General features: G+C 42.1%; 1 protein-coding gene across 1 annotated transcript; it reads right to left on the reverse strand.

The window, feature by feature from the left end:
- Positions 1-31,261: 31,261 nt before the first annotated feature.
- On the reverse strand, positions 31,262-234,082 carry OTOGL (otogelin like). Its single transcript, XM_073620249.1, has 44 exons — positions 233,897-234,082; positions 217,016-217,139; positions 213,873-214,050; positions 210,543-210,667; positions 207,194-207,403; positions 196,106-196,271; positions 193,777-193,851; positions 193,490-193,542; positions 189,629-189,791; positions 189,419-189,526; positions 177,790-177,928; positions 154,877-155,011; positions 154,634-154,780; positions 147,957-148,076; positions 146,157-146,273; positions 137,442-137,598; positions 136,038-136,064; positions 129,901-130,068; positions 120,387-120,665; positions 119,223-119,340; positions 118,182-118,261; positions 111,388-113,753; positions 107,966-108,143; positions 105,173-105,315; positions 102,739-102,762; positions 102,454-102,546; positions 91,267-91,456; positions 90,360-90,574; positions 89,520-89,661; positions 78,002-78,187; positions 75,947-76,159; positions 73,058-73,159; positions 66,064-66,171; positions 62,753-62,854; positions 62,542-62,646; positions 59,914-59,954; positions 55,576-55,639; positions 50,087-50,265; positions 47,005-47,109; positions 44,582-44,701; positions 43,466-43,511; positions 40,280-40,351; positions 33,398-33,477; positions 31,262-32,875 (listed from the first exon to the last, which is right to left on the reverse strand). Exons 1-44 carry the CDS (start codon positions 234,080-234,082, stop codon positions 32,675-32,677), a joined length of 7,950 nt encoding a protein of 2,649 aa, XP_073476350.1. The 3' UTR covers positions 31,262-32,674.
- Positions 234,083-288,358: the final 54,276 nt, after the last annotated feature.

The raw sequence follows: 288,358 nt of genomic DNA on the forward strand, positions 1-288,358 counted from the left end.
AGGTGCTTTCCAGATCCAGCATCACAGAAGAGCAGCCTGTGGAAGACGGCTCTTCTGTGATGCTGAATCTGGAAGGCACCTACCCTCACTAGCACTATGTAAGTGCACCTTATACTGTCAACAATTTGTATTTTATGTAAATAAAATAATGCTGCACTAGGATTTGCCTGGCGCTTCTCTTCCTATTTTGCCTTCCTTTTCCCATAGTGATCGGGTCACCCAGCCCCCGCCTGAAGCAGCTTCGCTCCCTTTGCAGCATTTGTTTCAGAGACTCAGAGTTGGCAGGGGCGCACCCCCTAGAACTCTATGTTCAACTCGTTTATTTCAGGACTTTCATCGATCGTTTTTTTTGTTTTTTATTTATTTTTTGTTCAATTTTTCCCTCTACAATATATTTTTATTGTTGCTATTGATGAACCAGCATACTTATGCATGTCCTCCCACTATTTTTCATAATCAGGCGTTTCAGCGCTGAGCGTTACACCAGTCCTTTATATGTGTGTGGTTTTTTTTTTTGTATTAACAACAGCCTGACACACTAATGATCATTTCCCAGCATGTTGCATGTTTTCAGCAACCAGGCACTATCAAGCTTCTAGCATCAATAATCACATATAATTTCACCATTTTGTTACTGCATTTAACTATGTAGCTTACACAATATGGAGCCATTTGTTCAATGAATTAATGATTCATTTTGGTAGCATGACTGAGCTACTAAAAATGATTTACATAACATAGACCTTAAATGGTGTTAGCTTGTACAAAACTAGACTGTCACAAACTGCAAAATCTGCAATATCAGATCATATTTATCTTCACACAGAGACAGAGCATCTTTCATTGTGTAGAATAAGGGGCACAATGCAGCAAATAATACACCCGTACCTCTGCCATTCACTCACCTGCTTATTGATAGAATGATACATTATAAAATAGCTATCAGGATTGAAACTTTCAGGAAAAGCAGACCACTCTGCGAAAAGTGCAACAGATCCAATATTTCTTTCACTGCATTCCATATTACATACAATCTAGAATAAAAAATGCAAGCTTAGGCTCAGAAATGACATATAAGGCTCTATAAAGTGTTTGTTAAGACCCCTTTCACACTGAGGCGCTTTCGAGCCAAAAAAAAAAAAAGCTCACAAAAACTTATTTTCTTTAAAATCAATGATCGCTTTCACACTGGGGCAGTGGCAAGTTGGTGAAAAAACGCCCCTCTCCACTGAAATGAATAGAAAGCGCTTCAAAAGTGCCTGAAAAGCTCTTCAAAAGTGCTCAGTGTTTTACTGGCAGTTTACAGGCGCCTCAGTGTGAAAGAGGCCTTAAGGCAAGCAGTCCACCTGTGCCTGCTCTTTCCTTGCTTCCAGTGGCTGATTGTCACTGTTAAAAAGTGGTAAACTGCATCAAGCTGACATTTCTAAACTGCATAGGAACTAAAGGAAACAGTGTGTTGCACACGATCCTAACACAACAATTATATTGCACGTTCTATCTTCTATTGTATTGTACGATTGTATCTTCTTAAAGCTGGCCATACACATTACAATCTGATTACACAGCCCTTGTACAATCTCCTTAAGGCACGTTTCCCACTGCTGCGACGGCAAAGTCGTACAACTTTGTCCTGCGACTTCCTTCCGACTTGGATGCTATTTTGGAGACTGTACAAGGGCTGAAATTGCACCCAAGTTGGACCTAAGTAGTGCAGGAACCTTTTTTAAAGTCGGAGTGACTTGCATAGCACTTAACTGTATATCAGTTAAGACGGCTCTCAAAGGTAAACATTGAATTTGACATGTCATGCGACTAGAGGGTCTTATAAGTCGGATCCCATGTCACAGCAGTGTTAACCGAGCCTAATGCCGCGTACACACAATCGAATTTTCCAACAACAAAACCGTGGATTTTTGTTTGAAGGATGTTGGCTCAAACTTGTCTTGCATACACACGGTCACACAAATCTTGTTGGAAATTCCGAACGTCAAGAACGCGGTGACGTACAACACGTACGACGAGCCGAGAAAAAGGAAGTTCAATAGCCAGTGCGGCTCCTTCTGCTTGATTCAGAGCATGCATGAACTTTTGTGCGACAGACTTGTGTACACACGATCGGACTTTCCGACAACAAGTTTTGTAGGTGGAAAATTTGAGAACCTGCTATCAAACATTTGTTGGCAGAAATTCCGACAGCAAATGTTCAATGGAGCATACACACGGTCGGACTTTCCGACTACAAGCTCACATCGAACATTTCCCGGTGGAAAATCCGACCGTGTGCACGCGGCATTAGAGTTACCAAATACAAAGTATGGACCTTTCCTAAGCTATTCATAGTATATTCATCCAGGTCTTTCCACTATACAAATGTTGGTATGCCTAAAGTGAACATGCGCAGTAACTATGCACGCTAAAGTATTTATATTCTAAACAAGTACTAAAAGAGCACTTAAAACAAGCCCTTATTACAGTGAAACTTTACTTTCTCGATCAACATTAACTATTTTGATCCTTGTGCTGTTAGCATTGGCAAGAAGATAGGAAGGTATAATATATTTACTTGTTCTTAACTTTTTTTCTTTTTTACATTTCTTTGGTTGTTTTATGGCATCTAACCTAAGCCAAAAATAATGTCATACAACCCAGGAGTCTTCAGGAAGGGAGGAGAGGTTTTCTCCGCTAAGCACACCCTCCTGCCTGCATGCATCTACCTTTACTCAAGATGGTTGCAGCTAGGGGGTGTTTTTCATAGTGATTTCTAAACAAAATAGGGCATGGAGACATGGATGATGGGTGGGTTTGCTTTGAATGTTAAAAATGAATGAAATAGTATTTTCGGTTTGTGATGCTCAGATTAAGTTAGATTCCAATCTAACCTCTGTAGGTTTAGACATTGTACAGAAATACTTTTCAGGCCTCATGCACACTGGACATTAAAATAATGTTATAAAAACGCCAGTAGCTTTGCAGTAAGTTTTTGAAAGTTTTTGCAATAGCGTTTTTTATCATTTTTCCACGGTAGCGTTTTAATTGTTTTTTGAAAAAAAAAAGTTTTTTTTCTTTCCAAAGGATCAAAAACGTTGAAAAACGCAGGTGAGCCACGTTTTTGAGCATTTATCGGCATTTATCAGCGTTTTTTTTTTTTTTAACGCGAAAACAGCTAAAAAAAGTCCTCTCAGAACCCACTAAATTTGTTTTTTTTTTTTAAAGCCAAAAAACGCCCCAGTCAAAAACTGCTGATAACAGCCTATGTGTGCATGGACACATAGGATAATATGATGGGGAGTTTATTAACTGTAGAAAAAAATGTCTGAAGCCAAAAACAGCTGCTGCAAAAACGTCCAAAAACGTCCAGTGTGCTTGAGGCCTCAAAGTTATCAACAAAGGCAATGAAACTTCAGCTCTTTTCATTTTACTTTCTATAGCAGGGATATGTAATTAGCAGACCTTCAGCTGTTGCAGAACTACAAGTCCCATGAGGAATAGCAAGACTCTGACAGCCACAAGCATGACACCCAGAGGCAGAGGCATGATGGGACTTGTAGTTTTGCAACAGCTGGAGGTCCGCTAATTGCATATCCCTGTTCTATTGCATCAAAATCTTGGCAACCTGCCAACCCTCCAGTGTAAACACAGTAAACATTTGTAAGCTTTTACAAAATTACAAAATGACTATGAGAGAAAGAGATGACTCATTTCGCATTTAGAGAAATCAGAGATGACTGGTTTTAAGGCGAAGTCCACATTTTGCAAAATTAATTAAATTAAAAGAAAAAATAATAAATGCACATACAGTATGTTTGCAGACAAAAAAAAACGCATTTATAATTTTTTTGCAAATGAGCCTGCAAAGCATTGCAAGTGCGATCAGTGGGCGTAGCTCCTGTCAACTCTTTCTCCAGCCCATGTCTGTTCACAGCAAAGACTCTCAGTTAGAGAGCTGGTGGAAGCATCAATTGACTATAAGAGCAGTGATCATCGCACTCGTGTTCCATTTAGGACTACAAGTCTGCCTACCGTGGTGGAAAATGGGACTTTTATTTAAACCAGAGTACATGTCGCCAGCATGCCAAGGATCATAGAAATAATGTTCCAGGGTTTATTCAGTAATCACATCGCAGTGGTAAAGTGCAAAGTTTCAGGGCCATGCAGGACCACTTTGTCAGGGATGTAATAACATACATTGTAGTTTATTCATATACAGATTTTTGTGAACAGCACAATTCATCTAATTTTTCAATTGTTTGGAATGTAAATGTTTCTTGTTTAGTAGCTTAATTTTCAGTCACTTTTCGATCTTCAGTCATTTTTTCAACTTTCCATCTATTAAATCTTCTACTCTTGTTGTTTTAACTTTGGATAGTAAAACATTTTTCTGACAGTAAATACCTTACACAGCCCACTTCCTGTTTCTTGTCTAGTAAAAAGCCTAGGCTTATGACATTATGCACAGCTCTCTCTCTCACTTTTGTGAGAGGTTGCCAGGAAGGGGGGGTGATGAGTCATAAGAGGGCCAATCGGAGCTGCAGAGCTGGAGGTGTGCCTCTGTGTGTCTGTGTAAATTCAGGAAGTGAACAGGCAGCAGCGTCAGCTGGCCACAGTTAAAATGGATGCAGTCCTGATGAAGCAGGGTTTTCCCTGTGAAATGCGTTGACGTCATCCCCCTGAGCGTTTGACACTCCGTGCACCCCTGCATCACCATCCAGGATCCACGGCATGGACGATCCTCAGCACGAGAGTACAGGACACAGGATCTCAGGATATTACATCCATGCCGGTTTTCTTTGGTATAGATCTGTGTTTTTCTCTATGTGCTGCTAGCCACTGAGCCCTATCCTGAAGCAGGGTGAGTAAATGGGTGTCTAGTATTAATTCAATTAGGTTAGTTTCCAAGCCCCTTCTTTCTTTTTAAAATGGATGCAGCCAGACTCAGTGGAGGGAGATTTCTGCAGCATATTTGGCAAGTACAGAATCACAGTATACATAAAATAATATGCAAAGTGGTTGGAGGGAAGCTTCAGAATGGCAAAGATGTTTTTATTACAAATTATGTGAGCAGACTGCAGTTCCTCTTTAAGGTATGCTCTTATTCAGTGAAGAATGCTACCCATTCACAGAAGCCTTTGTGTTTAGTGAATTGGTTCATACAAAGCACTCTGTGATTGGGCAGGAGGAGGGGAGGGTCAGGCACAGCAGCTGAGTTGAGACTGAAAGGTCCAGCATCTGAATTCTGAAATATATGAGAAGATATCCCTGAGAAATATAAAACTGTCAGAATTTCTTTTTATCAGGAGCACCACCTACTTGTTTAAAAACCCAGGTCTACCCATCTTTAAAGGTGGATCCTTTTAACTATGTTTTGGAATTCACATTGCTTTTGTATATTTCCTTTAACTGTGGTTTCAGCGTATGTTACACCTAGGAACTGCAAGGAACAAGTGCTGTTCTTCGTTCTGTGTCCATAATTTGATGTGTTATTATTTTTTCTCTGTTTTTCTTTTGTGACCTGTATGCTTTGCTGAAGAATGCAATAAAACTTATAAATTAAAAAAAAAACTATAATAATTAAAAGAGATAAGTCAAGAAGGTGGCATGCACCCCAATGGACTTTGCTCATAGTATGCCTGCACATTTTAGAAAAAGGAAAATAAATCTTTACATAATCTGTAGTATGCATATTCTGTGCTACACAGTTTGGTTGTTCACTTCAGTGTTAATTATGTACATTTTCCCAATGAATGCAGGCTATCTTTATTATAAAAACCACCTAAAGCAATGAATTGGATATGCCACTGCCATTATACATGAGTCAAGCTGTGATAAAGGGATTCTTCGAGAGGTGGAAGATATCTGACTTAAATGGACCTATTGCCTTGTATTTTGCTGCATGTTCAAATACAGCACAATGCACAGACAACAGAAAATGCATCGGTTTCATCAGAACCTGTTCATAACAATGTATTGCTTTGCAGTGCATTTGGGAAAAGTCATGAATGGATCATCGACCATAATTTTGCCTTTGAAGTTCATAAAATAGAAATGCAAAGCACAGGGCTTCACCTCCATAGAAAATAAGAATAAATCTGAATCTGAATTAGGAAAACATGGGTTCTAAAGCCCCCCCCCCCAAATGTCTGGATATAGGCTTCAATCAACATGTACTTTATCAAAAAATAGTTGGTCTTCAATATCTTATTTCCATACCTGAAAAATACTTTTTAAAAGCAGAAGATGAAGAGGTAAGCTGTCCATCGAGTTATGGCTGAATTGTTTCATTTGTCAGATGTTTCCTAGCATGACAACAACATTTTAACAGCATTCTAAACAAGTGATATAATTATATAGAGAAACAACATTGTTAAAAAAATTGAAAATTAAGCCTTTTTGCTGTAGTTCCCTCTAATGCCGCGTACACACGGTCGGACTTTCCGACAGAAAAAGTCCGATGGGAGCTTTCGGTCAGACATTCCAACCGTGTGTATGCCCCATCAGACTTTTTCTGTCAGCATTTCCGATGGACACAGATATAGAACATGTTCTAAATCTTTCCCTCAGAAATGCAGACGGAGTTTAGCCCGTTTGCAAGTCCGCTCGTGTGTACGCGGCATTAGCAGTACAGGAAATATTGCGGTATTAATGCACACATCAGTATCAAATCTATGTTCTGTCAATTATTTTTTATTTTCTAATTAATGGTCAGTGCAACAGAGATTTTATGGTCAGAAATTACTACTTCTTACCTGATCAGGATGCTTTGTTGTGAAGGACCTGTGTTAATGCATGCACTAAAGTATTAAAGTGTATCTAAAGACATTTTTTTCAGTTTAGAATAGAGTGGGAGAGGTTAATTACTGTCCAGTTTTTATTGTTGCCTGTGCCTCTACTGGGGAAATATACCCCTTTTTTCCTGAGAAATATTGAGGGTAAATTCAAAATTTAGAGTTATCAACAAAACAAGAATGGAGAGGAAATCGTCCAGTGCGACAGTTAAGCCAGTTTTCTTCTGGTTGTGTCTATGTTACATAAAGTAAAGGTAACTGTGTGTACACCACTTTCGACATCTGATTCAGACTTTCCAAACAAAAATTTCCGAAGGGACAAATTCCCCAAAAATTTTTGTACGTGAACACAACTAACAATTTTCGTTTAATGTGTACTGTTTTCGTATGAGAAAAATTGGATACGTAAGACTGCACAACATTAAGTCCAACAATCCGTTCGAGGATTTTCGTACAATTAGTACTATCCTCAGTTTCGACTTGCTGTGAAACATCAAGGAAAAACGGACGATCGCTCACCCGGTTTCCCTATGGTGTGTACTCGGCTTTAGAGTCAGTTGGTGATCTTGTTTATTGTGTTGGTAAGGAGTAGGGATGAGCTTCGCGTTCAAATCGAACCCATGTTCGACTCGAACATCGTCTGTTCGATCATTCCCCGAATTGTGAACAATATGGGCCGTTCGCGCCAAATTCGTGTGGCGCGTCACGGCCCATAATTCACTGCGGCATCGCAGTGCATTGCTGGCTGATGATTGGCCAAGCATGCACTATGACCCGCATGCTTGGCCAATCACAGCGCCGTCAGTAGAGAGAGCTGTAATTGGCCAAAGCCAGGGTGGCTTTGGCCAATTATGGCTCAGGGGGTTTAGAACACGCCCCACACTATATAAGGCCGCCTGCACGGCGGCCCTGTGTATTGTGTTCCGGCGTGCTTAGAGAGAGAGAGAGACAGTGTCATTTCATTTGAGTTAGCTAGATTAGGCAGGACAGTCAGTGAGTTAGCTGCACTTACAGTGTATTGTGTATATATATGCATCCCAGGTGTTGTATATATATATATATATATATATATATATATATACACTGTATTCAGTTTAGCTAGATCCGTTCCTGTTATCTTCCTACTGACAGGCAGGCTTGTCTTGTTACAGTATTTACAGCTACCTGAAGAAAATTGCTGGTGTTCTTTTGATCCTATTAGTACCACAGTCAGGCAGCTAGACTATTTACAGTTAGTGTAGTGTGTCCTCCTCACAGTGTTCAGTTAAAGCTACAAGTTACTTTAGTGTGACCTCTGCACAGTGTTCAGCTAAAACTACAAGTTAGTATAGTGCGTCCTCCTCACAGTGTTTAGCTAAAGCTACAAGTTAGTTAAGTGTGACCTCTGCACAGTGTTCAGCTAAAGCTACAAGTTAGGGTAGTGCGTCCTCCTCACAGTGTTCAGCTAAAGCTACAAGTTAGTGTAGTGTGACCTCTACACAGTGTTCAGCTAAAGCTACAAGTTAGTGTAGTGCATCCTCTGAACAGTGTTCAGCTAAAACTACAAGTTAGTGTAGTACGACCTCTGCACAGTGTTCAGCTAAAGCTACAAGTTAGTGTACTGCGTCCTCCTCACAGCGTTCAGCTAAAACTACAAGTTAGTATAGTGCAACCACTGCACAGTGTTCAGCTAAAGCTACAAGTTAGTGTAGTGCGTCCTCCTCACAGTGTTCAGCTGAAGCCACAAGTTAGTTTAGTGTGACCTCTGCACAGTGTTCAACTAAAGCTACAAGTTAGGGTAGTGCGTCCTCCTCACAGTGTTCATCTAAAGCTACAAGTTAGTGTAGTGCGTTCTCCTCAGTGTTCAGCTAAAACTACAAGTTAGTGTAGTGCGACCTCTGCACAGTGTTTAGCTAAAGCTACAAGTTAGTGTAGTGTGTCCTCTGAACAGTGTTCAGCTAAAGCTACAAGTTAGTGTAGTGCGTCCTCCTCACAGTGTTCAGCTAAAACTACAAGTTAGTTTTTTGTGAGCTCTGCAAAGTGTTCAGCTAAAGCTACCTGTAGAAGGTTGGTGGTGTTTTCCTGATCCTATCACTACCGCAGGCAGCTAAAAAAGCTACAAGTTAGTTATTTGCGAGCTCTGCACAGTGTTCACCTAAAGCTACCTGTAGAAGGTTGGCGGTGTTTTCCTGATCCTATCACTACCACAGGCAGCTAAATAAGCTACAAGTTAGTTTTTTGCGAGCTCTGCACAGTGTTCAGCTAAAACTACAAGTTAGTGTAGTGTGAGCTCTGCACAGTGTTCACCTAAAGCTACATGTAGAAGGTTGGTGGTGTTTTCCTGATCCTATCACTACCACAGGCAGCTAAATAAGCTTCAAGTTAGTTTTTTGCGAGCTCTGCACAGTGTTCACCTAAAGCTACCTGTAGAAGGTTGGTGGTGTTTTCCTGATCCTATCACTACCGCAGGCAGCTAAATAAGCTGCAAGTTAGTTTTTTTAGAGCTCTGCACAGTGTTCACCTAAAGCTACCTGTAGAAGGTTGGTGGTGTTTTCCTGATCCTATCACTACCGCAGGCAGCTAAATAAGCTACAAGTTATTTTTTTGCGAGCTCTGCACAGTGTTCAGCTAAAACTACAAGTTAGTGTAGTGCGAGCTCTGCACAGTGTTCAGCTAAAGCTACCTGTAGAAGGTTGGTGGTGTTTTCCTGATTCTATCACTACCGCAGGCAGCTAAATAAGCTACAAGTTAGTTTTTTGCAAGCTCTGCACAGTCTTCACTCAAAGCTACCTGTAGAAGGTTGGTGGTGTTCTCATACTACAGGCAGGCAGTTGATTTTGATATATATATATATATATATATATATATATATATATATATATATATATCCCAGCTTAGTGCAGCTACAGGCCATTAGTATGTCTGGAAGGCTAACAAGGAGAGGAAGACAGTCACAAGCCAATAAAAGAGGGCAAGCAGGCTCTGTGTCTAGAGGCAACAGTGCTGGTTGTGGAGACAGTGCATCCCCATCAGCACATGGCCGTGGGACATGCTTGGCCTTTTTTTCGGCAGCTGGCCGCGTTGAGCCACAACATGCGGAAGACTTGGTCGAGTGGATGACCAAGCCCTCCTCATCCTCCTCATTCTCTCTCACCCATGCTCAGGGTACTTTGTCTGGCAAAGCAGCTGCCAACACAGCCTCTTCCCTCGGCTCAATGGCATCAGTGACTCCTTCCCTAGCCCCACCATGTCCTCCTGACATGGTGGGGCTGTTTTACCACAATGTTGGGTACATGCTCCAGGAGGATGCCCAGCGTTTAGAAGGCTCTGATGATGATACTGAGCTAGATGAAGGTAGTAACGTCAGCACGGACAGAGGGGGTGCCCAAGAAGGACAGCAATCTGGCAGTCATGCTCCCCCTGCTGCAGCATACTGCCAGATTTGCTCCAGTGATGAGGAGGGAGGGGATGATGAGGTCACTGACTCAACGTGGGTGCCTGATAGGAGAGAGGAGGAGGAGGCACATCACCAACGAGGCAGGATGCCCTCCAGGGGCCAGCCTAAGGGCAGCACACTGACTGCATCACACCCCAAAGCTCCGCATGTGCAGGGCGCTGCTGTCTCTGCGCATTATTTCAAAAGTTCTTTGGTGTGGGCCTTTTTTGAGACGAGTGCATCAGATCGCACCGCTGCTATTTGCAACATATGTCTCAAGCCTATCTCGCATGGCCAAAACATCTCCCGCTTGGGCATCACATGCTTGACCAGACATATGTTGACCTGCCATGCAGTTCGTTGGCAAGCGTATCTAAAAGACCCACACCAAAGAACAAAGAGGACCTCTCCTTGCTCCTCATCAGCTGAGATCTCCAACCCCACTATACCTTCAGTCCTCTCTGAGACCTGCACTGAGAGGAATGAAGGTGTAGAATTAGGTGTGTCACAGCCAAGTACTTGTGGGCAATCTGCTTTCGGTACACCGACGTCAGATTGTGCCAGGCAAATTTCCCTGCCCCAGCTGCTGCACCGCCGAAAGAAGTTCGCTCCCAGCCATCCTCATGCCCAGCGGTTGAATGCTAGCTTGGCAAAATTGCTAGCACTTCAACTGCTGCCTTTTCAGTTGGTAGACTCTGCCCCCTTCCGTGAGTTTGTGGAATGTGCGGTTCCTCAGTGGCAGGTACCCAAACGCCACTTTTTCTCACGGAAGGCGATTCCGGCTCTCTACCGGCATGTGGAAGGCAATGTCTTGGCCTCGCTAGACAGGGCGGTCAGCGGTAAGGTGCATATTACCGCTGACTCATGGTCCAGCAGGCATGGACAGGGACGTTACCTAAGTTTCACCGTGCATTGGGTGACTCTGCTGGCAGCTGGGAAGGATGCAGGACAAGGTGCAGTAGTGTTGGAGGTTGTTCCGCCACCACGCCTCCAAAATGCCACTACTAATGATTGTGACACACCTCTCTCCTCCACCCCCTCCTCTTCTTCTTCCTCCATGGCCTCTTCCTGTGCTTTGTTCTCGAACCAGCAGTGCTCCGTAGCCGTTCAAGGGGCTACGCAAGTATGCAGGCCAAAAGATGCCATGCGGTGCTTGAGCTGGTGTGCTTGGGGGACAGGAGCCACACTGGGGCAGAGGTTCTGCCAGCTCTGCAGGGGCAGATTCAGAGGTGGTTGACGCCACGCCAACTTAAGGCAGGAATGGTGGTTTGTGACAATGGCACCAACCTCCTTTCTGCCCTCCGACAGGGACAAATGACCCATGTGCCCTGTTTGGCTCACGTCCTTAACTTAGTGGTGCAGCGATTCTTGGGCAGGTACCCGGGCTTACAGGATGTCCTGAGGCAGGCCAGGAATGTCTGTGTTAATTTCCGCCGGTCATATAATGCCAGTGCTCGGCTGGCAGACCTCCAAAAGGAGTTTAACCTGCTCAAGAACCGCCTAATCTGTGACATGCCCACCAGGTGGAACTCAACGTTGGCCATGCTGCAGCGGCTGCACATGCAGCAGAGGGCCATCAATGAGTACCTGTGCAACTATGGCACCAGGACAGAGTCAGGGGAGCTTGTTTTTTTTTCGCCATGCCAGTGGGCCATGATCAGGGATGCATGCAATGTCCTGTCACCATTTGAGGAGGCCACGAGGATGGTGAGCAGTGACAGTGCATGCATCAGTGACACTGTCCCCCTTGTCCACCTGTTGGAGCACATGCTGCGTGGAATAATGGACAGGGCACTTGAGGCAGAACAGAGGCAGGAAGAGGAGGACTTCCTTAGCTCTCAAGGCCCCCTTTATTCAGACAGTGTTCCTGCGTGCCCCCCGGTCACATAGGAAGAGGACGAGGAGGAGGAGGAGGATTGTGTCAGTATGGAGGTGGAGCCTGGCACTCAGCATCAGCAGCAGTCTTAAAGGGATCAGTCCCAAGAAACACATGGACTTGTACGTGGCTGGGAGGAGGTGGCTGCGGACCATGTCATCCTTAGTGACCCAGAGGACTCCGGACCGAATGCCTCAGCAAACCTACGCTGCATGGCCTCCCTGATCCTGCAAAGCCTGCGGAAGGATCCTCGTATTTGTGGTATCAAGGAAAAGGACCAATACTGGCTGGCATCCCTCCTTGATCCACGTTACAAGGGTAAGGTTGCGGACCTTATCTTGTCGTCGCAGAGGGAGCAGAGGATAAAACATCTTCGGGAGGCCTTGCAGAAAGGTCTGTGCAATGCGTTCCCAGAGACTGGGAGGTTACAAACTCCTGTTTCTGGACAACGTGTTGCTGAGGATTCGGTCAGTCAAAGAAGGAGCGGTGGAGAAGGTGGTCGTCTGACTGATGCGTTCAGACCATTTTTTAGTCCGCAGCCCCAAGGTATGATTGGTTCCAGCAACCATCGCCAGCGTCTGTTTTACATGGTGCAGGAATACCTAGGGGCAAGATCTGACTTGGACACCTTTCCCACCGAAAATCCTCTGGGTTACTGGACCTTGAGGATGGATCACTGGCTAGAGCTTGCACAGTATGCAATTGAGCTACTGGTTCTGTCCTGCATCCAGCGTTCTTTCAGAACGCACATTCAGTGCTGCTGGAGGCTTTGTAACCAATCACAGGGTGCGTCTGTCCACCGACTCGGTCGATCGACTGACCTTCATAAAAATGAATCAGTCTTGGATTCAACAGCACCTGTTGCTGATGTAACCGAATAATTTTTTTTTAAATCTCAGATCCCTTCAAAGACTGCCTATGCTGATGCTGAGTGACTATCCTGAGTAATTATCCTCTTCCTCCTCAATGATCACGCTGATAGCTTGTAAGAACATTTTTGGTTCTGGGCGCCGCCACCATTCCCTAAGGCCCAATTTTTCAGCCCCTGTTTAACAGGGGCGTGTAATTACAATTTTTGAGGCAATACTTTGCAGCAGGGCTCGTTCCTGCGTTCCAACTAGAGTATCTGTGAGGGGTTGCAGTGTTGTGGCACCAGCACCAGTGCCTAAGGCCCAATTTTTCCGGCACTGTTTAACAGAGGCGTGTAATTACAATTTTTGATGCAATACTTTGCAGCAGGGCTCATTCCTGCCTTCCAACTAGAGTATCTGTGAGTGGTTGCAGTGTTGTGGCACCAGCACCAGTGCCTAAGGCCCAATTTTTCAGCCCCTGTTTAACAGGGGCGTGTAATTACAATTTTTGAGGCAATACTTTTTAGCAGGGCTCGTTCCTGCGTTCCAACAAGAGTACCTGTGAGGGGTTGCAGTGTTGTGGCACCAGCACCAGTGCCTAAGGCCCAATTTTTCTGCCCCTGTTCAACAGGGGCGTGTAATTACAATTTTTGATGCAATACATTGCAGCAGGGCTCCTTTCTGCGTTCCAACTAGAGTACATGGGAGGGGTTGCAGTGTTGTGGCACCAGCACCAGTGCCTAAGGCCCAATTTTTCAGCCCCTGTTTAACAGGGGCGTGTAATTACAATTTTTGAGGCAATACATTGCAGCAGGGCTCGTTCCTGCACTCCAACTAGAGTATCTGTGAGGGGTTGCAGTGTTGTGGCACCAGCACCAGTGCCTAAGGCCCAATTTTTCAGCCCCTGTTTAACAGGGGCGTGTAATTACAATTTTTGAGGCAATACTTTGCAGCAGGGCTCGTTCCTGCACTCCAACTAGAGTATCTGTGAGGGGTTGCAGTGTTCTGGCACCAGCACCAGTGTCTAAGGCCCAATTTTTCAGCCTCTGTTCAACAGGGGCATGTAATTACAATTCTTGATCTAATATTTCACAGCAGGGCCCTGTTTGGACTTACAGTGTTGTGGCCACAACAACACCTAAGGCCCAAATTTCTGCTGAGTATATAGGGCAGGCCCCTACTTTCAAACATCCAACTTACAAACGACTCCTACTTGCAAACGGAAGGAGACAACAGGAAGTGAGATTAAATCTACCCCTAGGAAGGGAAATTCTCTACTGTAAGAGTTAATATGGGAAAAACATTTCTCCTTTCCACTGATGCTTTATCGCCAATCCTTGTTTCACAAAAAAACCCAAATTTTCAAAAAACATTTGTCATTGGGACTAAAAGTGAGGTGAAATCTTCTGAAGAGGAGCACAGACAGCAAAACAAATGTCACAGGGGTGATAACCCTTCCCTATGTTTTCCAAAAAGCTTAAAATAGATTTTTTGGCTGGAGCTAAACACGTTAAAAATTTACCAGTTCAAAATTACAAACAGATTCTACTTAACAACAAACCTACAGTCCCTGTCTTGTTTGCACCGCCTGTATACTGCTGTTCAGAGTACAGAGCCTGTATACTGCTGTTTCCTTTTCTAATTTGGGTGCGGCTTTCCCCTTAATATCCATACAAGACCCAAAGGGCCTGGTAATGGACTGGGGGGTACCCATGCCGTTTGTCTCACTGATTTTCATCCATATTGCCAGGACCCGACATTACATTAAAGCCGCAAGCAGTTTTAAATGACTTTTTTTCCTTTAAAAATGACATTTTGTGCAAGGACTGTTCAAAACACGGGAAATACACGCCACTTTACAGGCATACTATAGACACCCCCCAGGTACGATATTTAAAGGAGTATTTCACTTTTTTTTTTTTTTTTACTTTAAGCATCATTAAAATCACTGCTCCCGAAACATGGCCGTTTTTAAAAGTTTTTTTTGCATTGATACATGTCCCCTGGGGCAGGACCCGGGTCCCCAAACCCTTTTTAGGACAATACCAAGCAAATTAGCTTTTAAAATGAGCACTTTTGATTTTGAATGTTCGAGTTCCATAGACGTCAATGGGGTTCTAACGTTCGTGCAAATTTTCGGTCCGTTCGCAGGTTCTGGTGCGAACCAAACCAGGGGGTGTTCGGCTCATCCCTAGTAAGGAGCGAGCAACCCTCAACCTGTATACAGTATGTTGGCGGCATGGCGCAAATATAGAAGGGACAGTTAGTTAACAGCAAAGAGGGGAAGCACTGAAAAAAGATATCATTGTCATAGAGCATACCTGGTGTTGAACTGCTTCTCTAGTAATATAATTAATGAATACCTGTGTACATCTCAAGCCTCCCATACTACAAATTGATGTCACTACACCTTAACCCTTAGGGACACCAATAATGTTGACTATATTTTATATGCCATTTATTATGACAAACAATTTATTAACCACTTAAGCCCTGGACCATTTGGCTGGTCAAAGACCAGAGCACATTTTGTGATTCGGCACTGCGTCACTTTAACTGACAATTGCGCGGTCGTGCGATGTGGCTCCCAAACAAAATTGACGTCCTTTTTTTCCCACAAATAAAGCTTTCTTTTGGTGGTATTTGATCACCTCTGCGGTTTTCTATTTTTTGCGCTATAAACAAAAATAGAGGGACAATTTTGAAAAAAACACATTATTTTTTACTTTTTGCTATAATAAATATCCCCCCAAAAAATATATAAAAAAACTATTTTTTTTCTCAGTTTAGCTTGATACGTATTCTTCTACAAATTTTTGTTAAAAAAAATCGCAATAAGCGTTTATTGATTGGTTTGCGCAAAAGTTATAGCGTCTACAAAATAGGTGTTAGTTTTATGGCAGTTTTATTAATATTTTTTTTTACTAGTAATGGCGGCGATCTGCAATTTTTATCATGACTGTGACATTATGGCGGACACATCGGACAATTTTGACACATTTTTGTGACCATTGTCATTTTTACAGTGATATAAAATTGTACTGATTACTGTAAAAATGACACTGGCAGTCAAAGGGTTAACTACTAGGGGGCTAGGGAGGGGTTAAGTGTGTCCTAGGGAATGATTCTAACTGTGGGGGGAGGGGCTTTGTGTGACACATCACTGATCATAGCTCCCGATTACAGGGAGCTATGATCAGTGACAGTTTCACTAGGCAAAACGGGGGGATGCTTGTTTCCATTAGCATCTCCCCATTCTCCAGCTCCGTGAGACAATCGCGGGAACCCCCGCAGACATCGAGTCCGCGGAACCCACGATCCTACTCACGGAGCTAGCAGCAGGGTCACACGACCACCACCGGCGCACACGCGACCACATGGCGCTAAATTCTGCCGATGTAAATGTACATGCGGCGGTCGACAAGTGGTTAAACTTCCATCATTTATTTTTTATGTGTTATTTATATGGAATTATAGGCACCTATATGACAATGGGTAGTTCAAAAACCTCATAATAGAGTAATACCTCATCTAATTGTGTGGTGGTTGAGGTTCATCATGTTCACAAAGTTGATGTATAATTATTTTAATGTTGGGATACTCCAGACAGGCCAGCTTGAGATTCAGGTATGCATGAACCCTTCTAAGACCAGAGGTATCCCAGGCCAATTTTGACAGTGACGGTACTGTATGTGTCGGTTAACGTAGGAATAACTATGTGACTAATACCAGGCCATAAATGAGTCGAAAAAAAGTTCTGTCAATCTAAGAATGAAAATAGCTAATACGATTGTACCATCAATTGTTTCAAGTTTCTAAAACAAAAACAGGCATTTTGGATCAGGCACTTTCGATTGTGGCAAGAAAATCACAGCTGGCACATTAATGATGCGAAAAATGAACAATATGGCGATTGACACAAATTTTGTTTATTTTTTTGACTCGTCTATGGCCTGTTTACATTTTTTTTAGATTTTCATAATCTTAATTTTTTTTTAACTTTTTTTCAATGTTTTTATTCATGTTTTATTATTTTGATTAGTGCAAGTGATTCTGTCAGTTACACTACTAACGGATGGCAGCATAGATAAACATTGCAGCTTTGTTGAGCTGCTTAAAGGAAATCTTCTTGAAGAAAAAATAATTTTGCTTTCACTTAGAGGATATGAGTTTGTTTTGAAGGGGTGCATTCTGGGTTGTTTATTTCATTCAGGGTTCTATGTATTTGTGTTGTTTTTTGTTGTTTTTTTTTTTCCTCTTTTTTTTGTGTATTTGCCCATTATTTGTATACTGTTGCTTTAAATTGCTTGTAATGCTTGTAATCCAAGGCACTCGTATCTCAAAGCAAATTTCCCCATAAGAAATAATGGAAACTCAGATGATTTGTTCCACAACCATTTATTCATAGGTCCTTCAGTTTATAGTCCATATACAAAGATTATAGCAATGTGATAGGTTGTGTAACCATAAAATGTCCATTCACAAATGAAAGCCTCCACAAGGGGATTAGAAAATTCAGCAGGAGCCACAGAGTATAAAAGAGAAGAGAGGCGCTTCTAAGTGTAGCAATATGGTTACATTTAATGAAGGTACAACATTTAGCAACTCACATGGTTGATGATTAAAACACGCATATCTATGCAGACATCCGGGGTAAAGCTGTCCACATAGACCGTCCTCCGCATCGCCGGCTCTCACCGATGTTAGTCTGCAATCATGACCGGGAAGACTACTCTGCAGTAGAACGATCTGAAAGTGAGGCTTGGGGCACTCATGGAGCGCAGCGTGAAAGGGATGACGCCGATGGCAGTGCGGAGGACGGTCTATGTGGACAGCTTTACCCCAGATGTCTGCACAATTAGATGTGCCTCTTTTAATCATCAACCATGTGAGTTGCTAAATGTTGTACCTTCATTAAATGTTATCATATTGCTACACTTAGAAGCACCTCTATTCTCTTTTACACATGAAGCTACTTGTATATCAAGACATTGCTCGTTTATCAAGCCAAAATGTATTTAAAAAATGTGCTTGTCTTGCAAAACGCTCTCAAACCAAGTTACTCTCAAACCAAGGTTTTACTGTAATTAGGTTAATAAAGTGATTTTTGGTACAAGAACAGGTCCAGGATAAGTAAAAGAATTTTCCATAACCTGTAAACCTGCAGGAGATATTTAAAGCCCATTGCATTCTTAACCACTTCCCGCCTGGCCTATAGCAAAATGACAGCTGGGCGGTGGTTCCGTTATCCTGACTGGACATCATAAGATGTCTTTAAGGATAACAGCCGGCGTGTGCTCATGGCAAACGGTGGTGCAGCGTGTCAGTCTGACACACTGCAACACCGATCTCGGTAAAGAGTCTCTGACGGAGATTCTTTACCATGTGATCAGCTGTGTCCAATCACAGCTAATCACGGTGTAAACAGGAAGAGCCGTGTATCGGTTTTTCCTCCCTCGCGTCTGACAGACGTGAGTAGAGGAGAGCCGATCGGCTGCTCTCCTGACAGGATGCGTTTGCACTGATTGATTATCAGCACAGCCCCTCGGAGGATGCCCACCCAGGACCACCAGGGATGCCACCAAGACCACCAGAGATGACCACCACTGATGACAACCAGGTATGCCACCCATGGCCACCAGGGATGCCAATCTGTGCCCAAAATTGATGCCAATCTGTGCCCAAAAATGATGCCAATCAGTGCCCATCAGTAATGCCTGCCAGTTCCTCCTTTCCAGTGATGTCCATCAGTGCCACCCATCAGTGTCCATCAGTGTCCATCAGTGCCACCTATCAGTGCCCATCAGTGCCGCCTATCAGTGCCCATCAATGCCACCCATAAGTACCTATCAGTGCAGCCTTTCAGTGCCGCCTATGAGTGCCCATCAGTGTCGCCTATCAAAGCCCATAAGTGTCGCATGTCAGTGCCACCTACCAGTGCCCATCAGTGCCGCCTATCAGTGCTCATCAGTGCTGCATATTAGTGCCCATCATCAGTGCCCATCAGTGCAACCTCATCAGTGCCCATCAGTGAAGGAGAAAACTGACTTATTTACCAAATTTTATAACAGAAACTAAGAAAAACTTTTTTTTAAAAAAAATTTTTGGTCTTTTTTTATTTGTTTAGCAAAAAAAAAAACCCCAGTTTTTAAATTGTCATTTAACCACTTGCCGACCGCCTCACGACGATATATGTCGGCAAAATGGCACGGGCAGGCAGAATCAAGTACCTGTACGTGACCTGCCTCCCTCGGGCGGGGGGTCCGATCGGACCCCCCCCCCCCGTGTCCGAGGCAGTCGGCATTTGTCCCCCGACGATCGGAGGTAAGGGGGAGGCCATCCATTCGTGCCCCCCCTTCCCGATCGCTCCCAGCCAATGGTATCATTCCTCTGCTGCTGTATGGTAAACAGCAGCAGAGGAAATGATGTCATTTCTCCTCGGCTGGGTATTTTCCGTTCCGGCGCCGAGGAGAGAAGACATCGATGTGAGTGCACAAACACACACACACACAGTAGAACATGCCAGGCACACAATACACCCCCATCACCCCCCCGATCGCCCCCGATCACCCCCAGATCACCCCCTAATCACCCCTCCCCCCCGTCACACTGACACCAAGCAGTTTTTTTTTTTTCTGATTACTGCATTGGTGTCAGTTTGTGACAGTTAGTGTGGTAGGACAATTAGTGTTAGCCCCCTTTAGGTTTAGGATACCCCCCTAACCTCCCTAATAAAGTTTTAACCCCTTGATCACCCCCCGTCGCCAGTGTCACTAAGCGATCATTTTTCTGATCTCTGTATTAGTGTCACTGGTGACGCTAGTTAGGGAGGTAAGTATATAGGTTCACCGTCAGCGTTTTATAGTGTCAGGGACCCCCATATACTACCTAATAAATGTTTTAACCCCTTGATTGCCCCCTAGTAAACCCTTTCACCATTGATCATTGTATAACTGTTACGGGTGATGCTGGTTAGTTAGTTTATTTTTTATAGTGTCAGGGCACCCGCCATTTATTACCAAATAAAGGTTTAGCCCCCTGATCGCCCGGCGGTGATATGCGTCACCCCAGGCAGCGTCAGGTTAGCGCCAGTACCGCTAACACCCACGCACGCAGCATACGCCTCCCTTAGTGGTATAGTATCTGAACGCATCAATATCTGATCTGATCAGATCTATACTAGCGTCCCCAGCAGTTTAGGGTTCCCATAAACGCAGTGTTAGCGGGATCAGCCCAGATACCTGCTAGCACCTGCGTTTTGCCCCTCCGCCCAGGCCCAGTCCAGCCCACCCAAGTGCAGTATCGATCTATCACTGTCACTTACAAAACACTAAACGCATAACTGCAGTGTTTGCAGAGTCAGGCCTGATCCCTGCGATCGCTAACAGTTTTTTTGGTAGCGTTTTGGTGAACTGGCAAGCACCAGCGGCCTAGTACACCCCGGTCATAGTCAAACCAGCACTGCAGTAACACTTGGTGACGTGGCGAGTCCCATAAGTGCAGTTCAAGCTGGTGAGGTGGCAAGCACAAGTAGTGTCCCGCTGCCACCAAGAAGACGACAAACAGGCCCGTCGTGCCCATAGTGCCCTTCCTGCTGCATTCGCCAATCCTAATTGGGAACCCACCGCTTCTGCAGCACCCATACTTCCCCCATTCACATCCCCAACCAAATGCAGTCGGCTGCATAAGAGGCATTTTCTTTATGTCCTCCCGAGTACCCCTACCCAATGAACCCCCCCAAAAAATATGTCGTGTCTACAGCAAGCGCGGATATAGGCGTGACACCCGCTATTATTGTCCCTCCTGTCCTGACAATCCTGGTCTTTGCATTGGTGAATGTTTTGAACGCTACCATACACTAGTTGAGTATTAGCGTAGCGTACAGCATTGCACAGACTAGGCACACTTTCACAGGGTCTCCCAAGACGCCATCGCATTTTGAGAGACCCGAACCTGGAACCGGTTACAGTTATAAAAGTTAGTTACAAAAAAAGTGTAAAAAAAAAAAAAACACAAAAAAATATATAAAAAAAAAATAGTTGTCGTTTTATTGTTCTCTCTCTCTCTATTCTCTCTCTATTGTTCTGCTCTTTTTTACTGTATTCTATTCTGCAATGTTTTATTGTTATTATGTTTTATCATGTTTGCTTTTCAGGTATGCAATTTTTTATACTTTACCATTTACTGTGTTTTATTGTTAACCATTTTTTTGTCTTCAGGTATGCCATTCACGAATTTGAGTGGTTATACCAGAATGATGCCTGCAGGTTTAGGTATCATCTTGGTATCATTCTTTTCAGCCAGCGGTCGGCTTTCATGTAAAAGCAATCCTAGCGGCTAATTAGCCTCTAGACTGCTTTTACAAGCAGTGGGAGGGAATACCCCCCCACCATCTTCCGTGTTTTTCTCAGGCTCTCCTGTCTCAACAGGAAACCTGAGAATGCAGTCGGTGATTCAGCCAGCTGACCATAGAGCTGATCAGAGACCAGAGTGGCTCCAAACATCTCTATGGCCTAAGAAACCGGAAGCTATGAGCATTTTATGACTTAGATTTCGCCATATGTAAACAGCGCCACTGGGAAATTGGGAAAGCATTTTATCAGGCCGATCTTGGTGTGGTCAGATGCTTTGAGGGCAGAGGAGAGATCTAGGATCTAATAGACCCCAATTTTTTCAAAAAAGAGTACCTGTCACTACCTATTGCTATCATAGGGGATATATACATTCCCTGAGATAACAATAAAAATGATTAAAAAAAATGAAAGGAACAGTTTAAAAATAAGATAAAAAAGCAAAAAAATAATAAAGAAAAAAAAAATCACCCCTGTCCCCCCCTGCTCTCGCGCTAAGGCGAACGCAAGCGTCGGTCTGGCGTCAAATGTAAACAGCAATTGCACCATGCATGTGAGGTATCACCACGAAGATCAGATCGAGGGCAGTGATTTTAGCAATAGACCTCCTCTGTAAATCTAAAGTGGTAACCTGTAAAGGCTTTTAAAGGCTTTTAAAAATGTATTTAGTTTGTTGCCACTGTACGTTTGTGTGCAATTTTAAAGCATGTCATGGTTGGTATCCATGTACTCGGCCTAAGATCATCTTTTTTATTTCATCAAACATTTGGGCAATATAGTGTGTTTTAGTGCATTAAAATTTTAAAAAGTGTGTTTTTTCCCCAAAAAATGCGTTTGAAAAATTGCTGCGCAAATACTGTGTGAAAAAAAAAAATGAAACACCCACCATTTTAATCTGTAGGGCATTTGCTTTAAAAAATATATATAATGTTTGGGGCTTCAAAGTAATTTTCTTGCAAAAAAAAAAAATGACCCCATTTTGGAAAGTAGACACCCCAAGCTATTTGCTGAGAGGCATGTCGAGTCCATGGAATATTTTATATTGTGACACAAGTTGCGGGAAGGAGACAAATTTTTTTTTTTGCACAAAATGATATTTTTTTCAAACATGCCATGGGAATATGTGAAATTACACCCCAAAATACATTCGGTTGCTTCTCCTGAGTATGGGGATACCACATGTGTGAGACTTTTTGGGAGCCTAGCCGCGTACGGGACCCCGAAAACCAAGCACCGCCTTCAGGCTTTCTAAGGGTGTAAATTTTTGATTTCACTCTTCACTGCCTATCACAACCCCCCCCCCCCCAAATGACCCTATTTTGGAAAGTAGACACCCCAAGCTATTTGCTGAGAGCTATAGTGAGTTTTTTGCAGACCTCACTTTTTGTCACAAAGTTTTGAAAATTGAAAAAAGAAAAAAAAAAATTCTTTCTTGTCTTTCTTCATTTTCAAAAACAAATGAGAGCTGCAAAATACTCACCATGCCTCTCAGCAAATAGCTTGGGGTGTCTACTTTCCCAAATAAGGTCATTTGGGGGGGGGGGGTTGAGCCTGGGCATTCCATGGCCTCCAAAACTGTGATAGGCAGTGAAGAGTGAAATAAAAAATTTACACCCTTAGAAATCCTAAAGGCGGTGATTGGTTTTCGGGGCCCCGTACGCGGCTAGGCTCCCAAAAAGTCCCACACATGTGGTATCCCCATACTCAGGAGAAGCAGCTAAATGTATTTTGGGGTGCAATTCCACATAGCCCATGGCCTATGTGAGCAATATATCATTTAGTGACAACTTTGTGCAAAAAAAAAAAAATGTGTCACTTTCCCGCAACTTGTGTCAAAATATAAAATATTCCATGGACTCAACATGCCTCTCAGCAAATAGCTTGGGGTGTCTACTTTCCAAAATGGGGTCATTTGTGGGGGGGTTGTGCCATCTGGGCATTTTATGGCCTTCAAAACTGTGATAGGTAGTGAGGAGTGAAATCAAAAAATCCTGAAGGCGGCGATTGGTTTTCGGGGCCCCGTACGCGGCTAGGCTCCCAAAAAGTCCCACACATGTGGTATCCCCGTACTCAGGAGAAGCAGCTGAATGTATTTTGGGGTGCAAATCCACATATGCCAATGGCCTGTGTGAGCAATATATCATTTAGTGACAACTTTTTGTAATTTTTTTTTTTTTTGTCATTATTCAATCACTTGGGACAAAAAAAATTAATATTCAATGGGCTCAACATGCCTCTCAGCAATTTCCTTGGGGTGTCTATTTTCCAAAATGGGGTCATTTGGGGGGGGGTTTGTACTGCCCTGCCATTTTAGCACCTCAAGAAATGACATAGGCAGTCATAAACTAAAATCAAAAAATAGCTGCGCTGAAAAACTTGTATATTGAAAAAATATAAAACAATTAAAACACCTCTCAGTGTGAGGGTTATGCACCCGTGATGTAGTGACAAAAAATGAGAAAAACTTATTTAAACCACCTCTAACAAAATAAATATAACATGGAATAATGAGTGAATTCAGTCCATTCCAAAAAGTATAAAGGGGAGGGAAAAAGTTCACTGGCAGAATACTCCTTCACAGATGGGTGAGACAAGCATCCATGCGATGTGAATGATACAACTATGACACCCAGAAGAACGTGGTGACAGAAGGGTTCCTCCACCAATATAAATGCTGCCCCTTACCAGCTCCTTTGATCTCTTGTTACGGAGATCATACAGGCGTGTGGCTATCTATAATAGCCTAGTGTGTACTAGGCTTTAATTTTTTATGATTTATTTTAAGTACTTGCTATATAAATACGAGTGGATATTTATTTATGTAATGGATTTGCTAACTATTGTTATTTATGTTATTACATTTTCTTGTTATTTTCTTGTTATGAAAACAGATTAATATTGCTATCTGTGTTAGTTCTTTCCTTGCTGTGTTGAAAACACAAAGAGAGAAATTAAAGGCTGGGGTTCCTCTTTAATAGCTGTTGTAAAGTAAATATATTTATTGAATTGTTCACATTTTGCAAATACAAAGCAAAATTACCCTAAAATGTGTTATTCCACCCTATATCCAACTAAGCTTAAAATAGCTCCCACCCCCTTCTAACTCCTATACTAACTACCCTGTAGAAGGAAGATACTTATACTTACCTATTCTTAGGGCACTTTGGTCTAGTTATGTGATCTCCCCAGTGGACTGCTTTCAGGGGAGAGGAGAGATCGCTGACAATGGCTGAAATGCCTGGGCAGTAATGTCACCCATAGGCTTATTATGGAGCATCCATTGTCGGCTGTCCCATCTCTCCTCTGAAGCCATCACTGGAAGCCAATCACATAACTGGACCAGAGCGTCCTGAGGTTAGGTAAGTATAAGCAGTTTTAATGGGAGCGATTTTAAGCTTAGTTGGATATAGATTCTAGATAAAAATTAAAAAAAAAAGGAACTAATAACACTTTTCGAGACACAGTAAGGTTTTTATATCTTTAGAAAAAATGAATGTCAAACATTGTGCACATTTATTTATTAAAGTGCCTGTGCAGCCACATACCAGTCAATCACATTTAAACATTGTGCAGGTTTAAATCTGATTGGACTCAGAAAATAAGAACATTTGGGATGGATAAAAGCAATTGCTGAGTTATCTAGCATTTATTTTAAAGGAGGTCTGGAACCTAAAAATAGAAGAATAAAGGTATGAAAACTTGAGTAATCACTGAAGTAACCAGCATCATCACAAAAGTTACAGGTTGGGATGGACTGCTCCTTCAAGCATGCATAACACTTACTAAAAGGTGAAAGCATCATCAAGGATGTACTTCGTTTAGCTGAATACATGTGAAAACGAATCTATGTTGTGTAAAAATAGTATTTATTTGTTAAAAAATACATATTGAACCATTCATTAAATTCATTAAATGCCATTTCCTTCCTGTCTGAAATTAGTTCTGTTTTTGCTGTAAAAAGCAAGGTGGACATCAATAAATCACAGACAGCAATACAAGTAGCGTGTATCAGTGCAAGTAACTCACCTTCTCTATGTCCACTCTAGAGCATCCAGTATTCTCTGGGCTGCAGTTTCAAATTGAAGCCAAAGCTGATAAAAAAGTGTCTGCTTTATTCAACATAGGCACGTCAGTTCCATCTCGGTACTTGCTTTCACTTACTCAAAGTTAGTTGTGTTTACCTTAGCCTAACTCAATGTTGTTTTTCCCCTCACTTTTGCATTATAATTTCCTGTCCACAGTATGCTTTCTCTTCTCTCTCCAATTGGTTCTAACCATTCTTGTCCTTTCCTTTTGTTAAATGAGGGAATGTCTCCATGGTGACAATCAGGCCGCAGCCTTACTTAAACGCCTGTCAAGCTGCAAGTGGGAGTCACAGTATACAAGTAGTTTGAAAGGCAAAACCAAAAAGCAATTAAGCTTAACAAAATATTTTTCCAGATGACATTTACTCTCTTTAAAACATCAGCTGTAATGTAGCACATCAGATATGTATATATTATGCTTGACTTGATAAAGTTTGGAAATATAGAAAAATTCATACAAATTTTTGTTGTATTATTATTGAAATAATAAAGCAATAAAATAAGGAATAATATACCCCATGAATATCTTGTCTTGTCCATGTAAAAGAAAGAGGTCAGTGGCCTATACGGATGACAGAACAGTTGGGTAACTATATGCTGTAGTAATCTTAGTTTTTACAAAAAGTTCTCTTTTTTAAAAAATATATCCCTTATATTCTAATGCAGTTAACCGAACTGACTTGTAGGTAAATCCCACCAATCCCCTGCCCCATACTGATTATTCTGCTCCCTGAATTTCATGTATACTAAATAAAAATTCTGATATGCGTATCTGGTAAAAAGAGAACTCCTCCTAAACATCAGTTTTTTTATCCATTGTGTCATTTGTTTTATCATAACTACTGGATGTAGACAGCAGAAAATCCAATGCTCCAATCATTGTTTTTACTATCCAAGATTGTGTGACAGATTCTTTTAGAAAAAAAACATGTTTTTAAAAATCACTATTCCATTCAAGACAACTTTGGATGATCTGGCAGTGTCTCAATTTTTTTTTTTAAAGGGATAAAACCGTTATATAAGTAAGTATGTTCAGCCAGATCTGCCTTTGTAATAAATGATCTACACAAGACGTCATTAAATGGAGGACCGTGGTCCAAACACGGACCGAGTGACGCTCCTGTCCAGACCGTTAGCTCGCCAGTCTAATGTGCCAGATTCCCCCCCACTCAGCAGTCATTGGTTGCTGGGACTGCGGGAGTCCCAGCAACCAATAACATTGCATGTGCACCTCGCCCCCTGCCTCACTATCTCTTAAGGCTTCTGGTTCTCACTCCCTGTCTGCCCACAAGGTATGGTGTGATGTCATGTGTGCGCTCTGCCCCCTTTAGCAAGGTTCTCAGCACAGCTCCCGCCCCCTGAAGCTCACTACCTCTGCCGCCTCCTGTCCTCAAGGTAGGGTGTTTGTGTGTGTACTTCACAGAGATTTACAGGGGCATGCTGATGGGCACATTTTATGTTAAGGGGCACTTTGATGGGGACATTTTATGTTGTACCCATCTGAGTCCCCCTTAACATTAAAGGTGCCCATCAGAGTGCCTCTTAGCATAAAATTTGCCCTTAAGCATATCCCTTACATAAAATGTGTCCATCAGCATATTTTATGTTAAGGGGCACTCTGATGAGCACAACAAAATGTGCCTGCCCCTTAACATAAACTGTGCCCATCAGTTTGCCCCTTAACATAAAATGTGCCAATCAGACTGCCACTTAACATAAAGTATTCCCATGAGAGTGCCCCTTAACATAAAATGCTGATGGACACTTTTAAATTTACAGTTGATTTCCTTCTGCTGGGGATTGTTTTCAGCTGTTGGGATTATCATAGAGGGTTTGGCTTTAGTGCACTGGTATTTAGTACTAATACTGTATAGCTGCCTGCAACCTGCCCTTCCATATCGGAGCTACTCAACTCTTTTCTCTGCTTGTGGAGTGAACTTCACATACATTTTTTTTTTTAACGTCTAGCTGAAGCCAGAATCTTCAACATAAAAATGATATCCTGCATATTATAAACATACCATTAGCCTTTAATAGTATAGTAATACATAGAACGAGTTAGGATTGGGCATTTGTAAGAATCTGAATCTCCACTCTTGATGTGTTGACTTGTTGAAGCTATACCTCTCAGTGTAAAACTGTCAGATAACAAAACCGTTATTAAGTAAACTATAAAAAACAAATACTTTCTATGCTGTAAAGCTACGCTAATATAACTATTTAGTAGTTGAAATTCAGATTATTGCAAATGTCCATTGGCAACTAGTACTCCTTAAGGTGAATAATTGCCTGCCTACTTTTTAAATATTTCATATTTTGGACCTGTGGCAGGAAAAAAAGCAACATCTAACTTCTGTAGGTAATAGGCAGCATAGCATCCATTATACAAATTACAGTTCCAACAAACCCTTTCCCACATCCAGTCCTTTGAATAGAGGAAATTGCTCTCAAATGCTTAGAAGAGATTGACACTGCTGTAGCCCACAGTCAAAAAGTAAACAACTGATATTATGTACATTTATCAGCAATTTTTTCTGTCTTGAGTTCCCTTTTGTATTTACCATATGTCAGCTTATGGATATTAGAAAACAAGGGACCAATAAATTATTTCTATGTATTTTCAAAGCTGAAGTGTGTGCAGAAACTTTAATATTGTGTGCTACACTGGTGGCTGTTGTTTTTTTCAAAAAGTTACAGTCAGACACCGCTTGTCCATTAATTGGACAAAAGGCATATGAACATCTAGATCTCCCCTTGTCCAATCACATAATGCCTTATATCCTTTAAAAGAAATAGAAGACATTTTTGAAAAGAGGGCTGTACAACGAGTGACACACTGTGGTTGCTGTGCTTCAGCCCTAATGGTCAGCTTTACTGCCCAAACTTAAAGTGGATGTAAACCCATTCTGTAGGCGTGTACCTACAGGTAAGCCTATATTAAGGCTTACCTGTAGGTACTATGAGTATCTCCTAAACCTTCACGGTATTGGAGATATTCACACTTTATGCAGCCGGTGACGTCACCAGCACATGAGCTCTGAAGGGACGGTATACCGTGCCCTCCCATCAGAGATCCGTGCCATGGTATGTGACTCCCCTGCACATGTGCGGGGGTGACATCACCATGGTGTGGCCAATCAGACGGACAGAGGATGCAAACCCAGAAGGAAGACCGGGCTAAGATGAAAGCGTCTGTCGGAGCTCACAGCGCAGGGGTGCAGGTCTTTGTTCTAATGTAAGTATTTCATAATGTGATAGTATGTGATGCATACTAGCACATTATGCCTTTACTTTGCAGGGTTTTTTTTTTTTAAAAAAAGAAAAATTGTCACTGCTTCTGCTTTAAGTATTGACAATACCATCATAGGCATGCAACATTTTTCAAGAAAGAAGCAGTAGCCACCAGCAGGACACAAAATCATAGCTAATACCCCAATACACTTTTTGCCCATACTTCAGCATTAAGGCAATGTTGGAAAATCTCATTGGCCAAAGCTGACTTTGTGAGATATTTTGGCTGATTTACTAGCGGATATGAGGAAGTTTACACAATAAAATGTGTGATGATTCACTTCAATTAACCAATCGTGTGGGGAAAAAAAAAACATGTCTAATTATTTTATCTGCACATGGTTAGAAAATCAAAGTGACTAATCACACAATTTATCACGTAAACATTCTCAAATCTTTTAGCACATCAGCTTCATCATGTTGACCATAAGTGATAAGTTGGCAGCATGTGTTTATATTACATGGTGATAGCACAGTAACCAATAGTACCAATCAGATTTCACATTTCACTTATATAGTAACTGTAAACTATTACTCTGTTTAACCAATGATCATTGCTCTTTTATCTGCCTTTTTATAAAGGCCTAATAATAACTGGCCCTTTAGGTCTGGTACAAATTTTAAGGAGCATTCCATGCAAAAATAAAAAATGATGTGAGGTTCCTCCTAAATTCTATTCCAGAACTTTTGGGTTTAGTATGGATTTAAGAGGGAACCCCCTACAAAAAAATAAATTAAAAAATTGAGGTCCAAAAAAAACACACAAGATCTGTATCTGAGCATGCAAGGAGTGAAAGGAGGGATGAGCATGCACCTCCCTCCTGAGCCATATCAGGCCACTTGCCCTCAACAACAGCCTCTTTCCTATTAACCCTGGCCCAGTGGTTGAGGAGGCTGTGGACGAGGGGCTTACCAGAATCTTTAACAATAAGAGGGTGCCCAGATACAGTCCCCCTCCCCATGTAAATGAACTTGAGATACAGTACATAGTACCACTACTCATTCGCAAAACAAATGAAAACAGTAAAAAAAAAAAAAAAAAAAAACACATGTCCATATATGGTCAATAACATCACTTGGGAGACCCCACCACTTGTATATAACAGCTGTCATCCACAAGACCTGTCGATTGATGGGAGGCAAGCAAACTAGACTAGATGTGTTTCCCCCATACTGATTAACATGGGGGCACTGATATCTGTGTTTTCCCTTATTGTTAAAGGGGGATTCCAGATAGCGAATAACCCCCTGACCAAAGACCTTCACAACCACCAGGCCAGGGTTGTGGGGAAGAGGTATTTGTCTTCATAAACATGGGGACAAGGTGCTTTGCAGGGGGGGCCTGGCAGGTACCCCTCAATGTTAAGGGTCTGGCGTGGATTTCCTGGGAAGCTCATGAATTTTTTTGTGGGGGTAATCCCCCTTAAATTACTTACTATATTCAAAAGGGTCTGGCATGCGTTTTAGGGGGCATTATATGCATTTTTTTCATACTTATTGTAGGATGTGCCACAGCAAAAGTGATATTTAGAAAAAAAAATAAGATAAAGTTTACATTGCTGGCTAAGGAAATTTCATTGCTGGCTTCTAAAAAAAAACAAAAAAAAAACAGACTATTTAACCACTTCAGTACAGGGCACTTTCGCACCTTCCTGTCCAGACCAATTTTCAGCTTTCAGTGCTGTCACTTTTTAAATGACAATTGTGCAGTCGTGCTACACTGTACCCAAACTAAATTTTTATCATTTTGTTCCCACAAACAGAGCTTTCTTTTGGTGGTATTTGATCACCTCTACGGTTTTTATTTTTTGCTAAACGAATAAAAACAATTTTTTCTTTGTTTTTGTCATAAAATTTTGTAAATAAGTATGTTTTCTCCTTCACTGATGGGCACTGATAAACTACACTGATGGGAAATGATATGGTGTCACCGGTGAGGTAGCACCAATGAGATGGCACTGATGAGGTGGCACTGATGAGCACTGACGATGGGCACTGATAGGTGGCACTGATGGGCACTGATAGGTGGCACTGATATGTGGCACTGATGGGCATTGATAGATGACACTGATGGGCACTCATAGGTGGCACTGGTGGGCACTAATGGGCACTTATAGGCAACACTGATGGGCACTGAAAGGCTGCACTAATGGGTACTTATGAGTGGCACCGATAGACGGCACTGATGGGCACTGATAGGTGTCACTGATGGGCACTGAAAGGCGGCACTGAGGGGCATTGATGGGCACTGATGGCTGGCACTGATATATTTCACTGATAGGCATCACTAGTGGCACTGGCACTGGCAGGCATTTTTCATTGGCACTGATTGGCAGCTGCCTAGGCACTGATTAGCAGCTGCCTGGGCACTGATTGGCATTTCCCTGGTGGTCTAGGGTGGCAAACCTGGTGGTCCAGTGTGGTGGCCATCCCTGGTGGTCCTGGCGGCATCCTGGTGGTCCTGGGCGGGCATCCGAGGGGGGGCTGCGCTGATAAACAATCAGCACAGACCCCCCCCCATCAGGAGAGCAGTCGATTGGCTCTCATCTACTCGTGTCTGTCAGATGCGAGTGAGGAAAAGCAGATCAACAGCTCTTCCTGTTTACAACGTGATCAGCCGTGATTGGACACGGCTGATCACGTGGTAAAGAGTCTCTCTCAGAGACTCTTTACTTAGATCAGAGTTGCGGTGTGGGCGCGCAGCAGCTTGATATCCTGACAATGTCATATGACGTCCGGTCAGGATATCGCAACCACGTCATTTTGCTATATGGTGGGCGGCAAGTGGTTAAAGGTCCCCAAAAATACATAGCAGATCTGTGGAGGGGTCTGTGTGCTGTTTTTTTTTTGTTTTGTTTTGTTAAGAAGCCAGTAATAAAATGTAATTTGCTGACAATTTAAAACACCTTTTTCTTTGTACATTTTACTGATGCAGTACTTTCTTTACATCACAGAGAAGAGTGCCTTCACACTCAGGATTAAGACACCCCCAGGCATGTTATTTAAAGGACATTGGACATTTTTAATATTTCACTCTAAGCATTTAATAAAACTCTGCTCCTGGCTGAATACATTTTTTTTTAATCAAAACATCCAAATAGTATTTTTTATTTTTTTTTGCATTGGTACATGTTCTCTGGGGCAGTATTCACCCCACACTGTTTTTAACACCCCCTTGAGTATTAGCCCAAAAATAGGCATTTTTTATTTCACAAGTTTGGCTCCTATTGATTTAAATGGGGTTCGGGTTCAATGTCCAACTTCTTTGAAGTTCACTGAATACTGCTCAAACCAAACCCAGGGCAGTTTGGCTCATCCCTATCCATGACCACTTTAACTGCAAGTGACTTATTTTGTTCATAAATATCACATAAATATCACATGAACACAGTTGCAAAAACGTGTGAATGTAATACAATATACATCAGATACTATAACATCTTGGATTTTAGTTTTACATTTATTACAATATATCAAATTTTTGGTGTAACAGTATATACATTTTTAATATATATTTTTTTAAGGCTTATTGCTTTCTCATTAGTCATAGACACACAAGTGTATTTATGGATGTTGAGAAATAAAATAACTAAATGACACATTAAGATTCATTTTTGATACAACATAGAAATCATGGCACATTTGGGATCAAAAGTAAAAAGACATTGTACAAGTTCAATATTATGCACCACAAGTCAAGTATAAATCTGAATAATGTCACACTTGAAAAGATTTATTATACCGACTGATCCACCTTTGCAAGAAAAATGTTAATTTTTCCCTAAAATGTATTTTGGAAATGGAAGCATTCAATTAAAAAATTTATATAACCATATGCAGTCTATAAGTGAATATGTGTAGCTTAAATATATGCATTCCACAATTTGCCGAAGAGTTGTGAAGTTCTTTAGAACCGAAACAGTGTAGGATAATGTGACATTGAGTAAATATATATTGTGTCTTCAGTGCATAGAGTGCTTTGGGGCAAAGTTGTAAAGTGGACTTGCCACGCTGTATCCATGTTTAATTCCACTGACAAGAACAGTCCAGTGGCTCCTGTATGACGTACATCACTTCAGTCCCATTTCCTGAGCAGTAGAGTGGCACTGTCAGATTCTGTACACCATTTTCCCGACAGCACTTACAGAATCGTATATGGCTATCAATGTTTACATTAAAGATTGTAGCTGATGGACACTTTCCATCACAGGAAGCCACGGTGATCTGAATATAAAAAATATGGATAGAATTGAAATGTGCCACATATAGAAAAACTGTCAAAATATATCACAATAGTTCTACATTTATATATACAGCCCCTGCATCCATCTTATGCAAATACTGAACATAACCTATGGTTAATAACTGCACTATGCTAAGCATGTCCCCTTGCTCCCCATGGGACAATACTTTGGTTTGGTACTGATCACTCATGCACTGAAAACATTGCATTGCTGGAGATCAGGGGAGTAAGCACATGCTTCCCAGAGTCGACGGAAAAGGTATTTCTAACCAGGCAGTGGAGACAGAAACAAAGGCACTAAAGGGTGCCTGGTACACAGCCGGATCTGGGGAGGGGTTTGTGCTATCACTACACACTATAGAAATGTTTTTTTACACTAAACATCTTTACAAAATAGGGATGCAGTGGCCTAAAACATGTGTTTCAACATTGAAAAATATTTTGCTTTCTCAACATAACATTTTTAGTCATAGCAGACAGCAGTTTTGTAATAGTCTACTTACAGGGTTTTGACTAATGCAGTCACTTTTCCTTATGGTGGTTCTTATGGCCACTTTTTGGCAGATTTTTTCCTCCTTTGTGCCTGAAAAGCATAGGACGCATTACACTTTGCGGTATATACATAAGATACTGTTTGCTAATATTGCAATAGTCATAAAAGGTTATAATTTCTTTTGTTACAGTAAAGAAATAAACATGTTTGCTAAAAACACACAAAACTCTACTCTTTTATGCCATCTTCCCCTCTGTTTACTTGTTCTTTTCTTTCTCTCTTATATATAAATTGCAATTTCACATGGTGGTTAAAATATTCCAGCATCATATTTATGTGCATGGCTACTACTGCGTCATGTCTTCTATAATACACACATCAAGCCATGCCTTGTATGCACCCTTAAAGCTTGTCACTGTGAACTATGCCCTATTTTGCAAAACTCTAAATGTTAAAAAAAACTGCACTGAAGATGTATTAAAGCACACCTCAGGATAGTTGGTCAGGTAGCCATGAGCCAAGCTTAAGCAGAATTTCAGGCATAACCATGCATACTTGGGTCATCTAATCAGTATGTTTATGCCTATAAATACGGAGGATGAAGCACAACCAAAGACCTCCAGTACCAGGTTTTATCAAGGGCATAATAGTGATTGGGTATGTTCTTAGTCCTTTCCATTCAATCTTTCTGCCAAAGACCAGGTGGACACTGGTGTCTGTTGACTACTTATATAAGTACGTATATTTTGAATAGATCCGGCTAATATCAACCAAGCCAAGCAACACGTGTGGCTGGCCTAAAGTGCACCTGTGCCTAGACTATGGACAGTAAACATTTAAATAATCTTAACAAGCAGTAAAAGAGCTTTAAACCAACCATCCCAGACCTCTCTTGTGGCTTGTATTGTGAAATAATATATTCTAAAGGATTCTCAATGATCACTCCAAACACTCTAATGCTGGGTTTTAAAAAAAAAATTACAACCTGTTCAGAATACTAAATACTTTAGTAGGTTCACAATAAGGTTACTGAAATGTAGTTTGACAAATTGCCACTGTCATTACATTTTCTGTAAAACTGCAAAATGTTCAGTGAAAAAACGATGAGCAATTAAAAAAAAACTAACTTGATTTTAGACAGACATGTAGGAGCTGTAATTGCAGACTTGATTTTTGACCCTGACTTCCCTAGAGTCACTAACCTGAACAAGCAAATAAGGAAAGTTTGTACAGTTTAAATTCCCATTCTGCATGCTTTCAGCAACTTACTAGCAGGGACATAATAAAGATGGTAGACAAGGAAGCTGAATTTTTAAATAGCAGTCATCTAATTTCCCCTAAATTCCATTTAAAGCAGACCAATATCACAGCTTTATAAAATATATTTTGAAAAAATGAATGTATAGCCTATGTATAGTAACTGTAATCTTTTACCATATACTTTCAGTGGAATTTTTGATAATTTACAGTTAGTTATCAGTATATTCTTAAAAAACAAAGTAGACTATTCTATAAAATCCTTACCATACTATCCTTATCTATGCTCTATAAAACTGTCTCTGGCTATACGAGTTCATATTCTATAAACCCATACCTGACTGTCCTAGTTCATGTTTTAAAAACCTGAACGTGGCTATCCTAATTTATATTCATGAACCTGCACGTGACTATCCCAGTTCATGTTCTATAAACCTAAACCTGTCAATCCTAGTTTATGTTCATAAACTTGCACTTGACTATCCTAGATGCTGTTCTTTAAACCTCTACCTGGATATCCTAGCTCATATGCTAGAAACCTGTTCTGGATACACTAGTTCATGTTTTACAAATAGATCAAACTATTTAGGCACATGGAGTATGTGTGGGAACAGCTCAAAGGGGCATACAGCAGGTTGAGCTGTAAATGTTCTTAAAGTCCATGATGAAAAGGAAGTATATACACAAAGGGCATATGGTGTGGGGCACTGGAGGCTGCTGTCCTCAAAGTTGAGCCAGCTCTGTATGAATACAAGAAAGAAGAAGGGGGGAATTGCCACCTAAGTGCAGCATTAAACCATAGGATTCATTATCAAAGGTTAAAAACACTCACAAGAATAAAATAGTAAACACACTTATCGTATAGTGTAGTATCCGCCACTTGTCTCTGTCCTGCAGGAGTCGCCTGGGGTCCAGACCGCTAGAGATCGTGGAAGGAGGGATGGATACCTGATCATCTCTAGCCACCTCTTCCTCTCCTGGTGATGTCACATCCGCTGGTGCATTCCACGCTGGTCGGCGTGGACTTCCTTGCTTCCAACAGGGCATCCATCCCTCCTCCCATGATCTCAAGTGGTCCGAACCCCAGGTGGCTCCCACAGGACATAGACAGTAGCGGATACCACACTATGCGATAAGCATCTTTACTATTTTATTCTTGTGAGTGTTTTTTACCTTTGACAATAAATCCGATGTCTTTCATGAAATCTTTCATGTTTTACAAATATGTTTCTGGCTTAAATACTTTATATAAATCAGTGCCCAGTTATCCTAGCTCATGCACCCAACTAGATCAGGTTCCTTAACCTGTACTGACTATCCTAGCTCATGTTGTATAAAAGAATTACCTGATTATCCAATATTTTGTTCTTTAAACCTGTATAAGTCTAACCTAAATCATGTTGGGTAAACCTTTAGGGCACTTTCACACTGAGGCACGGTTTTAGTTTTAGCGGCGATTTACCGTCGTTTTTTAGGCTCTTTTCTGCCGACAGCGGGTCGCTTTTACCTCCGCTAGTGGCCGAATAAGGGTTAAAAGCACCCCCAAGTGCCGCTGCCGTGGCGCTTTGCAGTCGCTTCGTAGTGACAGGAGAGGTGCTTTAGCGGCGCTTTGCAGTCACTATTTTTAGCGATATAGCGACTGTAAAGCGCCTCAGTGGGAAAGTAGCCTTACTTAACTGTCCTAGTTCTAAATCTGCTTCCTAGCTCATTTTCATCAAATCTGTACTCGACTATTTTAGATCATGCTTATCAATACTGTAGCTGACTATCCTCATTCATGTTCTGTAACCCAGTACTTGATTATCCTAGTTTATGTTTATTAAATATGTACCTGGCTATGCTAACATATGTATAATAAAATCAAACCAAAAATGTAATATAATGCAGCTTACCAATACACCTTAATGTGGTGGCTGCATTAGCATTTCTAGGCTTTTTTTTAACCTGGTGACCAGAAAAAGTGTCAGTGTCACAGTGTTGAGACAAGCCATTTAACATTGACAGGGGTCCCTAAAGTTTTTATTAATTTATGTAAAACTTTTATCCCAAAAGGAAAACAATGTTTGATGTAACTGCTTAAAAAGTGTTAGCTGGAGCTTAAATTGTTAATCACGTCCATCTAAATCTGCTGGTACATCTCATGCCGTGTACACAAGGTCGTACTTTTCAGCTACAAAAGTCCGACAGCCTGTCCGACAGACTTTCGACAGACTTTCGACGGACTTTTGGTAGACTTTCAATGGACTTCCTAACGACCGGACTTGCCTACACACGACCACACCAAAGTCCGATGGATTCGTACGTGATGACGTACACCGGACTAAAATAAGGAAGTTGATAGCGAGTAGCCAATAGCTGCCCTAGCGTCAGTTTTTGTCTGTCGGACTAGCATACAGACGAGCAGATTTCTGGGTCCGGCGGAGTTATGACGTAAAGATTTGAAGCATGTTCCAAATCTAAAGTCCATCAGATTTGCAACTGGAAAAGTCTGCTGAAGGTCTGGTGAAGCCCACACATGATCGGATTGTTCGCCGGATTTGGTCCGTCGGCGTCCGTCAGACCAGTCCGGTCAAAAAGTCCAAATACGCCCCATAACACTACTTCTCCATAAACTGACACCTTTAAACCTGTAACAGACTATCCTAAAGCATGTGCACTGAACCTATACCTGACTATCCTGGATCATGTTCAATAAACCTGTACCTTACTATCTTAGATTATGATCTCTAAACCTCTACCTGACTACTCATTGCAGCACTTAAAAAGCAGTCCATTTAAACAAGAATTGCACCAACTATCATTTGAAAATGTCATTTGAAGGATAGGTTCAGCAATAATTGATAAAATGACATATTTAAACAAACGCATACATGGAGTATTTACTTTTCTGGGAATAGATACAAAACTCACAAATGCTTTTAAAGATCAGCTATTTTCCAGTTTAATTGTATATGTTTGTACCTTGTCCCTAAATTATATATATTGATTAGGCTTTGTTTGCCTGTACAAAGTAATGCTTGTTCAATGCCTCCTTCATGAATTCCATGAATGAAGTTGATGACTCACTGTTTTTTTTTACCACTTCTAATTAGTACAGTGGGTGGAAAGTTCATATCGTTCAGGTCGTTCACAGGGCAGGTTTGCAGGCCAATACATACCAAAATACCATGTGTAGTGATGCACAGAGCAAGGTTAATTAATTTAATGGGGTTTTTTTTGTGTTTGCTTTTTTTTTTTTATTATTATACACATTCCTTAAGTTATTAGGGAGATTAAAATATAAAAGTAAAAAAGAGATATAATCTAATAAAAGGAAAATCATTGTGTTACATTTATATCTCAACAGAGGAAAAGAAATGATTAATTAAGTAGGTCATCACAAATATTAGAGTTGCTCTGAACTTTTGAGATTTTTTTTACAATTACAGTACATTCAAATAATTTATGAGTAATATAGATGGACACTGTAGAGATATGAGAAGTGAGGAAAAAAAACGCTTTTTCTTACTACATTGGTGCAGATCATAGTTACACCTATAAACTGATTTGAATATTGTAGAATGTTAACTCACTATTACAGAAAAATGCAAAGGTGAGCTAACACCGTAAACCCTGTCCACTCCCCTCCTGTTCCCCGATGTACTTACCTCCAGGGTTGCTGAGCTGTCAGTGCCCACACAACCAGTCCAGCGGTCCAGGGATTTGAAATCCCCGTTATTTTCCCTCTTCTCTGTACAGCATTCCTGGGATGGATCAGAGCAATGCTCTGAAATGGTGGTGACCAATCAGCATCACTCTAATCCATCCCAGAAGCTCTGCACAGAGAAGAGGAAGAAAAGCGAGGATTTCAAATCTCTGAGCAGCTGAACTGGCTGCTTGGGCACAACATCTCAGAATCCCCAAAGGTAAGTAAGGATCACAGGCTAACTAGCAACAAACAACACATTCTGATTTATAATCTTTATGTAATGCTTTAGAACACACAGGTCTTCTTCTGAAGACAGGCACATATTTAATTCACATACATTCAAGACATGTTTGGAACAAACAGCTTGTTTATGAATCTATTAAGAGTCTCAAACATTAAAAGCATTCAACACTGGGTAATTAATTCCAAGTGTCTGTTGAAATGCCTGCAAGAATTAAATAGGGAAAAAAAATAATGAATTTAAAAGATACAAAGACATCTTCAGATATGTTGAAGATCATTTACTAAAGGAGAAGAGACGTTTTGCTTAGCAAAGTGAAGATTTACTTAACGTTACTCTGCTGTCACAGTAAAACAATGAAAACACAAGCACCCTACAAAGAAGAGTAGGTATGACATAACAGGGAAAAATGGGTGAATGACTGCAAACTCCGGAAGCAAGCACCAGGAGATATAAAAATGTTAACTTGTTTCACACCAATAACAGCGCTTAATCATGACACGGTGTTATGATTAAGCGTTGTTATCTGCATGAAAATTGTTAACATTTTTATCTCCTGGTGCTCGCTGTGCTGTATATGCTTTAATATGTTGATCACTACAATAAAGATTTTGGCATCCTTCTGGAGTGTGCAGCCATTCACCCATTCTTCCCTGTTGATATCAGAGGCGAGCCAGGCGGGCACCTCAGCTTTGGAAGCTACACTAGACTTTCAGCACTCACACCTTGAGCGGTGGTTCCTCATCATTGGACCAATGACATAACTGCCTATGGTAGGAACCACAGCACTTATCAAGGGACCAAGAATCTGACGTGATGGATATTTATGGCGTTCCTAGCTCTTCAAGAGACTGAAGATTGCACTCACTGCCCACCAGAATGCTAAGTGATAATTGTTTTGTTTTACAGGGTACTTGTGTTATACTTTATTTCTGTACCATACATTTACTTAGTAAATAAAGAGTTATGTTCACTTTGAAACCCCAATCATGTGCAGGGTAAAGGAAAAAAAAACAGGATTTTGCCTTACAAATAATAATTGGCTGATTGACAAAAGCACAACTTCACTGTATTCACTAAGCTAAAGTAACATTCTCTATTCTTTTAATAAATCAACCTTGTTGCGTACTGGCTGCTGGACAAGGCCAAGGTTATAAAGGTCTAGAGACTCTACTAATTAAAAGCAATGACATCCTGACTCTTTAGGTTTTTAGTTGCACATTAATCCCGTCCTGGCTGTAACAACCATTTATCAGCAGCAGTAAAATTACTGGCAGTCAAAACCCAATTTTATTTTACTGAAAGATAACATAATATTCATGTGAAAAGAAACAATATGGTATTTTGTACATCTTGACTTTACAGTTACTAGCAACATGGAACTTTTGGGAATGTTTGGAGAATTATACTACTAGCTTGGTATGCGGGTAAATTCTCTTTGACTTCTGTAATATGATCATCAAATAACATGCATTAATAAGTAAAAAAACATGATCGTTTTGATTTGGTGGTGAGTCAATGTTTGCAGCAAACATCCATAAAATAGTATTTTGGGTTTGTGATTGTGGTTACCAACCCTTTAAATTTATATAAAATTTGACAGTACTTCTTTAGGCAAAAAGCACAAAGCTTAAGGCACGTACCACTATAAAATCAGTCATTACAGTTAGTAACGTACAGTAAAATGCATGAAATAATAATAGTACCTGGTTCACAATTTATTTTAGCAGTAGGAACTACGGGGGTAATGGTAAAGGGTAATACACCCATTCCAGAACCTGGCAGAATTGTTAGGGATATAAGATTTTTGTACAAATTAAACATTTTGACACAAATAACATGTTCATTAATTCTTACACTGCCAAGTGTTTATTTATGATTATTTATATCTTCGTATTGTCAAGTAAAGTTCATAATACAGTTTTTTTTTAGGTCAAAGAATCACACCAGAAGTTCCTGACTTACTTCCGAAGCCAAGCTAATAAATAAAACTTAAAAAAAAATTTTTTTTGCAAAGTGCTTATGGCAAGGTAAGAATTAAATACATGAACTCACTCTGCATGCATTTAATGAAAGCTTTATTGTTTCTTGCCCAATACAACCCTTACAGCTGCTGCAAACCCACATTCTTACGTGTGATGGCCTACCCACCGAGCACATGCTTTTAGTTATTATTTGAATAAGCTGTTAAAGTAGCATGTTACAAAGACATATTTAGGTATGAAAGTAGCTTTTCTTCTGAAGTATAACCTTGCCTTTCTAAAATTGAAAATGCCAGCATTTTATTTATTGACAGTGCATTTATCGCTTGGAACTACTGCAATTACTAGGGATTTAAGCAATAATCTAATCTACTAATTAAATGTACTGATGCCAAAATATAGGAAAAAAGGGGTGGTATTTACTAAAGGAGTACAAGTTGCAATTAGGAAACAGAACCTGTGTTAAAGTGTATCTAAATCCAAGAACAGGAATGAAATGTAGACTTAATAGTTCTTAGATATGGTAGCTATAGTTGTATTCTTTTTCCAGGCTTTATCTGCTATTTTTACCTGGTGATCCTGCTAGTGATGCACTAGGGCAACAACATTGACACACTGTATTGCATCCATGGTGGAGCACAGTTGTCACATTAAGCTGCTCACTCCCGATTTGAACTATAGAACACCTAATTCTCTCATCACCTCCATAACATAAAAGGGAGATGTACTGTATTTCACAGTGGTGAACAGGACAGGGCTGATAACACTGCTTTAGATAAGACTGCAGAGTATGCATGAACATGTGAGCTCACTGTATTTCTGGCAGGATCAACAGTGGGTTTCATTTTTCCTTTTTTTTTTTTTTTTTTTTACTGAGAGATAGAACAAAATGCTTTCAAAGATATATATGACAGACCAAAAGTGAGCATACAGTATAACAGATGTTCATTGATAGGGTTTACATACACTTTAACTTTGAACGTTCAATCATTTGAGGGCAAATTAACATTTAAACAGGGATTTTCTTCTTACATCTTATTGTATGAACTTGAATACAGCTTTACTGAACTAAGTAAAAATGTAGTACTACTTTAGTAAATGAACCCAACTAAATGAAGACAAATGTGATACTGTATATGATTTACAGTGTTTTTAAATGTGAACAATAATGGTCTACATCATATAAAACAGCATTTATTTATTCACTTAACAACATCGCCAGTATGGTGGACTTCCATAAAAGTGAAGTAGGTCCATAATGAAGTTAAAGCTAAAAAAACAATCACCACAAAAAAGAAGAAAATAAATTTAAAATAGAATCTTGTTAGTAAGATAATAGGTTATATAAAAATGTCCATCTTTAAAAAAAATGAGATGAGCATTTTATTTGAATAGATCATTACAGTTAAAATGTCTGATTAAATTATTTGCTATATCTATTTTCGGCACTGTTTCAGGATTTCTTGTATTCTCAATGTCAAGGAGATTTTTTTAGCACTCACCAGTTTAACATCACTGAATCCTTGCTTCACTCTTATAGAATTAACCCTACATATACCAATTATAGTCAGACTGCACATGTCAAGGGGGTTGATTTACTAAAGGCAAACAGGATGTTTGCTTTGCAAGGAAATTTTCCCTTACCTTAGTGAATGAGGTGAAACTCTTCTGACTTCCATCATCCAATCATGTGCAAACAAAATTGCTGTTTTTTCATTCCCTGCATGTGATTGGATATTCTTTGCAAAGTGAATTTCCATCACATTCACTAAACTAAGGAAAATTCCCCTGCAAAGCAAACAGCCTGTTTGCCTTTAGTAAATCAACCTCATGGTGTTTGCTAAGGGCTTACCTGCACCACTGATTTGTTGACTTTTATAGTATACTATTAATAACATACAGTCCGTAATATGTGGCTCTAACTGCATAGATGGCTCACACTTAAGTGTGTGGTACTCTTTATTTGCAGGTTCACATTTGACCCTGTTGTATGCTACAAGTTGATACCCATTGACTTGAATGGGAAATTATATTTGTCATAAGCAGAATTTGAGATCAGGAAATAGGATGTCAGGTATTTTACACCCTATTATATGTTTGTTAACTTCCAAGGGATAGATATTGCCTGTCATATGCTAATCCTAGTGTATCTTAGACCTTGGTTTTACAATATTTTACATTTCAGATTAATCAAATCATTTTTTGAGAATCTAAATTAATAATATGTTATATTACTTATGTGATATTTTTCAGGGAGGACTTTAAGGGTTTATTTACACAAAAGCTAGGTGCACTGTACTTCCTTCCAGCTCTTGTGTTTCAAATCTCTTGCTCCAGGAATGGTGGTAATGCAAGGAGTTTCTTTGTAGAGTTCCATTACTAAGGATGGGTGCTACAGCCAGGAAAGGTGTACAATACTTCATGCATTGAATGTGTGCAGGAAATAAAACCACTCATGCCTACTGAGGGGTTAAAATGTTTAGTTGTTAGTGTTTGAGGAGCTCTTCGTGGGTATTTGAAATGTGCAACCCTTTTTATGTCTATGTGTACTGGCTATTCTTATTTGAATGTCCTATAGAAAATACGCTGAGGCTTCTATATTATTGGAGTACAGAAAGATTTCAAACATGTTTTACACATTTAATGTGTATTTGATACTCTTTTATTATATTTGTTTTTGACACATTAAAGTTATACTCCAGAATGATGAGGAAGTTAAATCATTCACCAAGTAGTCAGCCATGAAAAAAAGCAGGGCCTGTGAGTTTTTAGTGGTTAAAGAAGGACAACTTGATTGGGGCGGCCAGTGCATGCTTTTCCCTTCCTTATGACCCAGCAGGTGAGTTAAATGAACCAGAGCTCTCCAAAACAAAGCAGAAACTAGCATAGAATGCAGCTTATTGCACTTACATATCTTGCAGCAGCCATCGTTATATGTCTGAACAGATCCGCCATTCTAAAACAAAATGAAAATACAAATCAAAAAATAATGTGCTCAACATTTTTTCCACAAAGGTTAAGCTGGATACACACAATACGATTTTCTTTAGATTTTTTTCTTTACTACCAAATTCATATAATATGAGGTCAAACCTAAACACTATAAATTTTAATGCAATCAGGCAGGCCCTCACACTACATAGTTGAAGGTAAATCTAAAGGAAATCTAACAACAAAAGTTGTATAGTGTGTATCCAGCTTTATTCTATATTGATAATAATCTGGATTAAAACCTACTTTACCAGCAAATAGACAAATATATCTAGACATCGCTATAGCTTATTTTGCTTAATGAATGGCACTATCAAGCGTTTGATATACTTTGTATTAATTACAACTTTCTGAATTCCAACTGAAGCGGTGCAAAAACATAACAGAATACATATTGGCCTAAATTTATGAAGAAATTTGATTTTTTTAAATTTTTTTATTGAGTATGTTTTAGAACAGAAAGTAAAAAATATTGTTTTTTTTTAAAAAAATTGTCAATTTGTGGGAAAAAAAGGACATACATTTTATTTGGGTACAGCATTGCATGACTGCCAGTTAAAATAATGTAGTGCCTTTTCGCAAAAAGTGGACTGGTCATGAAGTGGGGTAAATCTTCCGGAGGCTAAGCAGTTAAGCATGATGCTAAAGCTGCGCTATTAGGGCAAGTCAGCTCTGCCAGCCTTTGACCACATATGGTATTTCTAAACACAAATTCAGGACTACTGTAGGAACACAGCAGGGTCAATTTGTAAAGACTACTTAGAGCATAGAGTTGCCTGTGCATAACTGTGTAATGGATATAAAAACAGATTCAGCACTTTTGGGAATCATCAAATGCAGAACAGGCTTTTCAGCGATATTTTACAAATATGTTTATTACAATCAAAATATTACACTAGAGTGAAACAGTGCACCCCTTTAAAAAAAAAGTTTAAAAAGCATAAAATATACATACATTGTAGTTACTACATAGCTACACTATCTGTTTAATTGTGTTAGTAAATCATGAAAGCATTTATCTCTGACAACACAAACCTTTAGACATTCACTGTCATTAAAAGGAGGGCAGACAACGCTAGAACTCAGTATCATGGCACCTACTGTAGTCTTTGTGCACTCGTACTTGGTGCAGTTAGAAATCCACGAGTTGCCCACCTGAAAAGAAAATCACTCTTTGTAAAAGACATTAAGTTGCTTCTGAAAGAAAGTTAAAATATCAGAAGGTTTAGAAAAAAACTATGTAGAGGATGTGATGAAAGTACAGATTAATGTCCAGGGGTCATTTTGCCATGCCAAAATAATCATCAAAATATATAACAAAATAATAACGGGAGTTTAGTCATGTTCATTAGACATATAAAACTTTTTTACTTTTTTTCAAATGTATAGTTAATGGTTTAGACAATATTGTATTTAATGTACTATCACAAATAAAATGCCCCCTCCACTACAACCACCGTAGCCCAAATTGCCTTCACTATCACGTGTAGGGGTGACCAAATAAAATGGTTCACTCTCATAAAATAATAATTGATTAAATATAATAAGGGCTAGCCAGGTCTAACATTTAAAGCCCAATCCCAGTTTCAGTTTAAATCAACTAAACACATTCCAGGTGTGCAAAGTCTTAAGCTGGCTACACATTATACAATTTTCTTGTACAACATTCCTTTAGATTTATCAAAACCCAGTGGCGGCTGGTGGAATTTTTTTTGGGGGGTGGCAAACAGTGCAAACAGTTCTCCTTCCCCTGCTCCATGGCTTCTGTCTCCTCCCTTCTCCTTGGCGGCCACTGAGGACGCTTCTCCTCTCGGCCAATCGGGAAACGAGTCTCAGACCCGCGATTTCTGATTGGTGGAGAGGCGATTCAGTGTGAGAATAGGGAATATTCATTCCCTATTCTCACACACCTGGGTGGGCTCGGAGTGCATCCTCAGCTCCCCGAGCCCATCCTATTTTTAAGCCTATTAAAGCCTCTGGCTCTAATCGGTGCTTCAAAAAGCCACCCACCCTGCATTAGAATCGATGCGCCCTGCGTCCTGAAAGGGGCCGGAGGCATAGATGGGGGGTGGCAGCGATGGATAGGGGAGTCGCCTCCCGTGCGTCCATAATGGATGGGCCGCCCCTGTCAAAACCATATAATATGGGGTCAAAACGAAACATTTCCAAATTGTATGCAATCAAGCAGGCCACTGCACTACATAGTTGAAGGCAAATCTAAAGGAAATTTAACAATACAAATTGAATAATGTGTACCCAGCTTTAGAGTTTATTTTCTCAACAAATTTGTCATATCCAGAGTAGAAAAGTCTGTCCCCTGCCAGCTTGCTCTTTTTGGGGAAGCAGTGACCTCATTGCAGAAGTCTGACACGTTTCCTGCTGAATCAGAGCCAGCACTCTCTAATTAGTGGAGAGCATAGGCTTTGCTAATGAAAGAACTACTATGGAAGTCTGACTCAAAAGGGTGTCTTGAACCTCTGCAATGAGAACACTGCTTTTCCACAGACAACAAAGTCTCACTCTGAAGCTTCTGCCAGGGAACCCACTTTTGTATTAAGGCCATGGCTGCTTTAGAAGGAAAACAAACTGACATTGAACCTCTTTTGTTTTGATGCACTTGAAATGTATGTATCTGACAAAAAAAGTTCTGACAAAACAAGAAAGTGTGTTTTAGGCTGAGTTCACACCATTGCGAATTGGATATTCCCTGTTCCCTGCGAATTTGCACAGGAGCCCTGTGCGTCTTTTGATCCGTTTCAGGTCTGAATTCAACCCAAAATTCGGGCTGAAATCAGACCTGAAACGGTGAACCAGGACGCACCGGACCCCTGCTGGGAGCCGCATGCGGCGATGATGTGAACTCAGCCTGAAAGTGCGTTTTAAAAAACTTTACTTGTGGTGTGGCAAACAAGTAAGAATGCATGCCCACGTGAGAAATTAGGTTCAATGCTTGCTGCTTGCAATTTAAAATGTGCCTCTTAATTTTGTCCCCAGATCAAGGAATCCCTAGCTAACATATAGAAATATCACATATCTCAATAAAATAGCCCACAGCCAATGGTTTATGGCCTACAAATTATTCTTAGTTTTCATAAATGCATGTACTCAAGCTTATTCATGTAAGTACTATAACTATGTTTAGCATATCTATTAGCAAATTCATAACAGATATTTACAGTATTTACTTTTGATGGTTCACCCATCCCTTGTTATATATGAATATAACACAGACTGGCCTGAATTTGGACTTCTACTACAATGGAAAAACCAAACGAAGAAGTCTTGCCATGCTGCTATATTTAACAATAACATTTGTATAAATCTGCTACCTTACATACATGCCCTTTAGCTGATTTAGATATACATTGTCTATATTAAGTTCAAGCTAATTTAAAACTGACACCGCATTCACATATTAAGAAAAAGCTGAAAATATTGGTATTTAACAATAGGCTCACCTCAAATATAGTCATTGTTCCATTATCACTGTAGAATGTGCATGAAACATTCTTGCATGATCCACAGCACATCTGATTGTTTGAAGATGGAATATAAGCCTGGTTCTATGTAAGAAATCATATTTAGCAAATTGAATTGTTACAGATCTTTCTCTCACCCCATATGTTGCCTAACATTTATTTTTACCTACAATTCTGTGCATTTGTGTAACGTAGACTGCAAAACATCTGAATCCAGACCAGATGCTCTTTCCCAGGTTAACATACATGGACTTACAAGAAGTTGTTACTTACACTACTTGAATTAAAAAAACAATAATGATTTTTCGGTATGTCTGCATTAACTGATGTTTTATATATTTGTTTGGGGTTCAGCGTAAAGCATTACTGTTATAGTTTTGTCCATGCCAGTGGGCATACATTAAGGCCCCTTTCACATGGGCATTTCGATGATTATCCATTTACATCTGCAAACATCCACAGTCGTTTTTTTAAATAGATCAAAGCCCTATTTTTGTTCCGTTAAAAAAATGTAACGGAGGATAAAAATATGTAAACCGACAACAAGTCAGATTTTGCATCTTTTGTATTGGTTGTTAGCAGTCGGCACTCGCCGGCGTCCTAACAACCAGTGACTCATCTCTGTCCGCCGGTATCCTAACAACCAGTGATCATCAGGATACCCACTGACAACATAAAGTAAAGGAAAGAAAAAAGCAGACTGAATGCAAGTGGGGGGGTGTTGTGTACTGCAGACAAGGAGTGAGGCAGGAGAGGAGAAGAGCAGTGTATACAGTGAGGGGACAGGCTCCCTTACTTGCCAGTAGTTATGGCCATTTCCAGCTTTAAATGTAATTGCTGTCTCTTTTTTTTTTTCCTTTATAGCACCAGAGAAGGAGCTGTCATTCGGCCCCGTCACTGAAGTAAACAAAGGGTTGAGGTCTTAGGTGATGTCACTGGGTGACTCCGCCCCTTTGTTTACTTTAGCAGCGGGTGAATGACAGCTCCTTCTCTAGCGCTATACAGGAAAGAAAAAAAAGAGTCGGCAATTACATTAAAAGCCAACAATGACAGTCAGCGCCGGCAAGGGAGGGAGCCTGTCTGTACACACTGCCCCCTCACTGTATACACTGCTCTTCTCCTCTCCTGCCTCTCTCCTTGCACACACTGCCGCTCGCCCCCTTCCCCCCCCCCAAACCACAAAGAGGACCTGTCCCTATATGCTATCACAGGGGTCTATTGGCCCCCATGTAGCAATAAAATCATAAGTTAGAAAAGACACACACTTAAAAAAATGAGCCTTCCCACCCCCACATATGCAGGCATACATACAAAATGCATACGTTGGGGCGCCTACGTAAAAAAACAGCAATTGGGCTACACATGTTACATATCACCACGCACGCCAGGGTGAACAATTTTAGCACCAGAGCTCATGGGTAATGTTAAACTGATAGGGGCTTTCAAAGCGTAACCTATGGAACATATAGGGTTTTTCCACTGTTTCATGGGTGCACGCAATTATAATGCTTGACACGTTGTGTATTTGCTCGGTGCAACTTCATGTCTCATATTTTACCAAACAAATTGGTAAATTATTGTGTTTGTCTTCCCTAAAATGAACTCTTCTATAAGGCAATCAGATGGAAATGGACCGCCTGTCCGTTTCCATTCGATGCCATCCGATCCGCCAGATGGACCAGATGGCGGCGGGTGTCAACGGACATGTGTCTGCTGACATCCGCCACTCCATAAAAGAGACTGAAGGGTCCGATCAGGTCCGCCCGAAAAACTGACAGGTGGACTTGATTAAATCGTCCGTGTGGGCCTTAAACTGTAATTCATGACTATTAGGATTCATATGGGTCACAAATAAGCCACCTAAAATCTACCAGATATTCTACTGCTGGCCTGGAATATAAGCTGAAATATATCCTGGACATATGGAAATTACATTTGGGGGGTTTAGCCCTTCCTATAACCAATTTATACAACCACTGACCTCTTTGACAAAACAGTAGAGTTATCAGTATGTGATAATGACTATTATTATACTCAGACATGCATTTATGGTCTTCAGTGTCTCTATGGCCATATAAACTAAGCTCTACAGTTTCAAACGTTTCTGTCCATTCTGATCATGGCTTGGTCCTGGTGGTTACAACTGATTAATAATACCTGTAGATAGGCCTTCACGTTTTTTTAGTATACAGAAAATTACATAATCACAATGTAATTTGATGTTTATGGGACCCCCATTGCTCTAACAGTTACAGCATCTAAATGTGGGAGCATTCAAATAAGTAGAGCCAGAGCGGTCTGAATCTTGAAAACAAATACTGCTCCCATGTACAAAAAAGAACCTTTCTTTGTGTATCTAAAGTATCAGCAGGATGATGTAGTGGCTAGGACAGGTCCAGACTTGATGGTCCCAAACTAGGCTTGGTATAGGCAACAGAGTATTCTAGATGACTAGTATGGGTGATCAGCTACTTGGAACATTCACAGTCCTCCCAGCTTTAGAAACAATGGCTCTGCCAGTTGGTGTAGAATACTTTTGTCTTAAACCAAAGTTCTTTGAGTCCAGGTTCACACTGAGCTGCGGGAATGAAGCTGTGCGAGTTCAGCTGAACGATTTCACTCCCGCATGTCAGTCCCGATTTCGGCCACGATTTCAGGTTTCTGCACAGATGTCAATGTAAATTGCAGCCCGAAATCACAAAAAGTAGTACATAAACTACTTTTTGAAATGCAGCAAATGCAAATGAAATGACGCAAATGCAAATGAAATGACGCAAATGCAGCGTCACTCTGATTAGGATGGTGCCATTGTCTGCAATTGCCGCTGATTTGACATGTGACTTGGCAATTAGTAGCTCTGCCTAAGTATAGATCCTGCATTTTGACAAAGTCCACATATTGCCCTGTTCTGGCTGTGTGCCAGTGCTGCCAAAGAAATACAGCCCAGAGCTGCTTTTAAGTAGCTGACAGCATTGTATATTAAACCATGTGATAGGGTAGCAAGTCGTGGGGGCAAAGAAAATTAGCTCAGTCTAAAAATGTATTGTATATGAATACTTACAGCAGCGCATTGTGTTGAACAGTTCACCATTAATATTTCCATGGAATAAAATCCAGTAGTGTGATTTTTTTCATGTAAGCATTCCACAGTGAAGCACATTTCCCCACTCAAATAATGAATCAGTGACTGTCCAGGACGCAACACTGTAACTCCCTGGAATACACACACTTCTTCTTTCTCTAAAAATATAATAACAAAATGTCAAACATGAATTACACTGACTGCAATATTTGACATAGCAGATCTTGTACATATATTGTTTTTGACTTTGACATTTTTATTAGAACTAATGTCATTTTAGGCATAACGATTATTTTCCCCAACAATTTTCAGCATAGCATGCACCCCGTCAAGTAGAAGTGACATCACGTCCATTTGTTGGGAGTGCATGCTTACACCTAGTTGGACTAAAGTGAATCGGCACATCTTGTCTTACTTATACATGGTTGTTTTTCTGATGCTGTCTGGCATAATTGAAAGTGAGTGCATCAAACTTTATTTTAATCTTCTAATAAGCAGATACACTATGGATACTCTCTTTTTCCAATGACACACTATCTTGCCAAAGGTATTAGGATGCCTCAATTTACACACACATGAAATTTAATGGCATCCCAGTCTTAGTCCGTAGGGTTGAATATTTAGTTTGCCCACCCTTTGCAGCTATAACAGCTTTAATTCTTCTGGGAAGGCTGTCCACAAGGTTTAGGAGTGTGTCTATGGGAATACTTGACCGTTCTTCCAGAAGCACATTTGTGAGGTCAAGCACTGATGTTGCACGAGAAGACCTGGCTCGGATGAGGTCAGGACTCTCTGCAGGCCAGTTAGGTTCCTCCACCCCAAATTCACTCATCTATGTCTTTATGGACCTTGCTTTGTCTACTGGTCCAAACCATTTGATGGAGGGGGGATTATGGTGTGGGTTTGCTTTTCAGGGGTTGGGCTTGGTCCCTTAGTTCCAGTGAAATCACCTCTTAAGGCGTCAGCATACCAAGACATTTTGGACAATTTCATGGTCCCAACTTTGTGAGAACAGTTTGGGGATGGCCCCTTCCTGTTCCAATATGACTGCCATCAGTGCACAAAGCAATGTCCATAAAGACATGAATAAGTGATAGAACACCTTTGGGATGAATTAAAGCGGAGGGTGTGAGCCAGGTCTTCTTGTCCAACTCTGTGCCTAAACTCACAAATGCGCTTTGGAAGAATGAGCAAGTTTGAGGTGAACCTTCCAGAGAGGATTATATAATTGTTTGACCTTTTAAAACAAAGCACATTTCAGTACACTGTTGGATGTGGACTGGGATACAGAAAACGATATATCTTTGATTTTGCACAGTGTTTTTTTACAGTATGTTAAGGTATATACTGTATGTGTACATAATTGCAAGGATTTATGTTATGATTTAGATCTATGTATTGATTGGCACAGGCACTGATAGCTGAAAAGTGTCAAAGATATCTGGAGACCATTTTATGTTGATTTCCACATGATATATATTGCCAAATACTTTTTTTAAGTTTTGGATAGAGTTTGGAAGGATTAGAACCTTTGTGGGGCCTTTCTGATATCCAGGGCTCTGTGAGAGAGAATTACAATCACAACAGAATTACTAGACGGGATGTGAGAGAAACTCTGCAACAGGGACACAGACATATAAAAATCTTATAGGGCGTACACACGGTCGGACTTTGTTCGGACATTCCGACAACAAAATCCCTTGTCTTGCATACACACGGTCACACAAAGTTGTCGGAAAATCTGATCGTTCTGAACGCGGTGACGTAAAACACGTACGTCGGGACTATAAACGGGGCAGTGGCCAATAGCTTTCGTCTCTTAATTTATTCTGAGCATGCGTGGCACTTTGTCCGTCGGATTTGTGTACACACGATCGGAATTTCAGACAACGAATTTTGTTGTCGGAAAATTTTATCTCCTGCTCTCCAACTTTGTGTGTCGGAAAATCCGATGGAAAATGTCCGATGGAGCCTACACACGGTCGGAATTTCCGACAACACGCTCCGATCGGACATTTTCCATCGGAAAATCCGACCGTGTGTACGGGGCATTACAGGGGTTTTAGCCTTCCTGTACTCTACTAAAGAAAAGCATTTTTATTCCTATATGATTTTTATTTATAAGATTGCATTTTGTACACTGGCGATGGTTCATGTGGGGATTACAGCAATGGATTTCCACGATTGTCATTCAACATCATCCCTGGCATTTGCTGCCCCAAGGCACATATTTTGGACTTTTAAGTTTTCACAGGTTTTTGCCTTTGAAAACTTTGCTTATTGTGCTGCTTAATAATAGGGTTGTGTGTGATTCCGCGCAAAGAAATGTACAAGGCAGATAAAGACTTTAAGAAAGAACTGCTGCCCCTACAAAAATACTGCCACCTGAATGGAGCACAGATAAATTGATTGGGAAGGGTATAGGTGTGGCGCTGTTCCACTTGGAGAAATATTAAAGTGCTTGAAGTGAATAAAGTGCTAAAAAGTTCCCAATGAAACAATATATAAATGTGTATGACAACTTTTGCCTATAATTAAAGTGATTTGTGCTAGTGTTAACACCCTCTGCAGAGTGCAACACTCAAAAAAGGGTTTGAATGCCTTCAGGGTAATGGTGATATGTGCTGATGGCGTGTATAATAAATACAACCTCTAATGCCGTGTACACACAAGTAGACTTTCGACTGAGGACTTTTTGACGGACTTTCGACGGAGTTCCGACGCAACGGACTTGCCTACACACGATCACACCAAAGTCCGACTGATTCGGACGTGATAATGTACGACCGGACTAGAATAAGGACGTTCATAGCCAGTAGCCAATAGCTGCCCTTGCGGCGTTGTTTGTCCGTCGGACTAGCATACTGACAAACGGATTTTTCGACTGGACTCGAGTCCGTCGGAAAGATTTGAAACATGTTCTATTTCTATAGTCCTTCTGATTTTTTCGACAGCAAAGGTCCGATGAAGCCCACACATGATTGAATTGACGGAGGATTCGTTCCGTCGGACCTTTGCTGTCAAAAAGTCCAGTCGTGTGTACACGGCATAAGTGCTCTTACTCCTGCTATTCGTTCCGCAAGTGTTGAATGTGAGAGGGTTTGACCCCCTGCTAGTTTATGTAAAAATTTTAGTTGTATAAGCTATTATTATCAACATACCATTTTAAGGAACAATAAACAATTTAAAGAAAAAATATATAATCCACAAAAAAAATAAAAAGTATAAACAATATTTTTCGCATTAAGTGCGGTAATAAACAAAAACAAAGAAAGTGACTTGTGCTTGTTAAAAAGTGTCCAGTGCTTTGCAGAAATGCTTTTTCTTATCTTCTTAAGTGAGTGATAATGGTGTTGTGATCTTATCCGTGCTCCTATTATGAATGCACTCACCAAATAGCCTTACCCCTAAGGGTACTGCGCAGCCACAGTATATGCCACTGTGTAGCACTCTTGAGATGCTTAATCTGTATTTTGCTATTAGCGTTCCACCCATTTACCATATAGAGAAGAGAAGAATGCCCATAGCATAATTCCGTTTTATAAACTATTTATTTGTATTAAAATAGGAGACATACTCACATTTGGTTAAAAAGTTACAAGCATGTAATGAAAACACAAGCACCGTGAAACAATCCTATCTATGGCCCTGACCGGAAGTGAGGCAAAGTTGTTCTGTAACTCCGCCCAACGCGTTTTGGCATTCGAGATGTCATCTTATTGTGCTGCTTGGCACTATTACTTTTTTTATTTTGAGTGTGAGTTCTTTTTTGGAGGGGGTATGTTTAATTCAGGTTATTTCATTGGTGTCCACGTTTAATTCTTTTCACACCAGATTCACACTAGTAATACTTGTTCAGGTGTTCTTTCAAACTTTTAGCTCATTCAGCAGGAGTCAAACTTCACATATAGTAGCGGGTTTTTCTCCCACTACTGTACTGTATATGACAGCTTCCTTCCTCTGCTGTCAGTGGTTGTTAAGGAAGTGGCAGATGCCCAGCCCCATACATTTACTGGTTGGGAATCCCCAGCCAATTGAAGAGAGTGGCCAGGGATAGTTTAAACAAAAATGCAGAAGGTTCCCCCCATAATTCATATCTGGCCCTTCAGGGCTTGTATGGATTTTAAGAGGGAACCCCATGCATAAATCAAGAAAAATGTGTGGGGTCTCCCTTCAAAAATTCACCCCACTATGTAAACCTCAATCACATGGGGGGCAGTATCTGGGGGCCCTCTTGTTTTTAAAGGTGGAATTCCAGATTCCAATAAACCCTATCCTACAGACACCCCGACTACAGGCCAGGGTTTTTGGGAAGTGGTTCTTGTCCTGCTAACAAGGGGACAATGTGATATGCCAGGGGGCCCCTTCATGTTGAGGGCATGTGGTCTGGTATGGTTCAGAAGGAGGGCAGCATGCTCGTTGTCCCCTTTCCTGGCCAGCCAGGCTATATGCTGAGATAAGGATCAGGTGTGGATTTTTTAGGGGACCTAAAATGCTTTTATTCTTGACTTTTGTATGGGGTTCTCCCACAACATCCATACCAGAAGCCCAAAATGTCTGGTATAGAATTTGGAGGGGGCTCACACCATTTTTTTAAAAAAATGTTCATAACAGACCGTAGGGCCTGGTATGGATTATGGTGGGAACCCCACTCTGTTTTTTCTGTGTGTGTGTGTAGGGGGGGGGGTCCTCCTTTGACATCTATACCAAACCCACATCTAGGATAAGGGTCTTGTACAGATGAAGGGAATGCTGGCCGCTTTGTTTACAAACAGATGTAAGCGCCCAAAGCTGTCATTTGCCTGCAATTTAAAATAATTTTTTTCTTTGCTGTAGTAGGTTGAATACATCATACAGATGAGCCACTTCAAAGGAAGGTTAGGAGTATTCCCCAGGCATGTTATTTAAAGGAATGTTGCCCTTGCTGCTCCCTGCCAAATTCATTTTTAAAAAATGTTATTACATCGGTACTTTTCCCCCAGGACAGTTCACAGTCACCCATGTCATTTGATAAATGAACGTTGCTTCTTATCCTGGATGATGGCCATTATTGGTTTTTAACACTCGGCTCCCACTGACTTCAAAAGGGTTTGGATCTAGCATCAGAACTAAAAGTCTTTACCCTTATTAGTCCTTCTAAGCATGCTGGCCATAGTTCAAAAGCCATGCAGTGCATTATGGTTTTAAAAAAATTCCCCCATGGGTGAATCTGCACAATAATGCACCAGGACTGCAAACCCCAGGAACCCACAGAATTCACAATGAACCCATGGGAACAATGAACCCAAACCTTATCCTTAGTTCTGAGTAATCAGGGTACCAAAAACAGGTAACTTATTAGGCTGGTCTGGATCTTCACATCTGGGCTGCAGAGCTCAATATAACTTTAGATACCGGCTGCTCAATGACCTACCACCTTTTTGTATTTCTCTTACACAAAGCAAAGCAAGTAAAAATAAATCAAATACCACAAATATAGTGAGTACATCCACAAGCACTATGCCAGTCTGCATCAATCTTCCGATATTCTCCCTGTTTGAAGCAAAAAGTATTTTCTTAGTTGCATTTAATGTTAACATATAAAAATGTTATTTCTATGAACAAATTCATTATTTTCTCTAGAATAATATGTGTATTAAGAAAGATGTACAATATCATTGAAATATAAGCACACACAGGTAGTTATTGAGTTTTAAATGTATCCTTTAGGCCTCATGCACACAGGGCGTCTGTTTAGCCCCTCTGAACAACAGAACTCCTGGTAGGAGCAAAGCTGCTTAAAAAACATGCCCAAGCAGTGTATTGCACACGCGTTTAGATGAATTTAAGCGCATTTAGGTGCATGGCGCTTTTGAGCGGTGACAGATTTCCATGGCCATATTCATTTATTCTGGCCACTGGAATGCATTCATGCTCTAATGCGCCTAAACACATCTAGCGTTTAGGCGCATTGCACTTATTTTTTTGCTCCTCATTTTCTCTCCTGAATGTGATTTTGGACACATAGGTTAACATAGAGGTGCCTATACAGGATGGAAGAAAAAAAACAGCAAACACTTGAAATATATATATATATATATATATATACATATATATACTGTATATATATATATATATATATATATATATATATATATATATATATATATATATATGTGTTAGGTAAATGCATGAATACATATAAATGTATTCAATATACTGATAATGTTCCATATAAAATGTTCACCTGTTAGGTAATTATTTAAACCTAAGGTGTGTTCTTATAGTCAGATGCTAACGTGTTTTGCTACAGGAAATTTAAACTTGTGTTTTAGACTTATGTTTTTATTTTTAAGCTGAAATTAAGGCAAACCGCTAAATATGCAGGAGAAATATACACATATGTGAACTGTATTCACTCCAGCTAGTGGCCAAATGTGGTATTTTCTGTTTGAAATCAAAGATTTACATTTAAACAACCAATTTACATTCTATTTTTGCCCCACTCACACAGAACGAATGTACATGCATTTTCACAGGATGAGTGAACTTCAGACAAATATAAAAGACACAAATTAAAGCAGCTCTGTAATTATTAATACATGAATAAATATATTTTTAAGCAAGCAATGTAAGTATATGAATTTGACCTACTACAAGACTCTTATGCCGCGTACACACGGTCGGACTTTTCGGCTACAAAAGTCCGACAGCCCATCCGACAGACTTTTGACAGACTTTTGGCGGACTTGCGGCGGACTTTATAACGAACGGACTTAACTACATACGATCACACAAAAGTCAGACGGATTCGTACGTGATGACATTTGACCGGACTAAAATGAGGAAGTTGATAGCCAGTAGCCAATAGCTGCCCTAGCGTGGGTTTTTGTCCGTCGGACTAGCATACAGATGAGCGGATTTCTGGGTCTGGCGGAGTTACGACGTAAAGATTTGAAGCATGTTCCAAATCTAAAGTCTGTCAGATTTGCGACTGGAAAAGTCCGCTGAAGGTCCGGTGAAGCCCACACACAGTCAGATTGTCCACCGGATTTGGTCCGTCGGCGTCCGTCGGACCAGTCCGGTCGAAAAGTCCGACCGTGTGTACGCGCCATTACAACCCACTTTTCAGCAAAGTTCAGGCTGGGGGAAAGAGAAGTAGCACAAGGAGCCAGTGATTTGTACCACACTGTGCTAACAAGGAGCATGCTGATAGAAGGAGAGCAGAGTGACAGAGAGGTGACCTTATCAGTCTTCTCATTTAACTGTCCAGTTGTAAGCAGAGAAAGAAACAGGGCCCAAAAGAGGTACTTACCTGCAACAGATAGAAATCAGATCTTTTACCCTGCCAAACAGGGATGTGTGGTATGGAGGAGCTATGTATATCTCAGGACTGCATGGGCATACATACATACAGTGGTGTATTTAGGTTTTGTGCTGCCCTAGGCCTGACTAAGCTCGCGCACCCCCTAATTTAACTATGACCCACCCATTCCTGTCAAGGCCACACCCCTTCCTTTTTAAGATCCGCCCTGTCATCTTCATGGGAGGACAGAGGGACGCCACGGGAAGAGGACAAAGGGACGCCGCGGGAGGAGGACAGTGAGCGATACAGCATCTTTTCATTTGGGGGTAAGGGGATATGTGCTGGGTGCTTTGGGAGGCTCTTGCACTGAAGTCGTATCCCTCCTCTGTGGCTCCTCCTCCTCCTGGCAGTGTACTGAGTGTGTGGCTGACAGTGGGGAGAGAGGTGTCGGCTGCTACGGAAAGCCCATCGCCGCTTGTGGGACTCCGGGCGGCAGATGTCCTGGGTGCCCACGCTGGCGCATCCCTGTCTGGCCAGTTACAGAAACTCAGTGCCGTAACTTGTTGTGGGCTCTGGGACAGTGGCGTCACTAGGGTTGGCCTAGAGGATATCAGGTTAGGTACTTCCTAATGGCTCAGTTCCTGGGAACAGTAATGGATAATGGCCAACAGGCTCTCTTACCAGACCCGGTGAAACTGGAACAGTGATCCCTCCGGCTGGATGTTCACTCACTCTGGGTTGCCCAGGCCAACTCTAGTCAGTAGTGTAGCACCTCTACCCTGGCAGTGGCTTCATCTTTCTCCCCCTCTGGTGGTGGTGCGGGTACAGCGTGGCTCTCTGGTGGTGCGGGTACAGTGTGGCTCTCTGGTGGTGCGGGTACAGCGTGGCTCTCTGGTGGTGCGGGTACAGCGTGGCTCTCTGGTGGTGCGGGTACAGCGTGGCTCTCTGGTGGTGCGGGTACAGCGTGGCTCTCTGGTGGTGCGGGTACAGCATGGCTCTCTGGTGGTGCGGGTACAGCATGGCTCTCTGGTGGTGCGGGTACAGCGTGGTTCTGGTGGTGCGGGTACAGCGTGGTTTTGGTGTTGCGGGAACAACGTGGCTCTCTGGTGGTGCGGGAACAGCGTGGCTCTCTCTCTGGTGGTGCGTGGCTCCCTCTCTGGTGGTGCGGGTACAGCGTGGCTCTCTGGTGGTGCGGGTACAGCGTGGCTCTGGTGGTGCGGGTACAGCGTGGCTCTGGTGGTGCGGGTACAGCGTGGCTTTCTGGTGGTGCGGGTACAGCGTGGCTTTGGTGGTGCGGGTACAGCGTGGCTCTGGTGGTGCGGGTACAGCGTGGCGCTCTGGTGGTGCGGGTACAGCGTGGCTTTGGTGGTGCGGGTACAGCGTGGCTCTGGTGGTGCGGGTACAGCGTGGCGCTCTGGTGGTGCGGGTACAGCGTGGCTTTCTGGTGGTGCGGGTACAGCGTGGCTTTCTGGTGGTGCGGGTACAGTGTGGCTCTGGTGGTGCGGGTACAGCGTGGCTCTGGTGGTACGGGTACAGTGTGGCTCTCTGGTGGTGCGGGTATAGCATGGCTCTCTGGTGGTGCGGGTATAGCGTGGCTCCCTATCTGGCTTCCCCCAGCACAGTACTCTCTTTTTCTCCTCCTGTAACCCCCCCAGCAGAGTGCATGCATGCTGGGGGCTGTAGCATGATGTCTGTGGACACACAGGGCTGCCATTCTTCAGGGATTACTCTTCCCATGATGCCCCCAGAGTCTTCTGATTGGCCCTCTGCTGTGGCCAATTATGGGGTGAGAAACAGCGGGGAGGAAGCTGGGCAGCGGCATGGCAAAACCAATTAGAGCCGCTCTCTCTCTCTTCTCTCTTCAGCTGACAGAAAGAGGAGGGGGGGCGAGCGGGGGAGATACACAGACAACCCGCATCTCTCCTCTCCCTGTCACAGCTGCTCCATTTACCAGAGAACTCCCCCGCTCGCCCCCCTCCCCTTTCTGTCAGCTGAACGGAGAAGAGAGAAGAAAGAGAGAGAGCGGCTCTAATTGATTTTGCCGTGCCGCCGCCCAGCTTCCTCCCTGCTGTTTCTCTCCCCATGATTGGCCAGAGCAGAGAGAGAGAATCACAGCTTTATGGGGGCGGCTTGACAGCTCCTGATTTAACTGCTTCCTGGCCTCATCTGCAGCCGCGAGGCCACTGCACTCCCAAGCTGTACTCTCTTGATGTGCCCTGCTGTGCGGGATGGAGCGGGTGCCGTTTTTGTGTGTGTGTGGGGGGGGGGGGGGGCGGCCTTTTTGCCGCCCCCCACAAAGTGCCGCCCTAGGCCTGGGCCTTGTTGGCCTAGGCCAAAACACAGCACTGCATACATATACATTTTTTGGCAAGTAAAAAAGCTCCCTTATAGAGTATAAATTTCATCTGTGTATTTAGCTGTTTTCCTGGACTTCAGCTTTAAAATAATCACCCAAGTTACATAGAGGTGCAATTGTATAGACTAAAATTCACAAACTACACTATAAATGTTATATTCTTACCAGAGAACATTCAACATTGGTCACATTTGTGCAGTCACATTCTGTAAAAAAATGTAAGTCAATTGTTAAATTTGAGTAAATATTGCATGCATCCCATGCAAACGGGTTAGCTTACTAAAGGCAAATAAGTTGTTCACTTTGCAAGGAAATGGTCCCTTAGCATACTGAATGAGGTGAACCTCTGCTGACTTTTATCATCCAATCATGCAAGCAAAATGTCCATGTAAAGTGAACAGCCTATTTGCTTTTAGTAAATCAACCCAAGAATTGCAACACAGCATAAATGTTTTAGATGTTTTTTTTTTCAGGTGTTCTATACATGTTTAGGACAAAATGATTCTGCATTCAATGTAAAATACTACACAACTAGTGCAATAAAAATAGCAATATAAATAAATATTTGACTAGATACTCTAGACCACAGGTGTCAAACACAAGGCCCGCGGGCCGAATCCGGCCCTCCAGGCCATTTCATGTGGCCCTCGAACCTCTCCTGCAGCTGCAGGAGAGCTCCAGCCCTCCTCTGGTCCTCCTCCAGACCCTTACTTTCTGCTTTCAAGCAATGCATCCAGCTTCTTCCCAGCAGCAACATAAGGAAAGGGGGGAGCACTGTGATGTAAGGGAGAGTGGGGGACTCAGCTTCTGATGGTGGGGTGGCTCTTGCTTTTCTAATGTAAGGGGAGGGGATGCACTGGACATCTAATCCTACAGATACAACCTTTTGAGGGCAATCATAATGCTGATGCGGCCCACAATGAAATTGAGTTTGACACCCCTGCTCTAGACATATAAACTAACTGCACTTTTTTATAGCCCAAACACATTTAGATTTTACATACAAGGTGTACATGTGATTATAAATGGAAAACAAGACTACAGAAATCAGCTAAGAACAGTTGACATGGAACTGAACACATAAGGAAGGCAGTTTTCAACCCTTAAGATGAGCCAATTATATTCAGCAGTCCAACATACCACACCAGGCCTTTGGGCTGCCTAAAGGGTCTACATCAGGGGTAGGCAACCTCATCCCTTCAACTGTGGTGAAAAAAAAAGTCCCATGAGACATTGCAAGACCCTGACAATCACAGGCATGACTCCTAGAGGCAGAGGCATGATGGGATTTGTAGTTTCACCACATCTGGAGTGCAGAGGTTGCCTACCCCTGGTCTAAACCATACAGCCAAATAAAAGGCTGACAACACTGCCGTTAATTGACAGGCAGTGGTTTATTATTGTCATCCCAAAACAGAGAGTGATGTTACTTGTTACTTGCTGGGTATAAAACTGTGCAACAGATTCACAAAAAAAAAATACAAAAATGATTACGAAAACTGCATACAGTAAGGGGTAATGCCAAAAATACAGAAACATAGATTTAGGGGTTGATTTAATAAAGGCAAATAGACTGTTCACTTTGCAAGTGCAGTTGCACTCTGCAAGGACATTTGCTCCAGAGTTTAGTAAATGTGGAACTTTGCTTTGCAAGGATATTCAGTCACATGCAAGGAAAATAAAAAACTGCATTTTTTGCTTGCACATGATTGGATGATATAAGTCAGCAGAGCTTCCCTTCATTTACTAAACTCTGGAGCAGAGTGCAACACACATATTGGGGTTGATTTACTAAAGGCAACTAGACTGTGCACTTTGCAAAGTGCAGTTGCACTCTGCAAGTGCAATTGCTCCAGAGCTTAGTAAATGAGGTAAGGCTTCACTTTGCAAAGAATGCCCAATCACATACAAGGAAAAGAAAAAAAAAACAGCATTTTTGCTTGCACATGATTGGATGATGGAAGTCAGCAGAGCTTTTGCTCATTTACTAAGCGCTGAAGCACCTTCTCTTGCAGAGTGCAACTGCACTTTGCAAAGTGCACAGTCAATTTGCCTTTAGTAAATCAACCCCATTGTCTTTAGTAGAGAAACCCCATTGAATATATATACACTTTATTGGGTACATTTATAAAGAAGTGGATTTGTCTTTTACCAAACATTCACTGGGGGTGAATCAACCATTGTCATTTAAAACACATGCACAGGGAAGATTCAACTGCACTGAATGTATGGTGAATGTGAGAGTCACTGCTGTATAAATATCCTGCTATGCATTTTTCATTGTGTTTGTGTTCTCACCAGTTGATCCTGATTCCTCCTACGATCAGCTTACACCCAAATGAGCCTGAACTTGTATATGTTTGAAGTATGGCAATTGTTAGCTCCTGTAGGGGCCAAGGGCTGCTATGAATGGTTTTGCCTACAATGTGAAGTGCTTTGGGATATCTCAAGGCTATACAAATATATACTAACATGTACAAATGTAAATTGTGTTATTTAGCCCAGGTGTACACTGACATCTGCGGGTTTCTGCACAGATGTCAATGTAAATCGCAACCTGAAATCGCAAAAAGTAGTACAGAAACTACTTTTTGAAACCAGTGCAGCGACACAGATGCAGCGTTGCACCGATTAGGACGGTGTCATTGACGGGAATTGCAGCCGATTTGGCAAAACACTCCAGTGTGAACCAGGGCTACCATGTTTATTTATTTATATTCAACTTAATATCCTGTATGCAAACCAATATTTCACTGTATGTATTAGACAAAAAGCAAATCGTTTCATACTGACCACAATACCAGCCTGGACAACAAGATCCATCTATCCTCTTTTTAGCCAGCCGTGTCTCAGGCATACAGGAAGGCTGTGATGTAGGACAAAGGTTCTCTTCACACACTACGTAGAACAAAAAATAAAATATGATGAACAGTAGCTGCATTGAAAAGAAATGTATCTTCTGTTCATAAAACAGAAACCAAATACATTTTCAATTTAATCTTACCACAGGTATAATGAGGGCAGCACTGGTTTGTGGTGTTCAAATCAACAGTAAGGATCTCTCCTTCTCTGCAAACGGGAACAGGTTCTGTACAGGATTCACAAACTACATGTGTACAATAAATGATTATTATATTTTTGGAAATTATTTTAATTCAGCAAATACTAATTTTTATGAAAATACTCAGAAGGGACAGGCTTAAAATGTTGGATAATACCCATCTCTGCCTCTTCTGTTTGTGGTGTACTGACAGACCTGGATCTGTCAACTGACAGATCCATTTCCATGATACCTCCCAGTCTCCTTTTTACAAAATAGTTCTAGGCATGCAGATCCTCACAGGCAACCCACATTATAAGGGTTGAACTACTTTTCTCCACAACTTCTCTTTCTGTTTAAAACATTTCACATTCAAGCAAGTCTTATACAATGGTTTACTGGTTATGCTCAAATAATTCTGTAGCTTGGCCCATGTTAGGTCTGGACTCATATATGGTGGTTTGCTTTGTAAGATTAGCAGTGATCAATGAGCATTTCTGCTTCCCAGTCATGGCTGTGCTAAAGCTTCAAATCCTACAAACTCTAAAAAGCATAGTTCCTATACATAGCAAATCTTAAAGTAAGTGGCAGGAGCGGGCCTTGTGATATGTGGAATTCAGTGGCAGAGGATTTCATGAAGGACCCTCAGAGTAACACCAATGTTTGGGGCCCCCTATTCAGCTGCTGACCAAGTGAAAACACTTATTTACTGTAGATTATAGAGTATAATCTGAGTGGCTCTATACTATCATGTACCTCATCCTGCTTAGCGAAATTGTAAATATAGAGGAATGGGATTATAACGGTGCTACTAACACTTATTTCATAACAAGTTGAGTAAAAATATAATTTATTAATACAAAGGGATAAAGAAAAGGATAAACGGGATATTGAAACAGTTAAAATCAATGGTAGAGCATATACAAAATACATGTATTGGGTTGCTGGTGACCCACAGGGGAAAAGAGAGGATGGTCACAGACGGAAGTTGAATCCCAACATGTTTCGCCAATGATGGCTTCCTCAGGGGATAGTGTGCACTGGCGAAACATGTTGGGATTCAACTTCCATACTTCCAATGGGGCCATCCTCTCTTTTCCCCCGTGGGTCACCAGCAACCCAATATATGTATTCTGTATATGCTCTACCATTGATTTTAACTATTTCAATATCCCCTGTTTATCCTTTTCTTTATCCCTTTGTATTAATAAAGAAATTATATTTTTAATCAACTTGTTATGAACTAATTGTTAGTAGCACCGCTATAATCCCATTCCTCTATATTTGCAACTTGTTTACTGTGTATAGATTGACAGCTAGAAAGAAGCAAGCCGTGTTCATGTCTAGAAGACAGTTGGAGGGGCCTCAACATCCATCTGACCCACATCTAGTCTAAAAGAGCCCCTGAGTCCCAGGGGGCCTTTGTGCAATGTCTGAAAAAAGCGTATGTCTGCTCCTGCTAGTGTGCTCATAATGTATTAGTATATGAAACTTTCTGTATTTGTAGTAAATGTAATAAAGCACATGCTTCTTATAGACTGAAAATTTTAAATTCTAAAAGCATGTAACTCCAGAGCAATATCTATAGATTCTACTGTTATAAAATGATTGGTTAGATGGTTGAACTAGCCTAAATTTTGTTAAGCATCTGTGCGGCGATTAGACTATTTCATTTTAAAGGACAATCAGGTTAACTGATTTTTATTAAGGCCATCTAAACCAGATTAAAATCTAAAACAGGTTAACACAAATGCTGTCAATTCTTCTGTAAATCTTCAGTTAATCTGAACAAGCCATACAACTGATCTATGCATAAAGCGCAGAGGTCCCCAAACTTATTTGGCCTATTACCCCCTTTTTAGTAAAAAAAAAAATTATTCAGTAACCCCCTCTCCCCCACACGGAAATCAACCTACTTTAAGTGAACAAACAGAAAGATGTAGTGACAAACTTGTGGTCTTTTATGTATCTATATTTCAACGCTTGTTTATGTGGGGGGGAAAGATGAACGGAGATATATTTACCCAATCCTCCACCCCTCTCTGCACAAGACTGGTCCCTGCAGCTCCTGCACCCCTGAATTTTATCGGTCTTAAATCTTGATGACCTCAAGCCCAGAGCAGAAAGCCCTGCTCTGGACATGAGGATGCCTGGAAGAGTCCACCCCTGGATCACGGGGCAGCGCCATCTGCCAGGGGAGTGAAGATTGGGGTAAGTATAAGAGTTTCTCCTCTCCTCTGGACAAAATAAGCACTTAACCCATGCAGTGCGGGTGCAGCCCCATTGGAAAGGATCCTTTTTTTTCTGCCAAGAATTAGGCTTTAAGACCTTTCGGCAGACTTGACCACTGAACGATTTTAACTTGCATTTTGTGTGTTTATTTGGAAAATAAAGTAACCAATACAACTTTAACTCTATGTTACACAACTGTTAAAAAATGTTCAAACTGTTTTTCTACATTTTCTTCTCTTTTCTTCTTTCCTTATGCTTCTACTGGCCCCTTATTTTTATGTAACGCCCCCAATTGCACCCGAGGCTACTATCAACCCCCTGGATCATTCCAGTGCCCCCCAGGGGGCAGTATCACCCACTTTGGGAAGCACTGTTATAGAGAAACTACCTATTGAAAATAAATATGCACAAACCACCACAGCGCACTACAAGTCTCAGCTTTCAAAGTCCAATGATAGTGATGTCCATGATAACCAATACGGCCATTCTTTAGAATATAAGCTCTACGAGCAGGGCCCTCCTGTACCTTTTGTATTGAAATGTACTGTAAATGTGTTGTCCCCCCTCTACATTGTAAAGCACTGCGTAAACTGTTGGCACTATATAAATCGCGTATAATAATAATAATACTTTTATTCTAATGTGGATCCGCGCTCCTGTGTTTCTACCTATTGAAAATAACAGACAGGTTATCCAGAACATTATGGTGTTAACTACTAAGTAACATTAAACTGAATATTTAGTGATACATCTAGCTGTGGAGTAGTATTCAAACCATTCTATACAATGCAAGAGGAAATGTTTAAAATATTTATATACATGGACAGCTGAGGTCAGACAATCCAAGAGCTGTAAAAAGTCTGAGCAGATACCTGGTTGCCAACCCCAACCAAAATAACATAGCAGATTCGCTACCTGGTTTCAATTGTCTTGGAAAGTATTCAAAGTGAAATGCAGATAGATAGATAGATAGATAGATAGATAGATAGATAGATAGATAGATAGATAGATAGATAGATAGATTCAATGCTTACAATGCTTACCACAGATATAGTTGAAGCAGCATGGATCATTGTCTCTAACTAGGACTGCAATCTGGTCCCCTTTGCACTCTGGATGTGAAGCTATTGGGCAGGCAGATGGGTCACACACTGTTAGGAAAAATTGGATTTATTTTCTAATGATGCAGAAGTAAAATAAAACAGTATTCATCAACTGTTTCTTTACCAACAAAGCTATGTGTTAGTATTGGTTACCTTTTTTTGCCCTTCTGCTATTTGTGCTATTTGCTATTTGTCTTACCATAATGTTGAACTAAAGGAAATCTATTTTCTTGTCATTTTTCATTGCTGTACCATGCCTTTATAGCATAATAAAAAAAATCAATTTTTTAATCTGATGTGCTTTTTCAGTTAGAGCTTTCCTTCACAAATGGGCATTGAAGTGATACACTGTAATTATTTTAATTTTAAAAAATAAATCTAAGTACCTTTTTCCCCAATCGATATACAGCTGTCACATGTTTAAGATAAAGAAAAATAGCCTTTGGGATACAGAGTAAAAATAAATAATAATATCAATAAACTGTTTTAAATTGTCATACACATATACTATATATATATATATATATATATATATATATATATATATATATTCAAATCTTTATTATGTTTTGCCAATAACATGGTGTGGGCAGATTTCTGCCAGTCACACCCTTCCAGCCTGTGTCTTAAAACAACAGGGAGGTGATTACTCCATTAATCTACATGTAATATCCAACCCACATTGTGTTTAACTGGTTAGTGTGGATGGAGGAGGAGGAAGGAAGTGGGCTGTCATTTACCACTGTGTATACGCCCACATGTGTGACTCTAAAGTCACATTGGCTGTAATAGGGAGGAAATGCTCAGCACAGAACTCACAGAACTTACTGAAAATTGAACATGTGCAGAGCTGCCAACACTGCTCTGCAATATCCCTAGCTAAATTGGGGACTTGGACAGAAAGGGGAGATAGAGAGCAGCAGGATCAACCAGTTTTTTTGCAGAATACAGAAAACAAATCTCATAGTGACTGAGTGAGTGTGAGCAGCTTGTAATACACCATTTATTGATAGTTTTTTCATTATGTGGGTTTAGTGACACTTTAAGGATTAAATTCAAAAAGTGCATTGGATAACTCAACAAATGGATTATCTTGTGTTATCAATACAAATGCTGTGTCCACTAATTCTTGCAGAAATTTACCAAAATCACACAATATTTTCACACTTCTTATCATGACATTGCATGTAAAAGTCCGTTAACAAAGATCATCGTACAGATTATCACTGTTTAAAATATCACCAGCTCCAATCTGGCAAAAATTATTAGATGCCATGGAGTGTCTATTGAGGAGAGCAGCAGAAAGAGAAAAGGTTTAAGCCAGGGGCGGACTGACCATCGGGCAGTTCGGACACTGACCGAGGGCCCGTGGCCAGTAGGGGGCACCATGACAGCTTCCACTTCGGGACCCGATCTACCCGTCAGCTAGCTGTGATTGACGGGCAGATCGGGTCCCTGCTCACTGCTAAGAGAAGTGTAAACAAACCTCTCGTGATGCGCTTCTCCCCGCCGGCCCCTCCTTCCCTCCCGTCCACCCCAGGTGCTTGTATCTGTCATCATCTCGGACGGACAGAAGAGAGGAGGGGCCGGCGAGGAGGAGCGAATCCTGAGAGGTAGGAAAGAAAGTGCAGCAGCTTGTACCACGTGCTGCTATTAGAAAGTTGCTGCAAAGCTTCCCACCCACAGTGTCCCCCTGTGCCCCCCACCTCCCCGCAGTGTCCCCCTGTGCCCTCCACCTCCCCACAGGTACTCCCTGTGCCTCCCACCTCCCCACAGTGTCCCCCTGTGCCCCCTACCTCCCCACAGTGTCCCCCTGTGCCCCCCACCTCCCCACAGTGTCCCCCTGTAACACCCACCCACAGTGTCCCCCTGTGCCACCTCCCCACAGTGTCCCCCTGTGCCCCCCACACCCCCACAGTATCCCCCTGTGCCCCCCACCCTCCCACAGTGTCCCTCTGTGCCCTCCACCTCCCCACAGTGTCCCCCCTGTGCCCTCCACCTCCCCACAGTGACCCCCTGTGCCTCCCACCTCCCCACAGTGTCCCCCTGTGCCCCCCACCTCCCCACAGTGTTCCCCTGTAACACCCACCCACAGTGTCCCCCTGTGCCACCTCCCCACAGTGTCCCCCTGTGCCCTCCACGCCCCCACAGTGTCCCCCTATGCCCCCCACCCTCCCACAGTGTCCCCCTGTGCCCTCCACCTCCCCACAGTGTCCCCCTGTGCCCTCCACCTCCCCACAGTGTCCACCTGTGCCCTCCACCCCCCTACAGTGTCCCCCTATGCCCCCCACCTCCCCACAGTGTCCCCCTGTGCCCTCCACCTCCCCACAGTGTCCCCCTGTGCCCTCCACCCCCCCCCCACAGTGTCCCCCTGTGCCCCCCACCTCCCCACAGTGTCCCCCTGCGCGCTCCACCCCCCACAGTGTCCCTCTGTGCCCCCCACCTCCCCACAGTGTCCCCCTGTGCCCTCCACCCCCCTACAGTGTCCCCCTGTGCCCTCCACTCCGCCACAGTGTCCCCCTGTGCCCCCCACCTACCCACAGTGTTCCCTTGTTCACCCCACCTCCCCACAGTGTCCCCCTGTGCCCCCCTACCTCCCCACAGTGTCCCCCTGTGCCCTCCACCCCCCCCACAGTGTCCCCCTGTGCCCTCTACCTCCCCACAGTGACCCCCTGTAACACCCACCCACAGAGTCCCCCTATGCCACCTCCCCACAGTGTCCCCCTGTGCCCTCCACCCCCCCACAGTGTCCCCCTGTGCCCCCCACCTCCCCACAGTGTCCCCCTGTGCCCTCCACCCCCACACAGTGTCCCCCTGTGCCCTCCACCTCCCCACAGTGTCCCCTTGCACCCTCCACCCCCCCACAATGTCGCCCTGTGCCACCTCCCCACAGTGTGCCCTCCACCCCCCACAGTGTCCCCCTGTGCCCTCCACCTCCCCACAGTGTGCCCTTCACCCCCCCACAGTGACCCCCTGTAACACCCACCCACAGTGTCCCCCTGTGCCACCTCCCCACAGTGACCCCCTGTGCCCTCCACCCCCTCCAAAGTGACCCCCTGTGCCACCCAACCACAGTGTCCCCCTGTGCCCTCCACCCCCCCCCCCCACAGTGTCCCCCTGTGGCCTTCAGCCACCCCTCCACCGTGCCCCCCTGTGCCCTTCACCCCCCAGAGTGTCCCCCTGTGCCTTCCATACCCCCCATGGTGTCTCCCTGTGCCACCCACCCACAGTGTCCCCCTGTGCCCTCCACCCAACTACAGTGTCCCCCTGTGCCACACACCCACCGTGTCCCCTTGTGCCCTCCACCCCCCCATGGTGTCTCCCTGTGCCCTTCAACCCCCCCCCCCACGGTGTCTCCCTGTGCCCTCCAACCCCCCCACGGTGTCCCCCTGTGTCTTCTCCCCCAACAGTGTCCCCCTGTGTACTCCACCCCCCACTGTGTCGCCTTCCCCCCTGATGGCTACCCTGAGAGACACTATGTTAAGTCTGGAGGATCCCAGTGCTCTACTGTGTGCCCTGTGTTTTGGTTTGTGCCTTGCTATTTTCCCTACTGCGTGCCCCATGGCCTGTGACGTGCCCTACTGTGTACCCCCTTATGTGCCCTACTCTGTGCCCCTTGCCCTGTGATGTGCCTTGTGATGTGCCCTGCTGTGTACCGCCTGTTGTGCTCTACTGTGTGCCCTGTAATGTGCTCTACTGTGTGCCTCATGCCCTGGGATGTGTGCCTCATGCCCTGTGATGTGCCCTGATGTGTACCGCCTAATGTGTCCTGTTCCCAAGGATGTGTCCTAGGATGTGCCCTACTGTGTGCCCTGTGCTCTGCTGTGTGCCCTACTATGTGCCACATGCCCTGTGATGTCGGCACGCCCTGCTGTGTATCTCCTGATGTGCTCTGTGATTTGCCCCGCTGTGTACCCACTGATGTGCCCCTGTGATGCACCATGCTGTGCTCAATAATGTGCCTTGCTGTGTACAGCATAATAAACCCTGCTGTGTGCCCCTTGATGTGCCCTACTGTGTGCCCTGTGATGTGCCCCATGCCCTGTGATGTGCTCAGTGCCCTGCTGGGTGCCCCATTATGTGTCCTGTGTGCCTTGTGATGTGCCCTACTGTGTGCCCCATGCCCTGTGCCCCATGATGTGCCCCGTGCTCTGCTGTGTGCCATGTGATGTGCCTTACTGTGTGCCCCATGATTTATGTAAGTGGGGCTTTGTGTAGGTGTGGCTTGCATGTGGGCGGAGACACAGGGGGCCCCATGATCTTCTATTGACCGGGGGCCCCATGAGTTGTCAGTCCGCCCCTGGTTTAAGCCCAGGTTCACACTGAGCTGCCGGAATGAAGCCGTGCGAGTTCAACTGAACTTGCACGATTTCACCCCCGCATGTCAGTCCTGATTTCGGCCACGATTTCAGAGACATCTGTGCAGGTTTCTGAACAGATGTCAATGTAAATCGCAGCCCGAAATCGCAAAAAGTAGTACAGAAATTACCTTTTGAAATCAGTGCAGCGCAGCAGATGCAGCGTCGCACCAATTAGGACGGTGCCAATGACGGCAATTACCGCCGATTTCACATGTCAAATCGCATGTCAAAACGCTCCAGTGTGAACCAGGGCTTAATGACTAAATATCAATTTTCAAAGAATAAATGTATACCATGAGAAAATGATCATGGAATGACAATAAAAAAATCATGTAGTTAAATTAACATATAGTGGGGTTGATTTACTGAAACTGGAGAGTGCAAAATCTGATGAAGCTCTGCATAGAAACCAATCAGCTTCCAGTTGTTTTTTTGTCAAAGCTTAATTATCCACTTCCTGTCCGCCATATAAGAAAATGATGGTGGGTGGGATGCGCTCTCATTCTGGGACGATGTCATATGACAGCACCCCAAAACGGGCACTCTCATGCGCCCGGGGGGCATGCAGCGCGGCGATCGCAGTCAGGTCGTGTTTCTAGGACATGGTGTGACCCCGAACTTGGTAAAGAGCCATGACACGGATCTTTGCCCATGTGATCGGCTGTGTCCAATCACAGCTGGTCATATGTAAACAAGGAAGAGCCATTTATCAGCTCTCCTTGCCTCACACTGACAGAGTGTGTGGCAAGGAGAGCCGATCAGCGGCATCTCCTCACAGGGAAGACATGTACAGGTAATCAGGGCACTGATCATCAGTGCTCTGATTACAGTACAGCCCCAGCAGTGCCCATCAGTGCCACCAATCAGTGCCCATCAGTGACATCAATTAGTGCCTATCAGTGACACCAATCAGTGCCCATCAGTGCCACCAATCACTGCCCATCAGTGCCACCAATCAGTGCCCATCAGTGACATCAATTAGTGCCTATCAGTGACACCAATCAGTGCCACCAATTAGTGCCCATCAGTGCTGCCAGTCAGTGCTGCCTTTCAGTCCCCATTAGTGCTGCCCATTAATGCTCATCAGTGCTGCCCATCGGTGCCAATCAGTGCCCATCAGTGCCGTCAATCGATGCTGCCTATCAGTGCCCACCAGTGCCGCCTACCAGTGCCCATTAGTGTCACCTATCAGTGCCCACCAGGGCCACCTATCAGTGCCCATCAGTGACACCTATCAGTGCTCATCAGTACCGCATATTAGTGCAACCTATCAGTGCCCATCAGTGCAGCATATTAGTGCCTCCTCGTCGGTGCCACCTAATCAGTGCCCTTTAGTGCCGCCTCATCAGTACCCAAAAGTGCAGCCTCATCAGCGCACATCAGTGAAGGAGAAAAATTACTTTTTTTTTCAAAATTTTCAGACTTTTTTCTTTTTTTTAGCAAAAAATAAAAAACCCTAGTAGTGATTAAATACCACCAAAAGATAACTCTTTTTGTGTGAAAAAAATTATAATGATACAGTGCTACATGACCGTGCAATTGTCATTCAAAGTGTGACAGCACTGAAAGCTGAAAATTGGCCTGGGCAGGAAGGGGGTAGAAGTGCTCAGTTGGTTAAATAAGCTGAAGTTAGAAGCTGAAGTTACCATGCACAACTGCAACAGATTTTACACTTTCCAGTTTGAGTAAGCCCTGGTTCACACCGGTGAAGCTTTGAAAGCATGCTACATCAGTGCGATTTACACTGCCAATTTCATTGCGGCTTGTGACTCCATTTAACAGAAGTCTATGCAAGTCTCCATGACATCAGCAAAAAGTAGTGCAGGAACCTTTTTCACAAACGCTGCAATATGAGTCGCAGAAATATGAACGGTTCCATTGCCGGCAATGGGGTGCGACTTGTCATGCGATTTGGAACTGTCAAATTGCATGGTAGGTCACACTGGTGCGAACTGGGGCTTAATCAAGTATGTCTTAGGCTGGCTATAGGTTATGCAGTTGATGGGGAATCCCTCCCACTGCACTATTGTATTTTGACAGTGGGAGGTGTCCCTGCCATCAGAATACAATAACCACTGCCAATGGCTATAGTAGTAGTAGTAGTGATTGTATGAAAAAAAAAATCAGACAAGCTGGTTGTGCTAAAGTCAATCGAAAGAATGACTACAGTACAACCAGCCTGCCCATAGATGGATCGAAATTTGTCTGGTTTCTGCTGAACCGGACAAATTTCAGTCCATCTATGGCCAGCTTTATTGAACTGATCCAGCCGATCTATTGCAACATATCCATATGTACAGTATTAATCAGATATGAATACAGAAGTCAGCAAATTCAGCACTACACAAACTGCTGGGATCAGAATTTGGTTTTGTAGGAATAGCTGCTCTGCCCAATAGCAGCAACAAGTATATGATGAGTGATGTGTTTGAAAGAGTCAGTGTTGAGTAAAGAGTTCCAGCCTGTACCCAAGAGCAAAAGTATAACTGAATAAAGCAATTACAGTAGGTTTGTGTTACAATTGACTTTTTGATTTCCTGTGGGATAAAATGTAACAGAAAATAAATACTTACCACAGTGAAATTTAGGGCAGCAGGTACCTGGTATATAATCTGCACCCAGTCTTTCCCCAATCTTACAGGTTACAGGTCTTTCACACAAGGTTATGTTACATTCTATAAACATATAATACATAAATTACAATAAATCCAAACTAAATAGTATGCTAGTACATTAACTATACAACATTCAATATATTATTTTGAAATTAAAGGAACAAAACAATAATGTGTGTAACATTATTAGAATTTCATTTGAATCTTTTTAGTTTAAGAACATCCATTCCAATTTCTAATTTTCAGTGGGGTCATTTCGATATTCATTTTTGACCAAAGTGATGAGTAAATTCGAAGGAGAAGGATTGCAATTTTTTCTTGAACAATCAAATTTCTAATAGCACTGGAGGCTGGTGGAGCCAGCATCTGACATTTACATGCTGCAGCTACCTTAGTGCAGAGACTGCCGCCATCTTTTTTTAAATGTAATTGCTTGTTTTTATTTGTGATTATAGTAAAGTTTCAATTTTACACTATGGGTGGTTTTGTCTTCCTCTGATTTACACCCACATAAAGGAGCTGGCACGATCGGCTGCCACATCGTGGGCATGGACATCCGCAGGTAGGGGCAGAGGGGGTCAAGTGCCCCCCTCTGGAATCAGGAATCGGATCTTAAATTCAGCACAGTTGCTTCGCTTTTGGGGTAAGGGCAGCCCGCACCAGGATGCCACCTGCCGGTGGGGTGACACCATCAAGGTGCTGTCAAGCCCCCCCCATCAGTGTAGTGTGACTGCGGGTTCTTTTCCCTGCTCATTTCAGCAGAGAACTCAGCGCGCTGTGGCAGAAGAGAGGCGAGCTGCGGGCTATCAGAGGTTTCCCCCGTTCGCCCCCCCTTTCTCCTGTCAGGGAGAAGAGAGGGCAGCTCTCACTAGGTTCCCCACCCAGCCAATCAAAGGAGACTAGGAGAGGAGAGTATCATGGGACATGTAGTCCCAAAGATTTGCGGCCCTATTTTCCACAGGGAGGAGGCTACAGCTTGATCAAGAGAGAGATTGAGAGACTGCAGCCTGGAAAAAAAGCTGAGGGAGAGAGTGCTACAGTACAAAGAATGAGGCGTGTGCTGGGGGGAAGCCAGAGAGAGAGCCACGCTGCCCAGCGCCACCAGAGAGCCACGCTGCCCAGCGCCACCAGAGAGAGAGCTACACTGCCCAGCGCCACCAGAGAGAGAGCCACGTCGCCCAGCACCATCAGAGAGAGAGACACGCTGCCCAGCGCCACCAGAGCGTGAGCCACACTGCCCAGCGCCACCAGAGAGACATGCTGTCCAGTGCCACCAGAGAGACATGCTGTCCAGCTCCACCAGAGAGAGCCACGCTGCGCAGCACCACCAGAGAGAACCACGCTGCCCAGCGCCACCAGAGAGAGAGACACGCTGCCCAGCGCCACCAGAGAGTGAGCCACACTGCCTAGTGCCACCAGAGAGACATGCTGTCCAGTGCCACCAGAGAGACATGCTGTCCAGCTCCACCAGAGAGAGCCACGCTGCCCAGCACCACCAGAGAGAACCAAGCTGCCCAGCGCCACCAGAGAGAGACAGACTGAGCCACTGCCAGGGTACAGACATGCTACGCTACTGACCAGAGTCACCCCTGGGGAACCCAGAGTGAGCGATCGTCCAGCCGGAGGGATCACTGCTGTAGTTTTGCTGGGTCTGGTAAGAGGGCCTGTTGGCCATTATCCATTACTTATCCTAGGGACTGTACTACGTCTGCAGTCTCTAACCATGATAATGTGATAATGACATTGTCGAAAAGGGGCAGTGCATGGGTGACCCTAAAATGATGCCCCCCGAAAAAAGTTCTGCGGATGCCCATGATCGTGGGAATATTATTAAGCACAGTGAACCCACTTATTTATTTAAGGGGTCACTTTCTAGTGAGTGCTTGAAAAGTTGGGTGGAGGTCACCTTGAAGGTGTCATTTGGATTTCCTAAAGAGCACTGCAATAATATTGTTTTAAAGTTACGGGTGAAGTTGGACTTAACACATTACTCATTTTTGTGGACTTGCAATTGACACTTTTATTGGCATATGGTCACTTTTATTCATCTTAGTTTGTCACCCATGATAAGAATATTGCTATAACTAAGGATTTTTGCACAGCAGCAGGGTATTTTATATAACTGTTTGATTTTTCATACGGATGTTCGTGCAAATATTGGCATAACAGTTTGTTCGAATATCTACTAGTGTATGGCTAGCTTAAATATATAAGAATGTGAAAGTCCCATTAAAAACGATCTTAAAGGGTATTTAACCCCCCTAGAAAACATTATATTGCAGCTTGCAAGTCTATAGATGTAGTATTAATTTAAGTTATATTTCTTTTACTTGCACCTGGTGATCCATACATTTCCTGTAGTAGGGTGACATTCACATTACTGTATCAAGACAACAGAAACGTTAGTATTCCTCAGAGATTAAGAAAGATGTAACTGATAAAAATGCAGCACAGGCATACAGCACAGAAAGTTAGCAGCTGATGAGATTTCTTAAGCCGCCTATATTGTACATGGATCGAAGTTCAGCAGTGACCGCCCAAATTTTGATCCATGTATGGGCACCCTGGTTGTACACAAGTCGATCTATTGATCACTATTGATACAACCAGCCTGTTGGGTTTTTCTTGAACGATTAGTGCCACCGGCTATAGCCGGCAACATTAATTATTGTATTCTGCTGGCAGGGAAGGCTCCCCACTGGCAGAACACAATAGCACTGTGAGAGGGAATCACCCATCAACACTGACTCAAGCAAATTTCTTTCCTTCCACCGATCAACCATACAGCATATAAAAATCACATGTATTATTTCAACCTGGTAATGTGTTGTTCATGGACTTACATACCGCAGATTTTCTTTGGGCAGCATGATCCTTCTTCAATAATGCTGATAAGAGTCTCTCCCTCCTGCCCACAGGTTGGAACTGGTTCCTCCCTGCATTCAGGTTCTAAAGATACGACAGTGCCATTCTCCAGGCATTTTGACAGACAGCACTTACTGACAGATGAATGCCATACTTCTCCTGGTGAACGTGGGTGTCCTTCATTATCAGTGCATGCTGAGATAGGAAACACAGCTTACAATTAACTTTGAAGCATGTTTTAATATCTGCTCATTGTACTTTATTCATTTGACCAAACATGCTAGTAACTGGCACAGCATTGGACCCCCCTCAACATATCTCTTTAAATATCAAAATTGCATTAGTTCAAATATAAATGTTAAATAAACACCTGAAAGCGATCAGCCTGTGTCTACACAATCTATAACTATGCACACATAGCAAAGACGAAAGTTTGAAAATAAAGGTCGTACTTCAGTTATCCAGATTCAAGTGATTTTAAAGTAACATGTTTTTAATCAAATCTCGAATACCTACCATTTATTCAACACAGATATTAAGGGGATACATTTTAAATGTCATTTTAAACATATTAATATTTACTGTGGCTTTATAATCTTCCAATTAATTAGTAGGTCTGCAACTCTACCTCCGGCATTCTAGCCTAATATTTTTCTGTATGCGGTTGGGTGGGTTGTCACAAGGCTTCATACCCAAAAGAGTTTTATAAAATAATAAAATGACGCACATGATTTTACTGAGTTATACTCATGTTTTTATTTAATTATTTTTCATAAAAAGTGTTTAAGTGGGGTCTGTGTTAAAAGTTACACTCCAGTTTTGAAATACAAACATGAAATAAAGCCTACCCATTTTGTTTTGGGTTTTAATCCAAAATCTAGGAGCTCTTTTGCTTAGAATGTGTTCCCAACACACCCACTGAAGGCTCCTTGTTGACTTTCATATACAGAAATCTTAAAGTATCAAAGTATTAGTATCAAGAGTCTCAGACAACCACTATTCAGATTATAACGAAAGTTTCATTCTGATTGGTGATGCCTACAACAGGGAATATGTTACACACAGGACAGGCTTCAGGAAACAAACCATTTAAAACCATATGTGGAGAGCTGTGTACATTTTGGCTTTAGTGGATTACACAGAACTACAGTCTTACAGCCTCATGGATGAGAATAATATTCCGTGTTCATTCTAGTACATGGGTGTCCAAACCTGTGGCCCTCCAGCTGTTGCAGAACTACAGAACCATGAGGCAATGCAAGGAAAGTCCCATGAGGCATTGCAAGGCTGACAGTTGCCAGCATGACTCCCAAAGGCAGTGGCATGATGGAACTTGGCTCCCAAATTCAGAGGCATAATGGGACTTGTAGTTTCACAACAGCTAGAGGTCCGCAGGTTGGACACCCATGTTCTAGTAATTCTCACAGGTGGCTGCCCCTAGCTGCCGCTATGCTGCTATGTGAATATAGTGTAAAGGAAACAGAGATAACTCTCTGACTTTATCACAGTTGTTTGTTGAATAGCATTGGTCGTTCACTGCTTAGGTTCATTTGTTGGCTGGGATTGCTGTTTAATGTTCCCTCAGTTAGGCCTCATTTTCATTTGTGTTTGGGGGGGGGGGCAAAAAAAAAATGGCGGTTGAGCCAGGTTTATAATGCCCCTCAACCACCTCTCTAATCTGCAAAGGCAGCTATACAGGGGTATTCACATGCCATGGCAAAAATTATGCCCCTGCTGTGTTCAGCTGGCAGCACCACTCACCGAACACAACCCATTCAGCTAAATGAGCCATGCCGCATCTGCATGCATTGCATGAGGTTGTAGTGTAATGGTGCAGGTGTTTAGGGTTAAAACAGGAAACAAGCAGGCAAAACAATGCCTACTCACAACCTGTCAAATGCCATCTGAAAATTGTTTAAGTGGGAATTGCTCTTCAATGGGCTAATTCTAGTGTACATGAGCCCCTACGGAATACATCAGCTAAAGGATTTCAGATTTGGGGAGCAGGTGCTAAAGGTGTTAAAAGAAATACAATACCACATTTTTTTTCTGGGATGCACAGCTCAGAATCTGTTCTGTGGAGAAGGGTTCCCTTTTTGCAAACACAATCTTCCCTTAAGTAGGAACATGGTGACTCTTCATAGTACCACTTGTTTAGACAGGTTTTGGCAGCGCAGGGCTGTACACAAGGCTGGTACTCCTTTCCCTCTGGACAGGTCAATGCTACAAAAAAATGTAAGACAGTTATAATTTATTTTTGTCTAGGATAGTTTGATGGTATAGGCACCTTATAGCAAAACTATAGCAGGTGTGTTAAATTTGGTGTTGCTCTCACTCTCTCATACTGGTCACTGAAAGTTCAACATGGCACCTCATGGCAAAGAACTCTCTAAGGATCTGAAAAAAAGAATTGTTTCTCTACATTAAGATGGCCTAGGCTATAAGAAAGTTGCCAAAAACTGCAGCACAGTGGCCAAGACTATACAGTGGTTTAACAGGACAGGTTCCACTCAGAAACCATGTCCTGTGGTCTGATGAGACCAAGATAAACTTATTTGGGTCAGATGGTGTCAAGCATGTGTGGCGGCAACCAGGTGAGGAGTACAAAGACAAGTGTGTCTTGCCTACAGTCAAGCATGGTGGTGGGAGTGTCATTATCTGGGGCTGCTTGAGTGCTGCCGGCACTGGGGAGCTAGAGTTCATTGAGGGAACCATGATTGACAACATGTAGTGTGACATACTGAAGCAGAGCATGATCCCCTCCATTCGGAGACTGGGCTACAGGGCAGTATTCCAACAGGATAACGACCCCAAACACACCTCTGGAGAAGAACTGGCAGATATGCCAATATCCAATATGGCCGCGCTAGTCCACGCATGCGCATTAGCAACCGGCCCACAACGGCGAAAGCACGTTCGCGCTGGTGAACGTGCGTACGCAAAACGTGCTAATTGCCAGTGTTTGCTGGCCTATATAAGGACTCCAGTTGCTCTCATAAATCACTGGATTATCGTCTGTATCCTGTGTTCCTTGCTCCTGTTTGATTACCTGTTACCGACCCGGGTTACCCTGACCTGCTCACAACTGCACTTTCTGCCTCTGCTTCTGACTGCCTTCCTGTGTTTCACACCCGGCCTGGCTTCTGACGTAGTCTCTGCTTTTCCATATGTCAAGATCTGCCAGTACCCCCAGAGAACCATTGGCTGTGACCATCTTCTCTGCTCCTCGGTGTCAGCTTCTGGAACCATCAGACAGCTTCACTGACAGGCAACGCAAGCATCTCTGGGCATAGTACCCTCTGTCTCCAACTCCAGGAATACTCTGCACTCAGCTGCAAGGGAAGCCCTCTCCTCACCTCAGCTTCCAGCCTGGTACGTGACAGAAGCTGAGGGTAAAGGTGATGGACTGGCCAAGCATGTCTGCAGACCTAAACACTATTGGGCATCTGTGGGGCTTCCTCAAACGGAAGGTGGAGGAGCGCAAGGTCTTTAACATCCACCTGTGATGTCATCATGGAGGAGTGGAAGATGACTCCAGTGGCAACCTGTGAAGCTCTGGTGAACTCCATGCCCAAGAGGGTTAAGGCAGTGCTGGAAAATAATGGTGGCCACACAAAATATTGACACTTTGGGCCCAATTTGGACATTTTACACTTAGGTGTGTACTCACTTTTGTTGTCAGCGGTTTAGACATTAATGGCTGTGTGTTGAGTTATTTTAAGGGGACAGCAAATTTACACTGTTACAGAAGCTATACACTCACTCCTTTACATTGTAGCAAAGTGTAATTTCTTCAGTGTTGCCACATGAAAAGATATAATAAAATATTTACAAAAATGTGAGGGGTATACTCACCTTTGTGAGATACTGTATATATATATATATATATATATATATATATATATATATATATATATATATATATATATATATCTAATAATACCATGTATAACAGCACTGAGACCCAGAGAGGAAAAACCCACACAAGTATCCAATGGAGCTCTAAACAGTGCACGTACTAACAGAGTACATGTTGATTAGAGAACAGAGTGCAGAGTTACTGCTTCATTATTAAGTCCTAGACTTGGATTATGTTCTTGACAAGGTTTTTCTGCTACTGACTGGCTGGCAAGGATAGCTAAATCAACCTGGCTACACAGAGTTGTAAAGCCTTTGGCAGGTAAAACAACAGTCATATATGCATTTTTTAACTCTGTATATACAGTAGATGCTTGCCTGGAGCATTGATTGCAGACTTTGCTAGAACTAAATTATACACAAAATATTACGTAGAGTGCCTAACAAATGCTCAGGCTCTTACACATTCCTAAAGTACAGTGTGGCATCACTAGACCCTGACAGATCTCATGCCTGGTGTCCCAGTTCTAGCAGGACAGCTAAAAGAACAAGTCACTCTGACTGTAATGCCCCGTACACACGGTCGGATTTTCCAATGGAAAATGTCCGATCGGAGCGTGTTGTCGGAAATTCCGACCGTGTGTGGGCTCCATCGGACATTTTCCATCGGATTTTCCGACACACAAAGTTTGAGAGCAGGATATAAAATTTTTCGACAACAAAATCCGATCGCGTCAATTCCGACCATGTGTGTGGCCTGTTCCGATGCACAAAGTGCCACGCATGCTCAAAAGAAATTCCGACACGGAACAGCTCAGTCTGGTAAAATTAGCGTTCGCAATGGATACAGCACTTTCGTCACGCTGCAATGTTAAAAATGGTTTAATACAGCGCACTCTCTTCTTCTTTATAATGTGGCAAGAATTAAGTAGTTTTGCTGCTCATATTCACACACACTTCTCACAAACTTTTTTTTTTTTTCCTTGGGATTCCCTGAATATATTGTTATTTGTCACATCGTACAAAAATTTTTTTTTTTTTTTTTGTTTTGATTTAAAGCCATTTTTCTTTTCGATCTTATGTTTGTATTTTTTCAAAGGCTGATCTTTGTTTAATGTTATTTTTAGTTTTACTCCAGACTATTTTTGTTTGTGTGTGTTTTGTGTGTAAAGTTACCACAACACCATTATTATCTTTTATTATTTAATCTCAAGGAGATTGTTTGTTGTTGTCACATCTGACAAAAAAGATATATGTTTTTTTTTTTTTTTTGGTTTGTATTGTTTTCAAGCCTGATCATGCTTTTAATTTTTAATTTTTTGATTTTACATCCAGAATATTTTTGTGTGTGTTTTGTGTGTTACCACAACACCATTATTATCTTTTATAATTTAATTTTCAAGGAGATTGTTTGTTGTTGGTGTCCCTTGTTAATTTCACATTGTATTTTTGAAATGTACCTGAATCCTCACAAACAAACTGTCCTTTTTGAAGTAAAACACACATAGGCAAGTATAATTCAAACCAAAAATCCTTTATTAAGGGCTCAGAACCAAACAAAGAGGGAGGCAATGCTGGATAAACAGGAGAAATTAGCGAAGCCTGGGACCCCCAGGGCAGACATCAATTCTTGAAACATCAAAATTGGTGGCCTGAGGAGTCCATATGTAAGGGAGGGCAGTCTGGTCCAGAAGTCCCAGAGATCCAGAAAGCAGCAGATGTCATCTGTGTCCCCAGGTTGTGGTACCACAAGAGGCTGCATCTTTTGGCCGACCAGACTGAACCCAGGGTCCTCACTTTCTGGTCTTCCTTCCACGCTTCATTCCAGGCTGTGGCTCTGCTGTTGGAGATGTGGCAGGAGGAGGAATAGGACCTGGAGGAGGAGGAGGACTAGGAGGACCTGCAGGAGAAGGAGGAGGACCATGTGTGAGTTCACAAAGGTGTGTATCAGATGTAATTTGGGCCCTCATCCCCTTATTAAGAGCCTCCAATATTAATGACTCACACATGAGTTGTTGTCCCTCCTCCATCCTCTGCATTTTATAGGCAATGATGGCAGCGAAGTCATCCTCCACAGTGTGTGGTGCTCCCAGGGCCTCTGTAGCCCTCCAAAAGAGGCCTATGGCAGCCTCCTCTAGGGTACTCCTCCTCCTGCCACTTTCTCTTTCCAGGTGTTGGGGAGGGCCTGCAGATCAGGCAGCCTGCTCGGCCCGGCCACCTCCTGGCTGAGACTTCCCTGCGTATGAAAAAGGGACATGGTTTTAGTTTTTGCATCATCAATCACAATCAGAAATTAGTACTCCAAACTAACATCTAGTTAACATCATTGATTGGACAACCAGCAATATTTAGAGGAATGCTATACCTGGCTCAAGCTGGGCTCCTCCACATGTTGCTGCCTGGAAGGCCCAGGATGGGCGTCAGAAGCCTCAGCTGAAGGGGAAGGAAGCGTGGAAGGAAGACTGGAGAGTGATGACCTGGGTTCAGTCTGACCTTCCAGAAAATGCAGCCTGTCATAGTACCACATCCTGGGGACATAGATGTCATCTGCTGCTCCGGATCTCTGTGAATCCTGGACTTTCTGGCGCTCCCTTACATATGTGCTCCTCAGGCCACCAATTAGGATCTTCAAATATGTGATGTCTGCCGTGGGGATCACCTGCTTCACAATTTCCAACAATTGATCCAGCGCTGCCTTCCTCTTTGTGTGGTTCCTGTAATGTGGGTGGTTGATCTCCCACAGACAAGGCAGCTCCCTGAACATGTCAATGAATATTGCCATGAAGTCATTATCTTGTAATATATCCATTTTCACTGCAAGACACAACACAAGACAAACCCTAATGTCAGGCCAAACTCTACTAATCTTGTTACAATATAGGCCTCAATGTAGAAGCAGTATAGGCACAAGTATGTCTCTTACCTTCGTTCTTACGATCGGCGCCTCCAATGCTCCTTCCTCCGCTCACAGATCGTACGTAATACGCACGTGTGGTACACATTATACACACTGCGCATGCGTGTAACTCTGCCCGCCCCTGACGTTGTTTCTAGTCTATTCCCCGCCCCTTTTCGTTCGGCGCAGTGGGTGAAGAGCACATGGCGGAGTCAGAGCAGGTGCGTGCTAATTACAGGAACGAGGAGGGGGAGAAAAGCCCGGATCCGGACACGTCCCGATCCAGAAGGAGAAGATTTAAGGCCACAAATATGTCCTTTGGGGAGATGTTGGAGATGGTCAACATCCTGAAGAAGGCCGACTATGATGGAAAGTATGGACCTTACCCCAACCCCAATATCAGAAAGGCCAAGATCATTGCGAAAGTGGTCAAAAGTCTGCACAGGAATTTCGGGGTACGACGATCGAAAGATCAGCTCAGGAAGCGGTGGTCGGACCTGAAATTAAGAGAGCCCGAGCAGTACAGAAAGATCCGGAGAGTGCTGCAAAAAAGTAAGTAGTTGTGCTGTGTTCCTATTCTTTTGTCTTTATTACGTTCGTGCTGCTCCATATGCTTTTCTTAAGTGTTGTACAGTTTAAAATGTCAATTTTAATGTTCATGGGCCCATTATTCGTTCAAACATTTTTTTTTCGGCCTCTAAAACACCATTGTTTAGGCCATATGCATTTTCCTACATTTTTTAGGGCCTACTTGGATGCAAAATATTTGGTTGTGTAGATGGCTTTGTTACTAGAATGAAATGCAAACTAGATTCTGTGTAAGGAGAGGACACTCAGCAGCTGTTTTCACATCTGGACACTGGAGCACTAGTGTGGGACACAAGAACACCCTTTTTATTAGGGGGGGCACACAGTGCTCCAGTGTATACTATAGGGGGGGCTCCATCTGTGAAGCTTGTACAAAACAGGTAAAGTATTGCAGGTTGACAAAGGACACTAAAAAAGCTACATCTTGGAACTCTGCTAAAATTGACAATTGTACCCCACTTCCAAGCAATGTTTTCTATTTATAGTTCTGCCATCAAATATCTGTGTGCTAATTATACCATTTTTGTTTTACATAGGGGAGAAAAGACTCGGAGGACACCCCTCATCCGAGGAGACCAGAGACCCCCCACCTCTGGAAGAAGGTGAAATACCCCCAACACAAGCTGAGCAGGAGGAGGAAGAAGATGTGGTGGAAATTGGCACCACAACAGGTGAGTGTCTGCGACCACAGACTCAGGTAAGAGATGGATGCTGGCAGTTTTTTGATACCTGTTTTTGTTTGGTTTCCCTCTTTTTAGGTGATCGTGATGTTATGGATCGAGATCCTTTCACATCAGAAAGTGCCCAGATCCTGATCAGGGAGATCATGGGGTGTAATTTAGAATTGGAAAACCTCAAGAAAAAAATCAATGATGTGATTCAAAAAAATAATAACATCATTGATGTTTTGGGGCGAATTTAAAACCCCACAAAATCACTATCTTTTTTTGTGTGCTGCAATCTTTTAAATTTTTGAGCGATGTTTCGAAAAGCCAAATTTGGAGGATGCACACAGTGTGCCAACATGTGCTATCTGCCATCACGGGAGATCAATGGACGCGTTTTGGGGGTGCAACCCCTTCTTAAATAATAAAGTAGCTGTGATGAAGGGGATTCTCCCCCAAAACACGTCCCTTGATCCCCCGTGATGGCAGCTAGCACATGTTGACATTCGTAAATTGGTGTGCATCTTCCAAATTTGGCTTTTCAAGGGGTGACTTCACCCCATCTGAACGCAATATCAAACACAGTTCCTAAATACTCATGTCTGATATTGCCTTCAAGTTTTACCATATGTGAACTTTGTAAGTTCAAGTTTTTTGTGTTTCTTGTTGGTTTTACACAGGCCTGTTTTATCGTAAATGGACATTTCTATTTTTGATAATGCCACCCCAAAAATTGTTATACAACAAACATGTTGGTTTGTTTTAAAAACCGTTTCTAAATGCACATGTGATTGTGCAGGTATTAAAAAGTTTGTTAATCAAGAATGTGTGCATTATTGTCTCAACGCTACAACACTTTGGTGGTGATGTAATTGCTGTTTTCTGAGAAAATGGTGGTTATTTCCTAAGGGCAAATCCTCTTTGCACTACAAGTGCAGTTTCAAGTGCACTTGTAGTATAAAAAGTGTATATGCCTTTAGTAAATAACAGCCAACAGTGCTTTGTATAAGGTTACACAATCACGCCATTTTCAGGACTCCACACATTGCTGTCAGCTAAAACAAACACAAGCAGTAAATGTCACCAAAGATTATTTATTTTTTTTTATTTGATAAATGTTTCACAAATTGTCTGGCATATTGATGGCCCCCCTACCCGCAAAGAACTCAAGGTAGCTTAACCGGACATCACGGGCACTCAGGGAGGGCAAGCCAGGACGGCCACTTTCAAGCGCCGTCAGGGTTGTATCATGTAGATTTCCGGCCTCAGGCCCAACTGAGCCAGCATAGTTGGCAGAATTTTGGCGTAAAAAGGTAAGGAGAACACAGCACGCCAGGATTAGATGATTAAATTTATACTCCGCCATATGGATGGTTGTCAGAAATAGGCGGAACCGGCTGGCCATGATTCCAAATGTGTTCTCCACCACTCTTCTGGCTCTGGCCAGCCGGTAATTAAAAACCCTCTGTTCCGAGGTGAGGGTCCTCATCGGGAATGGCTGCATAAGATGGTCCCCCAGCGCAAATGCTTCATCCACAACGAAGACAAACGGGAGTCCTTCCACATTGTCCTCTGGAGGTGGCAAGTACAAGCTGCCATTCCGGAGACGCCTGTAGAACTCCATCTGGGTGATGACTCCACCATCGGACATCCGGCCATTCTTCCCCACGTCCACATACAAGAAGTCGTAATTAGCCGACACCACCGCCAACATCTCAATACTATTGAACCCCTTATAGTTGAAATAGTACGACCCCGAGTTGGGTGGTGGAACGATGTGGACGTGTTTCCCATCAATTGCCCCTCCGCAGTTAGGAAAGTCCCACCGCTGGGCAAAGTGGGAGGCCACAGTCTGCCATTCCTGTGGCGTGGAAGGAAACTGTTGAGGAAAACAAAAATAATTTACTATTTTTGCACATAAACATGGCAAGCAGATTAGGCACAAACATTCTTGGCCAACCTCCAGATAGCATTTATTAAGGGAAAATTAACACCAACGTATAAGGTACACCTATCATATCCTCCCCCTCTCATGGGCCATTTCTAACATTATAGGGGGGGTGGAATCTTGGACAGGTAACCCTCTTCACTTCATTGAGAGATGAATGCCTAAATACAGGATATTACTTGGAACAGACCCTCCTTAGTTACACTATTGGCAGCCCACTGGACAGGTAAGAAGTGTCATAATACAAAGATATAAATACACACTGTACACATTTGAGGACATTTGGACATTATGATATTACCTATCAAGATAATAATAGAATACAAAAACTTTAAACACTACCATTGGAAAGTATACAGGCAGGCCCTTGCACTACATGCTTTGGGGAATTCATCCATACGTCTGACCAGAAAAGAGATGGGTGTAGTGTGTATGGGTTTGGCAAAGTCAGCAGATAGATGATTGAGGATAGATAGAGAATTGGGATCAGCTGACTTAGAAGTTGGGGGGAGGGAGGGTTACTAAAAATGATTTGGGGACACCACAAAAAAAAAGCCTCTGGCACTCTGCCTAAATTTAAAGCAAAAATCACATTTCTAAATATTTTAGGGGGTGTTTGGGGTAAAGCACTACTATGGAGCTGATAAAATACATTGTTAAGTGACTACATGAGGTGACTATAGGGGCAGGAGAGCATGTTGGGGAGGTAAGTGAAGGCCGATATGTATGAAGGAGTAAAAAAATAATTACCTAAAAATCCAGCATGAATGAGGACAAAGGGGACATTCACAGCATATTCCAATCATGGTAATTAGGGAATGAGGAAAGATATACAATATCTTAGCAAACATTAAATACAATCAAATGTGATATTAAAGGATAAAAATCTTACCTTCATATACTCCTTCTGCAGGACCTGGATGATGGCAGAACAGGTCTCTGGGATAATGATCCCGAGAGCCTGGGGGGAGATGCCTGTCGAGAACTTGAGGTCCTGCAGGCTTCTCCCTGTCGCCAAGTACCGCAGGGTAGCGACGAGCCTCTGCTCCGGAGTGATGGCTTGCCTCATGCAGGTATCCTGCCTGCTGATATAGGGGGTCAGCAAAGCCAACAAACGGTGAAATACGGGGTCTGTCATCCGGAGAAAGTTCCTGAAATCATCAGGATTATTCTCACGGATCTCACGGAGCAAAGGCATATGAGAGAACTGGTCAAGCTGAAGCAACCAATTCTTGGTCCATGAACTCCTCCCCACCCTGTTCATGGACTGGACTTGTGTCAAGGTCAGGACCCCAACACCAAGCCCCCGCACAGCACGAACTCTACGAGGAGTACGTATACGAAAAATGGCTAGAAAATGGTCGGCTGCTCAGAACGAAGTAACAGAACGCACTGAAGAACAGCAAGGCCTGTGAAGAGCGACCTAAAAAACAGTAACGAACGAACAAGAACACAATGACTACTTAAAGTCACACGGAACTTGCTTGCACGCACTGAAGAGCAGATACAAACCCACAAGCACAAACTGAACCGCAGAAAACGATCTGAAAGCCACGAGTCTGAAAAAGCGCGAATCGTCTCTCACCAAACTTTTACTAACACGATATTAGCAAAAGGAGCCCAAAGGGTGCTGCGCTTGGTTCTGAACTGGCCTTTTCTAGTCTCGTCGTACATGCTTGACGTCACCGCGTTGTTGGCGATCGGAAATTCCAACAACTTTGTGCGACCGTGTGTACGCAAAACAAGTTTGAGCCAACATCCGCCGGAAAAAATCCTAGGATTTTGTTGTCGGAATGTCCGAACAAAGTCCGACCGTGTGTACGGGGCATAAGACTGTTTAGCTCCATTGTAAACAGTGTGACAGAAGCAATGTCTGTTACTGTGATAATGTGATAAGAGACAGGTTGAGAGGTAGTTGTGACAGCGAAAGGACCCCTGAGCTTCCAGAGCGGGTAACTCAGAACAAGATTCCAATTAAGAACAGGTGGGTTTACTGCACAAAGGAGAGAAGTTGCAGTCAGTCGGAGATCTGGTCAGGATCTAGTGCTGCTCTATAAACAATTAAATGGACAGCCTTATAATGGGTATCTAAGTCAGGACAGTGTAGTCAGCCCCTACTGCTGATGTAGCGTCATAGGATGTTTCAGAGGAATATGTGATTGGGGCACACAGAGTGTATGTCCAAGTTGGCTAGCCTAAAAAGCTAGGCCCAATTCTAGTTCAAGTAGACCCTGAGGGGAGTGACTAACTGTAATCAGAACCAAGAGGCTTAATAGGATCTTTTTGCTGTGTGAAGCTGGAACTAACCCTGCAAAGAAAAACACTGTGTATTTTTCTGTACAGTGTACAGTATAAGCATGGGCAGGAAGTCCACGCACTTTGGCATGTGGACTGGCTTAATAGAAGTTCTCTATTTGAAGCAAAATTTGCAACAGGCAATGCTTGGTGGAGGAATATCCAGTCCAATGCTGCCTGTGTAGTTGTGGCCCAACATCACTCAGAGACGAAGGAGGAAGTGCACAGAACTCTTGTAGTTTCTGTAAGGCAAGGAAATATGAAAGCTCCCACTGATGACCAGTGAAAAGGGGGGACTCTAAATACAAGTGACAGGGAGCCAAATGCCAATGACCACCAATTTAAAGAGGGCAAAGACCAGTGGCCACCAATTTAAGGGGGTAAATAACAATGACCACCAATATAAGGGAAATAAATGCCACTGACCACCAATGTAATGGGGGTACACTGGCATACACACCAGTGACCAACAACATTTGAGAGGGTACTCACCACAAACTACCAACATAAGGTGGGAAGGGTTACTACTGCCTGCTGCACAATGCAAGTTGTGCAGAACAACTGCATAGTCCTGCACCCTAACTACTGCACTGTATACAGTATATATCATTACATATTGCTGAAGGCTGCACTACATACACTATGTTTACATTACATAGTTCTGACTGTTGCAGTCCATATGCTGATATAGCCCTCTCCCCTGCACTCTGTACACTATGTTGTGTGCTACATAGTCCTGACTGCTGCACTGTATATGCAGTGTTGCACATTACATAATCCTGACCCCTGCATCTGATAGTTTGACTGTAGAAGATACGTTGTGAGTTACATAGTCTTGAGCGCTGCACTGTATTTATTGGCTATGTTATACATTACATCAACTTACAAATCCATCCACAACTCTGCTCACAGCTACATTATTAACCTAGTCTCAAATACCAACCTATTCTATGGAACTTTCTACCTCAATCTAGCCGATCATCTCCTACTCTGTTTGCTTTTGCCCTCTGATTCCTTCTGTGTTGAATTGTATTGTAACTGTACTGTCTTCCCTCATGTTGTAAAGCGCTGCAAAAACTGTTGCCGCTATATAAATCCTGTATAATAATAATAATACATAATCCTGGCCACTGCACTCTATGCACTACAGTTTTAGGCTCAGGTTCTTTTTAACCATTCTGCTAATTTTGCATTCTATGTTTGCTGCATCAGGGTGCCTCAGGCCTTTCCCAATGCTTGCAACCACCCTGCTACAGTACATATACAGTATATATTTGAGGATAATGATAAAGCAGTGTGACTTACAGCAATAATCTTTGGTTCTCCATCGAATGCAGATATTGTGTTTGCTGCACAATGCTACATAGGCAGAAAGAGCATCACATTCATAGTTTAAGAAATATGTGTTGTTGATCCACATCTTCTCACAGAAGTCTTGAGGAGAAACCTACAAATAACACTTACTTTAGGTAAACCAACCATCAACTTTAAACAAACGTCTAGCTTTACCTAGAAAAGGCATAGATAAGAATGTGGAATGGTAGAGTCTGAAGCGCAATAAATGTACACTCAACCAGAGCCTCCAAAATATTAACTAAATGGGGAAAGGCTGGCCAAAGTAATTTTATCTTAATTTACCTCAACTTGAAGTGTTTCAATCTTATGAAAAATGGAACATGTCTCTGATCATTGAGTACTATGTTATTTTCAATGAATAAATATTTTTTACATCTATAACACTAACAAGATCAGATATCACATCCACATGGAGTATGCATAATCTAGGGACAGAGAAGCTGAAAGACACAATCTGCACACTTTCAGTCATAGGCGCATGGACCCAGGTTGGGAAAAATATAAGTACCGTACATAGAATATTAGTGCACAAAAAAAATAACAAACTGTGAAGGGACAACAATGAGGACCCAACTGTATTGGAAGGGCAGGCAGGGTGGCATGTCTGCCACTCCTAGAAATTCTGCCACCTTGGCCACTGCCTATTTGGCTATACAGAACTCTAGCCCTGAGAAAAACAAAAATCCAATCTTCTGCAATATACAGTCTCATCTTTCTTATGCCATGAGTGTTTTTACAGAGTAGGCAAGTGGTAAACATGTCAATATTATGTAATATAATTGTGCATACCTTCCGGTGGCATGGGGAAAATACTTTTTTGTTTAGTAACTCCATGCAGTAAGTGCAGTTATCTTCGGTGCAGTTCCTTACTGGACGTCTTGTAGTAACATCAATTGATTTCTCAATCTCCCAGCTTTTAATAAATGCTTCAATGTCCTCTTTATTTGTTACTATGGTCCTGTTTTGCATTTTTAAATCGTCACTTGGATCACCATTGCATATTCCTTATAACAGAGAAAAGGTAAATTATCTTAAGGGAGTATTTATCTCACTTTTGTGAAGCATCATTGGATACTACAAATTAATCTGTAACATTTCCTCCTGTATTGGTAATTTATAGCACCATATATTGTATCCATATTGTATGAATGAACTAAAATGTACTTTAGGAGAGGAGCAATCCCTATAATATGGATACTGGCTTTGCCATTTGTTAATGTTAATAGTAGAAGACAAAATAGCAAACACCAAGAGCTTTTAAATTTTTTTAACTTTTTGAAGAACAATGTGGTGTCGCAATGATCAGATGTAGAAATTACCATTGTTAAATCAATTACAGTTATGAATTTATGGGAATACCTGAAATATTAAGCTTTTTTACTCCATTGAAAAAGATTTCTCTCCACTTCCAGTTCTGAAGACAAAAGTAGTAAGTGGAAGTCCCTCCAACGTGGGGGGAAGCCCTGCTTAAACAACTGTCACTGGGACAGATTTTCTTTTGGAAGATTTCCACTAACCTACTAAGACAGCATTCCTAATAAAGATTTTAAGTTTTTTGGATGTATAACCACACAACATATTGCTCCAGCAGAGATTTTGAGACATATTTCATAGTTTCAGAAATATTCTGAAGAATGAAGAAAGCTGCAGTCATTTCACATGACACGAATCACTGGTTCTTTCATGTCCTACTTACCACAAAGCCCTTCTGTTTTGGTGGTCTGATTGGAATGCAAGCCATACTGTATGTCTATAATACCAGTAACATGAGTCCACTTAATGCTGATGCCTGCTGGGGTGTTAATGACATACATTGCGCCTGTGTCCTGGATACATAGTCCTTGCTTTGAGTAAGGTAAAGGCTGAGGTATTGAATTCACTTCTACCTGAAACAACAGGAAGAGAATCATGAAAATGTTACTAATGAACAACCAGATACTCAGTGATTGTCAAACTGATAGGCTATTTGGGCTATCATGTGACATTTGAACCCATTTTCCTCTTTCATCCATTGAGGGACACGGCTGGATGGTAATTAAGCACCATAGAGTTATACTGCTACTTACAAGTTAAATGAACACTAGGCACATAGAAAGCTGAAGGCCAATCCCCCAGAGTTTATAACCCCCTCCCCCCAGTATATCTAGGGATTCCTGTGGAGTCATCAGGATCAGAGCTAATGTTTATAAAGGAAAAAAGACCAGAGGGTGCACCAGCCTTGCGCATTACCTTCGCAACACTTTAATGTATTCAAGTTAAGAATGCATACTCACAAACGTGTAATAAAATCAAGCAATTTGCGTAAAGTCCATCATTTGCATCATCTAGCATGATCTGCTAGCCAGTAACAATGGTTGGATGTAGAGTCAAAAAAACTGACACGTTTCGAGGGGTATCTCCTCTTCTTCAGAGCTGTTTATTTACATCAGCACCTGCTTGAATAAGCCACATTAGGCAGTGAGGATGCCCTCCGAAAGTCGCAATGTGCACTGGTGTTGCGTCTGTACACCCCCAGAGCTAATGTTTACAGTACTCTAGGTGACATGTCACCCATCATCCAAGGCACCCCTCCTGTGGCAATGGATCCACCATGAAAACTTTAGATTATCTCCAGAGGTGATGTAATGGACGTTTTAGGAATGCTTTGGGACTTGCTTTCTGCACCTATGCCTACGATTCCCACAGTGCTGCCCTCTTTTAAAAAAAAGTGTTGACCCCTGACCCTGCTTCACTGCCTTTCATCTGCTATACCTTCTCTTTTATTTTTTTATTTTTTTACAGCTGCTAGGCAACAAGAACAGTATTAATCTTTTTTCTCTGATTGTGAGGAAGGCAGGATTGTGCCTTCTATGTTTCTCATGGATCCCAGTGGGATCCACCTATGCCAGTGACCATTTCTCAACCCCCCTTTTCATCCTCTGGAACTCATACCACTTCCTGTCTTACAGTGGAGGTGTTTTCTTCAGTTATGCAATGTTTTATGACTTAGTAGATCTAACTTGTGGCCCCCCTGAGCATGAAGGTTTTAAAATGCCACCACCTTCTCCAATAGAGTCTGATGCAGAGATACCTATAATCCCTAATTCTGTTGGGGACCCTTCGGAAGCAGAGTCTGATGCAGAAACCTCTAATATCCCTGATTCTATTGGGGACCATCTGGGGCAATCATTATTGGATGCTGAGTCTCTCCCTTCTTTAGAGGAGGGGAAATTGATTTTCAGTCAGCAGTTGTTTCAGAACAGGAGGAACTATGGCTAGTTCAGCCTGTGTGTTCCCCTTAGAGGTTTTTCCTTCCCTTAACTGGATGGCTGGGCTTGATTCACCTTATCAAGTGGTTTCCTCATCATCCCCTATTCAATGATTTTGTGTACAAATATTGAAACCACCCAGACAATTATTGTCTTGCCCCTAAGAGGTACTCTATCCCTTTGCAGAGGATTTTTTAAAAAATGCTCTTCTTCTCCAATAGTTGACCAACTTGTTTGGCCAACCTTATAATTAAAGTACTCAGTGTTTTTATAATTTTTTTATGTTTCTTATGATATTTTTTTTACAGATATGTGGAAGACGATGTAAATAAGCATCTAAGCAAAGCTGTCTTCTTCCTTCAGAGAATGCCTGAAGGGGCTATATTTCTAAACCACTGGATTCAATACTTCATACTTGTTCCTAGGTCAATGGTGCAAAGTATATTAGAAAGAAGATCAGCAAAACAGCCAGGCACCCAGCAAATTTAGAAGCATAAGTCAGCAATGGCAGCATTAGTATAATTGTGCTTTCTTTTGGTGGTATTTGATCACCTCTGAGGTTTTTATTTTTTGCGCTATAAACAAAAAAAGAGCAACAATTTTAAAAAAAATTATATTTTTTACTTTTTGCTATAATAAATATCCCCAAAAATGTTTTTAAAAAACAAATTTCCTCATCAGTTTAGGCCAATATATATTCTTCTACATATTTTTAGTAAAAAAAAAAAAAAATCACAATAAGTGTATATTTATTTGTTTACGCAAAAGTTATAGCGTCTACAAACTATGGGAAAGATTTATGGCATTTTTATAGCATTTTTGTTATTTATTTATTTTTTACTAGTAATGGCAGTGATCTCCAATTTTTAGCAGTACTGCGACATTGCGGCGGGCAGATCGACACTTTTGACACATTTTTGAGACCATTGACACTTATACAGCTATCAATGCTATAAAAATACACTGATTACTGTGTAAATGTCACTGGTAGGGAAGGGGTTAACACTAGGAAGCGATCAAGAGGTTAAATGTGTTCCCTAGTTAGTGTTTCTAACTGTATGGGGATAGGACTGACTGGGGGAGGAGACATATCGCTGTTCCTACTTACTAGGAACAAACAATATGTCTCCTCTCCCCTGACAGAACAGTGATTTGTGTGTTTACACACATAAATCCCCGTGCTGGCGCCCGTGCCTGTGACCGCAGGTGGCCGGCACCAACCGTGGCCATGCGCATCGGGTCCCCCGCTGTGCCACGAGCGCGCACGCACCTCCAGCGGCTCTTAAAGGGAACAACGTACCCATACGTTGTTTTGTGCAGTCGTGCCATTTTTCTGACGTATATCGGCGTGAGCCGGTCGGCGAGTGGTTAAAGATGAGTTTGACCCCCTATCTCATTTAGCCCCCTCAGTGTCTCTTTAAATGTCTTAAAACCTGATTAACAGCCTCACTAACAAACTTGGAAGGTAGAAGGAGGTTCACACTAGATAACTACATAACACTTAAGGGTCTATTTAAAATATTGCTGTACTAATGTCACAGAATTGACGCAGCCTACACGAATAATGCATGTAATGTATCTAATGTGTTTATTTCCTATAATTGTCAACTCTATCTACCCTTTAGGGCCATTAGATGGAGCTGAAAATTAACAGAAATAAACATTATGGACATATTACAGGGATTATTCATGACAGTTGAGCATTCATACAGCAAATAAAAATAATAATAATAATTATTATTATTATTATTATACAGGATTTATATAGCGACAACAGTTTTACAATATAAAGGGGAGCAGTACAATTAAAATACAGTTTAATACAGAAAGAATAGGAGGGCCCTGCTCATGGAGCTTACAATCTAAAGGGAGGGGGAGATGCTACAAAAGGTAATCGCTGCAGGGGATGATCTGATGGAGGTGACTCAAGTACGGCTTTTTAGGTTGAGGCGGGGTAGGCTTTCCAGAATAAGTGAGTTTTCAAGGATCACCTGAAGGCGGACAGGGTAGAAGCTGACTGGACATTCTGGGGAAGAGAGCAGGGCGTTCCAGAGTTTGGGAGAGGTTCTGGAAAAGTCTGGAGGAGATAACAAGGGAGCTAAAGAGCAAGACGTCTTGTGAGGAGCGATATCTGCAATTGAGGTTGGTGATATAGCTGGGGACAATGTTGTGGATGACTTTGTACATTGTGTTTAGTATTTTGACATTTTTACATTGGGCTAGTGGAAGCTAGTGAAGAGATTGGCAGAGAGACGCAGCAGTAACAAGTAGATTAGTAGGGTGTATAAGCCTGGTAGCAGAATTCATAATAGACTGAAGGGGAAATAGCCTGTGTAAAAATAGGCCAGTGAGAAGGGAGTTGCAAGGCGGGATATAACCGAGGAGTGAATAAGTTGTTTTGTGGTGTCACTAGTCAGGAAGGGATGAACTCTCTAATGTTGCGATGGTAGAGGCGTCAAGCTTTAGCAAGTGACTGGATGTGGGGGCCGAAGCAGAGGTCTGGCATGTGTGGAGGGACCAATGGTTGTGCTGTTGATCTCAATGATAAAGGTCAGGAGAAATATTACAAGCTCAGTTTTAGAAAGATTGAGGTTGAGAAAGTGGCGTGATATCCATTCTATGTTGCTCAGTAAATTTGTGATACGTGAGGAGATCAGTGCACTAAAATAGGTAAGAGGAGAACCAGAAAGAACAGAGTCATGGAGGCCAAGGGAGTGGAGTTTATTAAGGGGGAGTGAGTGGTCAAATGTGTCAGTGCTCAAGGCAGCAGAAAGGTCTAAAAGTATGAGTATAAAGTAATGGCCATTGGTTTTACAGTTAGTAGGTCATTAGTGAATTTTAGTAGGGCAGTTTCAGTAGAATGTTGTGGGCAGAAGCCAGACTGTAGGGTATCAAGGAGGTTGCTGTCAGTGAGGTAACAACTCATACAGTTGCAGACAAGGTGTTCGAGAAGGATAGAGACAAACAGGAGCAAGAAGATGGGTCTTAAGTTATTCATCCAGGTGGGGTCCAGTGAGGGTTTTTTTAAGTATGGGGTAACCAGTGCATGTTTGAGCGTGGAGGCAAAGATGCTGGAGGAGAGGGAGAGGTTAAAGATGTGGGTTAGAGAGTTTAGGATAGAGCAGGAAGGGGGTCGTAATAATTGTGAGGGGACAAGATTTATGGGACAGGTGGTGCGATGGGCCTCAGAAAGGAATTTGGCAACTTCCTCAGTGGTAACAGGGTTGAAGGAGGAATATATTGATTATGGTGTTGGACCTGGTGTGTTGGTTGGAGGAGAAGGCTAGAACCTGGATATCTCATCACAAATTGTGTCACATTAATTTTTAAAATGACTGGCGACCTCCTAGGCAGTAAATTGGTGGGTAAAGGCAGTGGGCACTTTTAATCACATGCTAAAATAAACTGCCCAGGTTTATTTTAAAGGAGTTGTAAAGGTAAAAGGTTTTACATGCTATGCATTAAGATAAAAAAAACCTTCTGTGCGTAGCAGTCCCCCCAGCACCCCCCTAAACACCTACCCCAGCCCCTTCTCTCTCCAGCGATGTCCACAATCCCCCAAGCCATCAAGAACACTCCTCCAGATTGGCTGAGACAGAGCAGCGGCGCCATTGACTCCCGCTGCTGTCAAAGTCAGTCAGCCAATCAGGGGAGAGAGTGGGCAGGGCCATGTCAGGGCTCCGTGTCTGAATGGATACACGGAGCTCTGACTCGGCTTGGGTGCCCCCTGTAGCAAGCTGTTGGCTGAGGGGCACTCGAAGGAGGGAGGGGCTAGGAGCAGAAAAGAGGGACCCGAAAAGAGGAGGATCCAGGCTGCTCTGTGCAAAACCAACTGCACAGAGGAGGCAAGTATAACACAAGTTTGTTATTAAAAAAAAAAAAAAAAAACGAGCCTTTACAATCACTTTAAATATGTTTTTTTTTTTCATAGCAAAGCTTCACAAAATCTCTTTGTTTTAGTTTAGACAATCTTACAACAAACAAGAGCTAAGCTTTCAAATACAGTATCTCATGAAAGTGAGTAAAACCCTCACATTTTTGTAAATATTTTATTATATCTTTTCATGTGACAACACTGAAGAAATGACACTTTGCTACAATGTAAAGTAGTGAGTGTACAGCTTGTATAACAGTGTAAATGTGCTGTCCCCTCAAAATAACTCAACACACAGTCATTAATGTCTAAACCGCTGGCAACAAAAGTGAGTACACCCCTAAGTGAAAATGTTCAAATTGGGCCCAATTAGCCATTTTCCTTTCCCGGTGTCATGTGACTCGTTAGTGTTACAAGGTCTCAGGTGTGAATGGGGAGCAGGTGTTTTAAATTTGGTGTTATCACTCTCACACTATACTGGTCACTGGAAGTTCAACATGGCGGTTTAACAGGACAGGGTCCACTCAGAACAGGCCTTTCCATGGTCAGCCAAAGAAGTTGAGTGCATGTGCTCAGCGTCATATCCAGAGGTTGTCTTTGGGAAATAGACGCATAAGTGCTGCCAGAATTGCTGCAGAGGTTGAAGGGGTGGGGGGTAAGCCTGTCAATTCTCAGACCATACACCGCACACTGCATCAAATTAGTCTGCATGGCTGTTGTCCCAGAGGGAAGCCTCTTCTAAAGATGATGCACAAGAAAACCCACAAATAGTTTGCTGAAGACAAGCAGACTAAGCACATGGATTACTGGAATCATGTCCTGTGGTCTGATGAGACCAAGATAAACTTATTTGGTTCAGATGGTGTCAAGCGTGTGTGGCGGCAACCAAGTGAGAAGTACAAAGACAAGTGTTTCTTGCCTACAGTCAAGCATGGTGGTGGTGAGAAGAGAAACACATGCACCTCTAGGTTAGAACTGTAAAAATTTTAATAAGATACAGGTGCATTATCCACTAACATGGAGGTTAAGGAAGTAAGGCACGAGTCCATCCACACTGGCGTGGCGTTCACTGCAGAGCGGCGTTCTGAACAGCTGAATTTTTTTAAATCCTAGCCAGCGGGATCACGGTGATGAAACCGAGGCTTGGATCAGGCCGATGGCGTGATGACGTCACTGATGGGTTGCAATGGCGTTTTGGAGCATGCGCACTGGCAGATGGGACTCAGGGCACGCTCCTTTGTGCAATTAGTTGCTAGAGGTTACATGTTTACCGCTCACTGATTAGTCGCTAGAGGTTACTGTGCATCATTACCACTTACTTATTGGTTGCTAGAGGTCACAGCACATCAATACAGCTCACTGATTGGTTGCTGAAGGTCACAGCACATCATCTCCTCACTGCCTGCACACCATGGACTGGATAGGTGAGGGGACCCATCAATAGACAGAAAATTCCTAGAACTTGCTATTAGCAATGAGTAGAGCAGAGCACACACAGCTATTAAGGCTAACTGAATGCAGCTAGGAACAGAGCCCAATAGGAGCAGTATCCCTGAGGACAGGCTTCCAGAAATAAATGACTAGTTATGCCACCTGCAGTAGAGCAGTGTGGAGGGGTGAGCTACGTACAGAGCGCAGGGTTAAGGGGTGCGCTATGGACAGAGTGCAGGATTTAGGGGTAAGCTGTGTACAGAATGCAGGATTTAGGGGTGAGCTGTGTAGGGAGAGCAGGATTGGGCACAGACATAGACTGGGCGGAGGGAACCACGCATTTATTTAAGGCTCGCCGTGTCTTGCAGGACAATTTTATGGGTCAGATGGTAGATGCACCAACTAGAAATAAAGCGTTACTGGATCTACTGATTACCAACAATACAGACTTGATCACGGATGTGGAAATCCGGAGAAATTTAGGTAACAGCGATCACAGGTCAGTTGGCTTCAGTATAAATCACACAAATAGGAAACATAAGGGGAATACAAAGACACTGAATTTCAAAAGAGCCAACTTCCCTAAACTACGAACCTTGCTAGAAGGCATAAATACGAATAAAATCTTAGGAGCAAAGAACACGGAGGAGAGATGGGTTTGCTTTAGGAGCATATTAAATAAGGGCATTGGCCAATGCATTCCATTGGGTAATAAATTTAAAAGAGCGAACAAAAGTCCTGGATGGCTTAACTCCAATGTAAAAATGCATATAAAAGCAAAGGAGAAGGCCTTCAAAAAATACAGGGTTAAGGAATCATCATCAGCATTCAGACTTTATAAAGAATGCAACAAGAAATGTAAGGGTGCAAATAAGGACGGCTAAGATAGAACATGAAAGACACATAGTGGAGGAGAGCAAAAAAAATCATAAGAAATTCTTAAAGTATGTAAACAGTAAAAAAGGGAGGACAGACCATATTGGCCCCATAAAGAATGAGGAAGAACATCTGGTTACAAAGGATGGGGAGATGGCAAAGGTATTGAATTTATTCGTCTCCTCAGTCTTCACGAGGGAATCGGGGGGTTCAGTGACCAAAACTGCAGTGTTTATCCTCATGACACATAGTTACATAGTTACATAGTTGTTAAGGTTGAATAAAGACCAGTCCATCCAGTTCAACCTGAGAGAGTGTGAGTGTGATATTACTGTTTTCCATATCCCTGTACATTGTGTTTGCTAAAAAACACATACAGATGTTTTTTGAACTTATCTACACTTTCCACTGACAGTACCAATTGTGGAAGGGAGTTCCACATCCTTTCAGCCCTAACAGTAAAGAACCCCTTACGCAGTTTAAGATTGAACCATTTCTCATCCAACTTCATTGTGCGACCACATCTTTTCTTTAGAGATCTAAGATTAAAAAGTGTCCTCATAATGCTAGAGTCGCCATTCAAAAATATCATTAAAAAATGTGTATATCGCTCTCATATCCCCTCTTCTGCAACTTTTCATCAGGAAGAATAAGTTTAATGTTGGCAGTTGTTCCTCATATCTGAAGTTCTCCAACCCCTTTATTAGCTTTATTGTCCTTCTCTGGACTCTATCCAGTTCAGAACACATCCTTCCTGAGGATTGGTGACCAGAACTGGACAGCATGCTCAAGGACATCACAGGAAGCACCCTCGTGGTATTAGACTTGGGAAATTTAACATTAATAAATCACCTGGACCAGATGGCTTGCACCCGAGGGTACTTAGGGAACTCAGTCAAGTAATTGCCAGACCATTTTTCCTAATTTTCACTGACAGTCTACTGGAATGGTACCAGCTGATTGGAGAAAAGCCAGTGTAGCACCAATATTTTAAAAGGGCCCAAAATACATCCCTGGGAATTACAGACCAGTTAGCCTAACATCAATAGTATGTAAACTCCTGGAGGGGATGATAAGGGACTATATACAAGATCTTAGTAATGAGAATGGAATCATTAGCAGTAATCAGCATTGATTCATGAAGAATTGTTCTTGCCAAATCAATCTATTAACCTTCTATGAGGAGGTGAGTTGCCATCTAAATAAAGCTAAGCCCGTAGACATGGTGTATCTGGATTTTGCAAAAGCATTTGGCACGGTTCCCCATAAACATTTACTGTACAAAATAAGGTCCGTTGGCATGGACCATAGGGGGAGTACATGGATTGGAAACTGGCTACAAGGGCAAATTCAGAGGGTGGTGATAAATGGGGAGTACTCAGAATGGTCAGGGGTGGGTAGTGGAGTCCCCCAGCGTTCTGTGCTGGGACCAATCCTGTTTAATTTGTTTATTAACGACCTGGAGGATGGGGTAAACAGTTCAATCTCTGTATTTGCGAACGATACTAAGCTAAGCAGGGCAATAACTTCTCCACAGGATGTGGAAACCTTGCAAAAAGATCTGAACAAATTAACGGGGTGGGCAACTACATGGCAAATGAGGTTCAATGTAGAAAAATGTAAAATAATGCATTTGGGTGAAAAAAATATGAATGCAATCTATACACTGGGGGGAAAACCTCTGGGGGAATCTAGGATGGAAAAGGACCTGGGGGTCCTAGTAGATGATAGGCTCAGCAATGGCTTGCAATGCCAAGCTGCTGCTAACAAAGCAAACAGAATATTGGCGTGCATTAAAAAGGGGATTAATTCCAGAGATAAAACGATAATTCTCCCGCTCTACAAGACTCTGGTCCGGCCGCACCTAGAGTATGCTGTCCAGTTCTGTGCACCAGTCCTCAGGAAGGATGTACTGGAAATGGAGTGAGTACAAAGAAGGGCAACAAAGCTAATAAAGGGTCTGGAGGATATTAGTTATGAGGAAAGGTTGCGAGCACTGAACTTATTCTCTCTGGAGAAGAGACACTTGAGAGGGGATATGATTTCAATATACAAATACCATACTGGAGACCCCACAATAGGGATAAAACTTTTTCGCAGAAGGGAGTTTAACAAGACTCGTGGCCACTCATTAAAATTAGAAAAAAAGAGGTTTAACCTTAAACTATGTAGAGGGGTCTTTACTGTAAGAGCGGCAAGGATGTGGAATTCCCTTCCACAGGCTGTGGTCTCAGCGAGGGGCATTGATAGTTTCAAGAAACTATTAGATAAGCACCTGAACGACCACAACATACAGGGATATGCAATGTAATACTGACATATAATCACAGACATAGGTTGGACTTGATGGACTTGTGTCTTTTTTCAACCTCACCTACTATGTAACTATGTAACTATGATTGAGGTGTGAGCTATATGCAGGGTGCAGAATTTAGGGGTGAGCCATGTACGGAGTGCAGGATTGAGGGGTGAGCTGTGTACAGAGTGCAGTATTTAGGGGTGAGCTGTGTACAGAGTGCAGGATTTAGGGGTGAGCTGTGTACGGAGTGGAGCATTGAGGAGTGAGCTGTGTGCGGAGTGCAGGATTGAGGGGTGAGCTGTGTACAGAGTGCAAGATTGAGGGGTGAGCTGTGTACGGTGTGCAGGATTGAGGGGTGAGTTGTGTACAGAGTGCAGGATTGAGGGGTGAGCTGTGTACAGAGTGCAGGATTGAGGGGTGAGCTGTGTATAGAGTGCAGAGTTTAGGGGTGAGCTGTGTACAAGGTGCAGGATTGAGGGGTGAGCTGTGTATAGAGTGCAGGATTTAGGGGGGATCTGTGTACGGAGTGCAGGATTTAGGGGGGAATCTGTGTACGGAGTGCAGGATTGAGGGGGGATCTGTGTACGGAGTTCAGGATTTAGGGGGGGTCTGTGTACAGAGTGCAGGATTTAGGGGGGATCTCCTCTCCCCAGATTCCAGTTTGGAGCTTACCCTCAATACACAGCATTCCTCTGGCATCAATCCTCCCTGCCCCCCCTTTCAGTACTGAGCACATCCCGACTCCTCACCAGCTAAATAACATTAGAGTGTGGCTGCAGAAGAGCAGCTGTAACTTACTGAATGTCCATGGCTTGGAGCAGCTTCTGCCTGTGTACATCCCCCACCCCTCCCCCCTCTGTTCTCTCTGGTCTCTGATAGTTTTGAAGAAAAGGGAGGGATGTAAATGGCCGCCGGGAGGAGAGCACCATCACTTGTAAATACAGAAGCAGCGCTCCTATACTTACAAGTGACAATAGCGGGCAGCTCGAAGGTGGAGGAACTCCGGCTGAAAAAAAAGCTGGCGGGCAGCACAAGCTCTAGGGGCAGCTGCTTTGGTCCCCTCAACAATGGCGGGGCCCTGGGCAGATGCCCCATTTGCCCTGCGGTAAAGACGGCCCTATACATATGACAAGAGAGCAGTCATTTTATACTCACCCTCCTTTCTAAGCGATTTATAAGCAACTGAAATTTTGCAGTTGTAACATTTAGTTTTTTGAAGCACAGCCCTGAAGTACCTCCAGCTGCAACCTACAAAAAATAAAGACATGACAAAACTTAAAAAGAGGTCAGTGCATGGCAATGAAAAAAAAAAAATGTATAGAAAGATTTTTGTGTCGTATAGGAGCCTGTAAGAGTTTCGGAGAACTGCCATAGAACAGGAACAATCAGAAGGACATTACTATTATTCCTTCTTTTGTGCAGCTATGTTGAATCACTTACCAGCTTTCTTATTGAGTTCACACTCTGGAAAATAAAAGTTAAAGATCATTAGAAGTGAATAGCTGAACTCTAAATAACAGTGCTGCCTGTCTCACTGATTATGGCATGTAAAACCTTGTAATTCTCTAATTTGCACAGTAATGATTTAAACAGCAGAATTAGTCATTCTCAAGACTTCAATTCACCTTAATATTCTCTGTAAATGCCTGTAAAGATATTATGTATGCACGTCCTTCCCCTGGGTCATTGGCTTTGAAATCCTGGAAGGAGGAATTGGAGGAAGTGGAGAGAAATTGAAGGCCTCAGCCACATTCCCTGTTCATGCTACTAAATCCTGGACCAGAGGAGACTATTATGAAGACACTACTAGGAAGGGAAGCGCAGAGTAGGCTGACTCTGAGTTCCAGTGCCACACCACAGTTCCTTCTGGGGAGAAGTCCCATTCTAGGCTGGTTAGACAACACCTGGAGGATACCTCCTTGACCACTGATTTTGTTTTCAGGTCTCCGACACAAAGACAGATGGCGCATCATCCTCAGGGGCTCCTGCCACTGGACTTTGATGCAACTGGACTTTGCTGTAACATTCATCTGGAGGTAACTCTATTATTTACCTATATATACCCTGGTATATGTGCACAATTCCACTAGGACTTCTATCGGGTCCTTTTGCTGATAATACCTGTTTGTACATTGGATGTATGTACTATTATTAATCTCTTCATATATACAGCTTGTATTATTTCCATACTGGTGTGCATCTATATACTCATGGTTAATGTTATATATTGGTTGCAGTAGTTCTTCTGCTCCCAATTACTTTGTTTAAATTACTAATTCATTTCCCAGGAAGGGAATCCCCTATGTTCACAAAGGCCCTGTCCAAGCAGAAGACACTGCCAATTTTAATATCAAACCCACTCTTCTTACACTTAGCAAAGGTTCATGTTCTCCTATTTACCTACAGGTTTAGCGCAATATTCAGTTTGGGGAGGGTAATTTCTCATAACCCCCCCAAAAAAGAGGGCTATATTTGCATGGATTTCTGTGTCTTAAATTGAGAATTATGCAACTCCAGCAACCATGAATACACTATGTGATTGTACATTTTCAAGCCTCATTGGGAGAATTTACTAAAACTAAAGCCTGCAAAATGTTGTACAGCTCTGCATAGAAACCAATCAACTTCCAGGTTTTATTGTCAAAGCTTAATTGAACAAGCTGAAGTTAGAAGGTGATTAGCTACCATGCACAGCATCACCAGATTCAGTTTTAGTAAATCTCCACTATTGGGTATATGTTCTCTTGTACCAAAAGCTCAACTCTGGTCTATTTTTGTTTTCTTTATATGTTATAAAAATTAAAATGTAGCTCTAACTGCAATATTCATCTTCAATCTGATGCTGTCCCTCATAGTACAACACTGTAAATACAGGGTGTCATGGGCCAGCATCACCACGGTGCCCTTAATTCACATCATATTGATACAGAGAGTGGCACTGATATAATCATGTCAACATTGCTCCCTGTATCTTGAGGACCACCTTCTGCCAGGAGTGAAGACTAAAAAGAACCCAGCATGTTACATGACCAGCTTAAAAACTTCAGAAAAAGATAAACATATTAAAAAAAAACAGCTTAACATATTACCAAGGGTCTTTAAGAGGAGGAGGACAGGGGTGATTGCCTAGTGTGGGGATAAGAGGGGGGGGGGTGGGGTAGATTAATAATTGGGGCTTTAAAATTAGCATGTACTAGCAATAAATAAAACCCATGTTGAGAACAATATATTGGCTGCCATTGCTCCTTATCTCCATATGTATTTATAGTGGATCCATTTACTTTACTAATCACTCAGTGTCTGCCATCCCTTTCTCTGCCAATCCTTCTACTCGCTTCCAATCGGTCTCCCTAGACCTCCTGCTCTCTAGTTCCTTCATAACCTCCTCATATGCTCACCTACAGGACTTCTCCAGAGAATCTTCCATTTACTGGAACATCCTACCCCAATTTGTCTAGCTTTCTCCTATTCTTTTTGCCTTTTGGCAATCCCTGAAAACTCCAACGAATCATCCCTACACAGTTATTATTTGTTGTATCACTTGTTCTTCCCTTTATATTGTAAGCTCTAACGAGCAACACCCTCCAATACCTCTTGTCATGAACTGCATTACAATTTTACTGTGTATTTTTATTTTGTAAAGCACTGTGCAAACTGTTGTCACTATATAAATCCTGCATAATAATATTATCAGTCACTCATTATATTTAACCAAGAGGGTCGGCAATTAACGTTTTTAAAATGAGAGGTCAATGTTGATATTTTCCATGACTCTGACAGGTTTCCTTCAAAGAAACAGTTCATTACTGCATGGGCATTAAATATCTTCAGTAACTAATGCATGTGCCAGTAAACAATAAATGATCTCACTTACCAAGCTTGGAGGACATTTTTCAATATGGGCTACAATCGTTTCTTTCGGAAGCCTGACTAAGATGTAGGGTGCCGCATTATAGAGTGCAATGTTGTTTCCATCAAATGTGATGATGCTCAGCTCTGATAACACAGAGCACTGGCCTAAGAAATTACATACATTATTACTAAATATATACTGCACAGAATTAGTGCATACATATAAACACAGAGCCATGCTGCCACCAGAAAATAACAAAGAGGTATACAGTATATAATATATAGAGAAACCATACAATTGCAATAATGTGTGATATGTACAAGAAAAATCTTTTGGGTGAATGCTAGGTTTAAAAAATGGTTGGTGTAACAACACTGTAAATAGCACTTATATTACCTTATGCTTATGTCTCTTGGCAAATATCCCATCCTTATTTGTACACAGCTCTAGACAGGCCCTAGGGCAGTCAGCAAAGTGTATTTTAGATACAATTGGGTTGATTTATTAAGGAAGCAGAGGCTGTTAATGTAGCAATATGTTCATATTAGTAATAGAGATGAACTAAACATATCTGGGTTCAGTTCAAGGCAGGATCCGCTGGTGCCAAATCAATACTCCAGTGAAATCAATGGGAGCTGAATTGAACCACTATGGGAGCTGGGCACTGCCCTGGGAGACATGTTCAGCAAACAAAACAAAAACAAAAACTCCATTTAGTGGGGAGCAACAATTTTAGTAAACTGGGTTTGATTCAAAAGCAGGTGCCAGATCGATACCCTATTTAAATTATTGGGAGCCGAACTGAACCACTATGGGGGGGCTAGGTACTACCCGGGGGTACCACAGCAAAAACTTTTTTTAAACTCCATTTGGTGGGAAGCAGCAATTTAAGTAATGCTTAAAGAGAAACCTTAAAAATGTAAAATGTCTTTAACCACTTCAGCCCCGGGAGATTTAGCTGCTCAATGACCAGGCCATTTTTTGCGATATGGCACTGTGTCGCTTTAACTGACAATTGCACAGTCATGCAACACAGTACCCAAACAAAATTGACGTCCTTTTTTTCCCACAAATAGAGCTTTCTTTTGGTGGTATTTTATCATCTCTGTACTTTTTGCTATAGAAAAATATCCCTCATTTTTTATAAAAAAAGCTAATTTTTCCTCAGTTTAGGCCGATATGTACTCTTCTACATATTTTTGGTAATAAAAATCGCAAAAAGTGTATATTGATTGGTTTGTGCAAAAGTTATAGCGTCTACAAACTAGGGGAAAGATTAATTGCAATTTTATTATTATTATTATTATTATTTTTACTAGTAATGGCGGGGATTAGCGATTTTTATTGGAACTGAAACATTATGGCAGACAGATCGGACACTTTTGACACATTTTTGGGACCATTGACAATTATACAGCAATCAGTGCTATAAAAATGCACTGATTACTGTGTAAATGTCACTGGCAGGGAAGGGGTTAACACTAGGGGGAGATCAAGGGGTTAACTGTTCCTAGTGTGTGTTCTAACTGTAGGGGGATGGGAGTGACTGGAGGAATTGACAGATCGTTGTTCCTAGATAGTAGGAACTCACGATCTGTCTCTCCTCTCCTCACAGAACAGGAATTTGTGTGTTTACACACACACGTCCCTGTTCTGGCTCTCGTGCCCATGATCGCGCATGGGCGGCAGTGCCCGCTTAAAAGGACTGACGTGCAGCTACGACGGTTCGCGGGATCGTGCAAAATTGCCTCAGTATAATGACGGCGGCTGGTCAGCAAGCGGTTAAATAACAAGACTGGGAGATGCCATGTCCCTGTTTCTGAAGTGGTATATCTGTACAATGTATACAACCTAATACAAAAAAAACCTGACATTTACAAATTTACATTGCCAGCAAAATGACAGTTCCTGACCTCTTCATTCTGTTTTTGAATGGGCCAGGAATTTCATTCATCTATACAAGATGCTATATCAGGGTGTAATACATATTAACGGGGAACACCCACACACACACACTAAAAACAGCATGGGGTCCCCCTCTAATTCATATCAGGCCTTTCAGGTCTGGTACTGAATTTAAGGAGGAACTCACACAAAAAAAAAAAACATGAGGACGAGGACCTAAGGGCCTCTTACCCAAAAGCCTGGCCCCATGGTTTTGGGGGTCTGCGGGTAGGGTATTGGAATCTTAAATCTGCATTTAATAATAAGAGGGCCTCCATATACAACCCCCCCCCCCCCCCCCCCCCCCCATGAGTAAGATATGCTTATCACCCCTACTTGTTCACAAAAAAATGTAAACTGCAAATGCAGACTCGTTTTTCACAAAAAATCTAAAAAAGTCCAGTGGTGCACATCCACCATCAATCACATCATCTAGCGATCTAGATACAGGTCAATCACGATGCCTAATGAAAAAACAAAAAAACGCACACTTACATCTGGTCTCATTACTTCACTCCCACCAAATGACAGATCTGGCACATCACAGCTGATCCAATATTAACAGCATAGAGGAGTTTCCCATGTGATGTAATTGACCATATATGGGGGGTCCCCCTTTACCAGCCAGCCAGTCTGCATGCTTGGCTCGGCTCCCATTGATTTCACTGGGAATTTGCACTTTGCAAAGTCATTTTCCCCAAAGCTTACAGAAAGCAGTAAAAAATATAAGTAACTAAATTCCTCTATTTGGAATCCTCAAGGCAGGGATAGTTAGATGGGCATCTATGGCTTTATCATTATATACTGTATTCTCTCTATTATTTACATAATCCATGATTAAAAATATGAAAACACTGGAAGATAACTCACATGGACATTCCCATTCTGGGCAGCAGCTGTCAGTGTTCACTTGGACAGGCATTCCACGGAAGCCGCAGTCAGGTTTCTCCACATTTTTCTGACAATTACCTGATACATTGTACAGCATCCAGCCCATATTAATGCAAACATATTGGCTACATGGATCCAGCGGTTCAATGTACCTTGGCTAGAAAAACAAACCAGAATCAATGCATTATTTGTGTTAGGTAGGGTTATTACAATATGGTAGTTTACAGATTGACACTTTCCTCTTCAGCTCAAAACTAAAAATGTTCTGTTCCAGAAAATACTGGAACAGTATTCAAATGGCATTTGTAATCCATAGCATTGAATCCTCCATTCGTCTGAGCTATGCCAGCTGTAAAAATGGAGGCATAAGGTGACTCTGACAGCTATGGTCTATATGTAATGTCATATAAATCCATATGTTTATTGTTAACTCTAATGCCCCGTACACACGGTCGGACTTTGTTCAGACATTCCGACAACAAAATCCATGGATTTTTTCCGACGGATGTTGGCTCAAACCTGTCTTGCATACACACGGTCACACAAAGTTGTCGGAAAATCCGATCATTCTGAACGCGGTGACGTAAAACACGTAGGTCGGGACTATAAATGGGGCAGTGGCCAATAGCTTTCATCTCTTTATTTATTCTGAGCATGCGTGGCACTTTGTCCGTCGGATTTGTGTACACACGATCGGAATTTCCGACAATGGATTTTGTTGTAGGAAAATTTTATATCCTGCTCTCAAACTTTGTGTGTCGGAAAATCCGATGAAAAATGTGTGATGGAGCCTACACACGGTCGGAATTTTCCGACAACAGTGTACTATCACATATTTTCCGTCGGAACATCCGACCGTGTGTACGGGGCATAAGAAGTACTACAGGTTTTTTAGGATCTGAGCACTGTATGGTAGAATGTATACTACTTCAAATCAGATAGAAAGTGATGACTAATCCAAAATGTTATAGTTTAATCAGAGGATTAGGGCCTGCTACTATGTAAAAATAGGTTAAAATAGGTTAATGGCATATAAGGTTCTCAAGAATGACTGAAAAGCTCCAGAATAGATATTATGAGCAGAGAAAATTAGTTTTTTGTTTTTTTTGGGTTCTGTAAGGACTGGATTCTGGAGTCCAGGGGCTTTGAACTGGTGCTTAGATGCAGACAATAGGTGATCCTCACCCCAAAACTGTACATGCTAGAGAAATCAGAGACAATGATCCATTGTTTAAACTGAGCAAAAGTGATGAGGACTGTGCAGTGCAGTGACTGCAAGAGCGGGGCATATAAAAAAAAGGAAGTTTCTGAAAAAAAGGGGCCTGAAAGTCTCCAAGTGTGAAAAGCCCCACTGTTTGCCAGTCTAGAGGAACCACCAATTGTTGACTCAGCTAGGGTCTCTTGTAAATGGCACTTGGCAACAGTAACCCCAGCTAGAGGGAAAGGCAGGTGAACTCTCAGTGTTGTGAGAGGCTGTCTTGACTTTGAAGTTGCATGCTGTTTCTACTGACAACATGGGTATACGTAAACCAGCTGGCATTAGAGATACAAGTGTGCCACAGTGTGGAGAAGGAACCAGTGTGGTAAACCTGGATAAGGAATAGAGGCATTTTTGTTGCCTTTAGTGCAATGAGGGGGGTATGCTATCACCAAATTTTCCTTGTCTCTGAATGCAGTGCAGAATTACATGGCCATGCAAAAATCAATTTCTGCACTTAGTCATATTGACAAAATCATGAGTTGAATATGGTGCGTTGACCACTAGCAAGATGTGTTATCCCCCTAGTAACGATGGTTAAGGTAGCAGAGGTGTCCCTGGAGACCTCAAAGGAGCTCAGTGTACTGGAGCTAGAGGTTTCCCAGGATAACTGTGGTACTCTGGTGAGCCAGAGTGTTCCCCCAAAGACAGAAGTGAATGTACATGTGTTAAACAAGCCACATGCTCAAGCTGATAATGGATTAATGCAGTCTGCCAGACCTGAAAATGAAATGGATGGAAATGTTCACGTGTTTAATGAAGCGCCACCTAATGAAGCTTTGAGAGGGAAGCCTTTAACTTTGAGTCCAGAGTTTAAGCAGGCTGTGTGTGTGCAGGCTGTGTGTGTGCAGGTGTGCGCACCCTATATAGTCAAGGACCTGACAGTAATTCAGGGTTCCCTGTCCAGGAGACAAACGATTGCAGGAACAATGTGTGTGCATGTCCAAGTTTGTCTGGTGTGTCAGACAGGTGCCTTGTCCAGGCTGACATCTGAGGAAGACAGTGTGGGTCACTATTGTACAATGTACAACAGTGGTGCTGTAATGGAGCAGTTTGTGTGAACGAGCCACTAGCAGAGTGTCTGTTCTAGCCTGGAAGAGAGGCATTCTGATGAGGCTGTTGCCTGAGAGAAACAGATAATCAGGACGTTTAACAATTTTTGATGAATTGATGTGAATGAGTTGAAGGCTTAAAACAATTATCCTATACATGAAGCTGGATCAGTGTAGAACAAAATAAGAAAAGGCACTGGTAGTTTGGCAAAAGGACAACTTGCATTTCATTTTCTAAAATCAAAGTTGAAGACACCAAGGAGCTCTTAGCACTTCTTAATGCCTGGACACTGAAGACAGTTAAACAAAATGGTGACAGACACACTAAATGTATGTTTGCACTACTAACACATACATTTCTTCTGATTGCCTGCTGCTACAGCTTTTCAAAAACCAAGCACCACCAGGTATGGGAAAAATGGAGCCCTTCCCACTTCTTGCAATATTGCAGTGCTTGTTGACTGATTGGCCAGTCATCACACTCAATCACCTTCATCTGAAGAAAGGGATGGGGCGTCCATAGCTCGGAGAAAGTCAAAACTTGCACTGAAATTATTGGGGGTTGCATTCCAGGTCAGAATGTCAGGAAAGTGTAAGAGAGATACATATTAAAAACGTTAGGTGCTTACTTTCAAGTGAATATGTTTCTTTTTTTTAGTTCCTGCAAAATACAGGCTCATATTAGGCTCCATTCACACTTGTATGACTCCGACTTTGGAGCGCCGACTTGCGCCGACTTTGGAGTGCAACTTTGGTGCAACTTTGATGCAACTTTGGATGGGTGCAACTTGGATACAACTTTGGCTTTGACCAGTGATAATGGACAACTGTTGCAGACAAGTTGCATTGTATACCATTCAAGTATGACTTTCATTCCACTTTTTGAGGGTTAACATTGAAGTCTACGGCCCTCAAGTTGCATGAAAGTCAGACCAAAGTAGTGGATGAACTACTTTGAAGTTGCTGTAATGTGCGCATATATGAATGGGTAATATTGGAAAACATGGGGAATGAGTTGTCATCCAAAGTTGCATGACAAGTCGCACAAGTGTGAATGGAGCCTTAGGAAAGAATTAAGATACGTAACATACCATACATTCTGAAGAGCTGCTTGTTTGCAACATTGTCCCAAATGAGTAATAGTCTGATGATGCTGTAACATTCATCATTACATCAGTAGCTGTTGCGGATATCAGTGACTCGGTAGTGGAAGATGACACTGAATAAAATGATTCATATGTTACATTTTTGGGCATTGGAAGTTTTGTCGGTTCTGTAAAGTTCAAGGATTCCAGAATCTCTGCTGGCTGAAGTGTGGAGACTTCACTCTTATTACTAACTGATGAGGTATGCATTTGTTTGGTAATAGTGCTGATGCTTTTCACTGTGTAAGAGTCTAACTTTTCCTTTTCAGTAGTCAGCGAGCTATGAGTAGCATTGAAAGATGGTTCTATGCTAGTTTTATTCAGAGTCACAGCTTCAGATGTTGTTTCACTCACAGTAGAAAATGTGGAAGATGCAGGAGTGACTTCTGTAGTGGTTGGCAACATCGTAAGTGTAAATGGTATCTCCAAGTGCTTAACACTAGTAACAAGCATTGTAGAATTACTTGTAGTTGTATCTGTTATTTCTGAAGGCAGAGAAGAAGATATAGCTGTGGAACTGATACTGGTAGTTGCATTTGTTATTTTTGAAGGCACAGAAGATTTGACTGTGGAACCAATACTTGTAATTGTAACTGTTATTTCTAAAGGCACAGAAGAAGTGTGTGTTGAAATTTCAAAAGCTGGAGATGAGTATGAAGTTGTAAGTAAGCTTTCTTCGGACATTGAAGAAAATGTTTTGGTTGAGTGAGTCGAAAGAGTATCTACCATAGCTTCTTGTTTTGTAGGTTTTAGAGCTGGACCTGTTGGAAAAATATCCTGCGTAGAAATAAAACTTTCTGTAGATTTACTTCCCAGTTCATGAGTTGTACCTTCTGTTGTAGGGGTGCTAGTACCCAATTGTTCTCTAACAGTTGTTAGTATTTTAAGAGGTGCTTCAGTACTCCTGGGGAATTTTTTAGTACTTAAAGTCACAGGTGGAGTCTGAATAAGCGTTGCATTGGTAGTTAATAAGGATGTATGCTTAGTTGTAGTCCTCATTAGGTCTTTTGTTTCATATGTTATTGTTGATTTAGGCGCTAATGTGGTCTCCAAAGTGAGCAGTACAGTTGTAGTAGAGGAGGTATTTTGCAGAGGTGTAATTTTCGGAGTTACTTTTGAGGTTTGTACAGATGTTAGCAAGCTTAATGTAGATGATGTAGATGAACTTAAGGAAGGTTTAATAGTAGATACAACTACTGGCATTTTTGAAGACATTGAAGTTGGAGACAAAGTAGACGTTTCTTCTTTCATTTTGGTCTGAACTACTGATTTGGTTGTTTGTTGCAGATCGAAATAAGATGCTGAAGGTGCCGTGAAAGTTGTAGTTAACTGGGTGGTCAGTGGAGACAAATAAATAGATGAGGTGGTTAATGCAGTTCTTGAACTTTCAGAAAGGTTTATGTGTGTTTCCAGAGTTGTCAGAGTAGACACAGTTCCATTTAATAAAGTTGTATGTGGAAATGTATGTGATGTATGTGGATAAATGCTTGTTACCTTTTTATCAGTACTGACCTGAGATGTCATGTGGGAATACTGACTGCTTAATACTTTAGAGCTAGTTGTACTGAGGGCAAGAGGAGCATATGAAGATGAAGTTAAAACTGCAGTAGCCACAGATTGGGTCAGTGACACAGATGATGTAGATGAAGATGGACTTGTTTCACTGGATGCTGTTACATTTAACAGAATTGGATATCTTGATACATCTGTGGCTGAAGACAAAGTAATCCTTTCCATCATGGAAGTATATGGAGTTGCAGTGACTGGCTTTGTTGTCAGTTGGTGAAGGTCCTGAGAAGATTGCCCCAACATTCGTGTTGGAGTTTTTGTCGTGTCAACAGCTTCTTTTGGAGGTAGTGTTTTATATGTTACAAATGAAGTGGCAGCATGAGGTGATGTTAGCAGTGAACCCAAAGAAGAGATGGTTGTTACTGAAGTTAATAAAGAGTAAATGCTTGTTCCCAGGCTTGTGTTCTGAGTTGTCGATTGTAGTAATCCAGGATGAGGAGATGAAGTTCTTTGGGTCAATTTGTCATATTCGCTAGTAAGCAGATCAGAAGATGATTCATACTCCTTAGAAGTGCTTGGACCTGATGAATCTGTATGTGCTGCATAAGTTGTGTTTGTTGGACCAACAGTGGTAGCTGTTGTAGAGTAGGTAGTTGTTGTCGAGTAAGGTGATGTGTCTAACAAATCTGTCTGAAATGGTTCAGTCTCTGTCTGATATACTTCTTTTGTAGAAATGGTTGGTGCCAAACTTGTCTTTATTGGTTTTGAGGAAGTAGGTAAAATGGTTGTTTTCACTGGAACACCTAGGTATTAAAAATATTACATCAATTACACCATGTCAGTCAGATTGTGATATCATTTGCTTAAATTTTGTTTTAAGCACCATATTTTTTAGCTAAGAGAGTATTTTTTCATCCAGTTAGAGTAAACTGAGTTGTTATTAAAACTGCTGTATATGTTTCCAAAACACACTCACATATCAAAAGTTAGCATTTTCAAGCTAGTAATTGTGAGAAGCTACAATATGTGCTAACCTTCAGTTGTGTTTTTTTTACACCTACACACATTTTTAGCAAAGAGTGAACTAGGCAACCAGTTTTTTTCCTGGCAAAAGGGGATTGGATATATCTTAACACAATTTGCAGCTTTACACCCTAATCCCAAACAAGGGAGGGAGGGGATTGGATCAGTGGTGGGGGGATATGTGGCCCCTTTTAGAAAGAGCAGGGTGATTTTTTTTAATAAAAAAATATATGTTTAAAGGTAATGATTATGTTAGGAATATAGTGTATGCGTAACCTATTTTTAAGGTTGCTTAGAAGGAGTTCATCACAAACCTACTGGAAAGTGTCGTAGTACAGTGCCTTGAAAAAGTATTCATCCCCCTTGAAATGTTCCACATTTTATCATGTTACAACCAAAAACATAAATGTATTTTATTGGGATTTTATGTGATAGACCAACACAAAGTGGTACATAATTGTGAAGTGGAAGGAAAATGATAAATGGTTTTCAAATTTTTTTACAAATAAATATGTCAAAAAAAAAAATATCCCAAGCTTTGAACATGTCACAAAGCACTGTTCAATTCATCATCCGAAAATGGAAAGAGTATGGCTACCAAGACATGACCGTCCATCTAAACTGACAAGCCAGGCAGGAGAGCATTAATCAGAGAAGCAGCCAAGAGGCCCATAGTAACTCTGGAGGAGCTGCAGAGATCCACAGCTCAGGTGGGAGAATCTGTCCACAGGACAACTATTAGTTGTGCACTCCACAAATCTGGAACTTTATGGAATAGTGGCAAGAAGAAAGCCATTGTTGAAAGAAAACCATAGGAAGTCCCATTTGCAGTTTGCGAGAAGCCATGTGGGGGACACAGCAAACATGTGGAAGAAGGTGCTCTGGTCAGATGAGACCAAAATGTGGTGGAAAACTAACACTGCACAACACCCTGAACACACTATTCCCACCAAGAAATATGGTGGTGGCAGCATCATGTCTTGGGAATGCTTTTCTTCAGCAGGGACAGGGAAGCTGGTCAGAGTTGATGGGAAGATGGCTGGAGCCACACACAGGGAAATCTTAGAAGAAAACCTATTAGAGTCTGCAAAAGACTTGAGACTGGGGCGGAGGTTCACCTTCCAGCAGGACAACACTCCTAAACATACAGCTAGAGCTAAAATGGAATGGTTTTGATCAAAGCATATTCATGTTAGAATGGCCCAGTCAAAGTCCAGACCTAAATCCAATTGAGAATCTGTGGAAAGACTTGAAAAATGCTTGCACAGATACTCTCCATCCAATCTGACAGAGCTTGAGCTATTTTGCAAAGAAGAATGGGCAAAAATGTCACTCTCTAGATGTGAAAAGCTGGTAGAGACATCCCCAAAAAGAATTGCAGCAAAAGGTGGTTCTGCAAAGTAGGGCAGAATACAAATGCTCGACACACTTTTCACATATTTATTTGTAAAAAAAAGTGAAAACCATTTATCATTTTCCTTTTACTTCACAATTATGTGCCACTTTGTGTTGGTCTATCCCATAAAATCCTAATAAAATACATTTACGTTTTTGGTTGTAACATGATAAAATGTGGAAAATTTCAAGGGGTATGAATACTTTTTTAAGGCACTGTATATACCTAATGTTATTATTCTGGTAAGCTATTCAGCATTGTAAATCATTGGTTAAAATGCACCGATGTTTCATATGCTACCATATCAAAAGATAGTGAACTACCACCAACTTTTATAAATGTCTTTTATTAGGAAACTGTATAAAAAGCATGCATTTAATAGAAAATGAAGGATAGACCAATACAAAACTGGTATGTGACAGGCAAAAAACTACTTGGTGTGAGGGCTTTTTTATTCTCAGACATATTTGTGTTGACATGAACAACCAATACACTGTAAGAAGCCTCTGTCATCTAACATCTAGAATGATCTGGACCCTTACCTACAGCAAACACAATTTTACACCTAAAATAACAATTCTCCTATGCTTCTATTTTGCAGTACAAAGGTCCACCATTCACTTATAAAAGGAAATAATTATTATCATCTAAAGCATCTAAAGCATTGGTCCCCAAAGTGTGGCCCACGGGGCCACTCTTTGGAGACCATTGCTGTAGACAATAATATAGATATGCAGACCTTTGCCTGCCGATAATGTGGATATGTAGACCTTTGCTTGCCTTTATCCAGCCCTTGGGGCACTATTCCTCCAACTGACAACAATGATGAGGCACCATTCCACCCACTGACATGAACAATGGGATGACATAATTCCTCCTACTGATATAAATGATGGAACACTATTACTCCCACTGACACCAAAGATGGGGCACTATTCCTTTCACTGACTCCAATGATGGGGCACTATTCTTTCCACTGACACCAATGAAGGGACACTATTCCTCCCACTGACACCAATGATGGGGCACAACTCTTTCTAATGAAACAAACAATGGGGCACTATTCCTCCAACTGACACCAAAGATGGGGTACTATTCCTCCTCCTACTGACACCAACAATGAGGCATTGTTGTTACTCCCACTGACACTGGGACATTTTCTATTTCCACTGGCCACAGTTAGGTCGCCCCCTAAAAGTCTGAAGAACAGTAAACTGACCCTTTGTTTAGAAAGTTTGGAGACCCCTGGTATAAAGCAACCACCCATCATCTTCATTTTTATAGCCTTTTTAGGCCTTGTTTTTAGCTCATTGTTAATGTTTGGGGAAGAGTTATTAGTCAAAAGGGTCATTATGTTCTACATAATAGGCAACTCTTCTACAAATGCAAGATTAAACATTAGATAAAGATAACACAACAGAGAAACTTCTTTGTCTGCAAGAAAACAGAATCCCTTTCTTCAAATTGAGCCATTACATGACACAATTGATTCCATAGATTTTACTAAGTTTGCTAAAACTTAGCTTAGTTACTAGAGTGAAAACATACTAAAAAAACTTTCTGCAACTTGCCTATTATATTGAAGCATCACTTTTTACTGTTGCCTGTAGGACCAATTGAATGTATAATATACTGTATAAGAATGATTGTGTTTAATTTATTACATTGCCTACGATTGCATATTTACGGTTGTAATATATTTTTCTTTAATAAAAACCATTTGAAAGAAGCATCACTTTTTGGAAAATCAAGGTAGGTTTGCAGCTTATGTTGAAACTTAAGATGAATCTTCCCTAATAAAATGGTTCAACATATGTCACTAGTTTCTGATGAGTACAACAGTGGAAGTTCATTAGATGCTTTAAAAACAGTGGATGAGGCAAAAGCTTACGTTTCTAGCTTGCGAGAGATTACCTTGCATACATTTCTCAGGAAGATTTGCTTGTATCTAGTACTACAGGACAGGAAATATTGTAAGTAGAATAGAGACTTGTTAATGGCATCTGCCATTAAAATAAAACAAAACTTGCAACAGGTATAAAGTGTCCTAATGGTGACTGCTCATAGTTTAAGCAGACTCCCAAATTCTTCCTTCCTAGCCAAATCACCACCAGTCCTGACAGGGAAAGCCTTAACATTTCTGTGCGGTGTTGTAGGATTCCATTACCCCTGCCACCAAGTTCTATTAATTCACTACTGATTGGCAGCCTCACTGGCTAATAGGAATGGACAGGCATGATTTAGCACTATCACTAATTGTTAAAAGGTTTCTGTTTCAAAATGGCCCAGGGATTTGGCCAATACTACTGCAGGTATGAGCATGTATCTTTAGGGCACTATATACAGTAACTGTAGCAGTTTTTGGAGTTAATACTTTTAAAAGCCACCCTAAAACCCAATATTAAAGTGATTGTAAAGCTTTGTTTATTTATTTTTTTAAATAACAAACATGTCATACTTACCTCTCCCAGGGGTTTACCTTGCGGGCGTGTTCCCAAGTCCAGAATTTGGCGTCCATAGCCGCCGAATGTATGACTCGGCCCTGCCCCCCTGGTGCCCGCGTCATTGGATTTGACTGACAGCAGCAGGAGCCAATGGCTGCGCTGCTATCAGTCTACCCAATCAAGAGCCGAGAACCCTGGACAGAGGAAGAGCGTGTCCCCGCCGGATGAAGTTCCAGGGCTCAGGTAAGTAAACGGGGGGGCTGGGGGGCCGGTCACTGCCAGGTGTTTTTTCACCTTAATGCATAGGATGCATTATTATATAAAATTATTATGCAGTGTTAGTAGAAGTAATAAATAGAGATACTTACAGTCTTCTGGATAGACACATTTGAGTGTAATCTCATCAAGAATCATATGGTTTGGGCAGTATGGAATGCATCCTTCCACCCTTTAAAAAAGCAACAACAAATATTTTCTGAATTATGCAAAAAATATTAGACATACTTGATGTAACAACCACAGAATTAATATTCAAAATCATTAACACTAATAAAGGAATTAATTAATTATTATGTTTACATGACTGTTTCGGGACATTGGTAACAGTGGTAGCCAAAACTTGTTTTAAAGTGTTACAAAACCCACAATAGTAAGATCAGTCTGTATATGCAGTAAAGCATGCTTGTGATATGCACTGTAGAACCTAAGGGGTTAATACTCTGCATTGTGTAAAAAGGCTGTTTGATCCTGTCTTCTCTGATCCTCCCCTTCTTTCACTGTCCCCAAACCATCTCCTGATAGAACAGAGCCTTGGAGGCAAGCTGCACATGCTCAGTTTGGTGTGTATTGCTAGAGAGGTTTTTTTCTGGGGGAGAGTGCATGTGATCAGCACAGGGCCAATCATCACTGTACAGACAGAGGGGCAGGGGTCCTGCAGCCTCATAGAGCAATCAGGGGAGAATGAAAACTCCTCCTACAAGCTTTAACCAGTACTCTGCTGGACACCGATAAAAGTCACAAGACTGCTCTAACTGCTGATGAGAAAAGGTATTTAGCAGTTTATATTTACTAAAACTATTGCATTTCCATGTTCTGTGTACTGTGGGAGGCCAAATATAGTGAATGCAGGGTCCTGGGTTTAGTAACACTTTAATAGAATTAAGAAGGATTACAACCACTGTCATGTTTTTGGGGTTTTGGGTTTTTTTTTGTGCTGCCATAATTGTATTAAGCAGATTTCCCAGCACTTCTTGTCCCAGAGACAATGAGTACAGGGACAGGAAGTGAAGGGAAATTTTTACTACGAGAACACTATTCTAAATACTGTCAAAAATAGATAATGGACAAGATCTAAAAAAAAATAATTTTCTACAAGAAGCGATGCTACAAAAGGGAGTAAGTTAACTTACGGTGGAAGAAAAGAACATAAAACAGCTTCAGGATCACTGCAGGTTTTAACACAAGGACTGGCGCATGGTTCATACCTCCACTCACACATTCGCCTGTAAGGAACTGCTGCAGCAATCTCTGAAAAACATTTGACATATTCTAAGAATCTGACATCAAAAAGTGGGAATTTTACAGGACACTGAAACCAGCTGTAAGCCATTTTTTAAGTCTAAAAAACAACGTTCAGATTTATAAAACTCAATATATAGGAAAAGAGCCACTCTCAAAAAAACTTTAACAAAGATTTACTTATCAATTTGATGTGCTGACAGATCCATTTGCTTCTCCAACTGCTAACGCGTTTCACTTAATGAAGAGCTTAATCGAAAAAGATACATTTATTTCACCTTAATATCAAACACCTGTACCCAACAGGAGTCCTTCAAAAGGAGCTACTGGCAAATGCATATATCTAGTATAGCTCTGCAATCAAACTTGATCTGCTTACCTGATCTGCTTACTACCATAAATCATCTTTTATGTATGTATCAGAATCTCATATGTATCAACTAAATTCATACCTTCCTGCACAGATCAGCCACAATACAAACTCATATCTGTGTCCACACACATAAATTCTTGTGTGCACAAATATGTATGCATATATGTATATACAATAAAAGTATGTATATAAAACTCCATTCGGATCAACTCCCCCCCCCCCCAAACAAAATCATTCAAATGACAGTCACATGTTTTTAGAATGTTCTAAGTATTTTCAAAATTCTATCTATCTATTGCCAGCTTTATAATAAGCCACAGTAAGTAGCCCACAAAGTTATACACAAAGCAAGGGGGCAATTATACACACTGCAAGGGGGCTTGGGTAATTTTGTAGATAATGGCTGCCCACTAATCTTGAATTGTTTTCAATTACAGATCTACATCTGTTTAACGAGCTAGGACATCCAATCATATGAGTGACATATCAGTTATATATATATATATATATATATATATATATATATATATATATATATATATATATATAAAAGGTATACTAACCTAGAACATCACAAAACATCACAAAACATTTACAGCATATATGGTATGTATTACTCAGTTTTTCTTCCAATATCCTATTAAATACATACAAATAAATATTTCCTAATATTATTACTCACCTTCAATCTTAAATCCGCTGGACAGTTTAAATTCCTCAGAACTGTCATATTTGGAAACTTTAACTTCTGTGGCAGTTAAGACAATAAAGAACCCTTTTCTGCTGTGCAATTCAAAGGCACTATATCCTGGAACCCAGAGGCCTTGGTGATGAAAAAAGGTAGCTCTTCTACGAAACACCGAACTGGTTTCCCACTGCTCCAAACGCACGCTGTCATTTTCTTGCACAGTCAGAAAATAGTTTGGCCTTTCCGCAGATTCCAAAGAGACAAGTGATAGTGCTATGTTGTATAAAATATTATAATTAAAATACTGTTTTACAATGGTTTTCTAACTTTCAAGAGCAACAACTACTTTAAGGACACAATCTCTCTATTTAAAGTTCATCTCCAGTCGAGTCCAGAAAGCAAACCTGTGCTTTTCACATGCAAAGCAAAACTTTGCTTTAAGCTGAACTCCAAGCAAACAGCTAATTATACATATAGAGTACATATAAAGGAAATATTTTCCCTGCCAAAGAATTTGTATTTCTCTACATCTAGGCCACACAGCACAGACCTGATTTTTCTATGCTGCAGTTAAATAACACTTACGGGTCTTGTCCCTCCCCCAGCCTGTGATTAGATAGTGAAGGGAAAAGCAGCAGATTGAAGAGCTCATCCCTCTGTCATTTTTTTTCCTTCAGTCAAAATGCTCCTTGTTAGCACGGAAGCATTGCAGCACAGCTGACTGACCTCTAGTACAGCTACTCCCTCTCTCGGACTGAGCTCTGCTATGCAGGGTCTGCAGAAGGCTGATACCAGGTAAAATGCAGGTAAATTTACTACTCACATAAAAAATAATTTAAATGTTTTACTGTATATATTAAAACATAGCTGCATTAACTTGTGTCTTTAATATCTGCTTAGGGGTTCAGTTTTAAATGTTAGCCAGGTGGGTCAGGGCCTCGTGTACAGCATTGGTCTAGGTCTAGGATACAAGGAGTTCTAAAAGAAATGTACTGTAAAATGCCTAAACACCAGGACTGATGTTGCCATTGTTAGGCATTTTTTCTGGCCTAGTGAGGTTTACTTTAAATTCTACAGTATGAAGTTTATATCAGTTTTTATTTTGGTAATTTAATAATGGAATGCAGTACAAAATGTAACATTATAAGTAACTTACCATTTTTTAACTGAATAAGTAAGTAGTTTTTGCATGCACCGCAGTGCATAGCTGACAGTCCTTGTGTATTACCAATACATTAAAGATTGAAGGGTTAATCAATTATGCAACTTGTTTACTTGTACAGCCTTTAATGTTTACCACCCCTTGCATCAATGATCATCATTTCCTAAACTGTTTACAATGTAGCTAAATAATTTACTAAAAGTACATTTCATATAATAGAATTCAGCGTAATTCTATCTTTGCGGAACTGTACATACGGTACTTTGATTTATTTATCAGTAAGGTACTAACTTACTTAAGTATTTTTGTTAAGCTAAAGAGTTTATGCATGAAAGCATCTGTTAAGACATCTATGCATATACATAAACAGAAAACACAATTTCTGATGAACAGTGGGCATTGGCACTGTTGACAATACCTTTGGCTTCTCTATCTCCAACTCAAAATTTAACACAACTATTCATCCTACATAGGGTATATTATACATCGAGAAATTATTTAAATGGAAACGGAGGGATACAGACCAATGCCCTAGATGTAAAGGGAGGGCATCCAACCTAATACACATGATATGGAGATGCCCTAAACTCCATCGCTATTGGTACGGGGTGTTATCTATGATTAATAATGTATTTGAGATTAAGATGTCTATAGAACCGGGGGGATGTCTCCTGGGTATCATGAACGAACTGAGAACTCTGGGGGAATACATGGTATCAATAAATAGAAATGTATTTCAGGCTCGTAAGCTTATAGCACAAACATGGTTGTCACCATATGCACCTACAGTAGCAGAATGGAAAATGCAAGTAAGGGAAACCATAATTAAGGAAAAATATACCTTTTTACATAGAGGCAGTCTAGGGAAATTTGAAAAAATATGGAGAAGATGGTTTGATATTCTGGATGTATGATGATAGAGGACTAGATAGATGTGGGAGCGATGGGGAGAGAGGGGGGGGCATGGGGGCCAGGGGTGGGTTTTTTTGTTTTTTTTATTCCCTCTCTATACGTGCTGGGTTGTATATTGTTATCGTTGTTTATGATGTTTGTATATAAAAGAAATAAAAAAATTATTTGATTAAAAAAAAAAAAAAAAACAGTGCAATATGCAAATCCACCAATATACCTATACCTAACCTTTATACCTATACTGTACCTTAACACCAATATGAAAAAATGGCAACAGTGTTCTCCCATACAGCACTTGAATTACTTGTCTGTACTGTATATACATGTCAGAGTTATACATACCGACACAAGCACTGTAGTTACATGTGCAAAAATTGGTTTTATTATGCAATAAACTGTACACATTGCTTTCCTGTGCACTGCAACTAGATAATTAAAGAAGAACTCTCAGTTTGATCTTCATTCAGTGTTCCATTCTCTGCTCCTTTGTGATCCTAACTACAAGTTTAGAAATGGCACTGCCCCTTCTCCTGCAGCCATCCAACAATGTAACTAGCAAGCAAATGGCTGCTTGATAATCAGCTCTTGTCTCGGGTCCAGGTACATGCCCAAAACAAACAGCACCCCCCCATTCCCCATGGCCATCCAACTACATAACTAGCAAGGAGATGGCTACTTGCTAACCTATTCTTGTCTTGGCTCCAAGTGCTTGCCCAAAACAAACAGCGGCAAGAGGAATGCAGAGGGATAGGTGGTCGACACGCCTCCTCCATCTGCATTCCTCTTGCTCCTGCTTGCCTTGGGACAGTACTTGGTGCTGAGACAAGAGCCACTTATCAATTCTTTTTGCTGGTTATTCTGTCAGATGGACGCAAGGGAAGGGGAGGTGCCCTGTCCAACCTGGTAGCTAGCTTGTAGGTACATAAGTCAAAGTATTATGGGTGCTTTTTTCCCTGGGTGACAGAACACTAAAAGATACATGAAGTGAGATTTCTTCTTTAATGGAACAAGAAAGAATAATACTATAATGAGTTTTGCCATGACTAATCCAGATCATGTATTTGTATGTTCACGCACTTAATATTAATATAGATAAAAAGATAACTTTACATATTAGACTTTAAGCAAACTGTTGAATTATAAAGTAAACCTGTCACAAAACAAAACACTTGTCTCTGATATAAACAGCCATTCTTTGGCTTACATGATGCAAACTATTGCTAGGGCAGCAAAAATGCTTGACTGTGAGTGCTATGCCATGGCACTAAAATGTGGCATATGAGTTGGATAATGACATTTTCCATCAGGAGTTTCTTTCTACTTGAACCAAACAAAATAAGGTGGATTTTTATCATATTTGGTTAGGCACATGTAGCCAACTTGTTACTCAAACATAGATTCTTTATTTAAATGTTCACTTTGCAATGCGAACATTCACTTGGCTAGTGAATAAGGTGAAGCTGTCACAAGCAGGCAAAGATCCTGTATTTTTAATTTCCTTTGCACATGACTGGGTATTCAAAGTGAACACAGCTTCACTTTATTTACCAAGCTTATTTGTTATTCTCTTTGCTGGCTATGTAGTCTGTACTCCTTTAGTGAATGACCCCTTCTATCTCTTCTGGTGGTGGGGTGATTATGCTCATGGGACAGATGCCTTTTTCAATGAGTTATGCCAGTCCAAACTGGCGTGGCAGTCCACTTTTATTAACCAGTATGGAACATTTCACATAGAAATCAGTTGCTCACGCAGGGGTTTCCACCATCAACATGAAAAGTCAACTGAAAGTATCGAGTTACCTGGCTCCCTTGTCAGTAGCACCACTGCTCTCCTTACCAGTCCCTCTAACTGTGTTGCCCAGCTCTCCTGGATCACTTGACTTACCTAGCCCTTAGTCACAATGACCTGCTGCATGGCCCACTCCTGGCCTTTGGATAGGGATTCTCCTGACATCCCCAATTGGAGCCGAGCTGACTCCTGGGACGAGACCTCCTGTCTCCTGGCCACTGGCTGGGGCACCTCTAGCACCTGGTTGAGACTTCCTGTCTCTTGACCCCCGGCTGGGGCACCTTGGACCCCTGGCTGAGACTTGCTGTCAACAAACTGGGAGCTGTCTTCAAACTTGAAGCTTTGAGCTACAGAATCCTCAGGCTTAGAGTATATATTGACCCTGCACACCTGTGTACACCTTCAAGCTCCAGGTCGCAATCCAGGTTTACAGAATCCAGAGAAAGCCAAAAACACAGATTTTTCTGCTCAAAAAAGATAGTCTGAAACCTCGCATTAAGGTTTAATGCGAATCATGTGTCATTTTCTCCTACATTTTCACAGTGGCAGGACGTTGCATTGTCACATCTCTTACTACCATATTTTTCTAACCAACTCCCCTAATGCCAAAATAGTTTTAGCTGGCAGTGGATGTGTAATGCGCACACACACACACACCACATACAGTGCCTTGAAAAAGTATTCATACCCCTTGATATTTTCCATATTTTGTCATGTTACAACCAAAAATGTAAATGTATTTTATTGGGATTTTATGTGATAGACCAACACAAAGTGGCACATAATTGTGAAGTGGAAGGAAAATGATAAATGGTTTTCAATTTTTTTTTAGAAATAAATATCTGAAAAGTGTGATGTGCATTTGTATTCAGCCCCCTTTACTCTGATACCCCTAACTAAAATCTAGTTGGACCAATTGCCTTCAGAATTCACCCAATTAGTAAATAGAGTACACCTGTGTGTAATTTAATCTCAGTATAAATACAGCTGTTCTGTGAAGCCCTCAGAGGTTTGTCAAAGAACCTTAGTGAACAAACAGCATCATGAAGGCCAAGGAACACACCAGACAGGCCAGGGATAAAGTTGTGAAGAAGTTTAAAGCAGGATTAGGTTATAAAAGATTATCCCAAGCTTTGAACATCTCAGGGAGCACTGTTCAATTCATTAACCGAAAATGGAAAGAGTATAGCACAACTGCAAACTTATCAAGGCATGGCAGTCCACCTAAACGGACAGGCCAGGCAAGGCGAGCATTAATCAGAGAAGCAGCCAAGAGGCCCATGGTAACTCTGGAGGAGCTGCAGAGATTCACAGCTCAAGTGAGAGATTCTGTCCACAGGACAAATATTAGTCGCGCACTCCACATATCTGGCCTTTATGGAAAGAAGAAATCCATTGTTGAAAAAAGCCATAAGAAGTCCCATTTGCAGTTTGCGAGAAGCCATGTGGGGGACACAGGAAACATGTGGAAGAAGGTGCTCTGGTCAGATACAAAAATTGAATCTTTTGACCTAAAAGCAAAATGCTATGTGTGGCAGAAAACTAAAACCGCACATCACCCTGAACACACCATCCCCGCAGTGAAACATGGTGGTGGCAGCATCATGTTGTGGGGATGCTTTTCTTCAGCAGGGACAGGGAAGCTGGTCAGAGTTAATGGAAAGATGGATAGAGCCAAATACAATCTTAGAAGAAAACCTATTAGAGTTTGCAAAAGACTTGAGACTGGGGCGGAGGTTCACCTTCCAGCAGGACAATGACCCTAAATATACAGCCAGAACTACAATGCAATTGTTTAGATAAAAAGCATATCCATGTGTTAGAATGGCCCAGTCAAAGTCCAGACCTAAATCCAATTGAGAATCTGTAGCAAGACTTTAGTTAGAGGGGTTTTTAAACTAGGCGATGGGGGGGAGGGTCCAGAGACAGTGATAGCCAGCGCGGAAGATATTCCAGAGGGTAGTATTGGGGGCATTAGTGGTAGGTTAACCAAAGCACAAAAACACAAGGTGAGTATAGTAGCAAGTCCTAGTTGCAATCTTGAAACACCCAATACGAGGACAATATGCGACCGGTCTAAACTATGTGGCATGTTCACTAATGCCAGGAGCATGGCGGACAAGATGGGTGAACTAGAGATACTGTTGTACAAGGAGGATTTGGATTTTGTGGGAATTTCAGAGACCTGGTTCAACAGCTCTCATGATTGGCTGGCAAACATTCAAGGGTATACCCTATACCGCAAGGATAGAGAGGGTAAAAAAGGGGGAGGGGTATGCCTATATATCAAGAATAATGTACAAGTGAATGTAAGAGATGACATCACTGAGGGGGCTAGGGAGGAGGTGGAATATTTATGGGTAGAGCTCCAAAGGGATGAAGCTAAGGGGAAAATAATACTGGGAGTATGCTATAGGCCCCCTAACCTGAGGAAGGAAGTGGAGACGGATCTCCTATCACAAATTGGATTAGCAGCAAGGATGGGAAGTGTTATCATAATGGGGGATTTTAATTATCCAGACATAGACTGGGCGGAGGGAACCGCGCATTCATTTAAGGCTCGCCAGTTCCTTAATGTCTTGCAGGACAATTTTATGGGTCAGATGGTAGACGCACCAACTAGAAATAAAACATTACTAGATCTACTGATTACCAACAATACAGACCTGATCACAGATGTGGAAATACGGGGCAATTTAGGTAACAGCGATCACAGGTCAATTAGTTTCAGTATAAATCATACAAATAGGAAACATGAAGGGAACACAAAGACACTGAATTTCAAAAGAGCCAACTTCCCTAAACTACAAACCTTGCTAAAAGGCATAAATTGGGATAAAATATTAGGAACAAAGAATACGGAGGAGAGATGGGTTTGCTTTAAGAGCATATTAAATAAGGGCATTAGCCAATGTATCCCATTGGGTAATAAATTTAAAAGAGCGAACAAACATCCTGGATGGCTTAACTCCAATGTAAAAATGCATATAAAAGCAAAGGAGAAGGCCTTCAAAAAATACAAGGTTGAGGGATCATCCTCAGCATTCAGAATTTATAAAGAATGCAATAAGAAATGTAAGGGTGCAATTAGGACGGCTAAGATAGAACATGAAAGACACATAGCGGAGGAGAGCAAAAAAAATCCCAAGAAATTCTTTAAGTATGTAAACAGTAAAAAAGGGAGGACAGACCATATTGGCCCCATAAAGAATGAGGAAGGACATCTGGTTACAAAGGATGGGGAGATGGCAAAGGTATTGAATTTATTCTTCTCAGTCTTCACGAGTGAATCGGGGGGCTTCAGTAACCAAAACTGCAGTGTTTATCCTCATGACACAACACAGGAAGCACCTACATGGTTAACAGAGGACGGAATTAAAATTAGACTTGAGAAACTTAACATTAATAAATCACCGGGACCAGATGGCTTGCATCCGAGGGTACTTAGGGAACTGAGTCAGGTGATTGCCAGACCGTTGTTCCTAATTTTTACAGACAGTCTATTGACTGGAATGGTACCAGCTGATTGGAGAAAAGCCAATGTAGCACCAATATTTAAAAAGGGCCCAAAAAACATCCCTGGGAATTACAGACCAGTTAGCCTAACATCAATAGTATGTAAACTCTTGGAGGGGATGATAAGGGACTATATACAAGATTTTAGTAATAAGAATGATATCATTAGCAGTAATCAGCATGGATTCATGAAGAATCGTTCTTGCCAAACCAATCTATTAACCTTCTATGAGGAGGTGAGTTGCCATCTAGATAAAGGAAGGCCCGTAGACGTGGTGTATCTAGATTTTGCAAAAGCATTTGACACAGTTCCCCATAAACGTTTACTGTGCAAAATAAGGTGCGTTGGCATGGACCATAGGGTGAGTACATGGATTGAAAACTGGCTACAAGGGCGTGTTCAGAGGGTGGTGATAAATGGGGAGTACTCAGAATGGTCAGGGGTGGGTAGTGGGGTTCCCCAGGGTTCTGTGCTGGGACCAATCCTATTTAATTTGTTCATAAACGACCTGGAGGATGGGATAAACAGTTCAATATCTGTATTTGCAGACGATACTAAGCTAAGCAGGGCAATAACTTCTCCGCAGGATGTGGAAATCTTGCAAAAAGACCTGAACAAATTAATGGGGTGGGCGACTACATGTCGGGATGGAAAAGGACCTGGGGGTCCTAGTAGATGATAGGCTCAGCAATGGCATGCAATGGCAAGCTGCTGCTAATAAAGCAAACAGAATATTGGCATGCATTAAAAGGGGGATCAACTCCAGAGATAAAACGATAATTCTCCCGCTCTACAAGACTCTGGTCCGGCCGCACCTGGAGTATGCTGTCCAGTTCTGGGCACCAGTCCTCAGGAAGGACGTACTGGAAATGGAGCGAGTACAAAGAAGGGCAACAAAGCTAATAAAGGGTCTGGAGGATCTTAGTTATGAGGAAAGGTTGCGAGCACTGAACTTATTCTCTCTGGAGAAGAGACGCTTGAGAGGGGATATGATTTCAATTTACAAATACTGTACTGGTGACCCCACAATAGGGATAAAACTTTTTCGCAGAAGAGAGTTTAATAAGACTCGTGGCCACTCATTACAATTAGAAGAAAAGAGGTTTAACCTTAAACTACGTAGAGGGTTCTTTACTGTAAGAGCGGCAAGGATGTGGAATTCCCTTCCACAGGCGGTGGTCTCAGCGGGGAGCATTGATAGCTTCAAGAAACTATTAGATAATCACCTGAATGACCGCAACATACAGGGATATGTAATGTAATACTGACACATAATCACACACATAGGTTGGACTTGATGGACTTGTGTCTTTTTTCAACCTCACCTACTATGTAACTATGTAACTTCAAAATTGCTGTTCACAGATGCTCACTATCCAATCTGACAGAGCTTGAGCTATTTTGCAAAGAAGAATGGGCAAAAATTTCACTCTCTAGATGTGCAAAGCTGGTAAAGACATACCCAAAAAGACTTGCAGCTGTAATTGCAGCGAAAGGTGGTTCTACAAAGTATTGACTTGGGGGGCCGAATACAAATGCATGCCACACTTTTTATATATTTATTTGTAAACATTTTTTAAAAACATTTATCATTTTTCTTCCACTTCACAATTATGTGCCACTATGTGTTAGTCTATCACATAAAATCCCAAAAAATATATTTATGTTTTTTGGTTGTAACATGACAAAATGGGGAAAATTCATACTTTTTTAAGGCACTGTATGTGTATATATATATATATATATATATATATATATATATATATATATCGGCACTTAAATCCTCCAATGACACATTCTACACTGACACGTGCTCAGGATTATTTTGAGAGGTACGTTTTCTACTATGTTATGTTCACTAATAAATAACTTTTCTGATGTTAGCAATCATGACATTTTTGCATCTCTGGATACTGCTCTCACCTACTGACTGATGGAATAAGGGTTTTCTTAACAGCGGAGAATTACAATAGGTTTCAGAGCACATTGCTGCTGGGATACACATCCAGGCTGTAAGACTAGTCTCACCGTGTTGATCATTTAACATCACATGCATTAAAGTTTTGATAGAATTGCCTGCATTTTTGTGTGACAATATTATTTAAATATTTGGAAATCGAGTACTCACACAAGTCTTTATCTCTGAAAAGTCCAGGTGTTACCATGAAGTTAAATAAAACATTTCCATGTGCACTCATTCTTGGCAATGGGAATATATATTTGCTGGTAGCGTTAACACCTAATACAATTTCACCGTTGCCACAACTTGAGAGAATAAAGGGACCTTCACCTAATCCTGTTTGAAAATAGACATAAACAATGATAAGATATGACAACAGTGGAGACACGGTAAATATTCATTAAACCATTGCCTACATTTTAAAAGTAACAGCACCTTTTCACGTACAAAACTATTTCAGTTAGAATAAGACTTATTGGATTGCAGTGTCAATGAAACACGTGATACATATTTTGTTCGGTGTAGGAAACTTGGGGGCTTCGGGATAGAGGAAAACATTTCATGATAAATGTTCTGCTTACAACGTGAAAAAGCTAGAACGCAAGGATGATTATATATCTGTACATTTTTCCCAGCTTCAGCCAATAAGAACTATTTTAGAAGTGAGTTTAAATGATATAGTGAAGGTCAATATGCAAAAGAATACACTTCTGTGAAGTTTTTGGCCTGTCCAATGTTTATTGTAACTCTGGGTTGTGAATAATAGTTTCATTCATCACAGATGGAAGTTTTCATAATGTGTGTAATATAGGCTGTCAAACTGCACAGTAGCCCAACTGATATTCAATGAATAAGAAAGTTTGCAGCCCCTTAGTAGCTATATTCATACCTTTCTGTATTTTTAGTCACTATATTCAATTAAGATTACCCACGGCAATTTTTCTTATTTTTCTAAAATCCTCTTGTCCACTTCTTGCAGCACAACATATTAGGTACTCATTTAACTTTGGGCTTTTTGTTGGCTATTTACTGATGGAACTCTGTTGTTTGATTTCTGGCTAACCTTTTTGATTTTCTTTTGCTGTTAAAGTACATTTCAATTGTCTTCACTTTGTTCAGACTGTAACCCTGAGCTACTGTACTCTTTTATACTTTGTACTTTTCTTTGATTAAAATAATATTGCTCAAAAAAAAAACACAAATGAGATCATTTTGAATAGTATCTATTGTTTCTATAGAATGACTAGGATCAATGTCCTATGGTTTTAAGCTGTGTTTTAATGTAATTTGTAATAAATACTTTTTTGCTTTTGATAGGTGTACGGTCCTCTGTGTACCAGTAAAGTCTGCATAATTGTTTGGGTTTGAAGGTATAAAAGAAATGGATGTGGTACGTAAGTAGCAGCTGTGAATTTATTTTGTTTAAAAAAAAAAAGAAAGTTTGCTGTAGCTCATACTGCAGTGTAGGCAGATTGCAATATGTTAGCCTTAAAGTGATTGTAAAGTCTTGTTTTTTTTCAATAAATATAACTAAACATGTTATACTTACCTGCTCTGTGCAGTGGATTTGCACAGAGCAGCCCAGATCCTCCTCTTCTTGGGTCCCTCTTCGGCTCTCCTGGCCCCTCCCTCCTGCTGAGTGCCCCATAGCAAAGCAGCTTGCTTTGGGGCACCCGAGCCGAGCTGCAGCTCTGTGTGTCCATTCAGACACGGAGCTGCAGTTCTGCCCCGCCCCCTCTCGCTCCTCAATGGCTAACTGACTTTGATTGACAGCAGCGGGAACCAATAGCGCCACTGCTGCGTCTCAGCCAATGAGGAAGGGAGTCACGGACGGTCGAGGCTGTTGTGGACATCGCTGGATAGAGATGGGGCTCTAGTAAGTATTAGGGGGGCTGAGGGGGGCTGCTGCACACAGAAGACTTTTTATCTTCATGCATACAACTTGCTTAAGCTTCGTACACACAAGTCATTTTTTTTTTGTTCAACCCAGCAGGGCTGAATGAAAAGAAACTGACAGCTCAATAGGAGCCGCTGTACTAACTATCCATCGTACAGCAATCTCCCCTGCCGTTTGGCTGGCTTCTGTCGGACCGGCTCCAGTACACACGGGCCAAATGTCGGCCAGTTTCTATAGAACCAGCCAATGCCAGCCTGACATTCAGCCCATGTGTACTAGGCTTTAGTAGGTTAGAGGCTCGTCCAGGCCAGGGAAGGGGTTAAGTATGTGTGCTCAGTTTCAGGCTTTTTAGTCCCAGCCAGCCCACCTGTGGTATAAAAAAGGGGAAGACTGAGGTAAAGGGCTCTTGGTCGGCTCTTGGATGGGTTAGTGATACTGAGACTGCTGCGCCTTGCAGTCCGTTGAAGGCTCTGGGATGAAAGAGAGCCAAGTCACAGAGAATACCTGCATGGACCTTACTTATGCCTGGGAAGCCACACAACTGTAGTTAGGATTACGGATTGGACATTGTTCATATTGAACTGTTTATGCTGCAACTTGTTCAGTAACATTACATTAACTGTTCTAAGCCTGATCTGAAGTTATTCAAAGGGGTGCATGTGGGTTCTGACGTATGTAAATAACCAGGGTCTGTAAAGCACAAAGGGATATGAAGGTACATCACTACAAAAGTGTTAACTTGGCAAGACAAGGAAAAGGAGTGTAGTTGCCAAGAGTAAACAAGTACAAGTTCAAAACACCAAGCAACCAGTCATGGTACCTGGTAAGGTGACAGGTCCTCTGGTAGTGAGGGGGTCATTGTCTGGCTCCCTCCCTAGTGGTTGGTATCCAATAGCAACCAGAGCCAAACCTTTGTTATGGAGATCCATGGCCTGGTCACGAGGTATGAGGAGGGTGTTAAAGAGCGCACACGAGGTCCACGCTATGTGCTTGCAGAACCCCATTCCATTACTGGGAGTGAGGTAACAGGTACGCTGGAGTGGTGGAGTGGGTGCAGGCTCAGTCCCTTCTAATAAAACATCTTCCAAGTTACAATGTGTATTGACATGGGACAGCATTTTTTCAGAAGAACTCTGTATTATTACTGTACACAGTGAAGGCTCATCTCTAAATCGGGAAACTGCCTCAATGTTAGAGCCTTCACATGACTGCAGTCTCCGCCTGGTCCCAGTCGTTGATAAGCGTACTTGGTGCAAAAGTTACCCCCTGTGCAAGGCGAGTAGGCCCTGCACACAAAGTGCTTGGCTAGAGACAGACAGCAATTCAGGAAACTGTGCTGCAGTGCTTTCTGTGTCTCCACTGGACTTCACCTGAATGGCTTAAGACTACTTCCCTTACATCCACCCTAGGTGACTTTAACATTCCAATCAATGTTAATACTGCAACCACTTCTCAACTACTCAACCTAACCTCCTCTTTTAACCTAACACAATGGACACAAACCACCACTCACTCCAACGCCAATACTCTCGACCTTGTATTCTTCCATCGCTGCACTCCCTGCAACCTCTCTAACACCCCCTTTCCTCTCTCTGATCACAACCTTATCCGTTTCACACTCTCCTTGTCTTCTACCTCCCATGCTGCCAACCCACAAACCACTACCCGCAGAAACCTTCGCAACCTCAACCCTTCCCTGCTTCATTCTGCTACTGATGGCCTTTACGACAAAATCGCACCCCTGTCCTGCCCAGACCTAACCACTTTCATCTACAACAACACGCTGTCATCCTCCCTAGACGTACGCTCCTCTTTCTACACACAGAACCAGACCCCATCTGCCACAACCCTGGCAAACAGACGGCACCAGAAGTCTCAAGAGATGCAGCCATGCTCTTGAGCGAGCATGGTGTAATTCTATATCCCTGCAAGACTTTACCCTCTACAAATCTACCCTTCTCAAATACACCTCCTGCCTTCACACTGCTAAACAAACCTACTACAACACTCTCATCAAAACCCTCTCATCCAAACCTCGTCAACTCTTTTCTACCCTTAATTCCTTACCTCAACCCCCACTGCCCCCACCCACCAACTTGCTTACCGCTCAACAGATTGCCAACCATTTCAAAAGCAAAATCGACACAATTCGCAAGGAGATATCCAGCATTCAACTTCCTCCCCTACCCAACACATCAGGTCTAACACCACACTCAATACTCTCCTCCTTCTGCCCAGTTACCACCTATGAAGTTGATAAACTCCTCTCCATGGCCCACCTCACCACCTGTCCCCAGGACCCTGTCCCCTCACAATTACTGTGACCACCTTCCCACTCTATCCTAAACTCCCTAACCCACATCTTCAACCTCTCCCTCTCCTCTGGCACCTTTCCTTCCCCGCTCAAACATGCACTGGTTACCCCCATACTTAAAAAAACCCTCACTAGACCCCACCTGTTTGAATAACTTAAGACCCATCTCCCTGCTCCCATTTGCCTCCAAGCTCATCGAACAACTTGTCCATGACCGAATGAGTTGCTACAACCTTCTCGACCCCCTACTTTCTGGCTTCCGTCCACAACATTCCACTGAAACTGCCCTACTAAAACTCCCCAATGACCTACTAACTGATAAAACCAATGGCCATTACTCCATACTCATACTCTTAGACCTCTCTGCTGCCTTCGATACAGTTGACTACCTGCTCCTCCTCAGCAAACTACACTCCCTTGGCCTCTGTGATTCTGCTTTATCCTGGTTCTCCTCCTACCTATCTCAGCGCACTTTCAGTGTCACTTACAACTCCATCTCCTCCTCTCCTCTTCCTCTCTCTATTGGGGTCTGTCCTTGGGCCCCTCCTATTCTCACTCTATACCTCTTCCCTGGGCCAGTTGATAACCACCCATGGCTTCCAATACCACCTCTATGCCGATGACACCCAGATCTATCTCTCCACTCCTCAACTCACCCCCTCGATCTCCTCACAGATCTCAAACTTACTGAATGACATATCAGTATGGATGTCACACCACTTTCTCAAACTCAATCTTTCGAAAACTGAGCTTGTTATATTTCCTCCACCCCAGTCCCCCCCCCCATGACTTTACCATTAAGATCAACAGCCCAACCATTGGTCTCTCCACACATGCCAGGGTGCTGGGTGTAATCCTTGACTCTGACCTCTCCTTCAGCCCCCACATCCAATCACTGGCTAATTCCTGCCGCCTTAACCTGCGTAACATCTCTAGAATTCGACCCTTCCTGATTAATGACACCACAAAGCAACTTATTCACTCCTTAATTATTTCCCGCCTTGACTACTGCAACTCTCTCCTTAATGGACACCCTTATGCAGGCTATCCCCCCTTCAGTCTATTATGAATGCTGCTGCTAGACTAATACAACTCACTAACCGATCCGTGACTGCTACCCCTCTCTTCCAATCCCTTCACTGGCTTCCCCTACCCCACCATATAAAATTCAAAATGCTAACCACAACATACAAGGCCATCCACAACATTGCCCCTGCTACATCACCAACCTCATCTGCAGATATCGCCCAAATCGTCCCTTCCGCTCCTCCTGGGACCTCCTGTTCTCTAGCTCCCTTGTTACCTCCTCTCATGCTCGCCTTCAGGACTTCTCCAGAGCCTCTCCCATCCTCTGGAACTCCCTGCCTCAGTATATCCGATCAGCCCCTAACCTGTCCACCTTTAGGAGATCCCTGAAAATTCACTTATTCAAGGAAGCCTATCCTATACCCACCTAACAACTGTCCCTGAGCCACCCCCCATCAAATCATTCCCTGCATCTATAACCTTTTGTACCACCACCCCTTCCCTTTAGAATGTAAGCTCTATGAGCAGGGCCCTCCTGTCCCTTCTGTATTGAACTGTACTGTAATTGTGCTGTCCCCCCTCTACATTGTAAAGTGCTGCGTAAACTGTTGGAGCTATATAAATTGTGTATAAAAATATTAATATGACAATAACTGTGAAATAATTATTAAAGTTTATCTAAACCCAAGAACAAATGTGTAATAAATTGCCACTTGCCAGTCAATCGTAGCTGCACTAGTTATCTTTTTTCATGCATTTTCTTTATTTCTGTTTTTATTTCTGTCTGCATCATGGAGAATATTCCCCCTTACTACTGGTCCTTGTGACCATTGTCTCCAGTACTGAAACTGATGGAAAATCTAAAATGTTTGAGTTTTCATAAGAACAGGAGATAAGGGTTGTCGTGACCACGGTCTAGGATGAAATCTCTCTTTGGAGAGCTTTTACTTTTTTTGCATGTCTCTGGGACAAGCGGCTTAACCAATCCCTACTCTATTCACATAAAAAAAGTTTTGACTTTACACTACAATAATTACAAAAAATGTATTATATTTAAAAAAAACTTACCTTGGTTATAATATTCACAGTCATAAGCTGAAAAACATAAAATTGGTACTAAGTCATAGAGAGACTAAAAATACAGACTTTAAACATGTAAGCATTGTTTTCAGTTTTTCATACACATTGTAGGACATTTATCAAGAAAATTATTGAAACGGTAAGGCCTCAGTCGCCTGAGCATTGAGACCCAAAGATTGTTACTGGGCCATGTGCTTATACGGAATGAGTCTCCAGGTGCTGCATTCAGGGAGCCCATGTAAATATCTAGGGACACAGACACAGCCGCTTGACAGACATGCAAGTGAGAGTGAGCAGCCCCGTATGCAGGCAGTGTTCTTCATGGCCACTTAACCACACCCACACACCTGTCAAGTTATGCTAGCCATACACCTGTCAAAAAATCGTTTGAACGAGTTTTCGAAAAGCGAACACATGGTCGTGAGAGCAAACGATTTTGCCATCATGTAATGACCGAAATGTGATCAATAAATCATTCAACTGACATAAATGAATCAATTTTTCCGACAAAAAAATCATCATCAAATCCAATTAAAGCTGCCCTCTTTGTGCTCATCCATGTGTAAAAACTGCCACCAAACATTCATGCACAGGGGTACTCACTAGCAACCTATGACTGCACATATACACACACAGGTTGGTCATTTAGGGTAAGGCTACTTAAGCCTCTTCTTGCACGCTACCACTTTCCTCTTGTTGCGACTCTCCTTCTTACATTGCCTCCCAGAGAGGTCAGCTACAGCTTCTCTTTCAACTGCTGAGGGCCCCCTTTCCTGCAGCATTTCTTCTTTCATTTACCATTGCAACGTTCTATGTGGAAGACTTCACAGATGAACAAAGATGTACTATAAAAAGTTTCCACTCAACATGTTTCATCCTATGCAGACTCCTAGTAGCTCCTGATAAAGCCTGTACAGGACAAAACATGTTGGGCATTTACAAGTGGCAAATGTTTATATGACCTATTCATAAAAGATTTTGCATAGCCCAACTTTCATTCATTTGAGAATTGCTAAAAATACACCATTGGGGAGATGGACACAAAAAGGCTACAAGCAAGGACCCGCTGTTAGGTGAAAGAGGCGCTGACATCTCTGGAAGGCTACACAACATAGGGTTTCTGTGGGAAGTGACAGAATGCAAGGCCAAGAAGTGGGTTAAGGAGTCTTACCTGCGTGTGGTCACATAAAGTCATTAGTGACCCCTATGTTTGTCTTATGGATTGTTACTGAATTAATATTAAATAATGGAATAAATACTGCTTCAACAAATGCTTCTGACAACAGCTTTTAACAAATGGCTGAATCCACTGTTCTGTAATGTATTGATTTCAATGGTCTGCATTAGATTTGAATAATATAGTAAAACATTTTCCACAAGCTTTCCACTTACGGCACACATTGGGTGATCTCCAGTGGACAGCTACTCCTTGTTGACAACATTTGTGAGCATATGCTGCTATGCTGGTACAAAGACATTCACAATCTCCTCCAAGGTTGCAGTTACAGGTATCTGTATGGCAATTCTTCACAAATGATGTCACATCAATCTGTAACGAAGTGGAATGTAAAAAAAATATTGAAATTTCATCTCCACAGCGAATGATTTATGAATTGCTTTTTATATTTCAGAATTCTAGTTGTTTTAAAAGTAGTATATTACATATGGAACACTGTAGCTATGCAGCATGAGCTGTGAATACTAACCACAGAATGGTTAGTTTAATATTAATTTCAAAAAGAGCTATGAAATGAATATCAATTATTATAATGCCATCTAGTGTTTATCTTACAGCGTTGCAATGTTTCCATAAAAAGACACTGATTTAGCGATAGTATATTGTGGTAGGTATATTTGTGTGACTTAATAATCTCATGCCCATGATTATGGTTATCTGTACATTTAAAAAACTAATAAAAAAGAATTTCCATTCTGCAGCTCAAAATTCTTTTTGTTATTTTATGAGAACCCAAAGTAAAATCCATACTGTATGTGTTGGGTATGATGATATTAAAGGGCACCTATCAGATGGAAAAATTAGAGCTGCTGACATGTTTTAAGGTGCATGTTTTAAAGTACAGAGTCCAAGGCTGTTATCTTTCCTCTGGCTTTACTGCTTGGTGTGTCATTAACCTGGAAAATCTGTATATTTAGTGTCCCAACAAGCTCACCAAGTCGGAGACCACTTTAAAAAGCGTCATCCATTTTTTAAAATAAAGTGTTAGTGTAGAAATAAGGACCTGGGTGGTGAGTTTAGATATTTTGTCCAAAATGCTAATACCTCATGATTTTTTGTGTTTTGGTCTTTTGGGGAATAAGCGATGCGTATAAAATGCTCCCTCCCCTCCCCACCTATAAATGGTATAGGCAGTGCTAAGAGGCTGGTTTGCAAGCATCATGGTATGTTCCTTTTACCAATCAAAGGGTTACCTGGTGTGACCTGGGACTGTGCACAAGTAACCCATATAAAGCATCCTTTTTTGTACTCACCAAGCCTGCACCTTCAAAAGCAAGCCAGCAACAGCAGTCCTCCAATCTATCAATTTTAAAATGTCAAACAAAAAGTAGATGTTTGACATGTGGTGAAATGGAAAATTGGAGTGGAACTTGGAGCAACCAATAAGATTCTGGATGCCATTGTTAAAAATAGGAAAATATTGGAAGACATAATAAACAGCACATAAAACAGTGAAAAAACATTGGATATGTTGCTAGATCAATACCCCCCCCCCCCCATCTTTTTCTTTATATTACTTCCATATATTGTCGCCATTGAAAGATAAAGCAAAAGTATGTATTGTATTTCAGTTGTAAGATTTCCAGTTCTAGGGACAACTAATCACATCCACGTCCTATTTAAACCAAGTACAAATTCCAAAAGAATGCACTGCTAGAGCTATTAATTACGAAGGATCCAAGTCTGATCTCAGATGTGGAGATACGTGATAACTTGGGATCTAGCTATCATAGGATGATTGCATTTACCACAAATCACAGGAAAAGGAGGCAGATGGGTAGTACAAAAACACAAAATTTCAAACGAGCCAATTTTCCTGAACTACGGTCATTGCTACATGACATTAATTGGGACCAAATTCTGAAATCATTGAACACAGAAGAGAAATGGGAATTCTTTTGGGGCATATTAAACAAAGGTATCAAACAGTGCATTCCAATGGTCAATAAATAAAGAAGAGCGAAATTGAAACATGGGTGGGTAAACCGTAATGTAAGTAGCCTCATCAAGGAGAAAAGTATGGCCTTTAAAAAATATAATGAAAATGGGTCACCACCTGCATTCCTGCACTACCTGCACTACAAGAAATGCAATAAGAAATGTAAAATTGCAATCAGGGCGGCTAAAAAAGATTATGAGAGACACATAGCAGAAGAAAGTAAAAATAACCCAAACATTCTTTTTAGATATATTAACAGTAAAAAGACAAAATCAGAGCACATTGTACACTTGAAAGATGAGGATGGGAGGATGGTTACAGATGACACAGAGAAGGCAGCTGTACTAAATGCCTTCTTCTCCACAGTTTTTACACAGGAAAAAGAAGGGCTTACCGACAGTGACTGTAGTGTTAGTGACACAACACGTGACATACCCACGTGGCTAACAGAGGCCGGAGTCAACAAAAGACTTAATAAACTTAACACAAGTAAATCGCCAGGACCAGATGGCTTACACACAGAGAACTCAGTCAAGTTATAGCCAGACCATTGTTCCATTGTTCCTGATCTTTGTGGACAGCATACTGACAGGATTGGTACCAGCTCATTGGAGAAAACGTGTTACCAATATTCAAAGGAGGGCAGAGACATATTCCTGGGAATTATAGGCCAGTCAGCCTAACATCAATAGTGGGTAAATTATTGTAGTGGATGATTAGGGATTATATCCAAGTTTTTACTGAGGAGGAGAATATCATTAGTGGTAATCAGCATTGGTTTATGAGAGGACGTTCTTGCCGGACCCATCTGCTAACATTCTACGAGAAAGTAAGCAGCCATCTAGATAGAGGGAGGTCTGTGGATGTGGTGTATCTGGACTTTGCAAAAACATTTGATATGGTCCCCCATAAACACTTAATTTACAAGCTGAGGTCCGCACGCTTGGACTATAGGGTTTTTGCTTGGGTAAAAAACTAATTACAGGGACGGGTCCAAAGGGTAGTGATAAATAACATATACTTAGACTGGTCTGGAGTGGGGAGTGGGGTACCCCAAGGTTCTGTCTTGGGACCAATTCCATTCAACATATTCATAAATGAAATAGAGTATGGGATAACTAGTGTCAGTTTTTGCGTATGACACAAAGATAAGCAGAGTAATAAACTTGCATCAGGACGTAGAAATTCTGCAGAATGACCTGAATATAAAGAGTGGGCAGACAAATGGCAAATGATGTGGAGTAATGCAAAGTAATGCACTTGGGGTCAAAAAACATAAAGGAAAAATGTTCACTAGGTGGAGAACAGCTGCGAGAATCAAGGATGGAGAAGGATCTAGGGGTGCTAATAGATGACAGCTTGAGCAACAGCATGCAGTGCCAAGCTGCAGCTACCAAAGCAGGCAGAATATTAGCATGCATAAAAAAAAAAATACTCCAGGGACAAAACTATAATTCTGCCACTTTATAAAACTCTGGCTAGGCCTCATCTGGGGTTTTCCATTCAGTTCTGGTCACCAGTCCTCCGAAGGGATGTGCTGGAGCTAGAGAGAGTTCAAAGAAGGGCAACAAAACTAATAAGGATACTGGAGGACCTCAATTACGAGGAACGGCTGCAAACACTAAATGTATTCTCGCTGGAGAAAAAACGCTTGAGAGGGGACATGATAGCGATCTAAACATATCTCAATTGGGATCCCAGCATAGGAAATAAACTATTCAGTCCTAGGGAGTGTAAAAAGACATGGGGCTACACAATGAGACTGGAGGAGAAGTGGTTTAACCTTAAACTGGGTAGGGGGTTCTTCACTGTTAGGACAATAAGGATGTGTAACTCTCTCCCACAATTGGCTGCGGAGAGTATGGATATCTTTAAAAGACTCTTATGCCCCGTACACACGGTCGGACATTGATCGGACATTCCGACAACAAAATCCTAGGATTTTTTCCGACGGATGTTGGCTCAAACTTGTTTTGCATGCACACGGTCACACAAAGCTGTCGGAAAATCCGATCGTTCTGAACGCGGTGGCGTAAAACACGTATGTCGGGACACTAAACGGGGCAGTAGCCAATAGCTTTCGTCTCTTTATTTATTCTGAGCATGCTTGGCACTTTGTGCATCGGATTTGTGTACACACGATCGGAAATTCCGACAACGGATTTTGTTGTCGGAAAATTTCATAGCCTGCTCTCAAACTTTGTGTGTCGGAAAATCCGATGGAAAATGTGTGATGGAGCCTAAACACGGTCAGAATTTCCGACAACTCGGTCCTATCACACATTTTCCGTCGGAAAATCCGACCGTGTGTACAGGGTATTAGATGTACATCTTAAAGAACACAACATACAGGGATATGGGAATACACAGGTTGAACTGGATGGACTATTGTCTTTTTTCAGCCTTACCGACTATGTAACTATGTAACTATGTGTTATGGAAATGAATTTTGTATAATACCGTTTGGTTAAATTCATATGGAAATATGATTAGCTGCTGATGTAGCTGTTTGACTGTTTAATACGCTCACGTTTTATACAAACGAATATGGTCACGATGACCCATGTATGGGTTTTTAACTTTTATGTACAATAATGAAGATTTATTTTAACCGAATTGTATATGTTTGCCTTAGTGACAACCTCACATGCAATAAAGTACTGCTGCCCCATTGCAGTATCTCCTTTTGGAATTTGTACTATGTATTAGACATGTGCAATCATTATCATCCAAATGTCTGAATTTTGGTGTTCGTTTTAACAAAACGATAATGAAAGAGCGAAATAGAAAAAATGCTTTATTTTCATATCCATTATATTTTCGTATTGTGCGGCAACAGTTAGATATAGATAGATAGAAGATTCAACATGACGGTGACAATAGTGATCTGTGTCTATCGAACCTGCGGTCGAATGTGCCTAACCTAACTCTATTTGTCCAAGATTATTCGACATAGAGAGAAAAGATTCAACATTATAGAGACAATAGTAAAAGAGTTGTTAGTGGTCGCTGCTGGAATGGGTGGGGAAGTAAAGTGATGATGATGATAATGACAAATGTTATTGGCTGATTGTAAGCAAAGAGGAGGAGCTGTAAAATAGCTAGAACTTAAGTACACACGTACAGCCAACTTACTTTCACTTTTGCTAGCAGAGAGAGACACACTGAATCATTTCAGACAGTCAATCTTAGCTGGTCCGTTAACAGAGAACCTGAATTATTAAGCAATAAGCACAGCAGCAGAACAGATAGTGAAGCAAGCTATAGTTCAACTTAGCTTTTTCATTTCATCTGCTATTGTGTTAGTATTGAACTTGATACTGATACCAGTGTTGTTAGTGTTGTGGTAGCCTCAGAGGCTGTCCGTGTTTTGGGGGGGATTTATTATTAATTATAGATTCTTTATTATAGATTCTATATAGATTCTACAGTATATACCCTAATTTGTTACCTGCATGCAGGTAGTTTTGCCAACTCTGGCATATTTGTTGTTTTTGTTCTATTTCTTGTGATCTATTATTCATTTGATTTTGCATCATTACCTGCTTGCAGGTCTGATCACTATCACCAATCCATTTTCTGTTAGAACTAAATATACAGCAATGTACTGTTCTAATGGAAAAGTGAAGGCAGGTAGAGGTCGTGGTCATGGTCGCGATCGTGGTGGATGCCTTGCTAAAAAAAGTGGCAAGGTCACTGCTACTAGCTCTTCCTTAGGTACTGCTGACACTTCTGCCGCCACAAACATGTCATCCACAACTGTGAATGTCACCACCACTGCCACCAGCAAAGCTAGCTCCACCACCACTAGTTCTATTAGTTTTCCTGCCAGACCACCAACATCTGCTGCCACTTCCACTGCCAGTGCAGCTCCTTCTACTTCTACAGGTGTCATGGCTTCTTATTTTTATGGCATAGGCAAGAAAACTAGTATCAAAACAAGTGGAATTGCCTTTACACTCGCCACCACCAATGACACTGCAAGTGCCACTGCCAGCCCCCCAAAGAAGCAATTGAGGGAGACAGCAGCAAAGACAGAGAGTGAGACTTTTTTTTCATTGTCCCAAGAGAAAAGTTCTACTGAGGTAGACGACTCTATGCAACAAGTTTTAGCAATAACTGGTTTTGGTGGTGATGATGATTTTAAATGTGGTGCTCCTCTTTCCCCAACCACTGCAGACATATTATACACAGTTACCCCGCAAGACTTACAGTATGACCTAGAGGAAGTGCAAGAGGGATATTCTGTGAGGAGTAGGACAGGTAGCAGTTCACTTTTTTCATCTGCTGCTAACTGCCCTTCTCCCTCTGTTATTATGGAGGAAGAATCCTGTGATGATAACACCGACCTCCCCAGCACCCCTGCCATTAGCACAAGTTCACCAAGTGGAACTGTAGTGGCAACAGCTTCCACCACTGGTGTGCTACCTGCTGCAGCTACATCAGCCCTAAATACTAGAGATAAACAGGGTCAAGAAGCTGCATTGTGCCGCATCAACGCTTGTAAATACTTTCACATGTTGGAAGTTGGGTTCTTTGGAAATTGAAAATTGTGTGGGAAGCAAGTGAGTAGGGGGAAAAAGTTGGGACATTTAACCAATACTGGTATGAACCTACACCTTAAAAATTACCACCACTCTACTTTACTTCGGGCAGAGGCAGAAAAAGAAAGGTGGTAGCGCAGGAAGCAGCATTGTTATGGACTCTGACTGTACTGGTGGTACCTCCTCAACCACAACACTTACTCAAAGCACAGCCAATAAAGACGGTTCTAATAAGACAAATCGTCCACGTGCAGTAGTTCCACTGCAGACCCAATCAGGCTCTTCATTCTCCTAAGGACATCATCAGCCTACCCTAGATAGCTTTGTTGGCTTTAGTTCCAAGGGCATGTCAAAACAGCAGGCCAACAAGATCACCCGCCTCATTGGCCAATTCATTGCTGTTGGAGGAGTCTCTTTTCGCATGATTAAAGGGGAGCCATTTAAACAGCTCAAGCATGCCCTTACTCCACAATATGTTGTTCCTGCACAGACAACTTTCAGCAGAAAGATTGTTCCAGCACTATAGCATTCGTGTGTTGCAATATTGAAGGAAAAAATAGCCAAAGCAGAGGGTCAGACAATTCATTTGACCACTGATTTGTGGACAGCTCCCAGCGGTCAACACGCTTTCCTGTCTTTGACTGCACACTGTTGGCAGGCCACTGTGCCTGTTGGTGGTGGCACTAGTGTAAGAGGTCAAACTTCATCAGGAAGCAGGTCTGCAGTGCAAGACCAACAGGGTTATCAAGCTTTCCTGCCCCACACAGAAGTCCGTGATGATAAACACAGATCTGCCAACATATTGCGGGCAATTAGATCGATGTTGGCCAATTGGTTTGGAGAGTGGGCAGTCACCAATGTTTCTGTTGGGTTCATAGTGACAGACGGAGGTTCAAACATGGTGAAAGCGCTCCAAGATGGATCTTTTGTCAGTGTGCGCTGTTCTGCACACATACTGCATTTAGTGGTCAAGGGTGCAATACCAGTGGAGAAAAACACTGGGGGGGGGACTTGTTTTGGGGCATTATATGGGATTTTTAAAATGTAAAAAAATAAAATAATCAGACACGTTACTTACCGTTTTAGGTCGCTGAATTTTTTATGACAGACAGATGGGTCATGCTGATGGCGCTGCATCTCCTCAACTTTTCAGGAGATCTCCTCCTACTTCTTCTGCTTCCACTCCAGAGTGGTCTCCCTGGAGCGGGTGCCACACAGCTGCATCCAGCAATGAAGCGTTTCCCTTACAAGAACCTGGGACTCAATGTGAGTCCACAGAAGGTTGAGCTTCCTGCTGGTTGCAGCTTGTGTCCCCCTCCTGCGCTTTTTTGATGGTGGTGGTGCTGCTGCCTCCATAGAAGGGCCAGGAACCTCCATGGGGTCCAACTGCCTGGAGCCAGTATTGGATGCTGCCATCACCAGTGTGAACCAGAACCGTTAGGAGCACAGAGCGAACGGGAAGGAAGTTATATGCCTGAATTTCGATACAACACAATTCCATTGGCTGTTGAGGTAGGCTGTTCGACATGAACAGAAACAAACAAGTATCGTATCATACGATAAGATCAAAAATATGTATAATACTGTTTGACATAAAGATTCAACGCTAAAAACATACAATCGCTGCGAGGGGACATTTATGGTAAAATGCTCCACCCATAGGCTATAGAAGAATTCTAATGTTGTTTGACTAGTAATAATAATTAATAATTATAATTACTACTAGTCAAACAACATTAGAATTCAACTATAGCTTGTTAGGGGAGCATTTGAACGGAGATGTAAGATCGCGGCGTCATACAGTTTAGCTACTTCGTCAAATCTTCTTAGAACATCCGACAGACACCATAAGCCTTCAATTAACAGATTTGACCTTAATTTATTCGGATTTTCCTATGAATGCAGTTTTTAATGAAACAAAATAAATAAAAACGAATTTTGGGAGTAACTAAATAAATACATTTTTTGGACGAAACCGAAATTCCGAAACAAAATATTTTAGTGTGCACATGTCTACTATGTATTGTATTCATGAATAAAAGTTCAACTCATCAATAAAGATGGCTAATGTAAGCATTGCCATAACAATGTTTATTACATAACATATAAAAATATAATAAATTGAAATTCATCTTGTCAGCATCATTATCTATGTAGTGATCACAATCTAGAAGCCAGGTATTTTAAGGAAATGTAAAATGGTCTAAATATCATTTTACATAACTGACCACAGAAACACTTGAAAGGGAATATCTGCACAGTAATTGGTTAAAACACATTTTGCTTTAAAATACACACTGGCAGTCCCCAAGCCAGTGAAGAATAATGATTATCTGCCGTTGTTATGTGGTCTTCTTTTAAAATTGTACTTAAATATTCCAACTTACCACATTGCGGCAGGGAGCAAACACATCACTATAGAGAATCGAACACTCTTTCTTTGCATATGGGAATTTGCTCTGATGAACTTCACAAGGCCTCATTGTCTCATTATAACTTTTACACTGAAGAGAAAATTTTACACCGTTAGCTTTAGGTATAACAGAAAATCATTCATACTTGCTTTGGATGATATTGACCAAACATTATTGGTTTTATTTCATGCAACAGTAGCAAGAAAAATACAAAAGACTCCAAGTTTTTCTCAGTGTCCCTACCACAACTACTGTACATCCATCCGGCAGCTTTAGATAAGACCAGCCCCTATACTGACAATTTTGTTTACATGTAAAAATTTGTATTTTTTGCTAGAAAATTACTTAGAACCCCCAAACATTATATATTTTTTAATGCAGAGGTCCTAGAGAATAAATTGGTGGAGGTGGCAATTTTTTATGTCACATTTGCGCAGCAGTTTTTCAAACTCAATTTTTTTGGAAAAAATCCACTTTTTTAAATTTTAATGCAAAAAACACAATATAATACCCAATAGTTTGGTAAAATATAAAAGATGTTGTTAATAGAGTAAATAGATATCAAATATGTCATGCTTTAAAATTGCCCGTGCCCATGCTACAATAATGTAAATGTTACTATCAGTAAAATCAGTACTTCAACCCCGGAAGATTTTACCCCTTCCTGACCAAAGCACTTTTTGCGATTCGGCACTGTGTCGCTTTAACTGATAATTGCGCGGTCATGAGACGTTGTACCCAAACAAAAGTGACGTCCTTTTTTCCCCCACAAATAGAGCTTTCTTTTGGTGATATTTGAGGACATGACAGCTATCACTGCTCCCGAAGACAGGGAGCAGTAGATCTCTGTCATGACACAAGGCAGAACGGGGTAATGCCTTGTTTACATAGGTATCTCCCCATTCTACCCCTCCAAACCGCAATTGCAGGCCGCTGGAGGACATCGAGTTCCCGGGACCAGCGGGCATGCTCCCACGGTGTGCGGCGGGTGCGCGCTCGCGCCGCCGGCAGAAAGCATAAAGGGACGTACCTGTACGCCCATTTGCCTGCCTGTGCCATTCTGCCGACGTACATCTGTGTGTGGCGGTCAGCAAGTGGTTAAATTTACACAGGAAGACTGGTGCTAGAATTACTGCCCATGATCTGATGTTTGCGGTGATACCTCACATGTGTGGGACATTTGCTGTTTGTGTGCATGCGGGACAGATGCCTGTGTTCGACTTTGTGGGGGGGGGGCACTTTAAAAAATGAGCTTTTTCTTACATTGTCATATCACATTTTTTTTATCACTTTTATTGTTATCATAGGGAATATAGATACCCCCTTGTGATAGGAATAGGCAGTGACAGGTACTCTTTATGGAGAGATCTGGGATTTAAAGGACCCCAGATCCCTCCTCTGCCCTTAAAAGCAAGATCAATGTGATCCAATGCTTTTTATTTTTAAAAATGGTGCCAATTACATCCAGGTAAACTGGGAGAGATGTATGCTTATCACTTCCGGATTCCTATACCATAGAGGCAAACAGAGCCGATTCAGTCTCTGTTTGCCTCTATGATCAGCCGGCGGAAGCGCTGGCTGGTCGATCGGGACTCACAGTGGGACAGGAGATCTCGGTAAGGCCGTGGAAGGTGGCACGAGGAAAATAATAACAGAAATAATAACCTGCAGGATATGAAAACCTACAGATCCAGATTAACATACAGGCAAATGTAATGAGAAAATTTAGGTACAAAATCAGAATATTCCCAGATAATTATATTAATTTCATACCTGGCCAATGGTCCAGCTGTCTCCAAATACCTGTGCGTTCCTCACCTCCATATTATTAGATGTAGTCAAGTCATTGGAGGTGTACTTGTCAAAGTTTCCACACAGACCTGAAAGTTTTCCCTAAGAATACACATTATAGGTAGGTTTTAATAAAGTCTTCCTACATTGTTTATTAAAACACAATTTTTAACTGTTTATCTGGCATTAATAGATCAAGCTACTTTTTACTATGGGCTATGTTTTATCATCCAGTAAACTTTTTGAGGCTGTAAAAGATAAGAAGTTTGATAATAGATGTCATTTTACTTGTACTCTTAGAGAAAGAGAATAGTGGGATGACATTCTGCACTCCAAAGCAAAACACAAAGCTAAATTAAAATATATTGTAACCCAAGAGCAAAAGCTCTGTTATATTAAAGTTTACCGGTCCTTAGAAGTAGATGCTGCATTTTTATTTTTATATTTTTAAGACACAACAAAACACTCTTAATGGTTTAATGGTTTATTTAACAGACCAAAAGGGGCTGTGCTAGAAAACTGACTTTTCTTGATGTAGTCAATGTATCCAGTAAGTTGAAAGACACATTGCAAGTGAATACAAAAGTCATTTATGAGAAAGGAATACACTGCAAATAAGCATTTAATATACTTGATTTTTTCTGTGGTTTTACCTGCAATTTTTTAAGTTGGTGTCAGAGTCTCTGTAAAGATTATAATTAAGAGAAACTCCCTATAAAAGACAAGGGCATCTGTAAATTATGCAGTGCATCAGAAACAACATATGCTTTGTGATGTAGAATTGTCACTTGCTATCAGATTTCAAGAGCTTTATCTCTGTTAAACAAAGCAACCCAACTTTATTAGGAATATTGTGGGGGGTTTTTTCTCTATTTATTATGTTAAAGACTGAAAATGCAATTTACATTTTTTTTACTTTTAGTAATTATGAAATATTACATTTTATTTATTTTTTTCTTTTGCGCCAGCAAGAGCATTTTTAGGCTACTTTTATTTCCAATAGTTTTTATTCAGTTTTTTGACAGTACAGAATATAGACCTCATCATTATTGCAATACAGTGTACACTTTTTATAGTCCATCTAACATTTAGTATAGATATAAACAATTACCTCTTACTAACTCGAGGTCATTTATTAATGGTTTTATTATCAACGTTGCCTTATCCGCGTTGTTTACATAGAAGACTATACATTAGATCCTTCATCTTACTCATTAGACCATACTCTGTATCCCTACATCAATTTCTAATGATAGGGCTCAGAGTGCGTCCTCGCTTTCAGGAGACACCCGCCTCCCAACTAGCTTCGGGGAGGCCGTCCCCCATATCATGGAGGGGAGAAACTCTGACCCCTCTATACCAGGGTCTCAGAGAAGAAAAAAGGACAGAGTGATAAAGAAAAAAGAAAGGAAAAGGGGATCAGTGGGACTAGAAGGCAAGACAGTGGAGGAGGGCAGGGGGAGAGGGGGCGGGGGGTGGAGAGAAGACTCCACGCTCCTACTTATGGCATTCAGGGAAGGTCTTGGTTAGTGATTGTCCTGGGATCGTTGGTTAGGTATCTGATCCAAGGACCTCATACTTTATTAAACATTTTCATTTTATCTTGCACAATTGCTGTTAATCTTTTGTTTAGCATGAGCCAAGACAGTTTTTGTTTAAGTTGGTCAAATGGTAGGGCTGCTGACTTCCAGTTCCTGGCTATCGTAATTTTGGCTGCTGTAAATATGAACATTAAAAGCCATCTCTGGGCTTTGGAAACTTCTGCTACCCTACCACCCAGGAGTGCATGCTTTGCGGATTTGGCCAGGTTGATCTGGGTAAGAGTGTACACAAAGTTATAGACCCTAATCCAAAACCTCCACACCTTGGGACATAGCCACCAGATATGGTACGCCGATTCCACCTGGCCGCAGCCCCGAAAGCACCGGGTACAAATGTGGCCAGTCTAGCCGGTACCATATACCGTCTTAATAAAACTTTATAATTCACTTCAATAATTGAGGTATTGATTAGAGATTTAAAGGCTGCTATTGCTATTCCTCGAGGTCCAAAGTTTCCTGTAGATCATATTCCCATTGTGTCATATAGGACAGTTTTACTGAGACACATGTTAAAATAGTATAGATTGCTGATATGTGACCCCTACGTTTATCGTATTGTCGACACATGTGTTCCATGGGGGTCATTGTCACAAGGTCCCCCTTTCATGATAAAGTTTGCATAAAATAAAGTATTTGGGGGAATCTATAGAGTTCAGAGTTCAGTAGTTGGTATTTTTCTATCAGCAATCTTTTGGATAGCATGCCTTTTAGGTCACGAAGATCTGCAATCCGTAGAAAGCCCTTGTTGGACCACCATTCAAAAGCGGGAGGGGTGAGGCCTGAGGTGAACTCTCTGTTTCTCAAGGGGGGTGCTAGCGTGTTGTGGTGCGATTTAAATTTGTGAGTCCTCGCAAGTCTATCCCAAATGTCTAGCGAGAAGGAAAGAGAGGGGCATAAAATAGGTGGCCTCTCTTTTGTTGATAGCAACATGATACGCGAGATTGGATTGGGATGACAGGAATACGATTCCATGGTCATCCATAGTGCCTGAGGTTGTTGGGAGTGGCATTTAGTAAGTTGGGCCACTTGGGCCGCATAAAAATATTTCTGTAGATCCGGTAGTCCTAGCCCTCCCTTCTGTTTTGGTGTGAATGGAGTGCATTTGTTCATCCTGGGTCTCTTGTCTCCCCACACAAACTTGAGAATCTTTTTCTGAAATGATATCAGATGAGATCTGACTAATGCCACTGGCAAGGTGGGAAACAAGTATAATATTCTTGGAAGAATATTCATTTTTATCGAGTGAAGTCTGCCACACCACGATGGAGGATGGATTTGCCACCTAGCTAGGTCTCCTGACAGGCGTCTATATAAAGCTGGGTAATTGTGTGAGTACAGGGTGTGTAGGGATGGGGTCAATCGTATTCCGAGGTAAGGTAAGGCTTCTGACTCTCATTTAAATTGGTGCGATTGTTCGAGAGCTTCCTGTGTAGAGCTCAGCAATGAGATATTTAGAGCCCTCAATTTGTCGTGGTTAATTTTAAGGCCCGAGATTTCTGAAAATGGTTTTATAATTGCATATAGGTTGGGGAGGGAGGTGATAGGCAAGGACAATGCCAGCAGGAGGTCATCCGCAAATAGTAAGCATTTGTGTTCTCTATCTCCACACTCTATACCCCTAACATCTGGACAGGAACGAATCCTTATCGCCAGTGGTTCCATTGCTAGAACGAATAGTAGCGGGGACAAGGGGCATCCCTGCCTAGTTCCTCTCCTAATGTCCAGGGAGCGGGAGGAGTACCCCCTAAGCATCAAAGATGCAGTTGGTGTATGATATAGTGTGTGAAGGAGTGCCAAAAAACTTCCACCAAACCCAAAGCGGGATAAAACGTCCAGTAAGTAGTCCCATGATAGGGTATCAAACGCCTTCTGGATGTCTAATGAAAACAACATGCCCTGTCTAGGTCCCTGAAATAAGATTTATGATTCTGCGGGTCTGATCTGATGCCTGGCGGTTAGGGACAAAGCCCGCCTGGTCCGGATGAATGTATTGCGAAAGAAAAGAGTTTAATCTATATGTGAGTATTTTTGTCATTATTTTTAAATCCACATTAATCAGGGAAATTGGGCGGTAATTGGCGCAATCTCCATGATCTTTCCCCGGTTTTGGTATGGCATGTATGTAAGCTGAGTTTTCGTGTCTAGGGATGATGTTTCCCTGTCTCAGGTCATTAAAATAGGAGCACAGGTGGGGTACTAGGATGTCCTGAAATTTTCTATAATAGTGAGCCGAGAAGTCATCCGGGCCCTGGGCCTTAGAGGGATGTATAGATTTTATGGCCATTCTTATCTCTGATTCTGTGAATTTGTTATCCATAAGTTCTGCATGGGCTTGTGAGAGCTGGGGTAGTTGGATATCTTGAAAGAAAGCTTCAGCTTCTGTATGAGAGAATTTGTCTGGCGTATTGTACAGTTTGGCGTAAAATTTGTGGAATTCCTGAATTATCAGTTTGGGGTTCTGTGTGGGGTGTCCCGATGGTAATCGCAATTTGGGCAAAGTGGGCGTGTGTGTTCGGGGTACCAGTTTTCTAGCAAGCATTGTGGTTGGTTTGTCTCCCATTGTGTAATACCTATGTTTCGACCATTGAATACTTTTTTCCAGTTTAGGCTACTTTTGAAATCTGATCTTGATCTATCGAAAAAAGTGCCTCTTTCAGAATTGAATTAATAGCCCAAGCTGAAATTTACACACACTGATGAACACTGGTGACATCAGATAACTAAGTTCCAGGTTTTAGTAAAGCAGGCCATAAATGGTTTGAATCAAACCATGTATGGATGGGCTGAATGTACCCAAGTTGATCGATGGATCAACTTGGGTACAACCAGCCTGTCAAATTTTTCAGGTAATTATTGCTAGCAGCTGTAATATCCGCTAGCAATATTCACTGTGTTCTACAGCGGGGATGGCTTCCCCGTGGTTGCAGGAAAAATAATTGTTTTGTCTATGGCCAGCTTAAGAGTCAACCTGCCTAAAAAGCAGGTGATTACTGCTGCAGTGCCTTTTTAATTAACCAGCAGGGCTCTGGGAATTCTTTGTCATTTATTACATTCTTATGTTTACATTTAAAATGCATAACCAAAAAAAACGTAAGAACTCCAAGAATGGGATGACTTTATAAATTTATTTTGGGCCAGCTTGGTGCATGTAAATTATGCAGGTGCAACATCTATGTGGCTGATGGTGAGTCTGTAATTTACTGTTGCAGCCTATGCTAGATACACAGCACCTTTTTCAGCAAGTGCTCCAGCAACTTCCCTATTGTGTGCTACATTAAAGTGTTACTAAAGTGTTACTAAACCCACAGCAGTAAAATCAGTCTTTGCAGTAAAGCATGCTTGTTCTACTCACTGTGGAACCTAAGGGGTTAATCCTCTGCATTGTGTAAAAGGGTTGTTTAATCTTATCTTCTCTGATCCTCTCCTTCTTTTACTGTCCCCAATCTATCTCCTAATAGTACAGAGACTTGGAGGGACTCTGCATATGCCCAGTTTGGTGTGTAATGCTAGAGTTTTTATTTTTTGGGAGGGTGCATGTGATCAGCACAGGGCCAACCAGCACTGTGCAGACAGAGGGTCAGGGGTCCTGCAGCTTCATAGGACAGTCAGAGGAGAATGGAAATTCTTCCTATATTAACCAGACACTGATAGAAGTCACAAGACTGCTCTAACTGGGGATGAGAAAATGTATTTAGCAGTTTATATTTACTAAGATAACAGTAATAACAGGAGGCTGAGCGGTAGTTTTACCACCGCCCAACCACCTGCCCGAATCGTAACAATACAGTCAGACAGAGCTTTACACATGCTGTGGCCACAATGCTGGGCTTTACAGCCACAGCATTTTTAATGCAGAATGCAGATTCTGTCAGGTGGCACCACCTGTCAAACTCACCCAACGATTTCCCGCAATGTAAAATAAAGCAATTTAAAAATAGGAGTAAAAAAAAAATAACAAGCTTTTGGGAGGCTTCAGTAGCGCCTCCTAAACGTATGTCTGCTGCTATTCTAACACTCTCTGAAAAGCCTTCCATCATGGATAATTTTTTAGAGGGTGGTAAGCAGTACCGCAAATGTGAAAGAGGCCTTAAAAAAAGAAAACAAATGCACCCACCACCTATAAGGATTGGTAAATGGCAATATAATACTTTTTTGCTTTTGGGTTTAATACTGAATTAATATAAACATAAGAAAGTGAACCGTCAATAAAAAACGTATCCTCTTTCATGGAATACTCAAAGAAGGTAAAAGACCCATTAGCTGCTGCTATCAAGGCACCTTACCTTCACACATCCTCAACAGCATATACTGTATGCAGGATTTTACTGGACAGTCTAAACAGTGCTGATGCTTTAGAGAATGGAATGGAAATGGAATTATGCAATGTGGTCATTCCTCTCCTTTGGTAACATCGTTGATGAGTTGCGGAACCTGCACCAGTGTTTAAAATCTTGGAGCTTAAGAGGTAGTCCTTACCATGATCAGCTGATGGGAGAATGAGATGTGGTATATTCATTTATCTGAAGGTTTTCTTTCATTTGAATTCTGGTGAGTTTAAAATCCTTATGAGAGCGGTGCTGTACAAGGTGTGGTGACGGGAGGATCACTTTAGAACGTTGATTTCCTGGATTATCCGTCATTCTAATGTATTACTCTCCTTTTCTGGGTTTCAAATCTAAGTACATTGTGGTTGTCCAATGCAATTGATCTACTATCGAAGGCTTTTTTATTATATGTGTGTGTTTGTGCATAAAAAATGTATATATTTTTGTAAACTGACTGTTGTAAGTTTATACCGTACCACGAGAGTCCATGTTGCCTCCACAACTGTCCAAATGTCACATTGTGGTTGTTAAAAAAAAGTTTATACTCAAGGACATTATTGAACTTTATTTAATTTTAGCACTGCTAATGCAGGCATTTCCTTTGGAGGTTCTAGCATTTATTATAATACTGAATTAATACTGATAGAAACACAGCTCTGCTTTTTACATAACTGTGAAATAAATGCTATAGTATTAAAAATATATTTAAAAGCAAGCAACTACAACTACTTACTTTCCACCGAGGTCCAACTTTAACATGGATTGTGGTTTTCTTATCCCATAGTATTGTGATGTCTAGTTCTGGAAAGTGCACCACTGTGTAAAACCCAGCCTTCCAATGCTGATATCTAAAAGATCCATTTTGTATTCGAAATTGCTTCTATATTAATAGAAAAATAACAATATTACTGAGTATCTTGCATCTCAATAAAATAACAAATATTTAATGGAAACATACTAAGATTTACTCACTAACCTGTTTTTCTGATGTGTCAGTAAAATAAATGTCAGTGCCGGCCACAGAGATGACAAGATTTTTTGAACAAATTATGTCATTATCAAAGCATTTCTTATTCTGAGCAATGATGGAGACATTTGAGTTATCAACACTCTGTGAGAAAGGGGAAAATCAAAGCGGAAAAAACAAGAGCTACTATTATTATTCCTGTGTTCCATTAACAATCTTTTACAGAGAAGTTTACGATAAGAAGGTGTCATTCCTGTTCCCTGCAACACTAAATCTTAAGCTGCTCATACACTAGTAAAATTTGCCATCCTGCCACTTTGAATTTTCTCATTACTGTAGTTGACAATGAACAATGAAAACTGCACCTTTGCCTAGGTAGACAAAAATCCTTGCACTGGCCCTGCTGTACTGCAAACCTATCTCATGGTCCCAAGCTATGAGACTTTACCTACCCTATAACCATTGTGACGTCATCGACCCAGCATGCCCCAGTTTCCTCCCCCCTTTCCTGGCCTGCTGGGGATAAAGGCCTGGTATGGACTTTAGGGGGGACCAGAGCTACATTGGAGTTTACAGTGGCAACATTTACTGGGTGCGCCTGCTAATCTCCACCGACATCAATAGAAGGGACACGTGCAAGCCGAGCTCAGGCGTTCTGCCGGACAGATACCAGGAAGACATGGAGGAGTGTTCTATAGAAGAAAGCAGGGGCTGAGGTGACTCCTACTCCCAAACATGGGGACAGCTTTTTCTTTTCTGCAACAAAGAGTCAAAAACAAGGAGAAGGGGCTGCAAAGAGGCACAAGCATTTAAGGTCTGTTCCAGCTAATACAGCAGTGAAGCTGTGAAAGGCGCAACACCCCCTAGTGGGGAGAACTCTCTGATAAGAGTGTATATGAGAAGAGCACGGTTTGGATCACCTGCACTTATATATATATATATATATATCTTTACTCACCAGTCACAAGGAGAGAAGAAAGTCACAAGTCACATTGTGAAAGACGGTTTTTGATTTTTATTGAAGATGAAGACACCGTCACTCAGTTTATATATTATATATTTTTTTTTTTTTTATCTACATTTGTATTTTTATTTTTATATATTATTCCCTATTATCCACTAATTTTTCAGTTTGTGGACATTTAATTGTATGACGTTAGCACTGGCATTATTTAAATTGCACCAAGTCACTTTATAGCACAGTGACACCATATATATCCTTCTAAGGAGCACTTGATATAATTTGTTATTGGAGGACATTACTAGTCCATAGCACGTTTCACGTTTACATAGCAGGTTTATTTATTTATTTATTGCTTTGGGATTTGCAAATTGAGTATTGGATAGCACATGTCACTTTAAATAATTACACTAACATTTGGCAGCGCCATTACCACCATATTCCTATATATTTTTTCATATGTCTTTTCATAATCAAAACAAAGCGTGCGATCATATTATATGCCTTTTTTTCTCCAGTAACAGTTACAGCAGTGTTTTTTGTTGCTTTGCTTGCTAGACATTGAACAGACAAGACAACATTTCAAATATGTCTGACTGAATGAACTGAAAATGGCTAACAACTATCAGTATCCAGTAACGGAAAAAAAAACAAAGCATTTGTTAGATGAAAGCACACAACCTAAAATTATGAAAAATGGTTTTCCATCTTCTGTCAAATGACCTCCATTGTTTTGAGATTTTATTTTGTTCAGAAAAAAGCTCACAATTATTTCGGACAATTTTCTCATTGTATTCTTTGTTTGCCCTCACCTTGTTTATCTAACGGATTTGACATTTCTTCGGATAACATTTCAGCAATCCTGTTCTAATTAAAAATGCCTCTGATTTTCCCAAGATTATTTTCTGAAAATGTGCAAGTATCTGTTTCCTAAAGATAGCAATCTGTATGTGAGTGCAGACTTTAAAGTAAATCCGGAAAACATCACGAAACTCAGTTTAGAATGTTTTGGGTGCTGATGCAGGCAAACAAAATTGCTGTCATTTGGACTTTTTTTTGAGAGTTAAGGTGGTTTAATCATTCATTAATACTAAACACACCTATGATACAGAGTTAGCATAGTACAACAAAAACATAATGTAAGTACCAGTAGAAAAGAAAAATGAGATTTGTTTTAGCAGTCAATCAGATTCCAGACATATCATAGTGCATATTAACTGAAAGCAACAAACAAATGCTCTTGCGATAAGTGTGATGTCCGGGTGATCTAATGTTCAAGAGATAATTTCTCAGGCCTTGCTGCCCTCCAGGAAAGGGGTATCCTAGAAATCCTAGAAGTCATAAGAGAAATAAAGAAAAGAGGGCGCACTGGCCCTGTGCCCTATCCTTAATAAATTTATTGATAAAAACTGATTAAAAACTACTCACAAACGTGAAGAAAAATCCCTTTGTGAAAGCCTCCTATTGGTGGCAATCGGTCTAAGTATCGACAGTGCAGGAGAGGACATGAGGACCACTGCTGACTGATGCATTTCGAAGAAATACCTTCTTCTTTAGAGCCTTCTGAGGTTTTTAATCTGTTTTTATGTAATTCATGCGCCTGGCATCCTGAAAGGGGCCGGACACATGATAGGAGGTGGAAAGGGGAGGCGGCGTACGTGCGCCCTTAATGGATGGGCTGCCCATGCTTGCATCACTAGGGCATAAGCTTCAGTTCCCCTCATTCATACTGTGTGCATGTAAGAAAGTATCTGTGGGGCCACTTAGCAATAACAGTGTAAAAAAAAAAAAAATCCCTGATCACACCGCCCTTCCCCAGAGTACTACTGTGTCACTACTCTGATGACAGGATGTACAAAAAGTAGTAAAAAAAAAGAAAAAAGATTTTAAAAAATAAAGAAAAAATGTTTAAAAATTAAGAAAAAAATGATTTACCTTTTTTCTTTTACATACTGTCAACAGTCAGTATCAGTGATCACTGCCACACCAGTCATGTGATGATGCTGTGCTGCACTGATGACAATATGTAAAAAAACAAATTTTATTTAATTTCTTCATTTTCCAAAAAATTGTGACAAAAAATTACAACTTCAAAAAACTTGCAGTGCCTCTTCCTAAATACCTCAGACTTTCTGCTTTCCAAAAAGGGGTCATATGGTTGGTATTTGTACTATCCCGACATTTTAGAGACCTCAAGAAATTAGAAAGGCCATCAGTACATCACAAATGATCAATTTTCAAATATATATACCATAGTTTGCTATAACTTTCACACAGATCAATTAATATACACGTATTGAGATTTATTTTTACCAAAGACATGTAGCAGAATATATTTTAGCCTAAATGTATGAAGAAATTTGATTTTATTGGATATGTTTTATAACAGAAACTAGAGAATATCAGTTTAAAAAAAAAAAAAATAATTGTTTTTTAATTTATAAAGCAAAAAATAAAAAAGCCCAGTGGTGATCAAATGCCACCAAAAGAAAAAACTATTTGTGTGAAAAAAATTATATAAATTTCATTTGCATACAGTGTTGCATTACTGCGCAATTGTCAGTTAAAGTAGCACAGTGCTGAATAGCAAATGTCCTGGTCATGAAGGGGGTAAATCCTTCTGGTCGAGTGGTTAAATGAACAAGCTGAAATTAGAAGCTGATTGGCTATCATGCACAGCTGCACCAGATTTTGCACTCTCCAGTATTAGTAATTTAATCTAATTGAGCACTAAGTGGTTAAAAGCAAACAGAGTTAGAACCACAAGAAGTTGTTGGTGCATGCAAACACAGCGTTAGCAATAGACTTTTTTCATTCGAATCACAACCTAACCTTTTACACATTCATTTTTTGCACAATAATAGTTTTATTTTTTCATATATTTGAATTCTATTTTAGTTAATATTGGATAAGTATATTTACCTGTGTGATTTATCATGGAACAGGATTATGGAATTATAATAATTTTTTTGTTGAATGAGATTGGACACTTTACAAATTTGTATGTTTATTTATTAGTGAATTGGCACATTTGGAGGTGGAATCGCGGCACATTGGTTTTTGTATTTGGCACATCATTATGGGAATTTGAGAAATGCTAGCCACTGTTATTTTAGTCCATATTAGTGTTCATGATTGCTCGCAAGGTTCTTTCCGTTTTAAGAGTTAGGAATAGGAAACCCACTGCATTTCCAGTATTTATATTCATGCTGTGAACAGGTTGCAGGTCAATTCTGATAAATGTTTATTTGATAGGCAAGGAAAAATATGGAAGCTAGACCGGGGCTTTGAAATGTGCGGTCATGCACTTTTGTTATCACAGCAATACAGCTGTTTCTGGCAGTATCATGCACTCCCATCAACAATGTTTTCTAGTTCACTGGAGCAGAAAGTCCAATCCCAAGTAGGAGAGCAGCTTGGTATTAATGATAAATGATTGAGCATGTTTATCAGTGCCAAATTGTGACTGGCAAAGTCTGCTGGGACTGGCATGCGTAACCTGGCATATTATATGAACAGATAGAGGAACAATTCTTCTATTTTACAAGACACTGCTCAAACACAATATACGCTTCTGTCAAGTAAAGAAGACATAATGTAGTACATGGCATTATAGTATGTGGACCATAAACAAATATTTTAGATGCCGGTATGTTTCTAGGAATGTAATATTTAGAAACAAAAGTATGTTTCTATCTGAAGAATGGAAGGTTTACCTTTTTTAAGATAACAATAATATACTGATGCTATTATTACATAATAGCTTAACAACTGCTAAAGATAAAAATCACTTTTAGTAGGAAAAAATATTATAGCATAAACAATTGCAACTCCTCACTTAACGACCAGGTTCCGTTCCAATGACCAGGTCATTAAACGAATTGGTTGTTAAACAAGGAAGAAGGAACATTCTTAACTACTGTATGTACTGTACTGTATTGTGATAAAAAGGTCTAAAACACAAAACTCCAGCTCAATAACGTTGTTTTAATTTACTTATGTACAGAACAAAAACAAAAATTGTATACTGTACTGTACAATACAATGATGTATATATGCAACGTTAGAGTGGGGAGAGCCGGTAGTAAGTCCGAGTAGTCTTTAAACAGGTAAGTCATTAAACGAGGAGTATCTGTACTACACAAGTGTAGCACGGGCCCCCGAAGGAGCTGCTGATTTATTTGGGCCTGTACTCTGTTTTGTTTCCCCTTTGACTATCTCAGTCCCCCTGACACAGCTGTGGTGTAATAGTGTGCAGTCAAAACGAAATCATAAAGGCAAGTTCACAATACTCAATATAAAATACCTGTTTGTAGTTACCTTACCCTCCTCTTGGCTGGTGACGAAGAGGAAAACAACACTCACACAGTTATACTTGAATAATAACCTTATTTACTGTAATTATTTTAAAAGGTAAACACTACAATGGTTGTACTGTCAGACCAACATAGTCTGATAGTCAACTGAACTTTATATTACAAGGATACAATACAGGTATAAAATGTCTGAAATAATATATGAGTGGTGTCTCTCTCAGTCTGTTCACTGTGGCCACGCCGTCAAGCTGTATCACCTCACAGACGACCAGGAGTCCTCGGTTACCTCCTGCAAGGGTCTCTGAAATGATCACACTGCTACTCCAGCATGCTGTGATGTAAGGCCGAATCAAAGACTGCTCACAGATGACCAGGAGTCCTCGGTTACCTCCTTCAAGGGTCTCTGGAATGATCACTCTGCTGCTCCAACACGCTGTGATCTAAGGCAGGATCGCTGGTTGCTGTTCCACTCCGCACAGGGTGGGACACACACACCCACAGAGTTCTGCTGGCAGGCCATGCGTCCCAGGAACAAGAGAGCTAAGATGGCCGCTCCCAAACTTTTTATTTGTCTTCCCACAATACAGTTCTGTTCCCTGAGGTTTGTGGGAGTTACTGAGTATTGTGGGTAGGTCAAGTTAATGTCTAAATGTAAATAAACAGGACACTTCCATGTCAACTTAAATAATAAAAGAAATAAAGATGCAGTCCTTTTATATTTTGGCCGCTAGATGGCGCCATATACCAACTTATTAACCTTACAGCACTACATAGCATCAGAAGCAAAAATTGTCAGCGCTACATACTCCCCCTGCTTGAACTCTTTGATCCCCAAAGAGATGTAAAATTTTGTTTCTGTAACACATTTTTGATTCTATACGGTTACACAAAACAGACAGGGGAGCTTCCCACCAATTTACACATGATGGGGAACTGTCCTGTACATTCACAGCCGATACCCTGATGGCGTGTACAGGTGTGTTAAGGGGTGAGATTGGGTTTCTTCTCACCAAATCTGCGGTAAGAAGGTTAGGCTCTCTTGACAACCCTTGAGGGGTGAGGACAATTTCTTCGGAACTCTCCTCTAACACATCACAGATTTGTCTCTTGGATCTGTAACTGACTCTTCGGTTCTTCTGATTCTTTGGTTCAGACACAGTAGGCTCACTTGCCTTCTCTTTCTGCTCAACCACTCCTGTCTCCTGCAGATCGGTTCCTTCCACTCCTGTTTTGGATATTTCTTCATCCACGATGAGAAAGGTAGACACTTCCAACCCTTCTTCTGGCAATGAAGGAAGAGGGTCACATCTGGGGATGACAGGGGCTAACAGCCACTTCACCAGGTCTGTGTTGGTCCCAACGATTAACGAACTTCTTGAGGGCCCTGGCAGCCAAGGACAGACAATGGCCAGTGTCTCAAGGTTCTGAGGCTTCCCATCCTTCAACAGATCACATGACAAGTTGACCCGCAGACATCCATCACAAGAGTAATCTTCTGCTTGAATACCCTGAACCTTTAAGTTTTCTGACTTCTTCAGGGACAGGTTCTTGCCAAACCAATCTATCAACCTTCTATGAGGAGGTGAGTTGCCATCTAGATAAAGGAAGGCCCATAGGCGTGGTGTATCTGAATTTTGCAAAAGCATTTGACACAGTTCCCCATAAACGTTTACTGTACAAAATAAGGTCCGTTGGCATGGACCATAGGGTGAGTATATGGATTGAAAACTGGCTGCAAGGGCGAGTTCAAAGGGTGGTGATAAATGGGGAGTACTCGGAATGGTCAGGGGTGGGTAGTGATGTTCCCCAGGGTTATGTGCTGGGACCAATCCTATTTAATTTGTTCATAAACGACCTGGAGGATGGGATAAACAGTTCAATCTCTGTATTTGCAGACGATACTAAGCTAAGCAGGGCAATAACTTTTCCGCAGGATGTGGAAACCTTGCAAAAAGATCTGAACAAATTAATGGGGTGGGCAACTACATGGCAAATGAGGTTCAATGTAGAAAAATGTAAAATAATGCATTTGGGTGGCAAAAATATGAATGCAATCTATACACTGGGGGGAAAACCTCTGGGAGAATCTAGGATGGAAAAGGACCTGGGGGTCCTAGTAGATGATAGGCTCAGCAATGGCATGCAATGCCAAGCTGCTGCTAACAAAGCAAACAGGATATTGGCATGCATTAAAAAGGGGATCAACTCCAGAGATAAAACGATAATTCTCCCACTCTACAAGACTCTGGTCCGGCCGCACCTGGAGTATGTTGTCCAGTTCTGGGCACCAGTCCTCAGGAAGGATGTACTGGAAATGGAGTGAGTACAAAGAAGGGCAACAAAGCTAATAAAGGGTCTGGAGGATCTTAGTTATGAGGAAAGGTTGCGAGCACTGAACTTATTCTCTCTGGAGAAGAGACACTTGAGAGGGGATATGATTTCAATATACAAATACAATACTGGTGACCCTACAATAGAAATAAAACTTTTTTGCAGAAGAGAGTTTAACAAGACTCGCGGCCACTCATTAAAAATAGAAGAAAAGAGGTTTAACCTTAAACTACGTAGAGGGTTCTTTACTGTAAGAGCGCCAAGGATGTGGAATTCCCTTCCACAGGCGGTGGTCTCAGCAGGGAGCATTGATAGCTTCAAGAAACTATTAGATAAGCACCTGAATGACCGCAACATACAGGGATATATAATGTAATACTGACACATAATCACACACATAGGTTAGACTTGATGGACTTGTGTCTTTTTTCAACCTCACCTACTATGTAACTATGTAACTATGTAAGGTATGACAAGTACCTCTTGTAAAAGTCTCTGGTCATCAGGGTAACTTGGGCACCTGTATCAAGGATGGCTCTGGTATAGATCCCTTCAATCAGAACAGGCACTACAGGCCGAGGGCCTACCAACTGGGTAGGAGACCTGTTAGAAACATCTGTAACCACAGACTGGCATACTTGGGCTCGTGCTCTCTTCAGCTTCTGCCGCCGAGCACACTGCTTACGTCGTTGGTTTAGAGACTGAAAGGCATTTCCCACTGAAACAGTATAAACAGCAGGTGTTCTCCATTGCTCCCTTGCAGACTCAGGGAAAGTTCTTTTCGAAGGCCCGGATCTTCTCTTCATCCTTGGGTCACTTCTCTGTGGTCTCCGCCAGTCTTCTGTCTCCATTCGTGGACTTGGACATACTTGCTTCGTGGGCTTCTGGCCAGACAACTCAGTACGTTCTGCCATCAATTTGTTCATCATCTCTGCCATCTGAGACACTTGCATCTTCAAGGTGTTTAACTCAGACATGAGATCCGATGACCCGATCAACGTCTTCATCATCTTGGTCATCTCTCTTTGCAGCTGAAGCGTCCACTTCTCCAATTCAGGGTCGCTCCCCCTGCTTTGTTGGATAGGTGGGGACCTGGATACTGTGTCAGTGGTCGCTCTCAGGACCCTGGACTGACATCCTTCCTCCTGGGCCTTTCCAGGATGCTCAACAGTCACACTTGCCTTCATGCGGGTGAGTTCTTCTTTGCACCACTGAATCATAGCGTCAGGGTCCATACTGGTGCCAAGGGGATGGGCTTGCTTGCAGAGTAACAGTAATCCCAGGCAATGCCCCCACGTGTAGCACTGACCCCCGAAGGAGCTGCTGATTTATTTGGGCCTGTACTCTGCTTTTTTTCCCCTTTGACCATCTCAGTCCCCCTGACACAGCTGTGGTGTAATAGTGTGCAGTCAAAACGAAATCATAAAGGCAAGTTCACAATACTCAATTTAATATACCTGTCTGTGGTTACCTTACCCTCCTCTTGGCTGGTGATGCAGAGGAAAACAACACTCACACAGTTATACTTGAATAATAACCTTATTTACTGTAATTATTTTAAAATGTAAACACTACAATGGTTGTACTGTCAGACCAACATAGTCCGACAGTCAACTGAACTTTATATTACAAGGATACAATACAGGTATAAAATGTCTGAAATAATATATGAGTAGTGTAGCAAAGTAAATAGGATAACCGTCAGAGTGAATTTATCTCACTATGAGCACTATCCTATTTCCTGCTGCTTTATTACTATACTAAATCGAAGACTAACTTGATAAAGTGTAATACAACAATTAAAGAGCCCCCTTATTTAATATCACTCTACCCCAATATAGTAAAGGGACACAAGGCCTTGTGTTTTACCAAACTGTCCTTCTTCTTCTGCTAGCAAAACAGAGTAGGTTTGTAATCCAAAGGGTTCATGACTCCTGATCAAAGTAGACTGAAATGTAGAAGCAAAGTCCTGCTGCAATAGCACTATAACTATCTTTGGTGCCAGTGACTCAGTACTAAACTCTCAATGAGGTGCAGGCCCGAAGCCTAATATTAACTCAGTCTAATCCTCTTGACTTAGCTTGTGGAACTATGGGTCTCAGCAGCTCTGTCTTGTGCAGAGGGATGTGTAAAAGTGCATCAAGAAGCTTTTGGGCAACAGCCCTCTCACCCAACCAGGACAGTGTTGTCAGAAGACTCTGTTCTGATGTACAGGGTTCTGTCTCTGGCTCACAAGTTCTCAGTCTGTTCACTGTGGCCACGCCATCACGCTGTATCATCTCACAGATGACCAGGAGTCCTCGGTTACCTCCTGCAAGGGTCTCTGGAAGGATCACACTGCTACTCCAGCATGCTGTGATGTAAGGCCGAATCAAAGACTGCTCACAGACGACCAGGAGTCCTCGGTTACCTCATTTAGGAGTCTCTGGAACGATCACTCTGCTGCTCCAACATGCTGTGATCTAAGGCAGGATCGCTGGCTGCTGTTCCACTCCGCACAGGGTAGGCCGCAACTCTGTGGGACATACACACCCACAGAGTTCTGCTGGCAGGCCATGCGTCCCAGGAACAAGAGAGCTAAGATGGCCGCTCCCAGCTTTTTTATAGTCTTCCCACAATGCAGTTCTGTTCCCTGAGGTTTGTGGGAGTTACTGAGCATTGTGGGTAGGTCAAGTTAATGTCTAAATTTAAACATACAGAACACTTCCATGTCAACTTGAATAATAAAAGAAATAAAGATGCAGTCCTTTTATATTTTGGCCGCTAGATGGCACCATATACCAACTTATTAACCTTACAGCGCTACATAGCATCAGAAGCAAAAATTGTCAGCGCTACACAAGCCATTTGTAAATTAATGTTATTCAAAATTACCTATCCATTTCAATCCGCAGCTTCTCTAATTTTCTAAAAATCCCAGAAAAGTAATTTCCTGCTATAGTGATTGGCTCACTGATTTTCTCAGAGGTGTGCACTAACATGCAAGTACAATTTCTTCTCTGAGAGAAGCAAAGTACTTTTTTCTTTTTCTTTGCATGTTTCCCAGTTTTTTAGCTGCTACATATCCACTGATCCTTGGAGGGCCTTACCTGGACCTCAGCAGATACAGTAGATGATACAGGGCTGTCCCTGTAATGTGGTTTTGGGCACTTTATTCTGCATTAGGACTCACCGAGGCACATTAGTGCCGCAATATAAGTTAGCCACTGGATGCTATATGGGTCCAGGGCTTTGGTGCATCCAATGGTGGAATCCTATCCCTAAAGAGTCCTCAAGGGGTATGCCCACCTGGAGGGCAAAGATCTGGTTGGGGCTTGGTCCCTAACATGCACCCTTGGCTGGCTGGGGGGACTGCAGGCTGCGGTGGTAAGTCAGGCCCCTCTATGGGAGCCAAAGGTGCTGTTTGCTCAGGTCTCATCTGGGTTAACTATGGAGTGCCAAGCAAATTTCATCACAGCCTGAGGCAGGGGCAAGCAGTATTCACTTTTTCTTTACATTTAGCGTATTTTCTGTGTCACTGTCTCCAGGCTGCTTTTTGTCACCACTAGTGTGCCTGCCTAGCCTCCTTTCTGTGTGGACACACTGTACATGCATGTGCCATTTTGCTAATATATGAACACAGACCAAATGTTCCTCTGCACCTCACTCCTCCAGTTTATCTAGAAAGGAGTTTTCAGCCACAATGTCAGAATTTATGGAAAGACTTCCAGCACTTCTAGAGGCCTCAGACTCCAGGCACCGCAAACAAGCCCTCTAATCCTCTACACTAGATTCCAACTCTGATTTCCCTTATTACTGCTTCTGTGCTTCCTCAGAAGGAGGAGGAGACAGCAAGTGATAACCCATCCAATTTGAAGGGTTCAGTACTGGAACAGTACTCAGCCACAATGTCTAAATACTGTATATGTTTTAGCAAAACCTTTCAGCACTTTTGAAGGCCCCAGGGGCCACAAAACTCCTCATCCTCTCCCACAGAGTCTATCTCTTCTTTCCCTCTGACTGCTTCTGTGCTTCCTCGGAAGGAGTAGACAAGTGTTACCCCATTCGATTCTAAGATTTTAGTATTGGGAAAGACCCAATCCACTGACATCTCTCCCAAGCTTTAGGACACCAAATCTATCCTTATCAATGCAGTGCACACTGCCTTGCCTTACAGCAGCCTGTATCAGCCCTGCCAAAGGTTACAAGCCTGGGTTTCCAAAACCTTCCCTTTACATTCACTCTTACAGCATGTGTTTTATGGTGACTGGTCTCATCCTGAAAAAGTTTTCATCCTTCCCAAGTATTTTGCTCAGCTGTATCCTATTGAGGAGGATTTCCCAAAAGATGTGCAGTGGTAGTCATGGAACCTGCCATATCTGCCTTAACAAAACCTTCATGGTCCTTCATGGTCCTGAGGGAATGTCTCTGTTTTCAAGGACACATGGACAAAAGGTTAGAAGCCCTTTTGAAACCTTTATTCTCCCTGTTAGGGTCTGCTATGCAACCTGCTCCTGCGACCACATTATTTTCCAGACTTTAGCTGTCCTACAAGTAGCAATTTGATAGGGAATGCCTCTCCTGCAACACATTAGACACCTACTAAGAATATAATTTTACCCCAGAAATGGAAGGCCAAAGCTTCTGCAGGCAAGCCTTAGGCTTCAGAGGCAAAAAATAGTTTTCTAAAGAATTTCAACGGGTGCCTACTTGTTCAAAATTCTGTATGAAGTCTTCTAGGTCAGTCATTATTTTCTTTTCCTTTTCCTGGGGAATTTCTAGCCTCTAGGGCATCAAGGATGCCTACTTGCACATTTCCATTTTTCCACGTCAATGCTATCTGCATTTTGTTATTGTTGTGTGTTTCTCCTCCCTGTGTCCTGTGCACGGCACCTCAGATTTTCACCAAGTTGATAGTGCCTGTCCAAGCTTTGCTTCGCTCTCAAGACATCCCCATTGTGGGATACCTTTATGACCCCCTGCTAAAGGAGCATTCGGTAAAGACTCAGTCAGCCAATGTTCAATGGACAGTGTAGACCCTGCAGAGATCCAGATAGTTTCTAAATCTCCAGAAATTGGTGCTGGTTCTGACTCATTGCTTGGAGTATCTTGGTAGTTGGAGGAAACTCGGCTTCCAGTCAATGTCCTGGAACTCAAAGCAAATCAGTTGTCCCTTCAACACTACACCTCCTAGCTGCAGGATTACGCCAGACACTGCCATAGCAGTGGCCTAGATTAACCATTAGCAATGCACCATAAATCGTACAGCTGAAAAAGAAGGGGACCTGATTCTGACTTGGGCAGAACTAAACATTCCAAGCCCCGATCATCTGCACATCACAAGCTTAGAATATTGGCAGGCAGAGTTCTTTAGGCATCAGCATCTGGATTTCAGAAAATGGTCTCTTCAACCAGAGATGTTTCAAGCTCTCTGTTGCAGGTTGGGGACACCGGATGTGGACCTTCTGGCTTCCAAGTTCAGCAGCAAACTATACAGGTTCATTGCCAGGATCAAGGATCCTTGGGCCTTTGCAGTTAATACTTTGGTGACTCAGTGAGTTCAATTCTACCTGATCTATGCCCTTCCCTCTCTAAAGCTTCTTCCTTGCCTGCTCTTGAGATGGTGGACAGTCTGGTGATCCTCATTGCACCAAACTGGCCCTGGAGGATATGGTTTTCAGAAGCTCAGACTCCTGGGAGACTTACCATGGGCCCTCCCAGATCACCCAGAGCTTCTGTCACATGGACCAGTCCTCCATCCTGCTTCTCAGTCACTGGTTTTAACAGACTGGCTGTTGAAGCTCTTAAATGCTAGTTAATTACCTTCTTGCAAAGTCTACCATTGAACCTCAAAAGCGTACTTTGCGTGACAAGAGGCCAGGAAATTCCATCCCAGGAGGAGCTCCGGGAGATGAATCCTGGCTTTCCCCATACCCCTTTTTGCCGGGTATTGCTCACATTGCTCCATCTATACGCTTCCCAGTACCTCTGTCAGGCCTTTAGAAACCACTCTTTATACCCATCAGGGATACTCCCCTGTCTACTCTCACCAACAAGTTTGCCTTCCTTGTTGCTATCACTTCTGCAAAGATTCACTCTACTATTGCTAGGTGAATTAGACAGCTCAGTGCTTGAGCTTGTATTCTGAAGGATAGAGTTCCACCCTTCCCTGTAAAGGAACACTCAACTAGATCAACTAGAGTGCATTAGGCATTTGTTTACCAGATTTGTAAGTCTACCACCTGGTCTTCTGTTCATATGTTTGTTAAGTTTTACTAGGTGAGTGTCCAGGTCTCATCTGATATAAGTTTCAGTCATAGGGTGCTTCAAGCTGCTCTCTGAGTTCTATAAAGCCCGTCTCTTGACCTGTTTGTTATGTAACCCCTCAGTTGGATTATGTTTGAACAACTCATAATCTAAGACTCTGCTCATATGTCCTGTAATGTCCTTTTTGTTTATATTGTAAAAAATAAAAACCCGCAGAGGTGATGAAATACCACCAAAAGAAAGCTCTATTTGTGGGGAAAAAAAGGATGTAAATTTTGTTAGGGTACATCATCGCACGGCCGCGCAATTGTCAGTTAAAGTGACGCAGTGCCGTATCGCAAAAAAAATGGCCTGGTCATTGAGCAGGCAAATCTTCTGATCTGTAAGTGGTTAAATAAACTCAGGTCAGCTTTTTACAATTTGATTCACAAAATATTTGATAAAGCAAGCTGTATTATAAATTTAACTTTGTTACATTTTCTTTTCATGTCTAAGTCATTTGAAATATCTCCAGACTTTTATACATTAAAAGAGCTTCATGATTATCTGCAATCTCAGCTGCACATAAGAGCTACAGAGACACTATCAGTTTCTTAATGACTAATTAGTTTCAGTTCAAAGTTGGTACAATCCTTCGTCAGTGACTAAATGCGGTCCAGCAGACGTGAACAAATTAGCCTTTGTAAGCCAGTCTATTTCATTTAAGAGTCAGAACCCAAAAGCCAGAAGCTTCAGCAAGTAGCGCAGCCTTGCACCTGTCTCATACACAATAAGTCTAGTTTTATTACGACAAAACCCACGGCAGTCTGTTTTTCATCACCTGCGTCACAAGGTCTAATAGATGAGAAGGCTGTAGGCAGTTTGCCATCCTGGCCTATTGGATTTCTCCTGGTTTTACCCATGAACTTTAGAACCCTCATTCCACCCAGAGGTTTTCTTTCACTAAAGGTGACACAGTTAAAATGAAAGGGTAGATAAAAGGAGCGCCCGATATCCAATTAGAAGCAAAATGCAGGTGAATATGTAGTCGTTGTATTGAAAGTAGCAAAACATGATAAAGCCTTTGGCTTTGGCTTTATCATGTTTTGCTACTTTCAATACAATGTCTACATATTCACCTGCATTTTGCTTCTACTTGGATATCGGGTGCTCATTTTACCTACCCGTACAAGTATATGTGGAAATGACCTTGAGACCATGCCCAGAGGTAGCAGCCCAACCCCCAAAAAGGCTCAATGCCACCCTCCTGTCAAGTTGGGCCGGATTCATCGGAAACATACTCTCCCAACCCGCCCCTCTCTCAATCACCCACTCACAGACCCTTAACTGAGTAAGTCAGTCCAGAATAATTTCCAACCTTTAAGAGCTACCGTTAAAATGAAGGCTTAGAGAACTGTACTTTGATCGGCCAAACTTGGAGTTTTTTAATATACAAATTAATTTTCATTTTTTACCTCCTTTTAACAAATATATGTCACAGATCTGTCTATATGCTTTGATAATGATTTTCAGCATGTAGTAGGATTTGGGGGCCAATAAAACTATAAAACCAGATAAGTTCTAGTGAGGTAGACTAAAAGGAACCAAACAGCCTGCCACTTAGTCATGCTATACATTGTAATTTTATTTTTCCCTCAACCAGCGGGTTGAATTAAAAAAATGTGTTAATTCCCCCATCAGCAGGCAGGAAGCTTTCCCCACCAGTAGAATACGATGATCAGTGTTGCCGGCTATAGCCGGAGGCACTGATAGCTTGGAAAGAACTCAACAGGCTTGTTGTACATGAGACAATTGATAGGTCAATATGTACACAACCAGCTAGCCCATACATGGATCGAAATTCGTTCGGTCCTTGCTGAATTGGCATAGATTTCGATCCATGTATGGCTAGCTTTAGTCAGTGTGAATCACAGTAGAGCCCTAATGATCATGACTTGCCTTGTTATAATGTTTTATTGGTCCCAAGCCCTACTCCATAAAAGCCATGGTTTCAACACACTGCATTCCTGAAGGCCAACAAGCCGTATACATTTTAGAATAAATGACCTTATATTTTCGGAATAAATATTATTATTTGGCTTTATCTGTGCTGTAAACTAGCTGTAAGCAGTCGGCCCAGGGCTACCTCCCTCAATAATGAAATAAGTATTAAGCCTAATATTTATTTGGATTTCTGATGGGAGTGGGACATGCAAATACATTCTGCCTTAAGAATGTTCTAGTGTGCCTCGCTGTGTCTATTAAGAGAAAAGAAATCAAGTTTTTTTCCTATTTCTGGAAATTGTAGCAACTTTGTAGCAAAATTGTAGCTCACTGTGTCTCGTGTCTCATCTCTCCTGTCCTATTATTATGTTTTTAGGCTTAAACCCCTTAAGCAAACTTTAGACATTCTACATATGTCTAAAAAACTTAACTTAGGTACAGAGGGTGTATGTAGCACACTGTGTCCAAACCACCCCTCCCAATTCCCCCCCGCTGAGCCTCCTCAACCCTTCTTACCTGGAAATCCTGGGTGTCAGCCTATAAGCCAGTGTATGTAAACACTGTTTAGAAGCATTATTCAGAAATAGAATGCAGCATTGTTGCTATTTTCTCATTCATATGAAGATCAAAGTGGTGACCTTTGATCTGTATATGATGTCAGTCACAGCAACCTTAATAATAAAAAAAAGTTTTTGCCTTTTTTTTGTCTTTTAATAAAATGTGTTTAACTTCTTATTTCAGTTAACCCTAATCACCCTTAATTAATTTGTTTTCCTCTTAATTAGCTACTATTTCTCTACTATTTTTATTTCTATTTTGTAAACCATTTGTATTTCTTTTTGTTTGGTTCATTAATTAAATTAAATTAAACAAAAAAAAAAAAAAAAGAAAAGAAAAAGGGCTTTGTTTCATTTGTAAAAACTTTACAATGCTTTGTGCCAGAATTATAAAATCATACTTTTAGACAAAAGGATAAAATATAGACTTTTTATCTACAGTAACATATTTTTTAATTAACACTGATATTATAATAAAAATAGAATTTTAGAAGTGTACCCCGAAACAATTATATATATATTTTTTATGTTGAAGTCTGTGTATAGCTCATTTTTTTATTTAGTTTTATATAGGGTGAGGAAAGCTTAAAATCCCTGCTAATTTATTTTTTTAGAGAGTCTGTCCTGTAAATCTAACAGCAAGTCAGAGATAATCTCTACCAAGTGAGGGGAATTCCAGTTTAAAGTCTAGTACACATGGGCTGAATGTCCCGTGGCATCAGCTGATTTAATAGAAACCGGCTGACATTTGGCCCATGTGTACAGCAACCGGCTTCTGTCAAAGGGGCAAGACCGAAAAAGGTCTGCCAACCGGCTCCCGATCAGCACTCTGAACCAGTGGCTGAGAGCGCTGACCGGAGTGTTCTGGCGGGGGGCCGTTAGAACACATTAGCTCAGCAGGGGAGATCGCTGAAGTAACATTGAATTGTTAGTACAGCGGCTCCGACCTGAGCAGTTTTTTTTTGGTTCAACCCAGCGGGTACAATTGACCCCTGAACTAACAGGATGGTCAAAAGCACTTGCCCCACCTCAGGGTATACAAATAATGGAGCTATGGTTCCCGATAGGCAGATGGAACCCCAGTCATATGTGGAAGAGTAAGGAAGACTAATAGTGCTTTCTTATCCACATGAGGTGTAAAATCTTGCCAGTTTATTTGTATATTTGAAAGGATTTTCATTTTGATCTGAAAAGCCTTCAAATGACCTAAAGATCAAATCTAAATGTTTTCTATATTACTTACCCAAATGCAATATTTACCTTTCCGTAAGATATTTCTTTGGCATTTACACCTTACCAGTCCTAATTAACACTATTTTATGATAATTAAATCAGCTTTCACTACATTTCCAGTGTAACTTTTTTTAACTGGAGCATAACTATTCTTCTAAAGCTTTCAATTACTTTTAAACTGTTTGCCATCACAAGTAGCCTAGAAGTTACATTTTCATACAAGCCTTTTCAATGCCTATTTTCTGTCTGTAGAAAGACATGAACATCCATTCAATACGTCCTTTCACGATTGCTGGATTATTACTAATCCTGTTATTTTCAGATACTGTATATAGCTAAGGTTTTAGCTGTTGCATATAGAATGTCTATCATTAAAATTGAAAATGTTCTGAAAGGCTCTGCTCACTCATCACAGTTTACAATTTCAGCAGCAACTTCACTACTGAATTGTTAATGCTTTATGTCTTTCTTTCCTTAATCACTTATGTTTCCACGCATGACTTTTTACCTTAAGAAAATGAAAGTCTATTGCGCACGGTGGGAAAAATGGCTCCTTTATTCCATTGCATTGTTTGAGCTATTTGATCCGAGCATTATTTTTTTATTAAGCAGCAATGATTGAGAAGTTCTGACATTTCAATTACTTGTAGCAGGGCTGCATGTTGGCAGAGGTGCAAGCTAATAAAAAGCCAAGATTAATCCTGCATTTTTGTGCATTGTTTGAATCTGAAAATGGCGTCATGGTTATTCTGAAGGAGAAACAGTTCTGCTTTTAGAATGGAAACTGAAATAATCTGAGCTGGTAGATCTACTCAGTCATCGTGTTCTAATTAAACAAATTTAACTCTCTAGATTTGATAAAATCTAACTGTCCTTGTGATCGATGTCACCAGTTTGGAAAGTGATAGAAAACTGAAAATATTACAGTTGTCACCAGGAAACGAAAGCATGGGAGGTCTCCTAGTGGAGTTAACTGTTTTGGTGACATCTGTCATAGGAGGGATTTTCCTTCCCTTTGGAGGACATTTACTAACCATCCACATTTTTATATCCAGTTTTTAGTGCGGGGCTTGACTCTGCTGGGGAGATTTCAGCTCACCTCCTATTACAATGTGACAGTATAAGAAATGAGGGGAATGGTTGTCATGACAGGAAAAGACTGCCAGTAATAAAAACCTAGAAAATTATTTACTCTTTCACATTTTACTGAAAAAGGGGTTTAGCTGCAGACTGTGTCCTCACTGGAAAGATTTCTGTTAGATCAAGAAGTGATGAAAAAATGGGGTCACAGACAGCAGTAAAAAAAATCAGGGGTTCTATATTTCTCGCTCTGTCCAAAACGAAAAAAAAAAACAGAGGTTTGTTGAAGTTGAAGTTAGGCTTTATGTGCATCTTAAAATGCATCTTTCCGAAAGACAGATAACCTTGATCACAAATCCATCCAAGGACTGTATTTAACATCGCTTACGTCTACTGCGTCTGCAAGAAGTACGCTAAACAAATCTCATGTACATATCCTGTCTACTCTCCATTTAAACTGTAATCTTCTTTTGGCCAGAGTCTCATTTCTGCTGCATTACATGTGCATGTACATATGTGTATATTTAATATAATTCCAACCCCCCCCCCCTGTTCTTACATTATACAATACTGGAGAACATGTCAGTACTATATGAAATAATTACAATAATAATCAACAGTTATTTAACAAATATGATACATTAAAATAAAGCTTATAGTACAACAATGATCTTTTTGCCCCACTCTTGTTATCCCCAAATCTAATTTTTTTTACATTATATATATATTTTATGTGCTAGCTAAGACACCCTTCACAGACCCATCAATATCAGGCAGGCCAATTTCACGGTCATATTAAGCTGTTCTTAGAAGTACCTGTCAAGTAGCCAGATCCCTGTAAGGGATGTTTAAGGGCTCATTCATACTATGAGGCTGATTTACTAGAACTGGAGAGTGCACAATCTGGTCCAGCTCTGCATAGTAACCGATCAGCTTCCAGTTTTTTCTGTCAAAGCTTAATTGAACAAGCTGAAGTTAGAAGCTGATTGGCTTCCATGCACAGCTGCACCAGATTTTGCACTCTCTGGATTTAGTACATCGACTCCAATGTGTTGTGACCTATGTTTTTCTGCCCTGAATAAACACAGGTCATCTCTAGGCCACATAGAGAACAATTGTTTTTGTCTCGTTCCCAACACAATGCTGGTGTGTTTTGCAGTACAGTGCATCGCATGTCACCACACAGCAGTGCCACGCACCACGCTGCTGTGGAGTGGCATGAATGAAGTTTTTATGAATGAAGTGAACTATGTGACCCTTTTAAATGAAGATAAGAAGGAAAAAAGCAACAAAAATAAAGTAAAAAAAAAAAACAAACAAACAGTGTGATATGCTAAAAAGTGCATTACTCCTGCTCCTTGCCAACACTGCACTAGCCTGGAACAATATGAAGCTAATAGCACAGCCTTCTAAGCCTATCGTCTGGGTATGATGGTATATCTTAACATACAGCTACCTATTCCCTGTATTTTTATTCAGGCAAAGAACAAAGCAACAACACATCTCTTGCTATCAACTCAGCTATCAGCTTATTCATTCAGTAAATGGAATGGTTCAAGTCCCCGGGGTCTTTTATCAAATCATGGTTACCTGGGCTACTTTTTGTAATTTGGTTTAACTCTTTTTGGTGTACAGTATCCTATTAGAAAATGCAATTTTGAGGATTCTGTAGGATAAGGTTACACTGATGGCAACAGTAAATAAAAGACTTTACATTAATGTTGCTTTGGGCATTCACTCTGCTTTGATTTAAATTACCTATTTGTATTTCAAACAATTATGTAGCCCCTTAGTGAAAAAAGGATACAAGAAGCTATCCTGAAGTTCTGGGTCTCTATATAAGCACTGGACTTTTCATTAGGCAAATGGCTTGGTGTTTTTGTATTCAGTATAAAGAAATAATGTATTTCACTATCATCTTCATAGTGTGGTGTCTGCAGGGAAACACACATCCCATCCTGGACGGCTAGACATGGTGATAGCGCCCTCTGGGCTTGCTTATTTGCTTTTTTTTTTCAATATGTTATAATGTACGTAGTTAGGATTAAGGGGAACACTGCTGTAGAGGGGATTTTTACATGAATAAACAGGATTACACTATGTCGGTGTTGCTCTTGTGTTTTATGATATATATGGAGCCCCTTTACCAGTGAATCCTGCTGATGATGAGGACTGACTATTGAAGTGGATGCTGAATACCCATTCAATGCTCTTTTAATAGTGGCTTCTGGTGAGTTTGACCCCCTGGGGGAGTGTGCATCACGTGGTGGAACATGCTTTTTTTCTGGTGAAAGGTGCACGCTTGGACATCAGTGATTTTACACCTATAAAAACCTTGAACTGTCTTCATCATTACCTTCTACATAGAGACTCTTATTTTTGTTCTGGCCACTTATTGTGACAATTTTTGTGGCTTTTATTTTAGCGCTGTTTTTAGTATTTTATGTTTCATTGTTTGATTGCTGGACTTTTTTACTACTCATTTATGCCATATGAGGATATGTGGTTTCTCTACCTCTGTTTTAATGCAAACCGTTAGATACCCTGTTTCCCCGAAAAATAAGACCTGCCCCAAAAATAAGACCTAGCGTTATTTTCCAAGAGGGCTGCAATATAAGCCCTACCCCGAAAATAAGCTCTAGTTTAAAATGCTTGTAAAATCCTATATTCCACTCTATTACAGTAGTATATATTGTACAATATGTGTGTTTCTGTAATACAATTGTGCCATAGACCTTTGGTACAGCATCACTCAGCGCTCAGCTCACCTCCCGCTGCTCTCCTCCTCTTTTCTCAGCAGTCAGCGGGGGATCTCAAGACCCCCCCCCTGCAGTGCTCAGAGAGGGAAAGGGAGCTCCGGTGGGTCACGGAAGCGCCGAGCGGTGCTATACCAAAGGTATTTGGCACAGGTATATTACAGAAACAAATACATTGTACAATATATACTACTATAATAGAGTGGATTATAGGATTTTACAAGCATTTTAACTCGGTTCACACTGGGGATTCCTGACAGGCAGGAAGGGAGAGGGGGAGAAAAGACAGCACATTACATGGTAAGACCTACCCCGAAAATAAGCCCTACTGTGTTTTTGGTTGCCAAAATGAATATAAGACCTTGGCTTATTTTCAGTAAAAAACAGTAGGGCCAATTTGGTTTGGTTGCAGACTAGCTGGTAAGTGTGCTGGGAAATTTTCTGTTGTTTGTAATGTGCAAAGCCCCTTCCATGTGCACCTTACTGTAAAGGATAGTTATAGATTGGAGTGTTTGCCACTTACTGTATCTGTACATGTGGTCCCTATGTATTTATTATCCTCATAAGAATTTAGCAACATCTTATTAACCCGGGTAGCCATGTCAGTTTTGTGTAAGCTATTCTTAGGGCATCAAAAGCCAATAGCTATGCTTGTTTTCAAAAAGTAAATATCTAATGAAGATTTGAATTAATGGAGAGAATGATGATCTCACTCTGCTTACTTTGCCTTGAACTAGAATAAGTTGTCAGCTGCAGTGTCTGATTATTTGAGATGGCCACCTCCATCTCCTCCAAAGCAGGAGACATCATAGTTAGAAACAGAGTTACCACTAATGCAAAGAAAGACATGTTCCCAATTCAGTAATGGTTATAAAATTCACCACCAAGGGAAACTCCAAGCGAAAAAACAATCACAGTTCAAACAAATATATATGAAATTGGCGGGCAAAAAATACATGTTCTTCTGATCAATTTAGTCTTTCCAGCCTAAAGTGTGCCTTCATATAATGACTACAACACTTAAGTCTGTAGTTTGATATGCGACAATCTGTATGACTGATCCACATGCTCTTTGGGGTAATAATGAATGTGATCATGCTAGTAACATCCAAAATAAAGGCTCATCCTCCTCTTAATACAACTAAATATCACCTAATCCAACTCATCAATTTAAAGAACATGCACTCCCACTACAAGTCTGATTTCAGCTATGAGCTGTTGTTAGACAAATTACTGTAGTTCAAAGACAGACTCCAGCTAAATATGCTGTATGAACTGAACAATTATTTCATGGCTTTTGAAGGTACTGTATATATTAGTAAGTGAAGGTGTTTTCTTAAACTATCTTGAGTTTTGCTGAAACTAGCCAGGATCATTAAAAAACAATTACTTACATTTTAGAGAAAGAAAGTTTCTGTTTTATTTCTAGGCAATTTTTTAGCTGAAATGTTGGTCTTACCTTTACTAGATAAGCCTGACAGTCACTGACATAGTCATATTCCAAGCCATCAAAAGTGTAATAGTGACGATCACCATACACAGTACAGACAGAAGGACATGGGTAACTGGTGCAGTTAAATACTCCTCTTTTGCAAACGCTATAAGAAAACAGATTCAGGTTAGCACATATTAATTGAAGTGACGGATGCAATCATTGTCCACACTGAACATATTTAAACATCCCATAGATACTGATGTCTAGGTATAAAGGTTGTAGATGACCATTGCTGTTTCTAAGAGACTTTCTTGCTGTAATGGTCATACAAATCTCACCAAAGTCATTTACCAATGCTGACTGGGATCACCACTGAAATCTCTTCACCCCTCTTAGTTCTGTCATACATATTGTTCTGCGGGATCTAAAGTTGTTAGTTCAGATAGCAAAATAATGGCACCTATATTAAAAAGGGGAATTTTAGTGGCGCTTCTAACGGTATGCGACAATGTATGAAGATTTGCAAGTGCTATGTAAAATGAAGGTGTATTAACCAAAGGTAAACATTGCTGTACAATACACAGTTGATGTGCCATAAACTTATAATCACAAACAAATAACCAAAGTAAAAATCAAAGAAAATATATATATGTTACATGTGCATGAATAAATTGTAAAGTGCTCCAAAGTGCTCCAACATTAAATTGTTATAATATAACATAAAGTCCACTGATAAATTGGTGTCAGATGCCAAAAATCTTTAAAATAAGGTGAGTAAAGATGCCGCAAACTCCACACAAACGTGCGGTGCCCGTGTATCTCTCGTGCTCCTCCTTGTGTAGTTGCCCTCACCAGATAGATCTCTCCACTCAGGGGGTAACCTGCATTCAGTTACAATAACTGTCTGTAGATCTTTTCCACAGATATCTATGTCTCCTTGACCTGCTTTGCCTCCCCTCCATGTGTTTGACTGAAGAAACTTTCCCGCCCGCGCTCCTCTCTCTGTCCCTCTTGGTGATCTCTGTACAGTGCAAGGATTTGAACAAACTTTGCTGCAGATTCCTTCCTTTTGTTATTCTGAAGAAATAGCTATTTGTTTGCTTGTGTCCATGTGCAGGGAGTATGGGAGTGTTTTTTATCATTTTCAATCAGTTGCTGCACCTGCAGGGCTCTAATGAGGAAATTGGTAAAGTCTGAATTCCCTTTAAGACAAGATTTCCATTTTGGAATAGCTCACTAAAAATTATATTTTTGTTGCAGATGGTGCCAAAAATCTGACTTGTATCTTAGTGCAGACTTCTGGGAAAATCAGCGAGCCAATCACACAAGCCAGAAATTACATTTTCAGGGTTGTTTTGTACACAGTCTGTGTACAGAACACCTTAAAGTAGCCATATTGCATTTTACAGAAAATTACAATGCTGCAGATTGAAAAGGGAAGCAAGGTAATTTTTAATAACATTCAATTAAAATATCACTTGAGTGACAATTATATACGCTATATATTTTTTTTATTTGCAAAATTTTTTTCCCACTAAAGTGGAGTAAGGCTCTGTTTCCACTAGTGCGACTTTTCATGCGACTTGGGACTGAAAAGTCGCATGACAAATTGTTTCCCATGATTTCCAATGAGTACCGTTCATATCTGTGCGACTTCAAGTCGCAGCGACTTCAAAGTAGTCCCTGCACTACTTTGGTCCCACTTTGATGCGACTTGAGGTCTATAGATACAGGCATTGCTTCAAATCGCGGTAAAAAGTCGCGGTAAAATCGCGGTAAAAAATCGCGGCAAAATCGCGCGACTTTGGGGACGCAATAGTGGAAACATAGCCTTACCCTTTAATGCAAAGAATCTTATCAATGTGCATTAAAAAAATAGGTAAATCCTAACAATGAACTTCTCTTATTAACTCGCTTTTGGTGTAATAAAAATACCATTGAAAACATTTTGCAATATGTTTATGTTGATCTCGCCAGAAAAGGTGTCCTGTGTCTTGAGCTCCCTGCCAATGGGAAGGGCTGACAACACTAAAACATAGTTGTCAGCTCACAATAGGAAATTAAGGTCCAACTACATTTCTGGCAGACTAAGTTCTTACAATATATAGTTTGTGTGTATATATATATATATATATATATATATATATATTGTATATACAGTCAGGTTCATAAATATTGGGACATCAACACAATTCTAATATTTTTGGCTCTATACACCACCACAATCAATTTGAAATGAAACAAATAGAGATGTGCTTTAACTGCAGACTTTCAGCTTTAATTTGAGGGTAAAGTGTGGCGCTAGTGAGATAGGAAAAAAATATATTTGTTCGTTATTGAGCAAAGCCCACCTGAATGTCTATCTGGAAGGCAATAGTGCGCAATAAAGTATTTAGTGAAACAGGACTGTTCCTGTATATCCTATTAGCTGACATTAATAAAATTATATATTAGTGTAATGATTAGTGAGAGTGTGAAAAACGGAAAAAATGGAGTGTAGGTACTATAAGGTAACTACAACTTCAAATAGTAAGAAGGAATAATTACATACGTGGGGAGATCTGTGGATCAATGCTGGTGTTGCCTATAACAGGAAACCCAATAGTGCAACAAACATTAAATAGGTAGTGATAACCAAAAAGTAACCAATACAAATAATAATAGTGTGACAACCGCAGCTGAAGCAATACGGTACATACAGAAATGCACTGCTAATCCAACTAAAAGTCCAATACAGATGCGTAGACAATCATCTGGGAACTTAGTAAAAAGAACCAACAGCAACCAGGATTGGTGATATGGGACCCTTGAATCCGGAAATGACATTAACAAGGTAAGCTGATCAAACTTGCATACAAATAGGGACAAAAAAAAAAGCCTGTCTGACTCCTAAGCCGCTGGCTGGTGAGTCCACCACTGCTGGTAAGGGTATTTTTACCTGTCCCTATTTGTATGCAAGTTTGATCAGCTTACCTTGTTGATGTCATTTCCGGATTCAAGGGTCCCATATCACCAATCCTGGTTGCTGTTGGTTCTTTTTACTAAGTTCCCAGATGTTTGTCTATGCATCTGTATTGGACTTTTAGTTGGATTAGCAGTGCATTTCTGTATGTACCGTATTGCTTCAGCTGCGGGTGTCACACTATTATTATTTGTATTGGTTACTTTTTGGTTATCACTACCTACTTAATGTTTGTTGCACTATTGGGTTTCCAGTTATAGGCAACACCAGCATTGATCCACAGATCTCCCCACGTATGTAATTATTCCTTCTTACTATTTGAAGTTGTAGTTACCTTATAGTACCTACACTCCATTTTTTCCGTTTTTCACACTCTCACTAATCATTACACTAATATATAATTTTATTAATGTCAGCTAATAGGATATACAGGAACAGTCCTGTTTCACTAAATACTTTATTGCGCACTATTGCCTTCCAGATAGACATTCAAGTGGGCTTTGCTCAATAACGAACAAATATATTTTTTCCTATCTCACTAGCGCCACACTTTATTCTTGTTATTTCACTACAATTTGTCTGATTGTTGTGTTGGCTGCTCTTTTCACGTTTTGGGTTGGCGCATTATCATTTTCAGTTTTTTTTAATTTGAGGGTATTTACATCCAAATAAGGTGAACGGTGTAGGAATTACAACAGTTTGTATATGTGCCTCCCACTTTTTAAGGGACCAAAAGTAATGGGACAGATTAACAATCATCCAAAAAAACTTTCACTTTTTAATACTTGGTTGCAAATCCTTTGCAGTCAATTACAGCCTTAAGTCTGGAATGCATAGACATCACCAGACGCTGGGTTTCATCCCTGGTGATGCTCTGCCAGGCCTCTACTGCAACTGTCTTCAGTTCCTGCTTGTTCTTGGGGCATTTTCCCTTCAGTTTTGTCTTTAGCAAGTAAAATGCATGCTCAATTGGATTCAGGTCAGGTGATTGACTTGGCCATCGCATAACATTCCACTTCTTTCCCTCAAAAAACTCTTTGGTTGCTTTTGCAGTATGCTTCGGGTCATTGTCCATCTGCACTGTGAAGCGCCGTCCAATGAGTTCTGAAGCATTTTGCTGAATATGAGCAGCTAATATTGCCCAAAACACTTCCGAATTCATCCTGCTGCATTTGTCAGCAGTCACATCATCAATAAATACAAGAGAACCAGTTCCATTGGCAGCCATACATGCCCACACCATGACACTACCACCACCATGCTTCACTGATGAGGTGGTATGCTTTGGATCATGAGCAGTTCCTTTCCTTCTCCATACTCTTTTCTTCCCATCACTCTGGTACAAGTCGATCTTGGTCTTATCTGTCCATAGGATGTTGTCCCAGAACTGTGAAGGCTTTTTTTAGATGTTGTTTGGCAAACTCTAATCTGGCTTTCCTGTTTTTGAGGCCCACCAATGGTTTACATCTTCTGGTGAACCCTCTGTATTCACTCTGGTGAAGTCTTCTCTTGATTGTTGACTTTGACTTTGAGTGTTCTTGATCTGGCCAAATGTTGTGAAGGGTGTTTTCTTCACCAGGGAAAGAACTCTTCTGTCATCCACCACAGTTGTTTTCCATGGTCTTCTGGGTCTTTGGTGTTGCTGAGCTGACCGGTGCGTTCTTTCTTTTTAAGGATGTTCCAAACAGTTGATTTGGCTACACCTAATGTTTTTGCTATCTCTCTGATGAGTTTGTTTTGTTTTTTCAGCCTAATGATGGCTTGCTTCACTGATAATGACAGCTCTTTGGATCTCATATTGAGAGTTGACAGCAACAGATTCCAAATGCAAATAGCACACTTGAAATGAACTCTGGACCTTTTATCTGCTCCTTGTAAATGGGATAATGAGGGAATAAGACACACCTGGCCATGGAACAGCTGAGCAGCCAATTGTCCCATTACTTTTGGTCCCTTAACCACTTGAGCCCCGGACCATTATGCTGCCTAAGGACCAGAGGTCTTTTTCCAATTTGGCACTGCGTCACTTTAACTGCTAATTGCGCGGTCATGCAATGCTGTACCCAAACGAAATTTGTGTCCTTTTCTTCCCACAAATAGAGCTTTCTTTTGATGGTATTTGATCACCTCTGCAGTTTTTATTTTTTGCGCTATAAACGGAAAAAGACCGAAAATTTTGAAAAAAAATGATATTTTCTACTTTTTGTTATAAAAAAAATCCAATAAACTAAATTTTAGTCATACATTTAGGCCAAAATGTATTCGGCCACATGTCTAAGGTAAAAAAAATGTCAGTAAGCATATATTTATTGGTTTGCGCAAAAGTTATAGCGTCTACAAACTAGGGTACATTTTCTGTAATTTACACAGCTTTTAGTTTATGACTGCCTATGTCATTTCTTGAGGTGCTAAAATGGCAGGGCAGTACAAAACCCCCCCAAATGACCCCATTTTGGAAAGTAGACACCCCAAGGAAATTGCTGAGAGGCATGTTGAACCCATTGAATATTTATTTTTTTTGTCCCAAGTGATTGAATAATGACAAAAAAAAAAAAAATATTTACAAAAAGTTGTCACTAAATGATATATTGCTCACACAGGCCATTGGTCTATGTGGAATTGCACCCCAAAATACATTTAGCTGCTTCTCCTGAGTATGGGGATACCACATGTGTGGGACTTTTTGGGAGCTTAGCCGCGTACGGGACCCCGAAAACCAAGCACCGCCTTCAGGATTTCTAAGGGTGTAAATTTTTGATTTCACTCTTCACTGCCTATCACAGTTTCGGAGGCCATGGAATGCCCAGGTGGCACAAAACCCCCCCAAATGACCCCATTTTGGAAAGTAGACACCCCAAGCTATTTGCTGAGAGGCATATTGAGTCCATGGAATATTTTATATTTTGACACAAGTTGCGGGAATGTGACACTTTTTTTTTTTTTTTTTTGCACAAAGTTGTCACTAAATGATATATTGCTCACACAGGCCATGGGCATATGTGGAATTGCACCCCAAAATACATTTAGCTGCTTCTCCTGAGTATGGGGATACCACATGTGTGGGACTTTTTGGGAGCCTAGCCGCGTACAGGGCCCCGAAAACCAAGCACCGCCTTCAGGATTTCTAAGGGTGAAAATTTTTGATTTCACTCTTCACTGCCTATCACAGTTTCGGAGGCCATGGAATGCCCAGGTGGCACAAACCCCCCCCAAATGACCCCATTTTGGAAAGTAGACACCCCAAGCTATTTGCTGAGAGGCATGGTGAGTATTTTGCAGCTCTCATTTGTTTTTGAAAATGAAGAAAGACAAGAAAAAACTTTTTTTTTTTCTTTTTTCAATTTTCAAAACTTTGTGACAAAAAGTGAGGTCTGCAAAATACTCGCTATACCTCTCATCAAATAGCATGTTTGAGCAATATATCATTTAGTGACAACTTTGTGCAAAAAAAAAAAATTTGTCTCTTTCCCGCAACTTGTGTCGCAATATAAAATATTCCATGGACTCGACATGCCTCTCAGCAAATAGCTTGGGGTGTCTACTTTCCAAAATGGGGTCATTTGGGGGGGTTTTGAACTGTCCTGGCATTTTATGCACAACATTTAGAAGCTTATGTCACACATCACCAACTCTTCTAACCACTTGAAGACAAAGCCCTTTCTGACACTCATTGTTTACATGAAAAAGTTATTTTTTTTTTGCAAAAAAATTACTTTGAACCCCCAAACATTATATATTTTTTTAAAGCAAATGCCCTACAGATTAAAATGGTGGGTGTTTCATTTTTTTTTTTTCACACAGTATTTGCGCAGCGATTTTTCAAACGCATTTTTTGGGGAAAAAACACACTTTTTTAAATTTTAATGCACTAAAACACACTATATTGCCCAAATGTTTGATGAAATAAAAAAGATGATCTTAGGCCGAGTACATGGATACCAAACATGACATGCTTTAAAATTGCGCACAAACGTGCAGTGGCAACAAAATAAATACATTTTTAAAAGCCTTTAAAAGCCTTTACAGGTTACCACTTTAGATTTACAGAGGAGGTCTACTGCAAAAATTACTGCCCTCGATCTGACCTTCGCGGCGATACCTCACATGCATGGTGCAATTGCTGTTTACGTTTGACGACAGACCGCCGCTTGCGTTCGCCTTAGCGCGAGAGCAGGGGGCGACAGGGGTGCTTTTTTTTTTTTTTTTCTTTATTATTTTTTTGCTTTTTTATCTTATTTTTAAACTGTTCCTTTCATTTTTTTTTTTTTAATCATTTTTATTGTTATCTCGGGGAATGTAAATATCCCCTATGATAGCAATAGGTAGTGACAGGTACTCTTTTTTGAAAAAATTGGGGTCTATTAGACCCTAGATCTCTCCTCTGCCCTCAAAGCATCTGATGACACCAAGATCGGTGTGATAAAATGCTTCCCCAATTTCCCAATGGCGCTATTTACATCCGGCGAAATCTAAGTCATAAAATGCTCGTAGCTTCCGGTTTCTTAGGCCATAGAGATGTTTGGAGCCACTCTGGTCTCTGATCAGCTCTATGGTCAGCTGGCTGAATCACCGGCTGCATTCTCAGGTTCCCTGTTGAGACAGGAGAGCCAGAGAAAAACACGGAAGACGGTGGGGGGGGGGGCATTCCCTCCCACTGCTTGTAAAAGCAGTCTAGAGGCTAATTAGCCACTAGGATTGCTTTTACATGAAAGCCAACCGCTGGCTGAAAAGAATGATACCAAGATGATACCTAAACCTGCAGGCATCATTCTGGTATAACCATTCAAAGTCGTGAATGGCGTACCTGAAGACAAAAAAATGGTTAACAATAAAGCACAGCAAACGGTAAAGTATAAAAAATTGCATACCTGAAAAGCAAACATGATAAAACATAATAACAATAAAACATTGCAGAATAGAATACAGTAAAAAAGAGCAGAACAAGAGAGAGAGAATAGAGAGAGAGAGAACAATAAAACGACAACTATTTTTTTTTATTTTATATATTTTTTTTTTTTTTACACTTTTTTTGTAACTAACTTTTATAACGGTAACCGGTTCCAGGTTCGGGTCTCTCAAAATGCGATGGCATCTTGGGAGACCCTGTGAAAGTGTGCCTAGTCTGTGCAATGCTGTACCCTACGCTAATACTCAACTAATGAATGGTAGCGTTCAAAACATTCACCAATGCAAAGACCAGGATTGTCAGGACAGGAGAGACAATAATAGCGGGTGTCACGCCTATATTCGCGCTTGCTGCAGACACGACATCTTTTTTGGGGGTTCGTTGGATAGGGGTACTCGGGAGGACATAAAGAAAATGCCTCTCATGCAGCCGACTGCATTTGGTTGGGGATGTGAATGGGGGAAGTACGGGCGCTGCAGAAGCGGTGGGTTCCCAATTAGGATTGGCGAATGCAGCAGGAAGGGCACTATGGGCACGACGGGCCTGTGTTTGTCTTCTTGGTGGCAGCGGGTTACTACTTGTGCTTGCCACCTCACCAGCTTGAACTGCACTTATGGGACTCGCCACGTCACCAAGTGTTACTGCAGTGCTGGTTTGACTACGACCGGGGTGTACTAGGCCGCTGGCGCTTGCCAGTTCAATAAAAAGCTACCAAAAAAACTGTTAGCGATTGCAGGGATCAGGCCTGACTCTGCGAATGCTGCAGTTATGCGTTAAGTGTTTTGTAAGTGACAGTGATCGATCGATACTGCACTTGGGTGGGCTGGGCCGGGCGGAGGAGCAAAATGCAGGTGCTAGCAGGTATCTGGGCTGATCCCGCTAACACTGCGTTTTTGGGAACCCTAAACTGCTGGGGACGCCAGTATAGATCTGATCGGATCAGATATTGATCCGTTCAGATACTATACCACTAAGGGAGGTGTACGGTGCGTGCGTGGGTGTTAGCGGTACTGGTGCTAATCTGACGCTGCTTGGGGCTGGTGCTTGCCAGTTCACCAAAATACTACCAAAAAAACTGTTAGCGATCGCAGGGATCAGGCCTGACTCTGCGAACGCTGCAGTTATGCATTTAGTGTTTTGTAAGTGTCAGTGATCGATCGATACTGCACTTGGGTGGCCTGGGCTGGGCCGGGCGGAGGGGCAAAACGCAGGTGCTAGCAGGTATCTGGGCTGATCCCGCTAACACTGCGTTTTTGGGAACCCTAAACTGCTGGGGACGCTAGTATAGATCTGATCGGACCAGATATTGATCCGTTCAGATACTATACCACTAAGGGAGGTGTACGGTGCGTGCGTGGGTGTTAGCGCTACTGGCGCTAACCTGACGCTGCCTGGGGCTGGTGCTTGCCAGTTCACCAAAATGCTACCAAAAAAACTGTTAGCGATCGCAGGGATCAGGCCTGACTCTGCGAACGCTACAGTTATGCGTTTAGTGTTTTGTAAGTGACAGTGATCGATCGATACTGCACTTGGGCTGGGCCGGGCGGAGGGGCAAAACGCAGGTGCTAGCAGGTATCTGGGCTGATCCCGCTAACACTGTGTTTTTGGGAACCCTAAACTGCTGGGGACGCTAGTATAGATCTGATCGGATCAGATATTGATCCAATCAGATACTATACCACTAAGGGAGGCGTATGCTGCGTGCGTGGGTGTTAGCGGTACTGGCGCTAATCTGACGCTGCCTGGGGCGACGCATATCACCGCCGGGCGATCAGGGGGCTAAACCTTTATTCGGTAATAAACGGCGGGTGCCCTGACACTATAAAAAATAAACAAACTAACCAGCGTCACCCGTAACAGTTATACGGTGATCAGTGGTGAAAGGGTTAACTAGGGGGCCATCAAGGGGTTAAAACATTTATTCGGTAGTATATGGGGGTCCCTGTCGCTATAAAACGCTGACGGCGAACCTAAATATTTAGGTCCCTAACTAGCGTCACCAGCGACACTAATACATCGATCAGAAAAATGATCGCTTAGCGACACTGGTGACAGGGGGTGATCAAGGGGTTAAAACTTTATTAGGGGGGGTTAGGGGGGTATCCTAGACCTACAGGGGGGTAATACTAACTGTCCCAACACTGTAACTGTCACAAACTGACACCAATGCAGTAATCAGAAAAAAAAAACAAAAAAAAAACAAAAAAACTGCTGGTGTCAGTTTGTGACGGGGGGGGGGGGTGATTGGGGGGGGTGATTGGGGGGGGATCGGGGGGGGGATCGGGGTGTTTTGTGTGCCTGGCATGTTCTACTGTGTGTGTGTAGTGTTGTGCACTCACATACCTGTCTTCTCTCCTCGGGCCGGAACGGAAATTACCGAGCCGAGGAGAGATGACATCATTTCCTTTGCTGCTGTTTAGCATACAGCAGCAAAGGAATGATGTGATTGGCCGGTGGCGATCGCGAGGGGGGGGCCACGAACGGATGGCCTCCCCCTCATCTCCGATCGCCGTGGGACAAAAGACGACCGCCTCGGGCACCGGGGGGGGGTGCGATCGGACCCCCCACCCGCGGAAGGCAAATCATGTATATGTACGTGATTTTGCCTGTCCGTGCCACTTTGCCGACGTAAATCGGCGTGAGGCGGTCGCCAAGTGGTTAAAAAGTGGGAGGCACATATACAAACTGTTGTAATTCCTACACCGTTCACCTGATTTGGATGTAAATACCCTCAAATTAAAGCTGAAAGTCTGCAGTTAACCCCCCTGGCGGTATTCCCGAGTCTGGCTCGGGGTGGATTTTTCATACCAAAAGCGGTAACCCCGAGCCAGACTCGGGATCGCATCGCAGGATCCAGGAAGAGTTTACTTACCTTGTCTCCTGGATCCTGCGATGTCTCCCCGCTGTGATCGGCGAGCCGCTGTGTCTCGCTCGATTCACAGTGCCGAGCTCCGTTCCCTGCGAGCATTGCGACGCACGGGGACGGAGTTCGGCGGCAAATTCAAAAAGTGAAACACACAGTACAGATACAGTATACTGTAATCTTACAGATTACAGTACTGTATCAAATAATGACACATCCCCTTTGTCCCTAGTGGTCTGCCCAGTGTCCTGCATGCAGTTTTATATTATAAAAACTGTTCTTTCTGCCTGGAAACTGGAGATTGTCCATAGCAACCAAAACTGTCTCTTTACATCAAAAGTGTCTTTAGACCAGCTAGAAAACAGCGATAATAAAATAGAATCACTCGCAGAATTGAGCGATAGTGATTTGTGGGGAGATCCGTCATCAAGCACTAAAAGTAACGAAAGCGACAATTCTGCAACTGAGCAAATTTCAGTGTTTTTGATTTGATTACATTATTGAATAATTTTTATTATTATTATATTATTATTTGTTATAATTATTTATAGTTATTTATTATATTATAATTTTTTATTTCGTTTTTCAAACTTTATCATACCCGGGATGTCTACTAGACTCTTGTTTGGACAGATTTAAGTGAACTATTCCTAAGAATTACAGGCCTACAATATAAAACGCCAAATTTCTGTGCAAAATAATTGTACCGCTTTCAGCACCTAAAATCTGAAATAATCATACCGCCAGGGAGGTTAAAGCACATTTTGTTCATTTCACTTCAAGTCCATTGTGGTGGTGTATAGAGCAAAAAAAGATTAGAATTGTGTCGATGTCTCAATATATATGGACGTGACTGTACATAATATATACAGTGTATATACATTCCTTCATAGTTTACCTGTAGAAGATTTAAATAACCTACCATGTGTAGCACGGTGTAGTTATGACTTCTCCAGATAAGTATTCCCAATCTTTCCATGAACATGGGCAGCTATCAGGAACATAACATTTCCCTTTATGCTCAGCCATACTGCAAAACAACATAATATCAAAAGAATATACACATACATATTAATACATGAATATACACATAAACAGTCATCTATGCAATGCATCATATCTACTTACTTACCCTGGTGGACAAATACACCCACTGGCACAAGGTGGGGATGGGACACATGAGAAATTCATTGCCAGGTTGGCACAAGTTACTTCACAGTTCACACCAGCAGATGGTACACCAAGAACAGGATTCCTGCAGTCAAAGTATATTTTTCCTTCTGGGCATGTTTGACCTTTAACATAAAATGAAGTAGAAGAAATCACAGACTACTTCTGTTATTCTTATCATGATAATATATAGGACATTGTACACTATGCTGTAGCCCTATGATTGACAGACTCCAGTTAGACTGTGATGTATACACATTGATAGATGATGGCAGACAGGCACATCTAACTGAATTTTCAAGCACAATAAGGCTATATTGGTAGAAAACGCATGCCTCCTTTGAAAAGTCCTGTGGAGAAAATTATTGTTCATATTTAAAATTAACCTATGCTTTGCTGCTGGTACATAGCAGTATAGAGGTGCAGGAGTTGAAGCAACATGCAGGATTCCTGATTCAGAACACTGGTTGGTCGTTGCTTCCCCACAGCAATATTAAAATTAAAAGATTGCTAAGCATGCAGAATTGCAAGGCAGTGAAGGAAGCTGCTAAAGGGAAGCTTAAAGTATAGTGATTGTTTTTCATGCATCCTCCACACTTATGCCCTGTACACACGATCGGAGCTTGTTGTCGGAAATTCCGACCGTGTGTGGGCTCCATCAGAATTTTTCCATCGGAATTTCCGACACACAAAGTTTGAGAGCTGGATCTAAAATTTTACGACAACAAAATCCGTTCGTGTAAATTCCGATCGTGTGTAGACAATTCTGACGCACAAAGTGCCACACATGCTCAGAATCAAGCAGAAGAGCTTGACTGGATATTGAACTTCATTTTTCTCAGCTCGTCGTATGTGTTGTAAGTCACCGCGTTCTTGACGTTCGGAATTTCCAAAACTTTGTGTGACCGTGTGTATGCAAGACAAGTTTGAGCCAACATCCGATGGATTTTGTTGTCGGGATGTGCGATCGTGTGTACAGGGCATAAGTGTATTGATGTAGGAGCCACACAGGAAATCATTGCTAGCCCTGTAACTTTTCTACGTAACTCTGCTGTGAAGGGCAGTGAAGGAGGTGGTAAGTGGCTCAGTCTACAGCACTGGTAAAAAATGACATTAAAGTCTAGTACACATAATGAGATTATCAGATGAATGATCATCCTTTTTTTTTTTTTTTTTTTGCATGCTACTAAAGTACGAGAATTCTCATGTGACAGAATAAAAATTCAGAAGTAATGTCATGTGTTGTAGTGTATTTGTATTGCATTTTTGGACAAAAACTGTACTGATTAAACAAAAATCGTATGATCTTGTATCGTGGGAGAACAATTTTCATGTTTGTCCCTTCTGAAAATTTTGAACGAAAGCTGTGTACTAACAATCAGATTATCATACAATCGCTTCGAAAGTGGTATTTTTTGTATGATTTTCTGATCGTGTGAACGGGCCTGAAGGCTAACAAATACAAAAGATGGAAAGAAAAAGAAAAGCAAAACCAGTCTATTATCAGGGGAACTGTATGCCATAAATAATTTAGGGGTTCACTAATGCCCTGTACACACGATCGGACATTGATCGGACATTCCGACAACAAAATCCTAGGATTTTTTCCAATGGATGTTGGCTCTAACTTGTCTTGCATACACACGGTCGCACAAAGTTGTCGGAAAATCCGATCATTCTGAACGTGGTGACGTAAAACGCGTACGTCGGGACTATAAACAGGGCAGTAGCCAATAGCTTTTGTCTCTTAATTTATTCTGAGCATGCGTGGCACTTTGTGCGTTCGATTTGTGTACACACGATTGGAATTTAACCGATCGGATTTTGTTGTCGGAAAATTTTATAAACTTTGTGTGTCGGAAATTCGACGGAAAAAGTTCGATGGAGCCCACACACGATCGGAATTTCAAACAACACAATCCGATCGCACTTTTTCCGTCGGAAAATACGACCGTGTGTACAGGGTATTAGAGTTAAATAACAGCTCATTCAATGCGGTAACAATTGTGCAAGTGTTCAATTCCTTAAGAATGTTGCATTAAATACTGAATGAGGTATTTGTTCAATTTAGCGGTAATTACTGCATTAGTTATTGCGGTAATTTAATGCATTGAGCTGGTTGCTAAGGAGCGGGTCAGGAAGCTGGCCATCACGTTCTTAACAACTGATGACTCATGTTCTTACTGATGTAAAAAAAAAAGCCGAAATAAAAAATGTTGAAAAAAAAAACTGTGTGGGGTGCCCCCCCCCCATGCATACCAGGCCCTTAGGGTCTGGTATGGATTTTAAGGGTAAGCAAAATTTGAAAAAAAAAGCCTGGGATCCCCCAAAATCCATACCAGACCCTTATCCGAGTATGCAGCCCGGCAGGTCAGGAAAGGGGAGGAAGAGCATAGCGCCCCCCTCCTGAAACATACCAGGCTTCATGCCCTCAATATGGGGGGGGGGTGCTTTGGGGTAGGCTGCCTACTGCAGGCTCCGCCGTTTGACATTTCTTATATAGGTAAGGGGTGGAGTCACCTGGTAGTCCCGTCACCGACCCAGCATGTACTGGTCTGTGACATCACAAGGGGGCGGGACCACCAGGTGACATAGCCAGGTGGCCCCGCCCCTTACCTATATAAGAAATATCACACGCCGAAGCCTACAGTAGGCAGCCAGCCTTCATCAATGGCAGGAGCGTCTTTTTTTTTTTTCAGGTCCAGCTGGTATCATGATTGACAGTGGGTATACACCCGGGGACGCTATTTTTTTAATTTTCTAATAAAGGAATTGTCAAAAACTGTGTGTTTTTATTACTTTGTGACAGTTTTCTTGTGAAGGGGTAGGGGTACTTATACTTATTCACATGGGGGGTCAGGATCTAGGGGCCCCCTTCTTAAAGGGGGCTTCCAGATTCTGATAAGCCCCCTGCCCCCAGACCCCCACAACCACCAGTCGAGGTTGTGGGGATGAGGCCCTTGTCCACATCAACATGGGGACAAGGTGCTTCAGGGTGGGGGAGGCAGAGCCCCCCTGCCCCAAAGCACCCACCCCTTCTTGTTGAGGGCATGTGGCCTGGTATGGTTCAGGAGGGGCTCACTCGTCCCCCCACCTTTCCTGACCCGCTGGGCTGCATGCTCAGATAAGGGTCTGGTATGGTTTTTGGGGGGACCCAATGTCTTTTTTTTTTTTTGGCATGGGGTTCCCCCTAAAATCCATACCAGATCCAAAGGACCTGGTATGCATTGGGGGGGACCCCATGCTGGGTTTTTTTCATCATTTTTAATTGTCTGCTTTTCTTCTTACATTCAGCTGTCAGCGGGGAACCCGCTGTCAGCTGATAAATCATCAGTTGTTAAGGACATGGCTTCTGGCTTCCCGGCCCGCTCCTTAGCAACCAGCTACTTGTCAAAATACAGCGTGGGGGTCCCCTCGACCCCCATGCTGTTTTTTGACAAATACCGCATGTGATACCGCCAGCAAAACCCCAATTTGTAAATATTGCATGATTTTTTTACTCTCTGGTCCATTTGTGAATTGGACTTAAGAGCTTTTTATGCGGTATTTACTGGCATGACTTTTTTTGCAGTATATACACCCCATAATCATTATTATTTTATTATGTTTTTTTTTTTACTTTATTTACTGCGTGCGATAATGTATATGCAAATGAGCAAAATACCATTATCGCATGCAGTAAAGCTTAGTGAATTGACCCCTTAGTGTTTAAAATAATTTAAATTATGGAAATGCATGTATGTAACAGGTATTTATTAAAAATATGTTCTGAAATGTGCAAATTATAGATTATGTGCCTAGTGGTTCAACAATGTTAACATACCTGTCATAGTTGTAGCGGTTTCAGTACACCTCATTGTCCCATTCAAACACTGGCTAGCAGAAAAAGATAAAGAACCTTATTTCTGTAATTAGTGGAGTGGAGAAGTATTAATACTAAGCACTGCAGGGCAAACGATTGATTTCAATTGATGACTTTGAGTTATTGCGCTTTGACCTACTGAATAAGGTACAAAGCGAGGCTCACTTCACTGTAAACTATACATTTTTTTCTCATGGCCCATTCCCATTAAATACTTTCTGAAAACAATTATTTAACGTTCATCTTACCAAGATCCAGACTGTCTTAAAATCACTTCCCCAGGATGGTAAATTCTGCCCTTGTAATAACAACGACAGTTTGATCTGCAGTAGAAAGAAATGTTCACAACCTGTATTTTTTGTATATTATAAATCTGTGTTCTATTTTCTAAAAGCAGCAAAAAGCCTATGTGGAGAATGACTGATTGGCACAACCGATGTATATTCTAGCTGACTGATACAGTCATGGCCAAAAATATTGGCGCCCCTACATTTCTGTCAGATAATGCAACACTTCACCCAGAAAATTGTTGTGATTACAAATGTTTAGGCTTTCTCTTGTTTATTTCTTTTGTTTGTATTGGTATGGCACAAAAAAGTGGAGAAAGAAAAAGCCAAATCTGACACATTCCACACAAAACTCCAAAAATGGACTGGACAAAATTATTGGCACCCTCAATTTAATATTTGGTAGTACACCCCTTGGAAAAAATAACTGGAATCAACCATTTCCTGTAACCACCAATACGTTTTTTACATCTCTCTACTGGAATTTTGGACCACTCTTCTTCCACCAACTGCTCCAGGTCTCTCAGATTAGAAGGGTTCCTTTTCCTGGACTGCTATTTTGAGATCTTTCCACAGTTGCTCTATGGGATTTAGATCTGGACTCATTGCTGGCCAGGTCAGTACTCTCCAGCGCTTTGTCTTAAACAATTTCTGGGTGCTTTTTAATGTGTGCTTTGGGTCATTGTCCTGCTGTAAGACCCATGACCTCTGACAGAGACCCAACTTTCTGACACTTGGCCCTACATTGCACCTCAGAATTTTTTTGTTAGTCTTCAGATTTCATAATGCCATGCACACAGTCAAGGCATCCAGTGCCTGAAGCAGCAAAGCAACCCCAAAACATCAGTGAACTCCCACCATGTTTGACTGTAGGGACTGTATTCTTTCCTGTAATGGCCTCATTACTTTTTCGTAAACATTGGAATGATGAGCTTTACCAAAAAGCTGTAATTTTGTTTCGTCTGTCCACAGCACATTCTCCCAAAAGGAATATGGCTTCCTCAGGTACTTTTGGCAAACTCCAATCCGGCTTTTTTTTGTATCTCTGTCAGCAGTGGGGTCCTCCCTACCATAGCGTCCCTTTTCATTCAGATGGCAATGTATAGTGCGAGTTGATACATTTGTACCCTGTGCCTGAAGGTCAGCTTGAATTTGTGTGGAAGTTGATCAAGATCCACCATTCGAACAATCCTTTATTGCAATCCTTGATCAATTTTTCTCTTTCAATCATGTCCAGGGAGATAAGCTACAGTGCCATGGGGTGTAAACTTCTTGAGAATGTTGCGCACAGTGGACACAGGAACATGAGGATCTCTGGAGATGGACTTGTAACCTTGGGATTGTTCATTCTTTTCCACAATTTTTGTTCTCAAATCCTCAGACAATTCTTTAATGCTCTTTCCCCTCTCCATGTGTGGCACACAGAGACACACAACAGAAAGGTTGAGTCAGTTTTTCACCATTTTAACTGTTCGCCAGTGTAATTTCTATATTGTCAGCACCTGTTAATTAATACATGTGAATTTAATTACAAATTACTGGAGCATCACAAATTTGGAATGCAATTATTTCTTACAATTTTGAGAAGGTGCCAATAATTTTGTCCAGTCCATTTTAGGAGTTTTGCGTGGAATGTGTCAGATTTAGCTTTTTGTTTCTCCACTTTTTTGTGTCATACCAATACAAACAAAAGAAATAAACATGAGAATGCCTAAACATTTGCAATTGCAACACATTTCTGGGCAAAGTGTTGTATTATCTGACAGAAATGCAGGGGTGCCAATATATTTGGTCATGACTGTATATATGACATCATTATACTGTACATACTTCATATGTGTATTTCAGAGAATAATTAAGTTAATTGTCTAACAATGCCTGTTTTATTTATCTATACAGTGCCAGCATATTTTGCAGCACTGGACACAATCAATCATATAAGTCCCTGCACATGAAGAAGGTTACTAACATCGTTCACAAGCACATAAACACAGTAGAGCAATTTAGATGAAGGCTAATTAATCAATTAGTATATTCATAAATTGTGGAAAGAAACTTGGGGATCCACAGGAAACCCACTCAAATATGGGGAGAACAGACAAACTCCATTTCGAATTTTTGCTGAAATATGGGACTATCGAAATCAAACCCAGTACCTCATTTCTGCCAGGGTTGTGTGACAGCTATCATATAACCTAACAAAACATAACATATAACCTATATAACATATATATATATATATATATCCCACCTTTTTAAACTGTGCCTTACATTCAACACATATACTTACATAGGAACACAAAAACTAAGAGACTCATCAAAGTACTTTCCATCGGGGCAGTTACATCCTTCTATACACTCATCAGTGCAAACTTCTCCCAGGGAAAGAGAGGAACAAGTGCGACCACAGTATGATGAACATTGATGGAACAACATTCCAAAGCGGCAGACAACTCCTACGGAAAACAGTTTAATATTTTTCACTTTATCCATCAATAAGGTAAAATTTCAACTTACTATATTGTTAATACATTTATTCTAGTGTCACACTGATCTATTGGAAAATGAAATGTGTTGAATTATATGTTTATTAATAGAGATGGGCCGAACACCCCCTTGTTTGGTTCACACCAGAACTCCCAAAAAGAGAAAAAGTTCTGACCCGAACGGCAAACTCTATTAAAGTGGATGTAAACCTTCCATATACCCAGTGAAGTGAACAGCCAAAGATGATACACAGTGATGAAACAAATCTCCCTATATAAGTTTTACATCTATATCTGCTGTCTTCATCTTTAGATACTATTTAGAAAGTGCCCTTCGTGTTAGGATTTTTTCTCTTCCTCTGTATCATTGCAGAGAAGTCTGGCACACAGCCAAGACAGCCAAGACAGCTGATTGGAAGAAAGGCACTCTACACATAGGTAGAGACTGTCAGCTTTCTCCGTTGTATCGTTCAGGGCTCTACTAATTTATTTATAACAACCTCCCCCGACTCCAAACTCCGGCTGGTTTTATCATATGTGATGGAAACTTATTAGGCTGATAACAGAGGAACGCAGCAAGAGAAAGCTACGAGACACAGGGCTTTGGAGAGAGATAACAAAACACTGCAGATCTAAGTGCCCAACTCAAATTTCATGAATCGGGTTTACATCCACTTTAAAGTCTATAGGACCCGAACTTGAAAAATCAAAAGTCCCCATTTTGAAAGCTTATATGCAAGTGATTGGTCATAAAAAGTGTATGGGGTTCGGGTACTGTCCTGGGGGACATGTGTCAATGTAAAAACTTTTTTTTTAAAAGATCGTTTTTACAAGAGCAGTGATTTTAATTATGCTTAAAGTACAACAATAAAAAGGAAAAATCGCTGTAGCCTCCCTGGCGGTTTTCCCGAGTGTGGCTCGGAGTTAAAATTCAGGACCATTAGCGGTAACCCCGAGCCACACTCGGGATTGCTTCGCAGGATCCTGGTGCCTCCTTACTTACCTTGTCCCCGGGATCCTGCGATGTCCCCCGCAGTGTCCGCGGGCTGTGTCCTGTTCCGAAGCCTCTCTGTGCCAGGCTCCGTTCCCTGCGAGCGGCGCGACGCACGGGGGCGGAGCCTGGCGGCAAATTCAAAAAAATGTAAAAAGCATAACACATACAGTACTGTAATCTTACAGATTACAGTACTGTATGAAATCATTTCACATCCCATTTGTCCCAGTGCTCTGGCCCATGCCCTGCATGCAGTTTTATATTGCATATACTGTTCTTTCTGCCTGGAAACTGGAGATTGTCCATAGCAACCAAAAAGTGTCCCTTTACGTCAAAAATGGCTTTAGACCAGCTATAAAACAGCAATAGTAAATTAGAACACTTGCAGAATTGAGCGATAGTGAATCGTGTGGAAATTTATTTTATTACTATTTATTTTGATTTTTTTTAATTATTATTTTTTTTTTATTATATTATAATTTATGTTTTTGTGTTTCAAACTTTATCATACCCGGGATATCTACTACACTCTTGTTTGGACAGATTTAAGTGTGTTATTGTTAAGAATTACAGGCCTACAATATAAAACGCCAAATTTCCATGCAAAATAATTGTACCGCTTTCAGCACCTAAAATCCGAAATAATCATACCGCCAGGGAGGTTAAATATAGTGCCTGGCGGGTTCCCTTAGTCTTCCTGTAAAGTGGCGCTTTTGTAGTATGTATAGAACATGCTGCAGCAGAAATTACCTTTCTAAAGAAAAAATTAAGAAATTAATGAAATTACATTTAAATTGCTGGAAATACAATACCATTGCCGGCAAGAGAAAATTAAACAACAACCCCCTCCTCCCCAGTCCATGCCAGGTCCTAAGGGTCTGGCATAGATTTTAGGCGGAAACCCCACCAAAATTTAAAAAGAAACGACGTGGGGTCCCCCCAAAATCCATACCAGACCCTTATCCGAGTATGCAGCCTGGCAGGCCAGGAAAGGGGGGGGGAGAAAGAGCAGGCACCCTCCCCTCCTGAACAATACCAGGCCACATGCCATCAACTCTGCTTCTCCCCACCCCAAAGCGCCATGTCCCCATGTTGATAGGGACACGGGCCTCATCCCCACAACCCTGGGCTGTGGTTGTGGGGGTCTGCAGGCAGGGGGGTTATCAGAATCTGGAAGCTCCCTTTAATAAGGGGGCCAGCAGATCCTTCCCCCCCTATGTGAATGAGTATAGGGTACATCTTACTCCTACCCATTCACCAAAAAATGTCAAAAAACAAAAAAAAGACAATTCCTTCATTAAAAAATTAAAAATGAAAAAATAGTGTCCCCTGATATAAATCCATCGTCAATCACGACACCCGCTGTACTGCCTTACCAGAAAAAGAAAACAATTCTTAAATGTGTAAGGGTTGGGCCACCTGGCGACGTCATCTGGTGGCACCGGTCGGGTGGCCACCAAGGGGGGGTGCCGCCAGGTGACGTCGCCAGGTTACCCATATAAGAACCGTCAAATGGCACGCCAGGCATTTGGCAGTTTGCCTTAGTTGACAGCGGAGCAATTTGTTTTTCGTTTTCGAGTCAGGCGGTGGTGGCGGTGCGATTGACGATGTATCTATATTGGGGACACTTTTTAAAATTTTTTAACCACTTCAGCCTCGGAAGATTTGGCTGCTCAATGACCGGGCCATTTTTTGCGATTTGGCACTGCGTTGCTTAAACTGACAACTGCGCAGTCCTGCAACGCTGTACCCAAACAAAATTGACGTTCTTTTTTTCCCACAAATAGATTTCTTTTGGTGGTATTTGATCACCTCTGCAGTTTTTAATTTTTTGCACTATAATCAAAAAAAGAGCGACAATTTTAAAAAAAATACATATTTTGTACTTTTTGCTATATTAAATATCCCCAATTTTTTTTTTAAAAAAGCGAATTTTTTTCTTAAGTTTAGGCCAATATGTATTCTTCTACATATTTTTGGTAATAAAAATTGCAATAAGCGTATATTGATTGGTTTGTGCAAAAGTTATAGCGTCTACAAAATAGGGGATAGATTTATGGCATTTTTATTATTATTATTTTTTTTTACTAGTAATGGCGGCAATCTGCGATTTTTTTCGAGACTGCGACATTATGGCAGACACATTGGACACTTTTGATACATTTATGAAACCATTGACAATTATACTGATTACTGTGTAAATGTCACTGGCAGGGAAGGGGTTAACACATGGGGGCGATCAAGGGGTTAACTGTGTTCCCTGACTGTGTGTTCTAATTGTGGGGGGAGGGGACTGACTATAGGAGATGACAGATCATGGTTCCTAGCTATTAGGAACTCACAATCTGCCTCTCCTCAGCGTACAGAACAGGGATTTGTGTGTTTACACACACACACGTCCCTGTTCTGCCTGTCGTGCCCGCGATCGTGCATGGCCGGCGGTCATCGCAACCGCCAGCCAAGAGCAAGAGTGGGCGCACGCGCCCGCTACCCTGCTTTAAGGAGCCGAAGTACAATTACGACGGTTCATGGGATCGTGCCGACCTGCCGTAGTATAATGACGGCGACTGGTCAGCAAGTGGTTAATAAAGGAATTGTCAGAACCTGTCTCTGTGTTTTTATTACTTTTTGACACTTTTTTGGTGAATGGGTAGTGGTACGATGTACCCTATACTCATTCACATAATGGGGGGGTCGGGATCTGGGGATCTGTTTTTTTTTCAAATATAGAATTTATTTAACTCCAAACAGGGGTGAGGGCCCCAATGTACAAACAGAAAAAGTAGAAGGTACATACATTATGTTACAATTGCTATACAGGGGTCACTAATATTCAAGACATCGTATGGTACATATGTGATCAAGGATCTTCTAAGCATGTGACACCCCTTGGCGTGGTATCTGTTATCACTAAACAATATTGTGTAAAGTTCTACATCTACAGGGCGTCCCCCACCAACTTTTTCAACTTTACTTTAGAAAGTGGGAGCTGATGCTCTTTAGATTGTTAGTAAAAGAGAGAGGAAGAGAGAAAAGGAAAAAGAGAAAAACAAAAATATATGTATAAGGGGGGGGGGGGGGGGGAGGGGGGGGAAAGGGAGAGGAGTAGAGGTGAAAGATAAGGAAAGTGGAGACATGGCGGCAGTTAGGCCCGCAAACCCACTCGGACCGTGTGATCTCAGTAATTGTGGGGTTTATAATCATGACCCGAGTAACCGCTGGCCTTCCTCGGAGTAAATGAAAGCGTTCCAGATGTCCCAGGTCTTTTTATGTGCTTCCTGTTTATGTTGTGCAGCTAGAATCAGGTCTTCCATTTTCTTTATTTCCTCCACTTTCCGCAACCATAATGAAATGGCTGGGGAAAAAGGTTGTTTCCAGCAGAGTGGTATACACACCTTCGCTGCATTGAGCAAATGACGTGTGAGGGATTTCTTGTACCACTTGATGGGGATCGAAGAGTGGTGTAGAAGAAAGAACGCGGCCTCGTTAGGGATAATATATTCTGTACACTTTTGTGTTATGCGTCTGATCTCTCCCCAGAAGTCCCTTAACTTAGAGCAGGACCAGAAAATGTGAATTAGAGCTCCCTCCTCCTCGTCACAGCGCCAGCACCGATTCGGGGAGGAGGGAAAGCACTTCTGCAACCTGGAAGGGGTCAAGTACCAGCGGTTGAGCAGCTTGAAGTTTGTTTCTTGAATTTTAGTGCAAAGCGAAGATTTGAGAGCTAGTGTGATTATTCGTTGTTGCTGGGCTACTGAAAACGTGCAGTCTAGGTCTCTCTCCCATCTGACCAGGCAAGGCAGAGGTGGTTGTTCTTTTGGCGAATTTACTAGGGAATACGTTTGGGACAAAATGTGGGCTATTGGGCCCTCTCCTGTACAGAGATCTTCAAACGACGTTTGCTGACGGGTAAAAGCTTGTGGTCCTGGGAGGGAGTGAAGGAAATGGTGTAATTGAGCGGCTTTCCAGAAAGGGAGGTGGTAGTCACCCGCTGGGTTAGTCAGATCAGTAATGGATGGCCATCTCTCTCTATTGGTAAATTTGGCTACATGGTCCCATCCCGAATCTCTAAGAGTAGTGTAGTCCGTCAGCTGCAAGCCCGGGGTAAAGTTTGGGTGGCCCAAGATAGGGAGCAGAGGAGAATTTTTGGATGTGAGGGACGTCTGTAAGGCTATTTGATGGCTATGTTTCAAGGTGGTACCAATTAAAGGGTGAGATCTCATTCTAGAGGGAAGGTCACTATAGCACCACAACGCACCCTTCAGGGGTATGTGAGTTTGGGATTGTTCCAGATGAACCCATAGTTTGGAAGTTTTGTTCCTCCTCCAGTCAAGAATACGTCCCAAGTGGGAGGCCAGGAAGTATTGTCGTATGTCAGGTAGTGCTAGTCCTCCCTCACTTTTGGGGAGTGTCAGTTGTGAGCGTGGTAAACGGGGCTTTTTGTGTGTCCATATAAATCTTGTGAAAAGGGACTGTACCTGCTTGAAATAAGAGGGTGGGATATGGATAGGTAGCGCTGACGGATGGATGTGGAGCTCACAAGGTGCAACTGATCATGGGGTATCAAAAACAGGTCAATCCTGGAGTATACCTTATGTGGGGGAGAAAAAAAAGAATAATCTCTTTCTCCGGAATGTTGGAGGCGCCACACATCAGTCAACTGAGCGTTGTGTAGAGTCTGCGCTATATGTTTTCTAGAAGAGGGGGGAAGGGAGGAGCTACCAGAAGATGTATCTATGGAAGGAGTCAGAGGAACATTAAGATCTCCTCCTAAGATCAGTTGGCCCTGTTTGAATGTCAATAGTTTGTCTACTATATGTCTCAGAAACCTGTTTTGGTGTTCGTTGGGAGCATACAATGTGGCTAGTGTAAATTGTATACCACAAATTAGTCCCTTAAGAAAGATATATCGCCCTTCAGGGTCCGCTAACACCTCCTGAAATTGCCATGGCAGTTTGCTGGAAATTAATACAGAAACCCCCCTGGACTTAGAGTGGGAGTTGGTTGAGTGATAGACTCGGGAGAAAGACCTATTCTGCAGTGCAGGGGATTTATCCGTTTTAAAATGCGTCTCTTGTATGAAGGCGATGTCAGTATGGTACTTTTTGAGGTCATGTAGTAACATACGTCTCTTCTCCGGGGTGTTTAGACCCCTCGCATTAAGAGAGGTTATTTTAAGGGAATCTACCGCCATGTCTCAGCACACAAAAAAAAAAAAAAGGGGGGGGATTTAGTAATCTAAAATAGAATAAAAGGAGGGAAGGATTAACAGAAGGTAACAGGGAGAGAGAGGGAGAAAATAGGAAGAAAGGAAAAGGCGAGGAAGGAAGAAATAAGTACTCGGGCCGAAGAGGTCTGACCCGATACAAGCTAAATGGGTAAGTCTAATCGACTTAATATGTATACAAAACCGGAGCCCCGGATGTATACAATGGCCTATGTGGGGTGTGGGTGGTCAGTAACCTGCAAAATAAGAATCCAGGTCTCCCACCCACCCCGGCAACACATGCATATCAACAGTAATAAAATATAAAAATAAAAAAAAAAAAAAAAAAGAGAAAAAAAAACAGAATGCAATATATAAGCAAAATGGCAACTATGGTTTCTTGTAAACATATAGTGTAAATAGGGTTTGGCTCTGCATTGTATGCACATCTGCGGTCGTCCGGAGACATGAAGCAAAAGACAGACAACCCCTGGGCTTCTTATAACGTAACTAGGAACCAGACTCTATTCTCAATTCGGTTTAAATGTGATAGCCATCCCCCAGGATATTATTACATCAGGGTCGCTTGGATGACAAAGCACCGGTTTTTAGAATTCTCCAACTAGGTGTGCAATGGCAAAGAGTGCTTTTACATGGCAGATAAAACAAAAAATAGAGTTTCTTGCGTGGCACAATGGAGAGTAATCTTCACGTCTAGACCCTAACTAACCAACTCTGGGGGTTAACCCAACAAAAACACTTAAATGTTCGCTCTCCCTCTGGAGGTAAGGAAAAGGTGATCCACAACATGTCCCCTTCCTCCCCATGATGGTTTCCATATCGACTCCATTTCTGGGGTAAAGCAGGATGTCCTCAAAAAAAAAAAAAAAAAAAAACACACATAAGGAGGACAATAGTATACTGCAGCCCATGGTCCCGGATCAAAGCGGGTTCCTATGTATGGTGGACCGGGAGGCGGAGTATGGGAGTCAAAAGGTGGCAGTAGGAGTGAAATGTGAAGAGGGGGTAGTGGGAGTCTACTGTGACTGCTCGCAATGACTAGATGGTTGCCGGATTCAAAAGAGACAGCAGTACCGCCATTCAAGTGAGCGCGTGTAAGGGTGATGATTTAATTAAAGTGGGTAACGGGGTTTCACAAGCGGCACAAGGGGTATAGAATCAGTTACTCACGCTTCCCGGTTCTCATCTTGGGATAAAGAACGGGGACGTCTTCCGTGTCTTTGCGGCCGCTGAGGTTGTGGAGCTTGTCCCCTCGATGTGCCTAAACGACCTGGAGCACGGGGTAGGTAGTCCAGCCAGTTGGGGATGGCGATCGGGTCCGTTCCGAGAAAGTCAAAGAGAGCTGGCAGGGATTCCGGGGATCGCAGCAGGAAGGATTTCTGGTCCTTGAGGAAGGTGACCGACAATGGAAAACCCCATCGGTAAGTTGCGTTGCAGCGTCTGGCCAGGTCTAGTAGGGGTTTCAAGAGGGCGCGTCGGTGAAGTGTTGGCCTGGAGATGTTGGGCAGAAGCTTGACGGTGGCGCCATCAAATTCCAGATCACCTGTCTCCCAGGCTCCGCGGGCTATGGCTTCTTTATGTGTATAGTGATGTAGCCGGCAAATCACGTCTCGCAGTCTGGAAGGGTCAGACGGGCGAGGGCCCAGAGCTCTATGAACCCGATCTACCTCTATGCGTTCAGGGAGGTGATCGCCCGCCACTCTTTTGAATATATCTATGACCGTGGCCAGTAAGTCCGACGGGCCCGTTGCCTCCTGGAGGCCCCGAAGCCGCAGGTTGTTCCTCCGGCTCCGGTCCTCCATTTCCTCCATGCGGAACTGGAGGTCTACTGCTGAGTTAGATCCCTTTGGTCCCTTTGGCGAGATTCTAGGTTGGTTACTCTCTGCTCGAGGGTCACCAGGGAGGATTCACCTGCCGAGAGGCGAGTGGATAATGCTTGAACGTCCTGCTTTACCGCCCGAATCTCTCTCTTGTGTGCGGCCTCCACCTTCCCCACCAGGGCTTCGATATCCGCACGTGTCGGGAGGGCCTGTAGGATAGCCTTCAACTCCGCATCCGCTCTGAATGTAATCGGCAAGGGTACAGTATTCCCCGAGGTCCCGGGAGGTACCTCAGGCGAGCCAGAGAAGATTACAGGACTGCGGGATCCCTCTGATAGTTCTGGATCCTCCATGAGGTCTGGTGTCTGTGGGATAGAGACACGAGGGCCCGCCATCTTGAAATCTGGGGAGCCAGACTGCGATCTTCCAAAAAGTCTCTGAAAGTCACCGGCAACGGGGGTATTAGTGATCGGGCTGGTTTTCTTCTTGTTTCTCCGGTTGGCCCATTTCTTAGATGAGAGCATTCTGTATTAAAGAGTCAAGTAATGCCAGGATGGGTGAGAGACGGCCGGGAGCTCAGCGTCAACACGTCTTCACACGGCCATGTCCAGACCACGCCCCCGGGATCTGTTAAAGGGGGCTTTCAGATTACGATAAGCCCCCTGCCTGCAGACTCCCACAACCACAAAGTGCTTTGGGGTGGGGGGGGCAGCTGATCACTCATCAGTTGCTAAGGACGCCATGTCCCAAAGCTTTGCCCAATCAGGGCTTAGAATGCACTGTGCAGCACGCAGTGCATTGCAGGGTGTTCAGCAGAGCGAACAACCTCCAAACGTCCTGCAAATTTGGGTGTTCGCCAAAGAGGTGAACAAAACTATTAATCCCATGTGATGTGAAGGATAATAGGGAAACCCATGCCTTCTGCTCCAGATCCAGCACTATGAAGTTCTACATTGTACTTTGATCATCACACCCTGCTGCAGGAGCTGGTGACATAAGATTGTTTATTGAAGTTCAAGTAGACTAATGATCTCATAGGTTTAATAGTAAAAAGTGCATCTGCATCTGCAAAGTCCCATAAATACTTGTTTATCCTTCCATTGATGCTCACCTAATGTGGTCTTTGTGATGAGGTGGCAACGAAGCTGTGCCGCTCCTGAAATTGGAACAGTGTTGCCACTCTCATGTGGGCTATTCCTGCTTGCACTACAGTGGCATAAAAAAAAAATGTTGCAAGGGGATGTGGCTATCAACATTTTCACAGCTGATTCAGAAGCTTGTAGCTTGCCAGTCAGCGCTTGGTCACACCTAGTCCTGCCCACTGTTTTCTGAATTGGCAGCAATTCCTCTGCAACCAAAAACCTCCCACTGTAGGATGTAGTGTATGGAAAAGAGCACATAAAGAACAAATAAAGGATGATTCAAAGAAGGTAAAGTTATTTTTTTAATGATGGGGCTTGTGCTTTACATATTAACTGGGTTTGGAACTTTTTTAGATTGCCATAGAGGAACCTTTTTAATCTAGCTCACATCAATTCTAACATACAACATCAATGTGAGCAGAGAAGGAATGGAAGTAGAGAAATTTCATAAAGATAGATATTTACTTGCTGAACAATGACGTACTGTATACCCTGTATTACCCTCAAATTTAAATGAACAATTTGATGAATTTAAAGCGGAGTTCCGCTAAAAAAATTAATCAAAAGTCAGCAGATACAAATACTGCAGCTGCTGACTTTTAGGATAAGGACACTTACCTGTCCAGGGCACCCGCAATATCCTCACCCAAAGCCGACCCATCCCTCGGCTCCCGGGTGGAGGCGCCGGCATCTTCAGTAAGGGAATCAGGAACTGAAGATTTGCACCTTCACATCCTGGTTCCCTACTGCGTATGTGTGAGTCGTGCTGCTCGTTCTGAGTGGTCCCTGCTGTCTTCTGGGACCTGTGTGTCTCCCAGAAGACAGCAGGGGGGAATGGAAGAGGGTCCAGACATGGTGTAGATCTCCACGGATACTGTGGCGAACTTTCCCCCGGAAGTGGGAGCAAATACCTGTATTAGACCAGTATCTGCTTCCCCCTCCCCCCTGAAAGGTGCCAAATGTGACACTGGAGGGGGGAGGAATCCGGACAGCGGAAGTTCCATTTTTGGGTTGAACTCTGCTTTAAGATGAAAATTATTGATTAGGTTGTGTATTCAATTATTTAAAGCGGAGTTCCACCCACATTTTTAAGTCTTCGCCATCCAGCAGTAAAGTGTGCAGTGATTGCAATTTGGCATATCATTTTTTTTTTCAGAATCACTTACTGTAGTAATGCTTGCTGTATTCTATTGTTACTTCCTCCTTCATGGCCGCGGCCATTCGTGTCATTTCCGGGTTTGCAATGTCTCCTGGGATATGCGTGTCATCAATCCCAGGACACAACAGGCATGTAGTTTGCTGTAGATAGCTTATCTTCATAGCCATAACAATGGGGCGGGCACTTCCTCCGTCGCCGCCCATTGTTATGGCAACAAGATAATCTTCCTGCACTACGCCGTGTGTATACTGGGCACGTGTGAGATCGGGAGGTACATGCTGAGTAGCCAGCATCACCGTATCCCGGAAGAGACTGCTAGTGGGCTTCACATGCCCACAGTGAAGATGGAAGCGCTCTGCAGAGCTGAAATCAAAAGTAAGTAATTTAAAAATCCGGGAATTGAGCAGTGAATTGTTAAATGACATGCTTTAAAGTATTTAGACAAGTGTAGCAGAACAGATTACCTAAGATAGCAATTACACAAATAAAGGGAATAGCTGTTCATCATAAAGAAGAGTCCATTGTTTTAGGAAGAAAACTTTTTACTTACCACAGAATGAAACGTGAGATCTAAAGTTGATAGTGATGCCATGCTTGTTGCAGATATAGGCATAGTGGGCCAGGGCATTACATAGACAATTACTTCCACATTTACATGCATCAAAGTGGCAGAGCTGGTAATACAGTGCTGGACTGACATATGTATGGCATGGTGCAAAAAGTTCTTGATTGATAACATCACACTGAGCTGCATATCCAACTGGAAGAAAACTATTGTTTAAAAAGGTCCAAAGAGGGTCCAATGTATATGTAATATTTAAATGCATTTATTTACCATTTGATAAATAGAAATCCTGCAGATCTGATAAATAGATAATGTCCATGGTTCAACACTGCCTAGATCAACACAGTCTTGCGGCAGACATGGCTAGGTGTTTGCTATCAGCAGCATGTAATTGAACACGGAGTGATTACAGTACAGGTGGTTAGGGACAGATTAGAGGACCTGAAAGCAAACAGTTTGTGTCCAGGCCACTCATCTGTCCCTAACCACAGGTAATCACTGCATTTGTAATTACATGTGAAAAACTTCAGTGCTAGTTCACACCAGATGCAGTTCCGTGCGCTCTTTTTCTGCACTAAAAATGCATGCACAGTGTTTTCCATGTATTCCAATGGCTCTAGTTCACACCAGTGCAGTAAAAAAAGTAGCGCGTGCTGCACTATAACTCTACTGGAACCTAGCAAATTGTATCAAAAATGCACTGGAACTGCACTGGAACTGCGTGTAGTGTTAACTGTAAGAATAAACTGATCCGGAACGTATGAGTGCATTTTTGTGCTGTGAACTGTCCCTAAAAATGCATGCACAGTGTTTTCCACGTATCCAATGGCTCCAGTTCGCACCATGCAGTCAGTTTCTGGTCAGTTTCTGCACAGAAAAAAAGCGCACGGAACTGCATCTGGTGTGAACTGGCCCTGAAAGACCGCAGCTGATTGAGGTCTAAGCCCTGGCTTACACTGATGTGGTTTCCAGAACACATAGAATCGCATGCAATTTGAAATAACATTACTTTCTATGGAGGCCATTCATGTACAGTGGGGACGGAAAGTATTCAGACCCCCTTAAATTTTTCACTCTTTGTTATATTGCAGTCATTTGCTAACATCATTTAAGTTAATTTTTTTCCCTCATTAATGTACACAGTTTTTCTTTTTTAATAAATCTGCAAAAATGTCTACAATTCTGTGTTTTTCTGTCAATATGGGGTGCTGTGTGTACATTAATGAGGAAAAAAATGAACTTAAATGATTTTAGCAAATGTCTGCAATATAACAAAGAGTGAAAAATTTAAAGGGGTCTGAATACTTTCCATCCCCACTGTATATGCAGTGAGATTCTGATGCAATGTTGAAAAGGGTCCTGTGCGAGTTTAGAGCACTGCAGTGTGATTTTTACCTCCATAGAATTGAATGGTAATTGCATGCAAAACACTGATCTGTCCTCCTAAGATCACACGATTCCAGTACATTTAATACAAGTCTCTGCTTTCTGTTTTATCTCCCATCTCTGGGAGGAGAGAGAGACCAGAAATCGCAGCTGTATCCAAATCGCATTAAAAAATCACTTTGGGATCGCCAACCCCTTCAACTTGAAGTGATAAAATCGTACTGCAAAACGGAATCCACTCCCACTTCATCAGTGTGAAACTAGTCTAATACTTGAAAGGCCAGTAAGCTTAAAAATAATCAGAGCAGAGTGGCTCGGATTCATTTCCCACCAGGAACACTATCTGTGTGGAGGTTGGGTGTTACAATTTTCTCCCACACTTTGTTCCTGCCACTTCCTGTTTCAGAGACACAACTGAGAGTCAGAGGAAATCTCTGAAAAGTGAGGAGAAAACTCCTATGGCATATTTATCACCATAACAGGTTTATCTCCTCTAAGGGGACACAAATGGGGATTCCAACATCTCCCCATTCTATCCAAAACTATAAAAATGATTTAACTAGATTTACACTTTAGCTGGGTTCCATCTAATCAGTCCTAGAAGCTATGTATCTCTATGAATGTGGCAAGTACATTATACTCTAAATTCTTTTAAAGGCAGAGGTGAAGGGCCTATTTATACTGCAAAATACTGCACAAATTATTAATAACATGGTCTTCAATTAGTAATACTGTACATCAGATCTTTTTCTAAAGGCCTCTTTCACACTGAGGCGCTTGTAAACTGCCAGTATAACACTGAACACTTTTGAAGAGCTTTTCAGGCGCTTTCAAAGCGATTTCCATTCATTTCAATGGAGAGGGGTGTTTTTTTCACCACCCTGCCAGCACACTGCCCCAGTGTGAAAGCGATCATTGATTTTAATGAAAATAGGTTTTCACGAGCTTTTCAGGTGCTTTTTTTAGCGTGAAAGCGCCTGAAAAGCGCCTCAGTGTAAAATAGGTCTAAAGGCTTTCACCTAAATAAACACCTTGTAGGTGTACAGCAGGCATTAATACAGTCTGCTGGCCCTTATGAGATTCTATAGCCAGTCATGTCTGTAAGGCTCCAAACTCCATTAAGATTACAGCCGTTTGCACACTAAGACCCCTTTCACACTGAGGCAGTTTTCTTGCGTTTTAGCGCTAACAATAGCGCCTGTAAAGCGCCTAAAAACTGCCTCTCAAGCCACCCCAGAGTGAAAGTCTGAGTGCTCTCACACTGGGGCAGTGCGCTTGCTAGATGGGAAAAAAAGTCCTGCAAGCAGCATCTTTTTGGTGCCCATTGGAATAAATGGGCACCGCTTCCGAAGGGCCTGAAAAGGGCGCTTTTAACCTCTTTTTAACCCCTTCTTGAGGGTTAAAAGGGCCCTGCTACCAGAAATGTGGAGCCAAAGCACCGCTATAACAGCCGTGAAGCGAGCGGCGCATTACCGCTAACCCCAGCACCGCCCCAGTGTGAAAGTAGCCTCATAAAATTTTGCCATCCTCATCAAGTTATGCCTATACATCAGTGCTCCTTTTTGTTTTTGATAAAGGCATCCAAGGCAATTATTTTGGATGACTCCATATAAAATATTTAAAAAAAATAGCAGGCCAGATGTTTCCTATATCATTACTTTTGATCATTGTTTATCTGTACCGGTATAGTCCAGCCATTTTAGGGTGCGAACATTATGGGGCCAACATCAGCCACTGTCCCCTATGTCCCACTCTCTTTTCCTTGTACATAATCATTACTTTTGGATAAAAAAAGTTTGATTATTATAAACGACTTGCTTTTTATATGCTTTAGCATGAATTTTCTGTCTTCACTCAATATATGATTTATCCTGTATATATACTTACATTTTATGTTTTGAAGTTAGAGTTACATACTGTATGTCAATATAGAACCTGGAGAACTTACCATTTTGAAGATTAGTATCACAGGGGTCCACTACAGGGATGTTTACTGGAGTTAAACAGGCTGATGAGATTTTCCAGGCATTTGCATGAAGTTGTGGGGTCCCTTCAATCATACCTGCTGGAGAACTGATAAAAAAAAGGAAATATTAGTAAAGTTGGAGCTTTACTGAATGAGCCCTAGGATCCCCTGCAACAATCATCTGCAACCAAGATCAGTAAATGCTAGTTTTCACTCTTTTTAACTGAAAGTGTAATTATTCAACAGCACTATATATGGACTCTTAAAATCTACTTATGTGACATACTTGCTTAAAACCTTATAGGCTGGCAAAGTTTGGCTATTTATAAACCCCCACACATTACACCTGAAGAAAAAAAATAAGGGCACTACACCAGTCACGTGACCATGCCAGGGGATGGGGTGGAGGGTTCTGGGAAATAAAATGGTTTGTATGCTGGGCTCAGGCTTTTATTAAATCTGGCAAATCCATTATATATATCATATATAATGTATAATATATAAAAAACATATATTATGTGGGATTGTGGGATTCTGATCACCTTTTATTGATAGCAGCTTAATTTATATTGATCAATTAGCTTTCATATATTTATTTCTATTCACTTATATATGCATCTCAGCGCTTGGTTTTTTACTTATTAAATGTATAATATATATCATATCATACACATAAACTATATTGTCAAAAGTTTTGTGACGCCTGCCTTTACATGCACATGAACTTTAATGGCATCCCAGTCTTCGTCTGAAGGGTTCAATATTGCGTTGGGCCACCCTGTTGGGCCACACTCTTCTGGAAAGGCTGTCCACAAGGTCTAGGAGTGTGTCTATGGGAATGTTTGACCATTCTTCCAGAAGTGCATTTGTGAGGTCAGGCACTGATGTTGGACATGAAGACCTGGCTTGCAGTCTCTGCTCTAATTCATCCCAAAGATGTTCTATCGGGTTGAGGTCAGGACTCCGTGCAGGCCAGTCAAGTTCCTCCTCTTTGTGCAATACTTCGCAGTTATGTTGGAACAGGCCATCCCCAAACTGTTCCCATAAAGTTGGGAGCATGACATTGTCCAAAATGTCTTGGTATGTTTACACCTGAAGAGTTCCAACCCCTGAAAAAGAACCCCACACCATAATCCCCCCTCCACCAAATGATTTGGACCAGTGCACAAAGCAAGGCTTAAAGTGGGGTCATGTGTGTTGGTGCAGTGACCTAGAGTGGGGTCATGTGTGTTGGTGCAGTGGCCTACAGTGGAGTCATGTGTGTTGGTGCAATGGCCTAGAGTGGGGTCATGTGTGTTAGTGCAATGGCCTAGAGTGGGGTCATGTGTGTTGGTGCAGTGGCCTAGAGTGGGGTCATGTGTGTCGGTGCAGTGGCCTAGAGTGGGGTCATGTGTGTTGGTGCAGTGACCTAGAGTGGGGTCATGTGTGTCAGTGCAGTGGCCTACAGTGGGGTCTTGTGTGTTGGTACAGTGGCCTAGAGTGGGGTCATGTGTGTTGGTGCAATGGCCTAGAGTGGGGTCATGTGTGTTGGTGCAGTTGCCTAGAGTGGGGTCATGTGTTTCGGTGCAGTGACCTTGAGTGGGGTCATGTGTGTCGGTGCAGTGGCCTAGAGTGTGGTCATGTGTGTCGGTGCAGTGGTCTAGAGTGGGGTCATGTGTGTCGGTGCAGTGGCCTAGAGTGGGGTCATGTGTGTCGGTGCAGTGGCCTAGAGTGGGGTCATGTGTGTCGGTGCAGTGGCCTAGAGTGGGGTCATGTGTGTCGGTGCAGTGGCCTAGAGTGGGGTCATGTGTGTTAGTGCAGTGGCGTAGAGTGGGGTCATGTGTGTTGGTGCAGTGGCCTGGAGTGGGGTCATGTTTGTTGGTGCAGAGGCCTAGAGTGGGGTCATGTGTGTTGGTGCAGTGGCCTAGAGTGAGGTCATGTGTGTTGGTGCAATGGCCTAGAGTGGGGTCATGTGTGTTTTTGCAGTGGCCTGGAGTGGGGTCATGTTTGTTGGTGCAGTGGCAGGGAGTGAAGAAGTGCTGTTGCAGTTGGTATGTCAGCATGTATGTGGGGTCCGGCGTGGGGCAGAGGCAATAATTCACACAGTCAGGTGCAGTAGAAAACTTGTTTTGAAGTAATACAGCAATAGTTCACAACAGTTCACAAAAGACCCGATGGAAACAGCTACCCAGCCTGGCACACTCACAATTTTCAATAACGTGAAAAAGCAGGTTCCAGCCAAACTGACAGCATCTGTTGAAAGGGGACAGAATGCGGCTTGGCCGTCTTGTGCCCAATCAGGAAGGTATCCAGAGAGATGCTACCCTAAACTTTCCCTCCTTGTCAGGAACCTTTCCCTACCCTAACAGACAGGGTACTTTTCTCTACACTATCCACTTGCATAAAGCGTGCCAAACTTAGGGGTCACGATCTTAAATAGGCTCTGCTACACCTAAGATGGCCACAAGAGTCACATGGGTGGCCAGCATCCAATTGGCTCGCTACCCTAGCGACTCAGGAAACCATAGAGGAACTCTGTTCCTCATGACTTCCTCTCCCTCTGCATTGCTGCTGTGGTTGAGTACCACCTTCAGGGGAAACAGCAGACCGCATCTGCTTACAAGCATACTGAGCGTCAGTGGAATTGCAGTGAGTGTATTCACGCCCATTTCCAATTTTAGTGGTCAATGGGCTGCAGCACGTGCATTCAATCTGGACTTGTCTTATAAAGGCAGGGGACAGCGCTATCAACAGCGTATGTCCGCACAGGCAGTGAGCGTCTAGAGTGATCACCCAACAATTCCTTTGAAGTTCTGGTGCCTAGTTATGTCACTTTTCCTGGGCCATTATGATGGACACAAGTTAACTGTTTATGTCCAGGCTGCACAAGTGTGCCTCTTGGCTGCTATAAATGCCGGGGGGTCACAACACCTACTACTTCTCTGAAATATCCCTGGAGGAGGGATGGAGGAGTAGAAGAGTGCAGCTAGCTCTTCTTTCTTTCTGGGCTTTCTTTTCACAATAGCTGTAGGACAGAAAGGATAGAATAATAGCTCAAGGTAATATGCAGCCTCCATTTAAACATTTTACCTTTTACCCCTTGCCACTATGAAATTCTGTTTTCAGATCTGATTTAGCATGATCATGTAAAGTTTATACTTAAAATACTCGCTATGTCATCTAGGTTGGAATGTATTACTTCATAGGCTTCTTTCATATGTTGGGGACTTGCTACATCCTGTGGTTAGATTTAGGGGGTCCACTTAAAAAGCGGAAAACATCTGTTTTTAAAAAATACCATGGCAAAGTATGATAAAAAGACAAATGTCTTACAGAAAATCATCTCTTAGATTTCCATTAAATGTTCCACATAAACCCAGCGTTCTCCTTTTCCATGCACTACTGGCTTGAATATAAAGTCTCTCTCCTCCCTTTGCAAAATGAATTCTTATTCCAAACTTGGTTTTTAGCTGGACAAACATTGATGACAAATTACGAACCTCAATATCACCTGCAGAAGGAACAAGAACATGTAAAATAAAATTACCACAATTTTATTTTTATTTTTTTTTTTTGCAATTATGTAACATTATTACACATTGTTAGACAAAATAAAGGGTTCAAAATACAATATATTCTTGAAAAATGGCTGCTTGCTTGTTATACTCACCGAATGCACCCAAAGCACTAGGCCGGAATATCTTAACTAAGCAGCACATGTAAAGCATGTCTACACCTTGCCAACAATAATGGAACCTAAAATACACAGTAACCCATAGCAGCCAATCAGCTTTCAACTTAATAGAACTTGGTAAGTAAAATCTGATTCTGCATTTGATTGCTATAGGTAACTTGGCAACTACCCTTTTTTATCAGAGGTGTGTTAGACAAGCTTTTTTTTCATATGCTCTGTATTTTACTGTATGCAGCATTACTTTTCATCATACATATTTCAATCAGTCATGAAGTAAAACCACTAAAAGTTACACAAGCAAGAAGTAGTAAATATATGTATTAAAGCTTCTGATTTCTGATTTTTTTCATATTAACTGTAGATTAGTGGTTTTAGTTGCATAGTATATTTAGTTTAGGCTACTTTAGGCTAACCCTAACAACAGCTGCCACATAATGTGTCACAGAATTGACCAAGATTCATGGATCGTTTTCCCCTTTCTACACATGCCACATAAAACTCAGATGACCCATCAAACTACTGTTTGGTGAGTATCAGAATACTACCCTAATATGCTAAGATATAAATCAGTGGGGGTAAGTTCACAGGGTATAGGGATCTCAATAGCAGCCCCTATCACCGAAGGATGGCACATAGTATTCAGTATATGTCCAATTTATAAACATTTGATTGTAGAAATGATCATCATCTCTCTATAGGCAAGACATTGTGGAATGATAGACCAGATTTATCCAGTATTAACACCACAGTGAGTTCACTCAAGAAAGTGTGCCACCACCTTACGAAAAACTTGCTTACCAGATGGCAAGCAAAACTGGGCATGTGGCTATAGCCCAGCCAAGGCCTTTGCTTGCACAGAAGATATCTTCCCCAAAGCAGTGTCCTCTTTCCCATGCAACCCCCCCACCACCACTGTAGTGTCCTCTGTACCCACCATATCGTTCTCTGTCCCCCACCATAGTGTCCTCTGTTCCCCAACATAGTGTTCTCTGTCCCCCCATAGTGTCCTCTGTGCCCCCCCATAGTGTCCTCTGTCCCCCCCCCCCCATAGTGTCCTCTGCCCCCCTCCACCTCACTCACACACACTGTGTAGGTAGAACTCTCCTACCTTACACAGGTGTACAGCGAGTAGAGCAGAGATCGATATCACAGGGCTGGATGGGGGTGGGAACTTACTTTTCACATTTAGAGGCTGGTGATTGGTTGATAGGATCGCCCGGCAACCAATCACCTGCTGCGTAATGTAAAAAGTTAACTCCAGCGGTTCCCGCCCCATCCAGCCCTGGGATACCGCCACTCGCTGCTGTCCGCGGAATTAATCATGGGCACTGACAGGCTGGACATCTAGCGGTGGCCGGCCGGGTGCAGCCCATGGGCCGCGGGTTGCCAACCCCTGCTAGGAGTTTAATTTCTTCCCCCTGCCTCTGTAAGAAGCTTCCAGAGCTTAGGGTGGGAGAATCAAAACAACCAGCCTGAATATTTTTCAGGTTCCAGCCAATCCCTGGAGAGGAGTTTCCAGAAGGGGGCTGGAGTTGTGGTAAATAAACTGAGACACTGGAGAGCAGGGTTCCTTCTCCCCAGGAAGGTTCCAGAGCCAGTTGGGCTGCTGCCCTCATGCAGCTTCCAGAGCTTAGGGTGGGAGAATCAATACAACCAGCCTGAATATTTTTCAGGTTCCAGCCAATCCCTGGAGAGGAATGTCCAGAAGGGGGCTGGAGTTGTGGTAAATAAACTGAGACACTGGAGAGCAGGGTTCCTTCTCCCCAGGAAGGTTCCAGAGCCAGTTGGGCTGCTGCCCTCAGGCTGCCATTGGACTGTATAGTCGCTCCTGAAGCCTTAGCAGTGCCAGGGCTGTGGGCCTGAATGGGCTTTGCTTGGAGCTGAACTTCGCCACAGGAGATCTGGTCTGGAGAGATGTCATCTCAATCACCGGGCCATGTCCTGAGGATGCTGGAAGGAGGCAGCTGTCCTGGGGACTTCTGAGTAAAGACCTTAAATTGATCTCTGTGACTGTGTAGTGTTCTGGAAGCTGCACTGGGTACCAGCACAAGGTAACCAGATGCCAAAAAGATCTCCCCCATGGTCTTCAGTTGTTAGGCCTTAGAGCCTTCAACTCTCAATATTACTCTGGGAGAAGCTTGTTCGTTAATCTTTAAGTGCTTAGCATTTTGGAGTATCCCAAACCCTCTCCCTGTTGAAGTTCTTCCAGCATTAAACTACAAAAAGACATCCCCTAGACTGTATTATTGAAGCTAGTGTGAATGAACTGGTACTTGGGGAGTCGGGCAGCCTCTGTACATGTTGGGGAAGAACCAGTCAAAACTAGCGGCCCCTTTGGAGGTAGCACTACACTTATTATGGACATAATACAAAAAGATTGCATTCCACTGACAGGCTGCAGGTTGGGCTGCAGTGATCTATATAGCCCATAACATTCTTCAACTTCATAAAAGCACATGTAATACACAAGTCCTTTTGGTTTTATTCCAATTCCATTGGGTTAGGATTCATGCCACCTCAATTTAAGATAATTAGTGTTATCATTTAAAATGTAAGCATTTTAGGCACAGGCATAGCTGGTTGTATAACATATGTATGGTTATATCCTAATGATCAGAATGAATGGAATATGATCTAATGTCTAAACTACATTGGGAAAACAAAAGGAGTTGTATACTGACCACAAGCCTGTATCTGCTGTCATGGTTGTTATGAATGTATATATGTTGGCCACACTAATTGTATTTTTTTACACACCAATCAAAAGAAGAACAGAACTTACCATTTAGGATAATAGCTTGGTTAGGGCCATACTGGACATCTCCATTTCTCAGGATGGTAACTTGTTTATTCATATCCTCATCAAGCACAAGTGTAATTGACTGAATACAGGCATGGTCAGAATGCTGCAAGAGACAAACAGTGAAATGTTTTAAAGCATTTTCTCAAGTCAGACAGAAAATGTATATCATAAATGATGGAGTTCACCACTGATTTAACATTGTTGCCCCTTGTTGGTACATTTAGTGCACAAACACCATTTCATACAGGAGTTATTATTACTCTTGGTGAAGTGGACCTATTTGTCATTTTCAATATCCATGCGCAGTAACAGTTCCTTACTTTATTTTGTGTGGCAATATATTATGCAGCTAGAAAACCCTTTATTGACAAGTGACATGAAGAAAAGAGAGATTATTCAACCACCAGATTCAACTACTAAATGAAACAAAGGTTGATTTACTAAAGGCAAATAGACTCTGCAAATGCAGTTGCTCCAGGCTCCAGAGCTTAGTAAATGAGGTAAACCTTCACTTTCCAAAGAGTACCCAATCATGTGCAAGGCAAAATTTAAAAAACAGCATTTTTTCTTGCACATGATTGGATGATGGAAGTCAGCAGAGCTTCTGCTCATTTACTAAGCTCTGGAGCAACTGCACTTTGCAAAGTGCACAGTCTATTTGCCTTTAGTAAATCCACCCCAATGTGTTATGTACATTATGTAAAATGCCAGAATTGACGATAGGTATTGATACAGTACAATGAGAAGTCTTGATGATAGAAAATTGCTTGTTCACATGCCAGGGTCAGGCTAAGCCAACTCATATAGTTCGGAGTCGCCCAACGTCTTAATACCAGAATCCAAATTCACAAAAGGCAATATGCCAGAGAACCTAAGTTAGAGAGGTTTCAGGATTTGAAATGCAACAACATCAAATTTGACAGGGATAAACAGTTTTTTTTAATTTTATATAGCAACCACCTTTCTAGTCACAAATAAAAGTTCAGCCTATAAAGTATTAATTCCTATAGACTCTGAGCACATAATTTACGTCATATTGAACTAGTTAGTCTATATCATCATGTACAAGTTTAGTAATTTGCATCCAAAAAGCTTGTAGGTGTGCATAATATATCCAATACTACTGGCAACTTCCAGTGCCTCAAGGAAAGAAGAGATTATTACAATCTTTCTCCACTCTAAAACAAACATGGCAAAATTCACTATGGCTGCAATCACTGGTCATTGAACATCATCAACCAACAAAAAAAATGCCCACTTTAGTGACGCTAAAATAGATACTACACTTCGTGTTAGGCATTAGCATGCTTTGGACATGTTTTAGGATATGCTTTAATGTAAGTAAGATGGTCAATTTGTATAAGGCATTATCATGCTTTGGATGTTTTAATGTGAATAAGGGGGTTGATCAATGTTAGGCATTAGCATGTTTTGGACAAGTTTTCAGAATATGTTTTAATGTGTATAAATAAAATGTTGTTGTAATGGTATACTGAGAACTTGACTGATGTCACTTTGGGGGGATTTACTAAAACTAGAGCACTCAGAATCTGTTGCAGCTGTGCATTGTAGCCAATCAGCTTGTTTTTTTTTTTTTTTTAATAAAAGAACATACATGTTATATTTACCTGCCCTGTTGAAGTGGAATTGCACAGAGCAGCTTAAATCCTCCTCTTCTCGGGTTCCTCTTCTGTGGTCCTGGCCCCTCCCCCCTGTTTATTTCTCCCCCGAGCTGCAGCTCTGTGTGTCCATTCAGAGCCAATGGCACCACTGCTGTGTCTCAGGCACTCAGGAGGGAGAGTCCCGGATGGCTGAGACACTCGGGGACATCGCTGGACAGAGATAGGGCTCAGGTAAGTTTTAGAGGGTCTGAGGGGGACTGCTGCACACAGCAGACTTTTTATCTTAATGCATAGAATGCATTAAGATAAAAAAAAACCTTCTGACTTTACAACCACTTTAAACTTTGAAAATAAAACCTGAAAACTGATTTCTATGCAGAGTTGTACCAGATTTTGCATGCTCCAGTTTTAGTAAATCCGCCCCTTTGTATTTACACTAGCAATAAGATGATTGATTCAGGTTAGGCATTAGAATGCCTTGGTCATGTTTTAATGTGTATAAAAATATTTTCATTTTATCTCAAAGAACCTGGCTGAAAACATTTTGTATTTAAATATAATATTGTTTTGAAGAGAATTCACTATGATGCAGCATCTATTTTACAGTCATTAAAGCGGGCTGTTTTTTGTAGGCGTGGACAACACCAAATAAAGTCATAAGAGGAAGGATGGGGTTCTATACATGTCCATTATAAACTGCATTGGCTAATCCCAGGTAGTTTTCTAAAGTTCCCTTCACAAGAACGATGCATTATCTCAAGGGCAAAGTCAAAGACCAAATTATGAGGGGAGGCTGAAGGAGCATGATTGTGAACTCTGCTATCACTGGCCTCTGTAAGGCCTGAGACTCTTCTCAATAAATCTGACATTGTGTCAGAAAGTTTCTCTATGGATAACAAATAGGAAATGTGTGTGGTAGACGGGCCAGCAGAATGGGACAAGGAAGGTGCGGAGTCAGATTGGGTAGATAAACTAGCACACCATTACTATGAGCTGTGCCTGAGCTAACAAGGCCATCTGACCCTTTTTCCCTTGCCTGTTGGATCTCCCATGGGCTGTGAGATGTTGTCCCCAAAGAAGTGCTCCTGACCTCCGCTGCTGTGGAAAGAATGGGGAAGGCCTTGGTGCCAGTCACTGTAGGCTGGTATGAATTCAAGTATCACAATGAGATCTCTGTGCTGTGCCAATTAGGGATGACTGGGAGCTGTTGCTGGTCAAAAGACGCACCGACACAGAAACCCACACAACAATAAGTAGGTGTAGGCACACTAGGGTGCTGCAGTGAGAAGTTTGCACATGCACACTAGAGCCAAGTAAGTGCATACAAATATAGTAAAATTACGCCAGATTCAATTTTTTAAACCACCACCTCTGCCTTCGAGCTGCAACCACTGAAGAGGTTGTCTCTGACAACCATACACACACACCTCCTGAGGTCAAATAGGTTATTGGCACCCTGGGAAGGAATGTCCTAAGGGCTCCATTCTTGTACCCACCAGTGAAGCCTGTATGCCATCAGGATTGGGTCCACCTGGTTACAGCTTTGTCCTCCAGGATAGGCATACATCAGCAGAGGCTTTCAGGGACCAGTTTCTACCGCTGGCAGACCATAACCCTAAACCTGTTAAATACCCTGTGGCTCATTCCATGCATTATAAGTGCCAAAGGGAGCACCTACAGCAGGATCTAGTGCATTCTAGTAACATTACAGACCGGCCCAGTTTTTTCATTCCAGTAGGACCTGGGAAAATTCCTTCAAAACACAGCTGAAAAGTCAACCAATCTAGAAGCTTCAGAAGGAGCATTAGTGGCTATAGTACAGCCAGGGAATTAGATAGAAGAATGCCGTTGCAGCAAGGATTGCTGTGAATTTAGAATTACATGTACATTAAATAAAATAACTAAACCCAGTGGCAAGGTCAGGAACATGAGGTACCCTACAAACATATTGGACTAGACTTCCAGTGGTTGTACATGTGCCTGGAGTTGGAGTGTGTATGTGTCTATAACCTAGGACTTTTCCTTTTAACCATAAAAAAATAGAACTTTTTTTTCTGGATCATTATACACTAAATCTTTAGTAAATAAGATAACCATCTTTGATCTACACGTGCATGTTTTGTTGACTATTCATTAAAGGAATCGGTACTTTTAAGTTCTCTTAAATGTCGCTTTATTTGTGTTATGCTAATTCTGCCATTTTAGCTGTTTCTAATGAACATGACATTTTGACAAAAGGCAGCAAGCTATGTTGTTTTTGTTGTAACATCTTTCTGCAAGGCTTGTTCACCATTTACATAACAATCAGACTGTAGATCATATGCCATAGCACTGAGAAAATAATAATTTCCATTTTATGTCAAGCAAACAGGAAATACATTTACATAATAATGGATTCCCGGCTAAATAGGGATTAACTACATTCCAAGACGATAAAAAAAATTGTGTGGCAAACTAAATAGAAGTATCAAATTATATTTAGCTGCTCTATCAGTGTCAGGTGAACAGAGAAACAAATATGGCTGAGAAAAAAAGTGCCAATTCACAATTTCTAATAGCTTCATTGGTTATAAAATTTGTGAAATATTGTGACAAGTACACTTGAATAATATTTGCACTACCTTGTCAAAGCTGTAGAAATGCAACATATTGTTCATCCACCCATGCAGTCAGGGCCAAAACAGCCGTGGCATACTATATAAATTACACCAGCTTATATACAACGTTATCAAGAAATTTGGGAAATGCAGTACAGCGACAACATTTTGGCTCTACTACTTACTGTAATTTGGAACCAAATACAAAATAAAAAGCTGCGATGTGTTATATAAAGGGAGTCTGTCCTCAAACCATTTCATTTAACAAAAATCTTTGCCTTAATGCGTATGTACACATAAACATCACTTAACCACTTCAGCCCCGGAAGGATTTACCACCTTCCTGACCAGAGCACTTTTTGCGATTCAGCACTGCGTCGCTTTAACTGACACTTGCGCCATCGTGCGACGTTACACCACAACAAAATTGACGTCCTTTTTTTTCCCACAAATAGAGCTTTGTTTTGGTGGTATTTGATCACCTCTGTGGTTTTTATTTTTTGCGCTATAAACAAAAAAAGAGTGACAATATTTTTTACTTTTTGCTGTAATAAATATACCCCAAAAATATATAAAAAAAAACAATTTTTTTCTTTAGTTTAGGCCGATATGTATTCTTCTACATATTTTTGGTTAAAAAAAAAACGCAATAAGCGTATATTGATTGGTTTGCGCAAATGTTATAGCGTCTACAAAAGAGGGCATAGATTTATGGCATTTTTATTATTTTTTTTATTAGTAATGGCGGCGATCTTTGATTTTTATCATCAGAGCTATAAAAATGCACTCATTACTGTGTAAATGACATTGGCAGGGAAGGGGTTAAACACTAGGGGGCTATCAAGGGGTTAAGTGTGTCCTAGGGAGTGAGTCTAACTGTGGGGGGATGGGCTCACTACAACATAATAGAGATCACTGCTCCCGATAACAGGGAGCAGTACATCTCTGTTATGTTGCTAGGCAGAACAAGGAAATGCCTTATTTACATAGGCATCTCCCTGTTCTGCCGCTCCGTGACATGATTGCAGGACACCGGCAGACATCGAGTCCGCGGGACCTGCGGGCACGATCACGCAGTATACGTCAGGTGTGCACGCACCCACTAGCTCCGCAAATTAAATGGGATGTACAGGTACGCCCATTTGCCCATCGCTGCCATTGTGCTGACGTATATCGGCGGTCGGCAAGTGGTTAAAGAAAAAAAATTATAGTTAAAGGACAAAGGGAACCCCAACAATAAAAATGAAAATAAAATTAAACATAAACAAATACCAATACACAAATACAAAATGTAACTTGGAAGTCACTTGGGCATGGATGAAAAAAGCTCCTCCACAGGAGGAACCCAGCATGTACCCCATTGAATCAACATAAATGTAGATCTAAAAGAAACTAATATGCACATTATAAAAGTGCATTGTATGTGATGTTTAATACACTGACCTTGTCCTCTTCCAGCTTCTGCTGGTATTACTCCCTAGGCTGTTAGAAAAGTCCCACGCAAAGTGTACTTGGTATCACTCCACCTGGGACAGGAGCCGGTGCTACAGAGGAAGCATCAGCTTATGCAACTTCTGCTCCCTCCGCAGCCGCCTGCTTCTTCTATTGATGCCAGCAGTACCATGCACTCTGATGCTTTTGGATGGCTGGTTGGCAACCTGTTGATCACGCTTTTGGGCTTGCTGATCTGCTATCCCTGGGCATAAGCATTTCATTCCTTGGTTTGAGGTCACGGGCCACATCAGAGGACTTGGCCCGCGGCCCATGGGTTGAGCACCCCTGCTGTACATGCTTTTTTTTGTGAGAATATTGGAATTCTTTTTCTCTTAATAAATCAAGATCATATGTACATTTAAAGATGAAAACCATTAATGGTTTATTATTGTATTGTTACATTAGCCCAGCTTGGACCAATGTAAGTACAGATACCCATACTTGTGGGACTGCAGTCGAAACATATAATCTCTGTAGTTTTCAGCACTACTACAACCATTGCCACGGTCTTCGGGGTCTTGTGCCAAGTGGCTGCCCTTCTGCATAGTGAACACATTAGGGTCGCTCACTCTCCATGATTGCCATTCACTGAATGCCTTGTATTTTTTCATTAAATATAAGACGTTTTATGACTGGACGACGCAGAGATTGTGATGTAACTACACTACCTTGCAACTTAACCAGTCACAGAACACCTTATACTTATACAAAAAATACAAGGCATTTGGTTAATGGTGACCATGCCAAGAAAGCAACCCCCTGTTTTTACTATCCAGAAGGATATCCGCTTGGCACAAGACCTGGAAGACCACATGTCTGCAGTTGCAGCGACTACTACAGTGATTATCTGCTTTCACACTGGACCCACAGGTATGGATTATATGTGCTTACATTGGTCCAAGCTGGAGTAATGTAACCATGCAAACAAAAAAAAAAACTTAGATTTCAGCTTTAACATACTTTATGCATGTTATTTATCTGTAAAAGCCTCTCTTATGTAGACATCCAAAAACCCTGAGACTGCTGTTGAGTTACTCCATCTTGGATGTGATGCCAACCTGCCCCAGAAGACTCAGAACTGTCACTCATGTGGCACTTTATAGTATTCACCTTTACCCCCAGAAGAAGAGAGGGATTTGAGGTGGCAGGAGGAAAGGTATTGTGGTAAGGAATTCCTGAAGTAGTAAGGTTTGCTAACAAGTTCAAGGGTACATTGCAATTGGTGACAGGGTTTCTTTAAGTATGTATTTATTTTTGGGTGTTCTGAAATAAATGGGCTGCCCACAGGAGCAAACACCAGTCTGCAAGTACTCTCAGGTATACTAAAGTTGACCATACACTATAAGAATTCTTATAGTCCTTGATGAACCATCCAAAATAAGCCACGTGGGTGTTCCTGTCAGTAGCCTTGCACCCAGTTGAAAAATTAGAGGAACAGGACAAAAGATTTTTGGCCAGACAGTGGCTGCATCCAATCAAATGCTGTCATTTCACGAGTATTCTGACAGCTGCCCTAGCACAATATACACAGCGGGAGTGTGATGAAGGAACCCCTCAGATGTTTATTTTAAAAGATTTAAAAGTGCATGGCCAGCTTTAGACAGATGCCAATTTTTCTATTCAGGATTGTACACAAATGGAAAAAATACCTGCTGTATATCCTAATATTCTAGTACTTCTCAAATTCTAGTCTGGAAGTTTCACACAAAGACCCCCTTGTTGGATTCAGTGTTGTTCTTCAGTTGGCTTTTATCCTAAAACTTGTATGTTCTAAGACTGCCCAACTCCAACAATGTCCAACGCACGACTTGTCTGCTGAGAAGCTCCATTCATCTGCCTGGTGGTAAATTGCTGAGCTCCCTGCCAGTCAGAGGATTGATGTGCTTTATTAGCACACCTGCTTGTGTTGTAAGAGAAGCTTCTTCTTGTGCTGATATGTACAAGGCATTTGAAGAATGGCTGTGAGTTGACACTGATAAAATGTATCATCTTCTAACCAAAAATGTTACCCTAGCAAAATGTCAAACACACAGGCTACACAATAAATTGGGATGCCTAACAATCCATACTCTCATATGCAAAGCTTAAAATGCTGCATTTTCAATTGATTTCAACAGGGAGGTGCGTTTTTGGTGTGTCCATGTGGACATAGTCCAAAAAGGCAGCAAGCAGGATTTTTTACACCACCAGATTTTTTACACTGGAAGTGTAATTCCTCAGTGTGAACACATATATAGAATTTAAAGGGAAGCATTTTTCTTGCTTTTCTGGCACTTTTTTTTTTTTTTTTTTAGCGCAAAAGCACTTCAAAAACTCCTTAGTGGGAAAACAACTTAGGTCATTGGGGCTGTTCACTTTCCAATACAATTTTACCTAAGCTTGGTGAATTACTTAAACCTCTGTTGCCTTTCATCATCCAATCATGTGCAAGCAAAAATACAACGTTCTTATTTACCTTGCACATGATTGGGTATTCTTTGCAAAGTGATTTTTTACCACATTCACTAAGCTAAAGGAAAAATCCCTTACAAAGTGAACAGTCTATTTGTCTTTAATAAATAAACCCCATTAGCTCCATCTCTAACCATTTTCCCTGGCTGCAGGGGTATACAGAGAGGCGTGACACAAGGTGGGCACAGAAAGGGCAAAAGTATAATTGAAGTACCGGCTATTGACATCCTGGCTTCACCTTCTGTATGCTGTGTGATGGCAAGATGGTCGGGCAGCAATCTTTGTGGCATGCTTAAACAAGCTTTTATAGTTTTATCACCTGTCGATTCTGCCAGGAAATCCATTATTTCCTACTTCCTTTAGTGGGGTGACAACATTGTTTGTTCTGCAGTGAAATTGCACAGCAGTGTTGTCACCTTGTGAACAGAGCAGTCTAATGCCCTGTACACACGATAGTATTTTCGGATGGAAAATGTGTGATAGGGCCTTGTTGTCGGAAATTCCGACCGTGCGTAGGCTCCATCACACATTTTCCATAGGAATTTCCGACACACAAAGTTTGAGAGCTTGCTAGAAAATTTTCCGACAACAAAATCCGTTGTCGGAAATTCCGATCGTGTGTACACAAATCCGACGCACAAAGTGCCATGCATGCTCAGAATAAATTAAGAGACGAAAGCTATTGGCTACTGCCCCGTTTATAGTCCCGACGTACGTGTTTTACGTCACCCCGTTCAGAACAATTGGATTTTCCGACAACTTTGTGTGACCGTGTGTATGCAAGACAAGTTTGAGCCAACATCCGTCGGAAAAAATCCATGGATTTTGTTGTCGGAATGTCCGATCAATGTCCGACCGTGTGTACGGGGCATTAGATGTACATAGAGTTTTAAATTGACTTTAACAGTTTTCAAGCAGTTACAGCAGCATTTTTTTTCTTTTAAGAAAAAAAAAAGGTAAAACCACGTGAATAAAAACTGATCATTTTACGTAACCCCAGCAGTGTTATACTGTATAGTTTGTCCCAACCCCTGCGACTGCCACTTTGCTTGGCCTGTTGAAAGAAGTGGGAAAATAAAGGATCTACTGGTAGAATCAACAGGATTTTTTTTTTTTTTTTGGGGGGGGGGGGATTCAACAAAAATAAAAAAATAAAAACTGTGACAGACACCATGATGTATGTGCAGAGCCCTATAAAAGGGAAAGTTACTTTAGAGAAATGCAAACCTGCATTCAATTGATTATCCAATTTTGTGCAAACAAAAATCAACTTTTTTTTTCTATTCCCCTTGCACCTACTTGGATATTCAAAGGCACCTTAAGGGTGTATTTATATAAAAAAAAAAAAGCATTGTTATCTGCCCAGAGAAAGTGCATGTACATTTGTTCTATGCAAATGGGACAAAAATAAGTTGTTAGACTATTTCCTGTGTTGGTCAAACATTTTTCTTTGATTTAAAATTGGCAACTAATGGTGCTGTAAGATAGGTGTGATATGGGGGATGATTAGCTCTTGTGGTAGATGCGTTTGTACAGCGAGTTCACATCAGACAGGAACTATAATTAAAGGCTCGGCAGACCACTTTTATTAAATGAAGGACAAAATAGAAGTCCAACACAAATGGAATTTCCCACGCAGGGATTCTTCTCCAGCAAGCACAAATAATGAAAAAAATACCAAGTCACCAGGCTCCTAGGCTCACTTCAGCCTCAGTTGTAGTACCTCGCTGTACTGGCCCGCTCTTTGCCCCCTAAGGTTCTTCAGCCCCCCATGGGTTTTGCTTGTTCTTTCAGAAACTTCCAGACTTCCTCCAGCCCCCCCGTGGACCTGCTAGCCACCTCAGCTTTCTTGGCCTCCCAGATCCTCTCTTGGTCTCCCAGACCCCAACAGCAGTCCCGACTTTCCCAGTTCTTTGGGCCAGAAGTCCCAAGGGATGTAGTCTTTGTCAGGAACAGCCAGATATGCTGACAGGGCTCTGTATCCAAACAAGAACAACTGCCCTGAGCTATGCTCAGATCTGGCTTATAATGATCCTACCCATCTGTGCATTCACACAGTCTGTAGGCATCTATCAAATCTCAAACACAGGACTCTTGTCCCACCCAAGAGAGTTTTGAACCTTTAAGCTTCATGTCCCAATCAGGGAACCACCAAATCCAGAGACAACTTAAGACACGGTTTTCTCTGTTCACCAAACCATTTGCTGGAGCTTTTTCAAACTGCATCTTTAGGAGTCCTGTGTCATTTCTAGATTCATAGCCTAAAGTCATATAGTGGCAGGACCTTGCACTGTCACATAGGCAATTCATATGAACTTAGCATCACCTAGTGGCCAATAATATATACAATATACAGTAAATACATACCATAGTGTCACCTTATTCATTAAAGTGGTTCTAAAGGCAGGTTTTTATTTTTACCTCAAGGCATGCTCTGTATTAAGGTAAAAAAAAAACTTCTGTGTTCTGCTTCTCCACAACACCTCCGCCCCTACCTACCTGAACCCAATCTCGATCCAGCGCTGTGCCCAAGCAGTGGTTCTCTCCCCCTCCTCACTGGCCAAAGAGGTATCAGTGGAAGCAATTGGCTCCTGCTGCTGTCAAACACAGCCTGTAAGGAAACAGCGGGGGGCGGGCTGATTCATGTAATTTATATCAATGGACACACAGAGAATTGCTCAGGATCAAGCCTGCACAACCATAGCAAGCAGTCCATGTGTAGACCAGCCTTCGGCACACAATTTTCTCTCTATGCGACTGATATCTTAAAGTCTAACTAAAGGCAAAACTTAGTTTTGGATAGAAGGGAGCAGATTACAACAGCTGTGCCTGTGCCCCCATTAGGGAGATTCACCCTCTCTATTTGTTCTGTTTACCTTAATCATTGAAAGTGAAAGTAAGAGAAAATCCCAGATTTTGGGTTGTCCCTAGAAGAGTAATAGAGGGGAAATCTTCCAATGGGGACACTAGTTCTGGTGACCTGGGGGTCCCCAAGAAATTCCCTTAATTTGCAGGGATTTCCTTTTACTTCCTGTGGAACAGGAAGTGAAGGGAAATCTCTGCAATGGCACACAAATGGCGAAAAAAATCTGACAGAAGTTATAACCCTCCCATGCTCATCCAAAATGAAAAAAAAAAAGAAAAGTTTTGCCTATAGTTCTACTTTAAAGAAAGTAGAAGTCTGGCATATTAGTTATGACTAAGGCCCAGAGAAAGAGCTGAAACATGCCATTCTTGCTGTGGAATTGATTCTTTCATGTCCTGATGGATTATAAATAAAGGTTCAAGTTGCACACACCTTTCCTAGTTCACATGTGAGTAGATATTTGCTACTTTCTATTATTAAATATATATTTCAGCTTACTAATTCTTACATGTAGCTACATTAGTTTAGTGTTAATAAACCCAGCCAGTAATATGAAAATAGTATATTCCCCCCCCCACAGTATGGGTACGTCTGTACCTTTAAGGGTGATAGCAGGCGCGCGTGCGCTGCACGGCGGGAACCTGAAGCGCATGGCCGGCGGGGGCGCGATCGCCGCTGGCCACGTGCGTTCCTGTGCACGAGAGCAGGAACTGGAATTTGTGTGTTTAAACACACAAATCCCTGTTTTGTCAGGAGAGAAGAGACATATCACTTGTTCCTACTAAGTAGGAACAACGATATGTCTCTTCCTCTAGTCAGTCCTATCCCCTCACAGTTAGAACACACCCAGGGAACACACATTTAACCCCTTGATCGCCCCCTAGTGTTAACCCCTTCCCCGCCAGTGGCATTTACACAGTAATCAGTGCTCGCTGTAGAAATGTCACTGGTCTCAAAAATGTGTCAAAAGTGTCTGATCTGTCCACTTCAATGTTGCAGTACCGCTAAAAATCACAGATCGCCGCCATTACTAGTAAAAAAAAATAATAATAATAAAAATGCCATAAAAATGCCATACATTTTTCCCATAGTTTGTAACTTTTGTGCAAACCAATCAATATACTCTTATTGCGATTTTTTTTACCAAAAATATGTAGAAGAATATATATTCTCTGAGGAAGAAATGTGTTTTTTTAAAAACATTTTTGGGGACATTTACAATAGCAAAAAGTAAAAAATACTGTTTTTTTTTTCAAAATGATTGCTCTATTTTTGTTTATAGCGCAAAAAATTAAAAACTCAGAGGTGATGATCAAATACCACCAAAAGAAAGCTTTATTTGTAGGAAAAAAAGGACGTCAATTTTGTTTGGGTACAGCATCTCATGGCCACGCAATTGTCAATTAAAGCGACCCAACAAAAAATGGCCTGGTCATTAAGCAGCCAAATCTTCTGGTCTGTAAGAGGTTAAAATACTGCCACTATATACCTTTTTGGCTGATCTGTATACCACGTTTACATGATAAACTGCACAGTTTCTCCAGTGCTGAAAGTTCAGGTAGGAGGAGATTTCCACTACTGCCTGTGTACATGCCCACATGTGTGATGATAATATCATGTGACCTGGCTCTCTGAGAACAAGTAAATGTTCCCTCCAGCATAAAAGACACAACTGAGCATGTGCAGGCCGGCTACCCTGCCTGTGTTAGCCGGTCTTCCCCAGATAGACAGTGCAGGAGGGGGAGGATCTGTGTATACAGGATAAAAGCATCCTTTTTACACAATACAGAGGATTAACCCCTTAAGTTCCACAGTGAGTCTAACAAGCATGCTATGCTGCATATACAGACTGATTTCACTGTTGTGGGTTTAGTAACACTTTCTTTCCTTTATTATATCCTGGTCATCTGGCCAGTAAGTCTGTTGTTTTTCAAATGAATAAGCTCTGCTTAAATGTGTCAGTTAAGGGTGTTGAGACAAACCATTTACAACTGACAGGGGTGCTTACAATGATCAGCTTTTATTTATTCATGTAAAATCTATATCCCAAAAGATTTTAAAAAATGTTTCTGTAACTGCTTGTGTAACTGCAGTGTGAGATGGAGTTTTGCTTTAAGTTGTTAATGTATCTAAATCTAACACTCCCCCCGCTCCCAAACTGACAATGCTACTGTCTGCTGTGCCCCCTGTGCCCTTCATTCAGAGTGGGGGCACTCTAAGGCTAAATTCACAGCAGAGATTTAGGACAGTGTGAGTTATAGCAGCAGCAATCTTCTGATGCCCCATTCACTATAATAACAGGTCACTGTTATTATAACCACAGCTAATCGCAGCTCTCTGCGAAGCCGGCATTTACCTGCAGTAATTGCTACTGGACTCACTGCAGGTAATCTCTGGCTGTTTGGACAGCAGCGAATAGTTGCGGCTGCAGGTGAACTGTCATTATAGTTGAACGGGTCCGGTGATTGCATCTGGGCGCTCACAGCCGCAGCAGGCATCTTTGATTCCTGCCGCTACAGTTCGCACTGGCCTAAATTGCCATTGTGAATCTAGCCTAATACAGGAGGTGTGTTACTGGCCAGATCACCGGTGAAAACAGAGGAGAAAAAGAAAACCCAATGCAGCCAGCCACCATATCTAAGGATTGGTAAACTGCAATATATTACGTTATTGGTTTAATACCACTTAAACACCCCTCCTGCACTCTCTGAGTTTTACATTTTGCTGCTAGCTGGATTTCCCCAAAGAGAGAGATGAACTGTCACTCTGGATGAATATTTAACTCTACATGATCTGGAACTACTCACCTATGAACTTTTATGGAATCAGATGGACTGTTACGGACTTTCTTATGTTTCTAGTACCTCTAGTGGCTAGTATTTTTTCATTATAGCTGTCCATGTGTAGACAGATCACAGGGTCACTGTGCGCCATTTTTATCTATCTATCTATCTATCTATCTATCTATCTATCTATCTATCTATCTATCTATCTATCTATCTATCTATCATTCCATCTTTGATCTTTCTATCTATATTTATCCCCACATTGAATCCAAAAGCAAGATGTGTCAAATACAGACTACAAAAACAATAGTGATTTAAATTCATAAAGGTAGTTGCTACATTATAAAGAAAAAAGTCCTTCATAGCGATATTAGTCAAAGCTATAAGTTTAATCATTGCTTTATTATTGCTCTACTATTGCGTTCATTGGAGCTTTAAGTTACCTTCAGTTAGGTATGAGAGTGCTCATGGCCCCAAATTGTAAAATACAATATATTGAGAAGTCAATACCTGGCCCCACTTTCAACGCCCATGCTTCATGAATGATCATTGAGGCCAGTTTTATTTTTCTTCTACAGTATGCTTTAATGCCCTGTACACACGGTCGGATTTTCCGACGGAAAATGTGTGATAGGACCTTGTCGGAAATTCCGACCGTGTGTGGGCTCCATCACACATTTTCTATCGGAATTTCCGACACACAATGTTTGAGAGCTTGCTATAAAATTTTCCGACAACAAAATCCAATCGTGTGTATACAAATCCGACGCACAAAGTGCCACGCATGCTCAGAATAAATTAAGAGACGAAAGCTATTGGCTACTGCCCCATTTATAGTCCCGACATACGTGTTTTACGTCACCGCGTTCAGAACAATCGGATTTTCCGACAACTTTGTGTGACCGTATGTATGCAAGACAAGTTTGAGCCAACATCCCTCTGAAAAAATCCATGGATTTTGTTGTCGGAATATCCGATCAATGTCCGACCGTGTGTACGGGGCATATCAGTTATATACAACTGCTGCAAAGACACCTCTAAACAACAATGTTGCTTTATGGACTTCAGTTCTCACCAGGTAAAGAAGGAACCAATAAGGACTTTAAAGGCACGCATTAAAAATAAATAGATATAAAAAATCATCATTTTGATTTTAGACAGTTTTTTCATAAAAGTACATCATTGTTAAAAGCATGTATAGGACCAATACAGCCAGGTCCATAAATATTGGGACATCGACACAATTCTAATATTTTTGGCTTTATACACCACCACAATGGATTTGAAATGAAACAAACAAGATGTGCTTTAACTGCAGACTTTCACCTTTAATTTGAGGGTATTTACATCCAAATCAGGTGAACGGTGTAGGAATTACAATAGTTTGTATATGTGCCTCCCACTTTTTAAGGGACCAAAAGTAATGGGACCGATTAACAATCATCCATCAAACTTTCACTTTTTAATACTTGGTTGCAAATCCTTTGCAGTCAATTACAGCCTGAAGTCTGGAACGCATAGACATCACCAGACTCTGGGTTTCATCCCTGGTGATGCTCTGCCAGGCCTCTACTGCCTCTACTGCAACTGTCTTCAGTTCCTTTCAGTTTTGTCTCTTTAGCAAGTGAAATGCATGCTCAATCGGATTCAGGTCAGGTGATTGACTTGGCCATTGCATAACATTCCACTTCTTTCCCTTAAAAAACTCTTTAGTTGCTTTCGCAGTATCTTCGGGTCATTGTCCCTCTGCACTGTGAGGAGCCCTCCAATGAGTTCTGAAGCATTTTGCTGAATATGAGCAGATAATATTGCCCGAAGCACTTCAGAATTTATCCTGCTGCTTTTGTCAGCAGTCACATCATCAATAAATACAAGAGAACCAGTTCCATTGGCAGCCATACATGCCTACGACATGACACTACCACCACCATGCTTCACTGATGCGGTGGTATGCTTTGGATCATGAGCAGTTCCTTTCCTTTTCCATACTCTTCTCTTCCCATCACTCTGGTACAAGTTGATCTTGGACTCATCTGTCCATAGGATGTTGTTCCAGAACTGTGAAGGCTTTTTTAGATGTTGTTTGGCAAACTCTAATCTGGCCTTCCTGTTTTTGAGGCTCACCAATGGTTTTACATCTTGTAGTGAACCCTCTGTATTCACTCTGGTGAAGTCTTCTCTTGATTGTTGACTTTGAGACACATACACCTACCTCCTGGAGAGTGTTCTTGATCTGACCAACTGTTGTGAAGGGTGTTTTCTTCACCAGGGAAAGAATTCTTCGGTCATCCACCACAGTTGTTTTCCGTGGTCTTCCGGGTCTTTTGGTGTTGCTGAGCTCAACGGTGCATTCTTTCTTTTTAAGGATGTTCCAAATAGTTGATTTGGCCACACCTAATGTTTTTGCTATCTCTCTGATGGGTTTGTTTTGTTTTTTCAGTCTAATGATGGCTTGCTTCACTGATAGTGACAGATCTTGGGATCTCATATTGAGAGTTGACAGCAACAGATTCCAAATGCAAATAGCTCACTTGAAATGAACTCTGGACCTTTTATCTGCTCCTTGTAAATGGGATAATGAGGGAATAACACACACCTGGCCATGGAACAGCTGAGCAGCCAACTGTCCCATTACTTTTGGTCCCTTAAAAAGTGGGAGGCACATATACAAACTTTTGTAATTCCTACACTGTTCACCTGATTTGAATGTAAATACCCTCAAATTAAAGCTGAAAGTCTGCAGTTAAGGCACATCTTGTTCGTTTCATTTCAAATCCATTGTGGTGGTGTATAGAGCCAAAAAGTTTAGAATTGTGTTGATGTCCCAATATTTATGGACCTGACTGTATATACAGTCTGCTTGCCTTATCACTCACTATATGGCTATATTACATAAATGGTATACATAACCAAACAGCTCCCAAATTTTTTTTTTAAGATTACGAGATAGGCAGTTCCACTACACAAAACTGAGTGCCTATCTCATCTGCAATTTTGTGGTAAACTACATGTTTGGTTATTATCTTCAAACAAGTTGCACTTACTTGATCACATGAAGACTTTTGTAAAGTGATGGTAAATTTATCTTTTCCAGTTCCTTTGACCAAGATGTATTGACATATGCCAAGGAAGGTAAAATAACGTCCATCAAATGTTGTGAAGTGGGAATCTCCAACGACAGAGCACTCAGCTACAAAAGAATAATTAATACTGATGTAGAAATATATCATGTATACATAATAAAAAGTATGCTGGTTTTCTTTGTATGGCCTAATGTTCACTCTACCTGCATTTACAGTGGATTGCAATTGAGTCAATATGGAAATTAGACACTAAAGCCCCATACACACTATCAGATTTTCTGCTGATTTTTGTCTTCAGATTTACCAAAACCATATAATATGAGGTCAAACCTTAGGAGTTTCAGTTTGTATGCAATCAGGCAGGCCCTTGCACTACATGGTTTTGGTAAATCTGAAGACAAAAATCAGCATGCACAGTGTGTGCCCGGCTGTGAAGGCACAGCCAGGTGCCCACAGCTACAATGCCAGTGCCACAGAGAGGAGGGGGAGAGGAGCGGGGCTTCGTTCGCCCGCATCGCTGGACCGCGGGACAGGTGAGTGTCCGATTATTAAAAGTCAGCAGCTATACTTTTTGCAGCTGCTGACCTTTAAATGTGTGGACCTCTGCTTTAAAGTGCACCGTTCAGTAGGTTTATAAGGTATAACCTGACATTTAAAGTGTGTTGATGAGGGTAGCTGTACCATTACAGCCATTGGCTGCAGTAATGAGCACTGGACAAGCAAAAACAAACTGTGACAATGTTGTCTTTCATGTCGATATACACTATATTGTCAAAAGTATTGGGACACCTGCCTTTACACGCACTTGAACCTTAATGGCATCCCAGTCTTAGTCCATAGCGTTGAATATTGAGGAGCGGGGCTTCGTATGCCTGCATTGCTGGACCGTGGGACAGGTAAGTGTCCGATTATTAAAAATCAGCAGCTACACTTTTTGTAGCTGCTGACTTTTTTTTTCTTTTTTCAGCAGAACTCCGCTTTAATGCCATAAATAATAAACATGTTATTAGATTTTTATTCCAGGAGTAAATAATGAGTTTGGCAATTCTAGAGAAATGCTTAAATAATGCATTGCAATTTAACGAAACCCATTTGATTTTAGTCAACTAAAATGCTCTGGATATTTTATTCAACTAAAATACGACTAAAACTAAAACAATTCAGAGGACTAAAACACAACTAGAATAAAAATAGCATTTTAGTCAAAAGACTATGACTAAAATTAAATCGAAATTTTATGTCAAAATTAACAGTGGTGTTACCCAAGCTACATGAGTTGTTGGTACCTTACTGTCTTCTCTTCAGCATGACATACCAGCCTCTCCAATATACTTACAACAATAGTAGGGGTGCAGCCACTCAGTCAGAAGCCAGTAAAGGTACTGTATAATTCCACTTGCTTAAAGTGGAGTTCCAACCAAAAATCCAACTAGGTCTTAAACAAAAGACCACCCCACCCCCCTCGTTTTTGGATATAAATATTTTTTTTTCTATTTGTTTGGTACCTTTTTTGGAGTACTTCCATCCTAACCCCACAGCGACAAGGTACGTAATTTCCCCATCTGCATCGGCCCCTCCTTCCCCCCCACTGCCTTCTGGGACCTGTGTGTCCCTCAGAAGACGACGGGGCCATTCATAAAGTGCAGCGCGACTCGCGCATGTGCAGTAGGAAACCAGTGGTGAAGCCTGAAGACTTCACCGCTGATTTCCCTTAGTTGCAATGGGGGTGCCTGCATATCAGCACTGCTAAATCAGCACTCGACCCGAATCGGCTTCGAGGGGTGACATTGCGGGCTCCCTGGACAGGTAAGTGTCGCTTTTTTTTTTTAATTCTGTTTATTGAGTTTTTTTATATAACGTACAACATTCAACGTGACACTAGCCCGATCCATGGCCATGCAGGGCCCAAGAATGTAGGTCACTGAAAGGGGTTTGGCCAGTTCCTCTACTGTCAGCAAATTTTCAAGATCTGGGGGAAGAGACTCCACTTTCACCTCCCGAAACTGTATCTGCAAGGCATGCCAGAGTTGGAAGAAACTAAATAGGTAATAATTAGCAAGGTCGTGTCTCGCTTTCAATTGGGAAAAGGTCAATAGGTCCCCAAAACAGGTTATGTCCTTCAATGTTTTTATCCACTTGATTGCCCAGATCATGGGATCTGGCAGATTATAAAAATGGGACAATGTGGGGTTCATCCACAGAGGGGCAGATGGGGTGACTCCCCGATAACTAGGACATGCCAACTTCCCCGCAGCTTCCCATGCTCTTATAGTGGCCTTCATTGTTAACATCAATGCTAGATCAGATTTAGTACCCCTAAAAAGAGCTAAACGCAAACTTTCATGTGACATTAGATGGGCTGCCTCCAACACAGTGGCTGCGCTACTAACCATCTTTTTGGTACGCATATAGGTGCATGCCGTAGGAAGTATAGAATTACTGGGAGAATCATCGTTTTGAGCAGGCTGATTTGACCTATCAAGGACAACCACAGTTTAGTCCAAGCCTGGACCTTTTGTTTAAGTAAAGTCTGTAATGGGAATAGATTAAGGGACATGTAGTCATGAACATTTGCTGTGAGCTTAACCCCTTGGTACTTGAGGCAGATTTGGGTTGGCCCTCTCCCTGACTCCTGCGTCAAGGGGAAGAATAGATGACTTGCTCCAATTCACTTTCAACCCTGAAAATTTAGCAAATTCGTCAAAAATATCTAGTGCCGCCTGCAGTGAGTCACCTGGGTCATTGAGGAATAGGTGCATATCATCAGCGTATAGCCCTAAGGACTTGTTTATTGTACCCACTTTAATAGCCTGTATCCCCCTGATGACCTAAACACAACGGCTAAGGGCTCCATAGCAAGGGCAAACAGGAAGGGGGAAAAGGGACATCCCTGTCTGGTGCCCTTACCGATATTGAAAATCCCAGCCTTATACCCTGAAATGCCTATAAAGCATGGAAATCCACTTTCTATACTGCGGCCCGAATCCCATAGCTTCCAGAGCCTTGAACATATACTTCCAATTTACTGAGTCGAAAGCTTTCGCTATATCTATGGAAACTAATATTTTAGTCTTGGAGTCCATAGGAGGGAGTTGCAAATGAGTAAAGAGTCTCCTTAAATTTGTGTCTGTAGACAGGTAAGTGTCCATATATTAAAAGTCAGCAGCTACAGTATTTGTAGCTGCTGACTTTTAATTTTTTTTTGTTGAGGTTGGAACTCTACTTTTTTTATTGGCCATTGCAGGAGGTCATGTAGAACTAAGTAAGCCAATCCATACCACTACACATTGGCTGTCATTTGAACAATACTATAGCGGTTGGTGTGCCATGCTGGATATAAGAGAGTTCCCAACAGCAAAGCAGATACACTTAGAAACACCTAAATTATGGAAAAAATAGTAAGGCTTTCCAAACTAACACTGTAAACTTAATTAAACATTTAAAGTAATTGGAAAAGGTGATTAAATCTTAAAACATGAAGACGTTTTTTTGTTAATTTCCCTGAACAGGTGTATCTATGTGTTTCAGCAGAAACAGATCCTCCCAGTTTCATATATTGTGTATTCACTGTGAGGTCAACAATAATATATTATACAGTACATACACAGTATCTCACACAAGTGAGTACACCCCTCACATTTTTGTAAATATTTTATTCTATCTTTTCATGTGACAACACTGAAGAAATGACACTTTGCTACAATGTAAAGTAGTGAGTGTACAGCTTGTATAACAGTGTAAATTTGCTTTCCCATTAAAATAACTCAACACACAGCCATTAATGTCTAAACTGTTGGCAACAAAAGTGAGTACACCCCTAAGTGAAAATGTCTAAATTGGACCCAAAGTGTCAATATTTTGTGTGGTCACCATTATTTTCCAGCACTTCCTTAACCCTCTTGGGCATGGAGTTCACCAGAGCTTCACAGGTTGCCACTGGAGTCCTCTTCCACTCCTCCATGACGACATCACGGAGCTGGTGGATGTTAGAGACCTTGTGCTCCTCCACCTTTCGTTTGAGGATACCCCACAGATGCTCAATAGGGATTAGGTCTGGAGACATGCTTGGCCAGTCCATCACCTTTACCCTCATTTTCTTTAGCCCTTGTTCAGCTCAACTATCTATGTGCTACCAAGTGCTTCATTTAAAGTCCCACTTTCCCCAATTCCTTTGTTTTTTTTTCTTTAGCAAGGCAGTGGTTGTCTTGGAGGTGTGTTTGGGGTCCTTATTATGTTAGAATACTGCCCTGTGGCCCGGTCTCTGAAGGGAGGGGATCATGCTCTGCTTCAGTATGTCATAGTACATGTTGGCATTCATGGTTCCCTCAATGAATGCCAACATGTACTGTGACATACTGAAGCAGTACATGTTGGCATTCATGGTTCCCTCAATGAACTGTAGCTCCCCAGTCCCGGCAGCACTCATGCAGCCCCAGACCATGACACTCCCACCACCATGGTTGACAGTAGGCAAGACACACTTCTTTGTACTCCTCACCTGGTTGCCGCCCCACACGCTTGACATCATCTGAACTAAATACGTTTATTTTGGTCTCATCAGACCACAGGTCATGGTTCCAGTAATCCATGTCCTTAGTCTGCTTGTCTTCAGCAAACCGTTTGCGGGTTTTCTTGTGCATCATCTTTAGAAGAGGCTTCCTTCTGGGACGACAGCCATGCAGACCAATTTGATGCAGCATGCAGCGTATGGTCTGAGCACTGACAGGCTGACCCCGCACCCCTTCAACCTTTGCAGCAATGCTGGCAACACCCATACATCTATTTCCCAAAGACAACCTCTGGATATGACGCTGAGCCCGTGCACTCAACTTCTTTGGTCGACCATGGCGAGGCCTGTTCTGAGATGAACCTGTCCTGTCAAACCGCTGTATGGTCTTGGCCACCATGCTGCAGCTCAGTTTCAGGGTCTTGGCAATCTTCTTATAGCCTAGGTCATCTTTATGTAAAGCAACAATTCTTTTTTTCAGATCCTCAGAGAGTTCTTTGCCATGAGGTGCCATGTTGAACTTCCAGTGACCAGTATGAGAGAGCAGAAACACCAAATTTAATGCACCTGCTCCCCATTCACACCTGAGACCTCGTAACACTAACGAGTCACATGACACCAGGGAGGGAAAATGGCTAATTGGGCCCAATTTGGACATTTTCACTTAGGGGTGTATTCACTTTTGCCAGCAGTTTAGACATTAATGGCTGTGTGTTGAGTTATTTTGAGGGGACAGCAAATTTACAATGTTATACAAGCTGTACACTCACTACTTTACTTTTCTTCAGTGTTGTCACATAAAAAGATATAATAAAATATTTACAAAAATGTGAGGGGTGTACTCACTTTTGTGAGATACTATATATATATATATATATATATATATTTATATATATATATATATATATATATATATATATATATATGTATTCAGCCCTCAAAAATTCCACTCACCTGCTCGCATTTGGCGAGTGAAATTATGAGGAGTGCGAGTATGGACAGGGCTGTGCTGTATCGGGTATGTATCCAGTGCCACCGTGCACACTCGCAGTGCGGCCAGTTCAATATTCATTCTACAGCTGCCTGGGACCACACATCTCTGCCCTGCACAGGCTCACAGCACAAAGAAGTGTACCAGCCGGCACCGCTTGGGACCACCCCTCTCCCCCTCCCACACATCCCTGCACTGCACAGGCTAGCAGCAGGAGCTTTGCAAAGAAGTCTACCAGCCGGCGCCACCCCTCTCCACCTCCCACACATCTCCGCCCCACAGAGGCTAGCAGCAGCCTTTGCAAGGAAATGTACCAGCTGGTGCTGCTTGAGACCGCCCCTCTCCACCCCCCACACATCCTGCACAGCGCAGGCTAGCAGCAGAGCTTTGCAACAAGTGTACCAGCCACCTGGGACCGCCCCTCTCCACCTCCCACACATCGTGCACCGATGCCTAAGAGAACATATGTGCTGGATTGGGGGGGGGTTTAATTGGAGGCATGGGTATGACAGAATGGGGGGGGGGGGGGGGGGAATTGGAGGCATAGGTATAATGGATTGGGGGGGTTAATTGGAGGCATAGGTCTGAATCTCTGAATCACCCCCCCAATCCATTATACCTATGCCTCCAATTCCGCCCTCCCTCCCCCCATTCTATCATACCTATGCCACTAATTCCTCTCCCACCTCTCCCCATTCTATCATACCTATGCCTACAATTCCGCCCCCCCCCCCCCCACCAATCTATCATAGCTATGCCACCAATTCCGCCCCCCCTCCTTATTCTATCATACCTATGCCTCCAATTCTGCCCCCTCCCCCCAATCTATCATAGCTATGCCACCAATTCCACCCCCTCCCCATTCTATCATACCTATGCCTCCAATTCCGCCCCCCTCTCCCTACCAATCTATACCATATGATAGATTGGGGGGAGAGGGGAGTGGAATTGGAGACATAGCTATGATAGATTGAGGGAGGGGTGGAATTGGAGGCATAGGTATGATAGAATGGGGGAGGGGGTGGAATTGGAGACATAGGTATGATAGAATGGGGGAGGGGGAAGAATTGGAGGCATAGGTGTGCTGGTGAGGGGAGGTTGGAAGACAAGGTGTGCTGGGGGGTCATTAAAAGCACAAAGCACTGGTTTGCTGGGGGTGCATTGGAGGCAGAGACATACTGGGAAGAGGAAATATAGGTAGAGGTGTGCTAGGGGGAGAAGGGATTGGAGACATAGGTGTGATGGAGAGGGGAGGCATTGGAGGAGGTGTTGAAGGTAGAGGTGTACTGCGGAAGGCGTTGGAGGTAGAGGTAATTTACAAGGGCGTGTTTAGGGGCAGGGCATGACGATTTGGGTAGGGCAACGGGTGGCGAGTAACTCTGGCTAGTGTATATATATATATACATATATATATATATATATATTGTAATAGTCCCTGTCACTGGGAAAAGGGATGGGATCTCTAACCCTGTGTCCATGTCTTATGGAGAGCCAGCAGGTTGTGTGCCCAGGTGCACACAGCCCATATAACGAGGGGCTAGTGAGAGCAGAAGGTGAAGGAAGGTGGAGTGTGTGTAGCTTGTTGCTACTGCTGTGTGAAGACAGACCTGTGTCTGGAGAGTGGTCTGCCCTGTGGGAGTCTGCAGCCTATGTAAAGGGGATTCTTTGCCCAGGGACTGGGAAAGGCTGGCCAGCCTTGAGAGTCGGGGAGACTGAGGAAGCCAGTGAGTCCAGGGGGCTGTAAAGAATTGGCAAATCTGTTGAGAGCAAGCAGAGGAACTGCTGACAAGAGAGCCAGGTGGCTTGGTATGTTTTCCTTATTTTTGGAGTGCTTAATGAAGTTAAACCCCTGCGTGGGAATCCTGAATGGACCTTTTTGCTTTTGTTTTTTGGTCTAATAAACGTGGGCTACCAGGCCCTTAACTATAATGCCTGTCTGAGGTGGACTCACTGCACTAAAAACGCATTTATCGCTTGAGCTAAATACCCCAAACATTACAAGTGGTGTTCGAATGCGGGCAGACAGACGGTGAAGTCCGGGTCTCTGCGCCAGTAGTGAGTCATTTCAGGAATTGCTGCTAGCGGTGTGGGGCAGCCAGGCAAACTGCATTGCGCAGAAGTTAAATTGATGAACTGTGTTTGTGTGCATGAGACAGCACAATCTGTGTGTGCACTGTGCAGGTGAGGAAAGCTTGCATGAAGTGAAAAGCAACTTGCTTTAAAGTAACAGTGCTTCATTTTTTGCTGGAAAGCGCAAAAGTGTGGTGGAGTGACTGCAGAGATGAAGCAAGAGTTTGAGCCTGCCGGAGAACATTGCAGACTGTTTTTTGCTACACTTAAAGGGGAAGTGCATGCTGTTGCCCCTGGCAACGCTGGTGCAAGCAGGCCAGCTATTAAGGTGCAAAGTCCCAAGCTTACAAGAGGATGCAATTTGGGAAGCCCTGTCAAGGCTCTGAAGCAAGAGCGCTGTTTTCGGTGCAGAGAGTGGGGGCATGTTATCTCCAAGTGCCCTTTGTCTCAGTCTCCAATACAAGGCGACACGGCCAGACAGAGGTCTGCAACAATGTTTAGAAAGCCTGATTTAAGTCCCAGGAGTGTCCAAAAGGCTTATCAAAAGTTTGACAAGTATGTGGTTGCCCGTAGCAACGGCAGTGATGTCAAGTCTGTGGACTACGCGAGAAACGTATTGCCGACAGAGGATCGTGGCATGTTTAAAGCAACAATGCTTCAAGGAGCGCAAAGTCGCTGCTTTTGGGAGAGTCAGCAAAGTACAGCTGGAAGAGTGCCATCTCCCTTAGCAACAAGGGATCGGGTGTTAACCGGAAGGAGGAGATACAGTGGAGATGTGGAGCGGCATCCCATTAAAGATATGTGTAAAAATGTACCATGCCTGGAATGTGGTCAACTGGGGCATGAAATTTTTTCTTGTCCCAGGTTATGGAACATGCCTGGAGATGTGGTTACTGGGCAGAAGTCTTTGTCTGCAAGCCCAGATTTTTGTGCAAACCTATTTTCAGTCACCTCTGGCAACAGTGAGGAAGTACCTGTTGTGCCTGCAGGGGGTGCTAAGGAGTCAGAAGTGGCTGCTGCAGTTTCATCCCATGGCCACCAGGGAGAGTTAGTCAGTAAAAGTGCGATAAAGGATAGACAACGTACTCAAATGAAGCCAGAGTTACCTGCTACAGATTATGGTAAGACTGTTGCAGTTTGCGGGACTGATCCCAGTGAAGTGGGAGTATATCCGGCTGGGAGATCAGCAGAAGTGGTAAAAATGGACTTGCTGCAGTTTGCTACCCCGAGTAGTGGGGAGACACAGGTTGAAGCTCAACCTGCAGCAAGGTTAAGAACTCAAAAAGACTGGACTCTGTATGTACCTGGTGTAATCCACCAGAGTGCTGGAAGTGGTAACCTAGGGGTGACCAATACAGTTTGTGTGCCAGGTTCCCTAGTGACAGGTGCTACAGAGATGCCCAGGGAAACCTCCCAGGAGCCCGCAGTGGTGAGGCACATGGTTTCCCAGGACAACTGTGGAGCCGCCCTAGTGGGCAAAAGAATGCCTTTGGAGAGGAAGGGTGGTGTGCTGAGCGTTACACGGGGTGCTGTGTGTTCTGACCAAAAACAGCCTGTTAAAGCTTATAACACTGCTATGTCTATGGCTGATGATACATGTACTTATTGTGATGTATTCAAAAGTAATGATGATGTTGAAAAGTGTATTACTGACAATGTTGATGGTTTGGTGTCTCCCATGGTAACCACAGGTAGTGCAGCAGAGTTGTCCCAGGAAATCTCAGGAGGATTCCCAGTGTTGGAGCCGGCGGGGCTCCAGGACAGCTCTGATACTGCTCAGGTGGAAAACAATGGGAAAATAGCTCAAATGAGGGAGTATGTATTATCACAATCTGATGTGGTTGACAGTGACTGGTGCAGATTGTCTGCTGCTAAACCACTCTGTCCACCTGTGTCTCCATGGGCAGAGGGAGCAGTACTACAGAGTGCTGATGACTGGAGCACAGACAGGATAGACTGGGATAGTCTCGCCATTAAGGTGTTAGCGTGGTGGAAAGAAATTTCTGAAGGTAATAGTAAGCTGGACACTATTGCTGCTGTGACAAATGGAGAGGCTGCAAAGCCAGTAGACACAGGTGCGTTGGCTGTTGCAGAACTTAACCCCCTCCAGGCGGAAGGATCGGAAAAGGGCGCATATATAGCAGAAGTTTTGTCCACAGCAAAAGAGATGAGTCATGTTGAGTGCCAGGATGATGGGATAATGGATAGGGACTTGGAAGGGCTCAGTGTTGCTGAAAATGAGACAATGAGTGTGACACATGCATTTAGCGGTGCTCATTGGGAGCCGCAAGTTTTGTCAGTGGCCTCTGAGGTGGAGGTCTCTTTGAGTGTCTCAGCCTCTCAAGCCTTAGCAAATGAGCCCCTCCACGTCGTTAGTAAGGGAAAAGTCCCTAGAGTTCTGTGTTTAGATGTGGCATGTCTAGAAATAACTGAGATGTTGGAATTGGTGAAAATCTTTCCGCTGTATACCTGCATGTATCCACCGCAGATGGGCGACCTGGTACTGCCTAGTACCAATCAGTGGAGACACGTGGTACAGGCGATGTTAAGCAAGGTTGATAAAAATTGGTTACTGCAATGTTGGTTACTTTTGCAGAAAGTGGTCTCGCAGTTCTCTGCGAGAATGCTTCCAGCGACAGTTATGTGCGGAAGGCGTTCAGGGGAACTGCTAAAGGAATCAGAAATGATAGACATAGAAGTCTCTCCGTATGCTGGTGTGATGAGGTGCATTCCTGCTGGTGCGATCCGAGGTGCAGCTGAGCAGTGGTTGGTACATGGCGCGTGTGCTGTCTCACCCGCTAGACCTCGTGAAAGGAAAGGGCCCGGAAAAGACGCAGCAGTAGTGGGAATTCAATCCATCACTCGCAGGGAGGTGCAGTTTGAGGTACCCGGAGACACTTTGACAGGAAATGGCAGTGTTGGTAACTGTAATGAAAAAGTGTATGAGAAGCACTGTAGAGCACTGTCGGACAACTCAGAGGTATTGGTTGAGGTACCAATGGACACAGAAATGGTTAAAGAGATTGGTGTGGAAAAATGTGCGTTGGTAGGACAGTCGCTATTGGAGTGTTGGACAACAGGGAGCGATGTGAAACTGCGGGAATGTCCCATAGGGAGTAACTGCTTGCCTGTAGATGGTCCCTCCCTAGACCCTGTCCTAGCAAACCAGGTGACAAGAGGTCTTGATGATGATGATAATATTGAATTAAATAACCCCTTGTGGAACATTGCTATCGAGGTTAAACAGAAGTATGTGGTGTTGATCTCAGATGATTTGGTTGCCAAGGGTAACCACACAGGGGTTAGTGAACCTGATAAACAGATGTTGTTGGTTAGTGTTGCGTCAGGTAGTGAGAGGGGTCAGTCCCTGACAGATTTCATGGAAATGGGTCCCCAACAGTCCCAGGAGAGTAGGTCTGTGGGAGGGAAAAGGAGGATCCCGTGGCCAGAAGGTGGAAGGGATAGAGAGATTAGTGGGAGCCCATGGTTCAAGGTGAAGTGCTGGTGGAAACATACCCGGAAAAAGAAATGGGCCTACGCAGCGAATGGCTGGCACAGAGGTGTCCCATTCTTAGTGACTGGTTTATGTGTTCCTCCCTCCGGTGCGAAACAAGGGGGGAGTATAGGGAAATGTAGGACCCTGTTAAGATCCAGGGTGGGACGTACCTGGAAGCGCACCCGAAAAAAAGGTTGGGCCTACGTGGCTGACAGCCAGCACAGAGGTGTCCCAACCATGACGGGTGCTGGTGTTCCTCCCTCCGGATCGAAACAAAGGGGGGGGATATGTAATAGTCCCTGTCACTGGGAAAAGGGATGGGATCTCTAACCCTGTGTCCATGTCTTATGGAGAGCCAGCAGGTTGTGTGCCCAGGTGCACACAGCCCATATAACGAGGGGCTAGTGAGAGCAGAAGGTGAAGGAAGGTGGAGTGTGTGTAGCTTGTTGCTACTGCTGTGTGAAGACAGACCTGTGTCTGGAGAGTGGTCTGCCCTGTGGGAGTCTGCAGCCTATGTAAAGGGGATTCTTTGCCCAGGGACTGGGAAAGGCTGGCCAGCCTTGAGAGTCGGGGAGACTGAGGAAGCCAGTGAGTCCAGGGGGCTGTAAAGAATTGGCAAATCTGTTGAGAGCAAGCAGAGGAACTGCTGACAAGAGAGCCAGGTGGCTTGGTATGTTTTCCTTATTTTTGGAGTGCTTAATGAAGTTAAACCCCTGCGTGGGAATCCTGAATGGACCTTTTTGCTTTTGTTTTTTGGTCTAATAAACGTGGGCTACCAGGCCCTTAACTATAATGCCTGTCTGAGGTGGACTCACTGCACTAAAAACGCATTTATCGCTTGAGCTAAATACCCCAAACATTACAAGAGATATATATATATATATATATATATATATATATATATATATATATATATATATATATATATATATATATATATATATATATATATATATATATAAATAAAACACTTAAAACACAGAGACTGTTCATAAAAATAAAATACCTGGGCATTCATGCTCTGTGCAATTCCAAACACCACCGGCACAAACGCTGCAATACAAAACAAAACATGAGTTATTGCTATCATTAGGAATAGATGAAGCAATCATACAGTCAAGTATGCTAATAAACATTGATTACCACATGCTGCATTCCTGTTCTATCTTAGAACCCGCTGGGTAGGCCGTGCCATGGTAAATGCAAGGACAGCTAGTTACTGAAACACAAGCTCCGTTGTCCAGGATAAGACCTAGTACAATTAAACAATATATAAACATACCATGTTGGGAACAAATGAAAAATGAGTTTTGATAGTAATAAAACAATTATTATGCTGGAAGTCAGAGTATACATTTTGTCAGCATTTGGCTACATTTTCACATTATAGTTGAAGTGAAAAGTCAAGATACTACAATAAATAAGTAGTTAAGCAGAATTAACTCAGTACATGAATTAAAAATCTTCATTATACCATTTTTCACAAATCTTTTACATATTGTAAATGCAGCCTAGGAGAAAGGGATCACTTTAGAGGCTCTCCTTGTAAAGTAGGTAAATTAGGGAGGTATTGATACATAGAAGGGCAAGAACTGGGAATCTTTTAAAGTATGGAGGAAACCTTATTGCAAACAAGATAATTATTGCCACTTTGGCTGTGAAAGTGACTGATTAGTATTGAGCAGTGGTCATCAATATCTACATGTGGTCTAATGTAGGAGAAAGAATGGAGACAGAAACCACAATGCGTGGCACCACATCCAACTAAAGAGGAAGGAAACCCTGATGGGCTTGTATGCATCGCACACTAGTCCATTATGTGGCACTTACCTGCAAACGAAGGCCACGCTGTCCCCGTTGGTGGCCGCATTCATCTTTGCCCCTCTTCCTTCTGCGGCTGCCGACTCCAGCTCTGTGACTGGCCGGAGTCGCATGACTTCACTCCCACGCAGACACACGGGAGTCATCAGTCACGGCAATTGTGAGTGAAGAAATGGAATGGAGGTCCGTTTCTTCACAGCGCATGTGCCAATGACATCATCACCGCACTTCAAGGTAAATATCTCCTAAACGGCGCACGTTTAGGAGATATTTCCACTACCTATAGGTAAAAGTGACAATCGAGGGTTTGCAACCACTTTAAGTAAGCAGAATAGGGAAGAAAATGAAAAGCGGACTTTTATGCTGCCACTATATTCCCAGTAGGGAAGGAAAAGTACTCAAAAGTAAAATAAAATATCAAAATGTATTAAATATCATTGTAAAAACATGCAGCAAAGGTGAATACATGGATATCCCATAGTATGTACATTCTACCGTATAAGACCGATAAGGCTGGACAAGGAAACCTGTACAAGTTGCCTGAGAATGAGTATGCTGTCATAACAGTAATCTTCTATCCGAAGGCCAGCCGACAGGATCACAACGCCAGCACCAATGGATCAATTTGTGCCAGTGCCAGTTCACACTGTCTGCTGTGCAGATCACATGCGATGTCTGTGCGATGAGAATTCAGCCATACAGATTGTATGCCTGAATTTGCATCGCATTCGGACCAAAATCAAATTAGGGTGTGTTTTCTTTAAAGACCAGAAGAATAAATTAAAATGCGCACTGTATCTATTGCTGATTATTTTCCTGTTGGTAGTTTCCTTTTTTATTTTAGTCACGCTATGTTAAAAGCTGCAGTATGGTAAGTACTTACCATCTGGACAATAGCATCCATCCAGGCAGTGCAGATTGCTTCCTAAACATTCTTTTTCATAAGTACAAGTTGGTGGGCAGCAGCTAATGCAGTCACGATGTACAAAATTCTCTTCACACTTTTCAGCTGAAATTCAGAACAGTATGTTTTAGTGTGTGTGTGTATATATATATATATATATATATATATAGTCTTCAAAGTAAAACTATAGGCAACTTTTTCTTTTTCATTTTGGATAGCATAGGGCAAGTCAGTTTTTTTCCTGCCATCTGTGTCCCATTGGGGAGATTTCCCTTTTCCCTTTACTTCCTGTCCCGTAGCCAAAATCCCTTTGAATTAAGGATATTAAGGAAATCCCTGCAAAGGAGGTTTTCCCTGCAATTTAAGGGAATCTCTTGCCCCCCCCCCTAGTGTCTTCATTGAACAATAATTTCCCCTAATTAATGTTCTGTGGACAACTCAAAATTTAGGATTTTTTTTAAATTTTCCTTTTAATTATAATGGTAAATAGGACAAAGAGAAAGGGTGAATCTCTCTAATGGGTGCAAGACCTAACAGGTACAGGCAGTCCCTGAGTTACAAACAACTCCTACTTACGAACGGAGGTGGTGTGACGTCACTGCCGGCTACTTGAGCTCTACATTGGTTCCGGATACCGCCGAGCAACCATCTTACAGCATCGGATACATCCCACAGTGCAGTACTGCATGGCCACAAGAGCCCCAAATAGCATGACTGCATGTGCAGAAGCACCCAGAACATCCCACATCACTGCACAGGCATTATATCAGTTCTATCTATCTATCTATCTATCTATCTATCTATCTATCTATCTATCTATCTATCTATCTATCTATCTATCTATCTATCTATCTATCTATCTATCTATCTATCTATCTATCTATCTATCTATCTATCTATGTATCCGTATATCTACAGTAGATAGATAGCTAGCTATACAGATAACAGTGAATATCTCCTAAACTTGCACCATTTAGGAGATATTCATGCTGCATGCAGCGCTCTGAAGGTCCGGCATACTGTGCTGGATCTTCAGAGCTTGTGTCGTAAATGAGGGCTCCAGTGCGCTGGAGTGACGTCATTGCAGCCCCGGCCACTCATTTAGCCCGGAGGGCACGAACCCGGAAGGAAGACGGGGTGAAGATGTAAGCTCTGTCAGTGGTGACAGACCGCCGCTGGAGGGCTTTGTTTTAAGGTAAGTCTTGCATAATGTGCTAGTATGCGATGCATACTAGCACATTATGACATTGCTTTTTTATGAATATTATGAATTTTAGGGAATTTGTTTTATGAATTTTTTTTAAAGATGCAGTTTACGACCGCTTTAACTCTTGTGTACCACTTAGGTGATAAAAAAAAAATCTATTACTGATTACTGTACATTTGGCATGATTCACATATTTACATTGCTACATGTAATCACAATAAATGTTTTTATAGCCATTAGACACCACTTACTGCATGCTGGGAAGTCATCTCTCCAGTCTCGAATTGGACGGCCAGAATGAGAACATGCTCTTGCATATTCAATTACAGCACGACAATATGTCTCATCATCATCATGTCTAAGGTAACAAAAATTCTATTAACATTGACTAGTTTTTGAAAAAGGTTATGGTTGCTTCTAAGCATTTCACTTTGTCATATAGCTAACAGTTGCCAGAGTTGCAAGTGGGCAACATCAGGTTTTTTTTTTGACAGTTTAAAAATTCATAGCGGTTACAGACTTAAGTGTTAATGCAAAATATTTACTGTAACAATTATATTTATTTTTATAGATTTGTGAAGACAGAATTTTCCTGTCGACTTGCCAAGGGCTGCACAAAATGGGCAGCATAAAGTCTTAAAAATGCTAGCCATAGGGCACCTTAAAGCGGACCTTCAATCATTTTTTTCAACTTTCCATCTATTAAATCCTCTCCCCTTGTTGTTTTAACTTTGGATAGTAAAACATTCTTTTTCTGCCAGTAGATACCTTATACAGGCCACTTCCTGTTTCTTGTCTGGTCATTAGCCTAGGGCTTATGACATCATGCAAAGTTCTCACTCTCACTCTCATTGCCAGGAAGAGAGGGGGAATGAGTCATAAGAGGGCCAATGAGAGCTGCAGGGCTGGAGGTGTGCCTTTGTGTGTCTGTGTAAATACAGGAAGTGAACAGGCAGCACCTTCAACTGCCCACAGTTAAAATGGATGCAGCCAGACTCAGTGGAGGGAGATTTCTGCAGCATATTTGGCAAGTACAGAATCACAGTATATATAAAATAATATGCAAAGTGGTTGGAGGGAAGTTTCAGAATGGCAAAGATGTTTTTATTACAGATTATGTGAGCAGACTGCAGTTCCTCTTTAAAGACATATCAAGTGTTGTTTTTTAGGTACTTACTTGCATAAGTCATTCATGCAGCTTGCAATGTAAGAATAAGGGTCAATGGTTTCGTGACAGCTCAGAAAAGGGAACTGTAAGAGCACCTGACATTTATGAAACATTGCCTGTATAAAAATAATATAAGAAAGTCACTTCACTGACGTTACATGATATTATAGTTAGAATGAGCTCTATGTTCTAAAATCAAATAGATTTAAATGTGAAATGATTGCTTTGCCATGCGAGACATCCAATCAGAGTTATTCAAGGCAAACGCCAGGGAAAATCACACAGGGGTTGATTTACTAAAGGAAAATAGACTGTGCACTCTGCAAGTGCAGTTGCTCCAGGACCAACTAAATGAGGAAAGCTTCACTTTGAAAAGAATACCCAATCACATGCAAGGAAAAAAAAGAACCGCATTTTTGCTTGCACATAATTAGCTTCTGCTCATTCAAGCTCTGCAGCAACTGCTCTTGCAGAGTGCAATTGCACTTTGTAAAGTGCACAGTCTATTTGCCTTTAGTAAATCAACCCCATAATGTTTAGATCTGAACAATGTCACCCAGAAGTCAAACATGGTAATTATGCTGAATGGTATGGCTATAGCCACTAATCTAGACACTATACCCAATGCATGCAATATCTTGGGCAGCCTTATATGAGTTTGATACTTGAGGCCAGCAGATGGCATGATATATTATAGAAGGATTTAAAAACCTTTTACGGGGGAATTTCAAAGCTGTTTTTGGAGCAATACCAAAATGTTGGCTTCTGAATGGTATATGTCCAAGAAATACTTTTCTACAAACAGCTGCAGCAAATTATAACTGTTCTTTTAAATCAACTTTTAACAGGCATAGACTTGTCTAAAAAATGAGCATCACCTCATCAAGATAAGTTTTTTTTTTAAATACATCCCAAAATGTCAAAGCAGAAAGAGAATTATTCCCCCTGCTGGTTAAAAGAGTTGCCTGCAAGGACTTTAAGATAACGATCAAAAATGTGCAAGCAGAACCTTATTTGTTTTAGAAAAATGTTGATAGGGGTTGAGCTTTGTGTTTATATCAAGTGCATAATCAAAGGGAACAAAATGGAACTAACCCATAGCAACAGATCAAGACATGTATTCAGAGTTGTTGCTGATTGTTGTAGGTGAAATTTATTAGTACGGGATCACTGAGAAATGTAGTGCAAGAATACATATGATAATCTCATCCGAACCTACCTCATGAACAGTATCCACAGAACAAGGATTTGAGTATTCAGAGGAAGTTTCTACACAAATATGTTCATCAGAGATCTGAACGTACCAGCTGTTAGCAAACACAGCAATATCTTCTGTAGTTTCCTCAGCTGTATAAAAATAATTTGAGAATGTTATCTTATACAGGCAGACAACACACTGGACTTTCCCATGGCACATTAGAATAAGTATAAGTAAAGTACAAGTAAATTACAAAAATATTTTCAACATAACTTTAAATATGAAAATATCCCGTATTGGTATGGTAAAAATATGCAGTGTGTATAGATACACTTTAAAGTAGGTTGTTCCTTTTTTTTGTTCAAGATAATACAGTCCTTGTCCCTGGAGATTATGTACCTATTAGGCACCTTAACATAATGGTGTAATTCCATATTCAGTAAATACTTACCATGTGTGTATTACAGTATTACAGTATGCTGTGGTAACTTGTGTTCAGTCTGAATGGGCCCTTATGGTTAAACTAGAGCAGAATATAAACAATAGTGTTGACCTCTTGATGGACATAGACAGGATGTGATTTAACCTTATTTATAGAATTGTCCGTCAAGATCTTTCATAGGTTTCATGGGGTCACTACCAGGATTCTAACAGGATTTCAAAAATGTGAGTCTTGTTTTAGTGCATGTTCAAAAGTTGGCAATGAAGTGAACATTTGGTAATCTTGCAGTGGTTTCTTCTAGACCAAGATTGCCAGACTTCTTTCCACAATTCTCTCTAAAATTATTCCAAGAGAAATGTCAGTTTTACTGTCAGACAGGAGCGAGGTTCAGGTTCACCACAACCATGGGTTCGAAATTAGTGGTCACAGCAATATTGTGGGCAGATACACCAAGGAAATTTTTTTTTAAACTATTGCCAGCTGGAAAAGAGCAAATCAGGGTGCTTTCTGATAAGCCAGCCCTATCACTATAAAAAGGGGGCAGGGAGCAGCTATAGTGTAATGCCGCGTATATACGAGCGGACTTTTCGACCGGACTGGTCCGACAGTCTATCCGACGGACTTTCAGCGGACTTCCGACGGACTTTCCCAACAAACGGACTTGCCTACACACGATCACACCAAAAGTCTGACGGATTCGTACAAGATGACGTACGACCGGACTAAAATAAGGAAGTTGATAGCCAGTAGCCAATAGCTGCCCTAGCGTCGGTTTTCGTCCGTCAGACTAGCATACAGACGAGCTGACTTTTCGACCGGACTCGAGTCCGTCGGAAAGATTTGAAACATGTTCCAAATCTAAAGTCCGTCAGATTTTCGACCAAAAAAGTCGGCTACAGGTCCGATGAAGCCCACACACGGTCGAAATTGTCCGCCGGACTCGGTCCCTCGGACCAGTCCGGTCGAAAAGGTCCGCTCGTGTGTACACGGCATTAGAGGTTTCAAAACTCTTTTAGGGAAAGCTGGCAAACTGCAGATGGAGAGATTAGGGTTAGTTAGGAAACTGTACTTTAATTCTGATTGCTAACTTCTTTTTTTGTTCTAATTAATGGGGGCTGTATGTCTTTAATTTTATTTTTTGGTTGATTTGAGGTCAGTGGTCTGCTGTCCTAACCATAGCACACTTTTTTTTTTTTTACTTTTTTTTTTTTGCTGCATGGGTTTAAAAAATGGGTTTTGTTGGAGGTGGTGTTATTTTAGGGTTTTCGCTTATTTTGCATGTATATTGATTTTACATTTATGTTGCTATGGCTTTTTTTTGCTACAAGTCTTCTCTTTAAAAGGTAGGTTTTTATTTCAGGGATGGTACTTCTTTTGTGTTGCTTTTTATTTGCCTCTGCTTCTCTTGAAAAAAAGATGCCTTTTTAGGTGGTTGTGGCAGCTATACCTGATTTTTCAGCAGGCCGTTATAGACCTGAATTGACCAGTAAAAGTAGTAGCCACAAATTGATCCAAACACTACAGGAACATTCACTCTTAAGAAAGAAGTTCTTTTTAATGACTACTATTTATGTTTAATTGATGTTCACCTGCAGTGTTTTTTATTTTGTTTTATTCAAGTATTTCATTGTCTATCCACTTTTCAAAGTAATCTGCTAGATTTTAACAAACAATGGTGGTTGGGGTTTAGTATTTCAGGGAGGTATTTTTTTTTTTTTTTTAATTTCTGTTGCTAAGTTTTTTTTCTTTTTTACTGGGGTATGCAGCTAGCATTTTTTGCTGACACAGGAAAAGCTGCCCTTATTTGCAGCACATTACTGCATACTTGTGCAGTAAAATAATGTGCACTACAGTATCACATGTTTATCTACCCAATTGTCACAGCTGCCATTACATTTATTCTTTTATTAACCTCTTTCAATCCATCGGGAACCAGCCTTTTGAAAGTTCATAACGCCTAGCACATAACATGTTTTGCTCACGTGATCAGAAGTCTGGCCCACCATCTCCTGATCATAAAGAGTGACCAGGTGGTGTCAGCGACAGCACGGTCACTGTGCAGGCGCACTGAGTGTCCAGCATAAACAAGGGATTCGAGCTGTACCCATAAACGTGGCAGCTCAGAATTGAAGCCCCCTCCATGCTGCCACATATATGCACATAGCTCCCAACTGTCCCTGATTTCGAGGGACTGTCCCTGATTTGGAACAAAGTCCCTCTGTCCCTCTTTCCTCCCCATTTGTCCCTCATTTTGGTCTGATCTATATAGTTGTATATAAAATTCACTATTTATCTTTCAAAACATGTTTCCCAGTGCTAAACCTTTCATCCAATTTCTAAATTACTGCATTTGTAAATGTAAAAGGCTATTATAAAGCAGGGGCGTAACTAGAAATAGCAGGGCCCCATAGCAAAATGTTGTATGGGGCCCCCCTGCAAACAGCCCCCCCCCACAGCTGCCCTAGTGTCAATGCAGCGTGACCTGTGCCACATATAGCGTGACCTGTGCCCAATGCAGCATGACCTGTGCACAATGCAGCGTAACCTGTGCACAATGCAGCGTGACCTGTGCCCCATACAGCGTGACCTGTGCTCAATGCAGCGTGACCTGTGCCCCATACAGCGTGACCTGTGCCCCATACAATGTGACCTGTGCCCCATACAGCATGACCTGTGCCCCATACAGCGTGACCTGTGCCCCATACAGCGTAACCTGTGCCCAATGCAGCATGAGCTGTGCCCAATGCAGCATGACCTGTGCCCCATACAGCGTGACCTGTGCCCAATGCAGCGTGACCTGTGCCCCATACAACGTGACCTGTGCCCCATACAACGTGACCTGTGCCCAATGCAGCGTGACCTGTGCCCAATGCAGCGTGACCTGTTCCCCATACAGCGTGACCTGTGCCCCATACAACGTGACCTGTGCCCAATGCAGCGTGACCTGTGCCCAATGCAGCATGACCTGTGCCCCATACAGCGTGACCTGTGCCCCATGCAGCGTGACCTGTGCCCAATGCAGCGTCACCTGTGCCCAATACAGTATTGGCTGTGCCCAATAAGCCTGGTCTGCCTGTGCCCCATACAGCCTCACCTGTGCAGAGGAAGAGGCAAGCCACCCGGATCAGCAGAGAGTGGGATTGCCCGCTGTAATAGCTTTCATTTGAATTTACCGTCTTCCCGGGCTCATCGTCACATAGCCCCGCCTCTTGGCCTGACGCCTTTGATGACGTCACACGTCCCTCATTTGATTGGCGTTCTGTCTATCAAAGGCGCCGGGCCAAGAGGTGGAGCTATGTGACGTGAGCCCCGGGAACACTGGAAGTTCTAATGAAAGCTATTACATCGGACAATTCAGCTCTCTGCTGATCCGGGTGGCTTGCCTCTTCCTCTGCACAGGTAAGGCTGTATGGGGCACAGGCAGACCAGGCTGTATTGGGCACAGGCAATGCTGTATTGGGCACGGGTCACGCTGCATTGGGCACAGGTCACAGCTTGCCTCTTCCTCTCCTCTCTCTTCCCCTGGCTGGGAGACTGTGCCGGCGGTGCTCTCAACCTCACTGGGCCCCACTTGGCTGCGGGCCCGCATAGCGCATGGGTCGCTATGGTGGTAGTTACGCCCCTGTTATAAAGTAAAAGAAGTGGTAAAAAAAAACACTTGTGGGTTTAATTAATATTTTTTTTTGTATAATTCTCCTTTAAGGGGGCGTGTCCTATGCCTACATACTTTTGCTAATAGGTGTCCCTCATTCCCATCTCAAAAAGTTGGGAGGTATGTATGCATATGACCAGCAGTAAAATAAATGTCAGGAAGGCCTAAAGAGAGAGGAAGAGGTTCTGCATGTGTAGGTAGTAGGGGGCAAGCAGGTTCTGCAGGACAAGGCAGTAATTGAACTCCAGCATCTAGAGGCAAGGAGCTGCTGACAGAGAGAAAGGTTTAGCCACACAGCAGTCTGGGAACATCAGGCAGGGAGCAGCAAAAGGCAGTGATTTTTCAGCAGCTGGAGGTTACTGCAAAGCAGTGTTAATTTTGGTATCGAATTTTGATTTAGTTTTAGTTATAGTCTTTTGACTAAAATGTCATTTTAGTCCCATTTTAGTCATCTGCGATTGTTTTGGTTTTAGTCATAGTCTTTGACTAAAATGCCATTTTAGTTTTAGTCCCATTTTAGTCATCGTATTTTAGCCGACTAAAATCTCCAGTGCATTTTAGTCTAATAACATAATTTTAGTCAACTAAAATCGAATTTGTTTAGTTAAATTGTAATGCATTATTTAAGCATTTCTATAGTATTTCCAAACTCATTATATACTACTGGAGTAAAAATATCTAATATCATATTATTATTTATGGTATTAAGGTTTGAACAAACTCACAGATACAGATTTATCCACTCTGGATGGTCTGAGGATGCCTGTAATGCTGCAGAAGGCTCTGGCCGGTGGTTTGAGGAGGCCAGAAATGCTGCACAGTAGGGGTGCTGAAATGAATCGCAGCATCAATGCATCGTGATTCGGGTGTTCCCAATGCAGCATCGATGCTGTGACCGACATAAATGATTGGCGGGTGACGTCATCCCGACTTGCCCTGCCCCTCCTGGGAGAGTGATCCGAGCATACTCTATAGGTGTTAAAATAACTTTGTGTTAATGAATCCCGTCTTATAGTACATTAAGTGCTTCACTGTATGTGCTTTTTAAAAAATATATTGCTATATATACCGCATTTCAGAGTGTCCACGCCGCTCATGTGACTGCCCGCCTCTCTTCTGATCTGATAGCTACAGTCAGTGGACGGGGCTGAGAATCCCCTGTGACGTCAGCCAGGACTAGAGACGTGAGAGGAGAGAGGTGGGCCAGGTAGTCACATGAGCGGCATGGACACTCTGAAAAATGCAGTTTGTAGATACATATTTTTTAAAAAGCACATACAGTGGGGCACTTAATGGATTGTAACATGGGATTCATTAAGACAAAGTTATTTAAACAGCAGTAAGTAGAGTACATATGAGTTTGTACATGCTCCATGCTGACAGTTTCCCTGGGCTTCCCCGTTTGCACATTCTACTGTGTTAACTCCTAGTGTGCTGTAATGTGCAAACAGGGAAGCCCAGGGGAGCTCTCAGCATGGAGCCAGTAAAGTCAACTTCACAGGGCTGTTTGTCAGCTGTGGATCCTATTCCCCCTGACTTCCCAGCAGCAGTGTGTGAAGCCTGTATGCTTTAATGCACCAGATTAGTGCACTTTGTGAGTGAGATAGCCGTTAGTGGTAAAGTGCCGCTAGTTTTAGTGCATCTGCTGACCTTTAATAAAAAGACACTCACCTGTCCCAGGATCCAGCGACGTGGCTGCCCAAACCCTACATGCTCTCCCCTGCCTGTCTGCGGTGCCGGAAATACTACTATGGGCACCCGGCTGTGACAGCTTGCAACTTCACAGCCAGGTGTGCATGTCTCACTGCTCTGTCCTGAATGGTTAGGCAATCTTCTGGGACCTGTGACATGTCCCAGAAGATTGCAGGGAGGGAGGGGCCACCTAGGCAGCCCAAACAGAAGTGGGAACCGGTACCTGTCAAAACTAGGTACCCCACCCCAAAAAAAAAAATTTACATGCCAAATGTGGCATGTAAGGGTGTCAGGACTCCTTAAAGCGGAAGTTCCACTTTTGAGTGGAACTCCACTTTAATAAAATATGTTTATACAGAAAGCACTATGACCAACCCTAGACTCCAGGAGGAGACCATCCCACCCCCAACCCTGCCATGTACCTTGCAGGACTCCATGATGACCATCTTAACATTCCTCCCTTTGATTCTTCCATCCTTCAGTCCCACCCTCACCACCACCATTTTTTTCTTTGAACTCTTCCATACTTCTGTTCCTATCCATGGATTCCTCCATCTCCATCCCCAGACTCTTCCACCCTTCTGTTTCTATCCATGGATTCCTCCATCTCCATCCCCATACTCTTCCATCCTTCTGCTCCTATCCATGGATTCCTCCATCTCCATCCCCAGACTCTTCCATCCTTCTGTTCCTATCCATGGATTCCTCCACCTCCATCCCCAGACTCTTCCATCCTTATGTTCCTATCTATGGATTCCTCTATGTCCATCCCCATCCTTTTCCATCCTTCAGTTCAAATCTCCAGACTCCTCCAGCCTTCCATTTTCTATCCATGGATTCCTCCATCCCCAGACTCTTCCATCCTTCCTTTCTTATTCATGGATTCTTCCATCCTTCAGTTCCTACCCCTCCCTCATATCCTGGACTCTTCAATATCCTTGAATTTTTTTGATGGAAACCATCGTCAGTAAGCGTGATGCATCGTGATGCATCGCGGAATCTAATCGTATCGAATCATTGACCAGATTATCATAATCAAATTGTGAGACCAGTGAAGATGCACACCTATACTGCACAGTGCTTTGAACAGTGGTCTAAAGAGGGCTGTAATGCTGCAGAGTGCTCTGGACGGTGGTCTGAGGAGGCCAGTAATGCTGCACAGTGGTCTGGACAGTGGTCTGAGGAGACCTGTAATGCTGCAGAGTGCTCTGGACGGTGGTCCAAGGAGGCCTGTAATACTGCAGAGTGCTGGATGGTGGTCTCAGGTCTGAGGGATGGTCTGTAATGCACAGTGCCCTGGATGCCAGTGGTCAGAGGAGGCCTGTTGTAATGCTGCACAGTGCTGGATGGTGGTCTCTGATCTGAGGGATGGCCTGTAACACACAGTGCCCTGGATGCCAATGCCAGTGGTCAGAAGAGGCCTGTAATAATGCACACACAGTGCTCTGGAGGGACAGTGGTATGAGGGGAGGCCTAAGGCCGCCTGTAATTGTAATGTAATGTACACTACACACTCACAGTCTGCGCTCTGCTCTGGACGTGCTCTCTGCTCTTGGGACTCGGGAGGCCTGCCTGCAATTCACAGCGCTGCTCTGGTCTCTGGCAGTCGTCACAGATGGTGTACACATTCGCTTCAACTTGCTTGCCTGCTGGGAGCGGAAGCAGGCGGAGCTCTGTGAAAACCGTAAGTTAGTTCACGAGGATAAACGTCCCTGCCTATTTTCCTCCCGCTTTTGTTCGCTAACGAAAACGGATTTGATTTTTGTCATAGTTATTGTCAGTGGCTGAAAATGTGCTCTACTTTTTGTCTCGTTTTCCTCACTGTAAAAAGGCAGCTGACGAAAACTTTGACGAAAACGTTTTCGTTAACGAAAATAACACTGCTGCAAAGTGGGATACATCGATGAGAAGGGGGTGGATGATGAAGTGGCAGAACATCCATGGGAGCTATTGATTAAAGAGGAGGAAAGTTATGAAGTAGAGCAGAACAGCAGCAAGGGAAGATTTTGTCCAGGGCAGAAGCAGCTTGTGGAGCACTGCAGGGAGCAGAATTCTTAATCTATTTAGCCTTTTTTTAAGCATCTTCTGCTGAGAGCACAGCTGTGGTTTGCAGCCTCTGCCTGAATCCTATCAGCTGTGGTAAAAGTATCAGCTACTTGGATACCACATTCATAAGGAAACACACCAGAGAGCTGAGTAAGAGCAGCACCTCATTGAGATATTTCAGCAGTAAAATACCTGCATTCCTTCTTCTTTTTCCTCACTTTCCACATCTCTACCTTCACCCCTACAACATCCCCCATGCTGCATCCGCCACACTTCTAGTGAAAGTAGAGAAACTCTCAGAGCCTTAGGGTAAGTTGATGTCTTATTTGCCTCTGATGCAGCCAGCGTAACCAGGAAAACCATCACTGCTGGAACCCCCTCTCTCCACCCCGGATGGCTACACGGGACTGGGAATGGATCAGGATAATACAAAGGAACTTGTAACCCCCCTAATAGAGATGTTGTGGAGTTGGGCTATAGCTGGTGTCTCTGCTTTTGTGGTACACTAAGGTCAAGCTGTTTCATTACAATATCTACACCATCTCTTTGGGCTGAGTGTAGATGGACACTAGTGATCCTTTGAAAAGTGATGTAGTTGCACCATATTACTGCTCCATGAACTCTGGTCATATAAAAATACATGGGTGGGGAATAACACACTTCTCTCCTTATCAGAGTCTTTCATCATAGTGACCTTCATGGACTTTTCTCTTGAATGAGGTCCCTTAATAAAGTCCTGTGTTTAAAGAAAGACCCTTCTATTAATGTATATGTTGATGGGACTGTTGCTGATTTCCTCAATTCCCATTTAGTTTCTATTCTGGGGAATACAACAATGTGCATCCCTTCATCATGACAGACACAGAGGACCCTTACTGAGGAGGTTATGTGTACTCCCAGTGGAGTAATCTGATATGGAGGACTTGGACATTGTGTGTTTGGGGCCCACTCCTACTCTATATCTGATCTTTAGGCTATATAAGGGTGGTACAGAAGAGACCAGCTGCAGCTGCTTTCTGTTTTTAAATAATTGGCCACTGGCCAGTTATGGTTTTACATATAGGTGCATACCTTATATGATAAAAAAAACATTTTTGTTGTAATGTATTGTTAGGTTATGGAATGATAAAAATGTGATTAGCATTCATTTGATGATATGCTCAACTGTCTATTGGTTGTCCCATTTATATAGTACTATTTGTAGTGTACAACCGAGGAGTAGAGGCTTAGCTAAATTTTTACATTTTGTAGATTTCTATGCTGTATTTATACCGGCGGCTCCTCCTCTTTAAGTTTATATGATTATAATATCGGGAGGTTAGGTGACTTTGAGGTACACTTCTAATATTTACATTTTGCCATAGGGTATGCCATGCAAAAGGGTAATAGGGCTACTCTGAGTAAAGTAAAGCGAAGGCTAGAACCTCTGCAGAATTCTCGTACACCCACCACAGCAGCATCCTTCCCAACTCTTCCACAGCTATCGGAGTGGAAATAAAAATATTCCCAAATCACTCTCATCTTTAGCATCTTATTGCAACTTGGCAAAACTGCTGGCTCACAGCAGCATCCATTCCAGCTCATGGAATAATCCCTCTCTTGCAAGTTTTTGATCTGTGCTACAACACATTGGCAGGTAAACACAAAGAAACCCAGCGCACATGCTCATAGTGCAGTAAATTAAAACTACGTTGTTCAATAAATTAAGAAAAATATGCACTCACAAAGTTGGTCAAGGATGAGGGCATATAGTCCATGTACACAGAGGGGGAGGCAGCTGGATTACTCAATCTGCATCTACTGTATGTGCCCTCCAAGAGAAGCCTGGCCAGGCTGTAGTAGGAACCAAGCTGCAGCTCAAGAGATGGGGGCTGACTCTAGAAGACGAGGATACCAGCTGCTGTTAAGTGTGGTGAACCCGTCCACAGGAATTATGTTATCAACTAGCGAGTGCCGAACAGAGGGCTCCCTGAATGACCCGAACTGAAAGACCTCCCAGAGATGTGATGTGTTCGCCTTTATTGTCCAGATTGTCTTGAGATGTGATATGCACTTAACTGGAGCACTTGCCTGGCTGTGTGTGTGTGCGGAGAAGCTTTTGTTCAGGCAGCAAGCTTTTTCATTCAAGACATCACATGGACTAGCAGACAGGACATACAGTATGGTAAACCATTACTACAATAAGTCCAAAACACAGCCAGAGAGGACCTCTGCTCACCAGTACTCATCTGCAACATTTAGCCCTTTGTAAGCAAGATAAGCTGGCAAGCTCATAAACTGGAACTGGCTCATAAGGAATTCACTCAACTGCACAGCCCACAAACCAGAAACTTTTCACCTTCCTGCAACAAGAATTCCCCCTGCAGGCTCCCAGAGTGATGCAGGACACTGATATTTGAAACCAATGTTATCTTTGCACTGTTTTGGGGAACAAATTGGTGTTATATGACCAATCAACACTAGTTACTAAGTATCAAACAATCCCCAATAATAAAAAAAATACACAAATCAATACGAATTTGCATAGTATTACATAGCATGTAAAATAAAACTTGTTATGAAACAAACAAGTTGGCTACCATTTGATATGCAGATCAGGGCTTTAAATATTTCATGCTGTTTTCAGGTCTGTGGCCCAAAAGGTACTGATGCCAGAGGCAACCAAGCAGCAGTTTCAGAAGAAGGTCCACCATGGGAGTACGCATATTCATCTCATAACAGCTATAATCTAGCATACCATTCCATAATTACTTTTCAAAATCCATACTGAAATACTAAATATTGAAATGTAATTTTATTCAGTATCTATGAATATCAGTCTGTCTAAACAGTGCACATAATATACATAATACATGTAGTAGTTCCTGCTCAATATACTGTAGGTAATACAGTATGCATCCCAGGATGAATATACAGATATAATATAAAGCATGCCAAAACAAGTACATGTGAAAAATAAAACTCTGAAAACTGTCAGTAGCTACTGCTCTGTCTGTTCTGCCTGTGCTTGAATTGAACCTGCTAAAGCAGTGGCATGACTGTAAGAAAGGTATCTAGAGGTGCCTGCACATTCATTTAGACTCTTTATGAGCTTAGAAACCCAAGACCTTCAGCTAGGCACCATTCCAAGTTGAAGCTGAGGTTTAGAAAACTGAGTGCCCTAGGTTTTGGGGCTACTGAGGGCATATTCAAATGTACAGGTATCCCTGGGTAAATGCTTTACGGTAATTTTAGCAGTGTAGAAAGTTTAATGCAAGCAAAGGTAACTTTAAGTTTTTAGCCCTACATACTTATTGCAGCTTTTTACAAAGGGAGTATTGGGGAAGCTTATATTATACAAGAAGCAGTGAGTGTCTAATGTCTCCAAGAAAAGAACTGGGAACTATTGAAAGGAGCTTTTGCCCCCATAGTGTACCCAAGATATATAAGAGTGAAAACCCAAACTACTGTATAAGACTTTTCCTACACATGTAATATCAGGTTTTGGATAAACTAACCATTTAGGACCTCAAAGCTAATACTGTAGCTTTCCAAATGCATATTACAAATGAGCTCATAAACAGCAAAATACACTGCCTAAGCTTTCAATAATGTCATGTCATAAAAACTGTACTCACTCCAATACATAAAACTGAAAAATTTGAAGAACTTGAAAGCATGAACGCATGACATATTTTTTTGTGTTAACAGGTTAGTTCATTCAAACTGTTATGACAGTTTATGTAGCTCCTGAAATGTTCAACTTTATTCTATTTCTTTGGTGCTATAGTGACAAGTTCTCTGAACTTGAATTCCTGGGTCTGACCGGCTTTGGCCATTATGAGAAGTTCCCACTGTCCATGCGGGACATTTCTTTCATTTTATAGTATGGGAAATACAATAGAAGATACTAGAACATGTGGAAATGCCAAAAACTCCCAAGTGGATAAGAACAAAGTCTTAAATTTGGGGATGAAAATCTTACTGTTGGAACATCTAAGGCCCAACCCAACAACACAATCAATACAAGGTTTTTGGAGGACGATGCGGCCTGTGTGAGAGGACGCTACAATAAACATATTGCTTACTGTGTTGTACTGTAAGGTCATCTGTCCAGTTGCCATTAAAGTTTCCACACAGGCCACAAGGTTTCCCTTTATGATCTTCTGTCAGCTTGATATATATTCCAGATCCTCCATCCCAGGCAAGAGAAAATCCAAAGGTAGTCTTTACTAGTATATAGTCAGCTAGTCTCTCAATAAATACATTTTCCACTGTCTGTGGCAACATCACCCTGGCAGTAGACAATAGAAAATCACATTTAAAGACAGACACTTGCCAAAACCATCTTTTGGTTTGCCCCATCTAAACAATGCACATTTTGCTTGTTACCATAGGTGTATTACTACATAGGGAAAAAAAAACAGGCATGCAATGACACAAAATAGCCCATCAGAAGTAATTAAGCATGAAACAGCAATGTGGTTTGGTTATTTTATGTCAATGCAAATCAAGCAACTTCAAACTGAAAGAAAATTTGCGCAAATGAATGCCTAATTTTTTTAAATGAAAAATATTACAACCAAAGAGGGGATGCTTAGAGCTTGTTTGTTAATTGTTTCAACCAATAATCAATAGATATTTAATAATCAGTTAATAAAATCAAATATATTTTTACTTCAGTGATGTCATCTGGAAAGTATAGGTTTTAAAATTATCTAGATATCATCAATGCCCGTTGTTATATGGCATATAGGCATTCAGGAATATATACTAGAAAAGTAAAAGTAGCTTCCAGTTTATCAGAAGCACCTACAAAGTACTATTGCTTCAAGTAAGTAATGGTATTGTCTATTGTCACCTATAGCCCTGTAAACTTTTTTAAGTATTAGGAAAATGGTTGTTTAAAGCAATATTAAACCCAAAAGCAAACTTTAATATTGCAGCTTACCAATTCTTAGACACGATGGCTGCATTACTTTTCTCTTTAAGGCTTTTCTTTTATTTTCACCTGGTGATCCAGCCAGTTAATCTGTTGTTTTTCAACATAAAAAGCTCTCCTGCAAATGTATCGATAAGAGTGTTGAGACAAACTATTTACCACTGACAATGTTTACCTTTTATTTGTGTATATAAATCAACCACCCAGACTGACAATGCTGCTGTCCAAAGGTGCCCCTGTGCTCCTTCATCCAGAGTGGAGACATGGGGTGTGTTACTGGCCAGATCAACAGGTGAAAACATATGAGTGAAAAAAGCCTAAAAACAGGAAATGAATGCAGCCACCGCATTTAATGATTGGTAAGCTGCAAAATATAACATTTTTGGTTTGGGGTTTAATACCACTGTAATGAGATGCTTTCTTACCTTACACCTCCTTTCCTCACTTCGTAACCAGAAACTGTGATCTCCTCTTGGCTTGAGAAAAACATACTGATTGATCTTTTACAAGTATAGACAGAACCCTCACAAATAGGGCTGTTGTGAACCTAATAATAAAAAGAAAACATTTAAAGGGTATTTCGGGACATACGGCATTTTTGTTATTCATATGTCGTTGATAAATGCAAACAATTGATTCTTTGTAGTAATGATTGGTGGCCAGAGATCATGTGACCCACCCTGCCTAGGCTGGGAGCTGGGAAAAAAACTTGTTTTACTCATAGTAAGTAGGAAATGCTTTTTCTTTTACTTGAAATAATATTGTGATTTTGTAACGTTGATATGTGTGAATTCAGATTTGGCCAACTTTAAATTTTAAAGGGAGTGGAGTAACATATGATCATAACAACACTTTAGTACAGCAGCCTTGTGAAAATGAGGGATGAGCAGAGTGATTCTGGCAAATTGTAGATTTTGCCATGTGTGAAATTTGACTAAAGTAGAAATTTTTTAATTCTCTAATTGAGCTGGTCGGATAAAATTTCCTTGGGAAAAAAATCATCTGCCCTTTCTTTTAATTCAGAGGGTGTTTTTTATTGTGTATTTAGGATAGTTTTGTTTATTTGATTTAGTGTTCTTTGTATATATGTTTTTTTCTGTCACTTTTTTTTCATTTTTTTTTGCTGTTTGCTCTGTTCTTTCTGTGAAAAAAATATGAGGCTAATGACGTTTTTTTAAATTTTATTATAAAAACAGGTCCAGAATAAATTGAAGCCTATGGTATCAAAAACCAGAAAAAGTCCCTTTCCACAAACTGCACAGATGTGAACTACATCATTATGGACTGTAGTGTGTTTCTGCAAAACTGAAAAGGCACTGGTGGTTTATGGAGTTTTTCAGAGTGCAATAGGAAACCTTTAAAACCAATTGCACTCTTAAAAACTCCATAAACCACCTTAATTACAAGCCCCCAACTCCAATGCATTTTGTCCAAAACAGCAAAACATTGATGAAATATTTTGATTTGTGCCAACATTTCAGGGAAATGAAAACTCTCAAATTTGCCCATTCCCGGTGAAGGTTTAAGCTATATATTTCAAAAAAAGAAACAGGTAAACTTCACTGTGTCCTCTTTTTGCCACTTAATTTTAAACTTGAACTTACTTACCCATATGGTATACAAAGGCACAGGATTACTGCAATCTCTGGCAAATATGTAGGAGCAGTTTCCCGGAAAATAAAAGTAGATACCATCAAATGTTTCAAAATTGTATTGACCCCAACTTCTGCAAATCCCATCTCTTTCCTTGCCAAGGTTTGGTACTGTGAGACATGGATAGAGAAAATATTCACAAGCTGTTACAAAGCACAAAAAACAGCACCCATATTTGAAGCCATTTTATTGATATTGTTTAGTGTACTGTACACCATAGCCCTAGTATTTTTAACAAATAAATATTTTAACAGAGATTTAAAAGATAAAAAAAAAACACATATTTGGGTCTCGAGTCTATGTTGTAATATGGAGGAATTTCCATAGTGTCCTAGTAAACAAAAGGAGGACCTCCTTCACACTGTTCATATAACCTTATGAACTGAAGTTTGTTCTGAGAAATATAGGAGTCCAGTGGTATTTTATGCCCACCATATTTTATAAAGAAAATAGGAAGCTGTAGTAAGAGGGAAAATGAACCACTTCCGGACCACCCACCGTAGTTTTACGTGATGACTTTGAAGCTAGCTGCCATAACCCTGGTATCCTCTTCTTCAGCGGGCGGTTCGTTACAAGGTAAAAGTAGTCTCTGTGGCGGATTCACCGCAAGATCACTTTTATCAGCGGTGGAAGAGGGGACCCCCCTCCCGCCACGATCCGATGCCCTCCGCTGCTTACCAGAGTCATCGGCAGTGGCAGAGGCGATCGCATCTGTCCCCTGCCTGGGTATGAAGATGAGTGAGGGGAAGATGGCCCCCGCCCGTCTCCATATCACTGCAGGGCGGAAGCGATGTCAAAACGTCAACGCCCATAGCACTTAAAGGGCCATTATTTTTTTTCATTTTTTTTAAATGACAAAATTTTTTTTTGTTTAATTGCATTTTAATGTAAATATGAGATCTGAGGTCTTTTTGACCCCAGATCTCATATTTAAGAGGTGCTGTCATGCTTTTTTCTATTACAACGCGCCCCCTCCCGACAAGCTCACCTGCAGAAGTGAACGCATACGTGACTAGCACCCGCATTTGAAAACGGTGTTCAAACCACACATGTGAGGTATCACCGCGACCAGTAGAGCGAGAGCGATAATTCTAGCTCTAGACCAGCGGTTCTCAACCTGGGGGTCGCGACCCCCTGGGGGGTCAATTGCCGATTCGCCAGGGGGTCGCGAATGCTGGCCGAGACGGACCCGAAGTTACTGCCGGAGTCTGTCCGTCTTGGCCAGCGAGATGTCACTTCCTGGAGAGGAGAGACCGGACGGAAGTGGTGTTCTGTCGCCGCCATCTTGGTACTCTCCTCCGCAGTAAGGCTACACTTAGAGGTCGGCAAGCGGACATCTTTTTACACCGACCGAAGTCCGCTTGCTGCGAACGAGTGTACCAAGAGGGCGGCAACGAGACGTCACTTGCAGAAGCTGAAGAACACCTGTGATTTTTGGTAAGTCAGACACAGTATTATAGTACAGATAGTACTGTACATAGCACAGTATTATAAAAGCATTTTGCACTGTGTGTCACCAGGGCAATCAAGACATAGATTTTTTTAAAGTAAATGTTAACATGACAAAATTTTTTTTATTATGGAACAATACATATCATTACTATATAAACGTCCCAGTTGGTTCCTCAAAAGTGGTTATTCCGTGCCAGTGCTAGATACATGTTTGGGTGCTATACACTTTGTATCTAGCCATGGCACGGAATAACCACTATTGAGGAACCAACCGAGACGTTTATATATAAATCATTGGTGGGGGCGCAAACAAACTGAAAAAAAACTGAAAACAAAAAAACCCATTAAAACGCCGCCACTGTGCCATCAAATGCAGTCACTGTGCCCATCAATTGTCGCCACTGTGCCAGCAAATGCTGCCACTGTGCCATCAAATGCAGCCACTGTGCCCATCAATTGTCGCCACTGTGCCAGCAAACGCTGCCACTGTGCCATCAAATGCAGCCACTGTGCCCATCAATTGTCGCCACTGTGCCAGCAAACGCTGCCACTGTGCCATCAAATGCAGTCACTGTGCCCATCAATTGTCGCCACTGTGCCAGCAACACCGCCACTGTGCCATCAAACGCAGCCACTGTGCCCTTTAATTGTTGCCACTGTGCCCATCAATTGTCGCCACTGTGCCAGCAAACGTCGCCACTGTGCAGCCACTGTGCCCATCAGTTGTCACCACTGTGCCCATCAATTGTCGCCACTGTGCCAGCAAATGCCGCCACTGTGCCATCAAACGCGACCAAAGAAAACAATTTTACTGTTAGGGGTCCCCACAACTTGGGAAATTTTATCAAGTGGTCACGGCACTAGAAAGGTTGAGAACCACTGCTCTAGACCTCCTCTGTAACTTAAAACATGCAACCTGTAGAATTTTTGAAACGTCGCCTATGGAGATTTTTAAGGGTATAAGTTTGTTGCCATTCCACGAGCGGGCAGAATTTTGAAGGGTGACGTGTTGGGTATCAATTTACTCGGCGTAACATTATCTTTCACAATATAAAAAAAAAAAATTGGACTAACTTTATTGTTGTCTTATTTCTTAATTCAAAAAAGTGTATTTTTGCCAAAAAAAGTGCGCTTGTAAGACCGCTGCACAAATACAGTGTGACAGAAAGTATTGCAACGACCGCCATTTTATTCTCTAGGGTGTTAGAAAAAAATGTATAATGTTTGAGGGTTCTAAGTAATTTTCTAGCAAAAAAAACTGTTTTTAACTTGTAAACAACAAATCTCAGAAAGAGGCTCGGTCCTTAAGTGGTTAAAGAGGTATCAAACGTGTGCCAGAGTGCAGAGACTATGGTCCTGCTTGACTGCAGTGGAAAATTGAGTAGTTTCATAGTAACCTTTTAGATTTTGAAGCTAAAACTTATCATTTATAAGAAATATATCAATAGTTGACAGTACGGTCCCAGAATATGAAGTATCTAAATTACTTTATGATACAAAACTGACCCTTATTAAGACTTCTATGTGCGACATGAATATGGTCAATTGAAAACAAGCTGGTCGACAAAATCACTTTGTAAAAAGCCATGATCTAAAAATGTAAAATGTTTAATAACTCTTTTCAAAGATTCTGTGAGTGGAGGAAACAAATCGCAGAATATCATTACCGTTACCCTTTGATAGTTGGCAAAACATGCACATTTTCCCATGTTTTAAGAGAAGTGTGGCCAAAGCTTCCCTTGTGGGTCACAGGAGTGCACTCTCCCGTGACGCAAAATCTGTGCTCATAACTGACTGAGAACTCAGGGATCAGCAGTCATGTGATCACTCAGTTCTTGGTCTTACAGCCAGCAGGGGACAGCTGCAGCATTACAGTGATGCTGCAGCATAGAGGTGAGTATGTACGTTTATTTTGATTATTATTATTATAATACAGGGTTTATATAGCGCCAACAGTTTGCTCAGCTCTCAACAAAATGAAGGCAGACATTACAGTTACATTACAATTTGGTACAGGAGGAATCAGAGGGTCCTGCTCATTAGAGCTTACAATCTAGGAGGGAGGGTCAATTGATACAAAAGGTAATAGCTGTGGGGGATGAGCTGATGGAGAAAGTAAAACGGTGTATTAGTTAGAAGCAGGATAGGCTTCTTTAAAGAGAAGGGTTTTCAGGGATCGTCTAAAGATGGATAGATTAGGGGACAGTCGGACAAATTGGGGTAGGGAGTTCCAAAGGATGGGAGAAGTTCTGGAGAAATCCTGGAGGCGAGCATGGGAGGAGGTGACAAGGGAGCTAGCGAGCAGGAGGTCTTGGGAGGACCGAAGAGAGCTGCTTGGTTGGTATTTTGAGACTAGGTTAGTGATGTAGTGATACTGGGGGCAGAGTTGTGGATGGCTTATTGTTAAGTAACCATAAACATCTCCTTTAAAAATTTTGAAATTACAGAAAATGCTTGTTGATTTACCAGAAATCCACTTCCTGAGTACTCTGCTCCGCTGAAATCCCAAGCAGTGTTGGGAACTACAGAATACTCCCATGGTATGGAGATTAGGAGGGTGTTTTGTTGTACAGTAGAGCACAAGTAGGCAGGGCTGACAACACTTCCTGGGGATCCAGTACAGCAGAGGCAGTTTTGTCCGTTTTTTCTTTTTTTCCATGGATTCTGGAAAGTGGAATTTAATCCCAAAATACTTTTTTTTTATAAATTGGGGAAGGGTTAAATCCTTGGCAGGTTGGTTTCTGTTGTGTCCTTGCTGAGGACATTATCCTTTAGCCTTTTATCATAGTGACAACATAAAAGAAAATCAAAAAAGAAAATGTCTAAATATTAAAGATAGTCATACCGTACTGGCATCTGTTTCCTTGTGCCTGAAAGGTCTCACAGTCACACAAACCTGCTTCTGTACAAAGAGCTCCATTAAGGCAGCCATGTGGGCAGGACTCTGCAGTCAAAGATGAACATTGCATATAGTTACCAATTCATTTTCCTCATAAGTATATTATGGGCAAAAAAAATCACTGTGCGTTAAACCCTCCGTGAGTTTAAACTACACAAATATGCATAATAATTTGTTGTGACAGTTCATAAAAAGAACAGCAGAACAACCACTATATTGCCAAAAGTATTGTGACGTCTGCCTTTACACGCACATGAACTTTAATGACATCCCAGTCTTAGTCCGTAGGGTTCAATATTGAGTTGTCCCATCCTTTGCAGCTATAACAGCTTCAACTCTTCTGGGAAGGCTGTCCACAAGGTTTAGGAGTGTGTCTATGGGAATGTTTGACCGGGGGGCGTAACTACCGCACTACAGGATGGCAGCATGAGCCAGAAGCTCCACTCCAGCGATTGGATTTTACAGCGACCGAGGTGAGCCCGATAGTCATCACCAACACCAGCACCTACCTTAAGGGTTCCTGAACCCCTCCAGCCATGACCCACAAATGGAAGAAGACAAATCAGTCTAAAAACTTCTGCACTTCTTCCCACCGGCCGAGCGGGAATTAATCCAAGATTGCGCTGGTGGCCGTTCGCCGGCTGCAGCCAGCAGCTCTCCCCTCCCTTCCCACAGCCCCAGCTCACAAACAGGCTCCCAGCGGAGCTCCCTGAGCGCCTCCACTCCTCTCTCCTGCAGCCCGGCTAAATCAAAGCCAAGGCTGGAGGCTGACTCCCCTACTGCAGAACTACACAAGAGCCACGTTACCCTAAATGACACCAGGGAATTTGTGGATCCTATCAGCTCATTCCTTACCACCAACCAACCTATTCTGGACACAACAATGAAAGACATGTTGGTGTCCCTGCGCAGCTCATTACATTCTGACATGATGTTCTGTGTCCACAGTTTCAAAGCTGAGATAGGAGAGCTGGGTGGCAGAGTTGACCATATAGAGGAAAAAATGGGGGAGTTTGCTTCCTCTCACAACTGACTTGTGGATGCCCATAATAAGCAATCTGATGAGGTGGACTGGCTAAAATCTAAAGTGACTGACTTAGAGGATCACTCACGCAGGAATGTGAACATTCCTGAATCTGTACAGCCTGCCCAACTACACCAGTGCGCCTCAGAGCTTATTTACCATGTCAAGGATCAGTCCATGATGGCATATTCCGAAAAAGAACGTTTGACCGTTCTTCCAGAATTTGTGGGTTAAGGCACTGATGCTGGACAAGTAGGCCTGGCTCACAGTCTCTGCTCTAATTCATCCGAAAGGTGTTCTATCGGGTTGAGGTCAGGACTCTGTGCAGGCCAGTCAAGTTCCTTCACCCCAAACTCGCTTATCTATATCTTTATGGACTTTGCTTTGTGCACTGGTGTGCAGTCATGTTGGAACAGGAAGGGGCCATCCCAAAACTGTTCCCACAATGTTGGGAGCATGAAATTGTCCAAAATGTATTGGTATGCTGACGCCTTAAGAGTTTCCTTCACTGGAACTAAGGGGCCAAACCCAACCCCTGAAAAAAAAATCCACACAATAATCCCCCCTCCACCAAATGATTTGGAAAAGTGCACAAAGCAAGGTCCATAAAGACATGGATGAGCGAGTTTGGGGTGGAGGAACTTAACTGGCCTGCACCTCAGCCCGATAGAACACCTTTGGGATGAATTAGAGTGGAGACTGTGAGTCAGGCCTTCTCGTCCACATCATTGCCTGACTTCACAAATGCGCTTCTGGAAGAATGGTCAAAAATTCCCATAGACACACTCCAAAACTTAGTGATCAACTTTCCCAGAAGATTTGAAGCTGTTATAGCTGCAAAGGATGGGCCAAATCAATATTGAACCCTACGGACTAAGACTGGGATGCCATTAAAGTTCATGTGCATGTAAAGGCAGGCATCCCAATACTTTTGGCAATATAGGGTATAATAGAATTTAAATACCTCTGTGTCTGATTCAATTTTATATTGAGAAATAAACTATTATTGGTTGTAGGAATTAAATTAAAGTGATTCCAAAGTGTGATGTGCCCGCGGGTCCCGCGGACTCAATGTCCGCCGGTGTCCCGCAATCGTGTCACGGAGCCGCAGAACGAGGAGATGCCTATGTAAACAAGGCATTTCCCCATTCTGCCTAGTGACATGACAAGGATCTGCTGCTCCCTGTCATCGGGAGCAGTGATCGCTGTCATGTCAGTGGTAGCCCATCCCCCCCACAGTTACAATCACAACCTAGGACACACCTAACCCCTTGATCGCCCCCAAGTGTTTAACCCCTTCCCTGCCAGTGTCATTTACACAGTAATCAGTGCATTTTTATAGCACTGATCGCTGTATAAATGACAATAGTCCCAAAATAGTGTCAAAAGTGTCCGATGTGTCTGCCATAATGTCGCAGTCATGATAAAAATCACAGATCACCACCATTACTAATAAAAAAAATTCATAATAAAAATGCCATAAATCTATCCCCTATCTTGTAGACGCTATAACTTTTGCGCAAACCAATCAATATTTTTTTTACCAAGAATATGTAGATGAATATATATCGGCCTAAACTGAGGAAAAAAAAATGTTTTCTTATATATTTTTGGGGGATATTTATTATAGTGAAAAGTAAAAAATATTGTTTTTTTTTCAACATTGTCGCTATTTTTTGTTTATAGCGCAAAAAATAAAAAACGCAGAGGTGATCAAACACCACCAAAAGAAAGCTCTATTTGTGGGAAAAAAAGGATGTCAATTTTGTTTGGGTACAGTGTCGCACGACTGTGCAATTGTCAGTTAAAGCTACGCAGTGCCGAATCTCAAAAAGTGCTCTGGTCAGGAAGGGGGTAAAATCTTCCGGGGCTGAAGCGTTTAATGCATTTTATGCATTAAGATAAAAAAATGCCCACTGCTTGTTTTCCCCTCTACCCCGTCCCTAAACACTTACCTGGCTCCTCTCACTGATCCGATGTTGTCTTGCCTGCATTGTCACTGCTCTCTCTTCCCCTTCTCACAGGAGACTCTAATGCCCCGTACACACGGTCGGATTTTCCGATGGAAAATGTGTGATAGGACCTTGTTGTCGGAAATTCCGATCGTGTGTAGGCTCCATCACACATTTTCCATCGGAATTTCCAACACACAAAGTTTGAGAGCAGGATATAAAATTTTCTGACAACAAAATCCGTTGTCGGAAATTCCGATCGTGTGTACACAAATCCGACACACAAAGAGCCACACATGCTCCGAATAAATTAAGAGACGAAAGTTATTGGCTACTGCCCCGTTTATAGTCCCGACGTACGTGTTTTACGTCACTGCATTCAGAAAGATCGGATTTTCCGACAACTTTGTGTGACCGTGTGTATGCAAGACAAGTTTGAGCCAACATCCGTCGGAAAAAATCCATGGATTTTGTTGTCGGAATGTCCGATCAATGTCCGACCGTGTGTACACGGCATAAGAGCAACAGGAGCCATTGACTCCTGCTGCTGTCATTTAAATCCTGTGATGGGGAGCGAGAGGCATGGCTGAGCCACACCATATGGGTCTATAGGCGCACACAGCCTGGCTTGGAAGCATGCCGGCACGAATGTCCCCTCAGCAGCAGGATTGAGGGGATACTCAAAAGAAGAAGGAGGTAAGGGCAGGTAAGTATAACAGCTTTTTTATTTTAATTAAAAAAAGCTTTTACAATCAATGTAAGAAATATGAATGTGCTTGAATCTTGTTTATTTGTAATTTTGTATTTTCGTGCAATTTTTTTTTAACAAAGATTATTTGTAATATGTAACATTTTGTAGTGTAAAGTACATCATTCTAATGTATGTGGATCTAGAAGTTGAAAAAACTATTTTTTGTTGCGCTAAAACATGACAGCTGTATGTAAAATAAATGGGAATGAAAACAATGAGTAAATAAAGAAAAATAAATTACTAAATAAATAAATAATTGGCTGCTCAGTCACCTGGGACCTGTAATGGGTCCCAGATGATTGACAGGAGGGAGGGAGCAGAGCTGAGCCCTTCCTGTGCCGAGGGGGAAGTGATGTCACCAGCCCAGGCACTGGAAGAGGCGGACTACGAGGGACCCCCTAGCAACAGGCATTTAGAGGTAAGTAAAAAAAAAATATCCAAATTTTTTTTGTATTTTTTTTTAGGGTTTTTCATGTAGTTTTTTCTTTTGGGTGGAACCCCACTTTAAATAACATGTTGGGTTTCTTGATTTACTCCAAGCTAGTTATGCATAGTGCAGGCGCCACCTACTGTTCCCTTTCTGGTATAGCTTTGCCGTTTATAGAAGTTACATATTATATTCTTTTAGAATGTGTTAATAAAGTTGTTAGGAACCTGTACATTCTGGGAGAATTCTTTAGAGGAAGTGAGTTAGCCACCAATTTAAGAATTTATAACAAGACAGTAAGGCTGTTTCTCCAATCTCTCGCCATCACCTCTTAGCGAGCTTAAAAAGTACGTTCTTGTTATCTCATTCTGTGTTATAGAGCATTGTTTCTTTATTATAGGCAATATTGTACTGATTGATGTTTATTTTATCAATTTATAGTTTCACCTGGCTTGTTCTAATAAATCTAATATCAAAGAAATATGGTATCTGAAGTTTATGGAGCAAGCAGGCTTAGCTCTCTGTCCTAGAGACAGAACAATCTGAGCTATACACAGGCAGGAGTTTCTGTGAAAAAATCTGCAACATTAATAAAGTGTCTATATCTCTTACCTGAATGTGGAACATCGGTGTGAGGGGGGAGCCTGTGGGCTCCAGAAAAAGTTGTTCCATTACCCTAAGATTAAGAGATGACATCATTAGATGCTCTTCTAAGGCAGTGCTTATCAACCTTATTTCAGTCAATGCACCCTTTAAAATTATAGACAATCTCAAGGCATCCTTTAAAACTATGGACAGTCTCAAGGCAACTCATTCTAAAATGTTAAAAACTATTGTAATAGCTTTACCCAATGCAGCAACATCCACACATAGGACACCCGTTAGAGGTGATTTATTCTTCCAAAGCAAATACACTTTTGCACACTGGTACTTTAAAACTATGGACAGTCTCAAGGCACCCCATTCTAAAATGTAAAAAAACTATTCTAATAGCTTTACATACTGCAGCAACATCCACATGTAGGACACCCAACGTTAGAGATGATTTATTCTTCCAAAGCAAATACACTTTTGCACACTGGTACTGACTAGTATTGCCATGTTTCTCTTCTCCCTCAGTTTTTCCCCATCACTCAGTTAATGTCACCCCAGTGCTGAGGGAGAGGGGCACAGGAGGGTCAAACAAGGATGATGTGGAGGCAACAGACATCCTCCTTATTAACTGATAAAGTCATTGGTTGTTAGGATGCCAGTGTCTAGAAAGTCATAATGGTGCATAATGAAAACCCGTGACTTAGTGTAACTAAAAGGCAGGCTTGAGCTTTCTTGTTAAAAAAAAAAGGCAGGCTTGATCCACCCACTGGTTTGTATATAATTTGTGATCAATTTTTAGGCATTTTGACAAGGCACCCCTGAAGAAACCTCAAGGCACCCCAAGATGCCTGGGCAGCCTGGTCGAAAAAGGCTGTTCTAAGAAATACGGTTATTTACATGCAAAGCTAGCGCTGTTTGGCGCCAAGGGCTCTTTAAAAGAGTGTCAGTTGCACCCATGAGGTGCTGTTCGTCTGCAGCTCTGCACCTGTGTTCCTGTATCCTGCCTGCTGTTGTATCTGTTATTGACCCGGCTACGTTTGACCATTCTGCTATCTCCAATCCGACCCGGCTTGCCTGACTCTGCTTAACCTCTTGTGACCCGTTGCCGAACACCTGCCTGGCTGCCTGACTACTCTGTGATTATCCTTCTGCCAATACCTGCCTGATCTCCTGCCAAACGGACTATCTGACTCTGCTTTTGCCTGTGTCCTGTGACGCTGCTTCCCAGCCTGCTTATCCAGCTCCAGGTTCTGCTGCTGCTATACCACCTACCGGCCTGCCTACTGATCCGCTTCAGCTTGCCAGCATCTGCTGCCCAGCCATCCCGGAGGGACTTCTTCTCAGCTCCTGTGCCGGCCCCTGCAAGAACCTGCACCAGGCACTCCTACCCACTGTGCTCAAGAGACCACTGTTCCCACTCCAGTGGCTCCTGAACCAGCGCTGTAAGAGAGGTCTTCTTCTACCAGTCGGGCTCAACTACCAGGTACCTAACAGTACGAACAGCCATGACTGAGCCTGCCGGAGAAACCTCTCCCCTTAAGGAGATCTGTACGCACTTAGCGGCACTCACCCGGGCCGTGAAGACTTTACAAGATAGCTACACCAGACTGGAGGGACAAGTCCTGAACCTCAGTGGTCCTGGAGGTGTGGCTTCTGCCTCAGCGGCTGCCCCAACACAAACTCTTTCATCCCCCTCTGTGGTAATGCTTCCACCTGAACCAAGGGTCCCCATCCCAGAAAGGTTTTCTGGGGACCGAACCAAGTTCCGGGCCTTCCGCAGCGCATGTCAACTCTATTTTGCCCTTCAGCCACGGACTTTTTCTTTAGAGGCTACTAAAGTGGGATTTGTTATATCCCTCCTACAGGGAGAACCCCAGACTTGGGCTCACCGCTTGCTTGAAACTGACTCTGTACAGATCCAGTCCTTGCCTTCCTTCTTCGAAGCCATGGCCCAACTGTACGAGGATCCTCAGCTCTGTTCGCGCTCCAGCAAGGCCGCAGACCGGCCGAGGACTATGTCACAGACTTCCGACGCTGGAGCACGGACACTTAATGGAACAATGCAGCTTTACGCCATCAGTTCCACATGGGGTTGTCCGAGAGCCTGAAGGATGAACTTGCTCGGGTTGGTATGCCTGATAGCCTTGAGGAGCTTATCGCCCTAACGATCCAGATTGACCGACGCCTCCGTGAACGCCGGTCCGAACGTTCCTCCCAGCAAACACGCCCCATGTGGATGACCGCAAAAGTTCCGGCTCCTGCTTCCCAATACTTACCTCCCATCTGCTCAAACCCGGCCACCCCAATACCTGATGCTCCTGAACCAATGCAGCTAGGACTAATGCGTTCCACTCTGTCTCCAGAAGAACGGGCACACCGACGCCAGCTAAACCTTTGCCTGTATTGTGGTGGAGCAGGCCACTATGTGAACAACTGCCCGGCCAAGATCCGTAAGTGTTTCTCTTCTACCCCGGCCAGTTTATCTGCTTTGACCGCCAATGCAACTCAACTTGCTCTCCCTCTCTCGTTACAGCTCCAGGGAAGGACAATACAAGTCAACGCCATCATTGACTCCGGGGCATGTAGCTGCTTTAGTGACTCTGCCTTTTCCACTCAACAAGATCTTCCCCTGAAAAACAAAACACATAAACTTTCAGTTTTTCTGGCCGATGGGTCCCACATAAGATCTGGACAAGTCTCTCAAGAAACCCTTCCTCTGCCTGTCATCAGTTTGTCCCAGCATAAAGAAATCCTAACCTTGGACGTTATCTCCTCTCCATTGTTTCCGATCATTCTGGGCATGCCCTGGCTCCAGGCCCATAACCCCCACATCAACTGGACCACTGGTGAAGTCAAGTTTCTGTCACCCTACTGTCAAAGACATTGCTTACCTGAACCCTCCAAACCTGCTGCCACTTTACTTTATATGGACATTGATCATGATCTATTCAAAACCATTCCGGAGGCCTACCGGGAGTTTGCGGATGTGTTCAGTAAGAAGGGAGCAGACTCCTTGCCACCCCATCGTCCCTATGATTGCCCAATTGAGCTGCTTCCTGGGGCCGAGATTCCTTTCGGGCGCATTTTCCCGTTATCTGAAAAAGAGCAAGAATCGCTTAAGCTGTACATCAACGAGAATCTCAAAAAAGGATTTAATCGACCTTCTACCTCTCCAGCTGGTGCCGGAATATTTTTCGTCTCCAAGAAAGATCAGACTCTTCGTCCATGTGTGGACTATCGGGAGCTAAACAAAGTCACGGTTAAGAACCGCTACCCGTTGCCCCTGATACCTGAACTGTTTCAGAAGTTGAGATCTGCCATCATCTTCACCAAACTGGATTTAAGAGGAGACTACAATCTGGTCCGCATCCGGGCCGGGGATGAGTGGAAGACGGCTTTCCGGACCCGTTTCGGGCACTATGAGTATTTAGTCATGCCCTTTGGCCTATGTAATGCTCCTGCCACATTCCAGCATCTGATCAACGATGTATTCAGAGACTTCCTGGACATCTTTGTAATCGTTTACCTGGATGACATTTTGATTTTCTCTAGGTCACTTAGTCAACATCGGGAGCATGTTCACAGAGTCTTGGGTCGTCTTCGTTTGCACAGGCTGTACGCTAAAGCAGAGAAGTGCGAATTTGAACAAAAGGACATTCAGTTTTTGGGGTTAGTGATCTCCCCAACTGGCATCAAAATGGACCCTCAGAAGGTGTCCGCCGTGCTAGATTGGCCAGTTCCCCTGGACAAGAAGGGCGTGCAGCGCTTCATCGGGTTCGCAAATTTCTACAGGAAATTTATTAAGGGGTTTTCCGCCATCATCTCACCTATCACGCAGCTAACCAAGCAGAACTGTCATTTTCACTGGAGCCCGGAGGCTCAGGAGGCCTTTGAAAAATTAAAAAGGCGCTTCACTTCAGCTCCGATCCTCAGTCATCCTGACCCAACTTTACCCTTTATCCTAGAGGTTGATGCTTCCGAAGTGGCCGTGGGAGCAGTCATCTCCCAACGGCAGGGCAACAAGGACCTGATGCATCCCGTGGGATTCTTTTCTCGAAAACTCTCGCCGGCTGAACGGAATTATGACGTGGGTGATCGGGAACTACTCGCTATCAAGACAGCATTGGATGAGTGGAGGTATCTGTTCGAGGGCGCAGTCCATCCGGTACTAATATATACCGATCACAAAAATTTAGAGTATTTAAGATCTGCCAAACGACTGAAACCTCGACAAGCTCGATGGGCCTTATTCTTTACACGTTTCTGTTTCCAGATCACATACCGGCCAGGAACCAAGAACATAAAACCAGACGCGCTATCGCGCATGTTCGATAACCCTAAAGACTTTTCTGTACCTGACACCATTCTGCCTGCAAACAACTTCTTACTGCTTCAGACGGATCTCCTGTCTCTGATCAGAGAGGCATCCCCGAACCTTCAAGTCTCCAAGGATTCACCTTAACACCCCGAGATGGATTATTGTGGAGAGGAAGACAAATATTTGTTCCAGAGTATGTTCGAGTCAAGGTGCTGACTCTACTTCACGACCATCCACTTGCAGGACATTTTGGGGTTCGTAAAACTCTTGAACTCGTGCAACGCACGTTCTGGTGGCCTAATCTGAAGGAGTTTTGCAGGAAGTATGTCAGCTCTTGCCCTGTTTGTATCCAGAGTAAAACCACAAGGAACCGAGCCTGGGGACTGTTGAGGCCCTTGCCAGTACCAGACCCTGGAGGATGATAGCAATGGACTTTATAGTTGAACTACCATGCTCTGAGGGATGTTCAGTGATCTTTGTGGTCGTTGACTGCCTGTCTAAGATGGCCCATTTCGTACCCTTAAAGGGGACACCTTCTGCTGTAGAGACGGCCCGTGTGTTCATCAAGGAGATTGTCAGGCTGCACGGAGTTCCTGCAAATATAGTGTCTGATAGGGGGGTGCAGTTTACTTCACGCTTCTGGAAGGCCCTGTGTGAGATCCTGAAGATTGAACTAGCCCTGTCCTCAGCATATCATCCCCAAACTAACGGGCAAACGGAAAGGACAAATCAGACTTTGGAGCAATACATTAGGTGTTTTACATCTTTTGTACAAGATGATTGGGTATCCCTGCTGCCCCTAGCGGAATTCGCTTATAACAATGCCAGCCACTCTGCCACCGGTCAGTCTCCCTTCTTTGCCAATTATGGTTTTCATTTATCCTTTTTACCTGATTTTCTTCCAGAATCCTCAGTTCTAGCGGTCCAGGACACATTGCAGTTTCTCAGCCACAATAATCAGATATTACAGGAAGCGGTATCCAAGGCACAAGCAGACAGTAAAAGGAACTTCGATCAAAAAAGAAGAGGGGATCTAAACCTTCAGCTGGGCGATAAGGTATGGCTGTCTACCAATAATATTAAATTGACTTGTCCTTCCAAGAAGTTTGCTCCTAAGTTTATTGGGCCTTTCCCGGTGAAAAGGAAGATTAATGAAGTATCCTATGAACTGTGTTTACCTGATTCACTTAAAATTCACCCTGTATTTCATGTGTCGCTGCTAAAGCCTGCCATGCCTGATCCTTTTCCTGATAGGGGTACCAGGGTCCCCGAACCTGTCTTGGTGGACGGAAATGAGGAGTGTGAGGTGGAGGCCATCCTCGATTGCAGGAAAAGACTGGGGCAAGTACAGTTTTTGATAAAATGGAGGGGGTATGGTCCAGAAAATAATTCATGGGAACCTGACAGCAATATTCACGCTAAACGTTTGATTCATGCTTATTTTTCTGCTCACCCTGAAAAAAAGATCCTGAGGCTGCCCGTTGGGAGGGGGCAATGTCAGGGACGTGCCGGTGCCCTTCGGGCGAACATGCGTGCGCGCGTGCGTACACAGGGCTTGTCCAGGGCATTGCAGTTGAACTCTCCACCGGGGGGCGCCGCGTCCACGCGCGCGCCCGTGCGGGCTAGCACTGTTTGGTGCCAAGGGCTCTTTAAAAGAGTGTCAGTTGCACCCATGAGGTGCTGTTCGTCTGCAGCTCTGCACCTGTGTTCCTGTATCCTGCCTGCTGTTGTATCTGTTATTGACCCGGCTACGTTTGACCATTCTGCTATCTCCAATCCAACCCGGCTTGCCTGCTTAACCTCTTGTGACCCAATGCCGAACACCTGCCTGCCTGCCTGAGTACTCTGTGATTATCCTTCTGCCAATACCTGCCTGATCTCCTGCCAAACGGACTGTCTGACTGCTTTTGCCTGTGTCCTGTGACGCTGCTTCCCAGCCTGCTTATCCAGCTCCAGGTTCTGCTGCTGCTATACCACCTACCGGCCTGCCTACTGATCCGCTTCAGCCTGCCAGCATCTGCAGCCCAGCCATCCCAGAGGGACTTCTTCTCAGCTCCTGTGCCGGCCCTTGCAAGAACCTGCACCAGGCACTCCTACCCACTGTGCTCAAGAGACCACTGTTCCCACTCCAGTGGCTCCTGAACCAGCGCTGTAAAAGAGGTCTTCTTCTACCAGTCGGGCTCAACTACCAGGTACCTAACAGAGAGAATCATGCAGCAAACTCATTGCACACTATTACTGATATAAACTAGACACAACAGTTAAAATGAATAGACAGGCACACAACAAACAGATAGAAATATTGTAAGCCTCCTGAGATTCATGTTTAGACTTCTAAAAACACCTAATAACTAGACTAGAGTAAAATAACCCATAGAATATGCTATTTTCTTTCCTGCCACCACAGGTAGAAAAGAAAATTGCTTGATTCTCCTGTCAACAGTCAGTGTTAATGGGGGAATGCCTCCTGCAGTGCTATTGGGTTCTGCCGGTGGAGCTAGTGGGGGCGGGGAGCCTTCCTGGTCAGCATTGCACAACGATCACTAGCAGCTATAGCAGCTCGCAGTTGTCGCATGTAAAAAAAAAAACAACGCGTTGGCTGTACCCAAGTCAATCAATGGATCAACTCGGGACAACCAGCCTGCCTATAGATGGATCAAATCTCAGACAATCCCTGCTGAACAGCCCGAAATTCGATCCATCTGTGTCCGGCTTTAACCTGTGAAGCATACAGAAATCTTGGTTGCCTAGGTCATTGTTTTTTTTTGGTTTTTTGGTTTTTTTTTTTTACATGGGCCAATTTAGCAGACACTAAATACTGGAAGAGTATAAAAAAGAAAATGGACAATGCAGAGATGGATATGGCTATATACATTTTTATAGCACTATTAGAAGAAAGTGAAGAACAAAGGTGATCTAGATTGTCAATACATGAACACTGGTAGCACCAAGGGGAAGAGAGAACAGCAACAGCAGATGTTTTGTTTAGAGCACAAAAATAGTCAGAAACAACCCTTGATAGAGGCATAAGACCCCTTTCACACTGGGGCACTTTTGCCATGCTTTTCCAAGGCGACAAAAGAGCATGAAAATGATTCCCCTTTAAGGGTTTGTTCACCTCAGAAAACCCACTCCAGATCCCATCCGGATGCTTTTTTGCATGCACGTTTTTAATGCTTGACGCATTCTAGTGCATTTTTGATGCGTTTGGGGATGCATTCCAGGTGCCTTTTTTCTTCTTTTTTCCAGTTTTTTTTTCACTGTACTGGGGGCCAGTGTGTTTTTGATGCGTTCCAGTGCATTCCAGCGCAGAAATTTTTTTTTTTTCCTGAAACTGGAACGCCCTGGAACTGACCGCACTGGTGTGAACCATGCCATTGGAAACCATATAACCTACTTTCCATGCATTTTTGATGCAGAAACGTACTGGACTTCATGTGGTGTGAACTGGTCCTAGATCCTATGTAACTGTTCACATCACTGCGCTGAGGGTACAGTGCATTTTGAAAAGTCTTGCATGCTGCATCTTTGGTGCAGTTTTTCAAAAGCTCACCAAAAAGGCACCTTCCATCGTAAGTTAATTGGAACGCATCAAAAGCGCACCGCGTCTGTGCTTTTGGTGTGCTTTTTTTAGTCACATGTCCATGTTTCACAGGTGCATGCTGGGAGTCAGCAAATTAGAAAGTGCGCCAGAAATGCATTAAAAGAGTGTTTAAAAAGTGTATTCATCTTTGAAAAACACATACAATGTTTTAAGAGCACCAATATGAAAGGGCCTTTAATACTGAAACCATAAAAAAAGAAGCAAAGACTTAGGCTGGGTTCACATATGTGCGGCCGCGGATCCCAGCATGGGGTCTGGTGCATCCCTGTTTACTGGTTCAGGTCCGAATTTTTCTTCAATTCGCACCTGATCCAGACCCAGAATCACAACGTGGACCGCGGCCGCCCCGGACCTGTGGAAACTGGCTCCATTGCAAGCTGAGCACACTCGCATGTCATGAAAGTTGGATGCAGTGAAAACCACATTCAATTCGCACATATGTGAGCCCAGCCTAAAGAATCAATAAAAACAATTGCATATCATGATATATTGTACCTGCCAATATATTCTGAGTTCAATGGGATAACAAAATCATTTTATAATCCTATTTAATTGTAATTCTAGATTATGTTAGAATAAAAAATATATTGTTTGAACTGACCATCAAAGGACTAAACAATGACTGCTTACATTTCGTAAATGCATTTGTCCTTGCTGTAGCACATTCACAGGCAGAGACACAGTATTGTAATGCAAGTATTATTAATAGCAACTAATAATTTAACTTTTAAAGGAAAAAAAATCTAATAATCCTAATTTAATGGAACAGTACAGTTTGGTGTAATGACCACTTTAACATCTATGCCCATAGCAATTTCACTGTTTTAAAGTGCACCTGTCACGAATTATGGGACAATCAATTTAATTATATGATGAAAGAAAGCATAAGTAAAGGTTATATTCAATGAACTCTTCTGTTAAAAGAGTAACTAGATCCGAAAAATATGGGCATCTGTAATCATATGCAAATTTTAACTGTTCCAGTAAAAGTCAAACTTGGCTCATCCACATCTCATTTTTCCCTGGTAATCATTGTGACAACCTATCAGATGAAAGAATCAATAGAGAGAAAATAAAAAGCCATTGTTTGTACACAAGTTCGCATACTAATTGTTCTGGATTTATTAAAAATGTTTAAATGCAGTTTGCACTAAACCTAACCTCTGTGTTTTTTCATCAAATGCCGAGTTTGAATTGTCTAGGTTTGTGACTCGTTTGTTTCAACACTGAGAGTTTCAGAGTCCTGCAGTGTTAAACCCATGAAAAATCTTTGGAAAATGTCTGATTCAATGTAATGCAGCCAATGTAACCACTACTAAACATTATAAGGTAATCATTAGTTAGAAAATGTAAGAGTGTTAGTCCTCACAACCAGAAAATACCAGGCTAATAATGATCAGTTATCACTGCAGGCATAATAAGACATTGGTATAAAGCACAGGAAAGAAAGTCAGTTATATCTAATGGCAGTTTTGCCATTTACAGCCATTATATCTCAAAACAGTGGTCACGTATAATGATTTATTTTGTTTTTAATGCCTATATAATGTATGGCAACCTTTTCTTTTGCCCATGTTTACACAAATCACTGCCAAATATGAACTATTCAGCCCAAAAACAGCTCACTGGTACAATCAGTGAACAAAATCTCTAGTCAAATCTGTCCCTTAAAACCCTTTTATAACTCCCATTGGCGTCACCATGTTGCCTCTCGCACATCATAAAGAAGATGAAGTCAGGTTGGTGATCACAGTCCACACATCAAAGTCATATCTGCTTTCTCTATGTCAGTTTTGTCATTTGTCACTAACCAAGTAATGTTATTAGGGATTATAAAGGGGCTTAGCTGGTATTTAGTATATTTAGGCCACATTTTCTTGGAAACAAAGGAAGGCTAGAGTGGATTATAAATACATTTACATGTATGTTAGCAAACTTTCATTAAAAACACTGCTTCAGCAAATTCAACTTGGGACCAACAAAAGGATATTATTTTGTACACAGATCATGTTATCACTACTTAAAGTTGTTGTAAAGTCAGAAGGTTCTTTTTATCTTAATGCATTCTATGTATTAAGATGAAAAGCCTTCTGTGTGCAGCAGCCCCCCTAAGCCCCCCCAATTCTTACCTGAGCCCCATCTCTATCCAGCGATGTCCACAAGTGCCTCTCCGTCCGTGACTCTCCCTCTTGATTGGCTGAGACACAGCAGCAGGACAGAGAGGGGGCGGGCCAAAGCGCAGCTCTGTGTCTGAATGGATACACGGGGCTGCAGTTCGAGTCGGGTGCCCCCATAGCAAGCTGCTTGCTGTGGGGTCACTCAGCAGCAGAGAAGGGCCCGGAGCTCAGCCAGGGACCTAAGGAGAGGAGGATCGGGGCTGCTCTGTGCAAAACCACTACACAGAGGAGGTAAGTATAACATGTTTGTTATTTTAATAGAAAAAAAAAAGACTTCACAATCACATTCATTTTACTGGGGTTGTAAACAGTCATATTAAAAATAGTATTTACCATCCTTTACCAAATCTAAGTCATGAGGGAATGCACATTAAAGTGACAATGGACTCTGGTATGAATATAACAATTTCTATTTAAATATGCATTCCTAAAAGAGAAGTATGGCATTGTAAAATGAAAAATCATACTTATCTAGATGGCTGCAGCACTGATCCCAGCTGCAGCTGTCACCCGGCTCATCTAAGACTGAGAACTGAGCTCTCAAACACAGCCCATCAGTCAGCTCTAGGTCCTCAGGCTGTAGAGAGTTGGGTCTATCAGTTGGCAGCTCTCTTCTATGCCCCTCCAGTGCTCACTGGAGCGTTGGGCTGTGAAGGGGGCAGGAAAGGCTGGCTCAGCCTCTCGGCTGAGTCTGGGTTTGTGATGTCAGCTGACAGCCGCCTTTAGCCGAACAAACTGCACTCCTGTGATCCATATAAGAAGTATAGCCAAAAAGGCTTCTATTCCATATTCCTTTTTTTGGCTACTGTGATCTGACCTCCTGTTAGAGCAGTGTTTCTAAAACAGGACTCCATGGCACCCTGGGGTGCCATTTGGGCTTCCTTTTGGTTCCTCAAGCACAAGACCCAGTTTGCCCTGGATCAGAAATGTATGAGAGGACTCTATGATGGGGGGACTCTGTGGCAATTTGGGGCTCCAATATGATGGGGATACTGTGATATGATGGGGGGCTCTCATTCATAAAAGGGGCTCTGATGTAATGGAGGCTTCAGATTCTGTCATAAGGGTAACTCTGTATTGTAGGGGAGCCCCTGATGTATAGGGGGAATTTGATGTGATGGGGGACCTCTGAAAAAAAAAAATGGAAGCTTCAAATGTGATGGGGGCATCTGACATGAAGAGGGGACTCTGATGGGAAGAGGAGGGGCTCTTATGTGATGGGGGGGGGGGGGGGGGGTCTGATGTGAAGGGGAGCATCTGATCAGGTTTTCCATTGACATATAACATTTACATTTTTTACATTTTAGACTAGGTTGCCTTGGGATTTTTCATACTGGCGCAACAGAGTGGCGCAACTGAAGAAACATTAGGTTAGAGACTGGCTATGTTCAATCTCTATGGTCCAAGTATATATAGGAATGTAGCCACCCTTTCTAGGGACTATGGACTATGGGATGTGTAATGTGTATAGAGCTGTGCACTTGACTGCAACTAACGTGCACTGCTTGTTCCAAACAAACCTAAATGAGAGGAAAAAGGAGTGGTTCAGGAGATGTTACAAGGAGGCAAAAAACAGGGTAAAAAATGTATTTTTGGAAAAAGGATATTATTTAGTGTTACTTTAATGTCATCACCAGTATTACAAACAATGCAGGACACTGCCACTATGTTGCCTCTCTGTTGTCTCTTATACATTGGATGTTACAAATAGACTTCAGGTTACAAATAGAACTCTGACAATAACCAATTAATTCAGAATTTTCATATACCTAAACCCCAGGCAGATATAAAAGCCACAAATGAATGCATTTGTTTGATAGATGATTAAATGCATTTTTAATTGCAACAAGTTTAGGTATCTGAATTTGTCTTGGTATCAGCCTTTCCCATTCCCTATACAGCAGCACTCAGAATAGGTGTTGAGACAAACTGGGACAAGGGCTTTTGGAGGGGACTATGGGCTAGCCGTCTACCCACTGATTATGGTCTATTGAAGGGATTTTGTCTGCGTCTCCTGGTCAGAGCATAGAAAAGGGCCGGGTCCAGGAACCCTTTGACTGCATAATGCAGCATTCGCCTATTTTGCTTGCGCAATATAACAGACTGCACTTGAACATTTCACATTTGAACGCTTGAACATAATATTGCTTAAAGCTTTTAGCTCCAATAAGTACATGGGCTTCTTCTGAACTACTACTTTATTCTATGAACTTTGGATTATTGCTTTCTTTAAATTTTTGCACAATTATATTGCATTAGAATACATAGGAGATTGGAGGTTATATATGTAGCACCCCGGTGTTTAGGAAGGGTTGCCCCTAAATATACCTGCCAGGTATAGCTACCTTGGCTAATTGTTGAGGATCAATTGAGTTCACCCTGAGTCTGGAATTGCTCCACTTCTTTCTTCTTCCACTGGGTGGCCGGGTACTTGGTGCCATTAGATAAGACAAGGGCAAAGCAAGGACAGAGTATATGGGGTACCTCAGCCAATGGGCAGGGGTTTTCTTGAATCCCTTAGCCTGCTGGGAGAACCTATATGGAGTCAGATGATCAGTGTTCTGTGCCACCTGGGTGGACGTGTGTTGTATTGCCCGGGCTGCTAGGCCGGAGATGGGGCCTATCCTGGGCACATCTGGCTGCTAGGCTGTCTGAGGGCCAATCCAGAATCAAGAGAGCAGCGCAGGGTTGGGATTGCAGCTTGCAGTCCAACCAGAAGTGAGGGTTCTGCCGGCCGGAGAACATGTTGTAGTCGGAGGTAGAGAGGAAGCTGACGCCACTAAGGGACCATCCACCTTATTACCAGGGACCACAGTGAGTAGCTGAAGCAAGTACCGGAGCAGCATTCTCACCAACTGGGGATGGTGAAGAATCTGGAAACTTCAGTGGGTATTAAGCCAGGGACCCAGCCAGCGGAGGTGATGCTTGCAGAGCAGCCTTGTGTGTCAAGCCAGGGACCAAGCAGGCGTGTGGGGTGAAGCTTGAGAAGTATCTGGAGTGCCAAGCTAAGGACCCAGCAGAGAAGCGGGGGTGAGGCTTGAGGAAGACACTACAGTGAAGATTGGAAGAGCTCAAGGGATTCAGTGGCAGTGAATCATCTAATTTAGTGAGAGAGAAACTGGGAGCTCAGTGGGCTGAAGAACTACAAGAAGTGATTGTAGTGGAAGTGAAGGAACTGTTACACTTTGTGTTAGGAACTGTTCAAGACTGTTGCCGTAGGAGACAGCATTCCTACACATGCAGATGTGGCGTCTTGCTGGATGCCTTTCCCTGCATGGCTGTCTACCTGTAGAAGTCTCGGAGTCTGGTGATCTGGCCCTAACCCTCTCTCCTAGTTCTGTCAAGAGAAATGAAATCTCTTTGCATTCAAGAGGTGTCTGGCACCCAATTAATATACCGTATACTATACCCACTATGCCTTGCAACCCACTGTATACAGAAGGATATCATCAGTTTT

The sequence above is a fragment of the Aquarana catesbeiana genome, linkage group LG03 (genome assembly GCF_042186555.1).
Source record: "Aquarana catesbeiana isolate 2022-GZ linkage group LG03, ASM4218655v1, whole genome shotgun sequence".
Taxonomy (NCBI): Eukaryota; Metazoa; Chordata; class Amphibia; order Anura; family Ranidae; genus Aquarana; species Aquarana catesbeiana.

Bases quoted from the DNA above. Each gene is read 5' to 3' on its own strand.
- OTOGL (XM_073620249.1), bottom strand. From the start codon at position 234,082: ATGATATATTTCTACATCAGTATTAATTATTCTTTTGTAGCTGAGTGC. The intron at 108,144-111,387 runs GTATGTTACGTA...TTGTTTTTCTAG, and splicing joins GCAGCTCTTCAGAATGTATG to CCAAGGTACATTGAACCGCT. The intron at 44,702-47,004 runs GTGAGCCTATTG...TTTTCTTTTCAG, and splicing joins GAACAATGACTATATTTGAG to GTGGGCAACTCGTGGATTTC.